Source organism: Cyprinodon tularosa, unplaced genomic scaffold (genome assembly GCF_016077235.1).
Source record: "Cyprinodon tularosa strain WSP-4 unplaced genomic scaffold, ASM1607723v1 ctg159, whole genome shotgun sequence".
Taxonomy (NCBI): domain Eukaryota; kingdom Metazoa; phylum Chordata; class Actinopteri; order Cyprinodontiformes; family Cyprinodontidae; genus Cyprinodon; species Cyprinodon tularosa.
Window position 1 is genome coordinate 218,651 of NW_024038427.1, and position 229,349 is coordinate 447,999.

The window sequence follows — 229,349 nt, forward strand, 5'->3', positions numbered from 1 at the left end:
GGAAGGTGTGCCGGAGAGCATGAATATGGAAAGTGTGGTAAAGAAGTAAAAATTAAATGGTGTAACTGTGGTGGAGAACATACTGCTGCATATCACGGTTGTGAAGTGAGCAAAAGATCTGAGGAGATCAGAAAAAGGAAATTAGAGCTCAGAATAAGTTATGCTGAAGCTGCAAAAAGAATCCCATCCCAGTCAGAAAGACCCAAACCAACAGTGGCCCAAATGAAAAGTGCAAAACCTCTGGAGGTGTGCCCCAAAAATGCAGAAGACTCATTGATTCTTAAAAAGAAGGATTTTGTACTGTTCATGATAGAAGTGATCAGTTGTGCTGCTCAGACGACAAAGAAGACAGAAAAATCTAAATAATAGTAAAGGCTGCGGAAAAATTGCCTTGAAGCGAAAGATTTAAACTGGGAAACGATTGAAAGTATGATGGGAAAATGAGCAGGACCATCAGAAACTGGCAGAATGACATATGCATAAAGATAGATTAGTAATTATGAGGAAAAATTTGATTATGTAATTTATTATGTTGGGTTAAAACATACAGTTTGGAAAACTATTACTTTATTTTATTTTTGTTTGTTTTTTTTGTTTTTTTTTTCTGGGGATTTGTCTTGTTTGCTGTTTCCTCATTATCCTTATCAGTTGGTGGAGGTAATGCACTTAAAATAGTTTGCCAACCACCATGAACAAAATTACAAGAAGAAAGGTGTGGATAGGAGCATCTATATAATCTGCTTTTATGTCAATTAACAGACAAAAACAACTTTCCCGTGTTTTGTGGTATTGTGCATATTTTATATTTAACGTTAGCTTTAGTTATTTTCGTACTTCTTCTTTTTTATATTTGTTCATAGTATTTTAAAATAGAAAACCTATGTCAGCTGCACAATAAATATTAGTTAGTATTTTTATTATTGGTATTTTAATATAGAAAAGCTCCCTTAAAGAAACTGCTGAGTTTGTTAGTGTCACGATTTGGTGTTGGATTGAGGACCCAAAAGCAGAGGCAAGTGAGGCAGAGGTGAATTTAGGTGGGTTTAATGAGGTCCACAGGTACAGAGGCAGGAATCAAAAAATCCAACAAAAACAACAAAAGAAACCAGAACCAAGGGGACATCAAGGGAAACCAAACTCTAGGAGCCAGGGAGAGACGAGGTAAGCAGACAGACGTGAGACGAGGATCCAGCAAACAGGAACTGAAGAGGGAGGGCTTTTAAAGGGGACAGAGACAAAGAGAGGGCTAACGAGAGGATTGAAAACAGGTGAGGACAGAGCAGAAAACAGAGCTAGGGATAGAGGACACAAGAGGGCAGCAGAGGACAACAAATGGAAAACCTGGAAGACAGGAACTAACAAGAACACCACAAAATAATAATTAAACACTAAAACAAAGAGCAAAGTAAAACACCACAGTGAGAAATTCAAAGATGTAATAGTAATCTTCTACAGGGCATCAGACTGTGGGTGATCCATAGTCATTTACCTTTGCTAAATTTCTGAAAATGTAAATAGGATGTTGGGGCCAGCCTGTGACGGATCAGTGACCTATCCATGCTTTTTACCCTGCCTTTAACCCATAGACTTCTAGAGAGAAGCACCAGAAAACTGTGACCCTAAAGCAGGCACAGCACGTGAAACAGCAGTAATTGTGCAGATGCTTCGATGAGAGCAGCAGTGTGGCAGGGTCTGACTGTGTACAGTAGTGCGACTATGCTGGTTTGCAAAAAAAAAAAATTAAATAAAAATAAGCATGCTTTTTTGGTACAATTTGCGAGGTGAAAAAGGTTAAATGGTGAAGCATATTATTTATGACGGTCATGATTCTGCACTTTTTGGTTCTGTTTCAGTTTTCTTTTGGATTTTTCAGTTCCACTTTAATTCATTTCTTTCCATGTTTTCCAGTTCATTGGTTTCATTTCCATTTTGTGTTGTTTTCTGGTTGTATATGAGTTCTTATGTATTTCTTGTTTACCCTCTTTGCCCTCTTATGTCACTCTCCTTCCCCTAGCTCCCTTCTAGATTCTTCTGTCCACACCTGCTCCCAATCAGTTGATTACCTTCATTCTTTGTTCTGTTTGACATATATACTCCTCCTCTCCAGTTACTGTTTGCTTACTCCTCATTGTTTCTTGGCTCCTCATATGTGTTTTCCCTGATGCATTTTGTTTTTTTGGTTTTCTGCATTTTGTGTTTGGAGTTTGATTCTGTTGCCTTAAATCCTGCATTAAATCTGCAAGAGACCACCTCAAATTCCATCTCTGCATTTGGGTCCTCTAGAATTATCCATTCCTGCAACTCCCACACAATTATAATCAGACCAAGGCAGCTTCATGATTTGGATGGAAATTAAAAAGCTTACAGGAACCAAATTAACGGCAGTGGAACAGTATAGAAGTCCAACACAAGAATCCAGCAAGAGAGGAATAACAAAATTAGTAACCTAAATAATCAGCTGTGGTGATTTACGAAAATATAAGACTAATTTTACAGCAGAATATACTAAAGTATGTCCACTTCTAGTGAAGGCGAAGAATGATGAAGTGTGAATTGCTCAAGTGCGATGAAGTGTGTATGGGGCACGGTGCGGGTTGGTTGTCTTCGGTGGCTTCAAACAAAAAACAAAATCCTGGATGATTTTGAAATTTCCCCCAGATAGATAGATTAGGTATGAGAAGTAGGACAGGAAAAATGAGACGTCTGGTCACCATATAAACAATTTTATGTTTCAGTGAGCGGGTGCTTGTTGCTATGATGCATCTTTGCTCAGCAGCTTTGCTCGTTGTAAACCAACCAATCAGTGCACAGCTTATTTAGATACTCATGAGCATACCATAAAGGAAGAAAATTTGTTGTTTCTTTGTAGGTCTTTTAAACAGGTTTGCAATAGGGCTCATAAAACAACAAATATGCCATTTTCAGCCCAACCAATGTTACACACCCTATTCTGAGACCTTAAGGGCCAGCACCAAGTATATAATCATTCTATGACCCCTTTAAGATGATCAAAATTGTAAACCTAGTGAATAAATCCTCAATGGTGGATTCCAGGTACACAAGTCCATGAATAACAGAAAACAACAAAATTTAGGTGGTTGAAGGCTGGCCATGGAAGGGGCATAAGAAAATAAATTAAAAACAGGATTTAAGGAGAAGCAGCAGGAAGTCCTCCAGAGGAGGCACGGAGTTCAGGAAGCCTGTCAGGACAGTTTCTACTGGTTGTGAATTAAGATTTCAGAACATGATATTGGTGTTTAAAAAGGAATTAAAAAAAATTCTGTTTTTAATGAAATGTTTGGCACAGGACCTCAGATCAGTTCCATGATATTTTCCAACACATTCAAAGGAATGGCTTGCTTGCTGTTGCCCTCAAGATGATGTTCTAGTTCTTGCCATGGGTTCAATGTTTTCTCTATAACAGTTACAAGTTCAGAGGTTCACTGAGAGCATATTTCATAAACCTATGAAAAGGTCATTCTTCTTTTCAAGATCTGAAGTCAGTTGCATTCGTCCAGAATTACAGTCTTTACCCATTCACAATTGGTGCCTCGGTTCCCCATGTGTCAAAAGAAGCTCAGAAACACCTAATAAACTTTTTATCCTCACATTGTTACATCAAGATTTTTCTCAACCAGAATAACTTGGCAAGAGTACTATTGATTGTGGCATCTTTAAACATTCTAGATGTAAGATGCTTAAGTAAATACATAGTTTTAACACAGTCCTTTTTCTCCTTAAGGAGGAAAAGTCACCTTGAGACAAGAATAAAAAACCTGTTATTCTAAGAGAATTATAATCAGCAGTAGTTTAGTTGTTTCATGAAGCTTGAAGTTGTGCTCGATAATGATTCTGTTGCCCAGTTAATATACTAGTCGTTAATTGACTAAACTGAGTCCTTAGTGGGATGTTAATTAAGTCTCAAACCATGCGCTTGATTAAAACTAAATTGAGCCATATGCACTCAGCAAACACAAAGTGCATGAAGGTGACAAGAGTAAGGAAGAAAGAACTCCCCATCCTTTCATCCGTCCGTCCATTATAGAAATGAACTCTATGCATTTAACCCATCCTCTTGGGGAGCAGTGAGCTTCCATCGTGCGGCACCCGGAGAGCAGTGTGTCTTTGCACTGGGACCCAGAGTGGCAGTCTGTGTGAGTGGGGCTTGAACTCAGATCCTCTGGATTCCAAGTGCAGTGCCCTAACCACTAGGCCTCCGTTGTGCAATAATCATATTTATTGCCCAGTCAATTTGGGGTGGCAAATATGTTATTTAATCAAATATTGTTCAAACTGTCATATACTGTTTTGTGACAGCCAAACTGACTGTGTGTTAGAACAACAAATAAAAGTGCGAATCAAACTCAAATCATGAAATAACTCTGGCCAATTATGGAATAAATTCACCACAACTTCCATTCTGAATATAAAAGTTTATTAAAAAAAATGTTTCAACTCCAAGTCAAAACAATTTGAGTTAAAAACTCTTGACTGAACTAAATTACTATTTACACAAAGAAGAAAACCTTTGAGGAAATCAACCTTTAGTTAATTGATTCTTGACCTTCTGTGATTAGGCTTGAACATTGCAAAAATGGGGGGGGCATAAGTGATAAAACATGATCCAATGAGTTGTATGTGACAGATCTTTTCAATAGTTTGCGTTACATTAACTTTCATATTAATAATTTAGAATTATTCAATCAAATCCCATTTTTACCTTCAACCAAGGAAGTTATATTTTTAGTCAAATTTGTTTGCCTGTCTGTCTGTCTGTTGCCAAAGTTGAACATCATGCCATAGAACAATTCATTAAAATTTGATAATTGTTAGAGCCATTTTTTTTGTTTTGCAGAATTTGAGTTAATTTAAGAATGTAATAATTATTTTACTTCTGTATATGTCACGTCTGAAAAAACATTGATGTTCAAAGCTAGTGAGACGCCTGCACTCACATTAATGATTAGGATCATGTGCGAATTTTAGCTAAAGGTCTAGGTCACGATATGGGGCAAAATTTGGTGCTTGGAGGAGGTCTGCGCTCTCCGAGTGTTTTTCTAGTTTTATAACAGCATCAGTTACAAAGCTGTGAAAACTGACTTGTTTCGTTAATCAAGAAACATCACAATTATTCTAAAGTCTAGGATATTCTAGGCCACATATCCTTCCTTTACTTTGTGAAGAGGGAAAAAATGTATTTGGGGTAAGAATATACTCTTTGAAGGAAAGATGCAGACAACAAGGTGGGAAAAAAATAATGGCAGAGAAATAAAAGAATAAAGGGAGGAGAGTAAAAACATGAGCAGAGCAGAGAGCTTTGCAACATCCGTTCTTTTTATGATCCTCAAGGTCAAAGCAGTTCTTACTTCTGAGGACAAATGAAATGCTAAAACTGGATCACTTGCAGGAAAACCTGCTGTGATGACATGCTCACACATGAGGGCTCATAGAATGAAGGCACAGATTTCAGCTCCAGCTGCACGGTGGAACAAAATCACTGCGGCTGCCTGTCAGATCCAGACGGCGAGTGGGGAAATGTGCCATGTTCATCGACATGCAGGGAAGCAGCAAGACAAAAAGGGGCTTATTTCGCACATTAACCCTTTAACTGCTAGGTGGAAATAAATTACAGTTGGATAGACTTTTATCTCACAACAGTGGTCCTGGTTAACAATGGAATCTTGTCTTACAAAAATAAAAAAAACCATAAAACTTTGCATGTTATGGTGGCTTAACTTGATTTTCTTTCGCAAATGAGAGCTAGATGCATCAACAGCATGCATCGATCTTCTGGATATCCCTGAGTCTGCTCTTTGACATGTCCAACCTTCCCAGATCTTATAATACTTCTTTCTTGGAACAGATCCCTAAAATTCTGAATCAGATAGAAGCAGCCAAAACCATACACGGAGGACAGCTTATAAAAATGTCACAGAGATGGTCCAAAGTGAAATACTGCAATATTACAATGTCAGATTGGGCTGGTTTCCAGCCGCTGGCACAGAAAACATCTCAGAAGCTTACTGACAATATTATGAGATATGAGTCCTTGGATGGGAATTCTGATTGCCCAAAAACTACCAAAAATTACAAAAAATAACAGCTAATGTGGTTTAGAGGTAAGTAAAGGAGATAATAACATGTGTGAACTCTTTTAAATATAGTCTTATCAAACCTGCTCTAATTTACTGCAGTGTTCCAGAATAACTGCCCAAATTCAATGGCTTATAAACATATGAGGTATATGAAGAGTTTTTATTCGAGATATGGAGAATGGGTATGAAAAAATGTATTTAAAATAACAGAAGCACATATTCAGTCAAACTAATACATATCAAAATTTCCAGCCAAATCCTTTGTAATCACTATAACATCACAAGGAAACTGTTGGGATCTGGAGCTGTACCACCTTCCTCCAGCAGAGTGCGCCGTGGGTCCTCCAGAACTGGAACCTTCCAACACACCTGAGGTGCATCTCCTCATCAGGGACCTGCCTATATAACCTGCTTCCAGACCTTGCTTCGACGCCGCAGTGTTGACCTGGTTTGGTTAGCGACCTGAGCCTTGAACCTGAGAATCTTTGCTATCTCATTGATGAGATTAGATTCTAATTCTCCCTTGTTTTGTGCCTCACAGGAAACCTGTCTCAACCTGAGGCTCTGGATGAGCTTAACCTGCCGTGATTGCCCTCGTGAGCCTAACCTGAAGATTCTTCTGTGGATTCCCCTGCAGCTCTTGGATAAGAGCTGGAATCTCAGATTAAGATCTGCCCTCAAAATCAGAAGCAAGACGCTGAAGCAACTCTTGGACTCTGCTGAGCGAACAGTCTCTGGACCCAACAAGTGCCCTCTCTCTCAAAGAGAAAACCTGACCACTTCAAGGTATTCTTCTGAATATTCAAAGACTCATAACTCTTCAGTTCGTTTGCTAATCAAACTATCATCTCTGCAGACTCCAGTGAACCAGTTCCTGACCAGTTCCCGTGCCAGTACATTATACTTGTGTTTAATCTCAATAAACTCTGTTAAACTTTTATTCTGCCTCCGTGTGTGTTCTGCATTTTGGGCTAGCTCCGATACCCATCATGACAGAAACTAGTTTATTGCAGGTTGAGATAAAGAATAAAATTGTTGTTCTAACCTGTCCAGCATCTCACGGGGTTCCTCCTAAGTTTCTGTTTCAGTGTCTGTTTGTAGCCACTTCAGCTGTGATATTCCCAATAAAACGCAGTTATTAGCATCAATTAGCCCCATTGAATGGCTTCAGATTGTGTCTCCTACCTCCCAGTAGGCTCAGTTGGTTTGTTTCACTGAATAAATCCTAATCTTAAGGTAATTCCTTATCCACCAGCATAATCAATCATTGCACTTAAGTGTAATCTGAAAATAATTTCAGTAGTTCTTCATGTATTGTAAAAAAAAAAAAAAAATTAAGATCCACATGTAGGTCATACTGAACAAACAAACAACAAAACCTAACAAATACTCTCCTATGTTAACTGAGTTAAATCCATTTGATAGAAACGTGGAATTCATCCGAAGTAACACAAATTGTAAATAAATAAGATAAGAACTATAAAGTAGGTAAACAGTAAATAGAAAATCCAAATTTAAAGGCAGCAGAAGCAGCTGTTATCAATGATAAGCTGCATATTATCAGCCATAAGAAACCTACTAGAAGGTAGTAGAGACAAAGCCTGAAGCCATTCTATGGGAATGGTACTGTACAATTGTTTTCTATAATACTATTAGCAAATACATCAATGTGTTCTCACGGATATCAAGTTCTGTTAAATATCTGTTAAATAAGTCAGTGTAATGCTGCAAATGTGAGAACAGATAAGGTTGTGGATGTATGTGATGAGTTGTGAGGTGAAACGTAAGCGCTCGAAAAGATAACTTTCTGAATATAATAGTTACATCAGTGGTTCCCAAAGATTTTCTTCTGGGCCCCCCTTTGGATGATAATAAAATTGCAGTTTCTGGGTATGGGTTGCAGTTTCACAACTGTCCATTATGCTCAGTCAAGCAAGCACTGTTTTTTTTTTTTTTCTTCATTCATCCATACCACTTCCCGCGCCCCCCCTGCAATGGCATTGCGCCCCCCCTAGGGGGCACGCCCCACACTTTGGGAACCACTGAGTTACATGGTCTAAGAATCCTCTCCATATAAATATTTAATTCTGTGAATTGATGCCAATCATTCTTTAATAAGATCCTGATCAAACTCACATGCAATGTTTGTTTTAAACACCTATGTCTAATGGATCTAGTGAACATTTTTCTTTATGTTTGCACAGAACTACGGCAAAACTGTCAGAGTCTTGGTTTGTTAGTTCCTGTTTTTCTTGGTTTTCCATTTGTTGTCCTCTGCTGCCCTCTTGTGTCCTCTTTCCCTTGCTCTGTTTTCTGTTCTGCCCTCACCTGTTTTCAATTCCCTCGTTAGCCCTCTCTTTGTCTCTGTCCCCTTTAAAAGCCCTCCCTCTTCAGTTCCTGTTTGCTGGATCCTCGTCTCACGTCTGTCTGCTTTCCTCGTCTCTCCCTGGCTCCTAGAGTTTTGGTTTACCCCTGATGTCTCCTTGGTTCTGGTGCGTTTGTTATTTTCTGTTGGATTTTGATTCCTGCCTCAGTTCCTGTGAACCTTAATAAACCCACTTAAATTCACCTCTGCCTACTGGCCTCTGCATTTGGGTTCTCCAAACCAACACCGTTTCATGACAAAAAACAATGCTGACTCAACTATGAAACAGCTTGATTGGCTTTAAGGAGATGGTGATGTGGCAATAAGAGTAATTGTCTTGATGCCAAAAAGAGCCCAACAGATTTTGCTTTCTCAAGTGGAGCAGTACGGTTATCGCCATAGTGTTCAGCTTGATTTTTGCATATAAATTGCTTTATTATAATTATGCAGGGAGTTTTACAGACTATAAGGACAGAGGAAACTCTAAGATCCCTGAACAATACCTGCTCCTGACCAGGTTACCTCTGGGTAGAATGTTGCTACAGCAACAGTAACAGAGGTCGAGTAAACTATCTTTGTGAAATTTAAAACTCTAAACCTGCTTTATGAAACAGGCCCCAGAAAACTCTGACATTGTTTCTGTGAAACACTAGAAAAAGAGTGTTTTGATAATTAAATCAGACTCTGGGTGTGGGAGAGTGAGGGAACAAACAGAAGCATGTGCGAAGGAAGAATAATTTGCAAACTGTGAAAGTGCTTTGAGCACCTTCCAGCAACCAGCGCTCGGTTCTGAGAAAGTTGGAAAAAAAAAGTGATAGCAACAGAAGACGAGGGGGAAATGTCAGAGCATAAAGACGAAGTGAGCGAGGAACAGAAATAGCTGAGGCCCATTATCGTCACCTCCACCTGTCTGGATGTCACACCTCTAATTACTGCTGCAAATAGCACACAATGGGAAAGAGTGTGAGCGCAGACGTTTGTCTTCGTGTTAGTGTAGTTGTCTATGACGTATGTTTGCGGAGATAAGGGGTGTCTGTTCTTAAAAAGGTTGTATGTTGGGTCACTATATTTCATTTTTTTTGTTTTTCCTCAATGTCTGTGAATGTTTTTTTTTGGGAGGGGGGGATTATAGCTTACCCGTTAACCACCTAGCAGGAGGCAGCCTGCTGAGGGGAGCTTAAGATAAATCAAATCCTTTCTGTAATGTGACAGCAGCATTTCCATTAAACCACTATCATTACTAAACTGTTGAATTTTCTTCTCTCTGAGCGCTGTTTGTGTGCTCATGCAAACTCTGGGCAGGCATTGCAAACACGATCTTGACCGCAGACGTTTAGCAGAAGGATACAGTGACTAATTCATCCTGGAAGAACGCTGAGCAGCTGATGTAGGTCAGGAGAATTTCAAATCCAATTGCTGATTGTTCTCTGACTTATGCTCAAAACCAGATGTAACCAGAGCCATTATGTAGCAGCACTGTGAGCCCATCGACTCATCCCAATGCATGTGTATGCATGATTCCTTACACATACAAGCACACATGCTGTTACACAATCACAGAATGAACATCTGAATCTAGGTCAGTCATGAAGTGGAAACATTACTGACCTTTACAGCAAACAGGTATATCTTAATAAACTAGAATATCATTAACAAAATAAATAATTTCACTTAACTATTTGGAAATGAAAAAGTCATATCATAGATTAAATTAAATATTTACATACATTGTAAAATATAGACATATAGCCTTTTTTTCATACATTTGTATAGAAGTATAACACTGCACCAATTTCCAAACATTATACTAATCAGGGTGGAGATGGGATCTGGGTTGATTTTTTTTATTTGCCAACCAAAAGCTGACCAATGCGAAGATGCTGACTGAAGCTAGTAAGACAGTATTGTTATTTACAGGGAAGAATTAGTGGAAAGGCAACTCTGAGAGGAAGAGATTTTTACTACAAAACGAGCATGATAAAGGACAGTTAGCTAACAAACCCAGAGACAAAAATACCGACATGTCCCATGATCTGATCGAACTTAAACTCACGTGTTTGGCTATAATGATCATATTTATAACTGAAGGAACATCATCCCAATTATTAACTATTATATGGGCTATTTTGCTACAGGAATGAGAGGTATTGGTGATGTACCATAAAAATTACCTTAAACCAAAACAAAACATAGATATAAAACATTTAGAGTAAGGATTGAATAAAGACTCTGATTTGCGTCTTCCCCTTCCACCCAGCCTTTCTCTGCCCTTTATATTCCTGTAACCTTGTCATCAATCTTTGAGTCAGGCATTGTCACTGCATGAAAAGTGGGATTTTCGTCAATATACGGCACTGTAGATTGTCGTGGAACTTCAGGTTAGCGGCAGTATACGGCAATTTGCAGGCTTCGACGAAAACTCCCGTAAATTGTCAGAAATTGACGTGGAATTTCTTAGGCAGTGTTCCCCCCATGCCTCCCCCCAGGGCCGGCGATTGCTACAGGCGAGTTAGGCAATTGCCTAGGGCGACAAATGTGTTGGGGGCGCCCTCTAGCGTCGCCCTTAGGCTTACTTCCCATTAATCATAGAATTAGAAAAAAAAAAAGCGAATTAAACCGGTTATGAAGCGTCCGTCAGTTTGACTTAACATTACGTATATATAAATAGCAAAATATGAACAAATAAATATACCACCGTTTTTTTATTTATTTTTTCACATTTAAGAGAAAAACGGAAAAGATTCTGATCACTTTCCAAGCGCCCTCCAACCCGGAAGTCGTGACGTCAATCACTGCAGCATGTCCACCAATGTTTTGGAATGAAATTGTAAGCAAACGTACTTGCTTAACTTTGCTCGCGGTCGGGCCCGTCTTAATCATCCACTCAGAGTATCACTGGTAAGCGCACACAGACTTTGTAGCTTGTCCGGTCAGTTAAAAATATTAATTGTGAAATCCGTGTTGTAATCGGAAGCATACAAGCTAGTTAGCTTGAAAAGTAAATAAAGTTTCAGACGTGCTGCGTGATGATGTGTTCAGATTGGCTCAGTAAAACGACAATTAGGTTATCATGATGCGTTCAAGTGTAACGTAAAGAAAACGGGAAATTTTGTTTTTGGCGAGAAACATGAGTAATACAGTTGTATATTGCTCTATATATAATTAAACTACTGATGCCAACATTTATTAAAAATTACATTTAATTTAAAATACAATTATTTATTTGTTAAATATTTTCCTAATCACTAAAAACATGATGAAAAGTGACAGTAGACAATACATTAACCAACAATTGTGAAAATATATTCTAGTTAGTTTTATGTCATTTCGAAGTGGCCTATTACATTAGCCATGTTTATTGAAGGCTAGAAACGTTTTTGTTATGCTCACTTGTTAAGCAATAGAAGCAATACCAGTTCTGTAAAAAAAATTGTTGCATCGTCTTTCCACCAAATAACAGAAAAGTATCGATAGTGGTATCGATAAAGACTCGGATCGATAAGGAGTATCGATAAAGGTATCGATATCAATAAATATTAACGATCCCCATCCCTAATCTTGACATCATTTTTTTCTCAGTATATATATGCAGCAGAATTATGTGCTATATTATTAGCTTGAGAATGGGTAGAAGATACTAATATAAATAAAATATTTTGTAGTGATTATCTGCATTGAGTATTCAAAAGGGATGTACAAATAATCATCAAAATATATGAAGTTATGGCTGTTCATCATAGAATATGTGAACAACAAAAAAAACAACAACTTCAAACTTTTAATTTTGTAATGGTATTCATAAAAGCACTTTTGTTTGTAGAGGGTTAATCCTTTCTTTAATCACTAATCAATGTCAGAAATCAGGGTAAATATACCTGATATATTTTATTTAGAGGAAAATTTTGTTTATCTCATTTCTATTTATGTTCAAATGATTTAATTGAACTGGAACAGAAAATTTAATTTAATGTTTATCAATTACTTTTTTATGTAGTCCTTGGTTGAAGAATTTCTTAAATGTATTATTTTTTATTGTTATTTGGTAATTTATGAAATTGATTTATTTAATATTTGTTTAATGTGTGTTAAATTTGTTAATTGTCTGAAATAAATTCATTCATTGATTCTAGGGCTGCAACAACGAATCGATAAAATCGATAAAAATCGACTTTTAAAAGCGTTGGCAACGAATTTAATCATCGATTAGTTGTGTCGCGCGATTAATGCGTCATCCGCCGCCGCCGTCATCCCGGGGAAGAAAAAAAAAAATATGGCGGAGCGAGTCAGCGCCGCAGTTGCAGTGTTGCCAACTCAGCGACTTTTCAGACCCCTCCAGCGACTATTTTTTTAAAAAGCTACTAGCGACAAATCTGGCGACTTTTTACGGTGTCACTGGCGGCTTTTGGAGACTCTTACGTGAAAGCATGTATCGTTCCTACTCTTCTCCTACAGCGGCAGCTGCTGCCGTGGGGCGCCTCCCCCATCCCAACGCCTTTCTCCCTCTCCCACAAGAATCCCTCTCAGCGTGCAGTCCGAGCCGCAGGATTTTAGTGAGGAGTTTACCCTCAGCGTCCAGACTGCAAATGAAGCGCGCATGCCCCGGGATTGACGGCGCAAATTGATCACAATAATTAAAATAGCCTGCGCTTTGTAAAGTGAAAAAAGTCGTAACATGCAACTTTTGTAAAAACAAATGAACATGGCACGGAAGCACCACTGTTATGACGCAGCACCTGAAAAGAAAACACGTTGGAGCCTTCAATGGCAGTGAAGAGAGCTGATCAGCAGGATGAGTAACCGTGTTTTTTTTCATTTTAAAGTGGGGAAAAGTAAGTTAGTTTCTCAGGTAGCTCATCTGATGCTTTCCTTAGCTTGTTAGTAGGTTACAGACAGTGATAAGGTTGGCTTCTTATTTTACTTTTAATTTCATTTGAATTAGCTTAAGCAGCGTTTATATTTTCTTTATAAATAAATTAACTTGCAAATAATGAGGGCCAGGCTTTTAAAGTTTAAATCTTCTGGCAAAGATAAAGTAAAGAAGATCCTGCAATTTATGGAAGTAAAGCAGAATAAAATCCAGCAAGATCAGTAATATGTCAATTCATTATTTGCCACATTCCCATGTAAATATCTGTCTTTGGAGGATGTGTTTTTTAGCACCCCTAGTTCTCTCATTTTTATTCCAAATACAATTTATAATTTGAATCACAGGGCTATTTTTATCTCTAGGGTTCAGGATTTTCTCAAGTAGCAACTTTAACTGCTATACTTTCCTGTCTTAAAAGGCAGAACTCTTCTAGTCTAAAAAAACCTCATTTGTTGAAATGGGGGGGGGCTATTGTTTGAACCCCTTAGGGGCTTTTAAAAACAAAAATGCCTGTCTCTTTTTGCGCTTTATGAAACAAAGTAGCCTATATTTTGTGGATGTACAGCTACATTTCTCATGTAAGTTTGCGTAGTTTTAACACAAACATTTATTTTTCATATTGCACCAGTACAGTTAATGAGCAACCTGTACTTGTGTGCTTGTTTGTTCTGTCTAAAATGTTTATTTTGGAATGAAGAGGTTAATATAAAAAAAATATTTTGTGTCCGATTCATCGATTAATCGAAAAAATAATCGGCCGATTCATCGATTTTCAAAATAATCGTTAGTTGCAGCCCTAATTGATTCAATCCAGTTTTTTAGTTATACTTTACCTAAGTGTCCTTACAGATGGTTAAAAGTGTTTTTGCACAGTCCTAACTTTGAGTGTGTAATAAATTATTTAAAATAATAAAAAAGAAAAGGTACTGAAATCTATTCTGGTATTTGTCTATGCATCACTCCATGCTAAGTTACAGTTTTTTTCTGAATGCTTAAACACAACCTTGATTCTTATAGCACAATTTCTAAAACTATTAATACTTATAGGAAATCCACTCACTGAGTTCACAAAACTAAAAGAACAAACACAGCTTTGCACTCAATCTGCAATTGAAACAAACACACTTTGCACAACTGTAGGCACAATTCACCGCACAGCACTCTTTGTGGAACTGTAAACACAACTCAATGAAGCACTAAACAGATGCTGAAAACAGTACTGGTATTTCGCACGGCAAAAGTGAGGGGGGGGGGGGGGGGGGGCGCAAAACTCAATCTCGCCTAGGGCAACCAAAGGGCTAGAACCGGCCCTGCCTCCCCCCCATGGAATTCTAGGGGAGGCTTTAACATGTAAATGAACATGCTGTGAGCTATACAAATGCAAACCAGGGTTGCAGGGGGGGTTTTACCCCCCCCTGCAACCCTGGGTAAGAAAATCTCTGATACAAAGAGATCAGGTATAGCCTCTTACATTTTAGCTTGAATTGATTTATTTAATTAAAGTATAGAGACCAAAACAGATCTTTAGCTGACAGAGCAATACATTTAGAGCAGTAATTATTTTTTTTTTAATTTGCATTTAAGAGAAAAAATAAAATGTTGTCTGTCAATATGCTCAATTCACAATTACTTAAGTGGAAAAGTTTCAAGAAATGATTCTGAGATGATTCACTTTATAACATGGCGCATTATCAGATGGCCGCTCACACTGAGCCTGGTTCTGCTGGAGGTTTCTTCCTGTTAAAAGGGAGTTTTTCCTCTCCACTGTCGCTACAAGCATGCTTAGTGTGGGGGATTGTATTTGAGTCAATGAGTCAATGCAATCAACTGGTTTTCCTTAGATATAAAACTTTGTATCAATTTGATCTGGTTGAACTGTAAAGTGCCTTGAGATGACATGTGTTGTGAATTTGGCGCTATATAAATAAACTGAATTGAATTGAATTATCCTGTTGGAAGTAGCCATCAGAAGATTGGTACACTGTGGTCATAAGGACATAGGTCAGCATGCTAAATTGGTTTTAAGTGGCCCAAAGTGTGGCAATAAATATCCCCCAAATAGATGGTAGAAATAGATCAGGCTCAGTATAGCCTAATTATAGACTCTTACATTTTAGCTTGAATTGATTTATTTAATTAAAGTACGCTAGATTACTGTGTATGCAAATGTTATGTAAAAAAAAATACACAAAATAATTTACTTCAAAAATTAGTTTTAATCAGAATCAGTTGGCTGTAATGGTTAATTTTTTTTTTTAGATTTCCACTTTTTTTTTTTTTTGTTATTGAATATATAAGAAAACAATAACAATCTCAAATAACAAGTCAATAACAAATATTTCAATACAAGAAGAAATATCACAACTCCTGCTTTTGAAAAATAAAATTAAATGCACAGGCTGGAACAAAGTATAAAATAAAATAAAATAAAAATAAATAAAATAATAATAGTAGTTAAAGTAAATTAATCAGTGGGGACTACCAACTGAAATTCTTCAATTAACTCAAACAATTTAATTGCATTTAAATTCTGCATCTTTCTCAGACATCTTTTGAAAAGGGAAAGTTCATTTTTGAGAGCAGAGATTGGGAGGGAGCATTTTGCATAGCGACATTTATGGATATAATACTTTGTTACAATTATTAGAATATTGATTAAAAATTCCAAATTTTTTTTTCTTTAATGGATAAACCGAATTGAATGTTTTGCCAGGAAATAAAATCTAAATTTATTGTTTTAGTTTTTGGGAATATATACAAACTATGCTCTAATTTCTAGATACCGATCTGTTTTTACTATAATTTAATTTGACAAACCGGGTCTTCTCTACATTCTTTTTTCTGTTTGGTGCGATTGCAATAGCGGGTCTTGATCTGGACGGACCGGAGGGGAGCAAAAAATAGCTCAGCTCCGTATTTTGACGGTGAAGGACGGAGAAGACGTACGTGGGCGGTGACGAGCGGAGGATGTGGAACAGCTCTCATTGATTTACATGACAGACAAGTAATACAGATAGTAGGATGGACATTTTATTAGAAATAAATCATACACTGTTCAGAATACGAAACATGGGGCTGATAGTTACATTTGTGTGGGTTCCAGCACATATTGGGGCGGAAGGAAACGAGAGGGCAGATAAAATGGCAAAAAGGGCAATTAAACATTCTATTAGTTTTATAGTTAAAATAAGTAAATCAGAAGGAAAGAGTATTATTAAAGAGAAACTTATGGAAATTTGGCAAAAAAGGTGGGATGAAGATAAAACAGGAAGATGGTTTTATAAAATTCAGAAGATGGTAGGAGAAAGAAGAAATGGAAGAAGAAATAGAAAGGATGAAAGAGTGATAACAAGGTTAAGATTTGGTCATACAGGACTTAATCATACACTTTTTAAAATACAAAAACATAAAACGGGCAAATGTGATTTCTGTGATAAATATGAAACCATAGAACATGTTATATTAGAATGTCATAAATATGAAAAAGAGAGAAGATATATGAGAAGAGAGTTTGAAGACATTAAGGAGAAGGTTAATTTATTAGATATACTGAGGAAAAATTTAGGGAGTAAACACATACAAATAATTATTCGATTTCTAAAGAAAACGAAATTATTCCATAGAATTTAATTATAGTAAGTGTGTTTGTGAGTGAAGGAATGATATACAAAGCTGTGCACAAATATGTTTATATTTTTAAGTGTGAATGTTTGAATGTATGTTTAGAAGAAGTTAGAGTAGAATGTATCAGGATCAATATTTAAACCATCACGAACCACACTCCATACCAGTAAGTGGCGGTAATGCTACTAACAGTTTGTTGCCAACCGCCATAAAACTCGACAAGAAGAAGAAGAAGACAGACAAGTACTCCGTACGTGAGCGGGGCGGAGCGCTGACGGAGTATGTGGAATCTGGGGGTAAAGGAGGACAAATACACGTCCGGCTGGGTGCAGCGCCGGACGCCGGACAGTGCAATGAAAATCCGGACTGTCCGCCCTAAAGCCGGACATCTGGCCACCCTATCTGCAGTCGAGCAACTTTGCGGGATATATACGAACTCGAGGAAGAGAAGACGGGTGCACAACGCCACGCTAGCGGTAAATATGTTCGATTACTGGTAGCTATGCTAAAAGCAGCCTAGCTTAGCTAGGCAAGCTAAAGACAACCTAGCCTAGCTAGGTAAGCTAAAAGCAGCCTAGCCTAAAGCTTTACTAAACTGTATTTTTTGTGATTCACAGGAAGCATTATGCCGTCTTAACAACTCGGAGACTAATTGCAGGCGCTATGAACCGGCAGGGGTAAGGTTTAAAGAATATGCTTTCATTCTGCGGTAAAAGGACATGGATACGGATGGATACCGACCATAGCTGTACTTTTTTTTTTTTTTCACAGACTACAGTCGCCTCACAATGAGGCGGTGACCTCCTATTTGTTTGGATTTGCACGATGTTGATAAAGACGACATTGTGTGTAAGTGACTTGTTTTAATGTTTTCTCCTTCCTTGTTACTGTGACTTGCATTTGATTTTTTTTATTTTTTTATTCATACCACTCTCATTTAATTGTTTTCCAGCTGCCTGTAAGACGTATTATGAGACGGTATGCAGGAGCTTCAGATACACGCTGCTAGCCAGCACGCTGCGTGCGGAGGCCGCCAGGCTATCTGCTCGGAGTCGGGCCAGACGAAAGAGGGTAAGACTTTATTTGGTGACTATTTTTCAGGTGCATTGATAGATGTGTTGTGTCCATATGCAGTGCGCTGATTCATGTTTTTTTTTTCAGCTGCTGAAGGCGAGGCAGAGTGTGCTGGCAGATGAGGAAGTGGAACTCTGTAAGTCCGCCACCGTCGACCTCATGTCCGACGAAGAAGATGGCGTCGTCGGCGGTGTCTCTGGATGGATTGTACGGTCGCCGCCATTTCGTAGGCCGGATCTCACTGAACTCTGTGTTAAGCTGCAGTCCCGGTTAGAAGCGATGTCGAAGTACAAGGCCACGCACAGTATGCGTCTGCACATCGGACCTGCCTCGGAGGGAATGCTGCCTGTTACCTCCAACCCCGAGGAAGCAAACGGACCGTTCACGGAGTTGTAATTTTTAGATACGCATGTGTTTGGATACGCGTTGTATATAGTTGTGTGTGTTTTAATAAAGCTCTTTCTTTGCATAAACAGCTTCCTGGCAAATGTTCATTTCCTGTATAAATTCATTCATGTCCTTGATGGTAGCATAATAATTGTGTAGTAGTGTAGGATAACATAAATACACACCATATGAATGAATAAATATATGAATGAATAAATATATGAATATATATATATATATGAATGAATAAATATATATATATGAATAAATATATATATGTAAATATATATATATGCCAACCAATCACGAGCGACTTTACTTGTTTAAAAAGAAGTGGTTCCGTCCAATACTCAGTAAGAAAATTAAAGCCTGGCGTGGCCACGTGTGGTTTTGCTGCCAATCACGAGCGATTTCATTTGTTTGAGAATAGTGGTTTCAGCCAATACTGAGAAGGTTATTCAAGCCAGACCTGGCCAGCCGCGCGGGTTTGCTGCATTCATATGCTAATTAGGGCCATTAGTACAGCTGATCGCTCTCCACCTACGTCACTGTCCGTTTCCGACAATTTGTGGCACGACAAACGCGGACAAGCACGGGTTGCAAATTGTCGGAAACTGACGAAAATCAGGCAGATCTGCGGGAGTTTACGGGGGTTTACGGGGACGAAAATCTCACTTTTCATGCAGTGTGTGTGTAAACTGCAGAGGCAGCATCATATGGCACCTGACAGCTTCCATACTTTCTCCCTCCGCACAACAAAACTGCTGAACCCCTGCCAAAGAACAAGAGCTGAGACTCAGAGACAGCCACCTCTGCATCTGAAGTTTACCATCTGTTTATGGCTCTGAGCGCTTCATCTTGCCCAGGTCTTTGTCAGGTTAACGTTTGATGTCATACGGCTTTGTGCCCATCTGCCCTTTAAATGTGGAGCTACTGCCTTCACTATATACGTAATTCTGCCTTTCCCTCTATGAGAGCAGTGGGCACACCTCTGCAGAGAGGAGGCAGGATAATAAATAAAAGGTATGGAAGTCTGCCGAGCACCTGAGGCTGATCTGGGCCATTTTAATTGATTGGTTATGGCATTGGCTTATAGGTATGGGCCACTATGAAGTTTCCATATTATAATAACACAATTATCATGCTGTCACTTTGTCAAAAGATTATAAGAAAATAAAATAATCTATAGATCTTACTTGTATTTATAACATAAAACCCTTATTTATCTACCTGTACCAAACAACATATCTACTTTATTAACATTTTTATCGTACGTTTCGTTATTGGTTTATTATCTGATGCTTTTGCTCCAACAGATAGTTTCAGTTTGAGATGTTTTAGCTTAAATCTGCTAAATTGTTGTGGCTTTGTCAACATTAACTTCCTGAGGAAAGCCAGCTCTGGTGTACTTTTGATGTTAAGGGTTATCTTTTTAGCTCCTGGATGAAGCCGTTAGTGTGCTGTTAAAGTGATGCAGTGATTTCAGATCTATATAGATAGTGGTTAATTTAGATGATTATTGGTCCCCATTCGAAATAAAAGTCTTTGGGATGGTGTTGTTTTGCAAAGCACTGCATTGTTTTCACGTCTCTGTTTTTTGGGAGGCCTTGTTATGTAAAATGAACTATATGAATAGTTTTATTACTGTATTATGGTACTGTTTGGTGTTTTTTGTCCAGTTCTCACTTGGTACACCCCCTGATAGATTAAAGTGTTATTTTTTCCCACCACCCAATGTTTCCTGCAACAACAGTTTCTGAGTTATAAGATGTATGACTCTTATGCAGGTGTTGCCTGAACTGCCTTTTGATCAGTAAAACACATGGTGCCCTAGAATAAAACACAGAAGGGGGTAACCAAGAAATACTACAATCAGCAGAGTGGAAGACCTAGAAAAGTAGGCATGTTTTTATTTTCCTCAAAAATGGACAAGTACTTTATCAATAACTAACAGAGCAGCCTGAGCAGCCTCTTATCTCTTATGTTGAGAAACAAAGAGCTAAATTTGAATATATATCTAGCTTTGATTTTTGCAATTATTATAGCAAAATATTAAAGAGGACTGCTTGAATAAATACATTAATTCCAAAGGCACTTTCTGGCTTCAAACTTCAAGACTACAGGTATGTTCTTTTGCAAAGTGTTTCTCTTTGCAAGCCTAAATAAATTAGCCTGACAGCCTTTATTGAACTGAATGAGGTTTAGAGCAATAAAACTCCAAGAAACTTGGTGTGGATACAAGAAGTTTTCTGGACCCAAGACTGAATCAATCAGACTCCAAGATCACAGGTTCAAAAAATTACATGAAAAAAATATGATCTGTATGTGTTTTAATATATCGAGATCAAACATAAGATTCTAACTTTGCCCTGTAGATAGAAGGAAGCTTCTTTGGGGAAACCCAGGAAATGCTGCTGCCTAAACTTCCCATGACATGAAAAGTGGGACAACAATGCCACCTTTAACAAGACATGAAGTGAGCCGGTGATGGTCAAGAAAAATATGACCTGGCTCTAGTTTAAAAAGCCATTTTTTACAAAGGTTGGGTTTTATGAAGGAATCTTTCGATTGTGGTGGTAGAATAATAGAGCTGCCCGTTTAAAACTTTACTTTTCTGTTTACTTGTAAGGAAACAAACACATTAAAAGAGCCTATATAATTCAAATAAATGTTTTTTTTTTGGGGGTTTTAACTATGTTATAATGCTATACCCTTATCGAACTCATTCCCAATGTGGTATTTTGCCTGTTTAATGTACAGTACGTCTAAGTAATTATGCTAGTTGAGCAGCAGCCCTCCCTGTTCTGTAAAACACAGTTGGCCAAGACAGGTTTACTTAGATCTGTCATTACCCGCCTCCTCCAGTAAACACTGACCTTGAATGTGGCCCATTCAACAAAATGCTCACTTTATTAATTCAGCAAGTAGTGATCTGAGGCAGAGCGTGTTCATCTCTGTTCAAAGTTGAGACAAAATAGCACTTTTAGGACCTAATCTGCAACATCACAGAAACTGTTGTTTCTGTAGCAATTATTTAGGATCCGATATCTTTGTTTCAGACAGTATAGCCTTACATCTAAATTAACACTCCATGTTCTCCCTGAGCTTGCGTGGGTTCTCTCAGGGTACTCCGGCTTCCTCCCACAGTCCAAAAACATGCCTGTTAGGTTAATTGGCCTCTCTAAATTCTCCTTAGGTGTGAGTGTTTGTGTGTGAATGGTTGTTTGTCTCTATGTTGCCCTGTGATGGACTGGCGACCTGTCCAGGGTGTACTCCGCCTCTCGCCCGTAGACAGTTGAAGATAGGCACCAGCACGCCTTGTGACCCTAATTGGGATAATGGATGTATGGATGGATGGATGGATGGATGGATGGTCTCTCGCTGTCATTGGGTCTCTGAAGTAGCACTAGTAACTAGAAGTAGGCTAGTGAATGTCACTTACACTTACGCTATATATATAAAAATTAGACCCTGATGTGTAAAACATTTGAACATAACTTAATGCGAATGCATATAGTATATGCCTATGGTTGGCTTAAACATACATAATTATGGACCTTTAACTAAAATCGCTCTTCTTTTGCACAGCTAAAAAAACATGGTTGAGGAGCAACTTGCTGAAAAAAAAAGCATTTATTTAGATTCCCCCTGAGGTTGGTTATTTATACGGTGTTTGACCCCCTATCTACAGCTTTGATAAAAAAGTACAGATCTCTGAAGCATCTTATGGAATAATTTTGCTGCTACGTTCATAGCAAATGTAGGCAAAGATCTGACAGGAACAGTAGATAGGCATACTAACTTTACGCTTGTGTAGACGAAAGGAATCTGCAACAGCAGACAGTATGTTGACTTTGTTTAGGTAGCCTTACTAAGGAGTATTTGAATCACTTTAAAATGAAGTGCCAAGATGTAGGCATTAGAATAAAACTTATAAAATGAATGAACATCTTGCTTTAATTTTTTCAACTTTTGCTGCCATCACTTTTTCTTAGACTCTTTTTTATACCAAGGCACACCACTGTGCTGCCTAGCAGCAGGAACGCACTATTGTAGTTCAGATCAATGCCTAAGGGCATCTTTATATGGGTTTTGACCAGTAACTCCACCTTCCTGCCATGGTTTAAAAACATGCGAGGGACTGTAAGTTGATTCGTCTAAACACTGACTGAGTGTGTGCATTGTTTATTGTCCTGCATGACTGTATTGCCCTGTGATGAACTGCCTATGAATTACCTTGCATCCTGCCCAATGACAGAGATAAATGTGTTAATTTTCATTCTATGGGTGAAACGATGGTGGTCGTACTTTGTGCAACAGGATTGGTCTTATCATTCTATCCACATTTCCAATAATGTCTCCCTGAGACACAAACCTTTACTGCTTTCAGAGTAACCTGCTGCAAGTTAACACAGAGCTGCAACCACAGAATGATAAGAGTGTCTGTTACGTGCTCTGCGTGCCCACAATGTCTGAATTTCTCAGGCATGATCAATGGGAGGGTCGCTTTCCTTTTAAGCCCTTTCTGTCGAGCACATTTGGAGGTATTTGTGATACTCCCAAAGAGTAAAGATCAAGGTATGGGGCTTATCCTTCTGCTGTTCAGCAAATGCATATTTCCCTTGACAACAGATTGAATGTGAAGCTCAAATAGTATGTTCTCTCGTATCTCTGCTTGTTTTTTTTCTCCTACTAAAAAAAATGTTCCGTCCTTCCAACAAGAATTTACTAACCCTTAAGTTTGTTGGTAGTCTGTTATTTATTTTCTTTGTGCAAACCATTAAAAAAATTATCTTTTTGGCTTTTTATGTACGTATCCTGATGGGCTTTATAGGATTAGCCTGTGGTTACTCAATGCATGCATAGGAAAGTGAGCAAGCTTTTCTTTTGAGGTTTTTAGATGCTTTCATTGTACAGTAGGTTGAGAGTAAAGGGGGTACAAGAGAGGGGAAGAGACATCGGGCAACAGGCAAGATTCGAATCTGGGTCAGCCACGTCAAAGAATAAGGCATCTGTAAATGGGTGGTGCATGCTAACCACTGCGTCACCAGAGCAGGCCTATTAATAGTTCATAAATTGATTAATTGATTACAGATTTAAATTTAGTTAAATATCCACCAAAGTTTATTCTCAAGAAGACGAAATCCAAGTTTCAACACCTATTTATTTATTTATTTTTTCTAAATGAGGAGTTTAAAGAGGAAATACTTTTTCATGGTTTGGTCATTAGAATATGACCCACATATTTATAAAGGCAAAATTGCAAAAAACGGTTTGCACCTGTTTCCCTCTAAATTGCAATGTAAATTACTTTACACCTTGTATGAATATCATCTTTGCACATGCAAACAGCTTTGAAACTGGTTCAATACATGTAAACTTTTACAAGATTAGTCCTAATGTGCACTATATTGAGATAATAGATATCAGATTGCAAATAGTTTATAGCAGTAACTTTCACCACATAAGACCAGCAACATTTAATTTTCTCACTTTGAATCAGAAATTTATGGTGTGTTCTGGTTTTATATTTAATTGTGAACTTGAAAAATCTGATTTCCAATAACAAAGAGGATAAACAATAACCCTAAGATCAAATCTGACTTTAACAGTTAATTGGTAACTCCTTTTGCTGTGTGAAATGTTTTGGTTCACCTATAACAGTCTTAAAACGCTTCAATAATGATTCTGACAAGCGCAGTGTATTCAGTATTGGAGCAGTATTTACCTCCACAACACATGAGGCAAATAGGGTCATTGAAAACCTTTGCACAATGCTGCCTTTATAGTTTTCCAGCATGGACCAAATTGATTCCCAATACATGTGTCAGCACAGAGAGGGATTTGTGCCATGCAGCAAGCTGTTAAACAGAAAGTTATAAGCATGGAACAAATGCAACACTCAAAGTATGGTGTGTGAATACACAGCCTTAGTCTGGTGCAACAAATCAACATGCAGTGTTTTTGGTTGGACAAAATACTGTATGTTTTACAGCTATAGGGAGATTCAGACAGATCAGAGAGCTGATTTTCTTTTAAATCTGCTTTAACTGAAAAACATAAGTAAAAGATTATTCTCAAACAGTTTATTTAGATTTTTTATTTTCTATGAAACACAGCAGCCACCAGCCTAAATAGTTGTACTCACACCAATTATGTTATTCCCATAAAGCTTCCTTTCTTCTAATTGACTAAACTAGGAGTTTGCTTCTAAGTAACCAGTTGCAGGGTGTTCGGTTGGTCAAGAAGTAAATGAAAACAGACACTAAAACAGGGCCTTGCTACAGAGACATCATAAATTTAGCTTTTCAGGAGTTTAGAGTAAGTTGCATAAGGCTTCCCACTGTTCAGTCATTTTCAAATAACTAGCCTTTATGCATTTCTCTTTGATTTCTTACAATTTCCAAAGAAGACCTTCCCTGTTAAATGAATATTACAAATATGAATCTGCACCTGATGTAAGGTAATTTTCATACTGCAAAGCTAACTGATGTGTTTCTTTCATAAATTACTGTTCCTGTTTCTCTGGGATGCCTTCACATTTTAGCAGACTATGGAAAGTCCATGTAATTTGCAGTTAAGAACGTGTGTGGACTGTAAGTTCGAGGTGTAAACTGGCCTTAGGCTTGACTGTGGATTGTTGTTTTTTTTTATATGTCCCTGTGAGTGGTTTATGATGGACAGAAAATCCGTCCAGGCGGCACTAAACCTCTGGTGTGATAACAGCTGCCTCCATGTAACCCTGAAAAGATTAAGTGTGCACTGAAAACTATTTTATAAACCAATCAGAATATTCACCCTCTTGACATCTTATTTAAACCGTTTAGTCCATTTGTAATACAAAACAAATGATTGCTCAGTTCTTTATATTATGTTGATGGTGAATTGTTTACAGTTAGAGGATATGGGGCAAGGGGTTCTAATGACTTTTAAATGTAGAGAAGTATATTGGGTAGGACTAAACATATGAAATAAATAAAAACTGTTGCCAGAACTCTATATCCATTTTTCTTTCTTTTTTTTTGAGCTGCAAGTTTGTTTTCATGCAGGTTCCTCTCTGCTTCACCTGCTGCTTTTTCTTTCTAAAAACTCTGAACAAACCTTTTTGCATTGTTCCAGTTTTTCTTAGCTTCAACTGATCAAATGTTAGAGCGGCAACTAACAATCACTTTGCAAATTGATTAATTTGTTGATTATTTTTCAATTAATTGATTAATAATAGGATAGGATTCCTTAAATAAGAAATATCTCATGAAATGAAACCAGGTGAAACTCAAACTTTTCCCCTTGGAGTTTTGGATAGGGCATATTGACAGACGAAAAAAAAATCTTCAATACAAAATGTCGACATATATATATTTTTTTTTTACAATTTCAGTATAATTACTGCTCTAAGTGGCTTGCTCTCCCAGCTAAAGGCATGTTTTAGAATCTCTATACTCCAGTTAACGATTAATTGATTACTAAATTAGATGGCGATTATTTCAATAATTGATTAATCATGATCAATCCACTTAATTGTTTCAGCCCTTATTAAAAGTTACTAATTATTAAGAGAAACTGTTTAAACTTGACCTAGGGGTGTTATTTTATTTTCATGTGAAAAGTGCTCAGTGCTATATCCTACACTGACTTTGGGAGTTGTTGAGTCAGTGCCTTCTGTCAGCTGCTTGAGTTGATAAAGCTACGGCCCACCGGGCGCCAGAATTTCCTTTCAACATCTGGAGAACCAGGAGGGGTAAAAAATCCACGACCTTGAAAGATTTGTTAGTGGTGTATCTACCAGGGGTGGGATTCTTTTACCATCTTGATTCGATTTCGAGATTTTTGAGGCTACGATTCGATTTAAAAATCGATTTTGGATTTAAAATGACTTTCAATTCAGAACCGTTTTATCTATAAACAGTAAAAAAGTGAGTGTTAAAAATTCAGAGTCAACCTGTTTTACTTTAAACATAGTATTTACAACCATACTGAGTGTAAATCAAGTTTGGAGTTAATAGTAAAAAAAAATTGAAAGCCATGCAGTGTAACTTTTACTCTATATGGTGTCAATTACCCACCAGTCTCTGAGAGGTCTTCCTGATTTTGACACTAAATTTTGTAAAATTAACTAAGAAAAGTTGACTCTGGCTATAGAGTACATTTTACTCTAATTTTGAATTGGACCAAATGTTATCTTTAACAGAGATATATTCAACTCTGTTGGTGTTAAAGTAACACTTATGTTCTTGTTTTTTTTTTTAATATGTAGAAATTTCACATCCATTTTCTAAGCATGATGTATGAATATTGCAACTTACAAAAAAAGCAATATCAATAACGAAAATAAGTGTCTCTTTTAGTTCACTTAAACACACTGTCTTTTAAATTCTGATAATTTACCAAAAAGCTTACCTTGTCTCTGCAACATCCATATAAAACCCTTGCTCTCCACCACACTATATGGCCTTAGATCATTGGGGTTGAAACAGGCGATTGTACGAGTTATTTACCCGATCCATAGCACGACCCGCACCATCATTTGTGCATGCTCAAACAGAGTTTATGATAGCCCTTGTCTGTCCAGTCAGTTTTGTGTTTTGAACTGACTTCCTGGATTCTGCCTGTGTACGGAACCTGGACTGTATCACTCACCTTGGCTTGGTTTCTCCTTCTAGGACACTGTTGCCTTCTCGGTGTCGTTCATCCGTTCACATGGAGCCCTGGAGGCGGCTACTACTGCAAGCACTGGGCATTCCTCCATTCCAGATTCCTCTCCTACCTCTGTTATCGGACTGAACGTTTAACCAGGTCAGTGACTTTACTTCTAGTCGTCATCAGTCGGATATTCCTGTCACTGACCTGTGTTCTCCCATCTCTGCAGAGGATGCAATAATCCGCTCCACCCCGCTGGCAACCAGCCGCTCGCCGCGCTCATATAGATAAAGCTTGTTACAAACCTCCTCGATCTGTCTGTCTGAATACTGAGTTCAAAGTTCTGCGGTCCTGACAAAAAGAGCATTGTACATTTTTTGTGAATAGTTAATTTTTTTTTTTGGCACACCCCTTATATCTACCAGTCTCAATCTGCTCATTCTCCATTGTATATTTTCTCTCGCCCAGAATAAGGCCCCTGCTTAACTCCCGCCACTTATTCCTACATTTAGCCCTGACCTACAAGGTCTCATGGCACCAGCGCGTTTGGTGGCATTTTTCAAAAGAGTCTAGGATTGGGGATTGATGTTCTACATCTGAATGAGTTATGTTGTAAAGATTTTTCCAAGTTGTCCTAATAAATTACATTGCTGCAAAAGAAAACTGGGATGAGTGAACTAAAGCATTTGTATTAATATCATATCCAAGTTGAGAAGAGACAAGGGTAAACAATAAACCACTGAGAAAACATCCACCTGGGATGTGTACACAGTGTTCTCTCTGCAATCAGCCAGAAAAGGTCAAACATGCTTTGGTGCAACAGAGATGAGGAACAGCAAAGAAAGCTAGTGGGACTGAGAGGAAATGAGAAAGCTGACATTTTCTTTTAAGAAATTATTATAAAGTGCCTCAAGGAACATGTTTTGTCTCTTTATTTAGAACAGACAAGATAAGACACAAATCTTAGTAGTACTTACTGACACATTGTAAACTAATAGATTTGACAAGGGGTCCTTTTCTGGGAAAGTATTCCCTTTTGCTTTACAGTAAATGTGTGGTTGATGCGAGAACATGTATTTTCTACAATAAAAAAATTTATGTGAACAAATCGAGTAAGTAAAATAATTCAGTTATCCTTAAAAAATGTTTATTTCAAAATATAGAACTTTTTCCTGGAGTTTGATATATATATAATCAGCACAGGATGGGAAGGAACTAAATAGCAATAAAATGGAGATTTGTTCCATCAGAAGATATTCATGCATCACATCAAACCATAGATTAGGGAGATTGTTGTACAACTATTTATAATTAGCTCCCATTTAATTTGGGCTATGCCTGTTTTCCTACAATAGGCAGTGCTTCTAGTATATAAACACAACACGTACCAGATCGCTCAGTGCAAAATGCTAATGACAACAGGTATAATGAATGTGAATCAAGAAGCAATAAAACTGAACGTGTTCCTGCTGGTGTGTGCCGACACATGCATTTTTCCCCACCTGTGCCAAGACAGGCTAAGAAAATGCTGATACAGCTTTAGCTAGGGTATGACATGTTAATGGGCTGTCGGGCTGACTATCGAGCAACAATGAGGCATGCATTAAAGCTAGAGGTGTCACTGTGACCTGAAGAATTGGGCTGGCTGTGATCACAGGTTTATAGCAGCACTAAGAAGCTGAGTGAAACAGGATGCAACTGCATTACAAATCATAGGCTGCTAGCAACTGTTACTGCAAGGGTCTGATACACTAACGTAAGAGGTAAATTAATATGTTAGTAGATTAATGACAATTTCAAGATACAAAAGAAATTTAGTCTTTAACAGTTTATTTTTTACTGAATATCCCAATTTAATCTAGCAAATCTGCCCTTAAAATACAAATCATCAAAAATATGTATGGTTTAAGATAACTTCAATGCAGATAGGCTTTTGAATTTGATATTATGAACCACAAATATTAGCATCATATTAAGAGCAGACCTATAAAAAAACAACTCCTAAGCAACCAGCCTAAACTATCAAAAAGTGTAATCCTTGATTTTTTTTATTTATTTTTTTGGCCAGTGGGAAAGGGGTATAATTGAGCAGTACATTGGACCTCCTTAGTATGAGAAGGAGGCAGCATGAATTAGAGCTCTTGTGGAATCGCACATCACAGAGTAGCAGAGGAGAAAACATCAGCATCTATGGCAGTGGTGGTTTACCAGAGAGTAACCTGCAGCTGATGTTTTAAAAAATACTGTCTTCCCTTTTATCTTAACAGGTATACATTTACCTGAAAAACATAATAATGTTTAGGCTTTGGACCTTAGTTAAAATGGGTAGTGTCTGCCTTTAGATGTTAAAGAATAGGGAGATAGTGCTCCACTCTTTGCTGTCTGTCAGAGCAACTGCTAACCTCAGCAACATTTAAAGCTATTATTTCAGGTTCATTGCTGTTTCTCTGATTATCCTGTTGCAGAAACAGAAACACAACAACATGAGTCTAATAAACAATTAAACAGCTTTACACATTGTAATGTTAAAATGGAAAACGTTGAGTACTGATATTTATATAAGGCATTAAGCTAACTGCTCGAATCAATAGAGAAAACTATTCATAAACAATCTCAGACACATCATGTAGAACCCAAGGAATCTGAAATCTTCATGCAGTGTAGTGTAACCGTTTTAGTGATTATACCAATAGATTACAGTATAAAATCATGCAGGATGTTAAACTAAAAGGGCTGGCATCAGAAGATCTAGATTCTGTAAGAGCCAAGAGGTTGAGCAACAATAATGAGGAGCACAGAGTCAAAGTTTGAACAGCCACTCGTGTATTTTTTTTTTTTTTACACAGAACAAGTTAAATGATGAGTCAATACAAAATACATTTGAATAAACCCCCAAAACAAAAATGGTGCGCACAAAAAAAATTGTCCGTTGGGGCCCTGAGTTATTGCAGGTGCACCTGTATCTAAGAGTTCTCAATAATGGAAAAAAATGTGTATGTGTGTGTATGGTACGCGTTTTCCTCCTAGGTTCTTCGGCTCGCCATCTGGGATCTCGTTTGGGTCCTGGGAACTCACTGTCCACCAACTAAAAAAACCTGACCTGTTGACAAGGTCAAATATATCCATTACAATTCGTCCTCAGATGTCTTATCTCAAAATCCCTTTGTAAAAATGCAAATAATGCATTAAATGTTATTTATAAATCTTAACTCAAATCAAATCTCTCTTTTCTTCTAGTTGTACAACATTCAAACAGATTCACACTTTTACTGTTTTTTATAAACAATCAGAACTTTATCACGGTAAGTGATTAATAACAATGAGCTGATAGGATGACTATCATAAATGGAATAAATGGAATAATAAAGTGCAATTGTAACAAAAGTGCAACATATTTAATAAGCTTATCCAGAGATATAAAAAACATGTGCTTAGTTACCCCTCCTGCACTATAGGCCTTCTAATGCAAAAGGAGACCTGCACTAAAAATTATCATCTGGATTCCCTTTAAGGATGTATGCTTACAAAATAGAACAAAATGTTACATATACAATATATCCAATCATTTTCTCCCTATAAACATATATAAAACAACCTAAGTAAACTGTCCTTTTAAACACATTCATCAGAAAAAAAATAAACTCCTCTTTTCTTAAAACACATTCATCAGAAAAAAAATAAAGAAACTCCTCTTTTTTTTTTTTAAACATATTCATCAGCAGCTTTAAATAGCATAGTATTCCTTGCACTTATATGCTCAAAACACTGCACTATTTTCCATTTCAGTCTATTTTCACAGACTCAGAAGACTATATAACTTTTTCTAGCATATTTACCATACACAGAAAAATACCAGAACCTCTAAAGCGTCCCGCTTCATTTCTCACCGTTGTTCTGGGTTTAAAACCGGGTTCACGTTGCCTCCAGCAATGCCGCAGCTCACGAGATGAACGGTAAGAATATAGCCTATGAGATACCAAGCTAGCGTTAGCATAAAGACCTCGCCAAGTCTTAGCATATATCTCTCGGTTTTTTTTCAAACAAGTATCCAACGCAGCTTACCGACGTAGCTTGGCTTCTGCTGTCGGGTTGTTTTCCTCCCAGCTCATGCAGTTTGAGAGATATTATGAGACTCTTTCGGTTCCTTACTGAATATCTCCTTCTCTTTTCCTTTCAAAACGCTTTCGCGGCTCGTCTCTGCACACGCTCCTGGTTCTTCCCGCAGATGCAGCTGCGCAGGCTGTGATTGGCTACTGAGAAATAGCCCCCCCACGTGGGGTACCGTGCTAGGTGACGCCTTTGAATGCCATGGGATATTTTAGCATCTCTGATGTCATGAACTATAAATTGAAGAAAATGACTCTAGCCCTTTTCTCCGTCCCCTTTTTTTACGTTTTTTCCACCTGGGCTACAGTAGCATATCTCTAAAATCAGATAAGGGCATAATTCTTTGAAAGTTCCACACTGCACAACAAAGGATTTTAAATTATCTATTACCACCATTGCACTGCAGATATCATCTACAGGTACTGTTGTGATGCCCTGATAATGTTGTGGGTAGTTTTAATGACATAGCTTATATTTTTTAAACCAAGATGGTAAGTTAGGGATGATTCCTCTTGACATAGTTAAGAGTGACTGACATTTCTTAGCAATGCAGCCACATTACAAGTGTTAGATCCATGATATCTTTCTGCAGCTATGTGGTTAAGAAGAAGGGATTGCAAAGACAAATGGTGAGAGTTAAGAGTTTTGTAATCTGTGGGAGAGATAAGAGGGTGTTAGACAGGGGAAGAAAAAAGTGTAAAAAAAAAAAGTGAGGTAAAATGTATTCTCTATATTTAGCTGTGAAATTTCTGTGTGGAAACTTGCAGAAGGTGTCGGATCTGCCATCTTCGTGTAACCCCAATAAAAAGACAAAAAACACATATTCCATTCTGATATAGCACAATTAACACATCACATATCTATTCTCACCACTTTATCCCCGAGAATGTTTCTGCCAGCTTTTTCTCATGGATAGGGCTTATTATATTAAAATGATCATTATTCAGACATTGACCTTATCAGTGGGTGATTTATTGCTGACTCTACTGCGATATTATCATATTCCCCAATTTTACTGACTTGGGCTGTGGTATATCTGTATCTCATTAGAATCATTTAATTAGAATGAGTCAATATAAGCATTATTGCAGGACAGTATTGGCAATTGCATGAACATCTATCAACTGGTCCCATGTTTTCTACTTTTCATAGCCTTTAAACATTGCAGAACTAGAGAGATAAAAAAATACAGAAAAAATGTAATGCACTTCTTTATTCAAAGTTCTATTAAATGTTTTAAGTCAGAGATCCTTCCACGCTAAGGTGAAGGGATACACAACTCTTGTCCACTGGGGTAAACTCCAACCCAAGGCCTGGCTCCAGTAGGCAGGAGGTTGATGAATGACTTTGCAGTTGTATCTTCTGACTTTCAGATGCTCGACACTCGCATGAAGAGAGGAACTGAGCTGTCCACTGATCACCACCTGTGGTGAGCTGGATACTCTAGAAGAGAAGGCTGTACAAACTTGGCAGGCCCAAATGAGTAGCGACGGTCTGCTGGGAACATCTGCTTCAGCCTTAAGCCAGGAACCTGTTCAACTCCCACCTCCGACAGAGGTCCTGCCAGATTACAGGGGAGGCTGGAGATATGAAGTCGGAGTGGGCCATGTTCTCTGCCTCCATTGTCCATGCAGCTGCCTGTAGCTGTCCCGGTAAGCTCTGCGGTGCATGTCATGGCAGCAATCCCCAAACCCAATGGTGGACACAGGCTGTAGGGAAAGCCGTCAAACTGAATGAGTCTTATTGAACCTGGTTGGCTTGTGGGAGTTCTGAAGGGGAAGAGGCAAGCAGGTATCGTGAGGCCAAGTGTGCGACTGCCCAGGCGGTTGCCGTGGCAAAAACTTGGGCCTGGAAGGAGTTTGGAGAGTCCATGCAAAAATACCACCTGACCTTAAAGCAATTCTGGCAGTCTTGCACCACTGGAGGGGGAAGCAGTGCTTTGCTAACACCGTTTTCATTGCCAGTGGAGAGCAGCTGACCCTGAAAGAGGATATTGTTAGACTATGGAAGGAATACATTGAGGATCTCCTCAATCCAACTTCCACCATCTTCCTTGGTCAAAGAAGGGACTGGGTGCTTAGGGCTTGATACGTTCATCAACCAGTTTGAAGTCACTGAGGTGGTCCAAAAACTACATGGTGGCTAGGCTTCGGAGGTGGATGATATCCACCCTGAGTACCTTAGAGCTCTGGATTTTGTCTGGCTGTCATAGCTGACACGCCTCTTCAACATCACATGGAGGTCTGGGACAGTGCCCCTGGGTTTTCAGACTGGTGGTGGTTCCTCTGCGTAAGAAGGTGCACCAAACAGTGTGTTCCACACTATCAAGGGATCACAATTCTCAGCCTCCCCCGGAAAGCCTTTACCTGGAGAGGAAAGTCCAGCTGATTGTCAAACCTTGGCCTTGGCCTAGGCCTGGTTCCTGGTGGCCATTGGAGTGAGAGGGTTTTTGTGTCTGTCTTGTCTTCTGATTGTGTCCTGGTCCTTCTCCATGAAGCCCTCAAGGTTTTGGCACGGAATGTGAAGAAGGTCAGTTTTATTTCCCTAAGCCTGGCTTCAAGGAGGAGACCAGTTTAAAGTCCTGCTGTAATCCTGGTACGTCTCTTCTCTGTTCTTTCCTCCACTGAGCCTGCCCGTCTTATTTGAGCCTGCCTGTCGGCATCTGTGCGTGTCTGTGTGTGCATGCTTCTGCACCCGTCTGACTTTGGACTCTGAAGCTGCCTAAAAGCTCTGTGGATTCCTGGAAGTCTGGATCCTTCTGTTCTGGTTTTTGGTGGGAACCTCTAATAGAGTGGAGGTTTCCTGGATTCCTGAACTGTTCCTGCCTGCTCTGTCTTCCACTGGCTTCCTGCAAGTTCTCTGGGGCTGCAGCATCAGGGACACTCTGGGCGATGCACGCCGCATCTGGTTGAAAGCCCATCGACTGGATCGCACCCCTTCTAGGGAGATGGACTGTACTGTGAAACCAGTGTCAGTGAATGGGTGGTGCACCGTACCCCTAGTGCAGCCGCCGCAATCCGCAGATTCACAGCAGTGCGCTTCTGTTCTGTCTATGTTTTTATTTCAATAAAGGTTTTGAAACGCTTTCCTACTGACTTTTCTACTTTTCCTACTGACTGTCTCAGCTTGAATACTTGGTGCATCTGCCCCGTTTCTGACAGAATGTGAGCATTACAGAAATGAAAGAAACCTGAAATGAACAGACACAGCTTAATGAAGTTGGTTGTGATTTGGTGCTATATAAATAAAACAAATTGTAAAATTAATTGTATAAAAAAGAAGCTGCCATACAGGCCATAAGGCATGAAATACTGCACTGCATATGACACTAAGGCTGTTTAGCTGGTTCACAGCCTGAGACTCACTGCTCATGTCGATGATCTGTCTCCAGGGAAAATTACTGTAGCCTGGGGCAAAGGTAAGCTGCACACTATGTGCACACTATGCATAGGTTGTTGCTTTCTTTTTAAAATGATGATTAAACAGATGAAGGGAATAGCAACAGCATTTGGTCTCCTATTTAATTACTTTAGCACATTATGTAAGTTAAACATTAATGATATCTGTGGAATGGATGCAGATGTTTTCTTGTTTTTCTTAGTAGGACACCACATTGTATTTTAGTATAACTATTTTTTTTCTAGTTCCATAGTAAAAGAGTGTTACTAATCCTGTTGAAGCATGGAGGGCGGACAGTTCACTGCTCCTTAAAGAAGATGAAAACAGACAACGGTCTCAGTTCCCTGACCCTGACATGGGGATGCTTAAGGGGCCTTAAAGGACAAGCACCAGAAAGGGTACACGTAATCAGTCACTGGGTTATATAACATGTGGATTTTGTGGAACTATTAAATCAGATCTGTACAAAACCAAAAAGGCTACTTCATTTTATATCTTGGGGGGAAAACAATCAGTGAAGTATGTCTTGCAATAAACATAAGGTTTTAAACTACAGTAGGTAGGCCTACTTTGAATGGAAAGGGATTTCTGATTTAATATATTTTGAAAAAAATCATAATCTCTTCCTCTTTCTATAAAAATCAATTGTTTATGTCCACATGATGTTCCTATCTTAATAATTATTTCTTACCTGTAGCCACAGAAGAAACTCAGACTTAGACTGAGACTCAATGTTATTTGTCCTTTGGGATTACTCCTTCAGGGAAATTGTGGTTCTGGTAGAATATATGTAGTATAGACTACAAAGAGTAGAGTTAAAGCAAGATGCCATTAAAGTAAAAAAAATACAAATACAGACATAATAAAAAGAATGTATATAGAACAAAAAAAGCATAAAATGAAAAAAAAAAGTTGTAATGTCCCGTAATATGTTTCTTTTGATATAAAAATATCTGCACAGTAGAGAGCTAAGGAAAGACTACACAGTAGTCGACTTGGATTATTGCACTTGTACTGCAGAGATGTACTGACCTTATAAATAAGTTAAAACAAACAAACAAAAATACACAGGCTAGACAGTAGTTGGCAAGTGTTATTGCACAGTGAGATAGAAGAATATTGCACGAGGGACAATAGGTAATGTTTTGTACAAGATGTCCAAGGAGGGGGGTGATGAGTCTTGTTCCTATCACCTCCACCTTCACCCAAGTGAGGAGCTGTATATTTGATGGCTTGAGTAACAATTGAGTTTAGTGGTCTGTTGGTCCTGCATTTGGAGAAACAATCTCCCACTGATCAGGCTCCTCTGAGTGGTGAAAACAGTGAGCAGAGGGTGGCTGGCATTGTTCATAATGCCCAGCAGTTCGTTAAGTGTCATTGTATCTGCCACCACCACCAGAGTCCAGCTTCTTGCCAATCACAGAGCTGGCTTGCCTCATCAGTTTGTCCAGTCTGGAGGTGTCCTTCTTGAATGTGCTGCCCCCCCCAGCACACCATAGTTTAGAAGAGGAGACTGGCAACCACAGACTGGTAGAACACCTCCAACAGTTATTGCAGATGTTGAACGACCTCAGTCTCCTCAGGAAGTAAATCCTGCTCTTTGTCTTCCAGGTGGTTGTTGTGTGTTGACCAGTCCAGATTATTGTCCATCCAGTTACGCCAACATGTATTTTCCCTTTGGAATCAATAGAGTCTTTTTGAAGAGATTTTGCTGAATATATCTTTATGAGAAATGAAAATTGTATAGAGCTTGCATGGGATTATTCCATTAGGAATAATATATTTCCAAGTAATATTCACTTAACTTTTTATTAATAAATGGTATTAGTCTGTGCCCTAACCCAAGGGTTAGGTTCAGTCACCAATACAAACCAGGTTATGTTGGATTTGAAGTGGTTGGTAAAAAAGTACTTTTGCTCAAAGCTAAACTAAAGGTCCTTAAAAGGAATTAGATAAAACAACAAAAACAAAAAATGTCCTGTCAAGAAATAATTAATCTCAGAATCTATGAAGTTTAGTACAGAAGAGAACATATTGAGAATTAAAGTATTAAAGCCAACTGCTACTGTTTTGGTGTAAAGCACAGACAAACAATCAGCAAAAGATGGATTATCCAATAATAAGACCCCAAAAGTATTTAATTGTTATTGAATGAATTAATTAATTGCATAATTTGGACGGTAACAAACTGTTAAGTCTTATGGGACCTCTGCCTGGGCATTGTCTTTAAACTGCCTTTGGAATTCTGATTAATTCACATTCTGTATCTAATTAATTTTCCACCCCTAATTAAGCCAAAAGGCACCTTCCACCCACACAGCCCTCTCCATCCCTTGGCGTTTCTTCTTTGTGCAGTAACTCTGTCTTCCTGCGTTGGATCCCTCTATTCAGGAGCTCCTCCAACAAGCTAGGAGCACACATTGCCTGCAGCATCTTTACAGCGCACAGCTGATGCCATGACTGTGATTTGTGCCCTCAGCATTAAATTCAACGTCTTACTGCTATTTATACCTTTAAATTATTTCTCCAACAGGGGGATGTTATTAGCATGGTGTCAAGAGTAATCACGCTCTGACTACTGAAGCACACTTAGGCAATGAGGAAAAATGTCTTCCTCTTTTAACAGTCAGAATGTAATGTAGTTTTCTTGTGGGGGGAAAAAAAGGTTGATCTGGTGAGTCTTTGGTTTTATGTATTGCGACATAAAATAATAAGATCTTTTACAGGTTCTAAAGGTAATTTCATTTAACCCCAGGCATACAAAAACATTTAACCTAATTTGTTTGATGGGTCCAAAGACTACACACTAAAATGATCTGGTCTGTTTAAAAAAGTTTTCTACACACCTAAAGCAATGCTGTAATGCTGCATTTAGATTTAGTTCCTCTTTATGCATCTTACAAGGAGGTAGAACTGAGTGAGAATATCTTGCATTCTTTTAATTCTGCAGCCATTCTGTTATTTGCTGCATTGTTCTCCAATCGTCCTCCTGTTACCCCACTAGGTTTATGCCCAAGCTTTGAGTCTACACTAACATGGTTTTTCCTATGATTGAAAGATAACTAGTTTTTGTCTCCACAGAAAAGCCATCCTTTATTTCTCAATGGGATTTTTGCATATAGACTGACATGGATCGTCCTAATGCTCCAGAAAGGACAGGAGATCACCACTGAGAGCAGGGACTCAACAGGTGATTAATGCACAACACACTCATGGAATTGAGCAAATTTGGTGAGTTATGGGTAAATATTCATTGTTAAACTTAATAAATGTGGTCATTAAATTTTCTTAAATTTGCACCAAACCAAATCTTTGTTTAGTAACAAGTAATCTAACTAATTACTTTGACTGTAACTATAAAGCAGTTACCTCTGCCAAAACCCTGTTACTGCACGTTACTCAGGTCGCACAAATAACCTTTTTTCATGGTAGGACTTGTGCACGCCTTGTCATGAGAGAGGGGAGGATGAGATTGGCTGATGTATAGTGAGATTACCTCTGTCAGTTGGGTAGGTGGGTGTTTCCGCTGGCGGGTGTTAACGTACAGCACACACAGAGAGATGGAGAGTGAGGAGGACTCCAGCAGCAAAACAGCGTTTTCCAGATGGAAATACTGGTGTTATGCTGAGCTGCGTTTCCCCATCAGATACGGTTTTCCCCTGTGCTCGCGCCACAGGGGAACTATGGAGAGCGTGAACAACCAAATGTTAGCCTATATGGAGAAATATGGATGGATGGATGGATGGATGGATGGATGGATGGATGGATGGATGGATGGATGGATGGATGGATGGATGGATGGATGGATGGATAGATAGATAGATAGATAGATATCCATCCATCCATCCATCCATCCATCCATCCATCCATCCATCCATGAGGTAATGGATGGATGGATAGATAGATGAGGTAATGCAGCCTGATGATATTTACACCGCATCAGATACCGTTCCCCCACGTTAAGCAGGGGGAACGCTATCTGATGGGTTTAAGGGCCCATCAGATAGCGTTCCTGTCATGAAACGGTATTTGTATGGAGGACCCAAACGCAGAGACCAGTAGGCAGAGGTGAATTAAAGCCTGTTTATTCTGGTTCACAGATCCAGAAGCAGGAATCAGAGTCCAACTGAAAATTACAAACGTACCAGAACCAAGGAGACATCAGGGATTAATCTAAACCAGAGGCCAGGGAGAGACGAGACAAGGCAGGCAGATGATAGACGGGAAGTAAGACGAGGATCCAGCAAACAGGAACTGAAGAGGCAGGGCTTTTAAAGGGGACAGAGACAAAGAGAGAGCTGACGAGGAAATTGACAACAGGTGCAGGCAGGACAGAGAAACGGAGCAAGGGAGGACACAAGAGGGCAGCAGAGGACAACAAATGGATAACCAAGAAAAACAGGAACAAACAGACCAAGACTCTCACAGTTCCCCCCTGATGTCATTTACGCTGAGTTGCAATAAATGCTAAACTCTCTGCAGGTATTGTCTTTGTCATCCACTCTAATTAGCTGGCTTTTGAAACACACGGCGAGAATAGTTACTTTTACTCGTAACTAGTTACTTTTATTGTGGAGTAACTCAGTTAGTAACTCAGTTACTTTTTGGGAGAAGTAACTAGTAACTATAACTACTTACTTTTTCGAAGTAACGTGCCCAACACTCAGTGTTGTGCCTGAACGCGTTCATTGAACTTTCGTTCAATGAACGCGTTCATATTTTGGGCGAACGTGAACTGAACGTACTGCATTATTGCCTGATTAACGTTATTGTGAACTCGTTCATTCTGGTGTCTGTGAACGGCACGCTCTCTCAGTTCAACTCCGTTCAATAGGTTGCCAGATTTCTATAGAGCCCTCCAGGCGAAACCCCGGCTAAATCAAACCGTAAACAGGCCTTAATATGTAGCGGGAAAAACACCCAATCTGGCAACACCAGCTACCAGCGTCATAGCCTACAGCCGCGTGCGTCATCAAAACAAATTGCAGCGTGAAGCCACAGCAGCATGGAGGCTGGTCGGTGAGGATGATGGCAACAAGTCTGCCCGCCGGCTTTCAGTAAAAAAATCCGCACTTCAGTAACCTTAAATTCCTACCTCAGCCTGGTCCCTCAGTTTGTGTTAGTAAAATCTTCCTGAGCGGAGGTCTTCAACAGGGGATCCGCGACCCCTAGGGGGTCTACGGAGGTACTGCATGAGGGTCTGCATGGTTAGTTGATATTTTTATATTCCCCCCTGCAATTTTTTCCCCCACTAATTGAAATGTCTTTAAATACTCATTAACATAAAATCAACACACTGTAGTAAACAGATAAATGGAGACAAAAGATGTCTTTCAGTCATCAATGCACACATTCAGCGACACACAGGAGCTCTTTCAAGCTGGGCACCGTTTCCTTCACAACAACCAGGAATCAGAATCAGAAAAACTTTAATAATCCCAGGGAGAAATTAATTTCTTTACATTACTCCATCTGTAATAGAGTGACTATAGGACACAATTTCATACAATATATATAGTTAGGGGGTCCCCGCTCCATCTCGCCATCAGTTTGGGGGTCCTTGGTCTGGAAAACATAGAAGACCCCTGTTCTTGAGGGTTTTACTATCCATGTAACTTGTTTGTTAAACCTGCCTGGTATAATTTTCCAGGATTCCAGTATTCCTTTTTAGTATGTATTGAAATGGAATTTCAAATGGAAAAAATTATTAAAATAAAAAAAAAAAACATTTGCACCTTAAAGACTACTTTCCTATTTTTCTTTTAATAATTACTCATAAAAAAGACCATTCAAGCAGCACATTTTTCCTGATGTTTTTGAGAATATACTGTAGGGGTGAAAGCTGCAGCTGCTACTAGTGTGAAGTGAATGGACAGCAACAAAGCATTAAAGCAACAATGGGGAAATCTGTCCCCTCAATGCTAATGCAAACCCTGGTTGGATAAGGATTCAAAACTGGATATGAAGATGAAATCTGACGCACAGTTTCAGTGTTACAACTGATAAAATAATTGCTGTCTGTGGTTCTACAGTAGGCTTTGGTGTAATTGAGCAATATATGAAAAAAAAGAACTATGAACTAGTTCATTTTTTGGTTTTGAATTATGAACTATGAACTGAACTAGTTCATTTTAAAATGTGTGAACTGAACTTTGAACTAGTTCACGTAGAAAGAGAACTTTCCCAACACTGCCAACACTACTGATCAGGCACAGAGAGGCACATTTCTAAGCTATCATAATCTCAGGTCAGCAGAATCTCTGAACACCAACACCCTCCGCATTCTTTCACCAGAGATGTCCTCGCTCCTACCGTAAAACTGTCATCCTTGTAACATTATTCACACCTTTATGCAGCTATTTATTGATATATATGATTGTCTACAACTTGCCGACCTGGTTAATCATCACATTTGGCTTTTTTGAACTAATATACTAATTACACATTTTTCTCTGGTAGAATAGAAGCCCCGCCAAAATATTAAGTTTGATGCTCCTTCAGTGTATATTAACTAAATAGAACTTTATTTCATTTTATAGGAGAGATTTAAGGGCTTTTCAGCTCATTATGAATTGAATAAAAAATTGCATGACTGCTGTACATTCTCATGGTGGGTCAAAATCTTTGGGATGATTTTCACACACTTCAATACAATTTTTATTTTTATACATCAAATTTTCATTGCAGATTTTTTTGTGCACAGACTTGTTTTATACACGAGGCCCCACATTTAGGAATGTCTTATATAGATGGTGGAGAAGATTCTCATTTATCCAGGTCATAGTCATTCCAAAAAAGTAAAAAAAAAAACAGTCCACTGGACTTTGTTTTTGAAAAGTCTTCACACTTGGAAAAAAAAGTCCAGTGGATTGTTTTTTGACTTTTTTTATGGAAAGTCTTATCAAGATCAATAAATCTTATGCGCTATAGAGTTAAGACAGTAAGTTTTGATCAAGTTTTACCATTTATGTGGTTTGTGCCAGGCCTGTCTTTGTATTGTGATTTTTGCTAAGCAGCACTGTTCAATGCATTTAAAAAACAGAAGAATTACACTCTTGTGCTCTTACCATTATTTCACAAGATTGAACTGGATTAAATGTTTTTCTTTTTCTTTTTTTTTTTTAAACGGGTACTAAATAATTTGAGAAAAAAATAAGCTTTACCAGAAATTGAAACCAAAAAAGAAGAAAAACCCTTTTTCAGAAGCAGGTCCTTTTTACATTAAATGCTAGATTGATATTATGCAGCCCTGCCACTGGGCAGGGGATGAGATTCACCATCTTTTCTTGATCTGTAAATTTGCTGACAATGCATCTGCATTCTGCAATGCTGTTAGACTGAACCATAAGAAAACATGTGGCTGAATTTAAAGCGAGCCATTATGAAAAATGAAATGTAACACAAAATTATAACAAACAGATCACTGAATAATAATGATGTTTTGAGCCTACAATTGTTAAAGTGGGAATATAATGTTTAAATAATGTCACAAAGAAAACATTCCCTGCCATGTAAAGTTTCAGTCAGCAAAAATACATCTACAGTAAGTTTATTTAGCCATTATTCAGCAGAAGATGCATCTATACTATAATAAATTCTCATTCTAAGCATAAGAAATTCTTTGATGTGCTTTAATTACCCATCTAGTTAAGTCAATAGCAATTATGAAGGTGAAGATGATAATAAAGGATTACGCTGAGTCTCCTCAAGCAATAATGTAAGTATAGCTGTACAGTTCTAATTACAATTCATATAAAGCTTTATGCTATTCCTGAAACATTTAGCTATTAGGCTAAAATCAAGAAGAGAACATGGTTATCAGAGTTATGTTTAAAAAGAAGCAGAGCTTCTGCTTTTGTTTTGCTGAGTTCATTAGACAGGTAGTTTATTTGTTTTGAATTTCAGGGATTTTAGAGACGCTACAGATCAGAGTGCTACATTTGACAAGTTAATGTAAATAGCCTTGCAGGTGAAATATTACTTTTCTTTTTCACATCAGCAAAATGTGTAAGTCACAAGCCAATGCAATCTCAAAAACATGCTCAATAACATAAACCTTTACATTAAAAATCAGTTAGTTTCCTCTTGAAATCTGCAAAACTGTAATAGCAAAAACTTCCAGTTGACTATAAACTTTGACAGATAAAAAATTCTGACACTAGTGGAAATATTTTAGGATCCAAGATTCTCAGAGTCCTTTCAGAGAGCTCCCAACTTCTACTAACATAGTCCAAAAGTGTTTTTGTTTTTCTCAACAGTGGTTTATATAGTTGCCTGGTGTGATTGACTGATTAAAGAAAAAAAAAAAAAACAATATATACCTATACTTTTAGTTATCAAAAGAATTACATCAACCTATTATGCTGGTGAAGATTTTCAGTCATTCAGATCATAGCCATTCCAAAAAAGTAAAAAAACAAAACAAAAAAACAGTGGGTTAAATTGAATGCTGAAGACAGGAGGCCTCTGATTGGTCAAATCTACATTTGCTTTACACTACTGTATGTGTATTTCCTGTTTGGTACCTTACTGGCTTGTTTTGTTTGTATGACTGCCATTGTGGAAAACGACTCGTGTAGATGGACCACTTAGAAGAGCGAGGTGTGCAAGCACGCTCGGACCCTTTTTTCACCTGAATCCCCGCTCTTTTTCGCCCTCATGTCCCTCTGTTGTCGCACAAACTTGCCCCTTGCACTTTTCAACTTCCTATCTAGCCATATCTAGATCCACAGCTAGTTTGTGATTGTCCCCCTTGTGTTGTGGCGTGGAATAACATAGCGCAGACCACGCTTTATTATTGGGCATAAATCAAAAATATCTGCATCATACCTGGGACAAGCTCACTGCGACACACTGCTGCAGGAGTATACCAGCCCTTAACGCTGCATTATAGGTTTTTGAGTCCACCACCTCTGTTTAATGTTGGGTTTTCTCTCTTAACATGAGTGGCTTCCTTCACACACCTTTCAAATTACCTGTCTTCTTTGTCCAAAATGTGAACATTCTGGTCCTCAAATGAATGTCCTTTGTCCTTAAGCTGTAGGTGGACAGCAGAATCTTGTCCAGATGAGGTAGCTCTCCTATGTTGAGCCATGCGTCTATTGAGAAGTTGTTTGGTTTCTCCAATATAAATATCAGAGCACTCCTCACTGCACTGAACTACATACACCCCTCCGCTCACAGGTGTAACTTTCTGAAGGACTGGTGTGGACATATCCCAACCAATTATGGCCCCCACCAATAATCTCTTTTTTCCCCCTTTCCACTCATTTACTTCAGCCAAAGGTAACAGAGGTTGGGTCCAGCTGACTGTATTCAGAGAGTTTTGAGTCTGTGTTTTTTTTTCCTCTCTTGTGCTGCTCCCATGCCCAGCCTCTCAGTGTAACATTGTTGGATCTGTCACTTTCAGACATCTGCTTTGTGGACTTATTTCACTGAGTACAAATTAGCTACGTGGTTCCAAGTGACACACACAACAGCATTAAACAAGAGTTACTTTGATGTATGTTTAAAGCTACAGTGTGTAATAATTACAGGGATATACAGTCAGACATGTAATATATTATACATAACTATGTTATTTATCATCATCTACGAGCTCAGCCTCTTAACCTTAATATTTGCGTTGCCTTAGAATTCGTTATTTATAATTACATAGGAGCGGGTCTCGCAGCCATGGAGGCAGACATCTTTGCGCTACGGCAGCGCAGAGCCAACAAACTAGCGATTGCGAGATCGCCCATTACGCTCGAAAGTAACTACGGCAAGTTGAGAGAGATGAACTGAGACGTACTGAACACAAAGACTAATAAAATACTATCTGTAAAATTATCTATTTAAACAAACCTCATCACTTGAGAAGGTAGGTGATGCGGACGTCGTGGAAGACATTTTGTCCCGTAACGCTCGCCGTACTGTTGGGGGGGAGAAGCGGTGGGGGGGAGATGTTCATGTTGCTGCGGTCTGCAGTCTGGACGCTAGATGTCGCTGAAAATTACACACTGTAGCTTTAAGTAAATGTTAGGAGACGGGTTGGTTGAAAAAATTAGAGGTGCCACAGTAAACTCTGTTCGTTAGACATACAGAGTTTTTTTCAGCTCAAAATGGCAACAGATTATAAGTTTATACCAGTTAGGTCCAGTAGGGTGCAGATCTGGTCTGGAGTGAAATCATTCCTGTTGTTTAGGTATCTGTCTTGTTGAAGAGGTTTCCTGACTGTTTCCACTGCCTCTGATATAGGTATGCATATATCAGTCTTTCAAAAATGCAAAAAAAAATGTTTTAATTTTTTCCTCATAAGTACACTGATTATGAAGAACAGCAGTTTCAGTATAGTGCCTTTACTTGAAAACATTCTACTTTGTTGTCAAAATGTTGGCTTTAATCTTTATACTTTCACTTTTTATCTAGATTGTGACATTATTTTTGGAATAGCCTGACTTTATTCTGTAACAATAAAATAAAAATAAAAAATCCACCAAACTACATTTAGTATTTTGTGTTTTCTTTTGTTTTTTCTTAAGAAGATGTTGCTTTGATTTAATTAAAAGCAGCTGGGCTCCTGTCTCTAAGGAGTCTCTAATGCTCTTAATTCAGAAGTGATTTAGTGAGCAATGCAACAATTGTTGCTAAAATGTTGCATATATGATACACATGGATGCTCTGTCACATTTGTGAGATAAACATGTTGATGTAGGTATATTTGTGAAAATACATTTTTTTTGAGATTCCACAAATAAGTATGAATACTGTTTATGGGATCCACACAGATTTGAAATGGGGACAAAATTGAACCTTTCGTGGCACATGGAGCCACCAGCTGCCTTAGTACTGAGTTGTACAAGCTTTATTACAGGCACAGCTTGAATAGCATGTGTTTCTACCTATTTCAAATCATTAGCCATATGCTGATATCTAAAAATGTTCACCACTCTACAGCTGGGTCTCTCTAACAATCAAAGGGGCAATAACGTAATGTATAGTAAAAGCCAAATAAATGAGAAACAAATAACTGTTTCAAATCCACAAATGTATAGGCAAACAACAAATAGACTAGTTCAAAGAGTAGAGACTTGACATAGAGAGTCTTTTGCTCATCGCCATTATTCTTTTTCACCTAATTCAAAGGAACATCCTCCTTGGTGCCATGTCTTTGAAGCTTCTGGTGATCTCACTATGCTTGATCTAAATGAAACAGAATGAGAATCCTACAGTACACCAACATCCAACATCTACTGATGACATAGGACAATATTATGAATTAGTGAGCACCTACAAAGCAAGCTGTCATTAAAGATCTAAGGGACTGACTGTGTTGATAAAAAAATAACACAACTCTAGCCTAGTAAACTAGCCCCACCCGCCAGCGGCCAAAATCATTTTTGCCTGCGAGTTTGGTCTAGCATCGATCAAAGCCCCAGGCCCGAGAACTGGCAGGCCAATCACAATGCAGATGTGTTTTGAATTTCTGGATGCAAAGCGGGCGGGATTTTGAGGGCGGGACAACAAAGCTGTGCAACGCTGGAGAAAGCGCAACAAGGAAGATGGCAACAACTATTGAACAGTTCTAGTTTGACTCAGCTTTGGAATCAGTTTTAGAAGGATTAGACTTGGGGTTTTCGTTGAAACACGAGCAGGAAGAGGCTCTACGCTCATTAATTTTTAGGAAGTACATATTCACAGTTTTACTGACAGGCTGTGTATTTACTCTCCCCACCAGCTTTCCGTTGTGCTTACTACGTCACAGTCAGTTGCGCCCATTGGTCAGAGCGTTGGCCAATAGGTAAAGACAGCGGTTTGAAAAACAACAGGTTGTTTTCATCAACAGTCTTCAGATGTCTCATTCATCGGGGCCAGACTAAATAACACATTTAATCTGGTTTATCAGGCTAACACAACTCTGCATTTTAATTACTTAATGGCTTCCTTAAAAGTCAATGAAGCAGCATAATAATTATAGATTCCTTAAAAGTTGGAACATACACTTACAGTCAGCCTTTTAGCTGAATTATCAGAGCTGAAATTGAAACTTACATTATTTTTATTTATTTTACACACTTCACCCAGTATGTTTCCTTGTGGCCTTCCATCACAAAATATCCTTATACTGATAAACTTAATGTAAAATAGAAGGACCCAAAGTAGGAACCACTAACTATTGTACAGCTTAACTAATCAACAACCACAAAAAATGAGTTTGCAAACCTTTATAGCACAACGTATATTTTGAGTGCAACTAAGTATAAATGTTCTTGAAACGAAATGAGACAAAAATGCTTGAAAAACATATAGAACTAATTCTGTTGCAAACTACAACTATTTTCAAAGCAGAGTATCCCTTTGTACCCTATAGTCTACATGTGTTAAGACTTCCAAGTAGCTTCCGAATTAAACCAAAAAAACAGAATATAGCCATAAGAATTCTCATCTGTTCTGCATGTAGTGAGATGTGACAGAAATCATTCCTAGTTACAGTAAGATAATGAGATTAACTAAAAGCCCTGAAAACTGATAAGAAGACATCGGCTGAAGGTATTTCCACATTAAATCAGAACTAAGTACCATTAATATATTCTCTAAGTCTATGTCATGGTAATCTGTGTTCATGAGGGGATTTAGGGTCTGCTATCTTCCCCTACTGTCTCTGTCCTGAAAAACCACATTTGCAACCTTCTATGGCACCGACCCAGTGGCAGTGTGGTGGCTGTATTTACATTTTTGTGGTAGAATAAATGGCTTTAGTGCCACCAGAAAAATAGATTGGTTTGCTTTTTTCCAGGCCAAAAGCAAAATTCATTTGTTTTTGTTTGGTTTTTATTCTAATTTTTACTTTACAAGTGGGCTACAATTCACAGCAAGGCCACACACGTTTGTCATGATCTGCCACTCTGTGCTTTTTGGTTCTGTAAGTTTTCATTTTGGGCTCTCAGTTATGCTTTATTTATTTATTTCTGTTTTGTCAAGAATTATACCATTTTTGGTAGTTTAAGGTAGTTATTCCTTCTCTTATCCTTAGGTTATCCTTTCCATGGCTTCAGTTATCTCCAGTCCCTTTTCTTATCCTCTATTTTTCCCATAGGTTAAGCCTTATTTTGTTGTAATTAGTTTTATTCCCCTTTAGCCTTATTGAAATTCTTTTTCTAGTTACAGTTAACCCCTGTTTTCCCTGGTTGCTCTTTGTTACCCCATTGTGCCCTTTTCCTTTCACCTTGGCTTCTTTTTAGCTGCTTCTGTTCACACCTGCTGCCAATTAACTGATTACTCCTCTCTTGGTTCTATCTCACTTATATAATCCTGCTCTGCACTTCATCGATGCAGGTTTCTCTTTATTGCTTTGTTCCCCTTGTGTTGCTTCTCTCTGGCGTCTTCTGTTTGTTTTTTTTGGTGTCTCGTATTTTGTTTTTGAATTTTGTTTCTGTTGCCCTCTTTGATTAAGTCTGCAAGAACCCATCCCTGCCTCCTCATCTCTGCATTTGGGTCCACAACAAACTTCCACCAAACCTTGAAAATGTGATAATCTTTGCTCCCATTGACTCTGGTCTATTTAAAGTTGAGGTTGAGGATTTACCTGTTATGGTGATCACATCATTTTTACAATGAAACTGAACTCTTGGTTTGGGATACAGGATTCTGTGAATGAGAGCTTCTATAGCAATTATATTTAACCTTTTTCTGGGGGTATAGCTGACTGTTTGCTAAACAAAATTCTTCCTTATTATTGTGTAGATCAGAATATACTATTTCTGCATAAATTATTTTCTTTTTTTAAACAGGCTTTAAATATAGATTTTGTAAGAAAACAAAATTCAATTTATATTAACTGTAAGCAAGCATTTGAAAATAGAAATAAAGAGATAAATGCTTGAAATATGCCACTTTATATATAAAATGTTATATAATATACAAGTTTAAGTTTTTTAATCAAATTTCTAAAATAAATGGCCTTTTTATTAACCAAGCTACATGGATATCAATTATATCTGATATCTTATATTCTGAAAATTATAGCATGCTTTCTTAGCTGAAAAAGACAATTTTCCTTTTACCTATCTAAAAGGATCTAATTTGGATTCAGATTGTTTAAGACAGGTAGAGCTCCATCTCCTGATATGTGGTTTAAAAGAAGCCTTGAAATTTGAATTAGGTCATCACTTGATGATGCTTATGAAACGTGAATTCTTGTCTGCAGCCCATTCACAGCATGAAACACACAAGGAAACATTGGTGGCCGTGATTAGAAAAAAAACCCCATTGTTCTCATTGATGCTTTTCCTTTTTGAGAGTACAAAGCTAAGAAAAAACTTGTTGAGTGTCTAAATTTCTCACACTAGAAAAGGTAACACTTCCCTCTAGAAGCACTTGTTCCCAATGAATGTTTGACAATAATAATAAGAAGACATGCCTCACCTAACACCGTTATATAAAAGCAAAGTATGTAGTTCTGATCTCCTAATTTCACACTAAGTCAGGGTTCTTATTGAATTATGAATATTGAAGCTCCCCATAATAAATATTTTACCAAATCCATTAATTATTTTTGCTGTAATTTTGAATATTTTAGAGTTCATTAGACATTCTTAAAATGTCACTATCATTTCAATGAAAAAAGCTGGCATAACTAAGGCATTGCCAGGAGCTTTCACGATATTTCCTTTGAAGAAGGAAAAGCTCTGGCTGATACCCTGCTATCTCAGCATCTCCATTTAAGGTTAGATAAAGATCATTTCCCTTGAACCAAGCTGCCATCCTGTTTGTATCAGTTGTTTACCTACCCTACAACATCTGTTTTTCCCTGGTTTATGTTCCTCACAACAGATTATAGGTGTCCTAGTGTTCTCAATGATATGTAGTTGATTGACTGTGTAGGTTAGGCTTGGTATCACAGAGTGGGATGATATGATAAATATAGATCTGGATTAACAGCTTTGGGGGACCAACTATGAAATATATGCTGATGTCATCATCAGCCCTGGATGAGATGAGTCATACACATGTTTAGGAGCCACTGAAATGAAAACATCAGTCCTAAACTAGGCTAATCTGCTAAACCCGGTGATCCTAAATGAGCTTCCAGCATCCACAAGCAAGAGGAATGCAGAGTACTGCTTGCTCAGATCAGTTAAACAGAGAGAGAGATTAATTAAAAGGGACTGTATGTGCTAACATATGTTAGCAATGGTCATGACCTTACCCTATGCAGCTTATTAAGCATGTTAAATTGAAGGCTTAACATCTAGACCCATGTGTGTGCACCCATCCCAAAGCAGCAGTCTACTGGATTTTACAAATCCGCTTTGTGTCACTAAAGTTTTGAAGAAGAAGTGAAGGAAAGAGCAACCGAGAGCGAGTTGGAGTCTGAATTACTGAGGGTTTAATTGCTGCTTTGTTTCCTCTATTGCCTTAGTCTATCATGGTATAATGGCTTACTGACTGACTATTACTGTACCTAGCTCTGTGTGCTCCTCTTATGGAATGCCTTTTTGTTTAATATTACTTTTTAAGGATGTCACAGTCAGGATTATTTGTCCTAGATCCTGACCCAAATGATTAAATAGTAAAGTCCTATGCCACATGTTTTTAATCATTAGTCATTATAAGAATCATTAGTCATTATAAGAATTATTGAATTTATCATTCAATGTAAGTAGTTTTATTAAATATGTATTATCAAGAGTGCTAATTTGATGGTATTAGGGGTGGCAAATGTTATTTAAGTAGTTAATACTGTCATTTATTGTTTGTGAAAGCAAGCCCTACTGGCTGTGTGTTAGCATAACAAATTAAAGTGTGAATCAAGCTTAATTGATGGTTAAACAGATAACTCTGCAGATATGTACAATAAATTCACCACAACTTCCATAAAAAATATAATCGTTTATTGACAAAAATCATTAAAGGTATAGTGGAGGAAGTTCTTTTTCTGGGTGGATCCTCAAAATAAGTGGTCCTCCTAATAGTCAATCATTCTGGTGATATGTTTATGTAAGGCCAACATACGTGCTTGTCCCAATTTTCGCTTACCAGTGTTGAGTCTGACTTAGTGGAACAATTGCAAATCTTCTTTTTGAAAATAAGCTTGTACAAGTGATGTAAACAGCAACTTTTAAACATAGCATGGTGAAGGAGAAAATGGCTCCTGCATGCTCTCGCATGCATTTAAGAGGCGTTCCCTCTCGGGAGCGGGTACAGGGTTGTGCATATGAATCTTTTTTATCAAAATTTGCGAAAATCAACCATTATACACTAAGTCAAACATATTTCAGTCAAAAAGTCTTTGCCAAATCACTGAAACTAAACAAAACTAAGTTACTTTGAAGATAAAGAAGAAGGGAGAACATAGTGAAAACCAACAGTTCAGCATATATTTTATATTTGAGAACCAAAGCTTATCTTAAAGAATTTGGCATTACATTTTTTGATCAAATTAGCTTTTAACTTAGATTAGAGCAATTGGAATGGGTTGAAACCAATTACACAAATCCAAGAGGTAAATTAATCAGCATATGAGAAAACATTTTTAATGTTATATTAGTGTTAAAACTCTTTGTAAAGTAAAGCTAGCTTTAGCTTTATAAAAAAAAAAAACTGCTCAAAATGCGTCAGCACTGCATATGACATAGCTTTGCATAGCTTGTCTTAAAGAAACAGTAAACACATGAAATGATAGAAATCATCAAAAAAGACACATTTTCTGGATGGAATATTTGTCCCTACTTGTGCCAAACCCCTACCTCTGCTCATCTAAATTTGGAAAGCTGTGTTTCTCCAGTATTAGCAACTTAGCATGGCAGGCTCATAGTAAGGAAGTTCTTTTTGCAAGCCAGGTACCCCACATCTCCAGACTCATCCAGGCATCTGAAAGTCCTGAAACCCAGTGAGAAATATTGCAATTGGCCTGTTTTGCAGCGATTTGCTTCTGATGTCAGCCATGGGATCCACTTAGTACTGACTCTTCCAGCATCACTGATCGAGGTCATACAGTAGAGCAAAACTCTATGTTGTGCGTGTATTGTTTCGAGAAAGTCACACAATCAATACACAAGCTGTTTCTAACTGACTGATGCACTATACTGTGTTTATAAATGTATCTGTCAATGCATCTGCAAAAACAAAAAAAAAAACAAAAACAAAAAAAAACTATGATCTTCTGTGGTTCATTATCAAAATGATCAAGAATAATAGAGCAGCCTTATGAGAAAGGTTTCAGCTGTTTGGGATCATTTTGATCTCATATTTGTTTTAATGTTCTCTTTATTTCATCCTGTTCCTCTGTTATCAATCAGCTTATCTGAAAAAAGTTAAGTTCAAGTGACTCTTTGCTTAATGCTTTTACTGTACTTACTGTTTAAAAAAAACAAAAAGTTTTCAAATCCTAGTCCACCAGCATCCTCATTCATGTGTTAACGCATATTTTCAGGTTATGATAGATTTTTACATGTTGGCTGCGACTAAATAATATCAAAGATATTTTCAGTTTAAATGTAGATATAAATTAGTACAGTGCAATCCACAATAACTCACATTTTATTATTTTACTAGGTAATCCATTCAATTGAGTTTAGTTTTTCAAATAAGGTGCATGTAGAGATTTTAAAGGTCCAGGAGTTGTTGGTATTCTGTGACACAGTATCAATGCTGTGTCAATACAGTTTGGCAATGATTTGAAAACCTTCATGATGCCTTATCAACCCATCTGTACCATTTAGCGTTTGGTCGGTTCACAGTTCTGGTCATTGACAGTCCCCAAAGAAAAAGAAGGATGCATTCTCCTCAAAGCACCCTTGGCTGAAGGGGCATGTTCCCCTTTTGGAGTGTCTGGTGAAACTGTCTTGGGAGCTAAGCAATATTCATCCAAGCCTTCTTCAAACTCAAGTTTGGCTTCAAACTCTGTGAAGGCTAGTGCACCACAATCCAAACATTGCCCTCTGTTTCTGTCTGGTCACTCAACTGTCAAATCTCCTTTCAGAGGATCCAGTTGCTGTCTCTGGTGAATCCCTCCCCACCTGGGGCAGTTTTATATGTTGATAAACTCTTCAAACGCCAAACTGTTGCCTCTAGTCCAATTCTGGGTCTTCAGTTTCTGGCCATTACAATATCTGTTTTTAGCTTTATCAGTACCCATCCATTGTAAAGAACATGAGTCATATAATTTTCTCCACAATATTATTGTATGTATCAATATAATTACTGACAACAGTTTCAAAAACGTATTTCTGATTGCTATTAAGCAATAAGGAACAAGAAATTTGGTCTATTGGTAATAACATCTGAGCAATAGATACCCCACACCTTAGATGGAAATGTACAAAGAAAGCATGATACACACAAGGTTAAGAAGTCAGGTGTAACTTATGCCCATTCAAGTCTCTAGATAAGTTTTACCCACATATTCGATTTGGTTGCATCATACTATTTGAATCTGATATCCATTCCTCTTCTATTCATTACCATACCACAGAAGGCCCTTCTTAGCAAGGACCCATCCCTTGGAATTCATTCCTGTTTTTTCTTTCACATTTTCCCTTTAAATATATTTGTATGATAAAACCCATCTCATGGGTTTGTATAAATCTTGGAATTTAGATTTTGACAAACAGAACTGACCTTTCAGGAAGATAACTCTCTGACAAATATGACATTAAAATATAATGTACATTGTATTAAAATTGTATTATAAAAAGGTTATGAATTGTAACACATTTGCATCAGCAGCTCTCACACTGCTGGATTTAATAGCTGACTAATCTTTATGTCTATCCATTCAATTCTACTCCTAAGTAAGTAACATGGAGTCAGATGGCTATATTTTACACTAATTGAGATGACCATAACCAGTTTCTAGTTACCTTCATGGTCCCTGGCGGCCAGTGGAAAAGAGGGTTTTGTGTCTGTCTCGTCTCCTGATCGTGACCTGTTCCTTCCCCATGGAGTCTTCAGGGTTTTGGCTCAGAAAGCGGGGAGGATCAATTTTATCCCCATAAGCCTGGCTCCAAGGAGGAGACCAGTTTAAAGTCATACTTATACTGGTTCAACGTCTTGTCTCTGATTCCTCCCAACCACAGTCTGCCCGTCTGCATCTGAGGCTGCCTGTTTGCATCTCATTTTGGGCACGCTTCTGAACTCTGTCGGACTCTGAACCTGCCTGAGTGCTTTGAGGATTTCTGGAAGCCTGGATCCTACTTTTCCTTTCTGATCTGTCTTCCCCTGACTTGGATCGGCTTCCTGCAAGCTCTCTGGGCCTGCAGCATTGGGGACATTCTGTGTGACACACACTGCGTTGGTTGGCAGCCCATCGGCCCCGCGTACCTCTCATGGAGTGGTGATGGTGCTGGACTGGACTATCAAACCAGGGTAAGTGACTCACAGAGATAGTCATCTCCTGTGAGATGATCATGGTCATTTACGTATGTTTCTCCCACAACCAGAGTGTCTGTGATTTTGCAGTGCCCCGTCCCCCTCCTGCAGTTGCCCTGAGACACAGCCCTGCGCTCCTGTTCTGTTTCTATTTGTTTTATGTTAATAAACGTTTTGAACTTTCCTACTGACTGTCTCCCTTTGAATACTGGGTCCATCTGTCCCGTTTATGACATATGGTGAAGTATAAACATATGGTATATGGTGTGTTATATGTCATAGTGTTATGCTACGTTCAGACCTAAAGCAGCAGAGGCAGCAGGAGCAGCTCGTTTATATGCAAAGTCAATGGTTGACGCACATCAAGGTGCAGCAAAATGCCCTGCAGCGTGTTTTGAGCAGCAGCTGCTGGAGTTGGAAAAATTTTACTTTTGCTGTTCAACGCACCACATCAACCAATCAAAGAAGCTGATCTGGGAGGGGGCAGGGAGACAGACACATTGCTGATGATACAAATCACTATGATCACTCCACTGAAACAGTTTATTAATGCTTAAATCATCTTAAAATGCTGAAATCTGCTAGAAAAATATGTTCATTTCTATTATCCTGGTGCCTGCAGTTTGGATTACATACATGAAAAACGCCTTCCAGCTGCCGTGGCAAACTGCGGAGAGGTGACCGAGCCAGAGGCTGCTGTTGAATGGGATTCCTAGTGAGAGCGCACCGCCGATATGTGTGGGTCTGAGCGGCTTCGACAGCGTAATATTTGAAGACAGAATGGTAATCTCCAACTGACTGCACTTTCTCACTTAAAAACATTGAAACTGCTTTTTACCCACTGATCACAGAAAATATAGCTGCCATTGTACAGGCAAAGAAAGGAGAGGGTAACTCCGCCCCATGCGCATCAGACCCACTTTTTCCACCGCGCAGGTAGAGCAGCAAAGATGCTTCAGACGCGTGTCAGAACTGAACTTGTACAAGCATAAAAAATGAAGCGGCATGCGCGTTTTTGCTGCTCTTGCTGCTTTAGGTGTGAATGTAGCATTAGAGCTGCTTCACTTTTAAGGAATTTTTTTGTTGTGTGCCCGATGGCTTTATTGTCTTTTGAATTTTTAAAAATACAGCAAGCAAATGCATGACCACTATTGTGTCACGCTCTAAACAATAGGACCCAGTATTTGAGGCGGACAAACAGTTCAATTTCTCATAACGTTTATTAGAAACGGAACTGCAGTGAACAGCGTTGGTGTCTAAGGCAGGAACCTCCGCTGGGGGAGTCAGCGGGTTAGTGACCACATCTATCTGGAGGTGGATGATAACAAATGTATAAGTCCCTAACTTGGTGTTATAGTTCAGTCTGGGCCCAGAGGGTAACGTTGGTTCCAAATGTTTGGCTGCCAACACGATGCGGTGGACACCACCCAGAGAGTCCCAGAAGCTTATGTCTCTGAGGTCAGAAGACAGACAGAAGATCAGAACAGAGCACACAAAGGTAGGCAGGATAATCCAGAGGGTGAAGCCAAAACCGGTGTCAAAGAAGTGCTAGGTAGTCAGAGCCAGTAGATCAGAGGTCCTATGAGGTGCTAAGGGGAGATCCTGAACGGAGTTGGGAAACAGTTCCAGTTTTCGTTCACAGACAAGCAGAAATCCAGCAGTAGTCCGGAGACAGGTCAGGCAAACAGATCAGAATCGGGACAGGCATTGCTCATATGAAAACACAGGTACGCTAGAGAACTCTCACCATAGGCTCAAATAATCAACCGCTGATGACTGGTCTGAAGGTTGGTTAAATAGAGGCTAAAGCAGGTGGATCAGATGAGCGGTAATGAGAACTGGGCAGAGACATCAGTGCTTAGATCATGGCATATTGTGCTTGATATGTCTTTCTTTGCCCCTGAAACTAAATGTTATGGTTCTTCCCTTGTGGGCTTCTGTTTCAGTTCCACTTTGATTTATTTTATTCTGTGTTCTCTTGTCCATTGGTTTCTTTTTTTCATTTTGTGTTAGATTTATGCAGTCATGTATTTTTTTTTTTGAGTTGCTCTCTGTTGCCCTTGTGTCAGTCTCCTAGCTCCATTCTTGAGTCTTCTGTCCACATCTGCTCCCAATCTGCTGAATAGCCTTGTCTTTGTTCAGTCTCCCATTTATACTCCTCCTCAACAGTTACTGTTATCTGGTTCCTCGTTGTTTCCTTGCTCCTCATGTGTGTTTTCCCTGATTTCTTCAAGATTTTGTTTTTTTTCCCCTGTATTTTGTTTGTGGATTTTTGCTTCTGTTGGCACCTTATGGAAATTAAATCTTTAAGAAACCACCTCAACTTCAGTCTCTGCATTTGGGTCTGCCAAAACTTCCTCTCAACCTCACAAAAAAGGTAGAGATCCACCTCTGTTTGAACTTCATAAAATGTATTTCTTATCGTTTCAGTTGCTTTCGGCACTGCTCTCCCCTAAACACAGGAAGCACAGCATGCAGAGACACATGACACTTATTGCAAACTGTGTAATGACCTTTTCAAAATACATAAGAATTTTAACAATGTTTTATATATCTGTTGAGCTAACATAATATAAGAAGAAAAAAAATCTTGCCTATCACGAGTAACACTTCAGTGGTCTTGTAGTTTATCCAACTCACAGTTTGGGTCAATCTCTTCACTTTGCTTTGGTTTACGAGCCACAAGTGAGGGCAGATCTCCACAGTGACCCAGTAAGTCACTCTCAGTATCCCTGGCGCTAAAAAAAAAAAAACACACAGTGTAGCTTTCTAGGGGATTGAAACTGTAATATGAAAATAGAGACAGTTGATAAGGATGTGGACCTCCTAAGGAGTTACAGTAAAATCGCAGCACTCTGAATGGAAGAGTAGATTAGATGTACTCATTTAAACCATTACGTAAGGGCTGTCATTGAGCTTTTAAAGTTAATTTATGCTCCTGCTCCTTTGGCCCCTCTAAAGCAGATTGGTTCCTCACAGGTTCACCTCATTCTGCTCTACTTGGAACCCGCTGGTTTTCCAGTGACTAAATGATGTCTGGAGTTATGGTGGCCCACGTTAATTTAAAAGTCACTTCATTTTTCTATATGAACTAATATATGCATTGCTTCATAGTGCTTTTGTTTTGCGTCTCAGAGGAAGTGTATTTATATCTGGATGGCAGATTTTTAGTATGATCAGCTTAATTGAGGCTGTGATTAAATACATCATGCCTCTACTGTATCTAATTCAGAAAGCTGATGTGCACCTTTGTTGTTTATTAGCCCTCAGGCATGGTTTATAATTTGTAAATGGCTGAATTATATTCTACCCCTTAAGTCCAGACGGTCTTAGGAGAGAATTCCACCTGAAATTACATAAGTGAATTAAAGCAAGTACAGCCCCCAAATTGGAACTTGGAAATACAATTGACTTTTGTATGACAGAAAAGCATTGAGGAACCATTATTGTAAACGTCACTATGTCAGATTTATAGGTACCATGAATATTTAGCCTCACCAATTTTTTTTTTCCAAAATATACAATACAAAACACCATGAAGCCCCATTTGAAACTCTGCATGAACCCTCGGACCTTATAGATCCCCATCTTTACTATAACTCAAGCAACTGAATAAGTTGGACTTAATAAGTTAAAGCATGTTTGTTCCACAGAGCTTTTAGTGGGCGGTGTGCTAGGTGGAAATGGGATTTTTGCACAGTGGTGCCAAAAGTCGCCAAATGCCTTTTTATGAGTCATAAAAGGGTATCTGGCTAGACAAATGTGCTGATTTACATTATTAGGGACCTCATGCATAAGGCAGGGGCTTTGCTCCTAAGATTTAGCCATTGTTTCATTGAAATTTACCATTGAACACACAGTAATATCACTAATCTGAATAGAAAATGAGAATAACAGAGCAAGCTTATGTAACGCATGATGGTTACTAGTGTTGCGCTAATGCCATTTTCCGGCCCCATTACCGATACCCGATACCTGTCTGTGCAGAATCGGCCGATACCGATACCATGCCGATACTATGTGTTTGAAATTAATATATATGTATATGTGTGTATATATATGAAGAACTGCATACTACTTGGATGTAAAATGAATGCCATCATGGCTTTAAGCTGCTGCCTACCTTTGTAAAGCAAGAAAAAGACAAATACAAAGTGAATCTAGAAGAACTTTGTATTGTCTAGAGCAGGGGTGTCAAACTGGTACCAGAAAGGGCCATGTGGCTGCAGGTTTTCTTTCCAACCAAGCAATAGCACACCAGACTCCAGTCATCTCATCAAGTGAGTCCAGTCTTGAGTTAGTCAACATGATGACTTAATGAGATGAATGGAGTCTGGTGTGCTATTGCTTGGTTGGAAACAAAACCTGCAGCCACATGACCCTTTCTGGAACCAGTTTGACACCCCTGGTCTAGAGAAATAGGTGACAATAGTTGAATAAACTTGTGTATATCAAAATGGTATCGGTGCCCTATTTATCGGTACTCACCGATACAGATACCACCATTATAGTGCAGTATTGGGGCACTGTCCGATACTGCCATCGGTATCTGCAACACTAATGGTTACATCACTTGAAATGGTCATACAATTACCGCCGGCCCCTCCTTGGAAAGGCCTGAGCTTCTAGTTTCCAATGATGCCGGCCATTAGAGGGTGTGGCTAAAAAATGAATACACGCTATTGCATTACATGTCAGCTGGACTTTTAAATCTATTTTTATTTGTTTACACAGCATAAAGCAAAAAGTATTTGTAAAACATAATTTTGAAACATGTTTTAGAAATATTAAAGCCCCCATTTTGAAAGCCACATGACTGTGTTTTGGACATTTCTATAACTGGATCAACATGAGCAAGTGTCGGATGGGCCGGTATTGGGCCTTCAGGGCTAAAGGGGTATACTTTTTGAAGCCTACTAGAACCCCTATGACCATGTAATAACAATATATGTTAAGAAGCTTTTGTACATAGCTTTCGGTTTGACCTGCTGCAACTATTGAGGTCCTTGGTGTTTTTGTAGTCGCTCTTGAGTGTTTAAGCTTTCCTTCACGCTTGATGTGGTAAAATCAGGGGCTTGTTGTTCTCTTTGCGACCTCATTGAACTCTTAGCATTACTGCCGATAAAGCAGCCACCAACATATGGCTGACCATACCAATAAGTAAACAACAGTCTGTTCACAATGCATGTTAGCCCTGCTATGTCCTGTTTCATCCTGCAAGTACAAAAAGAGCAGGCTCCTGTAAAGAAGAAACCTTGGTGGAAATATTTGCGAAATGGGTTTAGTGGGGTGGAACAGGCCTAAGATAAGCCCCATTTGTTCCTTTTCTGCATTGCTTCAACAGCCAGGTCTTTTTGATTTTTTTTTTTCTATGGGTTGTTGTCTTCATTCCTTCCTTGGTTTTTTTTCTGGGTCGTCTAAAGATGTATTGCAAGAGATATAAACACAATCTCCACAAATACTGCTCAAAAGCATTTTCGGATGTATATTTTTTAAATTATTCATATCAGAATAAAAAGTATAGAAGGTAACTTTATTTTGAAAAATGGTTTACAATGAGACTGATTATCTTTGAAAAATTAAGCTTTCCTTCCTCCTCCTAATGATCCTATAGACTTCTGCAGAAATACAGGTGCACCGCTCCTGGTCAGAAAACAACCAATCAAAGTCAGAAGGAATGTCTCGGCAGCGTCAATCACTCTCTAAACTCACACCCAGGGCCGGCGATTGCTATAGGCGAGCTAGGCAATTGCCTAGGGCGACAAATGTGTTGGGGGCGCCCTCTAGCGTCGCCCTTAGGCTTACTTCCCATTAATCATAGAATTAGAAAAAAAAAGTGAATTAAACCGGTTATGAAGCGTCCGTCAGTTTGACTTAACCTTACGTATATATAAATAGTAAAATATGAACAAATAAATATACCACCGTTTTTTTATTTATTTTTTCACATTTAAGAGAAAATCGGAAAAGATTCTGATCACTTTTCAAGCGCCCTCCAACCCGGAAGTCGTGACGTCAATCACTGCAGCATGTACACCAATATTTTGGAATGAAATTGTAAGCAAACAGATATTAAAAGTAAAACAAGTGAAGTCTGGCACTTAACTTTTCCTCCTCCTCCTGCCGCCGCAGTCGGGCCCATCTTAATCATCCACTCAGAGTACCACTGGTGACTGAGCGCGCACACAGACTTTGTAGCTTGTCCGGTCAGTTAAAAATATTAATTGTGAAATCCATCTTGTAATCGGAAGCATACAAGCTAGTTAGCTTGAAAAGTAAATAAAGTTTCAGACGTGCTGCGTGATGATGTGTTCAGATTGGCTCAGTAAAACGACAATTAGGTTATCATGATGCATTCAAGTGTAACATAAAGAAAACGGGAAATTTTGTTTTTGGCGAGAAACATGAGTAATACAGTTGTATATTGCTCTATATATAATTAAACTACTGATGCCAACATTTATTAAAAATTACATTTAATTTAAAATACAATTATTTATTTGTTAAATATTTTCCTAATCACTAAAAACATGATGAAAAGTGACAGTAGACAATACATTAACCAACAATTGTGAAAATATATTCTGGTTAGTTTTATGTCATTTCGAAGTGGCCTATTACATTAGCCATGTTTATTGAAGGCTAGAAACGTTTTTGTTATGCTCACTTGTTAAGCAATAGAAGCAATACCAGTTCTGTTAAAAAAATGTTGTTGCATCGTCTTTCCACCAAATAACAGAAAAGTATCGATAGTGGTATCGATAAAGACTCGGATCGATAAGGAGTATCGATAAAGGTATCGATATCAATAAATATTAACGATCCCCATCCCTAATGTTGACATAATTTTTTTCTCAGTATATATGCAGCAGAATTATGTGCTATATTATTAGCTTGAGAATGGGTAGAAGATACTAATATAAATAAAATATTTTGTAGTGATTATCTGCATTGAGTATTCAAAAGGGATGTACAAATAATCATCAAAATATATGAAGTTATAGCTGTTCATCATAGAATATGTGAACAACAAAAAAAACAACAACTTCAAACTTTTAACTTTGTAATGGTATTCATAAAAGCACTTTTGTTTGTAGAGGGTTAATCCTTTCTTTAATCACTAATCAATGTCAGAAATCAGGGTAAATATACCTGATAGATTTTATTTAGAGGAAAATTTTGTTTATCTCATTTCTATTTATGTTCAAATGATTTAATTGAACTGGAACAGAAAATTTAATTTAATGTTTATCAATTACTTTTTTATGTAGTCCTTGGTTGAAGAATTTCTTAAATTTATTATTTTTTATTGTTATTTGGTAATTTCTGAAATTGATTTATTTAATATTTGTTTAATGTGTGTTAAATTTGTTAATTGTCTGAAATAAATTCATTCAATGATTCAATCCAGTTTTTTAGCTATACTTTACCTAAGTGTCCTTACAGATGGTTGAAAGTGTTTTTGCACAGTCCTAACTTTGAGTGTGTAATAAATTATTTAAAATAATAAAAAAGAAAAGGTACTGCAACCTATTCTGGTATTTGTCTATGCATCACTCCATGCTAAGTTACAGTTTTTTCTGAATGCTTAAACACAACCTTGATTCTTATAGCACAATTTCTAAAACTATTAATACTTATAGCAAATCCACTCACTGAGTTCACATAACTAAAAGAACAAACACTGCTTTGCACTCAATTTGCAATTTTGTAACACACACTTTGCACAACTGTAGGCACAATTCACCGCACAGCACTCTTTGTGGAACTGTAAACACAACTCAATGAAGCACTAAACAGATGCTGAAAACAGTACTGGTATTTCGCACGGCAAAAGTGGGGGTGGGGGGGCGGGGGGGGGGGGGGGGGGGGCGCAAAAGTCAATCTCGCCTAGGGCAACCAAAGGGCTAGAACCGGCCCTGCTCACACCCCTCCCCCGCACAGGACATCATATTGTTCAAGCTCAAGATTGCTGTTGTGCAGATGTGAGTCAGTGTGAAACATATCACAGATGTGTGTTACCTACCAGTAAATGTGCCCTAGCAGTTGATCCACTGTCATTGGTAGCCCTGCTTTCTTGCTCTGCTGTGGGGGAGGAGCTATAAAACTAAGGCTGTAGTAAATTACAGAGCAAGGAGGAGGAACCAGAAAAGGTGCTTATAAGTCATCAGGCCAAGTCCACAGTTTTCACCAAAGCTGCCTTTCTTATCGAAGAATGATTGCACTTTTTCACAGAGAATTAAATATTTATAGGGAGAGGATTCTACAACTCAGTGAGAGAGCATGCAATTATTTGATTTTGGTTTGTTTACAATGGGCGAGATGAGGATAATTTTAATTCTATTTAGTTATATTTAGTGTACATGAAGAACTACTGAAATTATTTTCAGATTACATGGAAATAGATTCAATAATTCCAAAGGGGAAAAGTAATTACTTTTAGGTTAAGATTAGGATTCACTCGATGATAACAACCTAATGAGCCTGCTGACACAATATGAAGCCATTCTATGGGCCTGATAGCCGCTAATAACAACCATTTATTGAGATGATAACATCTAAAACGCGGCTGTAAACGACCAGTTCACTGTGAAAAAGAAGACTGAATCAACATATGAAGGGACCCATGAGATCATCCACAGTCTCTATATATTAGAATGTTTTTAGACTTCATTTTCACCTGCTGCCAGAAGATAGAATAGGTACATTGATTTACTACCATTCAAGAATTAATCCCGCAATACTTTCGCCGTCACAACACTGTATGGAAAGCCATTTTGATATGTACTAGTTTTATTGAATATGTATTTCTGATATCTGAAAAACAAAAAATATTCTTTGTCTAAATGACCATTTCAAACATGTTAGCAAGCAAAATGTAAATATTATAATGTGACTAAATTAAAATAAAAAAACAGGAAGTTTTTAATCTAATATGGAGTATTAGGGCCAGGTTAAAGATTTTTACATTTTTTTTATTTTGAAAATAAAGTCGTAATATTATGACATTAAAGTCATAAAATTACAAGAATATTGTTGCAAGGAGAATAAAATTGTAACATTATGAGTATAAAGTCATAATACTACAAGAATAAATTCACAACATTGTGAGAATAAAGTCATAGAATTACACGAATAAAGCTGCAACATTACGAGAATAAAGTTGTATTTACGACAGCTCTTACAAGAAGCACTTTCTTCCCTAAAGTGAGAAATGTTGAGCATCATGTGAAATTATACATTGGCATTGGTTTGAAAAATAATGAAATCTTTTTGCAGACTAGCATCAAATTGGGCAGTATGTCAAAGTGGACTCGGGTTGCTGTTTGGTGGTGCTGGTCGACTTTATTCTCATAATATTATGAATTTATTCTTGAAAAAAAAAAAAAAAAGAAATCTCTGTCATATTAATCAGACTCACTACATGCAAAAAGTTATTTGGGTTGAATGGTATCTCTTCACTTGGGGGGTTTTACAGCCAGTTTAGTTTAGGTAAAATCTCTCACTCAACATGTTTAACATTATAGATATGTTACGGCATTGAGAGGATACAATGTGTTCTTGGTGGAAACAGCGTCCATACTCAGAAAATAAATGTTTTGTTATTCAGCTGAAAAAGTACTCTAAGACTGCCAAGTCATGTGAGTTCTATTTAACCGATATTAATATAAGAACAGATAAAGGAGAAGTGAAAATGCAAGGTTAGCTCGGGCAATCATTTGATCGCTTTCACCTGTATCTCTATGTTTAGCCTATTGTCTGTACAGGTTGTCTGTTCTTTTTAAGCCTCCAGATTGCCTTTGGCAGTGGGCCCTTGTGTTTGCCTCCTGTCTCTACAGTATGTATGCAAGCCTGTCACCTATTTTTATAAGTAGGATGTATTTTTGTCATCAAAATCCCTGATGTAAACATATTTCTTGTCTTTTTATTTTTTTCATTAAACCTTTATTTAACCAAGAAAGTCACCAATGAGATTTTTTTTTTTTTTTCAAGGGAGACATGGCAAAAAGAAAAAGAAAATGCAACTCAGACGAAACCTTGGAAGGAGACTACATTTAGGACAGTACCAGACAAAAAAACTCTGAATGATTGCCAAAATATAGCCTATAGACAAGTTGAAACATGACATGCACAGGACCTCGTCCCCGTAGTTTGCTGCTGGAGGGTAAAAACACTAACGCCGCGTATTGTTTTTAGCTGTCAAGTTACTGAGCTAATATACTAAATCTTAAATTTACACGTGATTTAATTTTTTTTTTTAAGTCTACGCATTTGGACTGAAGATTTATATTGCAGACAAACATTTCTGTAATTAATTGAAATGCTGAAAATATACGGCTTGCATCTAATATTATCACATAGATTTATATTAATATCAAAACATCTTACACTGCTTTTGCATGTGCAGTGCAGACACCACATAGCAACTGAACCAGTGAAAAAAGTCATTCAAATTTTCCAAATCCACCTTCTCTCTTCTCTGTCCATTTTCTCCCTTGGGCTACCTCACAGTTTTCTCCTCCCAAATTGACTTTCTTGTACATTACTCTAAACATATGTTACACTTCTTAGAAAAGGTAGAATCTGGAAGCACATTTATATTCAAAACTCATGTGATTTCATTTTATAAATGTGTGACCTTCAGTTAATTAGGCAAGATGTGACAGGGACACTTAAAAGCAAGTCAGGAGGGAAATGAGGATTAGCTGATTTGTAGCTCACGCATTTACTCTTCTGTAAAGTCATGGCAGTGCGTGTTTGTGTGCCATCGTAAGTGAGCAGGAGGATGTATCTTTGACATAACTCCTGATGTACTTTGCCAAGGATTTTAAGAAAATCAAGGCTGAAAGGTTTGGAATGAGTAAAAACACTAAGGGGAAATGTGCTCTGGGCTTTCAGGGAAAGAAAAACAAATATTAGTCAGAATCTCAAGTGGATGTCAGAGCAAACTGGATAAGAATAATTAAAACAAAATAGATACAATTGAGAAATTATTTTATTAAAGTTGACCAAATTAAAATGACACAAATTTCAAGGTCTTTCTCTTGCTGTTCTTTGTGCATGACCTAATTAGAATTCTGCCTATCTTATGAAAGCTCTTATCTATAAGTCTGCTGTTTTTTCTCTGAATGATTTTTTTCTTTCTTCTTATGTCACTCTCCCTTGAGACGACCTTCTCCATACCTGTCTAAATTCCTTTCCTATCCACCTCCCCTCTACTATCCCTGAAGCGACTTCTTTTCCCGTAGTTTTCCCCCTGCTCCCTAATCCACCTCCCTTCCTTACGATAATTCCTCTCCTGTTCTCCCCTCCTGCTTCTTTTTCTCAAATCTTTCTCTCATTCCCTTCTCTCTTTGGCAGAGGCTTTCCTGTTCTTTCCTCCCTATCTCTCCCATCCCTTCCTATCCTCTCCCCTCTTAGTTCATTTTCCTCTTGCCTCTCATCCTCCGCTCCATCCATCTTTCACTCCTTTTCCCTAAATCAGTCCTAATAGCCTACAGTGCTGCACATGCTTCAGACGTGCTTGCAGAGAGACGAGGGTGTACAGAGGTACAGGCGCAGTCATTACGCATTGGTACAAACATGTATTACATGTTGATGCAACAGCACGTAGGCTCATGCTGACCTGCGGCTCAATCAGCATCAATGTTCTTATATGTCAAACTGGCATTCACATATGGCAGGGATGTAAATTGAAAGGAAGAAACAGGAAATTGGAAATGTGCTGCAGCAAGCAGAATGGAATGTGGCATGGACAAAAAATAAATTGAGATGAAAGGGATACTATGTGAATAACTGGGTCAAGGATTGAATCTACGATCAAATGGAAAACTGCAGCATTTGGTTTGTGTTTTTTTTTTGTTTTTTTTACAAAACATTCGAATGATACTCAGTATTAAACTACATTAAAAACAGTGTTGGTTAAATGGGTGCATAATCTTTATCACTTGAAATAATTCTGTCTATCAGGGTCAAGGGTCTAGTGCCTATCTCAAGTTTTCCAGGCGAAAGGCAGGTGACTCCCTGGGTGGGTTGCTAGTCCATTGTCAGGTAACACAACAATGATCACACACACACACACACACACACACACACACACACACACACACACACACACACACACACACACACACACACACACACACACACACACACACACACACACACACCTCAGGGTGATTGAGAGACAAAAATTTAAATGACAGTCATGTTTTTGCATTGTGGGAGGACCTGGAGAATCCCACAGAATGCATGGGGTGAAGACTTAATATCCCTCGAAAATCTATCGCATCTAACGACCTTCTTGCTGCAAGGTAACTCTGCTGCAAAACAGTGTAAAATAGCTTCTCTTAACTGTTTGGAATATTGCTTGGACTACATTTAGTCTGTTTTTCGTTGTATTTTTTTCTCAAAAATTTTTAAAACAAAATATTTAGTTTACAAGAAGGCAACAAGACAAGTGTTATGGATCCAATAACAACTTCTCTGTGAGGGATCAGGTTACAGCTGTTTTGCGAAGAAACATGTCTACCATTCTGAATATATATCATAACATTCCAGCTGGACATCACATTACATGTGGTGCAATCTCTGGTTCTTCTTCATCGAAGAAGCTTTCAGCTGAAATCATCACCATTGCTTGTACCCCGCTTTTGTACAACAGATGATAAGTTTTCAAATCTTCGCCCATTCATGAAATGAAATAGCAGCTGGTTCCATCCTAGCACGATGTTCTGTGCCCGTTAGCTTCTGTGCAAAAAGTGGACCTAACCCATGAACTGCTAAGTTCCCGCCTGTCTCCTGCGCTATTGAGCCAGTTATCTACCCATGAACTTGCCAAGCTGCTGTGACTGCATCACAACAGCTGAGCAAATTAACTGAATTTTATCAAAGATGCTACCTCAAGAATGCTTTTTATTCGTAAAAAAAAAAACGTAGATTTGAACAGCTTGTCCAAATATCCAGCCACAAAAGAAAGTCATTAATAACACCTGGTATTTTGGCAAATTGTCCATTATAATCATTCAACCAATATTTAAGTGATGGTTTACCCTTGATTTAAAATAATAATAATTAACGGTTACTTCTGGTTACAGTTAATAATACATTCATAAGCACTGTGGTCAAATTGCACACCACAAAATTTTAACAAAATTTAAGGGAAAACCAGGAATCTGTTCTCCTTCTTTCATATGTCAGAGTTTTCAACTGAATTCCACCATTTCATGCCCAGTGATTTGCTGTCTTCTCCCCTCTGCCTTGGTTCTGTAACCATTAACAGGGGTTTATGGGTAGAGATGCATCGATGCAGTTTTTTTCCCAATCCAATTAAGATACCAAGGCTGAGAATATCAACCCCTACCCATCTTATTCAATTGTTGAATGAATTAACCATATATTTTGCCAGATGAGTAAAGGCTTTAGCCTTGACATAAACATTTTTAAAAAGGGTAATTGTTGGGATCCTGGAGTGTGGCTCTCACTTGGGGCAACTTTTCAACATTCTTTCCTAAAGGTTATATCTGGGAACATGTTGGTGGAGGAGTGCAGGTGTTTTTCATCCAAGTTCGCTAAGGGAGAGGCATATAATGAGCTGACTGCCAGCACTTCATCGCCAGAGTGTTAAACCATGTGGTACGACTCTAGGCAACCTCTAGTATCCTGCGTTTCCCTGTGAAGGGCTGGTTAGACTCCCGCAGCAATGTGTCACAGTGAGCTTGTTGCAGGTAGATGCAGATATTTTTGATTTATTTTGAAACATGGTATGTGTCATGATGGGTTTAAGAGATCTAATCCACATACAGAAACCCACTCAGAGAGCAAGAGAAATAGTTAACAGGTTTATTGGAGAGATTCACAAACTCAAAGAGAGAGAGATAGGATTTGCAGGTTTTCTCAGTGGGGAATCCACCAGTCTGGTGAACCGGAAACTCTAGGAGGGAGATCACAAGGATGAGTTTGAGACCAGTAGGGAAAACGATTGAGGCAGATGAATGTTTTCGAAAAGACTCACATAAAGGGGTTCTTGGGTGATCCCTGGGTCCAGTTTGTGGTGGGATTGTCCAGAGATGATTTTACTAGTGAGAGGGCGGACAGGCAGACTAGAGATGGGTCCAGAGGAGAAACGGAGGGGACTGTCATAGGATTTTCTAGAGGGGGTTTTAACGGCTCAGGTGAAGGTTTCACCTTGCTCAGTGTGAGACAAATGTTTCCTTCCAAGGGGAGAGAAGGACCAGGCTTATCCAGCAGATCAGGAGGGTAATCCTACCGGAGAACACAAATGAGGCAAAGGCAAAAACTTAGACTCAGAGAGACAAAGGCACAAAAGTTAGACTCAGCTAATCTCAGGAGGCTAGAGTACCCAATACTGGCAAACACTCTGGCGTCGAGGTGATGACAGTCCGCTGCTCAAATACTCCTCTGATGATGACCCAACAAGCCGCAGGTTTGGAGGAAAACCCGGAAGCCGTCCTTCAAGCCAAAACAGGCAAAGGGCACCATCTAGTGGTGGAGGGAAAACAAATGGAAAATACAAAAACAATCCCCACAAACAGAACCCTAACAGTTTGCGCTATTTTATACTACGCCACAATACAAGAGGGACAATCACGAACTAGCTGTGAGTCTAGATACGGCCAAGGCGGTGAGTGGGCGAAAAAACACAAGGGGCAAGTTTATGCAACAATGGAGGGAAATGAGATAAGCGAAAAAGAGCGGGGATCCAGGTGGCAAAAAGGGTCCAAGCCTTCTCGAGCACCTTGCTCTTCTAGCTGGTCTATCTTCACGAGTCGTTTTCCACAAAAAGGGTCATACAAACAAAACAAGCCAGTAAGGTACCAAACAGGAAATACGAATAGAGTGGATGTAGATTTGACCAATCAGAGGCCTCCTGTCTTTCTGAGTATAAATCAGCCTTAAGATGGCAATTGTTTCTCTGTCGTAGCTTCCCAGTTTTGTTCCAAGTTGCTCCTCTCCTGAGCTCTTCCGGGGTTTACTCATTTGTAACAAGTTCCTAGAGTGGTTGTTTCCCACTGAGGTGCCTTCCTGGTAGCTTCCTGTAAGGTTACTTCTTGAGAAGCCAAGCTCAAACCAAACCCTGCTGACCCTCCACCGCCTGCGTCAAAGTGCCACCCTGCTTTAAAAACCAGGAGACGAAAGGCTTCATTTATCGGATCGGTGTTTCTCTATATATGGGTTTTCTTCCCCTCTTGCCTACCCTTTCTTTCAGGCATATTTGTGAGGGATAAAAAAATATATAACAAGCAAGCACATTGTGCACTTGCAGAAATAATCAGGTGAGGCGAGGGCACCTGTACCATTGATAGGAAATTAAATTTCTTGAGTTTTTTCTAAAAAGCACAATTTTTGTTGAAGCGAGTCAACTGAAATTGAAGGTTCATATACACGTAATATAATAACCTGGTGTAATTATTTTTATTTTATGCATTCCCATTAGTTCTTCCAGAACTATTATTTAATATTCAAATACCGCAAGGTCTTTTTCCAGCCATCATAAACTAAGCAGGAAAACTTGGAAAAAGCACTGTCTGTGACATATAATGAGTGAGAAAGCAAGAGAGTAAAAGGGAGAATCAACAAGCCAGAACAGCACTCATTTATGCACAAAAGGCACTAGTGAGTGTGTGTGTGAGAAAGAGAAATACACTATGAGGGAGGGCAGGAGTGCGCCAGAGAGGGAGGAGGGACGTGAAAAAAGGGAGGTGGAGGAGAAACAGAGTGATAGCGTGAGATACTGACAGCCAGTCCTGCCACAGAAAAGAGGCAGCAGTAGGAGCGCGAACATCGCCAGCGGATGGGAGACAGACGCTGTGAGCGGACCGAGGATTTTTGGGAATACTCGCTGATGAGGAAGCAACAACAAAGGAAGAAGATGGAATAAAGAAAAAACAAAACAAAGGGCACCTTATTGCTTTTGTGAGCGCCTAACACTTCTGTTTGGACCATCCCACAAGCAGAGCACCAGTGAAAACACATACATATGATATATATATAAAATTCCTATACATATATATCAAATTATGCCTGTTTTCAAAGAAGCTTCAGCTGGACGACTGAATTGACATCAAAAGGCATCAATTTGGAGATAATATGCAGCATCTGTATAGAAACTGTTGCATATTAAATCTTTGATTTTTTTTTTTCTTTTTTTGTTTTTTTTTCAATAGGGGGAAAAAGGGGAAAAAATAGAAAAATTTTAAAATTGGAGTCAGAGTAACCGATGCAAGATTATCTCTAAAGTGCTTTTGCTGTGCTTTGTCCCGCATTCGCATAAGGGTTTCTTTTGAAAACAGGATCTTTTTTGATCTGCCCTTGGTGCCACACTGCCATTCAGCTGTCGCATCTCCACTTGTCTCTGTCCTCCATGCAGGCTGGGATAGCTTTGTTCCAGCCAGACTCATGCAAGCGCTCTTCTGAAAGTGCATAGGGCAGTCCAGGGGCTCCTTGACCCCAAGTTGGTATTTCCTTTGCAGCGGCTAAACAAAATCCTACTGGGTCAGAGAAGAAAGGGTGAGGTAAGCTATAAAAAAGATAAAAACATCAAGGGAAGGATGGTGGAAATCAGGACAAGAGCATGCAATGAAAACAAAAAGTTAGCTGTAGACAAAGAAAGCGAGTGAAAAACAAAACCCTGATGTAAGAAGAAGCCATTGTCTGCTCCAAAATAGACAAATCATTTTAACCCATTAATCTTCTCTTCCTTTCTTGGAAAATTTTCCAAGACATTAATATAATAGCTTCAGTGCAGGAGCCCTTCTTGATCTCTTTCCCCTCTCTTCACCTCTGCAATTGTAGGGTAGACCTAAGAAGCTGAAAGTCGAGAGTGGTGTCCTGTGTCTGTCAGAGACCCTTGGATCCAGGGAGAGGAGGGGTCTCAGTGGAGCAACAGCAGCAGCATCAGCCCTGCGCACGCTGAGTGCAAAAAAAGCCATTGGACTCCTGTGTGTGCCACTTAAAAGCTCCAGACTGATACTAACGGTGTTCTTTCATCAGGGAATTAAGCTGTTTGTGGATGTGCGCATGTGGAAGGATGGATGTGCATGATTGAGAGATAAAAAGCCTCAGGTGCACTTCTGGACTGTTTTCACCACAAGATTCTAACTTTACGAGAGCCTGGAGTGATGCTCTAAAGACATTTCACAGCTGCTGTTACCTGTTGGTTATTGTGCTGAAAATAGAAAGCAGCAGATTAGCTAAGAAAGACGCCTGCAGTTGAACGACTGAAAGCCACACTTTTCAGAGAGAAAAGTTTTCCGAAGTGGACTACAGTGACATGGCGAATGCAAAAATAAAAAAGCTTCTTTTCAGCAGTGACATTGAGAGTAGCAGGAGCATAGATGCAAGTTAAGATCTGTGAAGGACTTTTTTTTTCTTTTGGACACCAGAACCTATCTGACTTCAATGCTGAGGTGTTATCCACTCAGGAATATGAGTCTATCTTTGGAGTGAAAAATCTTACATGTGGGAACCTTTTGCTAACTGCAGGTTTGGATTCGCTTTGTCCACCAGCACCATTGGGAACCTACATTTCTCACTTTTCACAGATTATTCAAGCACTCTGTGGTGCTGAAAATGCCAGGGGCAAGTTCATTCATAGGTAATTCGTCCTCCTAAATTGGATCCTCCTATCCAAGAGTCTGGATTTGTCTAAAACCACCGTTGCTGTGTGCTGTAGACTTGAATGGCTTCATAAAAGGTGATTTCTGCTGACTTCTTTCTTATTAGCTTCTATAAACAAACATTACCACACACTCAATCAAATGTCATGAATGTATAGTGGCTCTGTGAATGTTTGTGTCCACAGGAGTCTCATTAATTTCTTTCGCAGTAACAGATCATTCATGACTGCCAAAACTGTAATAAATACAAATCTATATTTGATGAATAGACAGAAGTAATATCAGATTGTTTAGCAGAAGCAACTTTTTTGATCAGGCTATATATACCTCATGCAACCCTGTTTAATTCAATTCTACATTTTGATTGTACCCGAAAAAAGGAAAATGACATTTTTACCACACCAGTTGAACTCAACTGATATAAAAAGTTTCTAACTATGTTCTAACTTGACCTCAGATCTGCAGCGGTAAAACTTTTCTGACCAATTTGTTATCTCCATTTTTTAAAAGCTTTTCACCTGCAAAAAATGATTTGACCAAATTTGTCATTAAGAACTTAAGCAACATTTAAAAAATTTGTCTGGACCACATAATGTGCCAAATTTTGTTTGGGATTAGATGTGATATCACACTTTGTGTGAAAGAAAGCACTTGATGTAAAACATGGTTTACTATTTTCAAATAAAGACATAAATTAAATTCATATTTAAAGTAAAATTTAGCCTTGAACACCTGTTTACAAGTCGAATTATTCTAACAACAAATGTCAAAAGGTTTAAAAAGACCAAACAAAGGATTTCTCCTTGATTGCATTTAGCTGTTATGCCAGATGCTGAAGTCAGAACTACAGTAAGGTCTATAATTCCCTATTTCAATTCAATAAAACATCAGAACATTAAAGCCAATTTTCGGACCGAAAACAGTCGTAAGCATTAGTAACACCACAAGAGTACAAAATATTAAGAGAGGGACTACCATGCCAGCATATCTGTGCTTCCTCTGACCTTATCTTTAAACATCTATCTCATAGTGGTGGTAATTTAGCCTCTTTAACAAAATAAATCCTCAGACACCAATGCCCTCTTTAGTTTGCCTCATATTACTGATTTTATAACAATCAAGTATGAATATGAGCTTTCATAATTGAAAGCTGCAACACAAAAAAGAAACACGTACACCCCTTACATTGTTTACCTTGAGACATAACAGTGTCTTGGGATTCTTCATCTATTTCTTTTTTTCTTCTTCAGAATAACCACTGCTGGGGTAATTACCCCTGAGTTATGCTCATTATCTATTTTGTCTGAAATCATTTCACTGGCTTAATCATTCAATTTATATTTCTGGTAAGAAATATATGGGCCTTATGCAGTGTAGTCCCAAGGTATGTTTACTTTAATGTTTGGCTACCTGGTTGCACCATCCATCTGTAATTGCTAGATCACATCCTCAAACTTACCTAAACATGATCAGAAAATATAGGCCTAGCACTTAATGTATTTGATCAGAAGTATAATAGTACTGGACTAACCTTACTCCCTTATTCCCCTTAGGTCTCAGTCATTTAAGAAAACTATTCATGGCAAAGGCTTTAAACCTTTCTAAATTGCATTTCTGTAAAATTATACAAAAAAAAACTTTGATCACGATGTTGCTAAACAAAGTTACGGTAAATTAAATAATATCCCATTTAACACATAACTAAAAAGGTAGGACATTAGGCTTAACTAGGGATGGTTTATGCTAAATTCTTGCCAAGCGCTTCTAATATGAGCCTTGTATGTGGCGAATATTAACCAATTATAGTACTGTACGTATATGCACCTTAGCTGCTATTAGATCAGAAGGAATTTTGAGACAAGTTTGCAAATATACTGTGTAATAAGCTGTTTATAACATGAAAGAGGGTTGCATTTACTTCACTTAGCAGCAGCTTCCTCACCAAAGTGTGTTATCACTATCACAATACAGCAGATTTAGATCTGATGCATTAACTGGTTCAAAACATGTTTTGGGTTTATTTCACCAGCCAATCCCCCTTACATCCTTCTAAATATCATGAGGAGTTATGTCTATAAAATATTAAATTACCCCACCCTGAAAGGGCACCACAAATTGTGTTATTTGTCTTTAAATATACTGATCTGTCTTTGCTTTAAAATGAGATGTTTAACTCTCTGTTGTTGTTTCTTAAATTGCAGGAGCTTGTTGGTCTTCCAAAACCTCTCCCTTAACCGAACTGAGAAGCTTGAATAACTCAGAGTAAGTCCAGCATGGCATCTCCAGTTTGTTCACTCTTGTTGAACTTTTCATTGGCCATGTTACTGGGTCTGACCAACCTGAGCAGACTGAACTCATGGCCATCAGGTCAAGTCTTAGCACAAATATCTTCAAACAACCAGACCACAGAATCATCTGTGGTACCAGAGGCAGCACTGGCAACACCAACACCAGATCCAGGGCAACAAACAGACTCAAGCAATGGGAACCGCTGCTGGGGGTACTATGACGTCATGGGCCAGTGGGACCCACCATTTAACTGTAACGCAGGCATCTACCTGTTCTGTTGTGGTTCTTGCTTCTACCGCTTCTGCTGCCAGTTCAGAATCCACAGTTTGGACCAGAGCTCCTGCTCCAACTATGACACACCTGTGTGGGCAAACACCGGGAAACCTGGGATACCTGTCACAGAGGTTCATCAGGAACCAGACCGGGATCGGACCCACATGATTGTTTATATTATCTGTGGTGTGGTGGCCATCATGGTGCTGGTGGGAATTTTCACAAAGCTGGGACTGGAAAAGAGTCAAGGAGGTCAAACTGACATGACAAACTCAAGGTAAGAACAAAAAAGGATGTTTGAATGATTTCATTTATTTAAAATATTGAGCAGTTTTTTTGAATAGCCAATTATATCCACTGTAGTTAGCAAATTGATCTGGTTAGATTCTACAGTTTAATTGGAATGATATAGGTAAAAATATTAGAAGCTAGGTGAGGAGGTTTTTATAGCTTATGTGTCCACCAGGTCTTTGTTCTGGCTTGTCTTTGTTGTTTTAAGTTTAACTAAACAATTGATGGTTGCAGCTATATAGTCAGTTAATCCAAATATAAGAACAGAGGCAACTTTTCCTTTTTCAATGCAAATAAAAAAATATTTCTTCAACAGTTCGATCATTTTTTATTTTAATTCATATTACACTCTAATGATTTAAAACCTCATTTAGAAAAAGCATAAAAATGTACATTCTCATAGAGAACGCAAGACATCATAAAAACAGGAAGCAATATAAATAAAAAGAATAAACAGTTTAGAAGTCAGAAAATACCAAAGAACATTCTTGATTCAAACAAAAATGCATATGACTCCAGCCTCATTGTGCAAAATTAGGGCAAACAGTTTAGAGGCACAACTTTATTTTATGTTTTGCATTTATTTTGAGCAGCCAAAATGCTGAAAGCATTAAGGCACAACCAGTGGAATGTGGCACAAGTTCTGATGTAGTTTTATAATTTAATATCATCAAACCGTTGAATGATTGGGAATTACATTTTTTTTGCAAATGTGTCGGAAGGCAACCAATGAACCAACCAGAGGCAATAGAAGTGTGCAGAAAGTAGATGGAAAGGTCATACAGAGGCACATAGAGAGACAACAAATTAAACGGGAGCATGGAGATTCCAGCGCAGAAGTGAGCTAATGGTTAGTGAGGAGTTCTGGGAATCATGGCAAACGGGTCGCTGTGATTACTCTGTTCTGGTGGTGCAGTGTCACATTGATGGCTGATTGATTGCTGTGACACAACTATGACTGTGGCAATGCGGGGGCTTTAGAGAGCAATGAGAAGAGTGAGGGTGGTTTTAGGAAGAGTGGAATATTGAGCTGATCTGACTGGAAAGCAGCCAGTGGCTAGTACAAAGAGCAGGAGAGCCTGTTTGTTTGCGTGAGAGCAAGACAAAAGCCTGAAGAGGAAAATAGGGGGGAGGGGAAGTAAGGTGTGATTGGGTGTGAAATTCTGTGTCTATCTTACCCCTTTGCCATTGGCCGAAAAAAACTATATAAACCTGCAAACAATCAGCTTTTAGTGGCAGTAGGAAAGGCCCAGTGACCCGCATTGATCTGCATCAAACGGCTCGGCAAGCGACGTGGGTTAAAATCGCCTTCAAACAGCTCGGCTCTGATCAGCATACAGTGGGAACCCGCGTCGACACACTACTTTACGGGATACCCTTGAGCGTAACATACATACGTCACAACACCATGCCAGTCAAGTCTGATATGCAAGCCAAAATAACTCTGCGTAGCCCTGGGAAAAAGGGATTTGAAAGGACAAAAGACCGAAACAATACATCATACTTACTATGTCCTGGACCCTTCTATGTTGCTTTCCTTTGTTTACTTTGACAATTTTTTACGCACTGATAACATCATCAACCAGCAAGACGTGGGGGAAGGAGGCCACATAACTTGCCAGCTGGGCGTCAGACCCAGCTTTTTTTGCCAAATGGGAAAAGAGCCAAATGTTGACTGTTAGCAGGTCAACCCGCATTTCAAAAACCCGCGCTAACTTGCTAATTTCTGTGGAAAAGTAGGTTTATCCTCTATTAGCTTACCAGTGCAACAAGCTGGATGAAGATAGATGTTTTATAGCTAAAACTGTACTGAGTCACCATCAACATGTCATAAACTGAACTCTCTTGTTACATTTTGGTGCCAGGTTTTATACTTGTGCAAGACTACTACCCAGAAAGAGTGCCATCCTATTTCTAACCCATGACATTTCCACATTACAATTGCAAACCTCAATAAATATGCTATGCTCTTCATGTGAAATCAACACAAACTTATGCATAATTGTTAAGCTGATGAACATGTGTATTTATCCACTGATTATAACTACTTATCTAACAACTAAAAGATACCACAGAATGGGAGAATATGAACAGAATGAAGCAGAAGGATGAAAAAGGGGTTCAGCAGTTTAAGCCAATAGCAGCATAACTGTAGAGATAGTGCAGTTTTAAGCCTAGCCATAAAAGTAAACAGGGTTTCTGCCTCATGGATTAAAACACAAGAGAGGAGCCTGATAACTAAAAGATCTGCCTCCCATTCTACTTCTATAATACTCTAGGAACCACAAGTAAACCTGCAGCTTGAGAGCCAAGTGTTCTGTTAGGAACATTAAAGGCCTTATATTTGAGAAGGAGAGAATCTAAAAAACAAGACATGTGATCTATGTTTTTAATTTTTATTAGAACTCTGGCTACAGCATTTTAAATCAGCTGAAGGCTTTTAATAATCTAGCCTTGAAGTAACACATGCTTGGAGTTGTTTCTCAGCATCACCCGGACCGGATATTTCCAATTTTTGAAATGTTCCGGAGATGACAGAAGGAAACTGTAGAAACCTCTTTGATTTAAATGACAGGTCCTGATGAAAAATAACAACACTGCTTTATACTTTGTAATCTGAGATCAATTTAATCCTGACCAAATGTAGTGACTGACTAATCAGCTTCTTTTTCAAAGACTCGGGTAGAAAATTATGAATCCTTCAGGTTTTTATGTCTTCAAGACATGCCTGTAATCTATGTAATGGGTGAGTTTAATCAAGATTTATAGACAGATATAGCTGAGTATCATCAGCATAACAGCGGAAACTAATCCCATGCTGTCTAAATTATATATATATATATATATATATATACACAAAGTAAAAGAGAAATAGCCCCATTTTGGTACTTCACAGGTTACCCTGAAGCATGAGGAAGATTTATCTTTAACAGGAACAAACTGAAATATGTTATATTCTCTCTGTAACAATAGTAGAATTATGTTACACTATGTTTACTGTATATTTACCAATCCTTTTTATTAGCTGGATTCACTCAGGGGCATTATTTCATTTGATGTGTTCATTTGAAGACTTCAGAATTGTGAAGTTCCAGCAAAAGATTGGTCACATCAACAGATTGCTCCAATAGCACTGTAGAACTGTGTAACACCCCAGGAGTTATGATCAGCCTGAGATTGACTTGGTGTGACTTTTCTTCGATGGTGCACCTGAATAATATCCTTTTGTGTAAAAAACAAAACCAGAATAATGGAAACTTCTCACTCCTGGATGTTACTACCATGTATCTCTGTCAAATATGTACAAATATATATATATATATATATATATATATATATATATATATATATATATATATATATATATATATATATATATTCTGGTGCAAATGTGCCTTTTATTTCCTTTTTTAAAAAAAGGGACAAGAGTCACTGAGAGACTAATAACCACAAAAATGGAGAGACAAAAAATGTAAAAACATTATTACAAAGATTAAGACATAGGGAACACAGGGCTTAAAGGAAGTGACACTTGGGACCAGCTCATTTTACAACCCAGTAACCAACTACAGCTGTTTATTTTATATCTGCCAGAGTGAGTATGTGTGTTTGTGTGAAAGAGAGAGACATATAGAGGAGACAGAGACGACACAAGTGCTAACCACTTTAATGATGTGGAGACTCTGTTGGACCATAACAGATTGTCAGAGAGAGATACAAAAAGAGAAAGTCATCCAAGATATTTGAAGGTTTTAGCAAACATTGTGTGTCATCCAAATGATTTTCCACTTAGAGATGAGAGGAATGGGCTTTTGCTGTTCTGGATAATGCCTTGACAAAATGTCTTTATAATGACCAACATTATATTGTTTTAAGGTTATAAATTTAGGGTAGTGTTTCTCCTAGTACCCCTAGTGGCCCATGAGTGCATTGCAAGGGGTACCTCAAAAACTTTTTTTCTTAGGTACTAGCATTATATAGGGCATGGATTCTGTTTTGCTTTGTGAGGAGCGTAATTGAAAGATTAAACTCTCATCAACCAAAAAGTATGTTTTTCTTATATGTTTGAGTTCACCTTCAGCTGCGACACACATCAAAACCAAGCAGAGGAATAGACTGGATGTATAGAACAGCCTGGTATCAGCAGTTATTCACACTTAGCTATCGGAGCTCATCAAAGCAAGCTCAGGTGTCTTGATGAAAACAAAGCCAAACTAATTGAGTCAGTCTAACTATAATTTTTCTTCTGTATTTCAGTTCCAATTCATCAAGTTTAAACGTGATTATAAGAGAGCTCCCGTTTTATAAATGCAGGTTTATAATATAATATTAGTTTGTATTTATTTTGATCCCTTACTAACCAGGCAACATATCCATGTTTTTTTATTAAAAGATACATTTTATAATCAGTTATTGTATATTCCACTTTTGGACAATTATCAATACTTTTGACTGAGAGGGGTACTCATGGTGCGAAAAAATGCCCAAAGGTGTATACAAGTCAAAAAAGGTTGGGAAACACTGGTTTACGGTATAGATGATAGTAGCAGTGGTGTTATAACTTCACAGAGTAGAATAGAACGGAAAAGAAAATCCCTTCATTGTCCCAAAATGGGGAAATTGTGGTTTTACAGCAAAAGCAAGTTCAATTGTGTGACTGAAAATTCTTTCACAACTGTAGAGAAACTACAAAGAAACCTCATTTCATCCAGCTCTCCCTCCATCCTACTGTGCGTGCGATTAGGGAGAAATGTGTTTACCTATATACATTAAAGGTGAAAGCACTACTAGAGGTTCATGCATAGGCAGCCACAATAAATAATTAGGCTGCTCATCTGAGCATGAACACCCTCTATGCATATCTACACTCCAGTAAAGCATTCTGTCTGTTTTTTACTTCTTCCAAGGTAGCTAAACCTTTTGCCGTCAAGCTTTAGCTGGTTTCATATTGAATAGAAACCACAAAAAAGGCAAACATATGGCCAAATAATAATCCATCGAGTAGCAACATAAATAATACATCTTAAACTTAATACAGCTTTCTCACAGTTATATGCAGGAATATCTCTAGGGTTTTGAAAAACAAAAAATAGAAGAATTGCCAATATTTAATCATCTTAAGGTATCTGGGATTTGTAAACTGGTATTGATTGTACTAAACCATGAAGAGATATCCTCAATGTTTTTAAATTTATTTTGAGACCCTTTTGTAGCACTGCACTGTGGTTACTTTCACATACTGAGTGATTATGTATCACCAGGTCAAAGAGGCATCTAGCCTCTTTAGGGAAGAATTACAGAAATAAGATTGTACTGTCACCAAACAGATGTGAAGTTCCTTACTGAAAATTTCTGGGGGCAGGATTATGAAAAAAGTCTTTTAAAGAACCTTGGCTGTAAGGATAGTAACAGCATAAGGCTAAGAGGCAGGGCAGGGGCTGCCAGCCAGTTTATACTACAGCCAAAACAAAAGGCTTGAGCCACAAGTCAGTGGTTTGACCCTGAAATACTACTATTTCTGAGCTGGGAACATCTTTTGGTTATTTGTGGATTTGTTATAATTTATTGATATGTTATAATATCATTTGATAATAGTTCCAAATTTTTACCCTGCAAGCTGTTTTTCAACAGCTGCTTGAAAAAAATATATCAGAGCTGCTCAAATATAATGTTAATCTCCCGCTAAATTTCTTCTATTATATCATTAAAACTATCATTTTCTGTTGTAAGGAAATATATGTACAATGAGCTTCCACAAGAGAGTTTTTCAATCCTTGGGTTGGGTGCCTGTCTGTTAAAGTTGTAGGGTAGTCATATTTAAATTTCGAATCATTCTGGCTTAAACATGTATCCTTTATCAGACTATATTTTCCGAAAAGTTAGACAATATTTATAAAAAAAAAAAAAATCCTGTCTTAAAATCTATGTTTTTCTTTGTTATTTTATGCAGGCCAGTTAGTTATACATCAGCTTGTACACCTAAATTCAGCCAATCATATATCAAAGGTAATCTGTCAATAATTTTTTTTGGTCACAGCGTCTTGATTCATATGGTGTTTATTCACACTCATCAAAACCAAGACAAAGTCAGAACTCAAAATAGTAATTTCACAAAAACCAAAAAAACAATCAGCCTACATCATGTCGTCTTTCTTGGTCCGGCCACAAAATTTCGTCCACATTGCATGCAATATCCTCCAGTCCAAGGCACCGGGAAAAATATTTCCTTGAATGCCGTATCCCGGCCTGACATGATGCCTGGTCAATATCTCCACATGCCTCCTCAATTGCCTGTAAAAGTGCTACCTGTTGATGAGGATGACGGTCGTAAACTTTCCAGCGCCTGGCAGAGAAGAGCTCCTCGATGGCATTTAAGAATGGAGAGTATGGAGGGAGGTTGAGTGCGATGAAGAATGGGTGGTCTGTAAACCAGTTGCGGACCAAAGCAGCCCTATGGAAACTAACATTGTCCCATATGATGATATCGGGTATGCTCTGGTCTCTGAAAAGTGAGCATGTCATGTAAGGTGTCCATGAATGCAATAATGTGTGCAGTGTTGTATGGGCCTATGGTTACATGATGTTGAACAACACCATTTTGGCTTATAGCTGCACGCATGGTTATGTTACCACCACGTTGTCCAGGGACATTGATGATGGAACTGTGCCCAATAATGTTCCTGCCACATCTCCTGGTTTTACTGAGGTTAAAACCGGCTTCATCTACAAAAAGTACCTCATGTCCCATGGCATCTGCTTCTAGTTCCATCACTCACTGGACAAGACAAAACAAATGCATCACATCAAGCCCATGCACAGCACTGCAGTATGCACTTCCAAATTCAGGACCAATGACACTATAGCTTACCTGCACATAGTCATATCGCAGTTGCTTTACACGTTCTGTGTTTCTCTCGAAAGGAGCTCTGTAAATTTGCTTCTTATTCTGTGGCACGCAAGTACACGACTTAGTGCAGAAATGCTTACACTGTGTATATTTTGAAAGATGGTGTCAGTATCAATTTTGTGCTGCTGTATTTCGTACAGTCTTATTGCATTATTGGCAATCACCATATTCACTATATGGGTCTCTTGCCCTGGAGTGAACATTCTTCCTCTGCCCCCAACATTTGGACGTCTAGCAATTCTGTAAAGTAAAAATTTCAGTATTTTTGCATGTATGATACTGTTGTGTTTCTCATTAGAGTATGGCAGTGCTACAAAGTACTTACCGATTCTCATTTCGAAATGTGCTAATGATGCTTGCCACAGTGTAGTGGCTCAAATTAGGCCGAACCCATTGGCCAGCTTCCCTCAGGGTCATCCCATGGTTGATGACATGGTCCATTATTGTAGCTCTGATGTCATCAGTTATTCTGTTTCCTACTCTTCTTTCCCTTCCTCTTTCCCCTCCTTATCCTCTTCTTGCTCCTCCTTGTCCTCTTCCTCTAACTTCCTCTAACCCTCTTGCTTCTTCAACTCCACGTCGTCTCCCTCGGCCTCCTGTGATTCTCACTCTTCTCACTCGTATTGCTCCATCCGTTGTACTGCACACAGACAGCTTACCTGTGGCTTATTTATAGTGCTTAAGCTGATTGCAAAGTGAACTAATTATCTAAAACAGTTTTCACATGTGAAAGTGTGCCAGACAGTTGGCAAAATAGTGTTAATGATAGCCATACATGTGTATAATTTTGCTAGGAGTGTGTTGGAAATTTGGTAATTGAGTGTAAGCAGTGAGTTGTGTTTAAAGTTCTGCGAAAAGAGTGTTGTGCAGTCAATTGTACCTACAGTTTTGCAAAATGTGTGTTACAAAATTACAAACTGAGTACAATGCAGTGTTTGTGCTTTTAGTTTTGTAAACTCAGTGAGTGGTTTTGCTATACGTATTAATAGTTTTAGAAATTGTGCTACAAGAATCATGATTAGCGCTTAAGCATTCAGAAAAAAACTGTAAAATCTCTGCTTGAGTTTGCTTTGTCCTGAAGATTTTACCATCACTACTTTGGTCTTTGTATAGAATGGTGTACGTATGTATTCCTGAATTCTGCATCCTTGTCTTGACATCTTCATATTTTTTGGCAGTTTGCTTTGATTTCCCTTTTCCTGGTTTCTGTGATTTATCTGTATTTCTTTTTTTATTGTGTCAAAGATTTTCAAAAGAAATAGTACTGTTGCCATGGAAAAGCCTAATAACATTATGATTTGAAAACTATGAACCCCTTTATATGTATAATACACAATATTGCCAAAAGTATTTGCTCTGATGATTGGACTCAGGTGTTCCAATCACTCCCATAGCCACAGGTGTTTAAAATAAACACATATGCATGTAGACTTCTGTTACAAACTTTTCGGAAAGATTGAGCTGCTCCCAGGAGCTCAGTAAATTCCTGAATTGAGCTGTGATAGGAGGCCACCTGTGGAACAAATCCAGTTATTACATTTCCTCACTTCTAAATATTCTATCTTCAACTCTAAGATGCATCACGAGGAAATTGAAGGTTTTGTAGGTGTGCAGCGATTGACATTTCAGCAACAAAGCAGTATGCCACATAAACTGATGTAGCAGGAGGAATAGATGCTGAAGCTCAAAGTGCGAAGAGGTCTCAAACTTTCTGCAGAGTCAATAACTTCAAACCTCTAAACTTCATGTGACCTTCAGTTAGATCAAGAACAGAGAGCTTCATGAATCAGAATTACCTAATCAATTCCTTAAAGTCTTTAAATTCTTTCTCTATGAAATTGGTTTCCATGATCCAGCAGCTGCATCCAAGCCACACAGCACCAAGTGCAATACAAAGCATTGGATGCAGTGGTGCAAAGCATGACACCACTGTCTTAGACATAGACAACTTTATTGCAATTTTGTATACACATAGTGTATGTGCTGATGGAAAACCGACTTCAAATAAAACAAAATCCAGCTTCACTGAGAATCAACAACTCAGCAAACAAACATGATTTTTTTCTAGTTCTGTATTTATTCCACAATGCAACATAAAAAAATCAATAACATAGCGCAAAGATCCAATGTTTTTTTTTTCCTCAGGCACTCACTTAAACATTAAATGGATGTAATAAATTGAAATCGCTTGTTACGCATACCTACATAAACATACACCTTCAAACAATATCTTCAGTTTTACGCATTCACTTTACCAGCCAAATACCACTTCTCATAAATTATTTCACCAAGGAGCAATTTGTTCAAGGGCACATACGCTTAAATGTCCCATCCGGGACCTAAACAACAATCTCCATCAGCCGTTTCATTTCTATACTGCTTTGTGCTTCATCAGCTGTGCTTTCTATTTGCTTTTTTGCTTTATTGTTCTTTTCATCGTCACCTGTGACAGCTGTTTGGAACAGAGAGATAAACAAGTGCACCAAGCTCGGGTTTCTAATGAGGCACTTCGAGCAGCGGCCTCATGGAATTGATGTTTTGGAGGGCTTCTGTTTTATTAAGTTTCTAAGTATGTTCAGTATGTATATATGAGAGAGCATGGGTTATATCTTAGACTGTGACAACTGAGGCCTGTTTCACAATACAGGTTTACTGAAAACTCAGTAAACTTGATTGTTTTTGACATCTTAAATGTAGTTCCACATTACAGCCTGACATACACAACTATGTTCTCCACAGTTACCGCCTGTCTTAGATAGTGTTGCACCGATACCAGTACCAGTATCTGCACTAAAATGGTGGTATCGGTATCGGCGAGTACCAACAAATTGGACAACGATACCATTTTGAGAGCCAACAGTTTATTCAACTATTGTCACCCATTCCAGGTAGGCAATAAAAAGTTCTACTGGTTTCACTTTGTATTTTTACTTTTTCCTGTTTCACAAAGGTAGGCAGCAGCTTGAGAAAAAGCCATTATTTTACTTCCAAGTAGTATGCAGTTCTTGATATATACACACACACATCAATTTCAAACAGATGGTATCGGCCGATACTGCAAAGCCAGGTATTGGTATCGGGGCCAAAAAATTGCATCTGTGCAACACTAGTCTCAGATGACATCAGTCATATACAGGTGCTGGTCATAAAATTAGAATATCATGAAAAAGTAGATTGATTTCAGTAATTCCATTTAAAAAGTGAAACTTGTATATTATATTCATACATTACATACAAACTCATATATTTCAGATGTTTATTTTGTTTAATTTTGATGATTACAAATGACAACAAATGAAAATCTCAAATTCATCATATCAGAAAATTAGAATATTGTGAAAAGGTTCAAAATTGATGGCCCCTGGTGCCACACTCTAATCAGCTAATTAACTCAAACCACCTGCAAAAGCCTTTAAATGGTCTTTCAGTCTAGTTCTATAGGCTACACAATCATGGGGAAGACTGCTGACTTGACAGTTGTCCAAAAGACGACCATCGACACCTTGCACAAGGAGGGCAAGACACAAAAGGTCATCGCTAAAGAGGCTGGCTGTTCACAGAGCTCAGTGTCCAAGCACATTAATAGAGAGGCGAAGGGAAGGAAAAGATGTGGTCGAAAAAAGTGTACAAGCAAGAGAGATAACCGCACCCTGGAGAGGATTGTGAAACAAAACCCATTCAAAAATGTGGGGGAGATTCACAAAGAGTGGACTGCAGCTGGAGTGAGTGCTTCAAGAACCACCACACACAGACGTATGAAAGACATGGGTTTCTGCTGTCGCATTCCTTGTGTCAAGCCACTCTTGAACCACAGACAGCGTCAGAAGCGTCTTGCCTGGGCTAAAGAGAAACAGGACTGGACTGCTGGTGAGTGGTCCAAAGTCATGTTCTCTGATGAAAGTAAATTTTGCATTTCCTTTGGAAATCAAGGTCCCAGAGTCTGGAGGAAAAGAAGAGAGGCACTTCATCCACGTTGCTTGAAGTCCAGTGTAAAGTTTCCACAGTCAGTGATGGTTTGGGGTGCCATGTCATCTGCTGGTGTTGGTCCATTGTGTTTTCTGAGGTCCAGGGTCAACGCAGCCACATACCAGGAAGTTTTAGAGCACTTCATGCTTCCTGCAGCTGACCAACTTTTTGGAGATGCAGATTTCATTTTCCAACAGGACTTGGCACCTGCACACAGTGCCAAAGCTACCAGTACCTGGTTGAAGGACCATGGTATCCCTGTTCTTAATTGGCCAGCAAACTCTCCTGACCTTAACCCCATAGAAAATCTATGGGGTATTGTGAAGAAGAAGATGCAATACACCAGACCCAACAATTCAGAAGAGCTAAAAGCCACTATTAGAGCAACCTGGGCTATCATAACACCTGAGCAGTGCCACAGACTGATCGACTCCATGCCACGCCGCATTGCTGCAGTAATACAGGCCAAAGGAGGCCCAACTAAATACTGAGTGCTGTACATGCTCATACTTTTCATGTTCATACTTTTCAGTTGGCCAACATTTCTATAAATCCTTTGTTTTTATTGGTCTTCAGTAATATTCTAATTTTCTGATATGATGAATTTGAGATTTTCATTTGTTGTCATTTGTAATCATCAAAATTAAACAAAATAAACATCTGAAATATATGAGTTTGTATGTAATGTATGAATATAATATACAAGTTTCACTTTTTAAATGGAATTACTGAAATCAATCTACTTTTTCATGATATTCTAATTTTATGACCAGCACCTGTACTGACCAATTACACTGTGTGGAAGGCAGAGTTCATCGGAGCAGTAGTCTAACATTTCAGTATGTTTATCATTTTAGATACCATTTAAAAACTAAAATGAAAAAAGGTATATGAATGTGACCCACCACCTTTGATGGTTGGAGTGACTGTTTAACCACCATTGTTGATATTGATAGGTTGGCTAGTCTTAGTAAAAAATCTGTGGCAGCCCTGCCTTGTTTGTAATCAGCAGTTGAAAGGTCAAGCATTTTTTATGCTGTTTTTTAGTTTTATTTTTGAAAAGTAATGTTCTCAAAATGTCAAATTTAAAAGAAAACATCCTCATCCATTATAGTAAACGGAGTGAACTCATATATAACTTTTCCAGTCACACTGACCGCTATCAAAACGTTACTTTTTTCCTGCTGTCATTTATCTACACTCCTGGGGCTTATACATTCATACCAAGATGGGCAGCTAGTTTCAAACGTACAACCATGATTGCAATATGAATACTCTACCAAATGAGCTCCAGCCACCCCTTTTCATTCTCAAAACTTGCACCGACTATTTCAGATTGCCAATTATTTCTTTTTTCATTTCTTGGCGGGATCTTTCTGTCCCCTCACTGTAGATTCTGAAGGGGTCTCATGAATTAAACATGGTAAAATCAAGCAGACAAAATGCACAATAAATGGTCCGGTTTAAAAAAAATCTACATTGAACCACATTTTACAGTAACTGTTATAGCATTTCAGACATTTAAAAGGAAAAAAAAGTTTTATTAAATGGACAGATTATATGAAAATGACAATAAAGAAAAATGCTAATTATGGAGATAAGAATATAATAGACATTAAGGAAGATAATACTTATCTTCATACCCTTTAGATTAATTGCCTTATTTTGATTTTAACATTTATGAGTTCATCATAACATCTTCTAAAATTAATTATGTTACTGTTAGTTAATACTGTCCTACAAATATGTGTTAAGCAATGCACTGAATATTTTATCAATGCCTCCTTTGATCTTATGTTTGTATTTTAGTTAACTGACAAGCTGTGCAGCATCATAGAGGTAAATACGCTTAAGGTTCCAAGTTTTTAAAGATTCTATACCTTCTCCAAACAAGTAAAATGGAACAAGTTGAAATAAGATCATTGTACTAGTCTTTTAAATGCAGTTACTGGAAGTACAGATCAGTATTTTGGTCCTCATGACTGTTTTTATAATCTAACTCACTTTCCTTTCTTTGTTTGTTGTTTGGGCTGCATGCAAAAGTAAGAAATGCATCCAAAAAGCAAAGTTGTGTCATTCTCAGCCATCGTTTCCCAATACTCCGATCATTCTTTCATGGTGTTCACTCAAGATATTTTAAAGCTGTTTACCATATGTGGTTAAAAAGCTACACTTCCCTTAAAGTCCTCAGATCACACAGTCAAAATAAGCTTTATTGCTACATAATAAAGGGTTTATTTTTGAGCTTTGGCTTTCGGCTGTTGAAAACAAACTGTGTTATTTTTGACTTTGTAATTTGGAGGCTCTGTGGGAGTGCCTTTCTGGGAGGTGCTGTTAAACTAAGAGAATATATTCCTATTTATATTCACTGTGCTTCGCTAACATCTTTTTTAGTGTGTGCATTTAATTGACCATGCTAGTTTCAGAGGCTTTTTCCGGGTGTTATATTAAGCAGTTTACAAGTGTGTAGAATCAGTCACTTAGTCAACTTCTATTAGGCTTCATCCAATTTCAAACCTTCAAAATCCACATTGGAAAACTTTTATTTCATTTTGCTAGTTACATAAAGTTTGGGCTTTAACCCATTGAGTGTGAGCCATTATTTTAAAGGTAATTACCAACGATCAAAATGCAATTGAAAGGCAGATATAAAAGTATTAAAAATATATTTTAATAAGCAAGATTGATTAGAAACTGAAAAAGTAACGTTGGAATTTGTAAAGTCAGTTTAAAGCTTTGTTATAAAATGTGAATGATAAAGAACGTCTTATTTTCCCTTCCTGCTTTGTCAAACTTCTCTGAAGGAAAGCAGATCTGATATGTAACAAAGTAGATTTTTTTTTACATAGGTTCATAAATTAAGGTACGGAATCTTTCATTAATGTAGAATAGGGGGAGTTAGTTCTCTGACTATATCAAAAATGTATACATTTATATTTCGCTGTATTATTTCATTACTGCTTACATTTGTTTCTTTGATGTACAGGTGCTGGTCATAAAATTAGAATATCATGAAAAAGTAGATTGATTTCAGTAATTCCATTTAAAAAGTGAAACTTGTATATTATATTCATACATTACATACAAACTCATATATTTCAGATGTTTATTTTGTTTAATTTTGATGATTACAAATGACAACAAATGAAAATCTCAAATTCATCATATCAGAAAATTAGAATATTGTGAAAAGGTTCAAAATTGATGGCCCCTGGTGCCACACTCTAATCAGCTAATTAACTCAAACCACCTGCAAAAGCCTTTAAATGGTCTTTCAGTCTAGTTCTATAGGCTACACAATCATGGGGAAGACTGCTGACTTGACAGTTGTCCAAAAGACGACCATCGACACCTTGCACAAGGAGGGCAAGACACAAAAGGTCATCGCTAAAGAGGCTGGCTGTTCACAGAGCTCAGTGTCCAAGCACATTAATAGAGAGGCGAAGGGAAGGAAAAGATGTGGTCGAAAAAAGTGTACAAGCAAGAGAGATAACCGCACCCTGGAGAGGATTGTGAAACAAAACCCATTCAAAAATGTGGGGGAGATTCACAAAGAGTGGACTGCAGCTGGAGTGAGTGCTTCAAGAACCACCACACACAGACGTATGAAAGACATGGGTTTCTGCTGTCGCATTCCTTGTGTCAAGCCACTCTTGAACCACAGACAGCGTCAGAAGCGTCTTGCCTGGGCTAAAGAGAAACAGGACTGGACTGCTGGTGAGTGGTCCAAAGTCATGTTCTCTGATGAAAGTAAATTTTGCATTTCCTTTGGAAATCAAGGTCCCAGAGTCTGGAGGAAAAGAAGAGAGGCACTTCATCCACGTTGCTTGAAGTCCAGTGTAAAGTTTCCACAGTCAGTGATGGTTTGGGGTGCCATGTCATCTGCTGGTGTTGGTCCATTGTGTTTTCTGAGGTCCAGGGTCAACGCAGCCACATACCAGGAAGTTTTAGAGCACTTCATGCTTCCTGCAGCTGACCAACTTTTTGGAGATGCAGATTTCATTTTCCAACAGGACTTGGCACCTGCACACAGTGCCAAAGCTACCAGTACCTGGTTGAAGGACCATGGTATCCCTGTTCTTAATTGGCCAGCAAACTCTCCTGACCTTAACCCCATAGAAAATCTATGGGGTATTGTGAAGAAGAAGATGCAATACACCAGACCCAACAATTCAGAAGAGCTAAAAGCCACTATTAGAGCAACCTGGGCTATCATAACACCTGAGCAGTGCCACAGACTGATCGACTCCATGCCACGCCGCATTGCTGCAGTAATACAGGCCAAAGGAGGCCCAACTAAATACTGAGTGCTGTACATGCTCATACTTTTCATGTTCATACTTTTCAGTTGGCCAACATTTCTATAAATCCTTTGTTTTTATTGGTCTTCAGTAATATTCTAATTTTCTGATATGATGAATTTGAGATTTTCATTTGTTGTCATTTGTAATCATCAAAATTAAACAAAATAAACATCTGAAATATATGAGTTTGAATGTAATGTATGAATATAATATACAAGTTTCACTTTTTAAATGGAATTACTGAAATCAATCTACTTTTTCATGATATTCTAATTTTATGACCAGCACCTGTATATTTTGTGCATTTGATAGTATACCTGTACATTTATTGAACATTCATTTTATTTCACCCTTCAAGTTACATATGCTTCAAATAGTTGTTCAGAATCACTCCTGGACAAGATAGTACTCACTTTTGAAATATTCTAGACTTAAAAGCAGGAAACTATAGAAACCTGTTTAACATAATACTCATCAAAAATAACACCAAGCTTGTGTTTTGTTTTTTATTACCAGATACCACTTTGATACCAATCATATGAAGTGCCTCTTTTTGAAAGATTCCAGTTTAAAAAAAAAAGATTATGTCTGTCTTTTCTTTCAAAGGCAGGACGTTTAAAATAATTCCAGGGGAATGGACACTAGTGCTAAAACCTGTGGTACCCCACAAAGATCCCTCCAGTCTTATGCTGTGCTCATACCAAAAGCAGCAGGAGCAGCAAAAACACGTCTGCTGCTTCATTTTTGATGCTTGTACAAGTTTAGTTCTAACGCGCAGCAGAAGCAGCAAAGCAAAAACAAAACAAAAGTGCTGTGGGACCTTTTGCTGCGCCTTGACGTGTGTCAACCATTGACTTTCAATGTAAAGTAGCTGCTCCTGCTGCGTTTGGTGTGAACGCAGGATTAGATGTATCATGAACATGAATAAATTGCATTCTTTTGGACAAATACAATTTAAACCAACCCAGCGTATTTCCCTTAGTTCCTACAAAATGTTCAAGTCTTTTTAAGAGAATATTGTAATTAACTGTATAGTGCAGCAATTAGCTTTAACAGTAAAAGTTCATATAAAAGTACATTATTGAAGACCATTAGAATATAATTAGTAACTTCAGTGATTATGATGAGCTCAGACTCAAACTCAGACAGGTCAGGTGAAAATCTAAGGGAATTCAACCTGGAGAGACGCAGAAAGAAATGACAAAGGTTTTATTGATATGCATGAAATCAGTTCTTTGGCACTCTGGCCCCAACAGAAGACTTTGATGCTGTGTGATGAAGTGTGCCTACTTAGGAGATTTATGGTAACCTTCCTCCCAGGGCCCAGGCACTAGTTGTGGGAAGCACATTTTAATAAAATTAACTGAGTATAACAGCATTAAAGCCTGAATTTACCATAATCTATCACTTTTTAATGTCAAAATGAATGTTAAAATCCATCCACCATTAATCCTTAGATGTTTAAAAGAGCTGATGCTATTAATTGGCTATGGAGAAATCCATAAATAACACTGAAAGATTGTCAGTACTCCTTGTCTAGAATATCTGGGCATGTGAGAATTTAAATGAATAAAATAACTTTACCCGTTTATACCAACCTATACCTTTTGCTGCATTTATTTTTTTGTTGGTAGCCTAGAAGAAAGAGATTTCTTATTTTCAATAACTTACATTTCAATGTTGTTGTTTTTTTGTTTTTTTTTTAAGCTCAAATGAGTCATAATAATTTAATAGGGTTTAATGATTTGCTCCTTTTAGATTAGCATTAAGAGAAGCTACAGAGGGGTCTTTTAAATGACAGTTGTGTATCTAGGGCCAGGGGTGTGTTTTAGTAAGCAGGTTTAACAAACTCAGATTAAAATCTCCCACTCTAAACTGATCTAGCCTATGTCGGGAATTCTGAGTTTTCGGATTCACAACGGCTGATGTGAATTAGTTCAATCAGTTCTTAGTAGGTCCGCTCAAAGTTGAACATGTGTGTAACAAGTTTGAAAAGCCATTATCAGTAAAGAACTAATTTTACGAGTGAGTAATAGTTAAGCAAAATCTTAGTTTGTTACATCAAAACATAAAATAAGTAAAACATTAGCTAATCTTCGTTTATCTGAATGCCTATTTAGTTTATTTTACAACATTTTGTATCGGCTACATGAAGATGTGATTCCCTCCTGATTTTTACCTTGCATAACTAAACCAGCGTTCTGTGGTCCATGTCAGTGTAAATCTGCTTCTGCATCTGCTGCCTTCTGTCATTTTGTTTACTGCACCGGCTGTCTGATAAAGCTCAGTAATCACCTCCCAGCTGTTGTTTCCAAACAAAAAGAAAGTTTAAACTTAGGCCCAGATCAAATTTGCTCCTCTGAGTGGTACAAATACTAATAAATCCACTCTCAAACCAATAAAAAGCTGGGGTATCATCTTCTGAGATGGACTAAACAAAAAGAGGAAGATGAGTAAAGATAAGGAGAAACCAAGAGGAACATCTGTCTGTCTATAAAACCCTAAGTCAAAGGACCTCTTTCCAACTGTATTCTATATCATCCCAAAGCACTGCTTAAACAAACACATTTAAACGTAACAAAAACACTTCACTGTTGTTGTAACAGCCCACTTAGTCCAAGGCCAATATTTAAATAATCTCTTTACTTGAAAAGTGTGGTGATTCATCTTTTACTCATTAAAGCTGAGACACAGGAAGAGGAGAAAATAAAGTGTGCTATTAATAAAATTTTCTAGATGTTTCTTCCAATTAATTTTTGCTCGTCTTTTCTTGATGCGGAAATTCTACAACATAATCTGCTTTTGTTGAAAGAAAAACAGTCCTCCATAAGGTCCTCTATAAATAAGAGAAGAATTAGATTAATAAAGTAATAATAATTTCTTGAAGCTGTCAAAAAAAGAAACCAACATCATCTGAAGTGACCTTGAATACAAAACTACAGTAGAAGATAACATGGAGTGCAACATAACATTTAATGGCTTGCCTTAATCTATTTTTCATGAAAACCAATTATTTTATATACATTATTTTCATTCATGACATATTTTCACTCCTTTTCCTTTATGATATAATTCTCTTTGTCCCTTTGTCAAAAGTATGTATTTTCTTTTATTTCACACATACAAACAACAGATTTTATGTATCATTAGATGTAGTTGTTTCTGTTCTATGAGAACTTTTTTCTCAGTCATTAAGGTTGTAGTAATTCCAAAAAAGTAAAAAAAAAACAACAAAACACTGGAATTTGATTTCCAAGTTTGAAGACGTTTCGCTTCCCATCCGGGGAGCTTTCTCAATTCAAAATGTCTAGAATAGCGTTCCAGGCTAACTAGAATTGAGTTCCAGGCTTATTAAATGGCCCAAGACTTTTTGTTTGGGCTATTTTATAAGCCTGGAACTTAGCGCTACTCCAGACATTTTGAACTGAGAAAGCTTCCTGGATAACAAAATATTTATTCTCAATGCATAATAGGGATTAATTCAGTAGAAATAATAAAAAAAAAAACGTTTTGCACATCTTCTTGGTAGCTTAATAAATAAAATCCTTCAAGGCATGTTTCACACAGATAGAGGATTCAATTACTTTTAGTTTTATTAAGTTGCAAGAGCAGAGACAGCCTAGCACACAAATTATGTTTTTGGAAGTTCTCCTTTGAAAACAGATTCTTAATCTCAATAGTTATTTTCCTGGTTGAATAAAGGTTTATAAAAAAAAAAATTGAGTGGGCAAGAAGCAGGCTGAGTGCACCAACAGGGCAGAGCTCAATCACAGTGACAGAACTTTGCAAAGGCAAGGAACCATGCACGAGTACAGCTAGCAGAGAAACGTTTGTTTAAGACACACCATACAAGTATTGAGGAAGCATGTGTGTGACTTAAATGCTACAAACTAGCCTCACTGTGGTCTAAGATTTGAAACTTTCTGTTGAAATTATTGGAAAAAGAATGTACTGTTTTTTACAGTTTCATGTACAGCTTTTCACTATTTCTGAGAAACATTTAACTATTCATAAACGTGCAAAACAGGTCACACAGAAACACCAGACAGGAGTTCAGGTTCTCAAAACCAGACCTTTTCTTGGCAAAAGGTTGTTCTTTAATCAAATTGCTTTTTTTTTTTTTTTTTTTTTTTTTTGCCTCATTTGATGATTCAGCCTCTCCTTGATTTTATTGGGGCATGCTTTTAATCAATCATCTAAAGTCACAATAGTAACACTAACATAAGTTAGTATATATAGTACTTACAAGTCCAATAATAGATCTGCATCAGTTTTGCTTCTCTGCTTTTGTTTGAATTCTCACCATGGAGCAAGCGGCTTCCGATTTTCCTTTTTCTGCAAGCCCTGTCCTGATTTAATTATTTTCTCTCTTCCTTTTGAAAAAGATTTTCTTTTTCCAACTATTCTAGAATCACCTGTCAGTAGCACAACACAAGATGTGTGGCTAATAAAGCGAATGGCTTTGTATTCAGCTTGTTGTAAAGCTGTTTGTCTGACCTCAAGAACAAGCACAGTACTGCCATGGGTTTAGTGGCACAGAAAGCTTGTGGTTTGTGTGCCAGTGTTGGTTTCTGAAAAAATAAATAAACAGTAGACAGACCACTCAGGTGTCTCATAGGCACTTAGATTACCATCACAAGGAATTAAAGGTATTGTGGAGGATTTTCACAAAGACCCGCCCTCTCCGCTTAAAAAAAAACACATGCACAACCCTGTACCTTCCACCAAGAGGGAACCCCTATTAAACGGGTATGAAAGAATGTGTGAGCCCATTCCTCCTCATGCACGCTTTGCCTAAAAGTTGCTGTTCTCATAGCTAATACAAGCGAACTGTGTCCGAACGTGCGCTCTAACCCCTACATCCCTCAATCACTAGAGCCCAGACTATACAGTCGACTCTATACCAATCTCACTTATTTGACCGTTCGGACAGATGATCACTGATAGTTGCTCCACCTTGGTCACATACACTGCCTGGCCAAAAACAAAGTAACCACCAAAAAAAAAGGTCACTCACTCTAATACTTTGTTGGACCGCCTTCAGCTTTGACTACGGCACGCTTTCGCTGTGGCATTGTTTCAATAAGCTTCTTCAATGTCAAAAGAATTATTTCCATCCAGTGTTGTATTAATTTTTCACTAAGATCTTGCATTGATGATGGTAGAGTCTGACCGCTGCGCAAAGCCCTCTCTAGCACATCCCAAAGATTCTCAATGGGGTTGAGGTCTGGACTCTGTGGTGGCCAATCCATGTGTGAAAATGATGTGTCATCTTGGTCCCTGAACCAGTCTTTCACAATTTGAGCCCGATGAATTCTGGCATTGTCGTCTTGGAATATGCCTCTGCCATCAGGGAAGAAAAAGTCCATTGATGGAATAACCTGGTCATTCAGTATGTTCAGGTAGTCAGTTGACCTCATTCTTTGAGCACATACTGTTGCTGAACCTAGACCTGACCAACTGCAGCAACCCCAGATCATAACCCCGCCCCCACAGGCTTGTACAGTAGACACTAGGCATGGTGGGTGCATCACTTCACCTGCCTCTCTTCTTACCCTGATTCGCCCATCACTCTGGAACAAGGTAAATCTGGACTCATCAGACCACATGACCTTCATCCATTGCTCCACAGTCCAATCTTTATGCTCCCTAGCAAATTGAAGCCTTTTTTCCGGTCACTGATTAGTGGTTTTCTTACAGCTACACAGCTGTTCAGTCCCAATCCCTTGGGTTCCCTTCGGACTGTGCGTGTGGAAATGCTCTTTCTTTCAGTATTACACATAGCCCTGAGTTCTACTGTTGTTTTTCTTCGATTTGATCTCACCACACGTTTAAGTGATCACCAATCACGATCATTCAGGATTTTTTTCCGGCCACATTTCTTCCTTGAAGATGATGGGTCCCCACTATCCTTCCAGTTTTTAATAATGCATTGGACAGTTCTTAACCCAATTGTAGTAGTTTCTGCAATCTCTTTAGATGTTTTCTCTGCTTGATGCATGCCAATGATTTGACCCTTCTCAAACAGACTATCATCTTTTCCACGACCACGGGATGTGTCTTTCAACATGGTTGTTTAGGAAATGAGAAGCAAGTCATTGCACCAGTTGGGGTTAAATAACTTGTTGCCAGCTGAAAGATAATTGCCCATGCAGTAATTATCCAAAAGGAGGCTCGTACCTATTTGCTTAGCTGAATCCAGGTGGCAACTTTTTTTTGGCCAGGCAGTGTAACTTCTCCTTCACAGCACGATGCCTGCACCAACTTTGTTATTAGTCGCTGCTGTCGGGTAGAGACAGCCTATGGTGACACTTTTTCTCTTATGACCCTCGGCCATTTTCAAAGAACCATGGTGATAAAGGCGAGCATTAATGATTTGCTGAAACCGTTGTTCACCACAGATATATGCCTGAAAGTGCGCATGCATAAAAAAAAGCTAGCTAACAGGACGAGGCTGTAGAACAGCCTTAGGTAAACAAATCACTAGAATAATTGACAATTAGGAGGACCACTTACTAGATGATCCACCCGGAAATAAAAGATACTCCTCTTTACCATGCCAGACGAGGTTTTGGCGTTTTGGGCTAATCAGAAAGCCTACGGGGATGATCACACCAGATGTGATTTTCTGCAAAGGTCTTCAAATTCAAATTCAGTGGCAATTCACAGGTCTGACAGGAAGAGAGACGCTGTTACAGAGTAAAACACATCCGCTTTGGGGGGAAAATACAAAACAATTGTCAATCCCATGGGAAAAACATCAGGGTTGGAGCACATGTACAGGGCATATATAGCTGGTGGGAGAGACTTGTGCAACAATAACCAATGAAACATTAAAAAAGAAAACGTGATAGTGAGCCTCTTTGAGCCTTGCAAAAAGGATAGGCAGTAGGAAGCGCAGTCTATCACTTTTCTTGAGAAAAAGAAGACTGACAAACTGCAGCAGGACAGAAAACGGATATAATGAAATAGTGTTCCAATTTGAGCCTCAAAAAAAGGGAGGAAGGCAGTGCAGATAAGCACAGCTTATCCCTCTCCCCTCTTTATGAAAAAAGAAAAAGAAAAACTTCAACAAAGCCAGCATATACATTTTCCAAAGCCTTTATTGCTGTGTTTTTGTTAAGAAGCAATAAGATTTTCTATAATGTTCAGGTTCTAGAGTGTGTGTATGTGATTCTTTTGTTTTTTGAATTGTTTGTTACCTTTGTGGGTGTTTCCTTTTTAGAAGCCATCTTGGAACCTTGCTAAGGAGGAGGCCCGCCTCAAACCCAGCTGTCTTATAGAGGGAGCCATGATGGCTGAACTTTGATTGGCTGTGGGTAAATTGAGAAGGCGGGGATAACAGTATATAGGTGGACTGATTGCTGTAGTAAGGGTCTGATGGGAAAGCTGCCATTTTGTGTTCAGTATAACAATGCTCTGATGGAAGAGCCTTAATAAATGACCTTTTGTTTTTGCTCCAACCAACTTTGCTGGATTTTTCCTTCCACACCACACCTCTCAGCACAACAGTTTTCCTTTTCTTAAAATGAAATTCCCATTATATTTTTAATATAGGCTTAAAAAAACCTGTTCTAGTTTAAGAGATGCTTTAATAGTATTGCTATGTAGCTTTTTCTTTTATTCATTTTTTATACATTTTTGTAATCGTATCAGTCAAATGTGAAAAATGATTTCAATTTGTGTGGCACAGAGACAGAAGCGAAAAAAAATAATCTGCACAGATCTGCTCACCCTATGCAGTTGGAGCCCCTCTATAAGCAGTCAGTGTGACATTGAGAAAAATCAGATCAGAGATTTAAAAGTCGTACACCACCCTTGTGAACTGGGCTTTAGAAGTATGTAAAGAGGCGGAATAGTCTGAAAAGGGGCGGGTAGAGCCCAATTTCAAATAACAAAAATAAAAATCAGATTCCTATGACTGTTATGTTTTAAAAATTATTTAAAAGAAAAGCTCTTATAGCAGCCAGATCTTTTGGGTCATAATAAAGTCTATCAATAAAATATTGATTTATTGCATCTGCAACATTTTCTGTTTCACTGTGCACCCAGCTCCTGCACCTTGATTGATCCGTCCATTTTAGACCCAAGAGTCTTGTGCTTTACCAGACTGATTTACTGTAAGTCAGTCTGGCTGGTAAGGCTATATTAAGAGAGGATATATTAATAAAAAAAAAGTATTACTCAGTGCCCTTTACCTAAATTCAAACCTGGAGCAGGGATTAAACAAACAAACCACGACAGTTGATTGTTTACTCTGCATGCAGGTTATGTAACACAGCTGTTGATCACACTAGTTTCAGGTTTACATCATTGACATCACAACTGTATCAGTTTCTCATTTGCCAAAACTCTGGCTGCCTCAAGATCCCCTCCCCTGGTCTCTCCAGCCTCAAACACATATAATGAACCACAACTTCAAGGATGAATGTTTCCCATTAGACAAGAACAGCAAAAAAAGAAGAAAAAAAAAACTAAAGCTTAGATAAACGAAGATAACCTGTGAGGTAAATTAAGGCTCTCTTTTTTGCACCTACATTTTTAGCCGAGCAGTTTTAGAAGCATCTAAAAAAAATACAAAAAGCAATAAGCCGACGTGGCACCTATTGTTCAGTCGGAATGCACAGAAAAGCAGTCTTTTTCATCAGTTTTTGTCAAAGCCTCATTTACTGAGAACTTTGTTGCAGACATGCTTAAACGCACACATGCACAGTCATATTTGGCAGCTGTCACACAATCGATATTGTTCCAATTATACTGATGCTGTATCAACATTTCAATGTCAGCGTGATGCAACACTAATGCCTGCCAAAAGGAAACCAGTCATTGTGAGCAAAGAATGAAAGAAAGGAAACGAAAGAAAGAGAGAGAGAAAGAAAGAATATCTTGATAATGTAGAGAAAAAAAAGGATGTTTGCCCTTGAGCTGGAGTGAAAACACTATAACATGCCCCATGGGAGATGGTGAAGTAACACAGAGCCAATGTAAATGACAAGAGAGTTGAGATTTCTCATTTCTACATGACAGTCATGATGGTGGTGGAGCAATACACCTTATCCATCTATTCCTCGCTCTTCTGTCATTTCATTTTCACTTCATCACCTTTATCACTGGCCGACGCACCTTTTTGGCTGCTCCTCTTCCGGCGTACCCCTCATAAACACTTTAATATCTCTGCTGTCTGACCCTCTGTTGGTGAAATGTAACACTTCAATCATCAGAACACCTAATAACATTCAAAATCTCCAAGTTAGAAATCCCACTGAGTTATTTTTCTGTTTTGTCTTTAACATTTAACACTTATTCCACTATAGCCCAAATATATGGTTGCACAAACCAATTATAGTCATGATTGGAGATGCCACACTGCTTATCAATACATGTCTGACACTTAATGCTGTTAGGCACCTTTGCAGAAAAATACAACAGATGTTTCCACTAAGAACTCCTAACAGCCAAAACAACGGAAAACAGATGGTCAAAAGTACAGACATTAAGAGAAGAAAGAGGATCAATTGACCATAAATCAAAGGTGCAGCGTGTTCTGCTTTTTAAAAAGAGTTAGGGGAAAAAGGCATCCTTTGCATTACATAGCTTTATTATCAGTACTGCCAAAAGTAAGGCTTAACTGCTGATAAATGTATAAAAACTTGAGAGAAAGCTAGTTCTTCATACTTAGGAAATTTGTCCTGTCCTTCTTCTGATCTGCCACTTCTTCTAAGTGAGTCATATGTGTCTACACAGATTCCTTATGCATGGGAGACCTTGAGCTGTTTCTCCCACCACTTTACGGTGTGATATTTTTATGTGTCATTTTTTAAGGTGTTATAGCTAATATCCTGCATTGTTAGCTGCTTCCTGCAATTGATTTACTTAAAGTGGACCATTAAGGGTTAATGTTTTTACATGAATCACAATTGTACTCTTGATCACCTCAAGAGTTCTTGGCTTAAAAGCCAAGCTGAATTCCTGCAGTATTGTTGCATTCACAAACATAATAATTCATCCAAAACCAAATTCAATCCAAAATGAGTCCACCAGACATGTTAAAGCATTATGTTTCAAGGCAGGACATATAGGTTTAATTAAAACAAGGGCTGCTGAGCCCACAGTCATACAAAAATAAACATACATGCTGCTATCACATCTGTTTTGTCAGAATCAATAACTGCATCTTTAAAGGAAGATCTCCAAGAGTGTAAAAGCCTAAGTTTTGGTTTTCTTATAACATCTGTTGCTATTTCTTTTGTTACCATGATCGACTAAAATCAAACTGGTAGGTGGGCACTACAGTAGGTGTCACTTCGCCCAATCAGTTCATAGAATTCTGCTAAATGCATCATCTTTCCTCTAAAAAATCTGAACAGTCTCAGAATAATAATAATAATAAGAAAAGAGCTAATTCTCAGTGCTATACAGGTGCTGGTCATAAAATTAGAATATCATGAAAAAGTAGATTGATTTCAGTAATTCCATTTAAAAAGTGAAACTTGTATATTATATTCATACATTACATACAAACTCATATATTTCAGATGTTTATTTTGTTTAATTTTGATGATTACAAATGACAACAAATGAAAATCTCAAATTCATCATATCAGAAAATTAGAATATTGTGAAAAGGTTCAAAATTGATGGCCCCTGGTGCCACACTCTAATCAGCTAATTAACTCAAACCACCTGCAAAAGCCTTTAAATGGTCTTTCAGTCTAGTTCTATAGGCTACACAATCATGGGGAAGACTGCTGACTTGACAGTTGTCCAAAAGATGACCATCGACACCTTGCACAAGGAGGGCAAGACACAAAAGGTCATCGCTAAAGAGGCTGGCTGTTCACAGAGCTCAGTGTCCAAGCACATTAATAGAGAGGCGAAAGGGAAGGAAAAGATGTGGTCGAAAAAAGTGTACAAGCAAGAGAGATAACCGCACCCTGGAGAGGATTGTGAAACAAAACCCCTTCAAAAATGTGGGGGAGATTCACAAAGAGTGGACTGCAGCTGGAGTGAGTGCTTCAAGAACCACCACACACAGACGTATGAAAGACATGGGTTTCTGCTGTCGCATTCCTTGTGTCAAGCCACTCTTGAACCACAGACAGCGTCAGAAGCGTCTTGCCTGGGCTAAAGAGAAACAGGACTGGACTGCTGGTGAGTGGTCCAAAGTCATGTTCTCTGATGAAAGTAAATTTTGCATTTCCTTTGGAAATCAAGGTCCCAGAGTCTGGAGGAAAAGAAGAGAGGCACTTCATCCACGTTGCTTGAAGTCCAGTGTAAAGTTTCCACAGTCAGTGATGGTTTGGGGTGCCATGTCATCTGCTGGTGTTGGTCCATTGTGTTTTCTGAGGTCCAGGGTCAACGCAGCCACATACCAGGAAGTTTTAGAGCACTTCATGCTTCCTGCAGCTGACCAACTTTTTGGAGATGCAGATTTCATTTTCCAACAGGACTTGGCACCTGCACACAGTGCCAAAGCTACCAGTACCTGGTTGAAGGACCATGGTATCCCTGTTCTTAATTGGCCAGCAAACTCTCCTGACCTTAACCCCATAGAAAATCTATGGGGTATTGTGAAGAAGAAGATGCAATACACCAGACCCAACAATTCAGAAGAGCTAAAAGCCACTATTAGAGCAACCTGGGCTATCATAACACCTGAGCAGTGCCACAGACTGATCGACTCCATGCCACGCCGCATTGCTGCAGTAATACAGGCCAAAGGAGGCCCAACTAAATACTGAGTGCTGTACATGCTCATACTTTTCATGTTCATACTTTTCAGTTGGCCAACATTTCTATAAATCCTTTGTTTTTATTGGTCTTCAGTAATATTCTAATTTTCTGATATGATGAATTTGAGATTTTCATTTGTTGTCATTTGTAATCATCAAAATTAAACAAAATAAACATCTGAAATATATGAGTTTGTATGTAATGTATGAATATAATATACAAGTTTCACTTTTTAAATGGAATTACTGAAATCAATCTACTTTTTCATGATATTCTAATTTTATGACCAGCACCTGTACATTATCAGCCTGGTTTGCCAAGGTAATCCAAGCCCTAAACACTAAAAATAAATTTGGAATGAGATGTGATGATGAAAGCATAAGAACTCTGGACAATTCAGATTTTGTAAAAATTTTGTGAAAATTTGGTTTGGAGAACACTCAATACAGGAAAAGAGAATTTTTAGAAAAACAAAACATGTATCCTATCCAAAAGTAGGAATTACACAAGTACCCCAGGTTGGTATCATTGTTACTGTGGAGTTTAGATTTGTTCAAACTCCTTTGCAACTTGTTGGAAATCACAGTAGAAATACTTGTTTCATTTTAATGATGTAAAGGGAAATAACAAAAAAGCATAGCACAGATTCTGTCAGCCTTGAGGCACAAAAAGTTTGTTGTAAAGGTTAGAATTCTTTTAAGATATTTGAACTTTAAAAAAGAGAAATATTGTACTGCATAATATGCTACCCGGCTAGGTTTTCTAAACTATTTTTTACTTGCCTTTATGTGAAATGTAAATTTTTACATCAGTAGAGGATTCTAATGTCCATCACCAGCATGTTGAACATGAGCTTATTCATTATCCTGATAGTGATCATGAATTTACCTTTTATGCCACATTCAAACACGAAAATCTATGTTTAACCTCCCTGTCTGAATTATGCCAACTGAAGCCGTCTCTAGCTCTTCACTCTTTTTCCTTCCATCTTTGGCAGTAGGAAATGTTTTAAGAGCTCAGTTGGAAACCGAGCTGAGCAGCCTGCAGGTTGCACACCACTCAGAACGCTGCAACATAACATGCTGTTAAGCATCAGAAAGACATAGAAATGTCATTTTCTACCAACTGCATGTTTTGTAAAATATAGAGCATACCAAGTTCTATTGCTATTGTCTCTCTATCTTACTTCTTAAAGTCACATGCTCACATTTGTTGTTAGCTGTAACTTAGAAATACATATTTTCAAATCTCACTGTAAGATCTTCTATTCATTAAATGCTAAAATGCTTACAAAAAAATTCATTCCACTGTTAAAAAAACAAATGTGTAAGAGTATGTGCAATGCCTTAACTACAATAGGCTCCAAGAATTCTCTTACTGAGGTACCTGAGACTTTAAAGAAGCTATAAACAACATTTTATCATTTTAAACAGAAATAACTAAAAATAGTGATGTGATGAGGGAAGTGTATCATTTTAGGTAGAATATGATGTAACCTCACTCAGCATCCCTCTATGTTGTTCTCTAGGCCTCACCCTGCCCATAAAATTCCACAACCAGAGGAGTGTACAGTAGCATAGGAGCAACATGGCGGAGAGGGCTTCCAGGAGATCACACGATTATTTACTAAAACATAGTTGTCTTGCAAAAAGCCTTTTAAAGTTATGAGTAACACATCTTCTTAGTTACACCTGTTCCGCTGAAAAGTGGTGCTGTTTTGCTGCAAATTTGAGAAGAAGGATGACAATTTCCATTTGGGATCAATAGTTTATTTTTGAAATAAATTGGATTAAATTAGAAAGTGAACTTTGAGGTGGAGCAGTGGGTGATGCTGTTGCCTTGCAGCAGGAAGCTTCTGGGTTCGAGACCTGCTCTGTGGTCTTTCTTCATGTAGTTTGCATGTTCTCCTCGTGTATGTGTGGATTCTCTCTAAGTACTCCAGCTTCCTCCCACAGTCCAAAAATATGACTATTAGGTTAACTGTGTTCGTTACAATTCTGTTAGGCATGTGTGGGTGTGTGTGCATGATTGTATGTTTTTGTGTTTCTGGGGACCTGGCCAGGGTGGATGGATGGATGGATGGATGGATGGATGGATGGATGGATGGATGGATGGATGGATGGATGGATGGATGGATATTGGAAAAGCAGGGGTCAGTGGAGGTAGATTTGTTGCTTGTCACACATCTTGTGTTGGTCTATAGAAGGTGCACAACAACCCACCCCGTGTTCAAATTTCACTCATAGATTCTTCAAGAGAGTATAATGTTCAAATATGTCTATTCAGTTGATTTTCATTTATTTCTGGGGCTTTTTTCTAAATATTTAAAGTCTACATGGATGGTTAGAGAGTTCTTGTTCTTTTATTAGTCTAGTAAGCCCTTTTGTTCAGCATTTAGAAACATGGAATGTCACAATCAGGGGCGTCTCTAGGTTTAAGAGACAAGGGTGGCTCAGCCCCTAGAAGATAATGCGCGCGCCGAATTTTTTCAGTGCACCTGCTAAGGCGTTGTCTAAGACAAGGGTGTAACTTTGTGTTGAAAGTTGGTGGGGACGGCTCATAAGGAAAGGGAGCTACCTGCGCGACACCTTTTTTTTTTTTGTTGGAAAGGATAAAGCCAAAAAAATGCGAATAACATTTATCAATTTAATGCTTACAGTTGAAAACATAACTGTTACAATATTCACTTATATATTTTGTGCAAAAAATATCACATAAATCTAAACAGACAGTACAAATCAAAGAAATCAAATAAATATATCAATTTTGTAGAACATTTATTGACAGTCAATTTTGGGTCACTTTTTAAAATTAATTTACTTTTAAACCAGGACTCGGACAAGATCTTATGGGACCTTAAGCAGAATATGATTAAGCAACTCCGTCTTTCTGTCAAGAACATCCACCAGCAGGGTATCCAGGGGGGGATTTACCATTAGGCAATACTAGGCAGTTGCCTAGGGCCCCAAGTTCCTGGGGGCCCCATAAAACTCTGTTTCCAGTATGGTTAATACAACTAATCCTTATTTGTGCACATTAATTATGTTTTTGATAAAAATCCTTTGGCTAAAATGCCATCAGAACGCTGATAAATAGAGAGGAAAAAGGGACAAGGAGAGAAGGACAAAACCTAGAACAAATAATGGATGTCTATTCTATTAACATTTCTCTATCTGTACAATGGGTCTGTTTTATGGGTTTACTTCTCAGGGGGCCCCCTGCCTGTCTTTGCCTAGGGCCCCAAATTTCCTAAATCCGCCCCTGAGGGTATCAATACTGATTTGATAGAATCTGGGAGAGCGGACTATGTTCAACCATCCATTTTCTTTAACCTTATCCCTCAGTGGGATCAGGAGGTGCTGGTGCATATCTCTAGCCACGTTCTGGGTGAGAGGTGGGATCACCCTGGACAGGTCACCAGTCTGTCGCAGTATGTTCAACCAGCTTAAAAGTAATCGGTAATCAGATTTATTATTTGCACTTTTACTAAGTGAACTTTCTGACTCCCTTAAATCTGAAATTCCAATGCCAAAATTGTTTAAATCTTTTATCTTTGGACCCCCTGCAGAGTGACGTCACACCTGCAAGATCCTATCCTTACCTTCCTGCTAGATTGCAAAAAGCAGCTTGCTCATGAGTTGTTAACATAACACGCTAAATCTTAAATGTACGTGTAGGCCTACATATAAAAGAAAAAGGTGCGCAGTGCTTGCTACTGAATGGCAACACTATCAAAGTCAGGAAAAAGTTTTAAGTAAAGCCGGGATTAAAACAGTAGCTACAAGAAGCTTAAAATAAAAGGTGTTCTTTATGTTCAACCTAAACACCAACTCCGATAGACCATCAGCAGAGCAGGTGTTTAAATTAATCAATCACTGCGGCGAAAGCTTATAGCAGTGAAAGCTAATATACCACAGCAATCACTTAATAAACGCAAAATAAACAACCCTCTAAAAACGGAAAACTGTAATGGACTGAAAGTCCTGTTTTTTATGTGGGAAATTATTTGCGTGTGTTTTAGTATAATTCTGATATATTGACGCTGTTGTCTGTTTCTATGGCAACGATACTGAATGTAGTGTAGCTTAGAGACCTGCATGGGTCGAGTTTTACCAACCCGCACCCGCCCGAACCCGTTAGGATGACTACCGAACCCGACCCGTCACCCGCGGATATCTTCAATTCAAATGTTATGGGGAGAGGTTGGAGGGGGGTGATGGGGAGAAAGCGAGAGGCAACAGATTCTTTTTTCTGAGTTTTTTTTTGTCGGGGTTTGTGGACGGTGAGCAGCGGGGAGAACTTTTTTTATTTTCTTTCTGAGGAGCGGCATGAATGGGGTTTTAATCAGATATACACAGCACCGAAAGCAAAATACGTGTACAAAATATTGGTGGGGACATGTCCACACCAGTCCTTAAGGAAGTTACGCCTATGATTGTTCAGATTAACTTGTCTTCTTTATGGCTTTTATTCGGTGCTTTACTGCATTTGTTTAATAAATACAGAAAAAAAAAATATATTTTTTAAAATCGCAAAATAATTATAGGGTGGCTAATGCCAAAGAAAGGGTGGCTGAAGCCACCCTTAAATAGGTCTAACGACGCTTATGGTCACAATATCTGGAAATAAGCATTTGATGTATCACAAATCCACCTATTTGTACTACTGTATGTGCAGTAAAAAAAGCTGTAAAGAAAGTTTGCTTTGTTAACTGTTTTTTTGTCAGCTCATCTGGCATGTGAACTCCTCAGCTGAGGACCAGCTCCCCCCCAAAAAACCAACAGCAGAGCAGAAGAGACCTGATTACAACACAGCATAACATTAATCATTGCAACATACAATTTGCAAAAAAAAAAAGGAAACAACAAGGAAAGGAAAATTGTGTAAAAAGTAGAACAACTGTAAGCTTTAACCACACAGCAATAATTGTATTAACAAGGAGATTATGAGGAATAGAGTATTTCATAGTGACACGCAATCTGCAGCTGCTTTGACGGAGCACTGTAGCTGTGGCATACCAGTCACATGGACGCAGTAGGTGTTTATGACCGCAGCATCAAAAAGTGGTTGTAGGGGAGGGGCACTTGAAAATTACTTAGCGCTGCTTTTACAAGTAATTTTGGTATTTTTAGCAACATTTTTTAAAAACTTTGTGTTAGTGAGATGAATTTGCCTGGACAAAGCAATTTAAAGTCACAAATTTTTACATTTTTTAAGAAGCAAGTCAAAGTTGGCAATCTCCTTTTCTCACTGAGACAGATTACAGTAAAGACCCAATCCTGAATGACCCAAAAACGACCCCAGCCAGTGATAGGGTGTAAAAATAAGAAGCCAAACCCAGGACCAGACCAGTAGTCACAGGAGTTTTAGAGAAACACAGATATTCATTTCTAAAGCATGACACATGAGCATGTTACAGAGGCTTTTTAACCATGAAACATAGCAAAGGCTACTTTACCCCAACGATCCACTCTCCCAGCACAAACAGAGTAAAGAAAGCCATTTCTGATTAAAACCCACCCACATTTAAACACAGATGAAGACCTTAAGCCTGGTACAGTATATGTTTGATCTAATTACATCATTTTAGCATCCACGCACCATTCACTTGGCCTGAATTTCCGTAACATACATGTAGCTAAAATTGTCACTACATGGACAGCTCCAAACAGAAAAACATGGTGGACAAGTGACAGCTGAGGAGGGTTCGCAAATATAAAGATCTAAAGACATCATGTGATTTGGTTCATAAATTTCACTACGATTGACAGATTGTGAAAAACGCTTGAAAATAAATTATCTTAACTCTTGGATGACACAGTGAGGCTTTGAAAAAGTTGAAAACAGCTGTGCTTTGTGGTTTGTGCCATGCATGTCCCCCTGGAGTTGGCCAGAATATTATGTACAGTGGTAAAAGCTGTACAGAGTATAAAAGCTGCAAACATTGTGTCCACACTTCCCATGTCTGCACAGGATGAACATGGGTCAAGCATAACTGAGACTTTAGGGTCATCTGTCCCTCTCCTACAATGCTGTGATTATAAACATATGACCCAGTCCTGTAGAAATAATAAGCAGTCAACAGAACACTAATGATTGGTGGTGAGGCCAGTTTTCCTCCTAGGTTTTATAAACAGTATTAACCAGTCGATCTACATTCCAAAAGGTTTTGCTTATAAAAAAGGTTTTGCAGGAGGGGGGCGGGGTACCGCCCAACCACTGAAACTCTGGAGGGAGAAACACAGATAAGTGACCACAATCATTTGATGGGAGATGATTATCGGAGTGAGTTACTTAGTTGGTTTAACAGTTCAGTCCATCCTCTCAATCATACGCAGGATTAGCCGATGCACTACGAAAGAGATGCAGCCCTGAGCCGCCCAAAGTGTCCCCGATGCTGCAGCCTGGAGAATTTGCAGGAAATCGATCCAGATCAGGGGAAAACAGATCAGGCAGGAACAGTTCCAAGATCCAGGGGTTCGTAGTCCGACCAGGGGTTCTGATCCGCCGAGGAACAAATAGGTCCTGGGTTACAGGAATCCTTAAAGCATTTAGGCAGGTTCAGAGTCAGAACAGGTCCAGGTCCAAAAGCGTGCACCGACAGACACGCACAGATGCAGACAGGCAGGATCAGATGCTGATGGGAAGACTCAGTGGCTGAGGGACAGAGACAAGAGGTGGTAACGGGATTTCTGCAGGGAACTTTAAACTGCTCTCTACCTTGGAGTCAGGCTTACAGGAATAAAACTGATCCTCCCCGCATTCCAAGCCAAAATCCTGAGGGCTCTGCAGAGAAGAACCAGGGCAAGATCAGGAGACAAGGCTAACACAAAAACCTTCTCAATCTGCAGGCCACCAGGAACCAGGACATGTACCATGGAATTAACTAATTAAACAGGCAAACTAACAGGCATAAACAAACAGATAAGAAACAATGAATTGGCCTCGATAGCTGGGCTGGACGAATATAAAGGAACAGACACAGGCGGATGAGATGAGTGATAATTAGACACCAGGCAGAGTTGAATGAAATTAACAATTAAGGCCAGCTATCAGGGCAGCTCATGACAGAATCAGTTTCTTAGAGAAAAGTAGAACTTTTTCAACAAAGAAAAACACGTCCAGAATACTTACTTTTCTTTTGATTTTTTTTTTTCTACCTGGATTACTTAGATGCATTAAGACAGAAACACAAATATTTAGCTTTCAACGCTGTGTTTGCTGTACGTTTGGGTATAGAGTCCCATCACCTCAAAGCTCATCAACACACTGCAGGAAGAAATCAAAGACAGACATATAAAAAAAAAAAAGTGATTGGTTGCAGGGATGCTACAAGTGTGTGCACGCTTCCTTGTGTGTGACTGTGTGAGTGAATCAGAGGGCAGTTTGTCATGTTGCTACTCCACAGCCCCAATCCGAGCTGACAGGTGAAGCTAAGCGCAGCTAAACAGCACACATAACATAGAGGATGAGAGAGACGGCAAGAGGGGGAGGCAGGCAAGAGCCTGCGAAGATAAGGGGAGCCAGAGGAAAAAAGAAAACATAAAGAATGGGAAAGAGAGTAAGGAAGATGAGAAATGAGGGATGGACAAGAAGTCAGTGTGAGAAATAGAGGGATGGGGTAATAGCTGTCAGACTTAGAGAGCCATTAAAAAGAGAAACACGCAGACAAGTAAGGAAACAACAAGGAGGCATGATGGAGAGAAACAGGCAGAGAGCATTTTAACACTTGGCAAAAGCACATGGGAATGGCAGTAAGTGGGATTATCTTCTGAAAGAGATTGGTTAATTGACATTTTATCAAAAGAAAGAAGTGAGAGAGTTAATTTTTCATAACATTGCTTCATTAATCCGTTCCCATCCCATCCCCCATCTTTTAATGTAGTTCATCTGTTCTACTGGGTAAACTGATTTCTATGTGGGGATTAAGCAGAAGATTTTTCTTACAAATAAAACAAATCCATCTAATTTTAGAGTGTTCAAAAGAGATTACGACAGAGATAAATTGGACAGGAGCACAAACACGATGAATTAAAAAATACTCAATTTGTCATTGACATCCAAAGACTTTACCAGATTTCTTTTTCATATTGCCAGACTAAGGAGCAATGCATGATTGGGAAGGAGCAGAAAAGGTAGAAGATTTATTTACTTATTTACTTATCATCAGACTTATTTATTGATGGATCAAGGACGAGAATTTATCCATCATTTGAATGTTCAAAGACTATTGAAAATGTCAATCTTGAAACAAACACTTTTTCTGTATCTTTGCTTTGATAAGATTAGTATTTTGATACTGGAAAACAATGACAGGAAAGTGTTCCAATCATACCACACAGTTTTTCTCTCAAGTTAAGAGCGGGAGGTAAGGATGACGACACAAAACAACAAGATAAAGTATGGCATAGATGTCTAAAATAAATAAAAATGAAAAGATGTTGTCAGCTCTGAGATCTAATGTTACCATAATTAAACATAGAAAACAACTGTATGGATTCTATGTCTCCTCAAACCCTTCAAGTTGCAGCTTATATCCAGGTTTCCTTTTTACATCTTAATGGGATTCACTCCTCCTCTACGGTTTAGCTAAATTATGTTGATTGCTGTGCAGACAGTGAAGAGAAGATTGCTATAAACGTTTGATCAAAATATGAATATATTAGTATGCTGTTTATCATCATGTTATAGGAGATATCAAGACAAACAACACAATTTTGTGAAATAATATTACACTGAGGGAAAAAAGGAATTTTAAACAATTTCAAATGGGAGAAGTTACAATGGTTTGGTCTACCAAACCAGTGTATGCAAACATTGATCTAACTCATTAAATACACACAAACCTTTTAAAATGGATAATGTTTCTGGATTTGCATTGCTTGAGGTGAGTGCACATTGTAGTACTGTAGCTCATCTAGTTTGTTTCTGATACTTTCTTTAAAGTAATTGAAGTTCCTCCAAATGTTGATGAAGTTTATTTTTCTGATGTTTCTTATTTTGTTTGAGTTTTTAACTGTGGTGTAGGATGCTGTGCTGCTTGTTAGGTTTATTCAATGATGATTATAAAATGAATGTCTGTGTGTGCTTATGAAACATTTGAGCAAGTAGATGCTTCACTTTGTCTTGTGATTCAGTCAGGAGACCACCCTGCCTTGTGATTCAGTCGTGGAGCATCATGTCTTATGACCTGATAAACTGTTCTGTCAGAACAATACTCTGTTTGTAACCATGTGTTATGTTCTGTTAATAAAGCGCTCTGCAGAGGAGGTCAGGGAGAGACAGAGTGTTTGAGTCTTGGGTGCGGTTCTGTCTCTCCTCCTGCAGGAAGCTGTTTGAAAATCCCTTACTGTGTATTTCAGTTCTTCTTTTACAAACCTACATTTTTGAACCCAACACTGCTGAAACAATTTTGGCCTCCATATTCTAATTTTGGGACATCTGTTGTAGTGCCTAACCATTACAAACACAACAAGTCCCAGTCGGAATTTTGTAAAAAGGATGCATATTCTAGCAGAAGCAAAGAAAAGAGAAAAGAGGAGGAAATTAAATCCATTTCCAACTCAAAGAACGCTAGAGTAAGTCTCACTAGAAGCTATTGTAGAATAATCTGGCATCAAAGGCTGGTGTCCAGAAGCTTAAATAGCAGCAGTAAACGGGTGGATATGATAAGAGATAATGAGTGCAGGGTGGTGCAAGAGAGCACAAGAGAGCAACGAGGAGAAAACCCAGCCTAAAGGTTCCAAGGTCATGAAAAAAATATTGTTAAAATAGAGTTTTTATTTTACCCTTTATGACAGCAACATTGTTTTGTGATATCAGCAGTTCAGAGCTGATGCATCTAAACACCTGTCACCTATTTTCCTTAATTTACTTGGTGTAGGAAGTTTGAGAGCTGTTCGGCAGTTTTGATATCAAGTGCATCCATGTTGAATAGGTTCAACCTAGCACACAATCGAAGTGTTATATTCCAAATGGATTTTGTAGATACTTGGAAGCACTTGGCATCAAGCTCAACTCAGACACCAGTGGCAACTCCATATAAGGGGAAGGAAGTAAAACAAAATAACTAAATTTGCCAATTATGAACGTCAGCTATAGGTAGATGGTGCTGTACTTCTGCGTTTTAGCCACAGGTGGCAGTATCATTAGAATAGAATATAAAAATATCCGTTTATTGTCCCACAATGGGGAAATTGTGGTGTTACTGCAGCAAAGGTTATAGTAGAAGTGGTCACACAATGTGCACCTTAGAAAAGTGTATACAAATATCAGATAGGAAAATTAAACAAAATATTGTACTGTACAGTGTTTTACAATGTAATAGTCTGTATCTGGAGAACAAAAAATCAATGTAAGCTTTTGGACATTTTTACAGTCATGGATATGTGAAAAATAGCAGCAACACCAAAATGAAATGAAATGACAGCAGCAGTTATTTAACTGATTAAGTCAGAAACGGTGCAAAAATCAGCATTAATGTAACAACGTGTTAAGGTTGTTGGGAACAGTGATAGTTACAAAATCTTACAGCTGCTGGGAGGAAGGATCGGTGATAACGCTCCCTGTTGCATTTAGGGTGCAACAGTCTGTCACTGACGGAGCTCTACAGTTCAGCAACAGCTTCATGCATGGAGAGGGAGACATTATCCAAAACAGGGGTTATTTTAGTTAGGATCCTTTTGTTTTCCCCTTCTGCACTGAGTCCAGAGGGCATTCAATTACAGAGCTGGTCTTGCTATCATAAGAAAACTCTGTAATCCCTCTTAAACATTCTCTCATTTTCATAATTTAGCCAAAGCCATGGTTTTCAGACAGGTTTAAAGCACCAATAGAACACATATACAAAGGAATCTGCAAAGGCTAAAAAGTATATCAACATAACAACACAAAAAACAAAAACTTTTGAACTATATTTTTTTTTTCAATGAAAATGTGTAATTTTTAATGGTACAGAAGAAATGGAAAGACGAAGGTACAAAAACATGAGTGTGAGTTTGAAATTGAGTTTTGTAATTGAAGGTGGATAAGGATAGACTGATTGATGTGACCCAATCAGCAGCCTCTCATTCCTTACCTATAAAAATCAAAGCTAAGATCACTTTTAATGGACTCACATGATTGTGCCTGTGTAATTGTGTTTCTCACTATATGACAAATGAGCAACAAGAACTGGCAGTGAGAGTTTCGTATCCAATAGTATATTATAGCACACCCTCAGAGTGTCCTTGCAGCTACTGTACTGCGGTGGTGTGTGCTAAGTTTGTGTGTAAATTTGGTGATAAAAGATGTAGCTCTGACATGTGTGTGGGCTGTTTGAGTTGAATGTAGTGTGAATGCAAAATCTCTGCATGTGTGAACGTGTGGTGAACGTGTGGTGAACACAGGTTTACTGAGTAACTCTTGTTGCGCCCTTTTGTTGTTTTACATTACATCAAATTAATTAGGCTGTGTCAAACAAACCCCTGAGTTGTTTTGTTTATGTGTTTGGGCCAAACAACTTTAATAGTCAGACAGGTCTAATTTTGTAGTGGGAGATTACATGCCAGAAGACATGGAAAATAAACCACATACTCAGGAGGCACAGGGCAGGATGAGATTTTCCATGTATGAAGAGCTTTTCTATGAATCCCACAGTTTCGGTAGATTCAGATTTACGGCTACTCAATCAGGAAGAGCAGTGGCTTTTTTCCATAAAAATAAACGTGTTATGTTTGCCTTCTGTTCAGTAATTGATGAATATTTTTTCATTTTTTGTGTAACTATATGAGATGCTTTATCTGAGTAGCTAAATAATGCAGAAAATGGAAAGTAATTGCTTTGCGATAACACCTGAGACTGCATTTATTTATTTTTTTATTATTAACCTAATTGTGCACTAGCAGATACAGAAAAAAAGCATAAATATATATTAATATACGACAGAGAAAAAAGGTCAATTTTAAACATGTGTTGTTGAGAAAAATAAAGAAAATCCGCCTGTCGCTTAATTAAATATTGACGTTATTGTGACATGAATCTGAACACACTGGCTATAAGATAAAAAAAAATTAAAGAACGTCTCGAAACCTTGGTCCTAAAAACCACATACAGCCCCAAACTATAAGGAGCTAACAGAAAATGGACAATAACACATTAAGCAAGCAAATAAACCTATAAATGTTTCCAGAAACTTGGCATTAATACCAGTCTTACTGGATTGTATTCTGTCTAAATAACAAAATGTTTCTTATCTGCACTGACCTTTTTTTTTTTTTTAAGGAAGACATTACCAAAATATGGGAAATATTAAAAGGTTTGCTATAATCAATAGCAGGGCCTGGCCTGCTGTTGAGATGGCAAACTGCCAAGTCTTAGAGAAGGTTTGGACAGCAGAACAGAGTTGAACACGACTGAAAGATGACCTACAGGAAACAATTACACCATTGCTATTTCATTCTCATGTTTGTGTTTTATTCAACAGGTTTTTCCTTTTTATTATTAAAAACCGTGGATGATTTACTCTCCACTGAACAGCAGAATGGTAAATCATTTAAAATCTCATTAAAAAAATAAAGTTTTACAGTTTGTCAGACAGTAAAAGTTGTCTAGAACAAAGGGTGCTAGTTCTGCAGAAACCAAAACAAACCAAGCCCTTGGAAGAGAGGCTGTGCATGAAGTGGATTTATTTACTGTTTACTCAAAGCTCTACCTTTAAAAAACAGTCTGGCTCTTAACCCTGCAAATTCTCACCGTACAGTTACAGTTGTAGTATTTCTATACTCCGAAAACAAGCAGCAAAAACAACAAACTTCAGAGATTATTGAGCCATGTGCATTGTGTTATAAAGTGAAACCAAGTAGGTGAATATCTGTGTTCAGCCATCAAAGCGAACATTTTCTAATGAGGCTATTTTTGTGTGTGTGAACCACCCGCATCGCCTTAAAAGCAAAAAGCGCAATTATCAGGAGGGAGTCCCCTGCTACACACATCCTAGCACTCAAACATCCTGCATTCAAAACAAAGATGCTCTAAGATCGGCCTATCTCTCCAAGCTGTACTTGCTGGGTTGTGTGGCTCATCACCCTGAGCAAACTGGCATTGCTGCTGCCATGTGTCAGTGCCTGAGGTGGAGATGCAAGGTCACCAACTCCACAAATACATACCCCACTACATAACATCTGTTCCAGCCTGTCACTGTGCACACACTGGAGAGAGCTGTGGTGCTGTCTATTCATCAGAGCTGCCCAATGTGTGACATATTTACTGTATTCAGTAAGTAGAGATGCTGCAGTGGTGTCAAAGGTGTGCATCCACAAGAGGCACTATGGGGCTCTTTGTTTTATAGTAGAATGATGAATGGTTGATATGTTAAGCCATCTGGGTAAAATGAAACAACAGTCCTAAGAAATACAGTATAAAAACAGCATTAATCCAAGTCATAACTTCAGGCACCCCGAGGGCAGGAGAATGAAACTTTCAACCAACTAAATGAAGTTTTGAACACATGCAGGCCATATTACTACACATGCATTATGGACAGAAACAGAACGTCGATAATCCCGTAACCCCATAAATAATTGCATTATGTTAAGTTTGGCAGAAAGCTGTATTAAGCATATGCCACAAACTCCCATGAGTGGTCTGCGCTATTTCAGCAGTATTAGATATTTGACAGAGCTGATCGATTTCATTGCATCTAAATCAATGTCATGATTTATGATGCTGGTGATCTTTGCATACCAAGCACCTAAAGATCTCCAGTAATGTGAAAAGCTTTTCCCTGTGACAAATACTCTGCAGACAAATGTGTATATGCATGCATGTGTGCGAGTTTTGGTGTTTTCATGCGTAGGTTATTTGTGCGTCATGCCGGTGAATATTTGAGAACAAATCCCTTGAGGAGTGTGAATCTGCATGTGTTTTTTTTTTTGTGTGTAAAAAAAGAAAAGGAAAAAAATGGAAAAGATAAGCCAAAATAATGAGAGCAAGCAGTGACTCAGACTGTGACATATGGTATTTTCTGTGACATCACATTTTGCAACATTACAGCCTCAGCACTGAGTTCCTGCCAGCAACTGGTTCATGCAGCTTCCTGGATGCAGACTGGAAATATCTTTTTAGCTTTTCATTATTAAACATATGCCCATGCTTTAAGGGAACCCAGAAATCTAAGTATCCTAATGGCTATCCAGGTAATCCTTGGACAGAAACCCTTGTGTGAGAAAATATATTAACTAACTAGTATATAACGATTGCCTATTGATGTACACATTTTAGTCTAAATGGTGGGGGAAAAAGTGTGTTATTTTTAAGGTGGGTTTTGCTGCATGAGTTTTTTGCCCTTTTACAGTAGCAGCCATTCAAAATGGCCCTTTCCATTCAAATGCCAGCCGAATGGCAGCCTACTCCCCTGCGAATCCCAGCAAAATCCCCTCCAACTTCCAGCCACTGGCCTTCTCCTGGGCATGCATTTTTTTTTTTTTTTTACTGTGATTCCACCCTTTAACTGAATTAAAGGGTCTGACCAGGAGATGATGCTTCTCTTCAGATCTTAATATCTACAAATCATGACAGAAACAGTATTTTAGGACAAAGATTTATGTTTAGAAAGGAATTGTAGGAGACCAGCCAGGGACCAGCTAAGGGCCCATCAAGGAAATTGGGGACATTTTGAATGGCTACTGCTGTAAAGCTCATTCTTCAGTCTTGTGAGAATTTTTGGGGATTTGGCTAAGTTTCAGCCTCATCATCCATCCTGCGTTGTGTAGTATACAGGGGGTAACGAGGGGTAATTAAGCCCTCACAACCACCTCCCGATCAGAAATAGTAAGGCTGGCAGAAATATCAAACATGTTTGAAATTCAGTCGGCCCTGGTGTGGTGTTGGTGAGCAAATCCTGCTGTTGAAGAAGAGCTACAAGCATCTATGAGCCGATTTAACTGAAACTGGCAAAATGCGCAAGGGAATTCTTCTTCCTCTTCTTCTTCTTCTTTGTTTGGCTTACAGCAGAGGTGACCAGTCTTTTCAAGGTCAAGGGCTACTTCATGGGTACTGAGTCATAGGAAGGACTATCAATACTGACCTATGAACTGGAGTAGTCAGAGTTCACCTTAACTTCATACATAATAATGAGTGAGTGAGTGAGTGAGTGAGTGAGTGAGTGAGTGAGTGAGTGAGTGAGTGAGTGAGTGAGTGAGTGAGTGAGTGAGTGAGTGAGTGAGTGAGTGAGTGAGTGAGTGAGTGAGTGAGTGAGTGAGTGAGTGAGTGAGTGAGTGAGTGAGACCAATCAGCGCCATCTCTTGTCGCTGATTCTGACGTGGTTTTTCTACGTGCAGTGTGAGCAGTTAGATTGCATAAGAGCATCAGGCATAAAGTGTAAGAACATACGTGAGTTGTAAACTTTTAAACACTGCAATTTTGTCGCATAGTTTGAGCTGTAGCTGAGTACAAAGAATGTAAATATCATAAAATACTGCTCCTAATATGACAGTGCCTTTTTTATGTCTTTTTCTACAAAAAATGCACAACCTCTTCAAGTTGAGTGTAAAACAAAGTGATTTGAGGAGAAAATGTAGAAAAACCCTGGGAAATCTTAGTCAGCCGTTATACTTTTATACATAAGTATATTAACATGCTTTATTGAATTACTTGTTGAATTAGTTTGAGTTCAGTTTTCTGAAGGCATATATCATCAGAGGATCTCTATATACAAAATAATTTTTACGGAAGAGGAAAAACTAAACTTTCACAGCTTCGTAAATACACCATGTAAATTTCTTAAAGTTTAAAAAAGATAAGACTGAAAGTGATCGAGGAGGTTGACAAGAAACAAGCAACTACACTGTAGGAGCGAAGAAGTTATGGGTGGTTTGTTGGCATCCCAATGGCTCATGATGAAACTGACCAATAAAGTTCTGCCTAGTTATTTTACCAAAGAATCTACTTTTATAAACTTTGTGTTCACTATGGCTCACCTGTTAGCACAGTTGTAATAACGTACCTTAGATAATTTGCAATGAGTAGTTCTTTTTAGGTCTTGCTGGTTCATGACCCCTTATTAGTAAGTCTGTGAGACAAAGAAATTGACATTTAAGTTTTAAGTGATGGATAAGAACCAAAAACTTTGAAAAGGTTACATTTAATAATTTGAGAGTTAATTAATTAGTCAAATTAGTTAATTTCATTATGATCGGGTATTTTTCTTTTCCTTATTTTGTTGTTTATTTCTTAGTGTTGCCATTCTAGTTTATTCCATTTTCACTTATTTTATTTATTCTCTACATTAAAGGATGTTCTGTCTGTTTCTTCCATGTCTGCCATAGTTACTTCCCCTCCCCTATCAGGGGAACTAGTGATCTTTTTGACATGTTGCTCCTCTTTTAGCCAATAGTTTGCACCTGTTTAGTCTTTTATTTAAGCTCATGGTTTGTTTGTCCCTGGGTTTGTTTGTGAACTCCTTGCCTCTTTTTACATTTTTCCTGCTCCAAGCTTTGACTTCCTCATTGTGTTCCTATAGTTTATTTGTACGTTATGACAAATAATGCTAATAACATTTAATAGGTGCTCTGTGGGGGTGGGTGTTTGGCTCTTCACAACTACTAGTTAGCCTTTTTCCTTTGGATAAACTTTACATGAACAAGTGCACTCTCACAAACAAATAAAGGTGCTTGTCTCCAGGTACTTAAAGATTCACTCCCATACAGAAAGCCCATATTCTTATCTTCAGCTACCACAGTTTACATGTCAGATTAAATAATACTACTTATATATTAGCGATAGTATCTAGATACAACTTTATTATCTCTTCTACTCCTTCTCTTGGTTGTGTTGTTCTCTTTGCAGGTGATGAAGCAGACTGAAGATATTTTATCATTGTCTTCCTTTTATCTCTTCTTTCTTTCATCTTTTCTCCTTTTTCCTGTTTTTTCCTTTCCTGTTCTACTTTCCCATTGCAGTGTCCATATAATCTGTAATACTCCCCGCATGAATTATAATAAAGCTATTTATATGCATAAATTAAGGCAGGACACTGTAAAAAAAAAAATAATAATAATAAGATTTAATAGTACTGCAATTTACTCATGGATAACTTAAATACCGTAGCTACACAGTGTGGCCACAAAAATACTGAAAAAGTATGATAAAAAAAAAAGAAAGATAAAATATAAATAATAAAATCTGAAACACTTTTGGCCTTTATTTACATCTGCAAACATCTTATCACATTGGATCAGCTGCTGCTTAATGTTAGTTCCTTTTGGTTCTCATTTCCTCCTCACTAATATAAGCATTCTATTTAACTTCAGCCATCTTGAATCACCACAGCTGTCATGTATAGCAAAGAAAAATGAGCTAGAACATTGCCCCAACTGCAAGAAATGGGCCTGTTTTGATGGCACAGGCATTAAATAAGTTAACAATCATTAAATGTGTGCAAAGGAAATGAGGATGTTCTTGCAAACTTTAGAACAAATTTTCACCTGTATAACCTAAGACCAGCCTAAGCTCGGTCTTTGTGAAAGAGTCAGGCAATACTGAATTCACTTCTTGAAATGAGGTCAAATCTGTTGCTGTTTTGGAGATAGGTGGTATTTCCATGCATCTTTTGTTGCAGAACTGTCTGGAAATCAACTTTTCGTGTCGGTACAGCTGACTCTGCATTTTGAGTTATAAAGGATGACCTAAAAGGATAAATAAGACCATTGAGATTCCTGTCTGTTCACTTTTTTCAGTGTATATAACTGGTATTGAAATAAATGGAGATGAACGTAATTGTACTAATGGAAAACATGTTATGAGATAAATGTCTTACATATACAGGATTTTTGTTGGTGTTCAGAAGTGTGTAACTTTTCCTAATATTTAGCTCATGGAAGCCCAATGCAGGCAAAGCTCTGTTTATAACCATCATTTTACCTTACAAGCATATTCTAAGACTGGAATAAAATATAGAGTATCCAGTGAACACAGTTACCCTAAATTCAAACCTAAGACTGTCATGTGACTGCAGTACAAAGAAACAGTCTGTTCTTTTACCCACTGAGTAAATATCCATGTGAACTTTGGCAGCTGTTCTTTTGAAGAATTTTGTCAGATAATGTTATTGGTTAGTGATTGTCAGTATGTCAGAAAAGAGAAAGATCCTAAAATATGGTAATTTATGTAAATATGATTATTTATTTAACTCAAAACCACACAAATAAGTCTTTTTTTCTTATATAGATGAGGCTCCAGTCCTCACAATGAGCAGTGGGTCTTCACAACGTAATACATGTTGGGACAATCACATCATGAGCCAGACTAGACTTGCACTAGCTGTACTTCATGTACAAAACTACCGACAAGATTTTGATGTAAAAATTTTCCTTTGTAGGATGTAGTAAATGTTCCGTCTAAGTCGGGAGTATCTCTAAAATCTTGTTATGGTTTATAAGACAATAAAGATTCTTGATATACATCTACACACAGGCTTGTATGAGCTGATGAGAGACTGCACAGCCGCAAACAGGACTTGGCGTCACAGGCACTCAGCGATGCCAAGGGACATTATTTGGCAGCTGTCAGCTCTAATAGGAGAATAGCAGGGTGGGAGACAGTTTCGGGCCCTCCACCAAGCCTGCAGGGGTGCACTATCTGGCAACGATCAAGTTGCTGAGGACATTTTCTAAGTCAGAGGGGCCGTGTTGTCAAATCATTTATATTATCACACCAACTATTAAGTGTTGCATGCATCCTCTGTATGTATGGAATGTGTGTTCATTGCTAAATAGAAGATTTCATGCACTTATTGGTATGACAGTCAACAATTTAAGGTTTTTATATATACATATATATATATATATATATTTTTTTTTTGTAAGGTGATATCATTTATCATTTCATGAAAGCTTTAATTTTTGTTAAATGAATTAATCCATATTTTCTTTTAAGTTGTAAACATGTTTGGAGACTTCAAGTGCGGACATCTACATTTCACAAAAGCCCTATTCTACCAGAACTAAGGGAGCACACAAGCACGCACACAATCATACAAACATAGCTTACTGCCTCCCCCCCTTAGTTTCAAAGCCTTTTCATTTTGCATTAAAGTTTAAACTTCTAAGTGGCAGCAGCTTTGAAATAACAATGAACTTTAACTTAATTTACATAACAAGCAGCTTTTGAAGAAAGAAAATTCAGCTCACAGCAGCCAACATGAAGGCAGTCCTATAGACTGTAATCATATTTCCCATGAAGCATTTTCCAAATAAGAACAGCATACATTATGCACAATTCAAGAGAGAGAAGAGAAAAGCATATTTTGATGGAAACAATGTTTTTTGTCTACTTTTTTTATTTATGTTTTCTTGAGGGGGGCAGCATAGTCTAAGTAAAATTTGATTAATAGAAACAGAGACACCAGGGGACTGCCAAATGGTCAAGAGGTTGCATCCACATCCCCACTTAGCTTAATTCAGACTCCTCTTCCTGAAACCCATAGGGTTTTACTTCTAAAACCACTGGGACCCACACAAAAACACCTGCTATGTAATCCCTACCCCTGAGAATTAACGGGTGAGTCACCCCTTTGTGGCATCGCTTAAACTCCCTCCAGGCACAACAGCAGATACGTGTTTATGGCTGTCTTTACATGCCTTAATGTTTTGTGGAGGCTGATTTGGTGAAAACAGCTGTAGGTGGCAAAGCTGTGTTGGGATGCAATTATCCAGCATCAGTAGTTCAGACAGCGGGGTTTCATCTTCTTGCAAGACTTGTGGGTCCCTGGAATCATCCACAGGGGGCCTTATAATGTAAACTAACCTGCTGTGACAGTGAGGAGTGATTCAGCTACAAACAGACCCGGGCAACTGGATCTGTCTGTGTGTATGACTGGGTCTCTGTAGAACGATAGAGAAGATCGTGTTTTATAACTGGCTTTTCTTCTCACTTTATTTTTAGCACCAAAAGCTCTCTGCCAATTCAAAGCTATGGTGCAATTTCAGTTATACAACATGGACTAAGGATTTGCGAGTTGGACCTTGTCGGCCTTTTAGCAGTAGTGTGGAGCCATTTCTTTTTCATTGAGGAGAAAAATGTTTTCCTTTAGGCAAAGACTGTTGAACCAAATCCAAACTGTGGTGCGTAACTTTAAGATGTCTGAGATAACTGCAGATTTTCTCTTGCAGATGAGAAAGTGATCGAAGACATTCATCAATTGTTTTTGAAGAGTCTAAGATATTAACTGTATGTGTCAGTTTAGTCTTAAAGGCATATCAAGCCTCTTTGTTTTGGACCTTGGGGATAAATATGTCCTCTTATTCTTAGCTGAACAACTGTTCCACTTAAAGGTATAGTTTTAACTGAAGACTGATTGTGTGCTGGTTAACGCCCAGTTTAAACCCCAAGCATTGAACTCCTTTTGAGATGCGAACTCTGCATGTGGTCATACACCACTGAATTTCTGTAACACCATCTGGACATCTGTTCACAATGAAGGAGTTGCAAACTTTTCACACACAAATAACTCATTACTTTAAAAACATAACAAAAGTAACAGAAATAAAAATTATAAGCATAGAAAGCTATGAGAAGCCTAAATGTTCGTTATAAAGGTAGATGAAGCATTACAGTTTATATCCTTTTAAAAAAGATTATAAAGTAGTTTCCTCCTCATGTTTTTATTCTTTGTGAGAAACAACATAAGGATGATAACAAATTATGCTTTTGATAAAGAACACAGCTGTTTTTGGTGTGTCAATCACTACCTCTGCACTAGTTATGTGGTGTACTGCCTCCTGTGATTTCTGAGAATCGTGTATGATCGTCCTTATTAAGCACAAACGCCTGCAGCTCTTGCTCATTCTCGCACACCTTCCATGGAAACCAGTGCAGCATCCCAAAGTGCAACTTTATTGAAGCCTTTATATGGTTTTCCAGAAGAAAAGGAAAACTGAAAAGAAAGTATGAAAGTGTTTTTTCACACATATAATAATGTGTTTTTGTGTCCTTAATGTTTCTAATGTAGAGATGTAGAGCCATAAACCATGGTAATGATTTTTGACATTGAGGATTTATGTCCAGGGTGATTAACTTCTACCTTTGTTATCATTATTTTTCTCTGTATTCCATTTTAAGCGGGAAAAAAACAACTTTGTAGAGTCCCTGATTGGTTGCTGTGTCGAGATTTTCACAGAAAAGTTTCAACTTCATTGATCACAGCTCCGCTCTCTCCACGCGGTGCTGCTGTTTTACAACACCTCAGCTGGATGTAGTACAACAAGGTTAGGACGGACAGTGAACGCAGCTTGTATAGGAATTCTATGTAAATCCACCACAGACATTGTGTCCGATCAGAACATAAACAACAATATTGTTTATATGTTTCCTTATATACTCATTACATCTGATTGCTAAAACATGACCTTTTTTTATAGATGTTCCTTTGTGACTCCTTGCTACTAGCCCCATTGTTTCAAAAGCCAAGCCTAAAGAAGCCAAAAGGGTTACAGCCTTTGGTTATTCCAAACTAACACATAAATCTAATTTTCAATCAACCAAAAGTTGTTTGATTTCGTATTTAGCTAACAATCTAATAACATTTTATTTTGTCAAATAATGTCACAATTGTGATGTGTATTATTGATCTGAGGGAGCTTACTACAGCAAAAAGCCAGAGGAAGGTTTTTAGTAAACAATACTATTACAAATATATTGCAGCAGGATAATGAATTATGAATCCTGAATTAATTTTCATAAAGTAAAAAGCAAAAACATTAATTTTTTAAAGGATTTTTAACTCTGAAATCATAGAGAGCCTTAAAAGCTGACATCAAACAAGGATAGCAGTAAATAACCAGGATAAACACACATAAGCAAGTTTTTGTATTTGTCGGCTTCAGTGAACACAACAATGGAGGAATAATGTCTAAAAACTTCTGACCCGGATTCTGAACCTTTTTCATACAGTCTGTTTGACTTTTGCTCCAAGGAAAATAATGCAGACAGTAAGATACAATGAAGATCAGACAGGGTTATACTGTATGTGCTGTTGAGTCAACCATACTATAAGCAATCATTGATGTTAACAGGAGTACATATACGGGTGAAGATAATCAACGCCTTAAGTCGTTCATATAGATTTATTTCCTTCTCCTTTTTAATTTTATTCATTTCTCCCCATATTTGCCTCTCATTATTATGCATTTTGCTGTTTGTGTTGTGGGATTAGTAGAAACATCAATGTTGAAGAGGCTGGTAGACGACTACCAAAAGTTCAAAAGCAAACATATTTTACCTGAATTTATCTACTTTCAACCAAATTCAGGCTTAAAGGTACCTTCTGGCTGAACCTTAATACTTCTTCTAAATGAAAGTAACTTTTTGTGATGTCCGAAGAAGATTCTTTGCTAGAATCTGATAAAGAATGTATATAGGGAGCTTAAATGTAGTGTTAGGACTTCTAATTAAAAGGATGTGAAATTGTCCAGCAATAAATCATTAAAATACCAGGGAGTACTTACAGTAGTATGGTCAGCAATTGTGAGAAATATTTAAGTTCTGCAATGCAAATGCTTCCTTTATTTTTTAATACAGTTCTTTACAAAATTGATGCCCCTTTAGCTTTGTTTTACCATCTTTTGAGAAGATGCCAACATTATCAAAATAAGATAGAGGAAAAGGACTCCTACAGCACCTCTTCAACCTTAGCCTGACCCAGGAGATGTTCCAGGGATGTGGAAGACCTCCTGTCTTGTTCCAGTGACAAAAAAGACTAACAGTCCTCAAGACCTGTTGCCCTGACTTCACACATCATGAAGGTCCCAAACAGACTCCTGTTAGTGCACCTGAGCAAGCAAGCAAGTAGCTATCAGGACCCTCTGAAGTCCCCTTATTGCTTTGGAGTTGAATATGCCATCATACACCTGCTTTAACAAACCCCACTGTCATTTAGGCAAGACAGACAGCACAGTGAGGATCAATGCTGTTTGATTTCTCCACTAGATTTAACAAGTCCTCCTGACTTGCTTTGTCAGAAACTTCAGAAGATAGGCGGCATCAATAATCAGTTGGATCAAATACTATGTTGACAAACATGGTAAACCTGAAAGGTCAACTGTCTAATTTAGTTGTCAGCAGCACAGGAGCACAACAGGGGATGATACTCCTACCATTCTTTTTGCTCTGTACATGTCTGAGTTCCTGTACAAGACAGAGTCCTGTCATCTACAGAATTACTCAGATGACCTTACAGTAATTGGGTGCATCAAAGATAGACAAAAGCTGAGTACAGAAAGCTAGTAAACCAATTTTTGGCATAGTGTGGAAGTAATCATCTGATCCTGAATGTGAGGAAAACATGAAAATGATCGTAGATTTCAGAGGAAAATGGAAAATGTTGAATCCTATTAACATCAAGAAGAAGTGGAGGTGATGGAGGAGTATAAATCCTTTGGTGTTCACCTGGACAACAAACCCAACCTTTAAAGCCATCAACAAGAAGGGACAGAGCAGAAAGTGATTTCTAAAGAAGAAGCTTCGGTGTTTGCAGTAAGAGGCTGCATATTTTCTGTAAGTCTGTTTTGGAGTGTGACCTCTTCTGCCATCATCTGCTGGGGTAACAGTATCTGAGCTAATGACTTAATGGAAATCAACAAGATAATAGAGAAGCTGTGCTAGTAACTCCTCTGGGACCTCTGAAAATAATTTCACACAGAATAATTCTTTATAAAATCAAGACAAATATGGACAACAGTGAGCACTCTCTTTAGAGGACTGTAAAACAATAACAGATTTTCTTTCTTTAAAGGCTTCTCTAGATTCTGTGAAACACAGATCACTGCAGAAGATCCTTTCTCCCTACAGCTAACATCTACAACTACTCATTGAAAAATGCCCATTTTTAAACAGAAGTTTAAAAAACTTTGTAAAAGAAGCAAACATTGAGAACTATAGCTGCCAATCATTTTGCTGGTAAAGCTGTACAAACAGATTTAGAAGCTTCTAAAATCTTATTTTTCATCTTGTCACATCAAGACTGCAAATATTGCAATAGTGTAACTTACAGCCCTCAGTTAGGGCAATAAAAATGCATTAAGACAGGGAAGAACAAGAATGTGGGTTTAAATTTGATAGATGGACCGGATACAACAATGAGATCCTTAGAAAAGTTAATGGTTGTAAGCAGAGAAAAAGACATAAAAAGATTTACATTTCGTAATGAACTTTTACCTGAAGTAACAAGAGAAAATCAACATAATATAGACTAACTAAGACAGCAAGAGATACAGGCTTTTGTAACGATAAAATCAAAATTGGGGGAGATAACAAAAGCGTGAAGATGAGTCAGACTTGCAAAACTGCTAAGATGAAAGTGATAAGAAGCATAGAAGATGATGATTTTGAGGAGATAAAGTGTAGAGAACAACATGTACAGCACTTTTAAACATGAAGGACAAAGACTAGAAAGTTAGAGTCGAAGTAACCTATATAAAGTAGAAGTGGAATAAGAACATAACAGGAAAAAAGCCCAGAGGCTCTGCATTTTCTGTATATTGAAACAGAATTAAAACCCAAAGAAAAAAAGACAATGGTTAAAGGAGCAAATTTAAGTTACATGTATAGGATATTGTTATTGCAGGTTGGGGACATATTTGGTTTTACTGAAAGGTTTACAGTTTATTCCAGTGTTACATCATTGCTTGACCAGAATGTGCCGTTTTTAATTTCTTTAAACTTAAGAAAAAAAATGTCTAATGATTTTTAAGTTCAGTCCCTTTTGTATGCAGAGTCACTGTGTGTAGTGTTATATGCATTATGGATTTTAAAATAATTAAAATGTGCTTTGTCTTCCCATGGGATATGTGATTCCCAATAAACGTTTTCTCTGATGTTAATTTATCTGAGAGGCATTTTGCTGAGCTCCATGAGTTCAATCAGCACTCCCGTTTTAATTCCCAGTAAAAAATGAGTCCTGCTGGTCATTGTGCAACTAAAGGGCTGCCTAATGGATCTTTAACTGTGAGCAGAATGTCAAGGGGTGTAAAGAAATACCTTTTAAACGAGGATCCTCCAAACCTTTATTTTTGTCAATGCCGGTAGGAGATAATCGGACAAGCAATACTACAGAGAATTTTTGGTGTGTCAAAATAGACCTTGCTTTCACTAACTGCAAAAATATTGCATGAACCAAGGCAAAAGTTATGATGAGCCAAATAATTAACCTGGTTCTGGACTTCTGCCTTTAAATTGTTACCTAATTGACATATATTTGATTTCAATAACAGCAAATATATGAGAGGTGACAAAATATTCATTTTCAAGCACACAAAAAAAAGAAAACTTCATAGGTTGGATTCATCCCCTAATCTACGATGATTTGTAGACAACAAAGCCTCTCAACCATTTCCATCAACTGATTCCTTCTTTCTTTTCTTTTTTGTTTGTATAATCTTCATTGTGATCTCATATTATTCCTCTAGCAAAGAACTTCTAATAGTCTCTCCCAAACATATAGACACATAGTAAGACACAAATAAAGTGTTATCCAAAACCTAGATCAGTTTGCAGATTTCACTACAGCATTATTTTAATCTCCTCATGTTTTTTTTGTTTTTTTTTGCATTACTGTAATCCCTTTTAGGAAAATCTTTATTCCAGCCTTCAGAGCTCTGCACAGAAATTACTTCGACTGACGGCAGGAGACTGCGGTGCTTGCCTTTTTTTTAAAGGAAGAAAAAAGCCTGCAGAGCCGTAGAGAAATAGAAAAATAGTACTGTCTGAAACAACAACTGAGAAAGCTGCGAAGAAAGATGAAGGATTTTTCTCCGGGCTTGACAGACTTATATGAGTTAATTATTTTCACAGTAGGATTAAAACAATTTTTCTTCATTGAATAGTGGAATGCATTATAATCACTAATGTGTCAACTCGATAAAATCTAAGCATTGGAATTGTGGGCATGTTATTGAAATATTTTCCAATTTAAAATGATTCTCTTCCTTATTCAAACATATAGTGATTTAGACTACTGCTATGTAATGGGCTCTTTAAAACACTGACTTTGGTTTCTTGGTGCCACTTCATATCTAATTTGGTGGTTTGTTTACACCCTCAGTCATTTAGAAGGCCCATTTACTGAGATGTTGGGTCTGTGTTTCATGTTTCAATGTTCTTTGAAATGCTGTGATTTCATTTTTGAAGTACAACAGCTCCTCCTGTGCAAAAAATCCCACCACAGCATGACACTGGCACCGCTGTACTTCACAGTTTCAGCCATTTCTACTTTTATCTGACCAAGAAAGATGTCTAAAAGAAATCATATTTTATCAGAAGTTCTTTTAAATGTGTTCTGTGACCTGTGGGGACCCTGAAGTCATACTTTGAGGGGTATGGCAAGGAAGAAATTTTCTTGTACTTTAAACTTGAATGTAATCGTTGAACAGATGAACATGGCATCTTCAGGTATCCTGAAATTGCTCTCGTGTTTCAGGTGCAGCTTTAAATCACACCTGCAGGTTGGCCTCCATTTAAACCATTTGTTATGACTGTCTGAACTTTAGAAATCGATGTCATCCTCTAGGCTTTACCTATTTTTTTTAAAGGAATAAAAAATGTATATATCTTAGTTTCTATAATCGAAGAATGTAGAAAAATATCTTGGTTCCTACTTTGAAATGTAGCAAATTTTAATTACTTTGATAACCCTGCCTGATCTAAATAGGAAAAGTTTGGTGTTAATTAATTTTAGATGGATAAAGAAAAAAAGAAAAACAATTTTTTTGTGAACATCTTGTTTTATCCACGTATAAATTTATCATTATACACATGTCACACTTTCTATGGTGGCACTTTTACCATCGGCGGTGTTGGGTTTAAACATTGTGCTGGGCTAATGTCTTAATGCTTACCGCTCTAATAAGCACACACAAGTATTTCACAGCAGGCTAATCAAAAGAGAATTGCTCTAATGCATTTTAGAAAGCCTTTGAGAAAGATTTCAACTGTGAGATTAACGACGAGGAAATATTCACGGGCCTCTTGATAGCAGCACTCAGGTCACAGATGTTTTGCTGAGCACGTTGCTATAATTTCCTTGTCAACAGAAACAGAGTGATTGCTTTACTTTTTTTTTTTTTTTTTTGGGGGGGGGGGTCTTTCTTAAAAAAGAATGACTCAATAAAGCTGCCTTTTTCTATTCTTGTTTTAATTGATAAGCAATTAGCTCCTGTAAAACAAAACAATTAGCTCCAGTTTCATAAGTTAAGATTATGCAGAAACAACAATGCTAATTCTGCTACACATCCCTTTCCTGAGAGCAATAATTTATTAAAGTGACTTTAATTAGAAAGGTGTACAGAAGTGGGTGAAATTATATAAATAAGGTATTTTTAACACAGATTTTTTTTTTCTGGACCATCCATTATATTAGTTGACCTAACATTTTGGGAATCCAAAGAAACTCTCAAAGGGATTCATACATGAAGCAAGATTACACAGTTCACTGGATGATTAAATGATAATTATTCTGTTCAGTTAGTGAAACCAACCCAGTGTATACAATGATTTGTATTTGTAGTCCTTGTTTACAGCAGCTGGCTCTGAACTCTTCCATTGATTTAAATCAGTAGGCCTTTTCCTGCTCCAGTTTGGAAAAGACATCAGCTTTTGTTCAAAGGATAAAAAAAGAGAACTGGAGACATTTTTTCACATATATATTTATTTTCTGTAAATGATTGGCACTCCCTACTGGCAAAAAACTAAAGACTTCTCTTTTTCTTCCTTCCGTCTTCTTTTTTATGCCCCATTCTGAGCATTTTTCTTTTTCTTTTATTAATGCAAATGATCCTTTTGAATTGTATAGTTCCATAATGTGTCAAAATCAAAAATGTACTTTTTTTTCTATTTTTTATTACCACTCCATGTCTTGACACAATCTATCCCCATGCTGAAGCAGTCCTAGTTTATTTCAGCATTTTCTCTTGTAATTTCCTTAGCTATATTTTATTCTTTAATGGGGAAGGATCTGTCATTCCCAACATAATTTGTCCTATATGTGTCCTGTCTTTCTTGCAAGAACTCTGACAGAGCTTCTGAAGCAGCCAGGGGAGGCAGGAGTGGTGGATGGAGCTGGAGTTCATCATCCTATTGGGACGAACGGCATCACTGCAAGAGCAATGCGCTCCAACAATGGTAGGATTTAGTTTGAGTTTTCTGTCCAAAATGAATGTACCAAGTACATTACTAAATAATGTAATAAGTACTTGGAATTTTAAATAAATCTAAAACTCTTGCAGTTTATCTTACTTATTTTAATAGCAGTACCTTCCATTTTTGTCGATGATTTTGTCTTTTTTTTCATTCCTACAGTAAAAAAATATACTTTATATATATATATATATATATATATATATATATATATATATATATATATATATATATATATATATATATATATATATATATATATCTTTTTTATGCCTCATTCTGAGCATTTTTCTTTTATTAATGCAAATGATCCTTTAAAATCGTATAGTTCCATATATATATATATATATATATATATATATATATATATATATATATATATATATATATATATATATATATATATATAGACAGACAGACATTCGCATCCTTGCAGTGCACAACGACGACAAGATTGTGTTGTAAAGTTCCCATTCTAGAAAACAAATCAACTTTGCCTCTGATTGTTTTTCCATTGTGTTTCTCACATAGTTTGTTGTTTTTGAAGGTGCACACTTTAAGCATAGTAGGGGTGAATTATCTTGTATGCTTTTCTAAGGAGGTCAATCTGTATTAAAAACAATAATGTATTTCTTTAGTGAACCAGAAGACCAGCACTAAGCCACTTCATTCAAGAAAAACATACAATATGTCATAGCAATAATAATATTTTGGTGCTGTAAGTTTATAGCAAACAAACAGTTTGTAGAGTTTATCAGGCTACTGGATTCATGGTCTACAATGTTTAGTAATTAATGCTCAACTATGAGAAAATATGTCTCTCAGTAAATTAGGCAGATCGGTCCTGTGCAGCTGGAAGAAAGATGGCTGTAATTTTTTACCCATTTGTCTATAAATAGCCGATTTTCGCTTTCCTCCTTTCCTTTTGCAATTAAGTTAGAAAACGTAGCTTTTCTTCATCTCTCCAGGCTCCTTCAGCTGATAAAGACTCACACGGACAACACTGCAGAATTATTGCAATGTCAATATTTCAAGGGGTAGAAAGAATATTTGTTTTATGTGGATCTGTATGATAAACTGTGGATTTGATTCAGATAATAAAGTCAAGAGACATTGTCTTAGAGTCTGTAAGTAAAAATGCTCCAGCTTATTCAAACTCTCTGCTGTTGGGAACTATAGTGCCTCTAATCTTTATCAGCACAGATGCCTCAAAATACCCTTTACATTGACGTTTTGTGTATTAAAACAAAGAAAACTTGGAGAATAATCTTAGGATTTTGAGTGATAAAACAAACACATAGCAAGCTAAGCTTTGACCAAAAGTTTTAAATAGTTCAACCTCTTTGAAAACAGTAGCTTTCTAAGCATTCTGAGTAAATCTGCTTTGATCTCACACAGGTATTAAATGTGAGTGTGATGAAGTCATTGAAGCAACCTCTATTTGACTGTTTAAATGTCACCACACTATAACAGTAATACTTCCAGTCCCCTAAATCCCTTATCTTAACTCCTCTATCTGGCTGTTTAAAGCCTCTGCTTCAGTATCAGGTGTTTTGCAGAATCTAACACTCTGTTCATCCTGTCTTTATTAAGTGGCCTACATGGACCATGGGTGTTTTATTTTATAAACATTATATCTCAGAATGGTTGTAGTTGCGTGATTGACTTTAATAGGTCAAGAATCTTCAATTCAATTCTGATCAGTTTTCCTGACTCTGCATTCAAAGGAACAATAGCTCACAGCATGATGCTGCCACCACCATGTTTCACTGTGTTTTGTGGGGATCCGGGTAATCAGCTGCCAACCCCATACCATTTTCGCCATAAAGTTCTAATTTGCAGCTCCTCCAAGGTCACCATTGGTATCCTGGCTGCTCTTCTGACTTATGCTCTCCTTTTCTAATCTGTCAGTCTATTTGGATGGGTTTCTTGATTGGTTTGCAGTTGTGCTTGTTAAGTTTCTTTCTTCTTTTTTGATGGAATGCAGTTTTTCATGAGATGCTTGGACATTGGAAACTTACTTTATAACCAACACTCCTTAAATTACTCCACATAGTTTTCTGTGTATGACATGATTCTTTTGTTGCTCTTTTGAAGCTTGATGTTAACTAATTTCCTGTAACAAATCTCAGACTAATGCTGAAACCAACTGGATTTAGAGATCAATCAAAACATGGCTAAACACTGTTGACTGGCTAGGTTAGTTGTATTCTCTGGAATCTATTTATTAGTCGAGTTATGGAAAATAATGACAAAAAGATGTGAGGAGGGGTAACTCAAAGCAACTTTAAAGAGATTTTTCCATTAAAAAGAAAACTGATATGTAAAATGCAACAAGATAAGGTTTGCAAGGTCCTGAAAGAATTACACACCTTCACACAAGAATAAAAGGTTACTAAAGCATAGAAATTCTTTTACTAAATAAGAAATACATAGAGTTTTGACCAAAACAAAACTAAACGCATGATATAGTTTCCAGATTTTCTATGAAATTCTTTTCCTTCCATCTCTGTTGGTATGCTAACCAACGGTTCCTGACCTGACAAAGAGCATGTCATAAAGTGATATTATGAGAGGACTGCAAAAATAAACTCTAACAAATGTTTAGCTTTTATGCAGAGGAATCTGACTGCACCACATGTCACTGCAATAATCTCATAGCCCCAGCAGGTAACTACCCCACTGGACAGTTACGTTTATTCCCTCTGACGCCTTTCATTTACGTGATTGATCACCACGGACACCATGAATGCACGTAAGTGTTTACAATTCTAGGAAACGCTCCCCTTGACACCGACTCATGTTACACTCAATCATCACCTCTCAGTGCTGGCTCCCTCATTCACGCAAACACAGACAGACACATGCCGACAGTGGCTGAGGAAGAGTGGCGGACACACAGGTCATATTTAATTAAGATGTAATTAACTGTTCCAGTTCCAGACCCACAGAGGGATAACCGTGTGACCCATCTGTCTGCCTGTTCCTCTCAATGCTTTGACCACAAACACTCCCCCCACACACATGCTTAATATAACCTCTCAATTCTTCTGTGAATTGATGATGAAATTAGAGGGCATATTTTCAGAGGGCTCATTTGTAACAAGCCTGATGGCACATTCTGAAGTCTGAAACAGGATAAATGTATAAATCCATGACAGATAAATGCTCCCAGTCTTGTTTTTCGGGTGTAAGGCACACATACTGTACTCTGATAAGGTTCGGATGTAAATTGGGTTTTGATCTCTACCTTAAAAAAAGGACCTGACCCGTACTAAGAAAGTAGAATAGAATAGAATAGAATTCAACATTATTGTCATTAAACTGTCAAAAGTACAAAGCCACGAAATTCACTCTCTAGATTTAGCTCATCTCTTTGGGGACCAGTGGGCTGCCATTGTGCGGTGTTCGGGTAGCAGTGTGTGGTTAAGAGTCTTGCTCAGGGAACCAGTGTGGCAGTCTGTGGGAGTGGGGCTTGAAACTCTGGAATCCAAGCACAACGCCCTAACCACTAGGTCTCCACCCCCCCTGTAAAGAAAAATGAATGAATAAAGTAAATTAGGTATCTAATTGAATTCAAGTTTGATTTAAATGTTTACAAAATAATTTCCCACACATAGAAATGGGAAAAATAATTCCATATTGTCAGTAGGGTGGAAGATAATGCCTGGCCAAGAGGTATCCTTTAGTTAATTTTCATGGATTTGTCAACTCTAGATGTTATTGATCAAACTCTTTTATTTCCCACCTTAACAAACTCATACACTTGTGCATACAGTCTTTATATTCATGCTGAGGGGGGAAAAAAGGAAAGACTTCCGCTTTCATCCTCCCACACATGATTAAAACAAGACTTTGGCCTCATTTTCACCCTCTATCTTTGCTTATTAACACACTGAGTTCTTCTGTTCTGCCTTTTTCTTATTTTATCTGTTTCTTCCTCTCCACTCCTTTAACTTCATCTGTTTTTACTTGTATAGTTTTGGATATTGCTTTTGGAATCTTATGTTCTGCGTCATTAGCCTTTAAGCACATGTTTCCAGGGTCCTAAGAGCCAAACACTCTGCAGCTTAAGATATTACATTCAAAAAGATGAAACACAATTACTGCAACACAGTATCTACCATTAAATTTAGCGTGACTGGATCATCACTTCAGACTGTCTTGGTCTAATACACAAATATTACATTTTAGTGAATTCAATAAACCTTTTGTAGCCACATAATATCTACTTTTTGTGAGAATTACATCTACATTTTGTTAATTCTTCACATTTTAAAAGCCAAGAATTCTGTCACTATGAAAAATACTAGGTAGAGCAGCAGTATTTGCTCTTTTAGAGATGTCTCATGTTTTTCCTTTTTTGTGCCACTGTGAGGTTCAGATTTAAAACAGTTAAAAGTTCTTATTAAAAAATAAAGAATTATACAGTTTTTTTTCCTAGAGCCAGCCTTTAAAGCATCTTCAGTTGTCAAACTTCTCTATTCAAAACTGGCTTATTTTGGAGCAGGGATTTAACATAGCATATTTTAGCCCAGATTTAAAGGAAACATTTTACACTTTTCTCAGCAATTAACTCAGAGTGGGTTCTGTGTTTCAAAAAACATTAAAGAAGCTAATTTTTCCCTTTCTTTCTTTTCATGACATTTAGGTTTAAGGAACCTTAAATAGTAAAGCTCTTTTTTTTTTTTTACTGGATGAACCAGTACAGGTTTGACTTGTCTAAATATTCAAGATTAGGATCTGAATACATGCCCTTCAGATACCTTAAAGAAGTTATCTTTTAAGTTTATCTTTTTTAATGATATAAAGGAATTCATGTTTTCTTACAGTGATTACACTGTGCATACCCTGTACTCAAAATGCAATGTGGTAACAGAAAACATGAATGGTGTAATGATAAAAAATAGTTTTGTATCTTCTGAGTGCTCAAACCTGCGTGGATGGATGGAGGCCCTTTTACTTATCCTCAAGCTTTTGATCTGGATTTATAAGCTTTGCCAGACGAATAACTGTCATAGACTCCCTCATCTGCTTTTAAATTTCTTTAGAGTATTTTTAAAAAACCTTTTAGCCTACTTCACGTTGTCAGGCAGGTTTTATTTAGGCATTTTTTATTCTGCACGTCTGAAAGTAATGAGGATTGTGCATTGTTTTTGAAAAATGAACCAGAAAAATTAGGTTGATCATAACTCCATAAGACAGAGAATTACTTTGTGTTTCCAGGTTGTTTTATATTACTGCTTTAATTGAAAAATTCATAAAAAAGGATCCCAAAATAAGTATATATTACATATACTAACAGTCCGTGGACATCATTTTGTTTAGTTTTTTTGCTTTTTATGTCTGTATTGGCGTATAAAAATATTGGTGTCATTTATTATTGTAATTTTACATTATTTGTAAGCCATGCAAAAATAAAGAGAAGTGCTGAAAATACTATAAGCATTAAATTGTAATCTTTAAAATTGAAAAATTTGAATAAATCCCCCCCTTCAAGGCTATTCCAATGTACGGAAATGCACTTGCATTTCATTTGTGTTAAAACACTTCTTGTGTTTCAACACAAATAAAATGCAAGTGCTTTTCATTTGATGAAGCCTAATGTACAAGAGTGGGCTTGGAGGACACTTGGAGGACATTTGAGCATATGTTAATGAGCAATAAAAAGGAAGGTGCAGAAGAGCGTTGGGATTAATGATTAGCATGGCAGACATATGGATGGGAACTGTTATCTGTGTGTGTTTGCTGGTGGGGAGTGGGCACTGGCTGATGAAAACCACAATGATGAGATACAGACATCCTGATCCTCCCGTGTTAGTCATCACATAATCACAACTTAATTAAACACGTTTAATCTGCCAGGCCACTTAGGTCACTAAGAGTGTCGAGAAAGACTTGGGAGGAAAGAAAATTAGGTAAAATATGAAATTCCTTTAAAAAATTTGAATACTCTGTATGTTTACAAATAAGAGTCAAATAACTTTAAATTTGTGTCGGATATTGTGGAATATATCTTACAAATGTTTAACATCCATGCACGTTTTTTTATTAAAGGCTAGGAAAATGCGCCTAACCAGGAGAATTTAGGAAAAAAGCCATACTGAGCATTTTATGTAAGATGAAGCTGAAGCTAAAAGTTCTATCTAGAAGGATCTTAGCTTCACATGGACCATCTGCAATGTCCCTCCTAAAGCTTCAGCCAATCAACGTCCGGAGTGCGCCTCCTCCACAGAAGATCATCTTTCAAGATCCCTTTCTTCTAGCTCCTGGACTAGCCCCCTCTAACACCTCAGATTGTTTACAACTTGCAAATTCATCTCTGCTGTTAGTATCACCTATCATGATCGCCATGCAGTGGATTACTGTAAGGCATCGTCACAAATGCGCCTACACTGCATTACAGCGGGCGCACATTAGATCAGGCACATTGCAGCTACAGTTCATCATGAGAGATGCATTCCAGCAGGCCTATGTCTACAGCCCATCACTGCAGTAATCACAACAGGGCATCACGGCTGCCTGTCTCGTATGTTATCAGATATCAAGTTCATTCCTGACGTGACTTTAAGATGACTCAGGATTACTTAAGTAGATCATTCTTGTTAACATGGCGTCCTTCACTCCCCGTATCCAGTTAATTTACTGTACATACGGGTGTAGCTCCATCCTCAGGTCTTGCGAGACAATTTCTAGCATGGTTGTTCATGATTTCTAGCCCCACTTCTATGTCTCAGTTTCAGGTTTTCAACTTTCTTTAAAATCATTCAGTGAATCTGCTTTTCAAGGTTTCTTCAAAGAATCATCACTCCAACAGCTTGGTGACTGATCTTATTCAGCTATAGCTCCCCATATTCGTCCGCACCTCCGCTCCTCTTTAAATGCTCAATGTTCTCTTAGCCTTTAGGGAGGCACAATCAGCACTGACTGGTGGTGGTAAGCCTTCTTCTTTTACTTCACATTGCGCTTGTTTTCTGCTTTTTTCCACACCTGCAGGCTCTCAGTACAATGCAAACTCAACCAGCTCTCATCATCTTCTTAATCATTATGATCATTTTCAATATCAGTAGTGCATCTTTTCACGCGACAAACTGCTTTCACCTTTTCTCTTGAACAGTCTCTCTCTATTTACTCCTGTTTCTATCGGTACATCCCACCGCAATCTCTCTATCCCTCTGCCCTGCATCTCCACTAATTTCTCTCCCTTCACTCCCTGGTTTGGGGTCTAGTCTCCTAGCTTGGTGCCGACACCTTTACTGGGGTGTAGACTACTCTAATCCTAGGCTACTCATACAAGCGAATCAACTCATACGAGTCGATTCAAAGCATAAATGTCTTCTGCCGGAACCTGAGCACCAAAGAACGTTTTCCATTCATATGAATATATTTTTTTTAAGATTGCAGCTTTTCTTTGTGGGTCTCTACAGGTTGAAATGGATTACACATGCCAAAGATATGCAGGAGATATCAGCTGAAAATCCAGTTATCATTCAGCTGAAGAAAGGAAAAGGCATGTTATAAAGGGGTGAAAAATGTCTTGACATTCTGAGTTAAATGCGGTGAATGTCAAGAATTAAGATTTATTTTTAGAAACAGCCAAGTGCTTGTTCTCTTTTTTCTTTGCAAGGCATACAACTTTAACTGTGCTGCTTCTTCATACATGATCTTCTAGTTCATTTTGGCTTATTTGCATTTTGCCAATTCAAAAAAAAAAATCTCTAAAGCCGCTTCACAAGACTACTGCATCCAATTTATATTAAGAGTTGTCAAGTCAGTTAAATTTAATGAATTAGATCTTTTTAGAGCATCCAGACCCTGCTTTTGCGTCAATCTTTCCCAACTGAACATGCTGGTGGTGACAGTGAAAAGGAAAACACTCCTTTCGTTGTTACTGGCTCATGGTGAGCCACCATCTGCTGCAACCAACTGGGGGTTTTAGAGGACAGAGCAGGCATATATAAAAAAAACTCTACCTCGTTTGGGGGCTTTCTCTGGGAAGGAAAACAGGTAAAATAGCCATGCAGTAACATATAATATATGGGTTAAAATAACTACTCATTCAGTTAGTGGCATGAGTAGCTATTTTGTTCTCTTTTTCTAAGAGAAGGAGACTGTATAAAATGATTATATATTCCTCAAAACATATCAAGCACATCTCACCAAGACACACCTTAGGAAGCCTTTCTAAGCTGCAAATTTCCTGCATCATTTTGCATGTTATGCTTTGATGCTGCTGCAACTTTTCAGCCCCTCTGCATCCATCTATTGATTTCCCAATCTTACAAAGCGTCTCTTTGTTTCCTGGCATCCCGAAAGATTTGTTCAGATGATGGAGATACTCATCACTCCATTCTCATGAGGAGTGACATGGACGTGGAGAGATGAGTTCATACGCTGGAGTTTAGATGTTGGTAGGTTTTTCTTTATACTGAATGGTTATTCAAAGACTTGCATATGAAATGTAAAGAGATTTCTAGAAGAATACAGCAGATCCCAGTTTTTGTATTAGTCCAAACATTTTGTTTCCAAAATAGCACCTCATTTTGAAATGGGGGGAAAATGATGCACAGATTTCCCAGGATTTTCCAGATTTTCCCCAAGGGTGTAAGATGCATGTGGTTTTAGACCCATTTTCTCTAATATCCATGGCTAGAATGGAATGCTGTGTTGGACTTCAATATTGAAGATAATGGAATGGTAACCAGAGAAGGTCCCAAGAGGATAATGGCCATAAATATGTACATTATGAAACAAATAGGAGGAAGAAATCTCTTGATAAAAACAAAAATGAGCCATTAGAAATGTATATTCTTTTCCTCATATTTGTGAAACTATGTGGCAGAAAACTTAAAAGAGCCCAGACACAATTCATCCTGATGCAGAGGTACTCCTGTTCAGATTGAGACTGAAGACCAGGACAGAAGTTCCCCTTTTCTCGCAGAATAGAAACCTCCATATACAGCAAGAGCTACAAAGAATATTGTAGATCAGGGCAAATGTTAGATTGGCCTAGTCAAAGGCCACTTAAGAACTAATGTTTTAAATGATTGCCGTCTGCTCCTAGACTGAGCTGCTTTGCAGAGCATAATGTAAAAACATTCATTGATTAATATGGCCTCTAGATTGAAGCCAGATATTTCATCAAAGGTTGTTCTAGAGAGTACTGACTTCTCCACCAAACATTCACTACTTTATCGCATAATCTCCTTATTAGATATTTAGAAGTTTATGGTTTGTTTTTGCCTAAATGTAAATTAAATTTAAAGGGTTTTAATACTTTTGTGAGTCATTGAAAGTCCATCTTTTTTGGATGAATATTAGCTAAAATATCAACTAAAATAACTCGGTATTATCCACAGAACATCATCCCCACCTTTGGGTAACATAAATGTTAGTTTTTAAATTTTACAGTGAATAAACTGTGAAAACATGAAAATATATAGCCTCAGATTAAAAATTCTTGTCATTAACATAAAACAGAAGAGGGAAATTATTCATATTCCATAAAGAAAAGTACAAACTATTTTAGACTCTCACCATCATATATCACATATTATTACTTGGTTATAAATTCGAGTTGTGGCCATGTATCAGTCTATGTCCTAATCATTAACAGGTTTATGACATGAGTTGATGGACTGCAGCTTCAATGGGTTGATGCACAGGAGAATTTGAAGAACACTGCAGTTGTTGTTTTTTTCTGAGATTCTTACTTCTTTTCAATTCTTAGTTCTACCCTGCCGATAGAGAAAAAAAATCTTCTTATTTAACCAGTCTGTTTCTTTGACTACATTCAGCTAAATTTCTATTATAGGTAAATCTTAAAAGGCCAAAAGAGAGGGGCTGAGAAAAGAGAATGGATTCAGGCTGGTTGGAAAGAGGAAGACATGGGGTTTCCAAAGTGTGATCTGCAGATTAATTTAGTGAAAATGAAAGTCTTTGTGTAAATCATGTTTTGTTTAGAGCAGAGAACAGGAGGAAAGGACTGAGTGGTAGATGGAAATAATTCAGCAAAATGAGAGTATAACAAATTAGTATTTAAATTTGGCCGGATAAGCTGAACGCTGATGCATTTGCAACTTTTTGCCACTGTTGATCAACACAGAAACAAGCACAACAAGCAAAGCTCCCAAATGACTCGTCAGCTTTTCTTGAAATTATACAAACATAATCTTTTGTTTTCTGAGCTGCATATATATTCAATTCCTGCACCAAATCCATAATTGTAATCACCTGCTACTCAAGTCTGAGCATAATTAGAGTTTAACATAATTAACTGCTTTAAAATGATCAAATATAATTTCAAGAACTGATCATTTGTAGAAATGGAGCTCAAAATATATTAGTAGGCAAGGTTATGCTAATATCCAGACAAGCAGATTCAAACATAAAAACTCACTTTTGCTCATATCATCACAAAACCAAGTATGCTTGTGTTCCTAAGGACTATATTTCTGTAGATAATGTTTTCCCTTGCTGAGGTAAATTGAGGTAAAATACTGTTACAACAGCATGTGTTAAGAAAGCATCATATTGCAAGAGAAAGCAGTGCCTAAAATAATATTTCTTTTTTCTAATTTATCCAATACTTTTATACTAAAATAGAAGTAGAGGGCATTGGGAGGCTCAGCTGCCTTTGTTTACCTAAGTAGGATAAGATTGATTCACAAAATAAGACCAAAGATATTGCAAACTGTCATCATCCTAGATTAAGAATGATGTTTTACTGAAACCAATATGGGGGGAAAAAATCTTTATCTAAAATGTTCTACTTGCTGAGATTTCTTCAGCACATCATAAACAGATTTTATTTGTAAGTTAAGAAAAGTTTTGTTGTTGTTGAATCACCAGACACAAAAAAGAAAAAAAAACAAGAGCCTATCTTTGTGGATGTTTTTCAAATGAGGGAAAAAGAACTGAGTGTGAAGCAGAGGGGTGTCCTGTTAGTGAACCAGACACTATGGAAAAATGGGAGATTCATAGTCTGTAATAAACCTGCATTAATTTGTTCCATGTCTCAGGGATGATAAAATGGTTTTATCTTAATCTGCTTTGCAGCAGCCTTACCCAAATCCTGGAGTGACCAACTTGAGAATAATAAAGGTATTGATGTGCATCAAGTAATGTTAATCTATATTTGAGATCCTTATTTTAAAGTAAGAGAGGAAGTAGTTATTGCGTCCATTTGCCGTGTTTCTATCAAACTAAAATCTAAATTTTATGCAAACTTTTAAAGGTTCAACAAAAGAAAATATGAATTTGTTTCCATTTGATTTTAAAGTGAATCAACCAAGTGACACAAATGGTCCTTCGAAGGGCAGATTCTTTGGCCGGTTACATTGTAGCGCGGAGCCAAGGCCTGTTCGGATTGGGAGACTCCTCATTATGTGGCCAACAAATACATCCTTCTTTTTGCCCGTTTTGAAGGAACGATCCTCTGTATTTATTACCTACTGTGTCTCGTGCAATATTCTCTCTCACTTTGCAATAGCACATGTCAACTACTGTGTAGCCTGTGTAATTATACTTATATATATTATACTTATTTATAATGTCAGTACATCTCTGCCGTGCAGCAACCCGAGTCACTACTCTTCCCTTAGCTAGTGCAGATATTTTTCTATCTAAGGGAAAGATATTCTAGGACATTACAACTTCTTTTTCTCTTTTTTTATACTTTTTTGTTCTATATACACTCTTTTTATATTGTCTGCTTTATTTTTATCATTGTATATATAAGCTCCTGGAACCAGAATTTCCTTGAAGGAGTAATCCCAAGGGATAAACAAAGTTGAGTCTAACGTTGAAGTCTAAGTATCCTACTTAGCCCTTGGTACTCCGTGATTCATTGCGAGTCCAAGAAAGCCAGCTGCTCCATTCTCAGAGGAAAAAGGTAAATGGTGTGGAACAGTAGTGAATATTGTAAGTGTAGTTTATTGTAATACAAGTGTGTGAATAGTTCCGTCTGAAATTAATGAAAATAGTTGTTTTAAATGGTTATTGAATGTTTGAAACCGTAGCCAAAACTCTTCTGGTCTCCTTATTTTCTTGGACGTCGAAGGACCCAGTCCAGATAGACTCATTTGGAGGATGCAGCCTCTGAAATCGAACGCACCCAAAGTGTAATGTCCTCACACATGGTAGCCAAGCCATTTATGACGACATGGCACGGCTGTAAAAAACCTGAAGTAGAAGTTGCAATCTAGCACTGATCACAGATTAGTAATGGAGAAAGGTTCTATAAGGCAAGTTGTTACAGTCTTCCTGCCGTGTTTACATGCATAATATGAACATCTGGGAAGAGGCCAACAGTGTGAACAGCTGATTAGTCATTTGAGGTAAAAGTTTGCTACATCAAGGGTAATTCAAAAAATTTGTTACCATTTCCCATTTTACACATCTTTCTCAAAAGCCAAAAACAATGTCCAGCAAGTGTAAAATATTGTTTTAAGAATTTAAAGTTTTTGAATAATGCCATTTCCATCAATCTTTTCTGATGCTATACATACTATAAAATGTGCATTATAAAAAGCTGATGGAAACACCTTTTGTCATGTTGATAAGATTTCTTGATACGCTAGTCAAAAACCATTGGATCAATGAGGCCTACACCTCCTCTACTCATAAAACAGTGATAAAAACAAAGTCCTTTGGCTTTTCCTTTTGTGTCTGCCTCAGAGGTAAGATAATTCTTGTCAAGGCTTCTGCTGTTTGCCCTATTGACTAAAGGCAGTTTCAACGCTATTCCCTCGACATACTTAACAAATTCTAGTTTTAGATTTCCTGCAACCACGAACGGATGACTGGCATCATGATTTTGGCAAGTGTGCTGTGTACCAGTCAGCCCTACTGTAGATTGGTTTCCCTACACGTTACTAATTTTTTGTGATGGGTAAAACCTTGTTAAAGCAAAAGAAATTAATAATCTTAGTTTCCTTCCAAATATCTAATTTGTTTCCTTTAAACTATATATATTTTCACACCCTGTTTAAGAGAGACTGAGGACAGTGATCCAGCAGTAACTGCTTGTATAGTCACAAAATAAAAATGCTGCAATTGTTAAATGTAATGTTTAAATAGCAGCTGTGTGCTACAGTATTACCTATTGAAACATTCAGAGTGAAATACAGATTTAAAATAAAATAAAAATCCTGACGAAGTTTTTCTCTGCATACCAGAGCAAAAAGTTAAAGTACAGAAACAACAGAGATGTGAGCGAAACCAGAGACACAAATGAGGGTGTGCCCATAGGGATGTAAACTGGAAGGGTTAGTCGAGTAGGAGGGAGGAGAGAGGGACAGATGGTGAGGGGGGAAACAAGAAGGAAACTGGGAATAAAGATGGAAAAAACAAGGAATACAAGAAGGCCACCAAGTTACTTAATAATGCAGACAAAGCTTTAATTTCCCTTAGTGCTCAGAAAACAAGATTTCATTTTCAAATTGAAAATGTAAACCATTTTGTCTGATTTTTATCTGTATGCCTCATAGGTCATCTTACACCTAGAAGTACTTTAAATTGGTTTAGACAAAAATACCTTAATGAGTCCAGATATTAACCTCTGAAATAAACAACACTACTGACACAAAGTATAGGACACCATCTTTTTCAGCCAAATTCCTTTTAAATCGTTTTTCTAATGCAAGAAATATTCAGCTAACTGACACTTTCAAGTAATTTCAGTGATCATTGAGCTTTTTAATTGAATTCCAATGTGGAAATCAATAATGTATACCTAATGGTAGAAGATATCAGGGACTCACTGTGGACAGCTCCACTGATGTAAAAATAATCGAAAAGAGCTGTTCGATGGGCTGGATCCTGGGTCTTGGCTCTTTTACCCCAGAAGTGATCACACAAAGATAACAACATCCTCTTCTGAAATGACTCTTAAACATTAAATCATTAACACATTAAGATTTTTCTAAAAGCTGTTAACACACCTACAAGGGATATAGACTTCCTCACGACGTCCATAGAAATATGTTATTTAGCGCATGGGTTTTATCTGGTAGGCTGCAGAAGCAAGTGTCCAAAGCTTAATCTAACTGTTGCTAAAGTGATCCAATCAAACCAATTACAAACTGTGTAATTATTAACCCTAGTCCCAGGAAGAAAGGGCTTCATGCAAAAACATTTTTGTGTTCTTGTTGTAAGTTTCTCATAGTTTTTCTCTTACAAACACGCCACATCACGTTCCAAATTTCAGTAAACTGTGGTAAATGATCTTTATAAACCTACTGCAGTCCACCTGTGCATAAGTGAGCGTGCATTCCTGAAAAAATGTAAATCTACATAATTACTGCCCCAATTATGCCAAATAAGGCTACATATAAGTGGGAAGGCTATGACTTTCCTTGCTTGTCAGAAGGTATTATTTTATAGAAATGGCATTGAAGATGGAGATCAGTGTTCTGCTGAGCAGCAAAATTAAATGACCAGTAAAAAGCCAAGCAGTATGGAATAAATTACAACAGGTGTGAATGCCGTGGTTGCACTGTTACATAAGTAAAAGTAAAATAACAAGTAATTTAAAAAGAAAAAATAATTAGATCGAAAAACAGTCAATGAAAACTAGTGATGGAGGCAAGAAGTGCAACGCATGATGAAAATGCTTAATATTCGTTCAACATCAACCAAAAGGACAACATTCTACTAAACATTTCAATGACGTTTCTCCATCGAACTTGGAAACAAAGTCCAGTGGATTGCTTATTTGGAAGGGGTGTCAATGTATTCATGCTTTGTTTCACTTTTTATGGCAGAAAAACGAGGCAAAACATGAAGATTATTTATTTTACTGCTGGACTTTTTTTTTATATTTGAAAAATATATCGGGAGAAATCTTTACTCCTTCTTTTGGCCCCCCTCAGTCAAGGGCCCTTAGAATCGCCCCAACCTTTCCCCCAATATAGGCGCCCCTGACTGTAAATATAACTGAAATAGTGCTGAGCATTCTTTAATCAGATCCTCGTCAGACGGACATGCAATGTTTGTTTTTAAAACCTAATGTGTCTAACTGACTTAGTGAATTATTTATATACACATATATATATAAATTTTGACAAAATTATGATTGGCTGTAAGGAAAGAGGAGACAGCGGAAAAGTCAGAGTTTCCCTGTTTTCAAGTTTAGACAAGTTAAAATTTTCGGTAAACCTGCTTCATGAAACGGACCACTGTAGTTAAGTGAAATGACGTGCTATTAGTGCAGATTAGTGTGTGCAGAGATCTATTTAGTACCTTGTGGGGACAGTGTAAGGCCAAATTCCCAGGAATAAGCTACATTGTGGGGACTTACGGGCACTTGTTAGGACCAGTCAACTGATCCCCATGAGGAAATGCTTCTTTCTTGGGTTGGCGGTTAGGTTTAGGACTAAAGTGTACACTACAGCAAGTTAAGGTTAGGTATAGTTTAATATTGGGTAGGGTTAGGGTGTGAGTCTGGGTTAGGCCATTGAAATGAATGCAAAATGAGCGGTAGTTAATGGCAAGTCCAAGTAAGGATAGTAGGACATAATGTGTGTGTGAGTATTGAAGAATCTGTGTCAGAGAAGGATTTTGTTTACATCTCCACATCCCTTAGTTCCATTGAATGCTATTACAGTGCCACATGGGGTCAGTGCCAATTATATCACACTGAGCTTGTTAATAATGCACTAAAGATGGATAGAAAGACATTGAAAAAGACTGTTTAGGGAAGCATTAATGTGGGTTATTTCCTTATTGACTGCTTAATAAAACCATGTAGTTTAGTCACAGGCTTTTCCTTGCATATGGGTCACTGGGTAAGGGATCCATATGCTAACCCCACTAAAAAATAAAAATAAAACATCTAAATTATGTGTGATTCTGAGGTAAGATTATATGATACCATGCAAAGAAAAAAAACTTGTAGGCTACCCGTATTCCCATTAACAAGCAAAAGAGATCTAGTTAATATTTTGGGACCCTTTGTGTAGAACTGGACATCTCCTGTGTGTTCCTATGAAGCAGAAAGGTGTACAAAGGTGTCATGATTCAATAATTGGTGAAGCTAATATCTGTATATATCAATTGTTATCTGCACCTGTGTGCAGAGATGACCAAGCTTTGCTTCACTAGCTTAGATTACCAGTAGCCTGCTTCCCCAGCTTTCTGCCACAAGCAGCCACAACTTAGCATCGAGAAGCAATGGGTTATACAGGATGACAGGAGTTCGCTTAAAAAAAGCCTACAGCTATAATGTATAAGCTCATATACGAACATGTGATCCAACACTGTAGAGGTTCATTGGAACAGATGGAAAAACTGCGTCAGAGCAACTGCAGGGCATTAATTAAAGCAGTTGGTGTGAAAATGTGAATTACCGTATATTAGACCTCCTACAGCAATTCACTGTAGAACCATTTAAAGCACTCAAACTATTACACATTTTATTTACTTTTTGTAGATTTTCTATTACAAACAAACAAAAAAGCATGATTGTGACTGAGATTTTAATAGCATAATGAACACCATTGAGCACAGCAGTTTAATTATAAAGATAGGAGACATTTTAAAAGAAGAATAAAACAGTTGTCTTAGGATGTTTGGTTTCTGCAATTTTAAAAGTAGTTTTTACTACTAAGTCTAGCTTTTTCACATTTATAATTTGTTTTTTTTGTGCAAGATGTTTTTTTTATGTTTGTGTGTTTTATTTTCACTCTGCAGTCCAAATAGGTGTGAGACTCAAGTAAAATGCACTTAGTTGAGAAACACATCAGCCTTTGCTAAAGCTCATATTCAAGGTAAAACATCTGGTGCAGGTCTTTTACAAATTCCTTTTTGGTATCCTAATCCTTTTTTTAAAAGCTGTTATTATTGGATTTGAAAAAGAGGTGACGTTTAATGCCTTTTCTACATTCTTCTTTTCATGAATAGACAAATATCCTCTTTGTTTGAAAAACACATGCATCTGAATAAATTTAAAAACAAATTATTTGAATAATTCAAGGTCACTATGGTCATATAAAAACTAATCTTCCTGAAAACACTGCTGTATTCGCATTTAAGTATATTATCTATATCTTCCTTTTCATAAGAAGAATGAAAAATATGTACTTCCAAAAGTGGAAATCTTGAAAGTATTCACCTAATAAAGATTTAATTTCTGTTCCAGACTGAGAACAAGTTGCAAAAAAAAAATCAATGGTAAAGAAAGTGTGCATGAGGCTCTTTCTAAGCAACATTTACTGATATAAATGTGAATGGAAGGAAAAGGTTTGTCTGTAAAAAACATGCACAAATTGTTGGGATTTTTTAGCCTATTTCTGCTTGGCTATGAATTATTGTCTGAGAAAATCAAACTTTTTAAGTTTAATTTGAAGCCTTATCACTGCGGTATATGGTCTTTCTATAGACCTTAATTTGAGATTTCCTTCTGACCAATTATGACTTAATTTAAAGGCTGTTGTGTTAGATTCATTTGCTCATACAATGTGTACATACATTTAGTATAAACACTACCAAAGACCAAATATTTAAATACAAATGAGTTTTAAGATTTTTATTTACTTATTGCCCATCATTACATAACACAATATTTTTAATAGCAGATCATTTAAGTTACCAAGGTTATTAAGCTTTTTCCTAAATGCCAAAATTAGTAGAATGAGATTCTTAAAAAAGAAATTAAAAAAATTGTATTTTGTCAAAATTTGTCAAAGTCATGCATTTTCTAATATTTGGTTAAAATAAAGAAAAACAATGTGAACTATTTATCCGGAGTCAGACAGTTTGTGTTTACATCCCTGGGCTTTTTGCAATAGTCTAATAGAATTTGGTCCCCTTTTTCCTATATATATATATATATATATATATATATATATATATATATATATATATATATATATATACTTTATGATACATACAGGAAGAAAATAGAGAAAAGAGAAACCCTTAAATTGAATTGTAGACATTCACAAAACATGCCAGATCTACTTCAAACTTTCTACTGTTGATTCCAGAATAAAGAGGGTGGCGCATTAGAAGCATTTTTCATGCTATGATCTGTTAGCCTGGCCAGCCAGACCGGGTGTCCAACTGGTAAAGAGCTGGTAGAGCTTGATTTCAAAGGTGGGACTAACAGGATCAACGTCATCAGGTGACAACCAATCAGATAACTACTGATGTGACACAAAAACTCCAAACTCCAAGCTCTGTTTTTGTAATTTTTTTTTGTAGTAAGCTTTCGGAGAAACTCTCCATTGAAAGATTTCTGACCCAGTTACCTGATAAAATCTGAGGATACAATCTGTGCTCTCAATTACATTCTTAATTTTCCTAAACTCTTCAAAAAATGTTCACTGGCTGTATTTTGGGTTACTCTGTTGCTAAAAGTGACACATCATAAAGTCCTGCCTCCCGCGCTGTGATTGGTCTGGCAAGATCTGGTGGATCATGACCAGAATGTTGAACCCATGTCATCTTTAGCTTAGGTCCATAAACTGTTTAAATACAATTAATTCAATCTAAGATTCAATGTAATCTTATATGTGTATGTAAATATTTGACTTTCTCCGACGTCTGTAAAAAAGAAAAATTTACTTTTATTCTGCGTTGGACTATTTTACTGTTCTTCTCATACCAAACATTCTATGGATTATGACACTCTTTTTTTAACTGTTTTTTATTTATTTATTTTTTTACTGATATACTAAGAACACATCTGGTTATTGATTCAAATCTTCACTAACTTATCTCTTATTCTTTCCATTTTCCATTGTTCCCCTGCTCTTTAATTAGATGCCTTTTTTCTCTTCTTGGGTTATTTTATAGCTTTATCAGTCACTTGCATTTACTGATGCATTATTTTTTCAGTTCTCTTTCTTATTTGTCTTTTTTCTTTTGCCTCTATTTTGCTCTCTAAACTCAATAACTCCAAACTAAACTTCTGGGGTAAATGTAACATAATGGAAAAAGACAAATCATGAGACAAATGCATTTAAAAGAACAAACAGGAACTCGATTTTTGAATTCATTCAATTAACTCAAACTGTAATACTTTGGGTTTAGTGGTCTTTTCTCTTCACCCTTGCTCTGTGATGATTTTCTTCCCACACTGCTGAAAGTCAAACAACTCACAGGGGAAAACATGCCAAATAAGCCTATTAATAAGTGGCAGATTAGAGCTAGAATGGACCTTCTATATAAATAAAATGAGAATGAAAATCAACACCGAGTTGGACAGCAAAGCTGCAACTGTTTGATTGTTCATATTAAAACATAAACAACACTTTGGCATGAGGACAAAAAGTGAAAAAGGTTCAAACATCCAACTGTTTGTGGATCTATAATGTACTCTTCTGATGTGGTTTTTACTTTCATAGTTTTTTAATTCCAGCTTTTAGCTGTTTTTCAAATCAAACACACACATTTAACATATTCTAAACCCTAAAGGGCTCTTAACTCATCAAGATAAAGTCATGTTTTCCATTCAGCATATATACAAAAGCATGAAACAGTTGATTTTCAAAATTATTTTCTATGACCGGAATGGTTTAATTAGATAAGCAAAAGTAAAAGTCTGTATAATCCAGTCATAGTACCTGTATGTTGGGTTGTTGCTTTGCAGTACAGTAGATGGTCTATTTTCTTAATCTTTTTATTTTCTTCTGGATTATGCTGTGGTGTAATGTTTCCTCAGCTGCCCTATTGGATCTATGCCACTTCCAAACATATATTCCTTACAAGAAAAACTGAGTTTGAAATAGTATTTAAATGTTTTGTCTCCTCTGACCGATTTGTGTCTATCAACATCTGTTGACTAATTTCTGCAATCATTTTTACACTATACTCTCCTTTTCATGCCATATATTCTTGTGTGATGATTTCATGTGGCATAAAAGCATATCGGAAAAAGCAAGAGAAAAACCTTTTTTCCCACCAATCAGGGTGTTAAGTGGGTGTGAATGTCATATTATCAGATGCAAAACTGACCTGAAATGGCTTGAGTGGTGGTTTAAACAGTCATGCTGGCAGATCATACATATAAAGTAGTGGCATACCAGTGGCTTCCTGCACAAAAGGATAGAAACTGTGGGACATCATCGCTTTCAATACAAAAATTGGCTGGTGTTACGAAGTACATAAATCTTTGTCCTCTCTTGTGTATAAAGTGAGACTAATACACTATGGCCCCACCAGAGTACATCTATATAACATATAAAAGGGCCTCCGAGTGGGCACAAGCACATATACTTTTACACATTAGGAGTGAAGACGCTTGTTCATGTCATTGTGTGTCTTTGTGTGCAGGCTTGTTCATCGATCCGGCACCGTACGATGGATTTTCTCTCAGTCATTTGAAGGGCACCGGAGCCCACTTTGCGGCGTTACCCTCCAAGCAGTCGTGACATCCCTGCTGCACAAACATGCACAGAAAGCAGCATCAGCATCTCTCACATTGGGGCTACTAAGAGCAGATGATTTATAAACTTGAGCACAACAGGGAGAAATGGGAATAAGTATTGCTGAGATGTTGTGAAACTTCATCTTGTTCTTTGTTGGCCGGATAACTTTTCTTGTATGTCAAGAGAAGTTAAGTGTAGCTTTTATGTCTCTCACCTTCTGGGTGCATATGGAGGGTAAACTCTTACAGAGTAACACATTTTTGCGCATTTCACCTTAAAGCATGTTTGAGTGTTTGAGCTTAGGCATAAACAATGTTTGATTCAAGGTGTTCATGTGCATAATAATTTTCCTTCTCTGTGTGCATCTGAAACATTTTGGTTCAACATGGATGATTACAGAAATGAATCATTGCTTTAAGTGGAAAAATACAAGTGCTGGTACTCCTCTTATTTCCATAGAAATATACAACAGAAAAATGGGTGATATTTTATCTTTTGATGTTGAGTGAAAATCTTTTTTCTCAGTATTAGAACTGGTCTAAACTAATCCATGCCATTTTAGCTATAACATATCTAGTGCCCACATACTGTGTCTAGGGCACCAAGTACTCAAAAAGTCACCAAACAAATCATAATCTTAGTATTCCTAATAACTACATGTTTAAAATTCAAATGAGTAATGCATTTATTGGATATAAGCAATGGAAACATATTTGCTCGATTAAAAGATCTCTCTCCAGTCTCTATGAGGGAATGAGAAAAATTATACATGCAAGACCACCAAATGATAACATGTCCAGTCTTCAAAAAGAAAAGACAGAGGAGAAGGAACAATATCAGATGAATATAGTGGATCAAAATGTATTTGTTCCCTCGTTTTTGTCATAATAGGCTTTAAAGATCTGACCCACATGCAGAGAAACACTCAGAGACCAAGAGTAAAAGTTAAATGGTTTATTGAAGGTTTGCAAAGATAAACAGATGTTCTGTTGGGTTATAATGTTGGACCTCAGCAGACTGGTGAACCGGAACCGAAACTGGAAACTCTAAGGGAAGATTACTATGATCAGTTCAGGGACCGCGGGGAAAAAAAGACTGAGGCTTGTATTTTGCTGGAGAGCCACTCACGCTTTCGGGGGCTCTTGGTTATTCCTTGGATCCAGTTTGTGGGGGTTAATCCAGAGAAGAAGGAACTCGTTGGAGAGCGGACAGGCAGACTAACGTTGGACCCAGAGGAGTAAAGGAGCGGACTATCACCTGGTTTTCCAGAAGTGGACTTGAACGGATCATATGGAGGTTTCCCCTTGCTCAGTGTGACTCAGATAATGCTTCCAGGGGGGTAGAAGGTCCAGGCTTATCCAGTGTTTCAGGAAGGCTCCCTGCCAAAGAACAAAGAGAAAACAAGCTTTGACTCAGAGAGACTAGACTAAGGTTAGACTCTACTAATCACAGTATTGCTAGAGTACCCTATACTGGCAAACACTCTGATGTCGAGGTAGTGACAGCCTGCTGCTCAAATACTCCTCTGGTAATGACCCAATGAGCCGCAGGTACGCAAGGAGGCCCAACGAGGACAGGGCACCATCTGGTGGTGGAGGGAAGAAAAACACAAAAAACAACCCTCACAAACTGGAATCCTAACAGTTTTAACCCCGTTTAAAATCTATACATTTTCCTCCACAGTGGGAAAAATACAGTTATCTTGGCTGTTTTATAACATTATTATTGAGAAGTTATATTGACAGTAGAAAGAAACAAACTGACAAATATTGTATTAGTATTGATGCTCAAGGCCCCCGAAATGGCTAATTCCCCCTCCGGATCTTAAAGTATATATGAAATTATGTGACAGGTGTTTTTACAGTATCAGGTTTTTACCTCCATTTTCTTGAGTTAGGGTTAGGATTCACAAAGCTACTGTTATCATTCAGCTCTGTCCTAGTATGTTTGTCCTTTTAAAGCCAGGTATGCATCACAGCTAGGATAATTTATTAGCCCCCCTCTTGCTCAGTCATCTAAGACACTCACAGCCACACGAATATACAAGAAGCATTTGGCTCCAAAGCAATGGGTTTCTTTCATTGCAGTTTTAATCAACATACAGGCTAGATGCAATAAACTGTGGAGAGGCAAGGGGGATGGAGGACAGAGGTTAGGGTTAGTGTGGAATGGAGATACAGGGACGTGCCCTAGACAAGTTCCTTTATGCTGAAAATCAAAATTTAGAAGTGATGGGTCTTTCGTTGTGCAAGAAAGAGATAGTAGCAAACCAGTTATGAACCACATTAAAAAGAAAATGCATTTATTTTTTATTATGTGCCAGTATTTGAGTCAGTGTTAGAGTTGTGACGAGGAGCAGCATGTGGTTATACATTCAATGAGAAGGATTAGCTCTGACTGCTGCAGGCGCTGATAGTATAACTGTTATGGATGGACTAAGAGGGATCCAGCTGTATTTGAGCTTGTTATAATGAGGTGTAAGCCCTCTAAGGGATAATTCTCAATGACTTCCTGATTAATGCAATAGGTTAAAAGTAGCACTGGGGCTGACCGCCAGCATGGGAAGGGAGACAGAAAATATGTATTACAGCAAGAGGTTCTATTCTATGAATGATTCCAGCCAGTGCATTCGCTGAGGGGCCTTTCATCCCATGTCAGTGCAGGACTCATTTCACTATCAATAATGACTTTATCTTACCTGAATTTTCCCGTCTGTTCACAAGATCCCCCTATCCACTGAAAGCCATCGGATTTAAAGACGCAAGACTTGTTTTACCAGAGTTAAGTTCATTTCTGGGAATTCATCCCCCTGCTGATCCCATTACACCATAAATCAGCCTAAGAAAAAAATGCAGGCAAGTGCACGGTGATTCTAAGTATGCATAACTGGTTCAACTCATTACTTCCATTACTGTCTAGATTTATTATAACACTCTGTTTTACTCTTTCATAGACAGTGATCTGAGTAACGGCGTTGAAAGTAACAGCGTTTTTTTAGTAACAAGTAATCAAAATGATTACTCTTACTGTCACTATAACGCAGTTACAATTGCCGACACCCCGTTACTGCACATTACTCAGGTCGCACAATTAACCTTTTTTCATGATAGGACTCGTCCACGCGTCATGAGAGAGGGGAAGATGGATAGTGAGGATGACTCCAGCGGCAAAACAGCGCTTTCCAGATGGAAATACTGCAGTTACGTCGAGCTGCGTTTCTCCATCAGATACGTTTTCCCCTGCATCTCCGCACAGCGCGGCGGCACGATTCACCGCACAAGCGACAGGAAACGTGCATGCTCGCTAAAGGCGCGTAACAGCCGCCCTGTGCTCGCACCACAGCTGAATTACGGAGAGCATGAACGTTCATAAGCCTATATGGAGAAAGAGAGAAATATGGATGGATGGATGGATGGATGGATGGATGGATGGATGGATGGATGGATGGATGGATGGATGGATGGATGGATGGATGGATGGATGGATGGATGGATGGATGGAACTACATGTTGCAGTATCTATAACAACCCAAACACAGGATTTCAGAATTAGACATCCCCAGTTATTAATTTCATACACTCGCAAAAGTAACGCAATAGTTACTTTCACTAGTAGCTACTTACTTTTATTGTGGAGTAACTCAGTTACTAACTCAGTTACTTTTTGGGAGAAGTAACTAGTAACTATAACTAATTACTTTTTCAAAGTAACGTGCCCAACACTGTTCATAGATAGATGCAGTAACTAGGAACTGCTATTGCTATGTTAGCTTAGCTTGCCAGGCAGCCAGACCAGCCATTCAGCAGAGCTCTGCTGAACTGTCAAATGTAAAACTTGGATCAGGAATTTAATTAACTAACAACACAGTTTAATATTTGAGGTGTGATTTATTGCAATAACATCTTAAGAGTACATTCTACATTTATGGAAAAAGACTGACAGACACATCAATGTTACATCAGTAGACTTAGATTCAACTTTATTTATCCCTTGGGATTACTCATTCAGGGAAAATCTGGTTCCTCTAGCTTACATGGAATACAAAAGAGTAGCATGGGATCGGTTAATTAATTATTAACTGATCAATTAATTGAACGCGATTAGCATCAGTTTTTAGAAGGGAAAGCGCCACTCCTAGCACTGACGGGAGCAGGGTTCAAAGTGGACTAACTGTTAACAAATAAGACAGTTTTTTAATATATATTTTCTTAGATTAAAAACATATTAAATGTTCTATTTGTGATTAATTAAAGGCATTAAAAGAAAATGTGTACACCCTCCATCTTTAGTTACTGTGCTGCTGGTGGAACAAAGCTCTATAGGATATATACAGCTATGCCCCACCAACTATAACGATGATAGTTTTCTTAGATCTACCTCTGAGGAGGTAAAGAGAATAAAATTACCTTTGCAGATGTGTGTCGAAACACACAAATCCCAAAGATGGAATTTTTTTCAGTCTGTTGCCTTTGTTCTGGGTTTGACAAAAAAAAAAAAGTGGAATATTTGAAGAATACTGTTGTGCTCTGTTTGGGTACATTTCTCTAATCTTTGTTTTTACATAGAGAAGCTTCAAGATTAGCTTTAAGGTCATCTTAAACCATAAATCAAAATTTTCACAGGAAAATTTTAGCTTGTATCAACTATATGCCAAGTATGCTGTGGAAAATCACCTTTTTAAAGAAAAAAATATATTTTAGTTTCTTTTTTGTGGGACCTGAGAAAAATTTACCACTTGCATATATGTGGCATCATGCAGGTTTTAAAAACTGCTAAAGACCAAAGAGTTTCATCTATGACTGAATCACTCAGTGCTGAGAGGCTCAATAAACTGTAAGCTGTCAAATGCCTAGCTAAGAAGCATTTTATAATGCCAGCAATGAGACATTTTATGCAATGAAATATTTCAAAAGATTACAGTAAATTCTGGCACCTTGAAACAAAACAAACATGCAAAATATTGCATCACGCTCCAAACATTTAAATACGGGTCCTTTATATGACATTGAGTATTGTTTTGTTTGTTTTTTGTTTGTTTTTTATCCAGACTGCTTCGTCCATGTGTTGCCTCAGCAATCAATTTCTCTGCTCGAGGTCTTAACATGTGCTCCGCTGTGTTTACTGTTAACCAAAGAAAACAAGTTAACCTAATCAACAAACTATAATGGCCTAATCTTACAGTTTTTCAAGATTATACTGTGCCTTTTAAGAGCCTTCATATCACAAAAGCCTTAAAAAAAAATATGAGTCAGGCATTCTTGTTTAGCCTCCTTTAGTTTGATGCACGCAAAAAAAAAATCTGTGCAACCGATTTCTTTCAGAAGTCACCAAATACAGCAATAGTAATATTGTGTGTTCTGAAATAGAAGTGTACATCCAGTGGTTCTACGAAAGCATCATAGGTTTAGCTCATAAAGAACATAAGTAGACAAACAGCATCATGAAGACCCACAAATGAAGCCAGATCAGGGAAGAAGAGGTTAAGCAGTACATCATCTAAAATGTTAAAGTGTGTCCATACTAACAACCAACCAAAACAAATTCAGCACTTTGTAAAGAAAAAATATCAAACTTTTCAATCTATGTGAACCATATAGGGTGACCAGACGTCCTCTTTTCTCCGGACATGTTCTACTTTTCATACCTAAAAAAATCGTCTGGGATTTTGGTCAACAGAACCAAGCCATCAGCACCGCTGTGAAGTTGGTTTGAAGTTGAACAGCTGGATCTAGCAAACAGTTGATCCGACTGACGAACTCTGATGTCGGCCAGCGTCTCTCAGTTCCTCCCTCCTCCCACAAACAGTGGTGCAGTTAGGGACCGTCAACAAATCTTCGAACCAAGCACTGTTGAGAAACAAAATCATTAAATTCCTTTATTTATATGACCAGCTAAGATGAAACTAATGTAAAATCATGCCAATAGATAACTTATGTAAAGCACAGTTGCCTTTATGCAATTTTAAGCTATTATAAATTTTTAAGATTTAAAGACAAAAGTTGGGACTTTTCTTCAATAACTTTCAGGTCATATGACCTACTGACTCAAATTCTTTGTGAAAGAGTTTTACTACATTAGCCTGATGAGGCACACTCATTTTTATTCCATTTTAAGCCTTTTTTCATTTTTAAAGATTTTTTTATAATAATAAAAAAATTATATTTCTTCAATAGCTTCCAGGTCATGTGACCCACTGACTCAAATTCTTTGTGAATTTGTTTTACTACATTAGCCTGATGAGGCACACTCATTTTTTATTACAAAAATAATTGATATTTCTTCAATAGCTTCCAGGTCATGTGACCCACTGACTCCAAATCTATGTCAAATTGTTCTACTACTTTAGCCTGATGAGGCACACTCATTTTTATTCGATTTCAAGCCTTTGTATATTTTTGCCTTACCGTGCGGGAAGAAGCATACCGTCGGGTTTGGTCGCTCCAGACCGGGACTGGTATTTCAGCCATCAGCTCAGTTCAAATGCCCAGTCCGGTCAAGTCAGTGGCCCGCTAGCATCTGGTGACCCTATATATGGACACACACTTGTCTATAGGGATAAAGCTGGTAGAGATATACCTCAAAATTTCTTCAAACTATATTTAAAATCATATTTTTTTTTGTAAAACGATATCATTTTCTATTCATTTCTGTTGAAGTGGGATGTAAATAAAGCCTAACCACACATAATTTTACTCTGCTTTAGCTGCAAAACACTTAGACCAAAAAAAAAAAAAACAAGGTCTGTGGAGGATTAATATGTGAGATATATATTTAATATGACTGATTCATATTAGCATGACTATGCAAATAAAGGGCGGATAAGCCTTGATAAAATGCTCTCGTTCTCTGAAATTTGCTCCCATGGACAGCGGTTATCACTAAGGACGCAGTGTCTGAGCCAGCTGTGTGCGTCCGAGGAAAGCAAAACAATGCTGTAACGTATCTGATTAAATACCTCGTCATAACAAAGAGCTGGAGCTCTTAGAAAGCAGTGGGAGGTGTGGGGGTCTGGGACACACATAAACACTCACACACAGATAAATGAGACTGCAGAGAGAGGAGCACACACCTTCCGAGAACAAAAAGTCTTCATGGCGCACATTAGGAGTGCATGTAAAAATGATGGCACACTTGAATGACTCATATTCTTTCCGCTAGGTGCAGCACGTACACACACACCAATACACACGCACGATGCCACATTGCATCAAGTCAGCGTTGGAAAGCGTGTTTAACCTAATCACACTCAACCATGCGTGATCCTCGGAGGGGGAGTCAGGTCTGTTATGACAGCCGATGTGCCGTGTGATGGCCAAGGGGTTCACAGAGCACCGACCAGCAGCCCGCTTTCAGTGTCTCTTCACATCCGCATGACAACGAACGAAGCAGGGAGAGACAGCAGAGACTGACAGGTAGAGAAGGACATACAGGGGGAAAAAATGACCTGTCAAATTTAACAAGTGACTAATTGTAGGGTTGGTTTCGGTATCACTGACCAGCAGAAGAGACATGCAAAAGGGCCGCCGCGGTTCTGCCGGATCAAATTGGTAGCATGGAGAGTCTCAGGGAAATGCTTTGTGATTCATTGTTTACATGTGGTGAGGCAGCAGTAGTAAGATGCATGTCTGAATGAGTCTGCCTGAGATCTTGGTTATTAATACTACCAGATAGATTCCCACAGAAACCTACAAGTTGGAATCAAACATGAAGACTGAGTCATTTAGGTTATTCCGCCTTCCTACAGAAATTTGTCTCGGATAAATCTGGAGAAGAACAGAACAGACAGGGTTCCTCTAAGAGCTGCAGACAAATGTAAATTTAACCTCCATTTTACATCAGGTCAAGCCTTGAATAAATGCATATTTTTCGCTACACTACTAATTAATGAACTGATGATGGGAAAACCAGTGATGTTTTGAAAAAAAATATAGATACTGAATGAAATGTTTCACAATTTAGTCTAAACCTCAGTGTATTTAGTTGGGATTTAGTTGGAAATAGATAAAGGATAAAATAATAAATTATTTTACTTCTTTTTTTCTATAAAAAAAACAAAACATTGTTTGCACATACATATTCAGTCCCATTTGATTGGAAACCCCAAAATTAGATAAAATGCAACTAGCAGTCTTTAAAATTGGGTCACTAGGAGCGCTGGTAATTTAGGAGGGAAGGATTTTTGACACTGTTAAGATCCAATATAGAGGAAAAAGGTTTCCATGTATAGCTGAAAGGTAACTATTGAACCAAACCAGCATTGACACAATGACCTGTGACAGCCAAGCATTGTGCAAATGAGCAGAAACATTTTGACATTTGCATAGAGTTCAATAAGAAAATAGTCATTCTGTAGACGTAGAACACTGTCAGGCAGGTCAAAATTCTATGTCAAAATTTCCATATTCTAGTTTTAAAGAAAAACGTAATCAATCCACTTATTTATATATGTGTTGCTCATATTCAATATTTCTAATAAACTGAATTTTCCTGTTATAATTAGGAAAAATAAAGCAAGCTTTTCAAATCACATGATATCTGTACACAGCTGTTAGATGTAAAACACATTACAATCAATAAATAGCAAATTATTTAATCTAGTTTTCTTAACAACTGAATAATATTGCAATTAAAAGAAAAACTTATTTTCATTTCACTGTTTTTGGCACAACATGATTTCGGCGTTGCACACTTTGACTTTAAATGCATTGTGCTGTAGGGATGCATTTATCAGCAGGGACAGGGTCGCTGGTTAGAGTTGATGGGTTGAGATAAATGAAGGACAGCCCTTAAAGAAAACCTGTTAAAGACTGCAAGAGACTTGAAACTGTGGTAGAGGTTTAAATTCCTTATAAACCATTAACACTACAGTGGATAGATATGTGGTCATAATGTGAAAAAATGCAACGCAATATTCATTGCTCCAAAGCTCTCAACAAAACCCATTAGATTATTCATTTGATTGCTGCTCTCAATGATATTGTCACAATTCATTCAATATGTTAGGATTTATTTTAAAATAAATGATATCTTTACTCTTTTTTTTTTTTTTTTTTTTTTTTTTTTTTTTTTTTTACATTTAATGGCTCTGGTAAGACATTTTTATCGCTAACATAATCAGTTTAAACTTGTAGATAATTTATAGTTCTGTATTTCTATCTCAATTCTTCACTAGATCCACATTTTTTAAAAGTGTTTTCATCTGTTCGCAATTGAATTGAAAGTTAAATCTTGTCATTTAAGTAACTATTTTAATTAGCTGAATAGATTTTTTTGAAAAAATTGATGCATTCAAAATAATAATTGGTGCTTTTTAGGGGGGTTATTTGCAAAATTATTAATCCTAAAGAATTTTTATCCTCATCTTCCCTTCCTTTCCTGCTTCTTCGACTCCTTCAAATCTCTGGGTTTAGGTGTGTCACAGTTGCGACAACAGTTCCATCAATCAGTGGAAACTGCAAAAACAGAGCTCCACAGCACACGGGTACATCTGTGCTAGCCAAACAAGGTGACAAACCTATAACAAAGTGGAGCTACGAAGCATTGCCAGGCTGCCGTGACAGATATTACTCATTTAACACCTGCAGAAGGAGATATTTCCTCTGCTTCTATCTGTCAGTGTCACATACACATATTCAGGCATCAACTACACCATTCGTTTGTGAAGATTAGGTAAGAACTTTTCAACCCACGGGCCAACAGTCATTTTTCAGTCCCACTATGTGTCAGCAGCACGGCTCCAGCTTTTATATCTTCATCATACAGCACTGCATCATGACTGTGCACCTAAAAGAAATGTTTCAGACACTACCGACTACAGTATCTCAGTTTTATGCAACATTTATTGTTTTAAAGCCCCTTCCAACATTTCTGGCACCCTTGATAAGAGATGAAGGGTTCAATATTTTGCAAATGAAGGATTGCTTGGAGACTTGTTAACCCCAAAAGCCCATCTTTGTTGCACTTTTTATGTCCTCAGTTGTTTCTTGGCACAGTAAACTAGTGCCCTTATCGAGTTTTGCTGATCACAGTTCCAAGTTAGACACACATTTGATATACTTAAAGGGGATGTTCCATTCCCTCTCCCATTCTGAATCGAACTTGGGCTGTGTCTGAATGTCCACCCTAAACACTATGCAGGGCAATGATTAAATGACCGTTCAAACATCTAGTGGATGAAAAAGTAGTGGACTCTAAATTTCCCACAATGCAATTTGAAAAGTAGTGATTATCCGTGGTCACAGATTTATCCCATTGCTTGTCAGAGCTCTAATCACAAAGCATCATGGGATATGTTGTGACAGCAACAACAAATAAGAAAGAAATAAAAAAGGCCTGTGTGTCACACCATGGTAGCAACCGAGGAAAACAGGAGGGTGTCCCCCTAAATTCTAAAAGTAATAAAGAAATAAATAACAAAATTGTTTCTGTAACACTTCTATACTTGTTTTTTTTTTTTGTTGGTAAAAATAAAAATATGCAATAAAACTTAAGAGGATTTGTAGAGTTTTCTACTCTTCTGCTCGTTCTCATAGTTTGCACTCGTTCTTGACAAGATTTTTTTTTTTACTTTTTCACCTTACCTGGCGTTGCCATTGGTGTCTGAGTTGAGTTGATAACTTCTCAGTATCCACAAAACCCATCTTTGATAGTTTGCTAGGTTGCCTTATTTAACATGTAGGCGCTTGATGTCACATCTGCCGTTTAGCGCTGAAACTTCTGACCTGAAAATACATTGAGTGAAAATAGGCTACAGGTTTATACTGTAGATGCATTGAACTACTGGTGAGAGCCTGCTCATCAAACTATGTTTTGGTTGTAAAAGGCTATTTTAAGGATATTTTTAGTAAAGACTTACCTCTTTAAAAAGTTGCTTTTTCCAGGAATTTTTAATTGTAAATTATATTTCAAGGAATAGAATATGAAATGAAATAAAGTAATCAGAACATTTTCATTTTTGACATTTGTTAAACATATGGCGCTTATTCTAGGTGCAAAAAATTAGAAAGGATTTGGATGTTTACTTAATTGAAATACAGTTTTCAGATTTCTTTTGGACTGTGTATAGTTCTGTGAAAATGCTGACTCAATTTGGAAGAGTGCAAATAAATAGTTGGACCCAGGTCTGATTTTTAAATAACTGGAAACCAAATCATGTTGCTTCTAAGATTTTGCATTTAAAGAAGAGCTTAATCTTAATTAACTAACTAAAGGCAATTTTTTCTCCCATGTTTTAAAATGCTGTGAAGCGTAAGGTCTACTGTAACTGTAGGCTCTGGGCAGTGAACTGCCTTTGAATAAACTAGACAAGATTGATCTTCTCTTTATAAGTAGTCTAGCATTCAGCTACAACATCAGCGAAATGTGCCCAGAGCCTACTACCCAAACACCAGACATCATTTAGACGTTGTTTGTTTTTCTAAATCTGGTCGGTCCGTCATGTTCTTTATTTAGACCAGACATAGTTGTTGTAATTTGGGCTGTGTTTGGTCCGACTGATTTTGTCCCACTTTAGTCCAATAATAGATGTTGTAAAGATATTGTAATTTGGGTCTCAAACTTCTATTCAGCAATCTAAAAATGACGGATTTTCCCCTTTTATTTTTCAACAAATGTAGACATCATGTGGACTTTGTTCATTTCTCCTTTTCAATGTTTTTTAACCAATTTTTGATTGGTTGGATTAACAGACCTTTTAAAAGGTTGGAGCACAGACACAGATCACAGGTGGAAAACAAGTGCGAAAACAAAGTGAACTGATACGAGGGGCCAGCCAGACCTCTGGCATCCCAAGGTAGTAAATTTTACTTCCCTGCAGCTGAGCTGAAGGGGGCCAGTTCACATGAGGATCAGCAAATTTCTTCAACTAAGTAAAACTATATATACACAAAATTTCCCACAACAAAACATTTGTTAACAAAATAATGCATGCTTTTTCCCCTTTTTATTAAGCAGACTTGACAAGGGGATAATTATTTTTTTTTTAATCCTAGAAAACAAATTAGAAAACCCCAGTTTTTGAGAACTCTTAGTATGTTTATTATATTTTCGGACTTGATAACGACTTTATTTAAAAATAAAATTCTGTATCTTTGCTTTATTGTTTAAGACAAATTCATTGTCCTCTAAGGGAATAAACTAAGAGAAACAAAATAGATATTTGGGATCAAGACAACACTGCTGCTTATGGAAGCCAAATGTGAAAAAGTTCCCATTATATTATATGTTAAAGAGTCTCTTAAAAACTACAAATAAACACAGTGCATGCGGTTCAAAGGCAGCTACAAGGTGTCAGGGACAACAAAGACATAAATGTAAAATCTTAATAACTAGTAAGAGAATTAGCTTTTTAGACAAAGAGAATAAACCAATGGAGAAAACAGATCCCCGGTGATGCAGCTCAATCGAACACAGCTTGTTGCATGAAGAGAACTCCTCTGAGATCAGACTGAGCTTTGACACAGCCATCACAATGCATTATGGTGGGAATCAAACATAGACTGGCGTTGGCTACTGTGCATGAGCCGATGCCTGGGGGGATGGTGTTGGAAGAGAAAAAAACTCAAGAAAGAAACAGGAGGGTAAAACGCTTCCTGCTCAACCAAATCTTCTGTTGCAGGCTGTCGCTCAGAGTTGCGTCTCAGTTGCTTACCATCCAGAAGTGCAGTCGGACATGATGAGGGGAGGGCTGCAGGAGGTGGAGGTGTGGGAGAAAGGAATTGTAGAAAGAAAGAGCTAACATATTTCAAATGTGTGTATGAGAGCGCACAAAGCATATGTGTGTGTGACAGATGGAGGCAAGAAGATGACGATGAGGTGAGAAACAAGATGGGACTCAGGGAGTGAGACTCCATGGAAAGAGTGAAGAGGAAGATGAGGGGAGGAAAATGAGGCGGGTTTGCAGGCTGGAGAGAAATCCAACAAGGATTAGGACGTCTCCATTTATACACTCATGCTAATAAAAGCTCTGTTTTCTGGCTCAGTTTGGGCTGTTTTTGTTTTTGTCTGTTTCTGTCTCCTCACCAGCAGTCAGTGTGTCAAATGCCAATGGACAGCTTACATGTGCCGGCTGCAGACTAAGAGAAATGTTAACCGTGGTAAAACCGCTGACGTACTTAACTACGTGCGTGTGGCTATATTAAGCAGCATGTGTTTGTCAGGACAGAAGCCACCTAGTAGTGGCACTCAAGGAATGGCACCATATTTATTGCATGTGTGAAATTATAATATCATTATAAATTATCAAATTTATTCAATTTCCAAACATGTCATTTATTGTGTGCTGTCAGCTTGAACTGTCAGCAGCATCAGGAAAGAAATTGGGTGAACCATGTAGAAGATATATAGATTTGGTAGAAAGCAGAGCAAATCTAAATTTACCATAAATGTTAATGTTTATAGCTAGATTGACTTCTTATCAGCCAGAAGTACCTTCAAAACACCTGGTTGACTCAAAATATTGAACAAAGAAGTAGGTTAATCACAGCCTAATATAACATTAATGAGCTCTGTAAGAAGACAATAAAAAGATAAAGATAGCCATTTGTCACACATAAACCTCAAAAATCTTCATTAGCAATAAAGAAATTATTGTATAACATCACTGCAAACTGGATAATGTTAAAGTAGAATACATAAACTGTATTTCAGTGTATCCATTTTTACTAAAGGATGAGGAAAAACATAGTGAAGACCAGTATTCACAGAATTTTACAGTAGCTGAGGGCTGAACACACAGGCTGAATTCCAAACCACCCCCTAACTTCCAAACCACCCCCTAACTACTAACTCTTAACTATCAAGTGTCACTCCCCATGAAGTCTCACTCACAGCGTTGAAAGACGCCTTGATTGAAGGCGGGGGTATAAATGAGAATGGGACGGCCTCTTCCCTCCAATGGAAAAGGAAAGCAGTCTTGCTAAGGCAACACATTGACGCTCCATGTGCGTGGCTGTTGCTTTGTGGCACGGTTTAACATTACAATTAACATTTGGTACTTTCTTAAAACAAAAATATACAGTCAAATATAACTATTTCAAAGAGGAACTTCCATTGAACATGGCTTCCATTTTTCATATACTAACTTGTGATTTTCTGTCTACATATGGCGGAACGTGTTTCCTCCACCACCAGACTGCTGTTACACCAGCTGCCGAATTCCAGCGAGCCTGCAACTGATGCCGACTCTCTATTTAAGGGCTGAACATTCCACTGGCCCTACTGTGTGGTTTGACATGTCACTTAATGTGGCGGACCCTCCGTGGGAACGTGTAAATGGAGGGTTAGTGTTTAGGGGCCACTTTGGGATTGGGCTATAGTGTAAATGCATGATTTTAAATAAACTTCAAAAGGTCCTTCGGAATAAAAAATAGGGTAGCACACTCAAAAATTATACGAGCAAAAATGTAATTAGCACACAACTGTCCGATTTTTAAACATTTCTTCTCTCTTAGCATCCCGTTTCTGCTTTTGCTCAAGTCTGGTCCTATATAAGATGATAATTGCCTCCCCCTCTTGGTCTGGAGCACTTTAGTGCTACATTGGAACTTTTCTTAAATTGCAGTTGTTTTCGCTGTTTGCAGCATTTTCCATTTGCATGTATTTTGTGTGTCTGGATGTTAGCATCATTTATGTATTTACAGCAAGTTTTGTCTTTGTTGCATGTTTACAGTTAGCTGCTTTCTTCTTTCTTTGATTGCAGCTTTTCTCCTTTGGACCAATCTCTGTATATCTTTTTTGTTTTTTGTGTGTTAATCTTACTTTTCTGTTTGTTAGTCTAATTTTTGAGTTTATAGGAACTTTGGCATTTTCTGTGGGACCATGTATTTACATAGCGTATTTCACCCCTTGGTTATGGTGCAATTAACTTACTTAATGAGTCACTGTATGATCTACCAACCGGCAGTAATACTAACAACTTAGTTTGTAAATTGCAATTTTTTAAGTGTTTTCTTCTGAGGAAATTATTTAACTCAGACGTAATCAGATATAATTCGGCTAACAGCATAGGGGCATGTTGTCAATCTCTAGGCAACCGCTATAGCAGGATATATGGAGCTGAATAAGTCCTTCGCCTTATTTTGTTAATAATTTTAACCTGTATTGTCAATGTGAGTGTGACATTGTCTTAGATGTTTATGAAAATAAAGGACAGTTTGTAGTCCTTGTTAACTAAAAAATGGGACTTAACATTTAAATGTTAAATATAGAACGGTTCTGACAGCTCTGCTTTTATTGCATTTAAAGAAACCATCTGTTTAATTGCATTTTTATTTTATTACTTTTCATAATCTTAACCAATGGAGGATATTGTTTCAATTTGTGGGACACTGGGACAGAAGTGAAAAAAGATGCAGCACAGTCCTGCACAAATCGGAACATCTGGTCACCCTGTGGGTAGTGGGAGCCTCTACACAGTCTGTGTGACAGAAAAAAAAATAATCGGAGCTTGTGGTGTCCAACATAAGTGGTGTGTTCCAGTTAGTATGGGAATGCTACTTTAAAAAGTAACTCATTATAGCTTTGAGTTATTAATCCAAAAAATAATCTTAGTTAGCATCTCAGTTACTGCAAACTCAAGGTAACTACTGTAGTTCTTAGGAAAAGTAACCATGCAGTTACCTTTCATAATCTAAAATATTGAATAATTTGTGTAACTTTCCTGTTATCAGAACTTTAAGTACAGAGGCCTGATTTTTAAGTAATGGAATAGATAATTACCTAAAAGGACAACATATCTGAAAATAAATTTGGGTGTGTTCGGTGGGAGAAGTGAGCTGCAACATAAAATGTAGATGTAATAATGTTTTTGTTTATAATAACATAAAGCAAATTAGATATTTTGGAACTCTATATTTTTGCACACTGACAGCCCTTAAAGGAATAGTACACCCAAAACATGATTAGCCTTCATTTTCTACTCACCCCCATGCTGAACAACACTCTGGAGTACTTTTTTGATATCTCAAATGCATCTGGAGATCTGGGAGGCTTCTTGCTGTCTGCTGACATTCAAATAATGGAGGTCTATGGCGCCCGAGACAGAAAGGTCCATAAAAGTCCACAAAAAACGTGTCAATATTCCTCAATACTGCTCGTCCAATGTATTCCAAGTGTCCTGAGTGGGTAGCATCCAGAATTTACTCGAAACGAAGTCGTTTAGAATGTTTTTAGAGCATAAACAGTAGTGTATAGGATTTCCTAAAAGCGCGTTCAGACCAAACCAGATGAAAGTGCGCATTCAGCTCGGCAAAGAACTCATGCTCTTCCTCAACACTGAAGTCCTCAGACATTTTTCTTTCGTTGTTTCTTTCTTTGCACAGGTAAACAGCGCATTTCTTCTTCTACGCTTGCATTATCGGCAGAACAGACGCTAAATGCGCACTTTCATCTGGTTTGGTCTGCCGGCTTCCGTAGCGTCGTGAACGCGCAGGCGCGCGCTTTCAGGAAATCCTATGCACTACTGTTTATGCTCTAAAAATATTCTAAATGACTTCGTTTCGAGTAAATTCTGGATGCTACCCACTCGGGACACTTGGAATACATTGGACGAGCAGTATGGAGGAATATTGACACGTTTTTTGTGGACTTTTATGGACCTTTCTGCCTCGGGCACCATAGACCTCCATTATTTGAATGTCAGCAGACAGCAAGAAGCCTCCCAGATCTCCAGATGCATTTGAGATATCAAAAAAGTACTCCAGAGTGTTGTTCAGCATGGGGGTGAGTAGAAAATGAAGGCTAATCATGTTTTGGGTGTACTATTCCTTTAAGTGGCTATAAAATAGGCTTTGGGAGCAATTTAACTGAAATGAAATAGTTTGCTACAGAATTAAACAGGTATTACAAGACTGTATGTTCCCAGTATGAAAAGTGTATTAAGAACATTGATGATGGTGAGATGATGTGAGGCGTTTCTTCCTTTCTAACTGACATATATAAAGTATTTTCTTTGCACATAATGAGCAAATCACAGGAAAATGTATCCTTTAACTTCAGCAAGCGCTTTTTTTTTAGTAGCGTTGTCATCGAATCAGTGGCTCCGTTCCTCTCTTCTCAGTCTGTTTGCTAAACACACGCCCACGATGCAGCTCCTCAGGCAGTCAGCATTACCTATCTCAAAAATCTCGCCCCACAGCAGACCTATGGAAAGTCCCTTTGATTGATTGAGTTGCAGATTTGAGTGAAAGTAACGTAACGCAATTACCAATCACGTTAACGATGCTGTTACTGATACAGAACATGATTTTTTTTTTTTCCATAGTAAATAAGCATAAACCAGTCAAAATGTTTAGGATCAGTAGTAAGGTTAACTCATGGTTCTAATTAGTCCTAATCTGTTTGTGAAATAAATGTGAGCTAGATGCTCCAACTCTTCTGCTCGTTGTACTGCATTTGAAACTGTATTAAACAAGCGTACTTTGATGGTTACAAAATCCAAATCTGTGTTTTATTTTCACTCAACTGGCAAAAGCTTAAAAAAAACTTTAAAGTTTTGGAAATCAGTAAAATCATTGTCAGATGCACATGTGACCTCAAATGTCCCTCATTGTTTCAGATGAAATAAATGACAAAGAAGCTATCCTCCATCAATTTAAAAAACACTTTGTTTAAGCTGGATCATATTTGATCAAAACAATAGAACCTGCAAACTTTCATTGAGAGAGTCCTTGCTGAAGGGTATGCTCACTTCTTTTTTCCTGCTAACAAAACAATTAATGGCATTTTCAGTTTTCCCACATTTTCTGCCCATTCCCTTTGGTCTTGGTCCATTAAATTTAAGTATAAGCTTTAGGTGTGACCGGAGTATGGAGAACCAGTGGCCACTGCAGTGTTTGGTCATGTGATTTGGATAAATAATCAATTCCCTGGTTTTACTTTATGAGCTCTTTGCAAATTAAGCCACATAAACAGTAACAACGTATTTGAATCCTATTTCTATGTTTTAAAGCAGTTTGATCTTTGTTCTCATCCATCCTGTGTGAGACCAGTGAAGTAGAACACTGGTGCGGGATCACCATAATGATGGCTTACTAATAAAAGAAAAGCGTGAAGCTTTAAAGGAAGAACACAGCTTTTACTAATGCTAGTGTTGTATCTGATTCTGCAAAACCAAATTATGAGGACACTCTGATGCCTTAAAAAGCCACCTGTTTGGGGAGTGTGAAGTGCCAAATAATTGCAAGACTGACAGGAATAAAAGTATTAACCCTATTTTGATTCTTATAAACAGAGTTTGTTTGGGATTAGAGTGTGTTTTATAACAGACCCTGAGGTGGCACACTTCATCCAGTCCATCTACATTAGCAATACGCTGAATCACTTGCTGAAAATATCAAAAAACCGACCTTGGTTTGTACAGTCACAACCTTGCTTTATGGACACGTAGCTGTTTAGGAAGCTGTGAGTGATGCTGCTCTGTTTCAACAAAAATGAATGGGAATGGTGTTCACATAAAAGGAATACAGAGTCATTGATTTTTTTTTCCAAACCAATCACTTAACCTTGCTGAGAAGCTGTCGGTAGCACAGGCGAGTCATTTTAATGAAAGTAAAGGAACAGAATGTACACAGATCATGATGGCTAAAAACAAAAGAAGCTTTAACAGGGTCAGTGATGGTCAGCTTGTGTAGTTCGTGTCGCTGGTTCATTGGTTTGTAAATTAAATATCCTTGGTTTGAAGGTTTATTTCTCACGTATGGATCAATAAAATATTTCACTGGGTAACCATGCTAGAAATGTGCCAAGCTTTGGCTGGGTAATCACACCTCTGCTTTAGTCATAAAATATCTTTAAATGAATAAATATAAGCGGTATAAAATTTGTATAAACATGGTAAAAAAAAAAATCATCAGCTCATCTATGGAGTATCTGTTTTGATGCTGTAGTTTCTTCAATTAATAGGTCACTTTAAATGTAGACTTGTTTTAGTTCAAATAAATGGTTAGTTGTCTGTTTAATCTTGGTATAAGCAGGCCTTGGTGTGGCATCATATTTAGATCCCAGGAATCAGGAAGTCAGGTTACTAGTTAGTTTATATCTGACCCATTTACCTTATACTAGCTCTCACTCACAAGTGAAGTCATAACAACTAACCATTTAAACTTATTCCTATGATCTACAGTACTCATACTGGGTTGCACAGAAATGCGATATTTGTAACCAATAAATGTCTATTAGCAATGTGTCATCTTATTTTTAATTTGACCAGGATTATAATCTTAAAAATGTCAAATCGAACATGGTGTGTAATATGGAGACTTTAAATGTTGTATAGGTTCGAATCAAAATAATAACAATACATGCTGTCCTATATCATCATGGCTGGAAATAATTGTCTACAGGTAAAAAATGGAAGTAGAATGGCATGAAATAAGAATACCGCTTTATAAAATTAGCTACTGGCCTGTAGCTAACTTGTTAATGGTGCTAAACATTTGAAATCTCTCATAAATAAAGGCCATCAGTCAGATTGTCCAATGTTGTTGTGTAGGTAAAGTGAAGTAAAAAAAAAGTACTTTTATGTGATGTTATTTGTATTTAAGAATCATATTACTCTCTAGGAATAGAATTTAAAAATCACTTTAGTTTCAAGCATCCAGAATCCTGAGGTCAGTAAAAAAATCCCCTCTGATATTAGTTGATGTTATGTTTGAGTCAAGGTAGTAAAGGTTCAGTTGCAGATGGGCATATATGTAGTTTACATAGCAAAGGAAAGCTGAATCACTCAGCTGGAATACCAGACTGTCATTGGAAAGTGAAGGACACAGGAAGAAGATGAGGAATATTTTACTATTACATCATCTATGTCTATGGCCGCATCACGCAAAAGTCCAACTCATGTTGTACTACAGATTGGGCTGCAGTATATATGAAAAAAAATATTATTGTTGGGAATTTCCATTATGAAATAGATTGCAATTAACCCTTATTTTCCCCAGTAGCCTCTTTGCTTTCCAATATTTTCCCCCCATGGTAGCACCAACATACTCCCAGAGCTTTCTGATCTATATCTGATGTGGGCATAACGACTAGTAAGTGACAATAGTGACAAACCATATGGCTGGCTATTTGAGTTAAAACATAGCACCCAGTCTGCCAAATATTCTATTAAGCAGTCTTTTTTAAATGAGATAATGCACACATATGTGCAGCCAGAAGAATCATTTACTTAAAGTCTAGTCCTAAAGCTGGATGAGAATCTTTTGCTAGAGTTGAAAATTGCTAATTATAGAAGCTTTATATGTAATCAGATAGAGTTTTAATTATATTTCAATACAAAAGGGGACCAGGAATTCACTCTTTAAATCTGCAAAGCTACCAGATACCTCCTGCAGTTCTAACTGCACGTAGAGCTAGTTCTGGTAATTTAATGAGGGGGAATAAATTCAGATGCACGCTTAAGATTTCAGATTTTAATCGTGCACAACTTTATGTTTTGTTTTATTCCATTAAAAACTAATTACATTAAATTTACAATTGAAACCTATGGAAATCTGAAAAGATTTCAGAAGTTTTGTGATTTAGCTACATTTTATTTTTACCTAAATACACGAAACAAACTGTAGCATTCATAAAATTGGATTAAAATACAACAAAAACTCTAAAAGTTTAAACTTTTTTTCTAAATCCCAAAATAAAAATACTTGTTTTAACTTGTCCTCTCGGACCAAGAACAAAATAAATGCCACTATGAAATTTAGAACAGTCCTGTTATATTTTCCTCCGCTGCTTCTGTTGGTTTATTCTAACAAAATCTATAAATTTTTAAGGCTGTAAAAAAATGAAGTTCAATGGAATGAATCAAACCATTAGCATACAAACGGTTTTATGTCTACTGTACAGAGATACCCAAAAATGTGACAGCAGGGCTTTTAAATATAGAGGAGCTCTAGGACTTTTTAATAAATGAGAAAGTTACACAGAAAAAAATAAGAGCCAACCGTGTCAGTGGTCTGTAATATTTTTAGTGTTGCGGCCTACATTTCACACTACCTAAAAGATGACAGCACATGGACAGGGGGGATGTGTAATTATTCAGAGCCAGACCTTTACTTGCTCTAATGCCCACTCTCCTTGCCTATCGCTGTCTTCTTCCTCTTCCTCTCTAAGGGAGACAGACAGGAGATCCAGCTGCAGGAGCATGACAGAGCCACAAATCACAGCCTTGGGGGAGCAAAGAGGGAGGGCTGAGAAAAATATTGCAGGAGAAGCAGGGGGAAGGGAGACCCAAGATGAGAATCTGATGGGCAACATGAGCAGATTAGTAAATAACGAGATTGTAGGGAAATTAATTAGCAAGGCAAATGGTTTGGAGGGCAAGATTCACAATAACTTCTGTCCAGCTTTATGAACCAATGGGAAGATGATAAAACAGAATTATAAAGTGCATAAAAAACATCTAAAAAGGAACAGATTATTTTTGCTGTAAGATAAGTTGTTGTTCCTTTGTCACCCTCACGTCAGCTGATTTTTTTCCAAGCCATCTGTTCCCTCTGTTCCTCCTCAGTGCAGAGCTCCTCACCATCTCTCCATCTTCCATCCAACTGTCACATCCTACTAAGTTGCACTGCTTCATGAGTTGTTTACTACTTTATTATATAATTCCCTCCCAGCTCAACATCAATCTACACTTTGCTCCTCCTCTTTCTACAGAACACCTTAGCAGCCAATTAACAGTTTGTGCAGGGCTCAGGATTACCTCACAACCACTTCCTGACAGACTAATTCTTTACCAGGTGGCCTTAGAACCACCGGTCCATTTACATATCATGCAAAAAATACAAACATGGAGACATAAACAGGAAGGTTGGAACGTGGTGGTGCAGGTTGAAATACAAGGTGATTTGAAGGTCAGTGTAGCCCCATCCACCTGCAGTGTACGTTTGGTTGGAGAGTGCATGGTGAGCTGCATCGATCACTGTTAGACATGGTGTGTGAGCACAGTAGCAAGAGATCCATGCTTTATGGAGCAAAGAGAAGGAAGAATGGGGGGAAGCAGCTGTATGTGTCAGAAGGACTGTGAGCATTAATACACAGTCAACAGGAGAGTACCAGGTTAGTTCAAATGAGCTGACTGTGTGTTCTACGGGCAGTTTAAAGAGAAAATAGGTTCAAATCCGACTCATTGGACGTAATAATGATAGTTATCAAAGAAATCATCTAAATTATAAAATAAAGTGCACCTAAAATACTTAATGCATCTTAAAGTGTTATCAATAAAAGAAATGAAAAAAACATAAAGTTAAATAAAAAGAATAGCATAAAACATGAGGGAGTTGTATCTATCTGATGAACATTAGAGCAGACTACCCTCTAAACAGCTGGATTTATCTCTAGCAGCTCTTCTCAAGAGCCTACCCCTCTTAGGCCGGACATTCTCTGTGCGATATTTTCAATCGTTGTATGAGCTACAGCTCAAACTGTAAGGCCCAACGCCCTCATGCCCACACTACATGTCCAAAAACCACACGTCGGGCACAGCGCTGAGAAATGGTGCCTGTTGGACACGTCAATCTAGAAGAAGAAGAAGAACTCCCTTGTTTTTGCACATGAGCAGTGCGTGAGGTTATGGTAAATCGGCTCTTAGACGCTCGTAACTCTGCTTCAAAAACAGGATTTGCCCATGAACACCTTTACGAGGGGCCGGCTGAATTTCAAAAATTTTGATTTTCTCCCAACCTTACGATTCCTGATCGGGAGGTGGTCATTAGAGGCTAATCGTGCCTCGTTAACCCCTGTATACTGCACAACGCAATGCCGCACCATGAGGCTGAAATCGGCCCGATCATAAAAGTTCTTACACAACTGGAGAATCGGCCCGAAAGGGACATCAAATTGTACAGTATATGCCTGGCTTTAACCCCGCCCTGTCACCTTTTAGGCTCTACTTATATAATTTTGTTTTTATATAAACTTGTAGGCACAGTATTTTGGTTAAGCTTTTTCTTTTTTTTATTTTGGTTTAATTGTATAAAAATGTCTGCTGTCCCAATGCATTATAATGTGCCCACCTGTATGGACATTATTTCTTTATTAATAATATTATTGTATTGTATAGTTTGTTCAGGTTTTTTTGACAGTCCAAATATGTTCCATGTGCACTCTACCAATGTCTTTTGTAGCAACACTGACCGCAGATATTTCTGTGTGTCAGTTTGCACCTGACTTTCTGATAGGCAACAGAAACTGCAGTCACATTTGATTTCTAAATTTGGAAAACAGCTCTGCACTTGGCAAATTATTACATTTCTGTAACATCTATCCATTAAAACTGCACAGTTGTGTAGGAATATGTATTGTGGAATATCTGCTCTGTGAGGACATACACATCTGCACGTGTTTTAAGAGGTGCAAACCTTCCAGAGATCAGACCCCAGGTGTTAAAACTCTAAAAGATGGGAAGGTAACTAAAATGCTTTTACTCTTTTTCAGGGTCTCATCTGTGGAAGATTTCACAGAGCTCTGTGTGATTCAGCACTGAGAGATAGGGAACACGTCATGCACCATTTTTTTTCCCACTTATGGCGCTGACATTTCTAAGAGGCTGTGACACCTGAACCAAATCATAGGTACACAGTTAATATTCTTAATTGGTTGCCCCTTGCCAAGTGTTGTAATGGGAGCCATTTAGTGAAGGACAATGCTGGCTGCAGATGTTTTATGAAGTTACATGAAGTCAGCGATGAGGTCATTTTCACACATGCACACAAACAAAGCCCATACCTCCACATTTCAGCTTAAGAAATTGCCTTGGATACTCCTGTATTATATGAATATTTTCTCTAGAGTGATGGAAAAGAGCCTAATAACAACAACACCTATACATAGAGAGATCAAAACAGCAATGAATGTATATGAGTGGTTAGCGTTACATAGGACCTCTGACCTCTATTTATTCACTGGATTGCTGATAGGCCGTTTGTAGTATACTGTGCTGTGAAGTCACCAGTCGCCATATTTGCCCTCCCTAGTTAGAGCGGTCAGAATGTTAACAATACGTGCGCTACAGCATCACATTTCATATTCAGTATGAAGTCTATAAAGTCTATAAATCATGTAATATGACATATTATACAAATCCATCACAACCAAATTAGTGTGTTAATGGAGCATAAAATACTGTAGTCAGATATTAAGAATATTACACACACAGACATGCTATCTGATGATGTGCCAAAAGTGCTAAATTGATGATATTCATGTATTGATTACATTGTTTTTTGGGGTTTTTGGTTTGTTTAAGTAAAATGATGATGTACATGTAACATACACGTATTGATTACATTGTTTTGCTGATTACATTACATTACAGGCATTTTTATGGCACAACACCGTGAGAGTGGGGAGTACAAAGATGGCAGGTGACTTCAGTTTTTTCAGCCTTTCAGAAAACCAGGGAATAAATGGAGATCAGTGCATACAGTATAACCAATGAAATAAGAATAAAGGTCTGCTGCAAAAAGCACCAACAAGGTTTTAGTTGTTGCTTTTGTGTGTGGTAGCAGCCCTTATATAATAAAATGTTTATAATAGCTGTGTTTAGTACAGTGTATCTCCAAATGATATTTTACCCTATAATCCTGCTCCCACCTCTCCTTGTTGGTTTCTGCTGGATTTGTGACTAATTATTCATAAGTCTATCTTAGTTTGGCTATTCAAATGATTGTTTCATTGATTGAACATGCTTTTTTTAATCGTACCTGTAGTGCCTTGAAAATAAAGCTGGTGTAATATCTAAAAGAACAGCTTTAATCTTCTTCTGTGCTTCTTATGTTGCCTGATTTATACAGTGAGAGTATAAATAAGCATCTGCTGTGTTGGTTCATATTTCTGTAACCTGCAGTGGGAACTGTAAAAAATGTTACATATTATTTGTAAGTAGGATATATTTTGAATACATAAAAATCTGTCTCTAACAGCTTTTCTTGCAGGATTGCCATATATGTAACTCAAGCCAGTTTCCCATCGACTCCTACATTGTTGCATACATTTTCCTAAACACTTCACACTTTACGTGTAGGCTTTAATGTTTATCTTCGTTTTATTTTATGTAAGTCCCTTCTATCTCATGTTTGGTGTCCAACAAACTTTCAAAAGAACTCGTGCTGCTTTTAAAAAGCAAAATTTTGCTACTTGCTGACATCAGCAGATGCTAAATTTGGACGAGCGCCTGGCAACAGTTGTACAGTCAACAGGTTTTACAGATTAAGGGGTGGATCTCTGTAGATTAACTAAAGTTGTCCTTGGCCTCCTGGCTGCCTCTATAATTATTGCGTCCCTTGCCTCACTACACTGAAACACATCAACTTTTTTTTTTTTATTGCTGTAATTTATTACACTTAATTGTTTTTAAGTGTAATTATAATTTTTTTATATTTTATATTTTATTTCAATTAAAAAGAAAAATATGTTTTGTTTTGTTTTACCTTCAGACAAATAAAACTGCATTCATACAAAGTAAAACTATAACTTATAACAGATCAGAGACAATGTTAATGCTTTGTTCTAACTTAATTTTGTGGAAAAATCTATTTCACCAATTACATATAAGTATAAATTCACTTTAGAATAAAGTAGTGAAAAAAAAATGTAAAACTGTATGAATTTCTTTGGTCTAACTATATTTTTTGACCATTGACACAGGATTTATTCTTCAAGATAACTTTGGGTTTTAAAATTGTACAAATCAATATATGTATGCTGTTACAGTTTTTATCAAGCTAAAGAAACCGAAATGCCTCAGAGTTGTTAAAAATCATTTCCATATGATACATGAGACATTTCTTTCAATGAAATGTCTGCCCATCTTAAATGTTTCTTTTCTCAAACTGAGTAGACTGAATTTATGGTAACAGCAACCTTGCTCATGGTCTTGCAGTGCTGGCAGCACCTACTTTTGAATTTGTCAGGTAGTGTGGTAACATTTACATGAGTTACAGTCTGTGAAAGGATAAACCGCTATAATATGACACCATAACCTTTAACTTGAAATAGATATTTACTTAAAAACTAATTTTTTCAGTAGATTTTTTCCATGATAAGGGATTTTTAATTCCAGGTAAAGGGAAATTATTGTTTTTTTTGTTGTTTTTTTTTATTGGAACGTCAAATTTTAAGTTGGCCAGATGACATGGACAGTAAAGTTAGATGGACAGACATTTCTTAGGATGTATGTAGTTACATTATTCTATTACAATTTTGGATAATACATCAAACCGATTAATAAAAATTATATTTATAGAGTATTTTTAAAGAAAAGTCCGGTCAGCAGGAATAATCAATGGATTATTATCTATACCTAAAACTAATAAGTTAGCGGTGATTTATTTAATTTAGCATTAATTAGTAAAAAAAATGAGAGAAAAAAAATGTCATATGTCGCCAACATTTCAAAGAAGAATGTTTTCATGATGACTCGGATAATAGCGCATTGTGACAAATACCAGATGCAGCATAGGGAACTTGCTCAACAGCCGATACTGCATTATGACATCACAAAACGGTAGGTGGCAGTTGTGTTCTTTGACAAACATGGATGCCTCAGTAATGCACATTCAAAGGAAATTACCCTTAATTAAAAACACTTATCATTTATTGAACAGTTACGTAATAATTCTATATTTAAAGTACTTTCAGAAGTTTGAATTCTGAATATGACTGGACTTCTCCGTTAAAAACAAAGTGCTTTACAATTTAAAAGCCGTGTAAAGTGATTGTTTTTGTTAAAAAGTTTTTAATGTCCTAAGAGTTCTGGCAAAATTTATAGAAAGCATGAAACCTTTGCAGAGTTAAAGGACTGCAGCTGAAGAGACTCTGTCTCCCATAGTCATTATGTTGAGTCCTAGGAACCACCAACAGCACTGCTTTTAAAATGGAACATAGAACCAGCCGGCTATGTTCCTTTCTTTTCAATATGTTCTCTAAAAAATACCTGAGGCCTTCATGGAACAGCAAGATTTGTACTCAGAATCATAATATGCGGCTACTTCTCTCAGTAATCGAAGGACTCTTTACCTCAATTTCTAACAACTGTATTTTTTTTTATTTTTATGGATGTTTAACTAAAAGGAGCAGAAACAATGTATCACTTTCCTTTTACTTTGGTAATCCGTCCTACTTTTTGTTCTCTCAAATTAAATCTAAACACAGTACATTGAAGGTTGTGGTTGTAGCATGACCAAAAAAAAAACTTCAAGGAATGGTAAAACAATTCTGTAGGCCTCTGAATTAGCAGTACAGAACAAACCAGTATAATTGAACAGGGTTGGAGTATTTAAAAAGCAAATTGGGATTATTTATATTATTGGTGGAAAAAATAGATGATTCCTATTTTTTACTTCTTTTTCTCTTGAAAAGTGTTTGAAATTTTAAAACTTGATTTAATTCAGGGTCCATTAAAGACGTTTCCTACAGTCGTTGACTGTCAAAAATGTATCATTGGCAGTACAACAGAAAAAGTATGTCATTGTTATGTATATTTTAGAGATATTCAAACCAAAAAAAATTTTTTTTGATTATTCATTCCAAGAATTTTCAGAATGTATATTTTGGTCTCCTTGTCGATTTCTAGAAAATGCCGTAGTGACTCATTATAATCACAACCTCCGTTTGTGTGGTGAGTGTGTCAGTGAAGTGGGGGAAGTTTTAGAAATAGATCATTCAGCTCATTGTTAACCAACATACACAGGAAAACTCACTCATGGAACTACTGCTGTCTTTATCTATCCCACATCAAATTAGAGAAACCAGAAGATTACTCTAGTGTAATAATGTCTTTTAGCATGTGTAGCATCCTTACATGCACACACAAATGCTGCTTTCTTATTTGTATCCCTTTCAAATCAAGCCCTGGAACCAAGAATCCTACTTATTTCTTTCAAAATCTTTAAGATCAGGACTAAAAACGTATTAGGTCATGGCGTTTTTTTCCCCTCCTTTTTCAATTTCCTTCCTAAACCTTTTCCCTTTGAGTCATCCGGGCTCTTTCTTCTCCTCCACTTCTTATCTTCCTCTACCCGTTCTTCTTTTATTGCGTCCCCTTTGGTGCATCAAAGGTCTTTCCTCTAATATTTCACAGTGCAGCTAATATGCGTAGCCCCTGCCCTTTCCTTTACTTTGCATGCATACATAAATAATTAAGTTAATGTGCGATGCTCCTGTCACACAACCTGGCAAATCACATGTATCTTTTTTTCCCCCTGTCCTTGACCATGTCTGTAGTCATTTTACCCTTCATCTGGGAGTAGTTTTTAGAAGGAGATTGGCTTCACAAACATTTATGGACCTCATTTCATTAAGAAATATGCAGATTTAAAATTCCTCTTTCCAAAATGACAAATCTCATCTCATTAAGAACCCATCATTCCTAAAAAAAATAATAAACTGCTAATGAACCACAGATGAAGCTATCCTTTCATTAATCAACCTGCAGCTAATTAAATTTGCACTGTTGATGATCCTGTAAAAGAGTTAAAACCAGTCTGAGAGGGTTATAATGCTGACAGACACATTACTTTTTTTAGCGCTACAATTAGCACAACATGATATGTGACGAATCAAGGTCTCCTTTTCCTCTTTTGTTCATACTTTATATGCTAAGAAAGCAATATGATGTGGTATTTTTAAAATATCAATACTTATTTTAATCAAACCTCTTAATTAACCATCTACCTCCCTATCCATACTGTATAGTCATGTAATTCTGGTCACAAACAAACCCAAATGCATACACATATGACCTAACAAGATCTCGGATACAAGCGTCTGAAATTACCGTCCTCCGCAGGGTGGAGGAACACGGTCATCCAGGTGAGGCTCGGAGCAGAACCACTGCTCCTCCATATCAAGAGGAGTTGAGTGAATTGTCTAGGGCCTTTGTTGTTGATGCCCCCTGGATACCTACCTCTGGAGACCTTCCAGGCTTAGTGTATTGGAACAAGGCTCAAGCAGCAGTCTAGGAAACCCTGGGCCAACTATGTCTCTCATCTGCCCTTGCAATGTTTTGTGGTTTCACCAGAGGAACATGAGGTGGTTTCTAGATAGTGGGATGTCTGGGTTTCTCTGCTGAGACTGCTGCTCCTAGGTAAGCGACAATAAGACGGCAAATATGAGTACAATTTATAAAGATTTTAGAATGAACGAATAAACGTGACCACATATTACCTGTTCTAGCCTCATTGCACTGGCTACCGGTTGTTTTTAGGATAGATTTAAAAATGTAATTGTTTGTTTTTAAAGCTCTTAATGGTCTAGCCCCCCAGTATTTGACTGAGCTTCTCCAAATCCATGCCCCGGCCACAACACTGAGATCCTCTAATCATCTGCTACTGGCGATGCCTAAAGCCAGACTTAAGACCAAAGGTGATCATGCCTTTATGGCAGCGACACAGAGACTCTGGAATAACTTGCCTTGGCATATTAGAGCAGCAGGCTCCTTTGAGCCTTCAGTTTTTATGTTATGTTCCTTAACTGTGATTCCTGTACAGCACTTTGGTCAGCCCCGGTTGTTATAAATGTGCTTTATAAATAAAGTTTGAGTTGAGTTAACAAATATTTGCTGGTGGGGGGGTCTTCAAATACATTTTTATTTTAATAGAGCTACACATATTTTTATTCAGTCCCCTGAATCAATACTAAGAACCACCTGTTGCTGCAATTACAGTTGCTGCAGGCTGCAGAGTGGGTAGTGCTACCCAGAGCAGGTAGCACTGCTGCCTTGTAGCAAGATGGTTCTGAGTTCGATTCCCGGCCTGGGGTTTTTCTGCAGGGAGTTTGGACGTGCTCCCTGTGCATGCGAGGACCTGAGAGGAACACCTCAACACATGAACATCGACATACTCTAAACTAAACCATTCCACTGTAGATCTGGCTGTTTTTTTTAGAGATATCCTCCTAGAAGTAGCAACCTGTCTCAAGTTTTCTGTTGGCTTTGATAGGATTGCCATGTATTTTACCTTTATCCACCTAAGTATTAGCCCCTGACCAATTTCTTTGCGCCTGAGAAAGGACAGCATCAAAATAATAATCCTGTTAGTACATTTTTAAAACTGAGCTTAGGGTTTCTTCAGCTAACCAATTTACCACCAGCCTCAAACTCCAACAAAAACTGGTTCATATGTCATGTGTTCCAATGACAGTGAACTTTGCTGCACAGACCACTATGTAACTTAGCATTAGAGTATCCAAAATAAGCTGAGATGTTTATTGTGGAGCAATTTCACATAAATGTACTGAGTCGAATAGGAAGTTGGTGGCTGTCACTCATTGCTGTCCATAATTGTTGTTCTATGATTTATTCAGAGATTTGGATCTTTCTATAACATAACCATAAACCTTTCTCATCCTTTTCCACTCAGTTCCTAAGTCTGAACACGTGTAAGGCCTTCTGACAATTTTGATTAAAACTAAGGTTAATTTTTTTTTTATTCGATTGTATCCAAGTAATGGAAGCTAAATCTTACTTACCCAATGCTCGGTATATCATTAGAATATCGTCCTCTGCACAGGTTTTACTTATTAAGTTGTATAACTTACAACAGTATGGAAAAAAGGTAATGTTTGCAAAACCTCTCCAGTAATAAACCCCTTATATAGAGGAAGAATTTGACTGAATTCCAGGAAATTGGTTAAAAGTTTAATTTTCTCAGAACAGATAAAAGCTATAATGTAAATGCAGCAGGTATCCTGTCTAACCAGTGTTCAGAGATTAGTAAATGTAAATAGGAGCCCAGGGAGCTGCTTGGCTTGGCCTCTATGATGAAAGGGCATGTTCAGCTCTCAGATGAGTTAAATTATTCACCAGTTCTCCAAGTTCAGAAGGAAAAAGTATACCTGTTAAACATATGTACAGTACTTACACAAACCAACACAAACACTTAACCACCTGACAGGTTGTTCTGACCCGATTAAAGGAAAAGAGAATCTTTTCAGATGAAAATTAAAAATTTAGGTAGGATATTTAGACTTAAACTTATGGGCCTAAATAAAATGGAAAACATCTAAAAGAAGTTGGAGTGTTTGAACTCGATTATCTGTGCTTTTGTCAAGTAAATTAACAATTTTTCCTTGAAATATATGTTATTGTCCTCAAGTGATTGAGGAGGGAAGACTTTGTCACTTAGATGGCACGATGAAGGACCCATTAATCAATCTCAGAACTTAGCAACCATAAAATCAAACCCAGAGCAGACAAAATTACACACACTAAGGAGGGTTGAATTGGTTTAAAAAAGCTCTGCTAATAATCTACTTTATTTGAAATCACGGTAGCTTGTGGCATGGATATTTTGATCTTTATTATGATTTAGACATTTTTATTCTTCTTAAATTTGTGTGCGTGAAAGACACTAGCTAGTCAGCCATGACCCAGCTCTGCCACACTGCTTGAACAGCTTTTACAAACATTCTTACGGGATTCAAGATTTCAGTTGGAACTAAAAGAATTTCTTTAGTGCATAAGCTTTACATTTAAAAGGTAAGCCAAGGAATTATTAGAAATTGAGCGAGTACAGCAGCAAGCCAGTTAGTATTTTAATATTATATTTAAGAGAAACTCTTATCTTTTATTCTGCATATGTTTTAGGTGTGAATGCAAGAGTTGCAGAATCTTCCTCTTGCAATTCCTTTCATGTCTCTCTGTTTTACATCCCGTCCGCCATCTCTTTGATTCTTCTGTTTATTATTCAGTTTCTTCTTCACTTGGGGCTCTTCATATCCTCCTCAGCTATCTGCCCAGTGGGAGATATTCTTGAAGGAAACACTACTGTCCAGTCTTTACTGCCAGTTGACCATGAGTGTGCGTGAGTGCTGATGCACGGCAGTTTACCGCATTGTGTGAAATGCTGACTAGCAGGACTGTTTGAAATGTGTGGAATAGAGACTGCAAATAATGGCCTATTTGAGGGCTTAGCCTTTATTTACTCCGTAAATGGAGTGAGAGAGGAGGAGAATGAAGATGCGGTTGAGAAAGGAGAATGCTGTGGAAAAATCAGCACTATGACATGACATTAAGCACCAGTAGGACCGATTCATTAGAGGATGTAAATTCCTGGAGTGTTGTATAATACTGACTGCCAAAAACAATTGATGACCAAGTTAAGCACCCAGAACAAATTTTCCAATTTTTGTGCTATTTGGTAAACCCAACTGGCATGTTAATGCGTACATTTGCAAGGGGCATGAAAGTGTGGAAAGGGCACCAGTGAGAATAAGTAATGGGATTGTGAGTCAAGCAACATGTGGCCAGAGTGGAGAATTCAACAGTTAAAATAAAGAGGTTGCCTCATGTTGGTATCACCCAGCATTCCCGGGAGGAATTATAATTCATATTTAACAACATTTATCAGTACTATGATGGATGGATGGATGGATGGATGGATGGATGGATGGATGGATGGATGGATGGATGGATGGATGGATGGATGGATGGATGGATGGATGGATGGATGGATGGATGGATGGATGGATGGATGGATGGATGGATGGATTTTCCTTAGTTAGGATCAGTAATGGTAGTAATTTAAACATTTTAATCAGTGATATATATTACCCTGATTTTCTTCAAAAAGAATAATGTATGTCAACAATTACTAATATTGAATAACTTGATATCTCTTACATTTATGTATGATCTTTAAAGGAAATTATAGCAAGTCCAGTCGAGTATAGTGAGGCTGGACAATATTATTGTCAATATTATTATGATTTCATTATCAAAAATATTTATTCCTACACCAACTTTTGAACAGCTGTTCAGAAGTTGTTGTCAATGCGTGGATTTGATCTGCAGCCGCATTTGCGTTCACAGACTTTTTGAGGGGCATGAAAGAAAAAAAGGGGCATGAATAACAGGTCCTCACCAATGTAGATGTCCTGTTAGCACAAATTTTTCACCAATAGAGTTCATTTCAAATTTGTCTTTTAAAATACTAACCCCCAAGTTGCCTATCAAGCCGTGTATAAGTGTATAATGTTTGTGCATCTGTATTTATCGTTGTGGTTCAGTGCATAAGATTCCAATTTCTATATTTTTAAAAGCACTTTAGGATGGCTGTATGACCTCAGTAGCTCGAATGTTAGATCACTTTATTCATCAACAAGTTTTTCCTATCTTTACATCAAACCTAATACAGTGATTGTTTATTTGACTTAATTGATCTCACAGTGCAGAAATTTACTCATTGCAACATATCAATAGTCAAAAAGATGAAAAAGGTGCCAAAAGGAAGACATCCGCAAGGGGTATTTACAGTGTATACAGTGTATCCACACATAGTTATATATGACAGCTTAAGTCTCTTATTTAGCAGGGTTATTATACAGGGTTATTGCACAGGGTATTAACATGGGTATTTATTCAGATGAGTATTTATATAAATAGCTATTGCACTGGGTATCAAATATAAAAAAAAAACAGGTTATTGTACAGGGTATTACATAGTAATTGCACATTAGATATTTCACAAGTTATTGCTGTTTTAGTGTTGCATTTGTTGTGGATTTATATTCATAACCAATTCCCATCCAGGTTGAATGCCATATTTATGTTGTGAATAACTGTTATATTCAATTCCCAGCAAGCTTGGAATTTCTATTTCTGATACTTTAAGATGTTTATTGCCCTCCCCAGTAGAGGTGGTAAATATCTTATTTAATCAGATATTATTTCGGCTGTTATATATTGGTTATGAACACACCCCCTACTAGCTGTGTGTTAGAACAATAAATGAAAGAGTGATCCAAGCTCAAATCATGGTCAAACAGTTAATTCTGCACACACATGGAATAAATTCACCACCACTTCTGTTCAAAATATAAGAGTTTATTAACAAAAATCATTCAGCTACAAGTCTAACATATTTGAGTTTGAAACTCTTAACTAAAACTAATGAAACTCAACTCAACTAAACTACTTTGTACAAAGAGGAAGGGGAAACATGGTTGAAAACAATATTACAGTTTAAGATGGATCTTGTGTTTGAAAAACCAAAGTTTATCTGGAAGAATTTGGGATATGATCAAATTAGTTTTTCACTAATTTACAAAAATTTGAATATTTTCAGACCAATTCACAATGCAAATCCATGAGGTGAATAAAACATTATTTGGCCAAAAAATGTTTTATTAAATGATTTGCTTAAACAGGAACTAGTAACCTTTAGGCAAATGATTCTTTACCCTCTTTGAAATAGCTAGCAGTGAATGGGCATCAGGATTCCACTAAATGACACTACATGGGGGTGAGCCAAACTTGTATTCTCTTCTCTGGCCATCATGTCAAGATGAAATATGGACTCTGGTTCCAAATGTCCAAACGCCATGATCATGGCATATGGCAAAACACATTGTAGAGTGTAATGGCAGCAGGGATGAATGACCTGCGGTAGCGCTCCTTTTTACAAACATGGTGTAAAAGTCTTTCACTATAGGAGCTGCTCAGCTCTTCTACACTCTGAAGCAGGGGGTAAAAGATGTTGTCCATGATGGATGTTAGCTTGAACAGCACCCTCCTCTCAGCCGTTTCATCCCAAAGTCCAGAGCGCAGCTTAGGACTAAAGTGGCCTTTCTCACCAGTTTGTTCAGTCCCTTTCTGTCCCGCTCTGTGCTGCCAGGGGCCCACAAACGACAGCGTTCAGGACACACTGATGCCACCAAAGAGTCATTAAAGGTTCTAAGTAGGGGCCTGCTCCATCCAAAGGACCTCAGTCTCCTTAGGAGGTTGAGACAGCTCAGGCCTTTCTTGTATACTGTAGGGCGTTGATGTTAAGAGTCCTGAAGTGAGAACCTTCTGCATGGAAACTCTTCCATACTCATAACTTTTCACCAAACACATGCATAATATTGAACAACAAATATAATACAAAACGTAAAAAGTCAATTTATGAACCAGAATTAATAAATCAAAGTATCACAACCATCTCTAAATGAATAGACAGTCATGGCAAAATAATTAATTACGACAAATTTTTTGTGAAATATCAGTTTCCAATAAGATACAAGGAATACAAATCAATTATACAGTACATCTCTAATGGACTCTAAAGGCTGATTTATACTCAGAAACCAGTTCGTTGGCGTGTGTGTTGCATTCACTGCAGCTTCTTCTGCAGACACTCTGGTGCACCTCTCCAAAATTGCAGGTGACCGCAGACAGTGCCGCAGACAGGAGGCCTCTGATTGGTCAAATCTACATCCGCTCTGTGTATTTTGATACCATACCAGCTTGTTTTGTTTGTATGACCGCCTGTCATACAAACAGGAAAACGACTTGTGAAGATGGACCAGCTAGAAGATGGGGTGTGCGAGAAAGCTGGGACCCTTTTTCCACCTGAGGGCATGAAAAAAAGGCAGTAGATTTTTAAAAAATCTACTGCCTTTTTTTCATTTTGTACTTGAAATTACAGTAAGATGTTTGTCTCTTCTGTAAATACTGTATAGATCTTTTTCTGTAATTTTTCCTATATCATATCATATATATATATATATATATATATATATATATATATATATATATATATATATATATATATATATATATATATATATATATATATATATATATATATAAAATAAAAAATAAAAAAGCTTCGGTGTGTTTTTGTTCCTAATTTTCCAAAATTTTTGGAAATGCAGTTATTTTATCTATTCCTTGGGCGCTGATGACATGATGACATGTGCAAAGCTGAAGTCGGGTCCAACACTATTTTTACATAGTTAATAATTTTTTTCATATGATTTGGCCCAGGAACTACAGAGATATAACTCGCAGATCTGAAAATTCATGTCTTATGACAGTTACCATGTGCGTGCTGTGCAGTAAAATAGTGCTGTGACACTTATGTGTAACGTTATACCAGCTACGCTGCTATGGTGACCGTTGCAATTCTTCACAAGATAGAAATGTTGATAATGTGATTTTTTTAAAAGCTGTCATGCATAATCTTACTTCGGTGAAGTTGGTTAGAAGCAGACACTGGACACTCAAGCCCCTCATAGCCAGCGGGATCCACAGCGGGATTCCAGCCCACGGCTGATACGACCGAAGGACCCCAACTCCGGCCAGCACCTTCCGGACCAGATGAAAGACCCTGGCCGAGTCCCCCAATATACTTGATATATATATGCTTATATATCTTATAAAAATATAAAATATATACTTACATTTGTGCAGTTTTTTTTTGTTTGTTTTTTTACAGCCGGACAGCATTTTTCCTTTCACTGAATGAGTTCTGAGAAGCCACTTCATTCCAAGTCAGCTCTTAACCTTATCTGAAGGGAACATTTTAAAGGATGAAGGGCAGTTCCCCCTAGCTGTTTAAATTATTTGGACATACTAACCTTGTGAATGTGCAAAACCAAGTGCTAGGGTCCAAAACGAGTGCAAGTGAGAGAAATGGGACTGGGCCTTACAGTGTATGCCCTGCTTAAGGGAACTCCATCCTTTTTTCTAACTCAAAAGAACTGTTCATATTTTACAGTGTACCCAATGCATTAAACAGTACAGGGCTCTCTTCATCCCTGTGACTCCTACCTCTTTGCATCTATTTTTTTCTTCCTCTTTTTATCTGTGTGTGTGCATGCGGGTATGTGTGTATGAGACTGTATTCATGTCAGAGTAAGGCCGGCTGAAGCCCTTACAGCAGTCAGCCTCTTTGATGTTGAGCCTTGCCGAATTAGGCCATCACCCAGCGGTGCTCTGCTGACTGCCTGCACCCACACACTGTCTCTCACACACAAACAAGGTACACACATACCAACCAAAACAAATGCACCCTGGCAGGAAAGCACGCACATGGAAAATAAACTTTCAGTGTTGCCGTTCACCTAGGAGCTGCGGACGCAGCGTCGCACAAGGCAAAGCCTCAGATGATGCACTCAGAAACATGTCCACAAACATTTCATCACTCTCACAGCCTCTACGCATTTCACACTCAGTTTTATGTGTGCTTCTCTTTAATAAACATAAATGTAAATCCTTATGAGTGCCTCCCCTCTGAGGCTTTTGTACAATGGTGCATCAAAAACATGCGCACGCTGACAAACACATGCAGGCAAAAATGTAGGACATTCAGAGAGAATATATTTAATATTGCAGAATACAGGATACATTCCTCTTGGATCAGGGTGCCACACAGTCACATGTTAACAGAAGTGACTGCCATAGGAAGCTTCACAAAACAGGGTGGAAACTCTTAATAAATTTGGCAAAGACCATTTATATGTTATCCTCATTTATTTATTGGCTAGTTAAAATGAAAAACAATAGGATATATGTTGGTGGATAAATAAATAAAAAGAATTAAATATGTTCCTTCTAGTCTACATGAAAATCCAGTGAAAGCAGCTTAGGGCCAAAAACTAAACTGGGATTATAGCAAAATTAGGCTGATATCTTCTGTGGTAAGAAAAAGGAAACTAAGGTAAGAAAAAGGCACAACCTGCATGTATCTGCATTGCCTTTTTTTTTTTTTTTTTTATCATGCTACAATGAGAAAAGATGATACGTATACCAAGATGTATATACATTTAATCTATCAGACCGAGGAAGGATAGCACTAATAAGAAAATCAGCAAACAAGCATGGTTACCCTGGTGGAGCCGTATAGATTCACTGGTCAGTAAATAGGATCTGTTTATAGACAGCCAACACCTTTCCAGTTCTGGAGCCAAGGTATTTTCATAGGGGTGGCTAGGCAGCAGGCTCAGACTGGCCGGTCCTAATTTCAGCGTGCGAGGGCCGGCCCTCCTTAAATCATACCGGCCCCAACATTTAATCTTCGACCGAAGCACCTACCTGTTACAGTAAATATCTCAAGAAGTAATACAATGTTAACTACCTAAATGATGCACATCCTTGTGATGGTTGGCATATGGTGCAATTTTCAATTTAACTTGTAAAATCCTATTTCTTCAAACTGTAAAAACCTTGCAACAAACTAAATTATAATAAAACTGCAATGCTTTCTTTAAACCAAACTACGATCTTCCTCTTATATATGGCGAATTTATGTTTGAATATTTTGCAAAAATATGTATGTATTACATTATTCCATTTCATTGCCTACATGCCACCTAGACTCGCAGTGAATGCGTACAAACCGCTGAGCTTTCATGTATTCATTCTTGAAGAACTACCTGTCTGCCTATAGTGTATTGTTTTATGCTGGTGTTTTTACAACACTCTGGCTTACGTTGTAGATCTAGTATGTGTGTGTGCGTGTCTGTCTGGCTTTGTGCAAGTGTGGACGTTACGCAGCAGCAGCCACTGTTTTTTTTTATTACCTCCATGTTAATAACCAAAGCCAGTAAAACCGCATTATAGAAGTCTTGGTGATGGTTGTCGTGTGATGCTTGAAGATAGATCGGTTAATCCACAACGTGTATTCGTATTTTGTTTCAAATTTCAGACGTACAACTTTGACTGTGCTTCAATTTTTTTTTTTTTTTTTTTTTGGGGGGGGGTCCATAAATTAGCCGGTGTAGATGGAAAAACCAGGGCCGAAAAACCGTTCCCAATCCGTGCCTGCTATGACAGGGACAGTAAACTCTATGGTAACCAGAAAAAAAACAGTCCTTGGTCGCCTACACTAATCACACTCTATCAGAAAGAAAATGAATAAGCAAGTCATCTGTATTTTCTAAATAAATCAAGAAAAACAGACTCTCACATACTGTAAAGCCCTTGCTAATAAATTTAAACCCATATTTAAACATTTATGACATCTAAAAAAAATCAGAGACTTACACATAATTTTCCTTTCTCCCCCATAAAACACAAGAAATTGTTCTTAAAAGAGCAAAAATTCAGTGTTTAGCATTTTTAGTTAATTACTGTATCTTTGTTGTCAGTTTACACTTAACATACTAACAATTAAAATGTCAAATTAATTTGGACATGAGAACAAATCTGCTGATACCCTCTGGTTTAGAGGTGGTGAACTACGTCCACATGGGGAAATAAATAATTACTGAGTGGTGGTGGCCAAAGGGGTTGGCAAAGGGCCTTTTTGTGTTTTTCTGAGAATACAGACCTGCTTAATCTCAACTAGTCATGTACCACAATAAAATGATTTTACTATTTTAACCTTAAACTACATATATCATAAACAACAAACAATATTGTATAATGTGATCTTGTTTCTTTCCTTTTAAATGGTTTACCAATAAGTACATAGCTTGCCAAATTTGATTTTGATTTTTTTAAATGGTGAATTTAAGATATCCAAAACTGGATGTTATGTAAATATAAGAAGAGCAGTCCACTGCCAAAGATGAAAATAATGTTTATATTTAAAACTCTGTTATTTCTTTAAACAAACTTAACATGATCAAGGAGTAGTTTTAGTCTGAAAACTGACTTTCAAAAGTCCTACAAACTGTGATAACTGTATCATCCTGAGTCTAATTTCTACTAGAACCAGTTAGAAGAACACTCATCATTTGAAATAGAAAAAACATTGATTCAGCAAATTCCATACATGCTGTTCACTTTGATGCTTTCGTTTGTTATGTATTTCACTGCTGAATGGGTTGTCTGTAAATCCCATTTAGTAGAAAGATAAGGCTGGTCTGCGCATTACAACATATAAGCTGCAATAAACAAACTCGCTCTTTCACTCTCCCTCTCTGGTGGCTGGGAACAGCCCTCTGGTCAAACTGGAAACCGGCCAAGGACCTTTCCGTCAATTAGCTGGTGTTTTTTCTCTCTCTCTATCTGGGCTTTCACTTTCCTCTGTCTTTCTACCCCTCTGTTCATTTAATTACTTTTACTGTTGGCACTATAGTTTGAAAACTTGGTATAGGATGCCTAAGAATACTATTACTTTGCATTATGTAATCACTACAAGACCACCAATGTCATACTTTTTTTTTCTTGTGCCTTGTAGTTAAATCAGATGAAGTTCAAATTTCAGTTTGACTGAAGTGAGCAGGTGCTTATCCAAAAAAAATATATAAACCATCTCATATTCTATACACAGATAAAATTACATCACAAAGCCAGGGCTCCCCTGCACGCCGCCCCACACACAGCGGTCACCGCTGCATATCAATTACACGGGGAAGTGAAGATCTATTTCTAATTCAATCAGTCAGCACTGGTGTCACATTCCTCGCTCTCTGGCTTTCTCCCAGCCTCTTCGTCCCATTTCCCAACTCGCTTGCTTCTCCACCGATGCGTTGCAGTTATTGTAGGTCTGATGGATGCGGGTGTCGAGTTATGAATGCTTGTTTTTGCATGTGCACTATGAGTCTGCAACTTCATGCCCAGCTCACGACAGTTTTATTACATTTGTTACCTGTGGAGATGACACTCAGGAGGGCAGTTAACCAATTCATTCAGAGGCTTTAAGGGTCATTTAAGGTTAAAGATAAAAAAAAAAACTTTTTATTTCTTTTCTTCTGCATCTATGTGGCTTTAAGTTGCCTTCTGCAATAAATACTACTTCTAATTTCCTCACTTGTGGAGAAAAATATTTGAAATATGTTTTGCTTTTTCTTGCCTAAAGACTGCTAGTTTAGAAGGACAAAAAAGGTACTTGGGTTATTTTGCTTTTCTATTCCTCTGCCACATATATATCGATATATATCAACACCACAGGTTTTAGTTTTGAGTTGAATACAGTAAAAACAGCAGTTTAGAGAGGCAAATGAATGGGGTGAAGAAGCCAGGGCACCCTGTGAGGGACCGACCCAGCCAAGCATGAGGACACAGTGGTGATTGTCAAAAAAACTAGGTTTTATTTCCCCAAAGTAACAATAATCCAAACAAAAATTCCAGGGCCCTTAAAAGAGGTCAAATTAAGAAATTAACTAAGGGCAAAAAGTTTTAAGTTCAAACATATGAAACCTCAAACTAATTAAACGAACAAAAAACTGACCTGACACACAGCAAACAAAGGGGACTTAAATACTGGCTGATCAGACCAGACTGACACACTGAGGAAGAGGTAGGGAGAACATCTACAACAAATTAACAAAAAAATAATTAAACAGTTAGCTTAAGTATTAAACTTAAATAACAATCAATATACAAATTAACAAAATGGGCAAATCACAAAAGTAAGAAGAAGAAATTATGCAACATATTTTAAAATGTGGAGTCCATGGTCTTCCCCCATAGTGGAACTCTAGATGGTACCACCCAATCAGTCCATGATGTCAGCCACATTCCCCCAGTTGATTGCACTCCCACAGCACCAGAAAAGAAAGCAGAAAATATATTAAGCATTTGACAAAATTAAATAAACAAAAGTTAACCAAATGTGCGCGCTACAATTGGAACTAATGTCTTTAAAATTGTCAAAAACAAACCAATATACTTATGCTACTGTGATTTTAAAAAACTTATGAAAAAATGGTGTTGTGTGGGCTTACTGACCATGTGACCATCACACACCCAAAGAGATCCCACATAGGCCAGAGGTAACATGCAGACTTCATCTATAAAGGTCTTTGTGCTGTTAAGAAACAGAGCCAACAAATAATAAAAAAAATATAACAGCTTCATAAAGTAGAGAACTTCCTGAAGACATTTTCTCTTGTCAAGCAGATATCTCTTCAATAGGGATCCAGGCTTAGGTATTGGGGAAACTCTTGTATGTTTCATAAAGTCATTCAGGCATTTATTCTACTCAGTGGCCTGCAGAGTGCATACTCCTGTAGACTCAAAATATTGCCCAGCCATACTCGAGTTGCTTGTCCAGACAGTTTTTTTTTTTTCCTATCAGAGGTCACCTCTAAATACACCTCTCTTATACCTCTTTCGTACACTGAGAGGAGAAAGATAAGATGTTGATTTGATTTTCAAGAGCAGCTCTATAGAAAGCATTCCCTTCCAGTGGTGAAGAAGTTAACAAACTGCAGACCCACTGGAACTCTAAAAGAAAGGTGTGATCATCCTTAGATATTTAAAAAAATGAATTGAGGTTTAGGTACTGTGCATAGAAGCAGTTAACGGATTGTATCACATGTAAATGTGACAGCAATTGACTGTAGAATGTATACTGCTGAACACCTGGGAATTCCCTCAGTTAAAGGAATAGTGGAGGATGTTCTTTTACCAGGTGGATCATCTAAATAAGTGGTCCTTGAGTCTGTGGAAAAATTGCAAATCTTCTATTGGATAGTAAGCTTGCATTAGCGATTCAAACAGCACATTTTAAACAGAGCATGCACGAGGAGAAATGGGCGTTTAATAGGGGTTCCCTCTCGGGAGCAGTTACAGAGTTGTGCATGTGCATTTTTAAAAATTAGTGGAGAGGGCGGGTCTTTTCAAAATTTCCTGAAAATCCTTCACTGTACCTTTGATAAAGTTAGTTATCAGTTTAATATATGGCTGTTTTTAAGTAGCATATCCTGAATTAAACCATCTGTTCTTAGCCAACTCTGCTAATCCACTTCCTTTGGTTTTGCAGCCCTCTTCAAGTCTCTATTTGCTTTATCTAGAGAGAAAGCTGTGCAAACATGTGTAACCTTCTCATTTAAACCCATAATACTACATTGCAAACACTATGCATGTGTTAATATTAGATCCTAATATTCATATTTTTTTTTCTCTAAGATCAAACATTTTAGATTGTAATAGATTTCACAGATCTTTTAAACTTCCTACTCCTTGCATCGTTATGTCTTCCCTGGATTTCATGAGACACAGCAGGTTAAAGTGTACATGTATATGAGCTATTGAGATCAACTTTTCAGTTGTCTTAACAACTGTCCTGTTGCAATGGCTACAATTTATAACAACTGAGTAAAAGTTAAAGGGTAGCATCACAGATCCCTCCAGATTCCATGATACTTTTCAGTGAAAATATTCAGCTGTGTTTTGAGGTCATGATGTACTAGTTTCTTTCTTTACCTTTCCTTAAGCTCTTACTACCTTTTGATAACATGTCTCACTATATTCTCTCTTTCTCTCTCTCTTAGATCACAATCACCTGAACAATGCAGCTTTATCCCCCCTGGGACCGGCCATGGCCTTGTCTCACCCTCACAACAACCTGGGAATTGGTTTCAATAAGTACACCTCGCTCAAGGCTGTGGGTGAGTTGAATCTCCACAGACATAAGTACAAACATCCACTCCGACTGAGCAGAAAGTAGACAATTTTTGACTGTATTGTTTAGAGGTTTTTCTAAATACTAAGTAATAAAGTCTTTGATTGGAAAAAGAAACGCATAGAACATGGATTAATGCATTGGTGGCCCTGAATGAAAAAACAGGGAAAATACAAGCCTATTTTACCATAGCAGGTGTCATTATGGGTTATCTTTCATTTCTACATGCTTAGTCTTTAACATTCAAATTTAATAAAGTTGTCATGGAGTGAAAATTATAAATGAATAAAGGATAAACTAAGCTCCAAATCCCTGGTTTTATTGCATCTCTTGTTTAAAAATAAACAACTGTTTCTCATACATAGCAGTAACTCGAGTCGATAACTATTTCAAAGCTTTTATTGTTGCCTAATTGGATTTATGTAATTTCATGGGATCCTTTCATATCACTAAACATGCTGCAGCCATCTCTTTTTAGTCGTTTTGCTGCTGGTCATTTATATTTGTGACATCAATCAACAATAGACTAATATAGTTACTGGGCAAAAAATAAAAAATAAAAAAAATCAATTGTCTGTACTTTGGGAGAAAATTGCCAAAAATAATCTGTACAATAAACTGTCACATATCTGAACATTTTTTCCCCCAGTTCCGTTACAATACTGACGTAGGATGTAGACATTAGTAGGGAGATTAATCAAATTGAACTCTGGTCTGTCTCAGCTGTTGTATCTTTGGGCAAGACACTTACCCACGTTGGATTCTTACTGTATAGTGGTCAGAGGGTCTGCTGGTGCCTCTGTATGGCAGCCCCACTTCTTTAAGTCTGCCCTCAGGGCACCTGTGACTACAATTTAGCTTGCCACCATCAATATGTGGGAAAAAGGCTGAATGTAGTATTAAGAGCTTTGGGGTCGTTAGAATTTTTAAGGCACCATGCAAGTATAGGCCATTTACTATGTAATGTTTTCTGTGTGAACACATATTTTGATACCTATTGTCAGTGTTTAAGTGCAAATGGTTGTTCTAAGTCAGTCTATTTGCACATCTTTAATTAAAATGGTTAATTTAGCCTTTATCTTTGAGGATCGCAAAATATTAGATTTGTTTTGTGAATGGGATTTTGTTTGGTATTTAGCATTAGTGAACCTAACAACACCCATAAAAAGCAAGATATGAGAACTGCCCCATAATTAAGTTGGACTTTACACTTTTTTGGCTCCCAGAAAAAAAAGTGTTAAGCAAAGCAAATAAACTTGTCATTTAACACGGACGTGGTCAAAAAACAATAATAAAAAACGACTTTTTTAAATTATTATTAGGTTTTTGATTTAAAAACAATGATCACTGGCAACACTGTTCATTCACAATCATTAACATTGTTAGCTGCTCGTTCTGGGTTGCTTCAACCATTTTTTAATTGACCGTAATTGACAGCATTGATGACTTTAGCATTTTTTGTAAAGAGTCATCAGCTAATATTTTTTTATTTTTTATTTTTTTATTTATCCTTTATTTAACCAGGTAATACCCATTGAGATTAAAAATCTCTTTTGCAAGGGAGACCTGGCCAAGATAGGCATCAAAATTACATCACATCATTACATATGTATAAAAGACACACACATAAAAGCCAAATATGCACTTACAATAAAATTTCTGTTAAAACATTGACATGTGAGGGAGTCTAACTCAAAACATCTAATTCTCAACTTAAAAGTATTCAAAGGAACCAATTTACTAAGTTTCATGTTATTTTGCAGCAAATTCCATGTAAAGGGAGCAGAGTAAGCAAAGGCCTTTTTACCCAGCTCAGTACTGACACGTGGGACAGAAAACAAGACAACAGCCTGAGAACGGAGAGAGTAATGACCAGTACTTTTTTTCATAAGAAGTGAACATAAATAAGATGGAAGCGCACCAAGAATAGCCTTATATATAAATATATACCAATGACAAAGCCTCCGTGTAGCCAAGGCAGACCACCCTACACGAGAATACAGCTCACAGTGATGGGTGCGAGCTTTACAATTAGTAATAAATCTCAATGATGCGTGATAGGCTGCGTCTATCATCTGCAGGCATTGAGCAGATGAATGCATATATAATATATCACCATAGTCCAGCACAGTTAAAAAAGTGGATGCCACCAACCGTTTTTTTACATTAAAAGAAAAGCACAGCTTATTTCGAAAGTAAAAACCCAATTTTAGTCTCAACTTTCTCACTAGACAGTGAACATGAGGCTTAAATGATAGGTTGTCATCAATGACAATACCAAGATACTTATAAGTTGAAACTATCTGTATTTCACGACCATCAAGAGTAACCACTGAAGGAACATTCAGTGACCTGTTCCGAAGGTCTGTGAAAAGCATACATTTAGTTTTTTCTGCATTGAGCACAAGTTTCAATTGTAGCAAAGTATTTTGGACCACATTAAAAGCATTCTGTAAGTGTGCAATGGCTTGTTTAAGAGAAGGTGCACAGCAGTAAATAACTGTATCATCTGCATAAAAATGAAAATTTGCATCAGACACATGCCGATTAAGATCATTTATATAAATAGTAAATAAAAGAGGGCCTAATACAGAGCCTTGTGGAACCCCTTTAAAGATTGGTAAAATACCAGATTGAACACCATCATGCTTAATGCACTGAGTTCTGTCACTAAGATAGTTTGAAAACCAAGAGACAGTTTTCTTTGAAAACCCTGATTTAAGAAGCCTAATCTTTAGAACATCATGATCAACCGTGTCAAACGCTTTTGACAAATCAATAAAAAGTGATGCACAGTGCTGCTTCTTGTCACGAGCAACAGAGATATCATTTATCACCTTCATTGCAGCTGTGATGGTACTATGTTTTTTTCTAAAACCTGACTGAACTGGGGATAAAATGTCCTGGGCGTGCAAGAAGTCTTTCATCTGATCACTCACCAGGGATTCAAGCATTTTGGCCAAAACAGACAAATTAGAAATTGGTCTATAATTATTTAAATTTGACGGGTCACCCCCTTTCAGTAATGGACAAACAAATGCAGATTTCCAGATTTTAGGAATAGTGTTGCTCTTTAAAGTAAGGTTAAAAAGGTACGTTAGAGGCTGTGCTACACAATCAGCAGCTATTTTTAAGAAATAGGGTTCTATAAGATCAGGTCCTGGGGGTTTTTCAGGAACCAGTCCTTTTAGGGCTTTTTGAACGTCAGCCACTGAAAATGGAACGAGATTAAAAACACCCGTAGTGACTGGCACATCTCCACAGGGTGTCACAGCATAAGGACAAACAGTGTCAAACAAAGAACCTGACTGAATAAAATGCTCATTAAAATGATTCAGTATCTCTAGCTTGTCATAAACTACTACAGACTCTTTCATAATAGAAGAAGGAACATTGATACTATCTTTGTTAGAAGAAAGTAATTTTATAGCCTTCCAGAATTTTCTGGGGTCATTTAAGTTATTAGTAGTGACTGACAGATAAAAATCAGATTTTGCTTTCTTAATAGAAGAACATTTGTTTCTTAGCCGTCTAAAAGCAAGCCAATCAGACGAAGAGCCCGTTTTTCTTGCTTTGGCCCAAGCTAAATTGCGGTCATGAAGAATATCTCCAAGCTCAGAGGAAAACCAGGGATTATCCCGCCCCTTAACTCTAAATCTCTTTAGTGGGGCGTGTTTATTTATTACTTGCAGAAAACTATCCCGGAAAAAGATCCAGGCTGACTCCACATCGGGAATCAGCTCCATTCTACTCCAATCACAATTAAACAAATCATGGCAAAAGCCCTGTTCATTAAAATTTTTAAGATTTCTCTTACATATTACACGAGGTTTACCTTTAGGCAACTTAGTATTCCTTACAGCAGTGATAACACAGTGGTCACTTAGGTCATTGCAAAAAACACCAACAGCAGAAAATTTGTGCGGGACATTAGTCAAAATTAAATCAATTAATGTGGATTTCTCATGGCACTTAAGATTTAAACGAGTGGGAGAGTTGATTAATTGTGTAAAATTGACAGAATCACAAAATGACTTAAATTCATCTGAGCAAGGTTTTAGCCAGTCCCAGTTTAGGTCACCTGCTAAAATAATTTCAGAGTAGTCCAATCTGGATAAGAGTTGAATAAGTGTCTGCAATGCAGTACTGAGGGCAGAAGGAGGCCTATAACACCCGACAACAGTAACATAAAGGCCCTTGGCCAACTCCACCCTCACTGCCAAAAATTCCAGCTGCTTACCAACTGATTCTGAATGGACTAACTTCATATTAAATTTAGATTTAGCATAAATAGCAACCCCACCACCCTTCCTTAATCTGTCAGTACGAAACACATTATAACCATTTAATCCGATGTCCGAATCAGTAATTGATTTTGTCAGCCAGGTTTCAGACAGCACAACAATATCTGCATCTGTTAAATTCACCCAAATTCTAAGCAGATCCATTTTGGGTAACAAACTGCGAACATTTAGGTGAATTACACTCAAACCAGACATGGATTTCACATCAGATGGCAATGAAATACACTGCAACTCAGGACCTGGATTTGGCTGAACGTTGCCAGACAAAAGCAGCAATAAGAATATTAACCATCTCTGTTTACCATCAGTATACAACAGATCTGTAGAGTTTTTAAAATGAAAGTCCCAGAAATGTCTGTCATCAAATGCAAAATAGTCATTTAAAATCAAGAGATTTTGAAGCTGATGAATATCTCTGGGTAGAAACCAGGCTAAATTTAAGTCCTTTGCCAACTCTTTCGGCATTTGAGGGGAATGCACAAAGGCTGAACAGTTAAATCCATAGGCTACATCCAAAGAGCCATAAATGTTGTAAGATGTACTCACCGAGTGTAAATCACTTGATCTTAGATTTTGCACAAACAATGAGCAAAGCAACATTAAAAGAAAAGCCATGTTAGCAGAGGATGTTTGCAAAACCCGAAAGAGCTGACAGGGCCTCAGGATCCACGCAGAGCCTGGAGTTGTTAGCTGGGCTGCCAGGGTCCGGAGAAGCCAGCAGAACCCCAAGATCCAAGTGAAATCTGGAAGGGCCAGCAAGGCCACAGGATCCAAACAGCACCCAGAGACAGTAACTGGCCTGCTAGGGCCTGAAGCCTAGAGATGGTAGCAGGGTTAGAGCTGAGCCAGAGAAGGAGGTTGGTAGCTAGGCTGTTTGGGCCTGGAGCCTAGAGATGGTAGCAGGGCCTCACGATCCAAGTAGAGCCAGAAGATGGAAGCTGGGTTGCCAGGTCCTATAGAGGCTCGGAGGGCCTCAATATCCAAGCAGAGCCAGGAGGTGATAGCTGGGCTATTTAGAGACTGGAGTCTCAAAATGGTAGCTGGACTGCTAGGGCTAACAGGAAGAGCCTGGAGATGGAGCTTTTCTGCAACAACGTAGTCCATAATCTAAAAAATTCTCCTTATCTAAAAGCCAAAGAACTAAAGCATAGAATCTGCCAAAAAATTTCTCCATATATGAGTATAAAAGCAAGCAAAATGAGTATAAATGAGAATAGGTATACGCGACAAACACACATCAAACCATTCATGCCGCCATCTTGGATTATGCTCAGTCCAATATGATATAATATATAATATAGTAATTGAATAATCAAAATCTGGTGTATATAGATTGCAAAGCATGCAATTGCTGAAAGAAAAATCCCACACAGAGCAATAATTAAGCCAAAAAAACAAAAAACGAGTTGTGCATTCAAAATGATAGCTTCTTTGTTTGTAAATATCCTCCTCAGCTCCTCAGCTGATATATTTTAGCTTCTGCAAGTTTAAATTCTGTTAAAAAATCTCCCTAAATTACATTTTGCTATCCGATAATTAAACCAGAGTAGTTATTGTACTGTTCCCTTGCAGCGACAAGGTCATGGCTTAGATTCCTGGCAAAGGCTTTTCCTGCATGTTCTCCCCAGCATCTGGGGTTCTCTCCTCACAGTCCAAAAACATGACTGTTAGTGTGTTTGGTATCTCTAAATTGCCCATAGTGTGCAGATTTGCATATCTTTGCCCCCCTATCTATCCATCTTATTCTGGATAAGCAGAATAACATTGGATTGTCCATAGATTCATTGGTTAGTAAAATAAAATAAAAATAATATCTACATTTTTTGTGCTGGTGGGGGGAGAAACCAGACTTAAATTGATCATAAACATTGTGTTTACAGGCAGCATTGTTTTGCAAATATAGCTTGGGGAACTGATGTCCTACAGCCAGCTGACAGCCCAACAGCTTTCCTTTTTAAAACTAAACCAGTATGACTGTTGGCATAGGTTCTGCTTGATACTTGTATATTAAACTTTATTGAATATTATTTGGAAGTAAAATTGTGTAGAACAGACATGGAAAGGGAGGAGAGAAAGGAAGAGGGGATAAGAACCAAGGGAAGGGAGAGAGAGACAGGAAAGACTGTATGAAAAGAGATAACATAAAGCAAAACAGCAAAAACAGAGAACACAGAAGATATACAGTAACTCCTAGATGTTTGCTTCCGTACCCGTAAGAGACAAGGGGAACAGAAAACAGAGAGCATTACAGCAAAAAGAAGACAACAGACAACTAAAGTAAACTTTACAGAAAATCTTCAAGAGTAGCAGCTATCCTTTCCATGTGTGTCAGAGTCAGAACCTATGGTGTTTACACAACATTTATCAGGGTGGTATACATCTGTAGCTGCAGCTTAGTGTTAGTGTGTAGCTGTGAACACCTGGAAACAAACTCCAGTGGTATATATGCATGAGCATGCTCGTGTATGAAGGATTCACAAAGCTTCTTCAGAGGGAATGTATGCTTAATAGCAGGTGTGGGCGGCCCCAGACTAGACCTGAGAAGGGTAGATACACCTGTAGCCTGACCCCCTAGGGGCCAAACCCCAAAAGGTTTTTTAAAAAATAAACATAAGATTTGATGTTGGATGAAGATCATCAATGCTATGGGAGCTATGCATAACCCCACTTCTTTCTGAACTTAAGCCAAATCTTTTGTTTCCTCTTTCATTACTGGTTGAACTGATTATTCCAGGTATATCTGGCCATGGTTGCTGAGGTCAGGCACACCTCGATTGATCAGTTTATTGGGTAGAAAAAGACAAGAAACAAAAGTGCTGCCTTAAGTTAAAAACATAGTGGAATGGTGCATAAAGCAATTGAGATCTGCACCAACATTTTTGAGAACTAGAGTAACGGAGTAGTTTTCAGAGATCAAGAAAAAATTTCAGAGTGAAGAGAAGAGTGGGTGATTTTGGTTAAAAGAGAAATCAATAACTGTCTGAGAACAATTTAGAATTGATACTTATATTAAAGGGATAGTTGAGGTTTTTAGACATGAAATTGTAAAAGGTCCTTGTCTGTAGCTTAGATGCAGCATTCAATACTGCTGCCAAGCCTCCTGCTGTGAGAAACTAACATACCAGAGAATAAGTAATTTCCACTGCCATACAGGGGCAGTGATAATCAAAAGTTTTTAACCCTTTAAAGCCTGATCCAAGAATAAAACAAAACAGAAAATTACTTTTTTTTTTTTTGAATTCCTTATTTGCCCGTTTAACAAAATATGTAAAAAGAAAAAACAGAAATACATTTTTGATATTAGTAATTTATTACTATGCGATAAGTCAAGATTATTTTTTGTGTAGTCTTCTACTGGCTGTTATCAGGTATATCTGATTGTGTAAAATAGGATTTTGAGCAAAGTTTTTACCATTCAATTATGCAAAAGGTGTCAGACGCAAAACATTTCAGAAACCGTATGTATCAAATCCGATACATTTGGCATTATAGGGTTAAGCTAGATAAACTATACATGTGTTTTGTTGGTGTGTTTCAGTCATTTTAAAACAAACAGGCACTTTGTCAGACCTGGGTATCAATTAGGACGTTTTTTGGGCCACTATCACTCCGCCTTGTAGACGGAGTGATTTCTGCAAACAGAAACAAAAGAAACATTTCATCAACATGACAAATGGTTAAAGGTTGCTAACCAAAGTGAACTATAAGCAATTATTAGAGATGAAAAATATGTAATAGCCTTAAATACTATATATCTTGTTTACTTTTTAAATTCACCATTAACTACAGTGTGAACTCAGGCTCAGGACACAGACCCTCATCTCAGCTGTTGTAAACAAGTAGACAGTGTGGGGAACGCATTTAAGAGGTATATGGGTGACTTTTGAATAATCCATTTTAATTAAGCTCTAGAAGGACTGTTTCATCATCCTTCATCCAGCATTGACACCGGTAAGCCGTATCCCCTCTCCTGCTCAGCGGTCTCCTCCAAGAATGTCTACCCAGCAGGATGCATTATCTAATAGCTTAACCAAAGGTTTTTCTAGGAAAAAACTATACATTTTAGATGCAGTATTTATGGATTAATCTACCTGACGAAAGAGCTTGATCAGAGAGTGATCCTCCAGTAGAACCTGCCAGGTTACAACATACATTTTCATGGCTGTTCTTAGATGTAAGTAGAAAGAAAAAGTGGAATGCTTCGATTTGAACCGTAATGAGAGCACTTCAAAAGAATACAGACCCCTGTCCCCAAAAATGTCACCAAGGGCCTGGATCCCTTTGTCGTACCACTGGCTAACTGATTAAAACTTCACCCTATTTAGTCAGGTTCGTGGCCCAGTATAGACATTTTAGCTTAACATTTTAGTGCAGTGTTACAATACGGTAATGAATATGCAAAGTAACGTTGTTCTTAGAATTATCCCCATAGAGTAGTAAAAAAAACTAATAAAAAACTAGAACTGCAATAGCTTTCCCATCAGATGTATATAGATATATATACATAAATATATATACACACTTGTATAGGAAATACAGTAGTGACGAAGATGAGGAAGGACAGCTTGACACATTTATCTGTGCTCTTTATCGACTCAATGCGCAACCAGATATGAATGGAACAATCAGAGCTGGAGATAAGTGCATGAGATGCTGATACTAAAGAGTTTAGGACAAGAAAGCAAAGTTTTGAAGGGCAACAGATTACTCTCAACAGAGATGGTAACAGAGGTTCTTTAATTGAAGTTTTTAAAAATGAGAATAGCGTAGAAGCGCAATTAAAGCTGGAAGAAGAGGAAAGGAAGGGGAAGATATATGTAGACTAACTGGAAAGTGGCTGTGGAGAAAATAGAGATGTTCCCATCTCATTATTCTGCTCTGTGGCTGAAAAACAAAGGCTGATTGCGGCTGCAGCAGAGAACCAACTACATGAAAATGAGCGTCAGACACATTTCAGTGAAAAACACTTCAAAGTACCAAATCCCTCACACACTGAGGTGCAATATGCTTCACTATTGCTCTCCCCATTTCTAAGTACTGAGCTCAGTCCCAGTTTGAGGACACACATGCTCGTCTATTTGGTACCTGCTCTTAACATCACAGTGTAGCAGATATGAATAAAGGCACCCACAGTACAGTGTTGTTGTTTTTTTGTTATTTTCTTATTCCAAAAATGCCCTGGGTAGAACACTTTATATTTTAGAACTATGTATATGTATAAAATAAGTTATTACCAGCTTTTTGCACCTTTCCAATTGTATTTTGGTTATTTCTCTGTTGTGATAAGTTCCAAGTCTTTGAAGTTGAAAGGCCTCCGAGCCATTACCCTTATTCACAGCTCCCTGCATGGATCATCAGCCAAAATAACTGCATTAATCTTGCTGGGCCGCTCTAAAGTGTAAATACTGTACATTTACTGTACATTTTACTGTAAATGCTTTTTCTGATCAAAATATAATGATTTAAAGCAGAACATTGGGGGAATGGTGCGGTAAATTTGCTTTTAGAATCTGATGATATTTTACATAATATATATTTTGCAGTCAACACAAGTTAACATTTGATAAGCTTGTTACAATTGTTTTGAAAATGATCTTTTTTCTCAATTTTTTCAAGATTGAACAAACTAAAATTACTAAAATAAAGAGATTATAAAACTTTCCAAATTTTTTTCTTTAAAAAACTGAGGCCAAATTATATTGACAGGGAATGCGGCAAATGCTCACCATTCATCCCTTCACACCTGGTTATCAGGTTGGTAATAAACAAGCCACTTGGTTCAGAGATCCTCACTGTGCACACAAAGTCATGGCTAGGGCACAAAAACAGTTTGGATAGCAAAGCTCACCGTTTGCCAGGTGAAACAGCAGGTCTCATGGAGTCTGCTCTCTTTTGAAAATCTTTTTTTAATAAAATGCGGTTGGACGGCTGCAGCAGAGATTAATTCTTATCAGAGCTGAGCGGAAGCAGGCTTAATGTGTTAACCAATATTTAATATTAGTCAGAGCTCTGCTGATGATTATCTGGATTTAATCAGATTACAAAAAAAAAAGTCAGGTCATTGTGGGAACAAAATGCATAAGAAAATATAGAGCCACACTGGTGATGTTTTCACATATCTAAATATGACTTTAATGTTGTATTAACTCCTAAGAGCTGTGAATATAACAACCAGACTATGCTATTAAATTAGATTGCTTTTTGTTTATGTTATTCAGTTTGCATGATTTAATAATTGAATAATTTAAGTTTCAATTTTTGTGCATATTTTATTAGTAGGAGCAGAAAAATAGGGATACATTTACTGGCATTAGTAGGCGATTCATTTGTTAAAACTCATCACCATGCACATGTATAACATTTAATGCTTAAAAAGGCATTGCCACAAAAAAAAACACTTTTTAAAACAGCAGAACTTAAATGTTTCTAATGACACAAAAAGAAATTCAACTGTTTCTTCAGGAGACTTTCAATTATTGAACCACCACTGTGGTTTTAAACTCTGAATGTACCAGCAAGTCCCCATAGAGGCAGATTTTTATTATTATTATTTTTTTTTAGCAGAAAACGACCGAACGGTTTATAATTCCTTCCTCTCCCTAACCTGTTTGGTGTCATTTGCAGAGAAAACATACAGCATTGTGTTGTAGCAATGCCATAACACCTTTCTGTTTAAACCAAAGACCATTTCCGTGTGCAAAAGGCCTACGTTTCAAAGAGGTTAAGAGTTTCAGACTTGCAATTCTTTTAAAAACCTTTCTTGGAAAAGCGATCCATAAACTCATCAGTAAACACAAGATGCAGTAAAAGGTGTCTGTTTAAAATTAAAACTCCTAAACAACTTTTTTTTTTTTTGGTCGCATTATAGACAGGAAGTTAAATATTTTAGAAAAGAGAAAACAACTAAATTTAGCTTCCAAAGATGCTGAGGGTAAATTGAATCGTATCCCGAAAATAGAAGGATTAGGAAACGTTAGGAAACAACAAAGCTTTGCCAGAGGAAAGCCACAGGACTTTGGCACAAACACTTTTTAATATAGCTATTTTAATTAAAGAAGTAAGACAAGAGCAGGTGCACTGGCAGCCAGAAATGATGAATAATGGTTTGAAGAGAAAGTAAGAGGGCAGATTGTGGAAGTCAGCTTCTAGAGTAACAGTGGATCAAAATTGTGGTTTTCTTTGTATAGAACATACACAAATATTTAAGATGTATGCCGATGCTTCATGTGTCAGTTTTCAAACTAAACTCAGCTCAATTGGCCTCTAAGGGACCTAGCTTCCTTTTCCTGACCTGGATATGTAAACTTATCAGGGAAAGCAGGGAGGTCAGACCTGACGGTTCAATCTGTGGACAGAGCTATTGATGAAGTCTAATCATTTCCTGTTTAGTGGTTAAACAAAATCATACATTGTTCAAGGAACACAGGAAGAACAAAGGTAATGGTCAGGTAGAAGATGACCTGTAGATATGGTGACAGGTTCTTGACTGGTTGCAGAAGCTCTTTGCTTGAGCCTTCTTTGGTACAGTTTCTATGTGTAATGACCACCTCAGGGGTCGATGAAGGGTGGGTTCCTCTGAGAGATGATTAATTGATCAGCAAGTCCTTAAGCTCCTCAGACGACAAAACGATAAGCACTTTTTAAAGCTCTCTAGAAGTGGTTCAATGTGTTTCCATCCTTGCTAAACTTAAATGCTGTCTGTATTTTGGAAGTTCAGTAAAAAAGTTTGGTTTGTGAAGATAATGTGGGAGTCAGGGTGTTTTTGCTATGTATATACACAGGCTAGAAAGGAAGGATGGCCAGAACAAATGAGAGAAAATCACTCAAGGGATAGAAAGGTTTCCATTTGATGGAAATATGCTGCAGGTGAGGGCGACGTGAGTTCTGTAACACCCTGATATCGGTACACCAACCATCATTTACATAAAATCATTTTTCACCGCCTCTCTTTCCTCCCCCTCACCAGCAAAGAGCAAAATGATAAAACCATGCAGAGTGCCAGAGAATGAAGGCTTACTTGCCATAGGATTTTACGTTTCCACCAAAAAGGCTTCTTTTCTGCATGTTTGGGCTCATATAAAGCACAACTTTAAGAGGCACCAAAGTTTATCAGAAGATTAAAAAAAATGTATTGCTGTTTTTTTATTCTAACTTATCTAAAAAAAATCATTGGTGCTTTGCATTAAATGGAAAAACATTTGATTACATCTTTTTTTTTAAATGAAGGTGGGAAATTATGCAGGATGGATATTGGCCAGATAAATGGTAAAAAGCAAAAAAGTCCATTAAGTTTTAACCACATGCTGCAACAACATGTTTTTGCAAAGTTTACAAAACCTATTAAACTGAAGTTTAAGGCTAGATGTCTCAAACGTTATCAATTAGCATTTTACAGAGCAAGCACTCCTAGAATAGCTCCTTTAACATTCTGTGCTGCATCACAATTAATCCAAACAGAGCATGCTGTAAAACTCAAAAATCCTTCTGCAGCTCCAGCTTATGCAATTATAATGCAGTGGCTCAGACTAAACCTAGGGCAATTTTTAGGCTGTGAGTGGAAAAGAGCAAAGCTGATGTTTAAGAAGAGTAGGAAATATGTGAAATATGGAGTTGAAAACAAAACTGAGGGCTCAGGAAAAACAGTGGCCCAGATGGGAGATTCTGCGAACTAAAGAGGATGTTGAGTAATACTGTCACAGCGGATCTCGCTGTCAGCTCCGCCTGGCGACAACATGTGTGGAAACACTTCAGTGGACAGCAACAAACGCTGTTCTTTAAAGGGAGGGTCTGTTTAATTTATTGTCACTGTGCTGTCCCATATTTTTCAACAGTAGTCCATTTCCAGCTTCCCCTCACTAAGAACCACAGTATTTCAAAGTTCTGTTCTATGAGGAAACGGAAATTATGTATTGTTCACCAGCTAAACACTACGTCATCAATTAATAAGCAGGATGGGTCATGCCATCAGGTAGCATTGGCTATCTTTTCCATTTTGCTTACATCTGTTTGTTTCTGTTTGTTCATCTTGGCTTGTTTTTTTTTTCTGAAAAGCTGCCTTAGTTTAACCATTTAAAAAAGAGACAATGATTTTATTCATGACCAATTTTATTTCTCTACAAGGTTGAAATTTAAAACTGAAATAAAACATTTTTGAGTTAAATTGTTAGTTTTCTAGGCCAGTGTTTTTTAACCCTGTTCCTCAAGGCACACTGCTCTGCATGTTTTGGATGTTTCTAAACTTCAGCACACCTGATTCAGATGATTGCAGTTCAGCAAAGCCTGATAATCCGCTATCAATTGATCACAGGTGTGTGGAAGCTGGGAAACATCTAAAACACGCAGGGCAGTTTGCCTTGAGGACCAGAGTTGAAAAACACTTTTCTAGGCTTCGGTATTGTCTCAACATGGGGGGTGAGGTTGCAGAGAAAAGTGAGGCAGAGATTAGTTCTTGTAGGTTTAATGAAGAGATACTGAGGCAAACACCCAAAAATACCAAAAACCAACAAACATCGGGGAAACTCATGTTGGGAGCCAGAGACAAGGAAGCAACAAACAACAAGAAACCAGCACTGAAGAAATGCACAGAAGAGTGTATATGGTAGACAAAACAAAGACTGGGGTAATCAGCTGATATGGAGCAGGTGTGGATGGAAGAGTCTAGAGCTTGGGGAAGGAGACAGGCACAAGGGGGCAACAGAGAGCAACTTAAGACTACTTAAATATATCACAAAAATAGAAACAAACCAAGGATCAAAAAAACAGAATTACTCAGAATGAAAAAAGCTAAAAACTCAAAGTCCAAAAGGGGAGAACCATAACATCTTGTCCCCACTTCACCTCTGTTTCATGGATGCTGGTTATTTAGTTTAGAGTCACAGTAACACAGTTGAGTCCACGGTAGTGTCCCAAGCCCATAACATCATCAGTGACCCTTCACATCCCCACCATGGACTGTTCTCCCTGCTGCCCTCTGATTCAAATAATGAATTAAATGAAATAAATGAAAATAGGGTAGAAACTTTTAGTCTTAAGATAATTGTAAAAAAAAATTCATACATAAGCTTTGACAATATCATGATCATTTATCTATTTAATTGCAATATTTAATGAATAGAAAATGAAAAGGGGTCATTCTTAATTTTCAACATTCTAACAATTGTAACTAAACAGAACAGGTAAAGAAGTTTAATACGAACCATAATAGAAATGATGTTTAAAAAACAAAAATGCAGCCACAACAAAGACAGTGGAGCTGTTTATAACTGGGCGAGGCCAGTGAAAGGTAATTCTCAGGGAGCTTTTTCGTAAAGTTTGTCAAATATTTTTTCAGTATATTGTAAGAAGTGCAATAAGCCGCGTGTATCTTGGATTGTCTCTTATAAGCTTCTCCTTGTTCTATGTTTATTTTTTTAAGCTCAAAGAGAATTGCTATTTCACTCTATCTGTCCTCCTGAGCCAACGCATTCTGACTCCCATCTCATCAAATACTGACGCTTTAGACCTAATCTCCCTACACCTCACATACTGATGCAAAAGGGGTTCACCCCTATCAATATATTGATGCCCAAGGTAAAAGACAGGTTGCGGACATTTTACCACATAACAAATTTAGCCAACAAAGTTGTTTTTGATAGCTTTATGTGTGTGGTGGCATGTATACTGGTGTTTCTTTAGGTATAAGGGTTAGGGATAAGGTAAAGGATGGGTTAGTGCTACTTCATTAATTTGCAGTTCAGCGAACATTTTCGCAAGTTCCTGCCACAACCTGTCATGCACCCTGAATGTCAATAAATGATGTGAGGGAATGACCAGGCAGCAATATTTGACATGTCTGGAAGGAGAATGTGTTGCATGAGCTCCTATCAAAGAGTTTTACTGAAATGTCACTTCAACTAAATTGCATCTGGTGTGTTCTGGCATTTAAAATCTGTTCATATACAGTAATCCTACTGAATATATTTTCACTAAAGTCTGTATTTTCTTTTTTTTCTCCTCCAGACACAGGTGTAAGAGACTACTACAAGAGCTATCCGATGGTAGATTACACCCACCGCCAGTCTCCTCCAACTTTCCAACCAATCAACTTCCACCCCAAGGACAAGCCCTTCCTCCCACCTCCAGATGTCCATGCACCTCTGGCCATAACCATCAACGCCTCCCAGATGCCCAAACCCAAGATTTCCAAAACCAACACACACCCGCTCACCTCCAGCTCGGCCTTCAAAGCCTGGGACCCAAGCAAGAGCCACATCCCGCACCCAACAGCCACCCACATGAGTATCGGCGCGCAGCAGCACCATCCCATCCAGCAGCAGCACCACCAGCCGCTGCACCAGCAGAACAGCCGGCGTCAGGCCTACTCCCACAAGCGGCAGTTCAGCATCGAGACGTTGCCAGAGCTCTTCTCACAGCCGTTGGGCTACGGCCACTCACCACACATGCACCCCAAGCACAAGGGACTGGCCACCAACAGCAAGACAGAGGTGACAGTGTGAAGGAACAGAGAGGGCGAATAGGCAAAGACATGGAGTTCATCCTGAAAGGGATGTGCTTTGATATCCTTAATATCCACAGCTTTGGTGTTGTGGAGGAGCAAACAAATATCACATCTGGGATTTTTAGTAACTGCATTTTCCTCACTGTTTTTAGCAAGAACAGAAAAAAACAGCATCTGTGTGTGGTATTTGTATATTTCTAAGACCACTGGATCGAACCCCAAGCGGATAAGCTGTGAAGGTGACGGAGCAGCAGGTGACATTTCTGACCCTTTGAACATGGCAGCTTTTCTAAATAATTGAGTGGCCTCTCAGTGTGTTGACACACCTCTCTGCATTGTCTCCTCCTGCATCTCTGCAACCTTCTGCTCCCCTCTGTAGCACCTTTCCACCATGCCCAAATAGTCAAACTCCACACAGAGACTTTATTTACCCCAGAATCCCTTTTTCCCGTGAAATTCCTCGGCCTCTCATCAGCTGAAATAATATCATTGTGTTGTCAGCTCTCTTTGCCCTGCGGTTTTCTGAAGAGTGAGATATCAGCCTTGCGATTCATACCAGAGAGGAGGGTGAGGGTTTGTGGGAAGTGTTTGTCTCAATCTAGAGGCAAACGCAATGAGAATGATCCAAACCACGTGCAGACTCCCACATGCATACATGTACACAGTCGTCAAATATTTTCTGCAATGTCAAAAAGCCTGCAGACTCCACTTCCATTCCCCCCCGGAGACAAACAGAAACACAATTTTCTCTCAAAACACTAATTCTCTGAGACTTGTGAAATGAATCGGTGAGCTGTCTTATTGTGTGCAGGGGCTTGATGAAATGTCTCCTAAGCTGAGGATGTTTATAGCTGCAAAAGAAGCTACTGATGCTTGAAAATTTGACAGAAAAGTTCAATTTGTCGAGCAGGATCATTGTGAAGTTCCCTGGTGTAGCTTGTGCCAGTGTTTCTTTATTGATTGAATACCTCCTCTGAGATACATCTTGCTTTTTTTCAGCTCTATGCAAGCGTAGTAGTCGTCAGAAGTATTTATATCCTTTGAGGTTTTCATTTTTTCTTAGCGGTAACGCTATTCTTTTTCACTGGGATTTCCTGTGTCAGACCAACTAGGGCATCACTGAAGGAAATCGGAAGGAAAGGGATTGATGTTTATTTTTTTTAAACCAAAAATAGTAATCTAAGAAATATGGTTTCCCTCCAGATTCACCCTCTTAACAACTCTTAACAAAATCCAGTGCAACCAACTGCCCTCAGAAATCAATCACTAATTTCCACCTATATGTTTTTTATGTTGTTCTAGCATATGAAATTACAAAAAAAAGCATATTGATGCTTTAAAAGTGGAAAAAAGCAATAAAAGCTCAAGGAGTGTGAATACTTTCTTCAAGGCTCTGCAAACACCGGCTTCCAGATAGATTATTACCAACATGCAGGGTTTCTGAGTGTAAGGAGAGAAAGCCCTGATGCATACAAAAACACCTTTACAAGGGATGCCTGAGTGGAGCCGTTTGATGCGAGTGTTTAGTGCTGCTGCTTGCGCTGCAGTTTGCTTCACTCCCTCTTAATGAAGTGTCTCAGCACTACAAGTGAATGACTGCTAGCACTTAAACAAATCACTAATGTAATTCATGCCTTGGACGCATACAGCTTACACATCAAGAGAGCAGCTTGGTCTGAGGCTATGCTTTCATCCAAATAGAGGAGCAAAACAGAAGAACTTTTTATCCATACTAATGCCTATCCAGCAATTTAGATGTTTGGATTTACAGGTCTAAAATTTTATTTTTATTTAGATTTTTAATGATACGGATATTAGAAATGCAAAATATTTCCTTCAATGTTCTTTTTTCAGTTTCAAGCCATTCTTTAAGACCTCTTTATTTCAACAGCCTTACAGTTGTTGAGAATGTAACACATTTATATTCTCAACACGTCACATGCTGACGCTTGATCAAAACATTTGGCGTCACATTTGAGGGCTTCAGATATCCCTTAGGGCTGCTGTTCTGTGTGCCCTGTAATGATTTACACCAGCAGCCTTCTGAATCAGGACAGTTAATCTGCTTGCCAGGGTTTCTGCAGAGGCTGTTGAAGGTACAGAGACCCTTCTTTGGTTTGAAGATGCAAATCTGTTAAAACAACCCAATCTCCCACTATGAGTTAAACGGAGCTAAGCTTGTTCAACATGTTCTTTTTTTTTTACCCATCAAGCATTGCACATTAGCTGCAGCTGAACAGTTTTAGATGTAATACATTTGACTTTTTTTGGATTTTCTTGTCACGATAAGTAAAAAGAATCTTAAAATAGATGAATATTTTATGGCGGCAGCATGATCTCAAATCGCCAAAATCCAACCAGTGAGAAAAAATTTTTACTTTTTTGCAAGTGTTTAGTAAAAAAGATCTTTCTCATATACATATAGGGAACTACCACCTTATTGTTAGAATTTAACTTGTTTAGGTAGTTTAGAGTTTTCTTTGGGTAAACATGCAACAACCCATAGGCTATTTTTTTTTATCAGTGATTATTGTGTCGAGGTGAGAAGGTTGTTAAAAGTCCTAACAAAAACAAGGCTTTCTTGGGCTACTGTATATAGCCTCAAACTCAACACTATTTCAGACATTTGAGTTGAAAAAGCTTTCTGGATCGGAAACAAAACGTCTTTAAACTTGGAAACAAGTCAGGTGAATTGTTTTTTTTTAAAACATTTTTTGAAGTTGTTAAAGGAGGTTAAAAAAGCTCATCAATAAAGAAGGGGCATTTTGGGTCCACTATCTGTCAGATGCTACATCTAAAAGATAACTGTTAGAGGCATGCCAGAAAAGAGCCCCTTCAACAACAGAAATATGTTGAGTTTGTGGAGACGAGTGCTTTCATCAGAAGAGTCTAAAGCTGGCGTCAAACGACACTATCCTGCCATTTTAAAAATGTAGGCAATGCTGGTAGAAGCGCAAGGAAATGATGCCAATGTTTTTAGAACTTGAAATATTTTTTCTAAATAGTGCATGTGAATTAGGATCAAAGTTGGGGACTACAGTACAGTGGTCTGCATTCTGAGTGCAATGCTTTAGCTGTTGTGTCTTCATCTTTTTGCGTTTATTTTTACGTGAGGATGAGTCAGTGTAACAGTTTTTAAATGGCCATTCAGGAGCAATGTTGTCTGCATAAACAAATTTGAACCTGAAAAGGTTTACAGCCTTTAAAATTCGGCAGATTTTGCTAAGGCACTATTTTTGCATAATGAAGCCTCTTAAGCTACATGAAACAAGAGACTAAAAAATTTTAATACACACAACTTGGAGGGCGCATATCAGTGGTACAGTGATTATTCGATGGGAAAGGATAAATCTTCTAACAAATTCTTAAAACTTAGGATGGTTTTGAAGCATAACACACAATGCTGCCATCAAACAAGCAACCAGGCTATTTTCTACCAGCAAACACACACTAGTAGCATCCAGCCTTAAGCTGATGCCTCAGTTTATGGCATCCAGCTGACTTGTGGTACATTTTCAGGATGGTGGATTTAGTTTTAAATAGGGCAAGTTTCAAAAAGAGATAATATTTCTTACTGCAGCCCTAAATTAACTGAAATAGATTTTACGTCTTGTGAGTGGCTACTGACTGTTCACAGGTTCGCCTCACAACCCTGTTTAAAAGAAACATTTTCGTTTCTGATTAAAAAAAAAAAATATATTGGTTTGTTGTTTTTAGTGATCTTGTTCTGCAAAGGGATTCCATCTTAAACCAATATTTCTTCGAAAATATTTTTTCATTCAGCTAGTCTGACTTACCAATTAAATTCCCCTTCAGTTGTTATCATAAGGACACCAGATATGCCGCAGTGGATAAGTCTGGCACATGCTACAGCACATCAGGCAGGTGGTGGAACCTCATCAAACTGCATCACTTATCACAGTCACACCCTATTTAGCACTTTTTTTCCCCCACCGCCTAAACCTGCTCCTCTGCACCCATGGAAGGCTGACGGATGGGTACCAAGAGCTTGTCGGGTGTTGCTGCCCACTGCTTCAAAATCTTATGAACCATGAATCTCCCTGGGTCCTCCTACTGTGCGAGTTACTGTGTATTAGGAGTCAGCTATGATGGACGACAGTGTCAAAGAAAGCATGGCAGGCATCAAATTCGCTCCCCACTGAACAACCAGACACAAACATGATTAAATTTGCACAAATGCAGAAGGCTACTTGAATTTCCATATTATTTTATATCTGGATTTTTTAAATTCCAACAGCACTAGTTAAAGTTTTGGCAAGTCTGGGCAAATCATCAGTGAGCAAGATAAATCTGTCTTAGTTTTTATGTTTAATAAAGACGCAAATGAACAAAAGCAGATAAAATAGGCCAATTAATTATAACTTTAACAAGAGAGAATAAATCAAAAGTATAATGCAAGCTTAAAATCCTGCAGGGGTTCCTGGACTGCACCATACATGGATGTGAAAAACCTGCATAGTGAAGCTGCCTCGAGTGCTGCTAAGGGCCTGCTCACTCAATTTTATAATAAGGGATCAGCAGAGAATGGGGATCATGAATACAAAAGCACCAATAGGATATGCATGGTGTGAAAATGCATCACATGCATCTGCGCTTGTGCTCTCTCTTGCTCTTTGGTGTATTTAACTTGCCGTGTTGTAGCTCCGGTTTTTCTACATAGCGTCCCTCTTTCCTCAGGACTTTTAGTCCCATGAGGGGAAAACGCTTTTAGTGTGTCACATTAGGTGAAAAAGCTCTCTAGCCTTTAAATCCTTAACTGAACTGTCTCAAATCTCAAATCTCTCCTAATGCATTAAAGGAGTGTTTCTCAAACTTCTTATAGGTACCAAAATCGGTATTAAGGCTTCAAAATACCGTCACATTTAAAGATATTTGAAAACAGGAGCCTGATATAAAAGGAGGTTTTGGGTTTTCCTGAAGAAAAGTCTTACCGTATTTTTCCTAAAAGGGTTGTGATGAAGATACATAGATCTTACAACATGAGAGGACATATGATAGTAGATTCACATGGACAAGACCAGTGGGATTTTAGAAAAAATAAAGATAATCTTATGTTTTAAACCTTAAAATAAATATCATACTAGATCCGTTGTGTCAAACTCATATTAGATGTTTACACCTGAATCAAATAGCTAAACCAGCTCACTAGGATAAAGTGAAGTTATGCAGAACTCTGCTAATAAACTACTACAGGAGTCAGGTGTGTTGAATTAGAGATTCATCTTAACGCTGCAGGATCCTGGCCATGGAGGACTGAAGTTTGGGAACACTGTCCTAGATGACTCTGAACTGAGCAGAGATTCTTTAAAAGATAGTTCAAGATTTTATCCATCCATCTTCTTCCACTTATCTGGGGTCAGGTCGCTGGGGTCGTAGTTTCAGTAAGTAGGCCCAGACTTCCCTCTCTAATGTCCCTCTCTCGTAATGAGCATTTATTATAGTAGTAGACAATTTCAAAGCTTTATTTGTAATTAAAACCAACAGTAAAATACAGTTTTATAAGGACTACCCAAACTTTGACTACTAAATCATTTGAAGATTAGACCAAAAGTGTTGCTAAAATATTATCTTATTTCCATGATCTCCACATGCCTACAGTGGATCTTTGATAAAGAAACCATCAGCTTGCAGATCCTGCTCCACACTCAAGACAATCTAATCTTTTTTAATGTTTTGTTCTAAGATGGTGAAATTAAAAGCACCTCCAAAACCTGTCCATCTTCAATTGTCTGTTAAAGCACCCAATTCCTCAAAGAACCCCTTCTACCATAACACATGGGGTAGAAGATGGATGTTACACCTGTATGCAGTTAACTGTTCCCGCTGTTTTTCCAATTTGAATTGAATCTAGTGGGAGTTTTGACAATGTTCATATTAGGTTTCTTGTTTAATTTTATTTTAAAGCAAATATCAAAATGCTGGAATGTACCATGGAAATGAGTAATGTAAAAATTACCCCTGAGAAGCCATATAGAGGCTACCCAAGTGTACCCATGGTTGGCTTTTATTAAAACAGTCTGAAAACTTTGACATTAGAAGTCATAGACAAAATAATGCATAAGAAAGCAAGCAATATAAGTTAGCAAAGCAATAAGCACTCACCAGATCTCACCCTCACCTCAACTGTTTTGTATGTGGAATCTAAACAGAGGGGAGCATTGAGCAGAGGAGGAGACTCTACAGAGGGAATGAAAGAGGATGGAGACCAGAGTAAAAACAGATCATGTTTTTTCATGGAGACACCATATTGTACTGGTTGTTTTGTATTCAGTTCTCTCTGCAGTCCTGAAACATTCATCCTGGATTTCAATCTCCTTGATGTACCCAAGCAGCCAGCTTCATAAAGGATTCTGCGACTGCAGCTGCAAAGAGAAGCCGCTCTGTACTCTGATCTGCAAATGTTCACAGCGGGACCTGGACCCTTTTTATTCTCTTCACACACTGACAGACCTCAAGCGTCGCAATCTAAGAATGAACAAACAGCACTGGAGGAGCGACAACGGCTTCAGGATTTACAATTAGAGACAAAACAAGTCCTTCAGGACAAACAGAGCCTGAGGATAAGCTACCAGCAAAGTTAAAGAGACAACTTTTCTAAAATTTTCTCGGCGCCTGTTTGTCATACGGATTAGCTGACAGTGTGAGCACTAGCTGACTTAAACTTTTTCCTGCACTTTGGGAAATTTTGCTTCCAGTGTGCCAGGATCTCAAGAAACAATCATGCTGACATATTGGAAAGAAACTGACACATTTTAGCGTTGATTTCCCTGTGGTCCAAAAGCTCTAGAAGTTTTATTTTTTATTATTACCTCGTGTGTGTGCATGTGTGTGTGTACGTGTCTCCAGGCTGGACATCTTTGACTACCTTCAGGCAAAGACTAAATTAAAAAACAGCTGGTGAAGTTAAGCTAATTGGACTGGAAAAAGCTTCCGATGAGCCGCTGTTGTGAACAATGCACACCCCTCGCACACATGCACAAGCATCCATGCACGTACAGACAAGGAACTCCCATCTGCATATAAAGACCACTTTTTTGTGGAATGAAGAGGGACCAAAAACCTTGAATCAGGGGAAACTGAGTACGCCTAACTGATGCTTTAACATCTAATGCAGTGGGAATGCTGAGACTGTTTTGAATCATCAGCTTAGAGTGACTTTACTCAATTTCTCCTGATAAACGGCAGACTATGGCGCAGTTTGCTCACCAACAAGCAAACTGACTGTTGTTTGTGAACGGTTCCTCTCCAGAAAATACACAACGGAAGTATTCTACCGAAGGTTATGTGAATGCAACCTGGTAGACATACTTGAGCTCCATGATCCTTAGCAATATATAGATTATCTTGTACGGTTCAGTTGTTTCCTCGTCTTCTGTCAGATTTTGTATGGTGTTTTTCCAGGACTGAGCTCCTGCTTGAAGCATTGAAACATTAATTTGACCAATGAAAAAAAAAGATGAAGCGCTTCCAGATTTTAAACTCATGACTGCACACCATTCTAGATCTAGGCACCCACCTATCATACGTCACACAATATAACTCCAAAGGTCACAGACGATCTTTTGAATTTCATTCTATGTCATGTATACAGTATGAAGCTCGTGATCTTTGTGAGTTACATTGTTTGGTATAGACATGCACTTGTGTATTTACTGTTAAAGAAACTGCATTGTATTTAAGTGCTCTGTCAAAACATTAGCTTAAAAAAATGAAAAAGGGGAAAGTTTAATTATTTCTTGTACAGCTTTTGCACCTCCAGAAAATAAAAAATAAAAAAAGTTTCATGATCCTTTGTACTGAGCAGCAATAGGCTGCTTTGGACAGGTATATATATATATATATATATATATATATATATATATATATATATATATATATATATATATATATATATATATATATATATATATATATATATATATATATATATATATATATATATATATATATATATATATATATATATATATATGAATGCTGTACCATTTGTCTGCTGTGAAGTTGTTGACTGCTCAGCTTATATAAGGGCTTTTTATAGATTTCAAACCAGACAGGCATCACTCTCTGTAACTCAAAATATTCTGGAGGGTTTTTGTTTTGGGTTTTTTTTTTTTTTTTAGAAAAAAAGGGACATAAACAACATTTTCATGCATATAAAAATGGTGTACAAATAAAGTTTTCATCTGACTTACTGAAGTGTTTTTAGCTACTCATGTTATATTTGCCCATGTGTCATGTTTGAATAAATCGTTAAAAAAAATATTGTATCGATCTTGCCTTCATGCACTTTCATGGAATACTACAGCTGCTGCTTTTGAGCCATTAAATAAAAAGTAGTTAAGTTTTTAACTCAGAAAAGACCTTTAAGGATGTGTTGGTAGTATAATTGTTTATTATCTGATGCTATAGAAGACTGATCTGTGGTCCTAGGGCTGAGGTGTTAATTTTGACAGATTTTACTCTAGACACTTAAGCAGTACAGGCAACAAATTTGTTATATCCATAAATGAATATGTTGAGTAACTCCATCAATTTCATGAAATAAACATTTCAGAAATAAATAAACCCATATAAGATAGTGAGTGAACACTCATCATCAATGTCTGATGTGATGATTGGTATCTACCTAGATCATGTAACCTATATGTACCTTTGCTTCAGCTCAAAATGATGCTGAACATTTTTAACCTGATTCAAAACAAATGATTCTGACTTATATTGAATCATATATCTAAAAATCTAAATTAACAGACTATATATATATTTCAACACCGATGCATTTAATTTCTAAGAACATGATATTAAGTCTGAGTAGCTTAAATTAACTTTCTGAACGCACACGCTTCTACCTATACAGGTTGTGTCGCAATGTTATTGCATGAATAAGTTTAGAGGGAACACTGAAGCTTTGCAGAAATAAAGAGCTTTTTGCTTTATTTCAGTACTCGGAAGGCTCAACCCCTGCCAACTATTAAGAATAAAAAAATGCTGTAATCCTTCATGAAACCTTTGACACATGGCAAGTGAAGAACGTACACAAAGAGTTGAATAGAATAGAGTTAGGAACACTAATGGTGCTAACCGCTCTGTTTGCTATTGAAACCATCTTTAAAACCATTTTTTAAATGTCACTTTTTCTGCCTTTTCTGCTTTATTTCACAAAAAATTATATTTTATTAAAGTGTTTGCTTTCACTACTGCTAATCTAACATACACAGATCCATACATTTTCTACATGAATAATGATTTACCTTTTATAGCACAAAGGCTTATTCTTTTATACTTTTGGAAGCGGTAGCTTTTTGGGCTATTTACTACTACTACTTATAGCCCAATTTAAGCCATGGAGAAGAAAGGAGAAGATGTGTCCTCAACCTTTTATCCCATCAGTATATATTTAGAGTTAGCAGCTTTATGAAAGGAATATGCATATAGGGTCATTATTTAAACATCAATTTACAGGCGCGGATTCAGGCGGGGGCGCGGGGGGCGCGCGCACCCCCCTTTGGGATATGGCAAGCCAATTGGGCCAATAATCTTCCGTACAATAACGCGAGGTTCCAACCCGTATTTTACGCGAGCGCGCGCTTTTTACGTCACCGCGCCTTCTGGCTGGAAACGTGCGGTGACGTAAAAAACGCGCGCTCGCGTAAAATATCGGTTGGAACTGCGCGTTATTGTACGGACGATTATTGGCCCAATCGGCTTGCCATACCACAATGGCGTCTTTGCGAGAACGAGGAGACCTGGAAGATTTAAGGCCAAACAAGAAAACCAGACAACCATCTCTTTTAAGATTCTGGTCCAATCCAACAGAAGGGTAAGTAGAAACCAACTTTATCACTTTATTTCCTATAGGCTTACATCTATAATCTAAATAACACAGATTGAAATGTTTATATCTTGTTTTCTATTCTTCAGTGGACCTGGCACAAAATGACCACAGCGTTGACCTGTATGAACGTTCAGATATTGGAGACACACAGATAAAAGGTATGATGATTGCTAGAAAATGTTGATAATGAGAAAACATTATCAACATTGTTGATTGTTGATAAACAAGTTGTCTAAAGTTGCAAAGTAATGCAATGGTAGGAATACTTTAACCAGTAACGGGAAAGTTAAATTGCAGTGTTTGATAAGTAATAAAAAGAGTGTACAATTAACAAAAATAAGCAACATTAGTTGCCATTGACATGCATACAATAGTTATTTTGTAGTATGTATTTTTGGGTCTAAACCTGTACCACATGTGTTGTACTGTTAAAATAAGAATGGTATCCTTTATGAAAACATTACTAACTTTTATCAATTGGTAAGGATCCAAATCAATGAATGCTCTAAGCACATGCTTGGAGTCTAAGGGAGTCTTGTTAACATTGTGATATGATAACTACAAATCTGGTGTTATTTGTTTTCAGTGCATTTAATATTTTACAATAAAAATACAATTTACTTTTAAGTATATTCAGTTTTGTGCACCTGGTGATATGTGTTCGGTGAATTTAATAATTTACTATAAAAACACAACATTAAATTGTTTTGTGGCTCCTCCTGAGATTACAAGGTTCCCCTGATCACAAAAATTATTTTATTTTCCAGATGAACAACAAGGACCGTGTTTCGTGTAAAGACAACTGAAGAGCCGGCGCTCAACCAAGCGGATTTGCCCCAAACAACTTACGAAATATAGTAGTATTTATAGTAGTAGTAATAGTTGTATTTTTTTCAATGTCAAAACAACTAATTTTGTTTTTGTTTTACACGATTGACTTTTTTGCTTAATCTTGAAATCTTACATTTCATAATAATTATTTCATAATAAAGCAAGACTATACAAAAGCTTCATGTAGGCAAATTTACAACTCCAGCAGCATCCATACAAAATTGACAATGTAAATATCAATCTTATTACAGATATATCAAAGGCCAAGGACCGGATTAGTGAAATGGATGACTCTGGAAAATTCCAGCTTCTTCAGACCAGAAAACCACCCAAATCTTTCAGTTTCCCTGCCAGAGAATTTAAAGGCAACCGAAGAGCCAGTGGGGTGACCAAAAGAACATGCCAGAGGGACTGGCTGGAAAAGTATGACTTTTTATCATTTTTACATCATATAAAGATGATCTACCGTCAGGATCAACATTCAGGCAGGAAGTGAAGTTGTGGCACACAAAGTGGTCATCATCAGTGGAAAAACCCAGCTCTCTCCCTGAAATTCTAAAGATAACAAATATGAAGTGCTACCCAAACATTTATATGATTCTTCACCTTCTGTCAGTCATACCTGTTACCAGTGCTTCTGTGGAAAGTGCTAACTCGGGTCTTAAAGCAGTGAAAACTTTGCTGAGTTCAACAACGGGACAGGAAAGGTTTGTGGCTTTGCTTTTTTTGTATGTGCACAAGGACATTCAGTTAGACATCAACAAAATCATAGACATATTTGCCCAGAAGCATCCCAGAAGGCTGACATTTGTAAACCAATTATCGTCATCATAAAGTTTGTAGTAGAGAACAATATTCTTTGTGCGGTTTAACTTTGTTTGTTTTTTTGTTTTTCAACAGTTTATCTTGTTAAAATATATTAAAAAACTCCTTTGTCTTACTTGAACTATACTTGAACCCAAGTCCTTGGGTTTTTTTTATTTCATGTTCTGTGTAAATATCATTTCTGGAAATAAAGAATCTCCTTGTTTGATTAATTGTTGATGATCATTTTTTTCTTCAAACTACCTTTTAACCTTGTGCATGCTTTAAAAACCGAGAGATCCTTTTTTAATTACAATAATGTAATCATGCTAATTCTACTTATGTTCATCCATTAAAATTATCAATTAAAAACCCTTGGATGAATAATTAGGGTAGTGTGAAAGAGTGAAGATGGTATTCTTTGGTCTTTTAGCCTCACATTGTCTTGACCTGTGACCCCGTGACCCTTGACCCCGTGACCCCATGACCCTTAGGTGCGCACCCCCCTTTGAAAAATCCTGGATCCGCCCCTGATTTATTTGTTACATCGTTAATATTATACAATTAACAATAATAGCACTGATTATAGCGCTAAGCTTTGGTATCTAGTTAGATTGTACTGAGAATGAAAGGAACTCTAAATGTTTGTTTTTAATCAAGAAACATCAATATCGGAAAATATTTTAATCAAAATGACATTTATTTTCATGGTTGGACCAGAGCTTCTCCAGCAGTTAGCTAAACATAATTGTGTTTATATTGTGGGAGGGATCCCTGTGCAAGGAAAACATCCAATATGCACAGAGATCTAATGTATGCATAATGTATCAAAACCAACAGTAATAATAATAGAATTACTGAGGTTGAAAGTTTGCTTATGAGGATTCATTTTCCTCTTTGGTACATCCACATTACAATTTTGTTTTTAACTAGTTAAATTAATACATTAGGCATTTGAGAAATGCATGTACAAATTTGTGCAGCATTGGGATTCAGAGCCCTGTTTTTAGTATGGCGGTTAATCACATAGGGGGAGTGGCTGCCTAGTGGTTAGGGCATTGTGCTTGGAATCCCACAGCCTCCACTCTGGGTCCCTGAGCAAGACCCTTAACCCCACACTGCTCCCCGGGTGCCACACAATGGCAGCCCACTGCTCCCCAAGTGAATGGGTTGAATGCAGAGAGTTCATTTTATTGCTCTGTACTTCTGACAGTGAAATGACAATAAAAGCTGGAAAAAATAAAAAAATAAATTGGAAAGGTCTTAGGTATAAAGGTTTATGTCCTCAAGATGGCCGTTTGAGCAGGTTGTATGAACAAAATAGATTTTTAGAGCTTAATAAAACAACAAAGAATGCTCTCTTTTTATTTCTTATCTTATAATTTATTTGATGATCACTCCACTGGGTACAGTAGTCGATATCCAATATAGTGGCATATAGGGTGCATTTGGCCCCATGACGTAGACAGAACTAGCCTATAAACCATCAACAGCAGTTCAAATATAAACTGGGCTTTTCTGTGTGTATTCTGTGTGTTCTGGCAAGACTGTGGGCATCAGCTCCAGCTGCCACTGATGTCACAGTTCATCTGTGTCTTAAGGGTTTGGACCACATCCATCACAGAGAGCAAAAAGCCAAATGCCACAAACCATGTCCACAAAGATTCTCTCTCCATCTCAATCTCTGTTCCTCTCTAACACATCAGCCACCCTGGGGCCCGGTACCAGTGAATAAATGTTTTTTATTCAGGTCACAGGACATTGGAATTTTGCTTTTGCCATCGTGTATTCAGTCATCCTGCTAATACTCATGGTTGCAGCAGAAGCAGGGGCTCTCAGCAGCTCTGATTTTACAGCAGATATTCCCACCAGCCCCATTGGGACACAGCATTGGGTATCCTCCTAGTGAGCCGTGACAATGAAGCACTCACCCAGCATATGAGCGCTTAGAACGGGTGCAGCTATAATTGATTTCATCCTCCAATTTTGCTGCCTGCTGTTGCTCAACATTAAACTGTCTACATGGTTTGGAAACGTAGGTATAAAATATGGACAAAGGTAGCTAAGATTTATTATTGCTTGACTTTGAATGTGAGAAATCAAGCTTGCATCATGTTACCATGGTAAATATCAAAGATACCTTCTGAGAAACATAAATAGATGTATTATCTTCACAGTCCCCATCTGCCTCTGTATACCACTGTGTTGTTTGTCAGCTCATACATAGCTTTGGTATAGTGCAAAAAAAACCTTATGGTTCAAGTTGATGCTGTCTCATTTCATTAGATTCATTCCCTCTCATAGCAAAGGTCACACTGGGCCGGATCTATCAAAGGTTTGCGCGTATTAAAACGTGAGCTATGTCACTGCGCACGCTAAAAAATGTACAAACTGATCTATCAACAGCGTGCTAAAAAGGTTTGGTCTTTAAAACGTGCTAAATAGCGCCTCTTATCCATTTAGTACTTTTTCTGCAATGAATATGCAATATGGGGCGTTTACACGCAAAAGTGCGTCTTGTGGGAGGAGAACATGTAAATATATTAATTTAGCACTCGCAAAGTGATTTATTAAATCTGAAAGCAATTTTGCTAACAGTATCTGACTCTATTTTTAACACGTTTCAAAAGAAGGTGCAAATGGTCTGTATGCGTAATTGCGCACACATGGCAGCGGTTATTGTCGCAAGAAGGAGACATGGAAATGAAGCAAGGAGACGCAGAGAGCGCATTTTTTTCACTGCGTGTGAATATTTTTGGAATGAAGGAGGAAACGATCATCAAAACATTTCGTTTATCCAGCATTGCCATTTTGGAGCTGTTGGGGGAACTCCGAATGGATTAGGAGCCAGCCACAAGGAGGACCCACGCAATACCAGATATCACAAAACTCCTTGCAACATTGGACTTTTTTGCATCTGGGATCTCCCAATCTCGTTTTTCAGAAGTGCGCGCAGTCATCTTATCCACAGTCACTTCTTCTGAGCCATTTGGTATGTGCATTTTTCTACAGGCCAATACAAAACACCTGTTTTTTTTTTTTTTACTGCAGTGAAGTAGAAATTCAGCCACATACCACCTTAGGGAATAAAGGTTGCCAAAGTTTATATATATATATATTTTTTATTTTATTTTTTGGGATTGGGTGGGGGTGTCACTGTAAGATAAAAATTTCTTAATGCACTAGTTTGCACAAACTACAAACTACTTTGCCGCAAACCACAAAACGCGCAAAACCATCATTTAAATAGGGCGTCTCCAACAGTTTTGCACCTGCCACCAGTTACGCAATCGCTCTTGTTAAATCACCCGCAAACCATGGTTCAGCCCCTCGCGCAAAATTCCAGTTTGCGAGCGCAAATTACTGCACGCAAAATTGGATCTTGATAAATCCGGCCCACTGTGTATCAAACTCCAACAATGAATAAAAACAACCCAACAGGCACCTTGGGGTGTTTCCCACCTGAAGAGAAGGATGTTAAGTTGTTAAATAGAAGCCAAAACATCCAAGGACAGAAAGTGCCTCAGTTAATAAATTTAATACCCAAATGAATCAAATTAAACATAAGCTTAAATATGTTTAATTTCTCTTATTCAGTCCAGTTAAATAAAAAATACTATACTTACCCAAAAGGAAAATTAAATGTTGTATTAAGTCTTTTTTTTTTTTTTTTTAGAACAAATTCTGGTAGATGTTAATACATGCACTAGCTGGCTATGTTCACACTGCAGGACATAATGCCCAATTGCGACTGTTTTGTGAAATCCGATATTTTTCCCTGGTCGTTCACATTTCCAAGTACCATATATGCAACTTGCATCGAATCTTCTTTTTGTAATGCATTCATACAACAGATGTCCAGAATGCAAAGCTGAGGATGAAATGACGTCACTAGTGGCGAGTGTGCTCTGTGTTTGCAAAAGTAAACATGGATAGCCAAATAATAAGTAAATCAGAAATTTTATTTTCTCTCCACTTCCTGCTCTCTGAATTACTGTCCGCCAGGGTTGTTGTTTTTCTTTGCGCTTCAATGTTGCAGGATACAGAAGAGGGACATTTGTTGAGTTAATGACGTTCCGGTCAGATGAATGCAACCTGGTCGTTCAGACACGTCAGATTTAAAAATAATAGAAACTTATCAAATTTAGGACCACATACCCAAGTGGCCTTTGAAAAAATCTGATCTGAGTATTTCAAACTGTCATGAAAAGGTTAGATAGAGAATACATATGGGTGAAAAAAATGAGATTTGGGTCACTTCAGGCTGCAGTGTAAGCTTAGCCTCTGTTAAAGAGGATGCTCAGGGTTATCCTCATGCATTGAAACCAAAATTATTCAATATTAACATATTCATTTTCCATTTTCTGTGCCAGCTTTCATCTCTATGGCCTGTGGATTATATTCTTGCCTCTGATTGGTTAACTAAACAAGAGGCCAATTCTAATTGAGTAATTAGCAAAGTTCATGATGCGAAAGAAATTTCAATTATTGCATTTTTTTTTTTTTTTTGTTCAATAAACAAAAACAAATTGATTAATCTTATTAATTGTGGTTCAGTTCTGCTTTGCCTAATGTAGTAGATTTATTTTTAGTCTTATTCATTTCAGCATGATCAGGTGATTTGTCGGCAGCTGAGTGGTTTTGTGGGTTAACTTGTTAAAGGGTTTGAGTCTGACTGTCATAATTTGTTTCCTGACACTATTGCTATGGAAATATCAAACATTGAAATAAATACCCAAGTAATAATCTCTATGGTCTGGTACCCCAGTGGACTAAAGCACTTCTCTTATCTGAAGCAGATTGTGTTTACTTGCAATTGTTTTTCCTAGTTGCATATTTTCTCTTTGTATGTGAATTTTGTTTTAGTCTAATTTATGTCTTGGTAGCTTCTTGTTTTTTTTGTTTGTTTTTTTTTTGCAGTACTTTGAATTTACTGTCAAATTATGTGTCTGCACCTTTTGGCTATGTAGGGTAGAGGAAATGTTGACACACATCACAGGAAAGCTACACGTTGGTAGTGACAAGCTCCTGCTTTGTTCAATCTTCACTTTTTTTAAGATTAACATTAACTGCAGCAAAACTAGTTACCACAATACAGATATTTGTATGCATCATGCTAACTCATGCATTCTACATTATAAACATAGCAGGCTGCATCAACTTTTTCCTCATTGACAGCTAGAATTAAGGACATGTCATGAGGCAAATCCAAAGTGGAGATCGTCCCAGAAAATTGTAACATCTGGTCACTTTATCACACAATATGATTTATTTAATATGTTCATAAGATAGCAAGCATCTTAGAAACTACATCCCATTAATTTGATGAAAATTAAAATACTATATATAATTAATATATGTTCTGAAGTAGAAATTAGCTCTAATGAACGATCAAAAGGTTTAACCAGGCTAGGCCAAATCTGCCAGGGTCAATTTATGATTATCAGTATATAAAGTAAATAAATTATTGTATAAACACAGCATATTTCCTTTTTTCCTGAAAATATAAAATTAAATATAGGTTTGTTGCCTTAGAACTTAAAAACAGAAAATCTATGGGATAGCTTATTGCAGCTATGCAGCAAATTAAATACTCTAATGCACTATTTAAAGCAACTTCTAGAAATTGCAGAAGTTGTTGCTGTTGGACCACTATCCAACAGCTCTAATCTTTAATATGAATTTTGCTGCTTATTTAATATGATTCCCATTCCCAATGTGGCATTCCTTAAAAACAGTGGCAATGCTGTGACAGAGGTAACCAAATCTTTGGACATACATCAGTCGGCTTTTTCCGAACAGTCATCTGCTATCCCAGAGCTATAATCCAAGCATTTGGGCTGAAGGAATAACCCAGCAGTTCAAATAATGTCAGTAACAAATCTGTGCTTTCTGAGAAACCTATTACTTAATGCATTTGCAAAATGGCTATGTTTGCTGAAAAGATACAGTAAAATAAGCCGTTTATTTCCTCCTGTCAATAGGTACTTACGTAGATGGCCCTATAAAGATACACTGAGCTGAAGGTGGATCTCTGGCTAATTTTGATCTAGACGGTGTGTCTAGTGAAAAGTCCTCTGTTCATCCATCATTTCTCCCATTACAATGTGGATGGAGCACTTGCATTTTACCAGCCCACCTTTGTGCCTCCTACCCAGAGAAGGGAATTCAACCAGCACCTGACAAAGCCTGATAAGACAACAGCTGCCACTCACTGTAGAAGATAATAACAGAACTGAAAGAAGCAAAGGAAAAAAAAACAACACAAAAAGGCAAAAACAGAAGGAAAGGGGGCGAGAGGAGGAGGGAAAAGTGCTAGAAACCCACCCTCTCTGTAGAAATACTGTCAAAAGGGAAATGATAAGAATTAAGCTGTGCCAGATAATACCCAGAGAAGAATTTGAAGGACAATAGACATTTGAGAGAAAAGAGAGATGACATTTCAAGCTGTATGAGGAGGAGGAGACTGATGTACCACTGCAGACCTATTAGAATGTTACATTGGTTCTGGTAAGAGGGAATAATAGGTTGCATTTAATACTCAGGGGGAAAAGAAACAGAATCTAGAAGGAGGATTTAAGTCTTGTCCTGCAGGAGACAGCCGAGCACAGAGTGTGAGCTGCAGCAGCACAGAGGTTGATCCAGCTAATGCGGTGGACCGCTGGGGAGCTCCCAGGAGGAGGCGAAGCTGTGCACAGCTGAGAAAGTGCTGAGTCTGGGGGGATCAGAAGGCAAACGGCATGTCAAATATGAGTGGATTTCATTCTGAATGTGGATGTGAAGAAGTTGCTTTAAATTACAACAAAACTCAGATGTTAGCTCAAAACAGTCAAAAGTTTAATATAGACACATCATTCTTATTCATCCTGTCCTTGTTGTTATGCCAACTTGCACTTAGAAGAAATCTTTTTCTCCATATTATTTTTAAGTTTCTTTTCATTTTGTTTACATTTCCAGTATCTTAACCAAGTAGATTTAGGTCTCTGACTTTGGGCCAATGCCACAACATTGAGTCGCATGGCACACTACTCAAAAAGCAAGTATTATTCCAAGTGTCATTTTCCTGTATTAGGTTCAATCTCACTAGCTGAATTTCTTGTTGGAATGAGAGATTATGTGATTTACAGCAGAACCAAACACAGAAATAAGCAGCTCAAACTGGAACCAATAAAAGTAATTAGGATATCTTTCCTCCTCTTGATCTACAGTAAAAAGTTGCTTTCCACATAGCCCCAGCAGCCCATCCATCCAGACACAAACACACACACACACACACACACACATCCATCTGCAGCTCTGCAGGTCTGGCCATCAACAGCTCCATCAATCTGGTCATGTCTGCAACCAGCTGTCAACACATAGTCTTGAGGGTAACAAGCTGGCAAAATAGGTTTACTGTAGGTGTGAGTTGGTGGATGTGTGTGTAACTGTCTAAATCTGTAGCATAAATAACACATAGAAATCAACAAACTACTAATTGTAAAAGTAGAAAAGATGCGTGAAAATACAGTAATACAAAAAAATCTGTAATGATTGATGATTTATACATTTGAATACAGGACAATTGCTGGTACTTCTCTAATAAAAGGAAAAACCCATAATGGCCACAAAAATCACCTGAATCTAACATAAGTAATTATGAATATTAATGTATGAAAATGAGCAGATGAATGTCAGACATCGCTTTACAACCATCATTCAACAGAAAGATTTTTGAAAATATAGAATGATGGGTATATTGATGCCTGTGCTTTGTTAACCTTGGAAGAAGTTTTCCTTTTGGGAAAGAGCACATACCTCCAAATTTCACATACACTAGGGTGACCATATTTTCATTTGGGAAAACCAGGACACCTTGGAGCGGGGGAAAGAACAAATGTCTCATCGGGATTTGCTCCGTGATCAGAGGAAATGTTACTTGGCGCAGAACAGTGGTGAAAATTTGAAGTTCAGTTTAATATAATACAAGTCTGTGAATAGTTCCGTCTGAAATTAATGAAAATAGTTGTTTTAATGGTTATTGAGTCAGATATGTGGCGGTAATGTTTGATTTATCTAAAGGTTTTAATCTGTTACTGTGTAAATGAGTTTGGCTGTAATTTAAGGTCAGATTCTAATAGATCTGCAGAGTGGGAACTATAAATCTGATAGGATTTTAATTTTTTTATTGTTTTGCACAATATGCTTAACTAAGTATTTTTTGTTGTTGAATATTAGAGATTTTGCAGATTTTGTAGATACATTGTTTAGATTTACTTATATATTTCTAACCCTTTTATAGAATAGAATAGAAAAAATCCCTTTATTGTCCCACAATGGGCAAATTTACAGCAGCAAAAAGATTATTGAAAATGGTCACACAAATGAAGACCTTATAGAAATGTATAAGAATAACATAATAGGGAAGAGTTAAAATATAAAAAATAAAATTCTGTAAAGTGTTTTAACAATATAAAACTGGAGAATAAATAACCTATTTGCAGCTATGGACATTTTTACAATAATGGATATTTGAAAATAGCAGCAACATCAGAGATGTTCAGAATGACAGTAGCAGGTTATTTAACTGACTAAGGTTTCTATCATTACATTTGATTTGATTTGTTCCTGCTCCCGTGGTTGGAACCTTTATTCCACTCTGGATTCTTGTGAGTGTAGTCTTTGTTCACTTTAACTTTTTAAAAAATAAATAAATAAACAAACAGTTTTGAAAACCTCGGTATTCATTCTTTTCCTGCTTTGTGTGTCAACTTTCACGGTTGCTAAGCAACAGAGCATACGGCGGTAAAACCCGCCGAAGGGAGGACCTGTTCGAATTTACAGACAGAACTCTTCCGGCCTCCTTATTTTCAAGGACTTCGAAGGATCCAGTCTAGGTAGACCGCGTCCTTGGAGGATGCGCAGTGAAATCAGGACATTTCCTCACTTTCTAAAAAAAAAAAAACGGGACGCCCGGGACAGGACGTGAAATACGGATATGTCCCGGGAAATACGGACGTTTGGTCACCCTAACATACACAACCCGGGGAATAGTTTTAGTGTAAATGTAGTTTCATTGGAAAATTTGTTTTATAATGCTTTCAAGTAAAGGCTCTGGTATCTGCTCGCTCACAGGCTCCAAGGAAAAATATGGGTAATTTTCCTTATCCACACTAAGGC

General features: G+C 37.6%; 1 protein-coding gene and 1 long non-coding RNA gene across 4 annotated transcripts; one reads left to right on the plus strand and one right to left on the minus strand.

The window, feature by feature from the left end:
- Positions 1-29,849: 29,849 nt before the first annotated feature.
- Positions 29,850-31,411, minus strand: LOC119780309. The gene is made up of 2 exons (XR_005280371.1): positions 31,112-31,411; positions 29,850-31,015 (listed from the first exon to the last, which is right to left on the minus strand). It is a non-coding gene; the product is annotated as an uncharacterized LOC119780309 (long non-coding RNA).
- A 38,246-nt stretch (positions 31,412-69,657) lies between these two features.
- On the plus strand, positions 69,658-212,381 carry LOC119780315 (protein shisa-8). 3 transcript variants are annotated; one of them, XM_038280315.1, is made up of 6 exons: positions 69,658-70,443; positions 70,724-71,624; positions 73,749-74,386; positions 129,344-129,459; positions 192,768-192,884; positions 208,201-212,381. In XM_038280315.1, exons 3-6 carry the CDS (start codon positions 73,821-73,823, stop codon positions 208,695-208,697), a joined length of 1,296 nt encoding a protein of 431 aa, XP_038136243.1. In that variant the 5' UTR covers positions 69,658-70,443; positions 70,724-71,624; positions 73,749-73,820; the 3' UTR covers positions 208,698-212,381. The 3 variants fall into 3 exon arrangements, with proteins under 3 accessions (XP_038136243.1, XP_038136245.1, XP_038136244.1); XM_038280317.1 differs by having other exon boundaries at positions 69,658-69,844; XM_038280316.1 differs by having other exon boundaries at positions 69,658-71,624.
- Positions 212,382-229,349: the final 16,968 nt, after the last annotated feature.

Coding starts and splice junctions, on each gene's coding strand:
- LOC119780315 (XM_038280316.1), top strand. CDS start 73,821: ATGGCATCTCCAGTTTGTTCACTCTTGTTGAACTTTTCATTGGCCATG. Junction 74,387..129,343: donor ACTGACATGACAAACTCAAG/GTAAGAACAAAA, acceptor CTTTCTTGCAAG/AACTCTGACAGAGCTTCTGA. Junction 192,885..208,200: donor CACCTCGCTCAAGGCTGTGG/GTGAGTTGAATC, acceptor TTTCTCCTCCAG/ACACAGGTGTAAGAGACTAC.